Below are 266,001 nucleotides of genomic sequence, written 5' to 3'. Positions count from 1 at the left end.
TCCGAAACTATACCCCTGTGCTTACTTTTCCCGCAAACTGTCCCCTGCAAAAAGGAATTATGACATGGGCAACAGGGAGCTGATGGCCATCAAGTTGGCATTGGAGGAGTGGAGGCACTGGCTCGAGGGTGTGCTCCACCCCTTCCTGGTTCTAACGGGCCACCGCAACCTGGAATACCACCAGCAGGCCCACCGGCTGAACCCCCGTCAAGTCCACTGGGCTCTGTTTTTTACCAGGTTTGATTTCACTATGTCATGTCATCCCGGCTCTAAGAACACAAAGACTGATGCCTTGTCCCGTATTCACAACCCGGAACCCACACCAAAAAACCCCAAACTAATCTGACCTAAGCACCATGTTGTAGCTCCAGTCCGGTGGCAGTTCTTTAGGGAGTTGCAAGAGGCTCAGGCTGCCAAGGCAGCCCCACCAGACAAACCTGATGGTAAAGAGTACATGCCTATCAGCATGAGGATGTCCCTCTAGCAGTGGGCCCATGATTCCCCAACAGCAGGACACCTGGGGGCATGCTGGATTCTCTCTCTCCTTCAGCGGCGCTTCTGGTGGCCTTTCACAGTCAATGACATCCACAAGTATATTGAGGCGTGTCTCACATGCTCCCAGTCCAAGACCCTGACCTTGAAGCCAGTTTACTGGAACCCTTGCCTGTACTCATATGCCCATGGTCCCATGTAGCAGTAGACTTTCTGGTGGACCTTCCCCTGTCTGAAGGTAAGTGAACCATCCTCACCTTGACGGACCACTTTTCAAAGGTCTGTTGATTGATTCCATATCCCAAGCTGCCAACAGCCTGGGGAATGGCCGAAGCCCTCTTCCAACAGGTTTTCCGGTTGTTCGGGTTGCCAGAGGACATCATTTTGAACAGGGGACCCCAGTTCACATCCAGGGCATGGAAGGTCTTTTAGGACAAACTGGGGGTCAGGGTGAGTCTCACTTCGGTCTGCCATCCACAGACCAACGGTCAGGTAGAATGCCTGCAATAACACATCTCCGGGTACCTGCGGCGGGGGCACTGCCACATGCCAATCAATTGACCCCTAGTCCTATCAATGAATGAACAAGTGCATACCTGTGTCCATCGCTCTTTCTGGACACCCGTCATGACAGTAAGGGTAATGCTTCATACATCCTGCTATGGTGCTAGATTTTGGCAACAGATATCATGGCAATGATGAAGTAATTTTATGTATTGTTCTCTATGTATGTATGGATGTATATCATTATTTTAGTTCTCCTCAGTGTAGTAGTGTCCGGATGAGAGTCCGATACGGACATGTGTTGCTGTTACGTACAAACATGAATGAAAAGTAAAATGACCCCACGTGCAGAGTGTATTTATAAGTGCACAGTGTAAACTGTAAGTACTGGGTAGAGGTGAAACGATGAACATGGGACAAAGAGACACACTGTATTTTCACAGAGGTGAAAAGTGAAACGGAGAGCTGTGAGTCGGGGATGTGGTGGCGTAGTGGGTTTGGCCTGTGCCTGCTCTTGGGTGGGTCTGGGGTTTGAGTCCTGCTTAGGGTGCCTTGCAGTGGACTGGTACTCCATCCTGAGTGTGTCCCCTCCCCCTCCGGCCTTGTGACTTCTGTTGTCAGGTTAGGCTCTGGCTTGCTGCAACCCTACTTAGGACAAGTGGCTTCAGTCAGTGTGTGTGAATCTGTGAGTTGGACTTGAACACGGAGGTGTAATGAAATATCAGACTAGATTGTTGGACCTGGACTGGAGCACAAAAGGCAGGAGTAGACTGGACAGACACTCAGGAATGGAACACAAACACCTCTGGGGCAAGACTTGCGGAAACAGGTAACTGAAGTTTGCCCTAAGATCACAATGAAACACTGATTTAGAATCCACAATGTATCCTTGGTTGTTTGTTCCTTTTATACCTCACTAACCACCAGATTATGAGCAGGTGCATGGGTCTGGGCTAGTGGCACTGAGTGGCACCTCCTCTGGCCCATAGAGGTATTGTCCCTGTAGGTCATGACTCTCGGCTTCAAGTAAAAGCAAAGATATACCCCGATCAGCCGCAATATCAAAACAACTTGGCTAATATTGTGTAGGTCCCCCTCTAAAGGTGTCTTGTGATATCTGGCACCAAGATGTTAGCAGCACATCCTTTAAGTCCTGTAAGTTGCAAGATGGGGCCTCCATGGATCAGCCTTGTTTTTCCAGCACATCCCACAGATGCTTGATTGGATTGAGATCTGGGGAATTTGGAGGCCAAGTCAACACCTTGAACTTTTTAACAATTTTTGTATTGTGGTAAGGCCCATTATCCTGCTGAAAGAGGCCACTGCCTTCAGAGAACACCGTTGCCATGAATGGGTGTACGTGGTCTGCAACAATCTTTATGTCGGTGGTATGTGTCAAAGCAACATTCACATGAATGCCAGGACCAAAGGTTTCCCAGCAGAACATTGCCCAGAGCATCACAATGCCTCCGCCGGCTTGCCTTCCTCCCATAGTGCATCCTGCTGTCATCTCTTCCTCAGGTAAATGACGCACATGCACCCGGCCGTTCACATGATCTAAAAGGAAACATGATTCATCAGACCAGGCCACCTTCTTCCACTGCTCTGTGGTCCAGCTCTGACGCTCACGTGCCCATTGTAGGCGCTTTCGGCAATGGACAGGGGTCAGCATGGGCACTCTGACCGGTCTGTGGCTATGCAGCCCCATACACAGCAAGCTGTGATGCACTGTGTTTTGACACCTTTCTATCATGGCCAGCGTTAAGGTTTTCAGCAATTTGTGCTACAGTAGTTCTTCTGTGCGATCGGAACAGACGGGCTAGCCTTCGCTCCCCACACGCATCAGTGAGCCTTGGTTGCCCATGATCCTGTCGCTGGTTCACGGGTTGTCCTTCCTTAGGCCACTTTTGGTAGGTATGAACCACTGCAAACTGGGAACACCCCACAAGACCTGCTGTTTTGGAGATGCACTGACCCAGTCATCTAGCATCACAGTTTGGCCCTTGTCAAAGTCGCTCAGATCCTTTGCTTGCCCATTTTTCTTGCTTCCAACACATCAGATTCAAGAACTGACTGTTCACTTGCCCTAATACCTTACTGCCTAATACCTAATACCTTGACAGGTGCCATTGTAATGACATAATTAATGGTGTTCACTTCACCTGTAAGTGGTTTTAATGCTGTGGCTGATCAGTGTATGAGTAGCTGGTTTGTGACGCTGGGTAACACTGCTGTGGCTGCAAGTCATCGACACATGCATGTTACATGTAAGGATATAACTGCTGTAATCAAAGCAGCGTCACATGGTAGCCAGTTTTGGAACATATTGACTGCACCACGTACACAGTTTACAGTATAACAAGAACATGCTCATATTCTCCACAGCTGTATCTGGACCTGGCAGGCTGACAACTTGCTAAATTACATCAGGTACGCAGATCAACTGCTGCCAGATTCTGTTGTGCATTTTCTCACAGGTGGACAGGTGAGGGAGCCATTTCTCAGGGACCTAGAGACTGTCCATTAAAAAGCCCCTGAAACTTCCCCCTGACTGTACATGCTGCATAATGATAATACATGTTAAGGACTGAACTGGACATTGTAAGCCTTTTTCAGAATAACTGCCAATGAGCATCTTTAACACTGTCAATACACAATCTGTAAACAACAAACTACAAGTGAAATGAAAAAAAGCTGTATGTACAGCATATAGTTTTCATGTTAAAAACATATATTATGACAAATCTGTAATGTTACAGATTTTATCTTTGGCACTTTAAACTGCATGTTTTTGACAGTAGATAGAAGAATAGAGAGCCAACTACACGTTCAAAGACGTCACTGCAGCATGAAAAAGTACTGCAACCTTTGTACTACTTCACTCATGGGTACGGCTTTATTTGACAGACAAGCTTTTGTTTGCCTTCGGTATAATACATTTCAAACTAATTTTCTGAATTAGTTTTCAAGTGCAGTTATAAAACCTTGCCAATAAGCCCTCTGGCAGAAGTTCCAAAAGGTAAGTGCTTCTTTGTGACAGAATCTTTTCTTTCTTTTCGCATTTCATTTTTTATTGACTCAGTAAACTGAAACAATCTCTCCTTTGTTCCATTTTCTCTCAGGTCAGTAATAACTGCATCTTTAAGATTAAGTACTTCAAGAGATCCATGCTACTTTTAAAAAGTGAAAAGTTCATTATATTTAAAAAGGGTCCATTAGTTCATTCTGTGTTTTTCCTAGGTAATTATTTTTGATGTATTGTTTGATTTATTCACTTGTTATCTTAGACTGATCTCTTAAGTTCATGAAAGGTATAAATGTTCAGGCCCGTAAGGTATACATATTCATGATCATGCTCGGGTCAGTCCTTTACAGAGCCATTCCTGCAATATAACGTAAATGTTTATATGTATGTATTTCCAAAAGAAAAATTACTAGGAAGGCGATTAGGAATCGGCAATATTCTGGTACAGTTTTATGCAGCTACTTGTGTGATGAACGTCGGTGCATATGATGAAGGAAACAAAATAACTGTACTTAAGAATCACACATTTGCAGCTATGTCTCTTTCTCCTAAGGTAATGCACAAATTGTATTTTCTATGAGATGTATGTCGCTCTGGAGAAAGGTGTCTGCTAAATGAATAAATGTAAATGTAAATTGTAATAGAAAAACTCGAGTTCTCTGAGAAAGAATGATCCTACTAGTTTCAAGAACATGCCTCTTTGAAATTTTCAAAGATATATCATCTGTCTGATTTTTTGATTTTAGAAAATACCAAATGACTCAAGATAACTGTTGAATAATACAAGGCTTTCGCTATAGAGAGAAAAGGCTTTAAAAAATGTAAAAATGAAATGTAAAAAATAATTTTAGCAGGAAATAAGATGAAGAGGATGTAATTTCAGTAATATGCACACAATTACATTATAGGCAGTCAAAAACCATTAAATGCATTATTTTAGTTGGTTCTGCAATTATTTATTTTGAGCAATGTAAGCATTTTCTTCAGGCAAATACACAATACATTCATACCGAATGCACTAATTACAGTGTGCACAAATGCTGGTCTCATACATATGACATTTTAAGGATCAGAGTGAGGTATATTAGGTCCTTTGCAGGTACAATTTTAAATTTCAATACATCTGAAATATTATAATAAATATTAGCATGTGAATGCATCTTCTTAATTATAATTATCTTAATTATATTGATTAAAAACATTTTAAAACACTGAAAACATTTTTGGACATAAATGAAAAAAAGATAAAGAAGGTGAGATCATGTCATATAAATCATAATATGACAGAACATCAGAAATTTTTTCAGCCTCAAAAATGTTTTTACTAATTGTTCTGAAAAGAATTTTTGGGATTTTGGTTTGCTTTGATAACAAGTGTGATTATGGCAAGAATCTGTGGGGACAGTATTTTTAGTACTGTAGTTCTATGACATTTATGGACAACATGATTTGAAACTGGTTTCATCCAAATTATTTTCTCTACAGGTACAATGAAAGGCCTCTATGGGAAGACGAATCTCTCAGTTGCCATTTTACTCCTACTTCTGCTTTGCCCTCTTGGCAATCAGTGGTGGAAAGGTTTTGGTGTTTCCAATGGATGGAAGTCACTGGGTCAACATGAAAGTCTTAGTTGAAGAGTTACATGCAAGGGGCCACAATATCACAGTCCTTGTTCCTTCTAACAACTGGTACATAAACAAAACTTCCTCATACTATAACTCTGTTGTCATCCCTATGTCAGACAAACTTAATGAAAGGATAGACTCTTTTTTGCCTAGATTTCTGCAGAACTCTAGGGAAGCTGCGTCTTTGTGGACACAAATTAAAATGCAGTGGGAACTCTTAGATATAATATCAGAACTTCATTTTCAGACATGTGACATGATCACTGAAATGTTTGAGAACAATAGGTTAATGCAGTCCCTTCAGGATTCTAAATATGACCTCGTTCTGACTGACCCAGCCTTTGGTGGTGGGATGCTCTTGGCGCACCGACTAGGCCTTCCGCTTGTTTTCAATGTAAGGTGGTCTATACAAGGAGAGGGTCATTTTGCCATTGCTCCTTCTCCACTCTCCTACGTTCCTTTCCCTGGAGCAGAGTTAACCGACAACATGAGTTTTCTTGAAAGAGTCCGAAACATCTTTGCCTATCTCTTTGGGATGTTCCAGTTTGCGGTCATGGTAAATCCTCATTATACACGAATATGTCAAAGATACTTTAGTCCTGATACTGACATACTGACACTGACTCAAGGAGCTGATATTTGGCTAATGAGGAATGATTTTGTGTTTGAATTCCCACGCCCCACTATGCCAAATGTTGTCTACATGGGTGGATTCCAGTGCAAACCACCCAAACCTCTCCCCCCGGACCTTGAGGAATTTGTTGCGAGTTCTGGAGAGCATGGTGTCATTATCATGTCTTTAGGCACATTATTTCATGAACTTTCAGAGAAACTCACTGATGAGATTGCAGCAGCATTTGCCGAATTACCTCAGAAGGTGATCTGGAGGCACATAGGGAGAAAACCTGCCAGTCTCGGTAACAACACCCTTCTTGTCAAATGGATGCCACAGAATGACCTTTTGGGACATCCAAAGACCAGGGTCTTTGTGGCACATGGGGGAACCAACGGAGTTCAGGAGGCCATTTACCATGGTGTTCCAATTGTTGGCCTTCCTCTAGTTTTTGATCAGCCTGACAACCTGTCCAGGATGAAGGCAAAGGGTGTAGCCAAGATCGTGGATTTTACTACCATGGATAGAAACACCTTCCTTCAAGCTATACAAGAAGTGCTTCATGATCCATCCTATAGGATGAAAATGCAACATCTGTCCAGATTACATCGGGACCAGCCGATGAAACCGTTGGACCGAGCCATATTCTGGATAGAGTTTGTCATGAGGCACAAAGGTGCTGCTCACCTGCGGACAGAATCATACAAGATGCCATGGTATGCTTATCATTCAGTGGATGTCATGGTGGTTTTGTTTGCTTTTGTGTCACTTGGCATACTGTGTACTACTGTGATTGTGAGATTTCTGTGTTATAAAATAGGGTGGAGAAAAAAGTGAAAAAATAATATTGTATACCCTCTAGTATACACATGTCTTAGCTGAAGAAAATCTTGTCAAAAAACTAGCATTACTATGCTGTGGAGAATTCCTGCTAGATTTTATAATATACATGTAATTTTACAGTTAACCAAAATTGGAAAAACTATCCTAACCATCATGGCAGGTGTTTTCCTTTTTTTTTCATCACAATCTGCAATACATTAACTATACTGCTGGAAATTACATTAAAGCAACATATGAAGAAATAAAAGTGTTTTACGTTTAACCTCTAACCATAACCATGATGAGTGACTTTAGACTCTATTGCTCAGATAAATGCTAGTCACCTGGGTAAAGTTCTCTTCTGCCATAATGTGTTTATCTTTGCACTATGAACAACATGACTCGTTAAAATGTGCTGAATTTGCATTTGAATGATGTTACTAAACCTCATCAGTAATCGTGGGGACAGAACATGTCTGTAAGAGACAAAGCAGGAGACAAGAGGTGCAATGCCTGTCTGTGAGGAGTTTTATTTAGTGCGGGGAGAAGGAAGGGAGTGGAAAAAGGGGTCCAGGGAACAGGTAGGATGGGGTTTTATGCGGGTCAGGGGGGCAGGGAGCCTCGGGTTGGTCCGGATGCCAGTGTCGTCTCCGGGTTCGGGTGCATCTATGTCTCTCAGGATTCGCTCTCCTCCTCCGTCTCTTCCCTCTACTGCCGGGCACTGGGGAAGAAATAGGGAAGGTAATCAGCCCCAGCTGTGGCTGCTTTGCCTCCATCTCCGCCCCCTTCCCGGGCCCCCTCAGCGTGCTACAATGTCTTTTGGACAGAAGTCTTGTTGGATATCAAAACAGAAAATTCTATATTACTTAAGATCCCTTTATAATCAAAATAGATCTACTGAACAAGAAAAAAAGCTTTCAGAGTCTAAATGTTTTATAAACTTTTAACTGAATTTTAACAGGAAATAATTATCAAAAGTATGTCATTTGACATGAGTAATCTGCATACACATTGTACCAAGAAAAACAAAATCCATTCATGAAGTTCTCTTTACATAGGGTAAACAACAATGTTTTTTAATATAAATCTGAGACTGAAATTGTATGTCAACTCAATATCACTTTTAATTTAAGAATGATTCTATTGCTGTTCTAAAATATTGACAGCACATACAGTAGTATACTGTGTGTGGGAATGTTTTAGAAATGCCTCTCCCATATTTATTCAAAAGAGAACGAATCTCTGTACAATGCATATTACTCACCTCACACATGTGCAACAATCCTAATTAGCTGTACTTTCTGAAAGTCATTCAAACTTTAAAATGTCATTCTTGTGCACTTTCGCAGTATAGATTACTTAGAGTGCAATATCGGAAGTGCAGCCCAAGTAATGTTTAAAGAATCAGCTGAGGTTATTCCTTCAGTGAGATGCAGAAAGTAACGACACAGACTGGAGTTCTGTCTGTTCACGACACATTCACAAAAATAATTTTTTACAGAAGTTATGATAGCCCTATGAGTTGGATCTCACAAATATGGCATGTTGTGCTGGAGAATAATGTACTGTAGGTTCTTCACTGACAAATATAATGTCATGTTTGTAAAACATCTGCACCTTAACATTATGGATATATGAAAGCTTTTTCCACCATCCGTAACTATGACAACAAAGATATGTATTATTTCAATCTTTGGTAGAACTTTTGGGCATTAACAATAAAAGGTTTAAATGAAATGATGTGAGACAATATTGGTACTTTAGGTAGACCTATTGCCTGCTTATTAATACATAGTAATAATAAATTATTATGAATTGTAAAAAGAATCCATCTTCTTTGTTGTTGCTCAGAGAACACAAATGAATTTGAATGAATTTGTGATGACTGAATTTACAGGAGAGCCCTGACATCATTTTCTTTTTAGATAAGCATAAGGGTCTGCAAAAATGGAAAGCTTTTTCACTTTTTCAAATTTAGCACAACCTGTTTTGAAATATGGGATTAAGTGTAGTGGCCTTGGATATAGTTGCTTGTTTTCATTTAAAATAAACAGTACAGTGACTTACAAACACCACTGAAACTGGAAAGTCTGTTCTTAACTCAGCTGGTGGTAAACTCCAAAATCGCTTTCACACACACACACACACACACACACACACACACACACACACTTTCAGAACCGCTTGTCCCATACGGGGTCACGGGGAACCGGAGCCTACCCGGTAACACAGGGCGTAAGGCAGGAGGGGGAGGGGACACACCCAGGACGGGACGCCAGTCCGTCGCAAGGCACCCCAAGCGGGACTCGAACCCCAGACCCACCGAAGAGGAGGACTGCGGTCCAACCCACTGCGCCACCGCACCCCCTGGCTTTCACACCTAACTCACAATTAACAAAAGCTAAAAGCAAGAAACATTCTAACACTTTAATAGACCAATTTTGTTTGGTAAGTATTTCTGTGCAATCAAAAGTACCTTAATAATACAGATAACCCTTAAATTGTTTATGGCTTAGCTTCTGTAAAAATCTTTGATGGAGAATTGAAAATAAAAATGCTTTTTATGTTTCTTTCTTAACATTGTTATTAACTTTCAGGAGCATTAAAATCATAACTAGTTTAACATGGCATTTCTTTCTCTCCAAAACTCCTATTCGCAATTGTTTACCAGTAATCCCATAAATGTGTGCAACCTCTCTTATCCTCCCACTGATCACCAACACTTATGAACACCAAAAATGAGCTTTAAACACTATGGATGCAAACTGAATGAAAAGAAGTCCCACACAGGTACCTATTCTGGGTGCAGTTTCCTTTATATGTTGTACATTATACTTAAAAAAAATCTAATTATTTCCCTTGCCAATGTATGTAATGTATTTCATCATCCAAATATGGCACTCAGCTTTTGTTTAGCTTTTTATAAACGTGATGAATATGTCAAAAAGTACACACACACACACACACACACACACACACACACACACACACACTTTCTGAACCGCTCATCCCATATGGGGTCACGGGGAACCAGAGCCTACCCGGCAACACAGGGAGTAAGGCCAGAGGGGGAGGGGACACACCCAGGACCGGACGCTAGTCCGTCGCAAGGCACCCCAAGCGGGACTCGAACCCCAGACCCACTGGAGAGCAGGACCCGGTCCAACCCACCGCGCCCCCCTGTAAAAAAGTAAAGAAGGTGAAAATCTTTGTCATCTATATTTTATTTTTCCTTCGTACGTTTAGCCCAGTTTTCATACAGTATTACATTAATTCGCAGTTACCCATAGAACAGGAAGAGACTGATGCTCTTACATTTGCATTCTGAATGTCCCTGTTTTAAAAGTAAATCATTGTAAAGATTTACAAAGATCAGTTAAAGTTTACAAAAATCATGTTGTAAAGAGCAGTAATAGCACCAGATAGCACAACTTCAACTGGACTAGGGAGTCTTCTCAGATAACGTGCAATAAGATCCACCGGTGTTTAGCCTAATTTTCATATAATATTACATTAACTCGCAGGTACTCATAGAACAGTTATAGACTGATTCTTTCACTTCTGCATTCTGAATGTACCTGTTTTAAAAGTAAACCTTCCAGGCAAACCCTAGAGCCAGGTACTTACCTGCACTATTTTTGTAAGAATACACTGCTATATAAATTGATCAATAATGAGAAGCTGCATACTGTACAAAGCCCAAGGTTGTAAATAAGCACAAGAAAACTAAGAAGCCACCGCAAGGGTAAAGCTTTGTTATACAAGAAGATTTAACTTTTGAAATATAACTGTCTGGTTCGGCTCAGCTACGAAATCAGACATCAGAAGACTACAGCAGATAGTTTGGACTGCTGGAAAAATCATTGGCACATCCCCCCTAGCTCTCAGAGAACTGCACTCGTCCAGAGTCAGTAAAAGGGCTAGCAAAATCATTCTAGACCCCTCACATCCAGGCCACTTCCTCTTCGAACCTTTGCCATCTGGCCGACGCTACAGAGCACCGAGCACCAGGGCAGCCAGGCACAAGAAAAGTTTCTTTCCTCAGGCCATCTACCTCATGAACAGCTAAATCCTCCCCCCGCCCAGAGAGTAAACCAGTGCAATACACAACGCTATTTATATTTATAACTATTTATCACATCATATCTCTTACTCACATTCCCTTGCATTTGTATCTAGTGACTATTTTTGTATATTGGGTACTTTATATTTTTATATATTTTTTATCCCTTATTCACATACTCTATCTTCTCATCTGTCTTGTCACTGTCATTCTGTGCTGTGGAAGTTCCTGTCACCAAGACAAATTCCTTGTATGTGTGAACATACTTGGGAATAAAGCTCGTTCTAATCTAATCTAATCTAATCTAATCTGAAAGTCTAAAATTTTATAGTTCAGGTGTTCCTTCTGCTGCTGCCTGTTTTGTCCATTCTCCCTACACTCATCATCCCTCACCATTTCCCCATCAGGGTTGTTATACCTTGGTTTAATAGATAGGCTTCAAGTGTCCGGTTTCCACTTGGTTTTGTGGTGTGCTTTCTGGTAGTTTGGCAGAAGAAAAAAAATTGTGGGCATATAAACACTGCTCACTTCAACATCTTTAAGACCTCCCTGGACTGCTGCATACACTCCCTCTCTGCAGAACCTTCATGAAGGGGTCAGCAACAACACAGCAAAGTGTATTCTACCAGGGAAACAAATCTTCTTCTTCTTCTTGTTCTTTCAAAAAATTGTCCGTTGATGTAGGTGTTATGTTCCTCACCTTCCAGTTCCTGTAGATGGACTGTCCTTAAACCTGTGCTCCATGCATCTGTCTGCAAATTGATATTGGCAAACAAAAATTCTTGGATATTGATCTTAGGATACTACAGGCTGTGAACATCACAAATATTTTATGTGGTGGAATTCTGCTTCCACCTCTGGAGTCCATTGACTTTCTAGTCAAATCTGTGAGAAGGACTGCTACAGACACAAAGTTAGGTGTAAACTGTTCAATAATTCCTGTAAGAATACATTTCTTCTCAGTGGGTTCTGGTCAGTTTTTCATTGCTTCCTCTTTCATTTTTTATTGATTCATACTTCCACTGTCAGTTGTGTAAGTATTTGGATTCCGTTACTCTTAGATTACCCTCTTTGGAACCACCAGATGCTCCCTACAAGCCAAATGGAAATATATTGTACTGGAACAGACCGAGGAGTTTGTGAAGCCAATGTTTGTTTTCTTGGTGCTCCAGAAACTGCTAGTATCCTTTCGTAAGAACCGTTGTTGTGCTGATAAACTGAATCTTCCCCACTTGCTTGGTAGAATCTTTTTTCTACACTGATAGTTCTATCATGGTGAAGGAAGCAACTGCAAGAGTAGGGATTCAAAACCCAAACTTTCCAAATGCAATGTAATACCTAAAACCCTAATAACGCTAATCCCTATGCTGCCCATCATCGTCATGTATTCATTTTTAAAGGTTATCGTATCATATTGGCTGAATTTTGTTATTCATCTGGATGTCTTGCCCTCTAGTTAACTCCCCAGTTTATTTCATTAGTTTATTGGACTTGTTAAAAACATGTGATTTTCACCTGGGAATAAAACCAGCACTTTTTGTATACCTGAAAATCATGCGTTTGTGCTGTTCTGTTATAGGACTTCTGCTGTTGTTGAGCAATATGTTCATGCAAAAGAGGTCAGATTTCTTTGAGGGCAGAATATTTTGTCCAAGGATTACTTTGCCAAGTCCAGCAAGCATTTTGGCAGAACTGGGCCTGAATACCTCTTGCTGGCATAGAGTTGTATGTTTCTGTTGTTCTTTAAACCAAGTTTCCTGAGCTTGTTGGGTTTTCTCCTTGGTGCTGTAGTAGTCATTGATGTTGCCAGTAATGTTTATTTTTACAACTACTATGTGGTACAGCCAATAAGATCTATGAGTAGATGCTGTGTGACGCTGGGTGACACTGCTGTGGTTGCAAGCCATTGGCACATGCATGTTACATGTAAGGGTATAACTGCTGTAATCAAAGCAGCGTCACATGGTAGCCAGTTCTGGAACTTACTCACTGCACCACGTACACAGTTTACAGTATAACAAGAACATGCTCATATTCTCCACAGCTGTATCTGGACCTGGCAGGCTGACAACTTGCTAAATTACATCAGGTACACAGATCAACTGCTGCCAGATTCTGTTGTGCATTTTCCCACAGGTGGACAGGTGAGGGAGCCATTTCTCAGGGACCTAGAGACTGTCCACTATAAAGCCCCTGAAACTTCCCCAACTGCACATGCTGCATAATGATAATACATGTTAAGGACTGAACTGGACATTGTAAGCCTTTTTCAGAATAACTGCCAATGAGCATCTTTAACACCGTCAATAGACAATCCATAAACAATAAACTACAAGTGAAATGGAAAAAAGCTGTATGTACAGTGTGGTGTTTTACACCAAGAACGAATCCTTGAGAGTTTTGCAAAAGAAAGGTTCCTGCCGGCCTGTAGGGTGTAAGTTGACAAAGGATAATTGTCATTGGTTATTTCCTAAGAGAAGCGGGAACCGTTATTGGGGGCACTATATATAACGGGGGCTTTTGCGCGAACGCAGATGAGGTTCCGCGGTGTGAAGTGAGTTTGTGACACGAGCTACTGTTCTTAATAAACTCTTTGTTTTGCACACTTCAAGTGTTCCAGTGCTTTGTTCCAGGGAAACCTCCAAAGAACGGTGTACCTTCCTCTTCGGACACCACATACAGTACACAGTTTTCATGTTGAAAACATATTATGACAAATCTGCAGTGTTACAGATTTTACCTTTGGCACACTTTAAACTACATGTTTTGACAGTAGATAAGAGAATAAAGGGCTAACTACACATTCAAAGACGTCATTGCAGCATGAAAAACTACTGCAACCTTTGTACTACTTCACTCATGGGTACGGCTTTATTTGAGAAATAAGCTTTTGTTTGCCTTCAGCATTGTGGTGGTTTCCCACACGGTGCCATGCCCACACCTCCGGGCCAACACGGAACATAACACCGTTATGTTATCCTGGGGCGCGGGACGAGCCTTCGAGAACCTCAAACTCAAGTTCTCTACAGCCCCCATCCTGCATCAACCCGACCCTGAGTTGCCATTCGTGGTGGAGGTTGACGCCTCTGAGTCGGGTAGGCGCTGTCCTTTCTCAGAGGCAAGGTAAGCCCTTGAAATTATACCCTTGTGCATTTTTTTTTTTCCCCAGGAAACTGTCTGAGGCCGAATGAAACTACGACATAGGGAATAGAGAGCTCCTAGCAATTAAGTTAGCCCTAGAAGAGTGGAGACATTGGCTGGAAGGGGCACAACACCCTTTTTTGGTGCTCACTGATCATAAGAATTTACAATATCTGCAGACAGCCCGGCGCCTCAACACGCGTCAGGCCAGGTGGGCGCTGTTCTTTTCTCGGTTCAACTTTACTGTCACTTACAGACCAGGTCCAAAGAACATCAAAGCGGACGCCCTTTCCCGGCTGCATGACGAAACGCAGGAGGTACCGGAACCCGACTACATCCTGCCCAGATCCTGCTTTGTGGCACCCGTTCAGTGGGACTTCACCCAGGACCTGGCCCAAGCCCAACAAGCAGACCCCGAACCACCAGGTAAACCTTCTGGAAAACAATACGTTCCACCAGGTCTGAGGACGACTCTCCTACAATGGGCCCATGACCATCCAGCGGCGGGGCACCCGGGGTTTGGGAAGACTCAGGCTAGGATCCAGCAGCTCTACTGGTGGCCGTCCCTCCGGGAGGACGTACAGGACTACATCCGGGCGTGTCCAGTCTGTGCTCAGTCCAAGGCTTCAAATCAGAGTCCAGCAGGGCTCCTGGAACCCCTGTCGGTACCCAACCGTCCCTGGACGCACCTAGCATTAGATTTCTTAGTGGACCTCCCACTGTCAGATGGTAAGACCACCATTTTGACCGTGATCGATCGCTTTTCCAAGGGCTGTCGCTTGATTCCTTTGCCCAAGCTCCCCTCTGCCTTGGAGACAGCAGAGTTGCTGTTTCAGTATGTATTCCGGCTCTACGGTATACCCGAAGACATAGTGTCTGACGGGTCCTCAGTTCACATCGCGTGTGTGGAGGGCTTTTTGGAAAAAACTCGGGGTCACGGTGAGTATGACATCGGGGTACCACCCTCAAGCCAATGGGCAGGTAGAACGGTTATAGCAAGATATCGGTCAGTACCTCAGAAGCTACTGTCTTGAACACCCAACTCACTGGGTTCGATACCTTCCGTGGGCAGAGTATGCCCACAATACGCTCACCCATACCTCTACAGGTGTCTCTCCATTCCAGTGCATCTTGGGGTACCAGCCACCATTGGTTCCCATGGCAATCGGGATCCAGCGATGTGCCTGCTGTGGACACTTGGTACCGAACCAGCAGCGAGGTATGGGCAGCTGTCAGACGACATCTCCAAGAATCACAAACCCGTATCAAACGCCAAGACGATCGACATCGGCGGCACCTCTCCCTTACACCTGGACAGAGGGTATGGCTACCAACCCGGGGTCTCCAAGGACCATATATGTCAAAGAAACTCAGCCCAAGGTACATAGGACCCTTTAAGATTATCCGCAGAGTTACCCCGGTCTCGTATCGCCTGCACCTGCCCCAACATCTACGCACACACCTGATGTTCCACGTATCCTTCCTCAAACCCTTGGCCACCTCCCTACACCAGCCCGCAAGCACGCCTCCAGACCCAATTCTCCTGCCTGACGGTGGTGCACCAGCGTATGCGGTACGGGTGCTCCTGGATTCCCGCCGTCGTGAAGGGGTACTCCAGTATCTGGTAGATTAGGAAGGATACGGACCTGAGGAACGGTGCTGTGTAGCGGCACGAGACATCCTAGATCCGAGCCTCATCGCCAACTTCCACAGGAGTCATCCGGATCGGTCCGCACCTCGGCCTCGAGGCCGTCGCCCTCGCGCGTTCAGGACCGCTCCTCGGGGGGGTACTGCTACGCCCATATCTCCGGGCCAACACAGAACACCTGGGACGCAACGCAGACTACAGCATAAAAGGCTCCGTCAGACCACCAGCTGATGCGGAACCTTGATCTCCTCGTTAGCAACCTTCTCCAGCCATTTCCTGTTCCCGAACCCGTCCCTTGTTCCCCCGATCTACTGCCTCCTTCGGATCATCGACCTCTTCCCTGTGTACTGACCTCGCCTTTTGGATCCTCCCTGTTACGACGTTCGCACCTCGAAGACCCTTTGCCCCTCCTCTGACCTCCTCTCTTGGATTTCCCCAAAGACACCACCACGATTACCGCTCTGCACTTGGGTCCGCCGCTTCCCTTAGACGCGACCATGACATAGATCTGGACAAAACTCTTTAAAAATACAAATAATGAGATTGATTATTGTACTTTGGACAAATCACATGAAGATCTGATTGTCTCAAAAAGACCATAATGCTTCAGAAAGTTGAACGGAACAGAAATAGAGGAAGAACAACAATAAGAATGATGGACTTAATCACACCCGTTTGAACACTAAGGAAAAAGGTGGAAGACATGTTTTTGGAGACACTCTGTTTATGTGGCTGTAAAGAGTAGACATTAACTCATTGGCACTGCAACAGCTTTGCTGAATATCACTTTAAATTGAAAAAAAAATCATATTAATGCCCTTGCAAATGTATTTGATGTCTTTCGTCATCCAAATATGGCGCTCAACTTTGTTTAGCTTTTTATAAACATGATGAATATGTTAAAAAGCAAAGAAGGTGAAAATCTTTATGTAATCTATACTTTATTTTTCCCTTCCTGCATTTAGCCCAATGTTCATATAATATTACATTAACTTGCAGTTACCCATAGAACAGGAATAGACTGATTCTGAATGTCCCTGTTTTAAAAGTAAACCTTGTAGGCTTACCCTAGAGCCAGGTACTAACTTATAACATGCAATAAGTTCTACTGGTGTTGAGCGAAATTTTCATACAATATTACATTAACTCATAGTTACCCATGGAACAGGAAGGAACTTATACTGTTGCCTTTGCAATCTGAATGTCCCTGTTTTAAAAGTAAATTCAACAGGCTTACCATAGAACCAGGCACTTACCTGTACCACTTTGGTAAGAATACACTGCTGTAGAAGTTGATCAATAATCAGAAGCTCCTTACTTTACAAAGCCCGAAGTTGTAAATAAGCTCAAGAAAACTAAAAACCCACCCCAAAGATAAAGCTTTGTTATACGAGAAGATTTAACTTTTGGAAGTCTAAAATTTTATTGTTCAGGTGCTCCTTCTGCTGCTGCCTGTTTTGTTCATTCTCCCTACACTCATCATCCCTCACTGTTTCCCCATGAGGTTTGTTACACCTTGGTTTATTAGGTAGGCTTCAAGTGTCCAGTTTCCACTTGGTTTTATGGTGTGCCTCCTGGTAGTAGGGCAGAAGAAAAAAATTGTGGGCATATAAACACTGTCCACTTCAACATCGTTAAGACCCCTGGACTGCTGCATACACTCCCTCTCTGCAGAACCTTCACGAAGGAATCAGCAACAACACAGCAAAGGGTATCCTGCCAGGGGAAAAAATCAGTGTTAACATGTTTTTGAAGGAAGAGCTGTGGATAACAAGAAGTTAAATGGTCAGCTAGACAAGAGCTACCACATGACATTTGTTTTAATAGCACAATTGTCATATGATGGAATTCTGCTTCTGCCTCTGGAGTCCACTGACTTTCTAGTCAAATCTGTGAGAGGGGCTGCTGCAGACACAAAGACAGAATACATACTTGTTGCTTATCAGTACATTTTTGGGCAGTTTTTTGCTGCTTTCCCTTTCACTTTTAACTGATTGATGCTTCCCCTGTCATTTTTGTAAGTATTTTGCTTGCTTTTCTACTAGATTGATCCACTCTTTGTAATCAGTAAGTGCTCCCTGCAGGCCACACACACACACATTTTCAGAACCGCTCATCCCTTACGGGGTCACGGGGAACCGGAGCCCACCCGGCAACACAGGGCGTAGGGCCGGAGGGGGAAGGGGACGCACCCAGGACGGGACGCCAGTCCGTCACAAGGCACCCCAAGCGGGACTCGAACCCCAGACCCACCGGAGAGTAGGACTGCGGTCCAACCCACTGCGCCACCGCACCCCCCTGCAGGCCAAATGGAAATAATTTATATTGGAACTGGGCTAGGAGCTTGTCAAGCCACTTTGTTTTTTATGGTGCTCAAGAAACTGCAAACATCCTTTGATATGGACCGTTGTACTGATAAACTAACTTTTCCCCACTTGCTTGAATCTTTTCTACTCCATTTGTTCTACCATGCTGAAGGTTACAACAGCAAGAGTAGTGTTATGACCGACGACTAATAACACCTGCAACAATAGGTGCAACTCTCATCAGCCCAAACCACACACCTGTTCATAATCTGATTAAATTTAATGCTCAACAATCAGCAGCTATAAAAGTAACAAAGAACATAGCCAATGTTGCTGATAGTGAAAAGTCCTGCTGCTTTTGCACTAATTCACTTACGGGTATGGCATTATTTTCTGGACTTGATTTTATCTGCCTTAGGTATAAAACACATTTTTTTTTATTAGTATCTTAGTGAATTTGCAAAGCTTCATCAGTGAGCCCTGTGACAGAAGTTGTAATTGGTAAGTTTTTGTTTGTGGCAGAATGTTTTCTTTTCTTTCTGATGCGGGCATGGTGGCGCAGTGGGTTGGACTGGGTTCTGCTCTCTGGTGGGTCTGGGGTTCAAGTCCTGCTTGGGGTGCCTTGCGACAGACTGGTGTCCTGTCCTGGGTGTGTCCCTTCCCCCTCTGGCCTTATGCCCTGTGTTGCCAGGTTAGGTTCTGGCTCCCTATGACCCCAAGTGGGACAAGTGGTTCAGAAAGTATGTGTGTGTTTTCTTTCTTTACATATTCCATTCTTTATTAACACAATAAACCCAAACAAACTGTCCACCTGCAGCTGATCAGGGTCTGGGCGCATAAAGGATAGCCCGGAGTGCAGGAAGATGCGGAACTACGTTCAGCTTTACTCTTCACTCACATTTCTCAGATTCTTTTGCCTACCTCTTTCCTGACCTCCCTGTCCTTGTTCCTGCTCCTCGACCCTTCTGCTCCTGACTACTCACCCTCTTCATCTCCCTCGACCCATCACCTGATCTTCCACTCACGGTTTTCGGATTCTCCTCGTAGCAACATCTGCTCCTCGGTGATCTTCGCAAGTTTCTCGACAATGACTCTCTGCTCATCTTCTACCTTGCGCCTCTGCGCTGCACTTGGGTATGATGGTTCACTTCCCGGTCGGAAACATGACAATAATAATAATACTTTATAGAAAATTATTATTGTTATTAATTTTGTTATCTTTGAATCCTGAGTTCTCAAAAAGAATCATTATGTTTCACAATGGGTCTTTATTCATAAATTTTGGAAAATATAGAATTTAGTTGATTTGTAATTTTGAAAAATACCAAATTACTCAAGATTACTGTTCTGATAAAAAGATTTTCCTTTCAGAGGGAAAGGCTTCCATAAATCATAAAGAGCTTCAAAAAATATGTATAGATTTGTTGTCAGCCTCTTCAAAAGATGGGGTCCGGTAGGTGTTCTAAAAAAAGAAATTTTGGGTTGATATCAAGTGTGAGTGTGACAACATCTGTGGGGAGTTGACCGTGTGGTAGCTGCAAAATCAAGAAAATCACAGCAGAGGGAGAAAGTAACACTCAGTAAATTTTTTATTTTACAATGCCAGGGACTCTGCCTACACACTCATGGGACCCTACACAGAGATCTGTCATACTACTGTTTCATTCATGCTTATACTGTATATTTTACCAGTCACACACACACTATATGGACAATATTATCATCAGCATTATATGACTCGTTTGACAAACTCTTTCATCCTCTACTCGACTTAAACTAAAATGGAGGCATCTGCTGTACAGAATATTTCTGTTTTGCACGATGTTACAATGTCAGCAATTCCATACATTCCACAGGTTTCTGTTCTCAAACAAGATGGCCTTTAACCTAAGTAAATGAAGCAGATGAAACAGCACAAAAGATCTTCAGCTAAGGTTGAATAGTTTTTTTTTCATTCAGTCATAAATGTATGTAAGTGTGCAAGTTTGCCTTGAATAGAAAAAAGTTACAAAATTGATTTATTTTCACAACAGATGCTATAACATGTACAAAGAAATATGTTTTGAAATTGGCCTCATACAAATTATTTTCTCTGCAGGTACATTGAAAGGCTTTTATGGGAGGACACATCTCTCAGCTGTCATTTTAATCCCACTGCAGCTCTGTCCTCCTGCCATCAGTGGTGGAAAGGTTTTGGTGTTTCCAATGGATGGAAATCACTGGCTCAACATGAAAGTTTTAGTTGAAGAGTTACATGCAAGGGGTCATAATATCAGTCATTGTTCCTTCTAACAGCTGGCACATAAACAAAATCTCCCTGTACTATAACTCAGTTGTCATCAGTATATCAGACAAGCTTAATGAAAGGGTTAACTCTTTTTTTTTTTTTTTTTTTTTTTTTTTTTTTTGCCTAGATTTCTGTACATATGTAGGGAAGGCGCATGTTTGAGTTGGAAGTCATGGGCATTATGTCCGAGGTACATTTCTGCAATTGTTAAAATCTTGACACACCAGAGTAGCATCTGTGTGATGTTTTTTTCTTCATTAATGGCTTTTTCAATGAAAAATACTGCAATGATGAAAATCACATTAACCTGGAAAATAAAGTAAAAAAAAAAAAAAGCCACGTAAAACGCATTGTTTCTCGGCCTGGATACAATATCCAATAATGAATTTTTACATTGCTCATTTCTGCTACCTTTTGCGCCACCATCTTCAAATTACTTATGAAATACGGAGTTAGAAGTGTTATGGCTAGTTAAAATTGAAAAGTGGGTAATTTTTAATACACTTAATATCGAGGTATAACACGCTGAGGCGGCCCTTTCTTCCCCTGAACCCAGCAGTAGGAGAGAGAGATGGAAGAGGAGAGCATACGAGAGCAAGCGCAACCCCGATCCCGAACTCGAACCCGAGCCCGAGCCCGCGGATGATGCCGTCGGGACCGGGTCGAAACTCCTGCCTACCCCTTTCTGGTTCCCCCTTTCCCCTCCCTTGCCTTCTCCCTGACGGGGAAGTAAAATAAACCCGCCGTCACAGACGAGCACTGCACCTGTTGTCCTGTCTCATCTGTTGCACGAGGGATGCTGAAAAAAACATCTTGTTGAAAACACTGCTTGAATGCATAAAGTTTTCTTCTTCAGTTTTGCAATAAGCAAATGGTTTGGCTGGAAATCAAAAGCAGTTCTCTTCTTTCTAACAATAACCTTCAAAACTCTCGCCCTTATGGCTTGCATTACAGAAATAGTTTTTCCTTCTGCACAGTCCTCTCTCCTTCCTGCTTTCTGCACGCTGATGATGTTACCATGATAGGTAATGAAATGTTTGCAAGAAAGCCAAGCTTCGTATTCATCTAATAATCCAACTCATCTTCCTAAGTTACCAGACTTCTCCTTTATTCTTTATTAATATCATTAAGGAATTTGTACACAATGCCTAGTTGAAGGAAAAGATTCAAGTAATGAGCACGATTAACCTAATTTGAGTGCATGTTGCATTAGCCTAGTTTTTCAAAAATACAGGCTAGGACTTCCAGGCTTGGATGCTGATGGGCTAATGGCTTTGTTGCATTTCTGCTTCATAAGAGAAAGCCTTCCTACCTGACAAAAGTGTATTTTTCCACTCTATCATTGCTAACAGGTGTAGTCTACTAAAGATAAAGATTTGGTTCGTCTATACTGTACATGAAACCATCTCATTTTCTGAATCAAGTATCTTTTTTTCTTCAGTTTTACCCCCCCTCCAAAAGACAAGGGTTACAAAATGCTGTATCACCTGGCTCTTCACTGCTGGGGTTTGTGGTCCAGAAAGGAACCAGTTTTTTGTTTCTGTTTAGATTTAAGTTACTCATCCTTCGTTTAGATTTAGATTTAATGTATTATTTAAAATCACAGGCATTGCTATAATGCAGCATGTTGTGCTATGGGTTCAAAAGGGGCAAAGAAGATGTCCGTTACAAGACACCTTTTTCTCAAGGACCTGAACCTCCAGCCAGCCTTCCCAGTCTGCTTTCCACCTCTCAGGCTTTCTTCTTTATCTCCCATGGGCCAACAGACACTCACCCATTTATTTTCCCTGTGAGCCCCCACAGCGGTTGAACAACTAATTCTCTCACACACTCACACACACACACACACAGGCTATAACCGCTTGTCCCAAGTGGGGTTGCGGCAAACCGGAGCCTAACCCGGCAACACAGCGTGTAAGGCTGGAGGGAGAGCGGACACACCCAGGACAGGACACCAATTTGTCACAAGGCACCCCAAGCGGGACTCAAACCCTAAACTTAACAGAGTGGGACCTGGCCAAGCCTGCTGCTCCACCACACCCCCCTAACTAATTCACATATTATAACAATTCTCAATAATTTCCAATAAACTCATTTTCCCGCTCAAACATGACACTCCCCAGTAACACGGGTCACTACAATAATTTTTTTTAAACAAGTTTGGAAAGTAAACTGCACTATGTGTGCTCCCTTCTTTTTTGCAAACAATGTTTTACAAAAGTTTTATTGAGACTAAGTTAATTAATTTATTGAATTAGTCCTTTAGTATGCCTTTTTTCAAAATGTCAACAATTAGACAGTGTGAATAATAGAAGTATTCTTTATTTTTTCTCCAAATTGACTTAAAACATCAAAGTAAATAAAATGCCTTGGAATACATTAAATTTGTGGGTAATCAAGAATCTTAAATTAAGTACTGCAGTAAACAAAACAACAACTATTAACAATTGCAATAATTATTCATTTTAAGGGAGCAAATAACATATACTGTTTAATATGTTTATGCACATATTGTGCTGCAGACATGGGTTTAAGTTGTTCAAAACTGTAATTCAAGGCTGAGTAAAGTGTAAAGAAAAATCAGCATGCATTGTGGTCATTGACAACTGAAAATCTGCTGCAGTGTATCCCTGATTCAACATATTATTTTGATAAGCTGATGATGAACAGAAGAACAAAAAATCTTCACAAAAACTAAGGGAAAAAGACACTGGCAGGAATTATGATCAGTACTGGGTTTTACAAGGAAGACATATCTGAAACCTGCTCGTTTAGTTCCATCAGTGCTGGTGGCAGTAGAGACTTTAAGGAGATCTACAGTATGGCAGTGAATGAAGGCTTCAATGAGATTCTGAGTGAGAACTATCCTCATCAACAGATATTTGTCTTATGGCAAAGAAATAAATACAGCAAAACAACCGTGAAATGGCATACATCTGTATTTTAAATGAGAAGATTAAATGCAGAAAATGGTAGTGTAGCAATTAGGGCTGTTACCTTTAGACCCAAAGGTTGCAGGTTCAAATTTAACCTCCAGCTGTAGTGCCCTTGAGCAAGATACTTACCCTAAATTGCTCCAGATAAATTACCCAGTTATGTAAATAATTGTAAATAGCTTAACATGGTACGTGGGTTTGAAGAAAAGAATTGGCTAAATAAACAAATGTAAATTTAAAAATTGTTGAGACATACCAACACATCATACAAGAAAGGAGAAGAGTTAATAGGTTTGCTTTTTGAGGTAATACCAAAAAATGTAATCACATTGCATGAGAATTTTCCCTCTGGCAGCAGTCAGCTTTCTTTCTGGTTTCCAGAAAAAAAAACATTACAAAACAAAATAATAAGACAATATATGCTTTAAATCAGCATTGAACTGAGTCTGGTTTGTTGAGAATAATGAAGCGACATCCATCCCTTTAATCTGAATTCTGAATAATTATCCTCAGGCCACATGGTACAAATTCATGTCATTTCAATCGTGTGGTCTTCTTGGGCCTCTTCTCGCGGCTTGCAGCTCTCTCTGATCATATACACTATGAGCCCCACACAGATGAAAATGAGCAGTACTAAGCCTATGACCTAACCACAGAAGAGAGGGGGAAAAACATCAGTATTTAATTCAAGTTTGCTATTCGTTGACAAATTGAACAAGCAAGATACTAAAATAGGAGTCAATCAATCAGCAAGGGGCTATGAAGAAAAACAGACATGCAAAGGCAAAGTGTTTTAGTTGACTACAAACTCCAGTATGTCGTTCTCACCTGAGAGACAACAAACAATTCTTGGGAGCGAAGCATCAGTTTTTTTGATCCAGTATCGTCCTCGTGTGTTGGCTCACACCACTTCTGTGGGGCGGCTTTGTCCATGATGACAAACCTGCCCTCCCAGTCTGTCATCGCACATGCAAAGTACTGGCCATCCAGAAACAGCAGGATCAACCACACTATTGCTGGAACAAAGCTGGATATCGATGCAGCCAGAGGGTCGCATCTGCATTCCTGAGTTATGAGCATCAAGGTGAAAGCCATGACAGCCGGAATGACAAAGAATGCTGATGAAAACACTCTGTTCCACTGAGCGCTGCACGGGCACTCAAATTCCAGCTCCACCAACTTCTCCAAGCCCATAAGGATAAAACCAAAAGCCACATTGGAAACCAAAGGGCTGTTGCTAAGTTCCTTTCTCAGTGTGGAAAGCCATTGTTGTCTCATTTCCATACTAAACACCACACAAATGATATGTGTCCAGATGAATTGAAAGTGGCAGTTAGAAAGTATACATTTGAGAACATGAACGGCTCAGTGATGCATGATTAACTTATTTTGGGGGGATGGTCTGCCCTGGAGGCAAACTTCCACACTTGCAGTTTCATTGGTTGAGGGGATTGAAGGTGTATGCATTGTGTCTGAATTTCTGCAGATGACTGGTTCTCAGGGGAGATCAGGCGTGGTTATGACTGGAATGTGTCCTCCCCCAACATTTCAGAGGGATGGGACTAAAGTGGAGGGAAACTCAACTGGCTCAACCATTGGATGTGTGAACGGTTTGAGACCTGTATTTTTCTAAAGCATGAGTTGGAGAATAAAAACTGTTCGCAAATGCACTTTTTTACGTTTACCTTTAAACTGCAGCGGCCAAGTTACACAGAGAGTAGGAAATTTGACAAAGGATTTTTAAGATTAAACTTTGTACCTCATAGGCCATTTGAGTTCACACACACACACACACACACATTTTCAGAACCGCTTGTCCCATATGGGGTCACGGGGAACCGGAGCCTACCCGGCAACACAGGGCGGAAGGCCGGAGGGGGAGGGGACACACCCAGGACGGGACGCCAGTCTGTCGCAAGGCACCCCAAGTGGGACTCGAACCCCAGACCCACCCGAGAGCAGGACTGTGGTCCAACCCACTGCGCCACCGCACCCCCCAGTTGAGTTCATTGCAGACAAAATCTAATGAACAAAAACTATAATCTAATATCTTTTTGGTAGATGATAATAATAATAATAATTGGAGTGATTCCAAGTTGCAGCGATACTTAACCCCCTATCAACTCACTGAGAATTCAGAGTAAGTGAAGAGAATTATACTGGAGCAGTAATTCAACGTTTAATATTATAACACACACACACAGACACACAAAACTTTTCTCTCCAAATCATTTTACCAAAACCAAAAGAGCAGTTTTTATGATGAATCTGACCTCAAGTTGTGTTATAAACGTGTCGAGGACATCGACAACGGGGTATAACGGTGCCGACGGGCAAAGCGCTGCCCCTGGCGGGCTGCAAGTGAGAGTTCGAGCGTTTTGCGTAATTGCGGTCGTCGCCATGGAAACGACTCGCGGAACCCGCCCGTTTCGAAGTTGCGTGACAGCGCGGGCCACGCAAATAAATTCGGATACTCTGTGTGTGAAAATAAATCTGGCGCTCTGTCCACGTGCTTTCTGCACTGAAAGTAATGCGAGGGGAGTTTTCAGTAGTCAGTGATGCTGTATGAGCAAAAAAAATAATAAGGAGTTTTATAATACCTTCGTAAGGACAGGAAGAGCGGCGAAGCAGTTGCATTGGAGACTCGCTCCCAGCCTGTGGAGCATCCCAGTTCTCGCAGATCTCGCGGGATCTGCGCGCCGCAATCCCACGGAGCGGAGGCTCCTCCGGCTTCACTCGCTTTCCCACGTCGGCATCTCGGAGGAGGCAGCGCGCACCCACCGCTCACCCAACACCGAGTCGGTGTCACACGGGCTCCGGGGCGCCCGGTCCCGAGCACTGCAGCCCGCTGCTGGTCCGAGTGTCCGCCTCACGGTCTTCCTCCCGAGTCCTGGCGCTCCTCCGCTCCGCGTCTCCTTCTTCATCTTCATCTACTCTCCTCCTTGGCGATGCCTGCGCTGGTGCAGCGGGCGCTCATGCTGATGCTGGTGGTGCTGATGCTGATACTGACCCTGAAGTCAGTGTCACCTCAGAGCGGTAAGGGACGCAAGTTGCGGTTCGTTTCACTGTTCAGTCTTGAGTAGGATCATCATCCTAAGGATGATGACCGCTGATGACCGCTGATGACTGCTAGGGCCCCGTGCGCCGTGGTGCCGGGTTCGAGATGTCCTTGATGCTGAGGACCATGATGGTCATTCATCTTGACAGACATTTGTTTGTGCCAGAGGTCACAGTCTGAGCGCACATGTTGGTTGTTTTTGTGTGTGTGTGTGTGTGTGTGTGTGTGTGTGTGTGTGTGCGCGCGTGCAAATGTGCACCGACCAAAAAGCAAAAAAAGGAGCTTTCAAATATATACATACCTATATATTTATATATAATATTAAAACGATACAATGCAATTAAACGACTGAACAGATCCATGTTATATTGTCACCGCTTTTCATGCACTGTATGTTACTAACTGTGCTTATTTTGTAGTATTTTTTTCCAAGTTTCTGATAACATGGCCATACCTTCACAAGGTGTATGTTTGGTATTTGTGACCTTTTCTTTTCCGTTGTGTCAGCAGTAGGCAGCTCGGAGGTGGTATTTCGAAAACAGATGTAAAGTCAAACGTGGAATCTATGGATCTGGTACGAGACTCGCTTTGTTTGTGCATTTTTTTTTTTTAAGTTTTTGGCTCCCACAATATACACAGATTTACTCTCGGTGGAGGTGTGCTACACATTTTTACTTGTGTGGAAATTTCTGAAATCGGAAACCTGGAGACAGCGCAGCAGTGCCGTGTCAGTGAGGACTGCGTGTTATTTTGCACCTCCTGCCACTGCATTTGAGTGTTTGACATTTGGCAGCTTTACCCCTTTACTTCACTCAGCAGATCCTTGATTTTGGCACATTTCATTTTAAAGCAAAGGCTAGCACTTTCTGACAAATGTGCTTATATGCTCACTTTTTGTGAAACCTGCTGCACTTCTACCTGACTATTCGAAAGATGTAGCGCTGAACTGGGTGGGTCACTTGTGCCCTTTGGCCAGGTCACCAGTGACCAAGGAGTGACCATGAGGCTCCCACCAAAGACATAATAAAAATTTAATGGCTTGATTTATGGTGCTGATCTTTTCTAGGGTATTACATCACTGGTTTACAACTCCTCCAGGATGCATAATTCATGGTGCTGCAAATTGCAGCCCCCTCCCCCTTTCTCCTTTCTGAATTTTATCCTTTGCTAGGACCACAGACCTCTCCCTTGCCTCCGCCCTGCTATGGCTCTCTGCCTCTCCCTGCATTCCAACTCTTGTGTGAAACACTGTAATGATACAGGTGAAGATTCCAGTTTCTTTTAGAGGTGTAAAAAGTGGTTGAGAATATTGTCTCTGTATTATTATAAGATGTGCTGAAAATGAACACCTGCCAAATATCTAGACAGTAGTAATACTGGTATATTACTCTGATGCTAAAGTATGTGTATGTTAAAGGATGTGGCATAATGGCACAAATGTATTCTGTAACAAAGCAATGGCATACAGTGCAATATATTTGATCACTGTGATTTTTAAAAAAAAATGTTTTTTGCTTTGACTGAATACTCATCATGTGAATGCAGGATGGTGGATTCCTCGCTGAAGGACCACCATGTGGTTCATTCCGTGCAGACATCAGTGACACGTGTGGCACGAGAACACCAATACAGAGAGATTCCGAATGCACTGTGGCTCTTGGTGTGGTTTGATTATAAACAAATGAGTGCAGTGGGTACCATGAGAGGAGAACCATCAGGTGATTGAAGAAGGAAATGTGAACGTAGCCATTTCAGAGACAGAAGGGCTGATTCAGCAATGGATACCTGCCTCACTGTAAATAGGCTCGCTTCGCTCCGCAGCCTGCCTCTATTTATAGCATCGGGGAGGCTGGGCATGGAATTGTGTCTTCAGTGTCCTTTTGTGAAAGAGGATCCATTAACTCCTAATGGAGCACGCTGCTCTAAGAAGCACTGTGAATTTCAGTGAATCAGCCCATTCGGCCGTGGCTGGTGTTCATGTGTGCTGAGGGAGGACTCTTTCGATGTATCAAAGGTTGTAGTGGCCACCCTTGAGCAGTGTACTACCCTGTAAAAGGGCCTTCCTGCTCTCTTATGCCAGTGACTCTCTGACGTGGCTTTCTGCAACGACCGATAGACCGCAGGAGTAAGCTCTGTGCCACAGACTTCCATCACGACCCATATTTCTATTTATATTTATCTGTGCTGGTGAGAGCTACTGCCTTTGGATCCAAAGGTTGCAGGTTCGATCCCCACCTCTTACTACATAGGAATTGTATGTTGCTGTGGAGGAAAGTGTCTTCCAGTCTGCCGTTCAGCAAATGCTTTTTATCCAAGGCAGTTTACAATCATTATTAATGAGTATTTAGCTGATACTTTTATTCAAGGTGTCTTGCACTGCCGGAGACAGTTGAGTAAACATCTTACAGTGATTCACCAATTTACAGAGCAGAGCAATGTAACACACACACACACACACACACACACACACACACACACACACACACACATACACACACTATGGGGAATTTTAGATTAGAAATACTCAGTGTTTGTCGTTACACGTACTTCAGAGTTTAATCTTCAGAAGCTTCACATACTCTGGGGTTTTTGATGGAAATCATAACTGTAGCAGATTAGTTTGTTCATAAAATCATCCCAGCCCGCCGACAGCACATCGGTTACCGGAACGGTACTCGACGAGTTCACAGTAAACGCTTCTGCCGGATACCTGTGGTGAAGCAGCCTGAAAAAGGGCTTTTTTGACAGCCTGCAGAGGTGGATCTGTCTGCTTCTTGCGACTCCGGAGTGTGCGTGTGGCAGCTTTGTATGTGCTGAGCCTGCCGGCTTGATTTTGCTTCTAACGCGGGGTCTAACGCAGTTTTTTACACGGTGGCATTTGGAGTAGAAGAAGGAGACTGGGTAGCGGTGTCAGGAGGAGGAACGTGCCAGTTGAGTCAGCCTCAACTCATAGCAACCACTCATGTGGTTGGCAAGGCAAGGGAGGAACAACCATAGTCTGTCTTTGACTTTCTTCTCTTCTCCATACAGACACACACTAGCAATTCGCCTGTCCTCGCTCCTCAAAGGGTTAACCAGGAAAGATGTTTGGAAGCCGTCGGGGATTAGTGCATCTGAACTGAGGCTGGGCAACCATAGTTTAGTCTCGTGAATAAAGGTGCTGTTTCTTTCTCCCTATGATGCCCTGTGTTCTGTGACACTGCAGAGGAACCTGCTGGTCCTCCAGATGTGGTTTAACTGCTTTGAAGAGTAAATTTGCTGGGTGTTGGACTCGGTGACAGTGAGAAATGCGGTGTGTTTCACTTGGCATCACTCCTCCAAGATAATCGCAGCCAGCGTTAAATCCACATATAAACTGTAGACCCAGACACTGTTCTCGTTGACTAGCTACCAATAAAACGACATTTTAACCAGAGAATAACCGAATGACGTTCCACTCTTCCTCTCCCGCAAAGCCCAGGATTAGAGTCAAGCAGGGCTGTTGCTGTGCAAAATGACCGAAAGGTTGCAGAAGAGGGGCGTCGGTTTTCCCCAAGGTGCTCTTGGTGCGAGAGAACATTGCTTTCAGATGCAAAGCAGCTCGCCACATCTTATGACCTTCACAGAAAGACAGCCTTTCTTCGCCTCCCTGGCGGACACACGCTGCGAGCACACACTCGCACACACGCTCTCTTGAGAGCCAGACTGGATCGATCGCACCTGCCGGTGTTCGGTGGGTGTGTGAAGTGCACTGGTGGGTCCCAGACAGATGACTGAACTGGCGTACAATAGGAAAATATACTCGGTGGGGGTTTTAGCAGAGAAAGGCTTGATTTGCATCCAAGAGCTGCGAGATACGTGTAAAGTAGCATCATGTATAACCAGGCTCAAAGTACGCTACACCCGTACGCCCACCCCCCCGCGCTCCTGAGAAAGAGCAGTGCGTCGGTGCAAGCGGTACACTCTCAATCTCATGGTGATTATGCACTCCTCTACCATCAGGCTCCGCGCCTCGATCTGAGATGGAACGGCATCTGCCGCGCAGTCCCACTGGATGGCTTTACAAAAACAGTGCTGTTTTTTTCAGGCAAACTGGTGATTTGGTGAGATTTAAACGAATCCTATGAATCGTATACAGAGATGGACAGACGCTGGAAACTATTTCTCTGTAGTTGGAGGATAGATGATGTTACAAGTTGCAGACACTAGTTATTGCATGGTTTGGATTTTTAAACCAGGATGACTTCCATGAAGCCCTGGCAGGTGTTGCGTTCTGTCGTTCAGAGCTGTGTCCGAACTCACGCCGTCCTTTAAGACGAAGACAAGGCTCTTCATTCACCATGTTGGTTCATTCTGTCAACAGAGATGTTCCTGTCATTAGAATCCATGTGATAAGGTGCTTATAGTTATGGTTTTTGAGTGAATCTGTGAAAGTTTCATCAAGCCCCACTCTTTTCACGAGGGCACACAGTTAAGCAGCGGTAAATCAGAAAAGCGGGAGCGTTAAGATGAGTATTCCATTTTGATGCTGACGAGTTCGAATGTGGGCGTACATTGCTGATTTCTACCTCCACCCAGTAGGAGAAATGGAGCTCAGCTGGAATTTTATGTTTGTAAAGGGCCTGGATGAAATTCATTATGGTGAAATACTGCTTCTCTGTCGGATTCATGGAGAGAAAGTGATATTAGACAGGATATAAGGCTATGAAATGCGTAATGTGTGGTGAGCTGTTTGCTGGTCAGATCGCTTCCAAGTGGTCCAGGACAGGTGTGTGATGGTTCCTCCAGAGTTTACAGCGTGGTGATGTGCCTGTGACACATGACAATGAATGACGCACACACGTGGTTCACATAGGTGCTTACAGCTTCATGTAAGTCGTGGGAATGTCATGTGAGAAACGCATCTTACAGAACAGCTACAAAGGTGTTGCTGGGTTTCTGTGTTCCAACCAGGTGAGCTTCTTCCTCCCTCTCCTGGGTTACTCACTGGGCTTTGCCATTTGTTGGTTTTCTACCATTAACCCATACAACTCCTTGTTTTCCTGGTGCAAAGTAAACTCACTGTGTACTGAACCCATATCTTGGCAGGTCATTAATTTTTTTTTTTTTTTTCTTGGACAACGTTGTGCGAGACAGTTCAGGACACAGTCACCTGCTATTTATTTTGTTGCATTGAAAAAAGAAGCCAAAAAATATTTCTTGTAATCTTAATACTGCGGATGCACTGGGATGCAGGTGTGATAGGTAACAATTCACTGGGTCTCTTCCAGACTGCAGAGGTACCTGTACGGTTACCGTAGTGTGTGTGCTTCTATGGCAACAGCCCCTCCGTACTCGGCATGTGCCCACACTGCCCCGGGGGACCCGCTGTGCCGCAGCCTCCATAAATCTCCTCTCAGCCACAATAAAGGACCTCGGCAGCAGAGCGCTTTGAATTCACCGCCTGCTCGAACCATGGCGCAGTGCGTTGCATCTGCTTTTTGTCGCTTTGTGGTGTCTAACAGTGCCGGGTTACAAAAATCATGCTGAATATTTCCGTGTCTCACAATCCCGGGGACTTTAAAAGTGTTGTTCTGCACTGCGTTTGCTGGAAACATTGACAGGTTCTGGTGGCCTTGTTCTCCTCATGGCCAGGTGGGACGTGTCTCCTGTCCTGCGTGAGGACCCACATGTTCTAAGCATTGCCAGCAGCTGCACTTCACGGACACCGTGTCCGCTGCTGTAGCAAATACTGCTCCCTTCCCTCCCGATGCCAGTGGCCTCAACTGCGTTGTGCTTTGAGGGGCGATTGGCTGCGTTGGCAGGGCGATGATGTCATATGAGGCGTGGCATTGACGATGGAAAGCTCCGCGGACGGACATGCTACGCCGAATGTGAACCGGCGACGCTCCGGAGGTGTTCCAGATTAAAAAAGCACCTGGCTGCTGCGCTGTTGCTATTTTTAGCAGCCAACTCCTCTCTGACAGTGCATTGGCTCAGATAAGCAGAGGAAAGGAAAGGTTACCTGTGAAAGAGCACAAGTGTAGGCCGTACACGTCTTGTTTGTTTGTTTGTTTGTTTCAAAAGCGATTTTTCTTACAGAATTTTTGTACCTGGAGTGGGTTCAAATTATTTGACTGCTCAACTATAATGTGTGACTTTTTTTTTTTTTTTACACATAATAATAATGATGAGCAATCCAGTCGGAGATCCTCATGTAATTGATATGTGAGCAATGAAGGCAAACAGTTAACCGGTTCAAAATGCAAATGAAACTGGTGTAGCCATCGCTTTGCTGGTGGTATCATCAAGACAGATGTACCTCAAAACAGCTGGAGAGGTTTTCCAGAATGAAGGTTGATGGGCGCTAAGCATTCTGGGTCTTGCTCTTTGAGCCATTACAAACACAGTTGATGGGGGGGAGAACACAGTGAGCGCATAACCTTGTCTCTATGGCGTAGAGCGAGCAGGTGATTTGCTGCTGCTTTTACCTGTGTGCGGTGAAAAAACGTGTAACGCCTTTGAATATGTGGTTAAGGTCCATTGACATGTGACACATCCAAGCACTCTCCAGTCTCTATTTTTTCCATGTTTCTTTTATTCTCTTGGTTTTCCATGCACACGTGATTTGCACCCTACTTTTCTTTCTTACCCTTTATAATTTACCCAACATTTTCCCGCCTCTCCATCTTCTCCGCCCCAACCCTGACCTCCATCCTCCCCCCAACCCCCGACACACTCTTCCTCTCCAGCTGGGTTTGTGAAGTCGCCTCTGTCAGAGACAAAGCTCACGGGGGACACCTTTGAGCTGTACTGCGACGTGGTCGGCAGCCCCACCCCCGAGATCCAGTGGTGGTACGCCGAGGTCAACCGCGCCGACTCCTTCAAGCAGCTGTGGGACAGCGCACGGAAGCGCCGCGTGTCCATCGACACGGCCTACGGCACCAATGGCGTGAGCGTGCTGGCTGTCACGCGCCTCACGCAGGAGGACTCGGGAACCTACGAGTGCCGGGCGAGCAACGACCCTCGGCGCAACGACATGCGCCAGAACCCTGCCCTCACCTGGATCCGAGCGCAGGCCACCGTGACCGTGCTGCCCAGTGAGTCCCGTCCCCTGCGCTCTGTGTCCTCTAGTGCCTTTATGGTGACAGACTAACCAACCCCTGCCCCCACACCCACCCCCCATCAGGCTGTCAGTCAGTCAGTCTTGTTTCCTAGCTCCACCGCAGCTCTCTCTGCCAAACCACACACAGCAAAATCAATAAAACAAACATTACTTAAGTTCGCGCTCTCTTTTCACATGTGTTTCTCTCCATTTTTTAAGGAAAAAGATATGTGGAAGTAATGAAGGGGATTACTCTCCCTTATGCCGCACTCCCTCAACGTTGCCCATCTCTTTCGATTGTGACAATCCTGTGTATTTAGTATGTAGTCCCTTGTTCGTGCTCAGCGGGAGGTGCCTGGACCTCTTCTCAGCCTCTGACCCCCTTGTTGTGGTTGACCACAAACCCAGAAACCCACTTCTCCCGGCATCCGCTGACACCCTCCCTCCCTCCTTCCTGCCCTTCCCTGCCCGCCGCATCCCGTGGCTTCCCCACCCCACGGTCCCGCCCGTGACCCTTGTGATTCATGCTCAACTTCTAACATTCCCTTTGTTTCCTTCTTTCCAGAGGCCTCTTTCAGTGCATTTTCAGTGCTTCATTCTGGTCTTGTCTGTCATTTGTTTCTCGTCTCGGTCATTTTTTATTTAGTCCAAAGTCAGCGTGCTCTGCCCCATGTGCAGTTTCCAGCCTCCGTGGTGTTTTCGGGTTGTGCTTGACTGTGTTTTTTTGTGCCTTATGAACTGGGGAGGGGACTGCCTGGAAATGAGAAGAAGACACAAGGGGGGAACAAAAAAATTCCCTAGCATAAAATGTTGCTGTGCCTACCCAGGACGTCAGAGAAGCAGTACGCTTCTCTTTTTGCTAGTGCATCTCTGAGACGCTGCTGAGATTTTTCTGGAGAATTGAAAAACCCAGAGATGCTCTGGTTTGCGATCTTTGTTTTAATCTGGAACAAGCTATTTTGACACCCCCAGTATTTGCCTTTGAACAACCTTGTGCCTTCTTTGCATTGCATATTAATATGTGGATCAGTAATGACATTATATCTCATGGACCACAAATGGTTAAACAAGCGTGACTAACTGGGTCCTGTGCACGAATGTATGCTCAAGTGACATGTCTTATTTTTGGAATGCCCTTACTTTCCTGTAATACCATCAATCGAGTCACAGTGCAGTTGCACGTTGAAGCCAATAAACTATTTGCTGCACTTGGCTCTTGTGTTCTAGTGGTTCAGGTATATCATGTAAGTCCTTGTCTGCCAAATAAACAAATAAAGACATAAATAACGTTAAGCCTAATTTATTCGTTGCACCATTTTTAAATTTTCACACTGTGAAATTGTGGACATGGAGTCATTCATCACCGCTCTTGGCATAGTGGCTAACACGGGGCAAAAAAACAGCGTGCTCTAAAATGTGAGATGATTTAACAAACAGATCTGGAAAAATAGCCATTTTAAGGTTCATCATCTTTTCATTACACACTAATAAATGAATGGAAAAATAAAAAGTTCAGACTTAATCAAGTGTGTGCGGCGATTCTTTCTCCTCATACTTTAAGCCCAATATTCTGTCATTACTGAATAAATGTTCCTTTATTATATACATGTAATAAAGCTATGACATGTATATAACAGGCTATACATGCTGTGACGGTTGTGTAGGGGACAGTGTATAGTTTGTCAGTGTGGTAAATGCCGCCTTGTGAGTTGGTGGGCTGTCTTGTGTTAGTTGTGTAGCTGTTGATGTGTTGAGTTGTGACTGATCTCAGACCTCATGTGTGAAATCTGTACACTTTGCGAACACCAGTGCTCTGTATGCCACATGCAGGAGGTTGGAAGCATCCCAAGATTCAACTATACTTAAGTGGGTTTCCATAGAAAAAATTATCATTTGGCTTAAAATATGACACATGGCACAATGTGGGTGTTACCAGATGTAATGATTCCGCTGTGATCGGTGATGTCACTGTGGTGTGGACTGCGGTATGGTTTTTCTGTACCCCATGTGTACCTCTCCTTCATGCAGGTGTCCTTCAGATACCCGTCCAAGAAGAGGCCGTGACTCATTGTGTCTCGTCGTCTCATGCTGCCTGTGTACTTTAGCAGAGACCCTGATCTGAACTTACACACTTTACAACCTAGCTCAGCCACCTTGCACAGCTGGGTACCCGCATTAAAACCATTAATGTTGTAAGGTATAGTGACAGTGATGGGAACGTGCCAAAACAGTGTCCAGTTACATAACTACATTGCCAATCTGTCAAAGAGCTGCAGGCCATTTATAAGTGTGTGGTCACCAGTGAGTCACCACCAGCGCCTAGTTGGGTGGATGGATGTGTGTGCGAGTGTTTGTATGTGTGGATATTCCCATTGAACAAAGTCCATCCATCTATCCATTTTCTTGCCCACTTGTCCTTCTAGGGTCACGGTGGCAATAGGGAGAGCAAAGAAGCCCAGACGTCTCTGTCCCTCGCAACTTCCTCCAGCTCAACTCGGGGGATCCCCAGCCACTCCCAGGCCAACTGAAAGATATAATCTCTCCAGCAGGTCCTGGGCCAACCTCGGGGTCTCATCCCTGTTGGCCGTGCCTGGTATACCTCCAAAGGGAGGTGCCCAGGGAGCATCCTTACCAGATGCCAAACCACCTCAGCTGGCTCCGCTTAACGTGGAGGATTAGCGGCTCGATTCTGAGTTCCTCCCGGATGGTCAAACTCCTCACCCTGTCATGGAGAGTGAGTCCCACCACTCTGCAGAGAAAACTCATTTCAGCCGCTTGTATTCGTGATCTTATTCTTTCAGTCATTACCCAGAGTTCATGACCATAGGTGAGGATAGGGACGTAGACTGACCGGTAAATCGAGAGCTTTGCCCCCTTCACCACTACAGACCAGTACAGCGACTGCATTACTGCTGTTGCTGCTCCCAGTCTGCAGCCGATCTCACGCTCCCTTCTGCCCTCACTTGTGAATAAGACCCCAAAATACTTAATTTGCCCCAGGTGGAGGAGTTTTTCTCCCCTTACCTGATGGGGGCTTGCAGTCCTTTTCCGTGAGAGAACCATGGACTCGGACTTGAGGGGCTATTCCACATTTTAACCGCTTCACACTCGAACAGGAGTGGAGACAAGGCGCAACCTTGGCAGAGTCCAACATCCACATTGAGTGGGCTTGACTTAATGCCGAGTATGAGAACACAGCTCTCACTCCGTGTGTTCAGCGACTGAATGGCCCACAGTAGTACCACAGAATTTCTCGGGGAACACAGTCATAAGCCTTCTCCAAGTGCACAAAACACATGTAGACTGGATTAGCGAACTCCCACGCACCCTCAATTATCTGTGAGAGGGTAAAAAGCTGGTCCAGTGTTCCACGGCCTGGAGGGAATCCGCATTGGTCCTCTTCAAACTGAGGTTCAACTATCGGCCGGAGCCTCCTTTCCAGCACCCTGGCATAGACTTCCCCAGGGAGGCTGAGAAGTGCGATACCCCGATAGTTGGCACACGCTCTCCAAGCCCCTTTCTTAAAGATAGAGACCACCACCCCAGTTTGCCAATCCAAAGGCACTGTCCCTGAGGTCCATGCAACATTGCAGAGATGTCAGCCATGACAGCCCCACAGCATCCAGGGCCTTAAGCAGTTCCAGGCGAATCTCATCCACCCCCGGTGCTTTGCCATTGTGGAGCTTTCCAACTACCTTAGTGACTCTTACCAGGGAAACTGACTCCGATACCCCAGAAGCCTCTGGTCCTGACTCTGGTAAGGTAAGCATATCTCTTTGGTTTAGGAGTTCCTCAAAGTGCTCCTTCCACCTCCCAACAATGTACTCATTTGAGGTCAGAATTTCTCCACCTTTGCTGAACACAGCTTGAGCAAATCTCCTCTGACCCCTGCTGAGCCACTGGATGGTTTTCCAGAATCTCTTTGAAGCCGACCGAAATTCATTTTCCAAGGCCTCTCCAAACTCCTCCCAGGCTCTGGATTTTGCTTCTGCATCCGCAGCCACTGCTGCCTTTTTTGCCTGTCGGGACCTATCTGCTGAGTCAGGAGTCCCCAGAGCCAACCAGGCCCTAAAGGCCCCCTTCTTCATCTTGACGGCTTCCCTCACCACTGGTGTCCACCAGCGGATTCTTGGGTTGCCGCTGTGACTGGCAACGACGAGCTTTTGGCCACAGCTGTGCCTGCTGCTTCCACAGTGGAGGTTTTGAACAGAGTCCATTCAGACTCCATGATCCCTACCTCCTCCAGGACATGGGAGAAGTACTCACGGTGGTGGGAGTTAAAATCATTCTGGACAGGGTGCTCTGACAGTCGTTCCCAGCACACCCTCACTATGCGCTTGGGTCTACCGGGTCTGTCAGTTTTCACTGTTGTCTGATCCAGCTCCCCACCAGATGGTGATCAGTTGACAGCTCAGCACCTCTCTTCACGCAAGTGTCCAGAACATGTGGTCTCAAGTCAGATGAAACAACTAAAAAGTCAATCATTGACCTTTGGCCCAAGGAGCTCTGGTACCAAGTACACTTATGAGCATCCTTATGTTCGAACATGGTGTTTGTTATGGACAAACCATGGCTAGCGCAGAAGTCCAATAACATTTCACCATTTGAGTTTAGATTGGGCAAGCCGTTCTTCCCAATCAACCCACTCCAGGTTTCTCAGTCACTGCCAGTATTGAAGTCCCCAAGCAAGACTATGGAGTCTGTAGGTGGGGCCCTGTTCAGAACCCCACCCACTCTCTCCAAGAAGGTCAAATACACTGAACTGCTGTTTGGTGCATAAGGACACACAGAGTTTTCCTCTCTGCGACCTTAAGTCGCATTGAGGCAACCTTCTTGTCCACCGGGACAAACTCCAACTGTATGGCAGCAAGCAGGGGCCTTATGAGTATACCCACACCTGCCTGGTGCCTCTCACCCTGTGCAACTCCTGAGTAGGAGAGAGACTTTGGTTCCAGAGCCAACACTGAGTGGAGGTGAGCCCAACTATATCTAGCTGGTATCTCTCAACCTCCTACACCAGTTCTGGCTCCATCCCCCTCCAGTGAGGTTATATTCCACATGCCAAGAGCCAGTTTCTGCCATGAGGGGCCATGATGCCACATGCCGCCCTGCCGGAAAGGCATTGCACCCGACCCCCATGTTGAACCTTGCGGATGGTGGGCCGACATGCCCCCCCGGCCAGGTTACGTGGGCTGTCCAGCCACCAGGCGCTCGCCTAGGAACGCTATCCTCAGACCTGGCTCCAAGGGTAGGTCCTGGTGACCATATTCCGAGCAGGGTAAATGTTGTCTTGTTCACATTTGCCATAGGGGTTTTTTGGATCGTGTTAGTCTGGATCTTCACTCCAGACCTGGTCGCCATGGGAGACCCTACCAGGAGCATACTGCTCCTGATGGTATAGCTCTGGAGATCCCTAGATCACGCAAGTCCTTCTGTCACGACAAGGCCCCAGTCCAAGAAGGGCCATTGAACAAAGTTTTTTATTTAAAAAACAAAAAAAACAGAAGGCTTTTTATTAACATATGCTTTTATACGTAACATATTAGCATGTTATGTATAAAAGCTTATTATCAATATTGAGATGATAAACAGTTTTGGTTTCATTGAGGTGGAACTAGGAATAATTTTTTTCATAGACCTGTGTCAACATAAGATTCAATAAACTAGTAATAGGAAAGGTAACGTGTGTTTGTGGTTTGAGTGGGAATTCCACTAGTGAAAATAGCCTTTGCTTTGGGCATATAATACTGCAGAACAAAGTGCTACAAATACTAATTATTGTCGAAGAGTGTGAGCACCACACATACACACACACATTTTCAGAACCGCTTGTCCCATACGGGGTCGCAGGGAACCAGAGCCTACCCGGTAACACACAGGGTGTAAGGCCGGAGGGGGACACACCCAGGACAGGACGCCAGTCCATCGCAAGGCACCCCCAGCGGGACTCGAACCCCAGACCCACCGAAGAGCAGGACTGTGGTCCAACCCACTGCACCACCGCACCCCCTTTTGTGTGAGCACCAGCTACGCTAAATCTAATCCCTCCCATCCTTGCACACCAACACACAAGCTGATCTGAGTTTACTGTCAGACTGATGTGTGTGTGTTCGCAGTCTGTCTTTCCCTAATCTGTGCACGCTGCTGCACGTGCATGCAATATTCTCCAAACTCTTGAAGAGTGCAAAACCACAAATGGTTTTACATAAATCTTTCTTGTTTTTGGTTTCTGGGACCTGTGATCTCGCGCAGGTCTGCGCCGCTTGTCGTGCTGTGGTTCTGTAAACCAATACAGTACATTACCATAATAACCACGGGGGCAGGCACCGTCGGCAGTTACTTCCCCATTAGTGTTGTATTATTAATGTCTGTTACCCTGTGATTTCACATAAGTGCTTATAGTCATTATACATGGAATGAGAGGCGTTAAAGAGGCATTTAACAGTAAATGAGAGTTGATGAAAGGCATACTCTAAATATCAGTTGTTTCATCACACCGCTAAATTGACTTTCTGTGCCGGATGCTCCCTTCTTTCACCGTTTTCCCGACGGCCTCGCCAGTCGAGCACATGAGCAGGCGGCGCTCTCCTGCATTGCGCCGTCAGACCGATGGTACTGCATACATGCGCGAGCAAATGCAGAGCACTGTCTTTGGGCAGGAAAACATATTCATGTCACAACAACATGACTCAAAAGGTAGGAGTAAAGGTGGGTGAACGTCCTGCCTGATCCACTTAACCATGTCAGCAGTGCAAATGAAGGCATCATGGCAATCTCTCACTTCTGAAGGAGGTAAATAGAGATATAGGAAAATAACTGATGATGTCTTTTAAAGGTGGAAAGGGTGTGTGTGTATGGGTTTCGTTTTTCAGCTTTTATTCCACAGATCTTTCCATCTGATTCCCTGGAAGCAATAGTTCTTTCACGTCATGTTTCTGTCATCCAACATTTAATGCTTTTAGATGAAGTGCCTTTTATGTGAGGGAAAACTTTTGTTTTGTGTTTATCAGGGAAAATGTGAACCCGTAATGTTTATTTCTATGTCTCTGTTGACTGCAGTGAACCCAGTGTTAAATGAATGTAAATCAGGGTTAACTCTGCAATTAACCGCCGAGAAAAGTGAGCGGGAGTTGAGACAGTAAAGGCATTACTGACAGATATGAATAAATGTGTGTGTGTGTTTCCTGAGTCCAAACACAAATCACATGCAGTAAACTTCTTAGGAGCTCAGATGTCTTCTGTCCCAGTGCAGCGCAATCTGTCCCTCCATTACCGCGTTATACCCTTGCTGGTGGCATTAATTCGGAGCAGACAAACTGAAGAGCTCGGAGGTTTTAGGCCCCAGTGAAGCAATGTTCAGAACTGTCAACCATAAAAGGATAAATGTTTCCGTTTTCCCCTCCCTTTAGAAAGTAAAGATTGAAAGTATTTTATTACAAATGAAATACAGTGGGAAAACTTCAAACACTAAAACTTCTCACTTTTATGTTTCCTGTCACTTTTACATGCACGATAAGTCCAAAAAAGAAACATAAAAAAGTCAGTAACACCACATGCCGTTTTCTGCCCACAGCAGAGCCTTAAACGTATTCGTTCGTTTAAAAAAAAAAAGTGTCAATATAATGATCTCTTGTCACACTTATACCTACAGTATATCCGATTTAACGGAAACATTTCATATTACGTGATCTTAAAGTTACAGTGAGCTACACATTACCCTGACATGGAAGAAAAACTGAAAAACTAGTCAGCATAAAAGTAGCTCAATACCATCTAATTTTTTTTTCCTTTGTGGGTGAATCTCTGGACCCAAAGGTTGCAGGTTCAATTTGCACCTCCGGCTGTAGTACCCTTGAGCAAGGTACTAACCCTGAATTGCTCCAGTAAAAGTTACCCAGCTGTATAAATGGGTAACTTATTGTAGGAAGTGTAACATTGTAAGTGTTTTTGGAGAAAGGCATTAGCTGAATAAATAAATGGAAATGTAAATGAATCTTTGCTGATATTCATTTGGTCAGCAGTGTGCAGTTCTATTTCAAACAACCATATTTTGTTTTTTTTCCACTTTTTATTGAAACAAGCAATCCAGTTGTTAGTAACCAGTACTTGTTATATTCCAGTAGATATGCACAAGTGAGAAAATGACACATGAGCACTTTGCATTGTATAGATTTGCACTGGGCACATTTGTCTTTGACGTTCTTCAGCTTTGCTGATTAATTCGACAAGGAGTATCAATATTAAAATTATTTCTACAGATATTTTTTATTACACAGTGTTTTCTTCTCTGCTTCTAGAATTAATGCAACTTTAGCCATTCATCGCACTAGTATTGTTCATTGTATTCTTAGGTATGAGGGGTGCGGTGGCGCAGTGGGTTAAACCACAGTCCTGCTCTCTGGTGGGTCTGGGGTTTGAATCCCGCTTGGGGTGCCTTGCGACGGACTGGTGTCCCGTCCTGGGTGTGTCCCCTCCCCCTCCGGCCTTCCGCCCTGCGTTACCGGGTAGGCTCTGGTTCCCCGTTACCCCGTATAGGACAAGCGGTTCTGAAAGTGTGTGTGTGTGTGTGTGTATATATATTCTTAGGTTATATAATTCTGGTCCAAATTGTATATGTTGTGTGTTTTCTGGAGTGGCGATGACACTCTCGAAGGGAATGGTGGTGGTGGTCCTTGAAGGAGAAGGTGACAGCATGTCCAACAGCAAGCCGTTCTCTCTTTTCAGAGCCAAAGATCAACTCATCGGATGATGTGGTGCTGCCCACGGACTCCCACGCTCAGCTCCAAATGCTGCAGTGCAACCTGACCAACGCCCACGACACACACCGCGAGAGCTACTGGACCAAGAATGGAGAGGAGATCCCTGGCACTCGTGGAAGCCAGAAGAACACAGAGTACAGGTGGGACACTTGGGTGATCCTGGTCTTTGAGTGTCTCCTTAAAATCCTCATGGTGCTTTAATTTCATTTTCAATTGTACGCGGCTTTTGAAGTAAATTTAGTCTCATTGATAAAAAACATCAGTTACAAAACAAACAAGCAAGTTATACCACACAGCCCACATACTGGGTAATGAGCTCTCATGATTTCAATCTTTTCAGCATCTGCATGGTACACTCATCTACCGAGAATTACAATGTCAAGAGGGTTTAACAGCACTGCTTGACCAGAGGCACTGCATGACACTGTCCTCCAGAGCCACTTGTTTAAATACAAAAGCCCAGTGAAGCACTACTGTAGAGCAATACCTGCTCTGAAAGTACGTTTGTACGTCTTGGGAAAACATTAAGTCATCAGAAAAACACTTAGGGGAAGGAAATGTTTTTCCTGATTGTTTGCAGAATCAACAAGCCCAGGTCTGATGATGCCGGAGAGTACATGTGTGTGTACACTTTCAACATGGCTCCCCCTGTCAATGCCACCATTGAAGTAAGAGGTACGATTCACATCCTTACCATGATACACCAATGCACCACGTTTTTTTCTGTTGACCGTAAGACTGTACCGAACAAGATGAAGCATCCCGATGGGGGTACCAAACTGACTGCAAGACAATGTATACTTTGGCAGTCAGCAGTAGCGCAGACAAACCTGATAAAGAACAATTAAAACATGTTAATTTTGTCTTTTCTCCTCAGCGTTTTATAAAGTCCTTCAGTAGTTGATTGGCCGCACCTGGTACTCATTGTCCCTTCAACACGCATTTCCCAGATAAAATATTTTAAAAATACATATGTATTGTTTGTTTCCTGCTGACCCCACTCTCTGTGTCTGTTTCCACTTTCTGCACCCGAGCTCTATGATAAGCCATACCCCTTCCCTCTTCCTCCCAGCACCCTGGTGCTCATCATCTTCTTCTTCTTCTGCTTATTACTGTCTCACTGTCAGTTGTGCTGCAGAGGCTTTTGGTGTTAGGATAAATTATGCCACATACTGTATGGTATGAAAACAATCCTGTTGGATTAAAGAACTGACCCTTGCTGTGTCCTTATACTGCTCATCCAGACAGGACCCCCAGCATTGTCTGTGCTCCTGGTCACACCCGTTAAATTGCTGTCAACCACACCCTTGTCTCTGCTGAAAATTCTGTGACACAAACACCAATCTGTTTTGACGGAAAATGGAAAATACATTTGACAGTTTGTAGTACCAGATGAAGTGCGATCAGTGGAAGTGGATGAAATATCACATGGGATATTATTCTACTTGAAGCAGATATGCGAAGGAGCATTTGCATTCGACTATACTGTTGTAACAAAGTTCTTCAGTTTGACCAGGCTAAGCAAGCCATGATCCTAAGGGAAAGCTGGTCACTTCCTGACTGGGAACACAAATGATTCGCTGTCCTCCCTCCAGTGCGTCACAGTGTGCACCAGTTATGTTGACAGGGGTGCAAACAGAAAGGGCCTTGGACAAGCTGGTAGATACCTTGGAGAGCTTTCGGGCGCACTTCTCCGACTGCTGTGCCTCACTGTTACGCCGCCGTCAATTGTCCTCTTACAGCTAGTGTGCAAAAGACCAAAGCATGCATCATTGGCTTACAAGTTGCCCACGGTGCCGTCGCGTGAGCCGTGGCCGTGAAAAGCGCTGCGAGTGTGAAACTGGGCACGTGGACTGTGCTAGTGGGCAGCAGGTGAGGGGCGGGAAGCCAGCTCTCACACACTCCCTTTTGGGACACCCCTCCCTTACACTCCTGCATCCGCACACCTGGGATCCAGTGTGCAACCCTCTTTCCCCTGCACTGCTGCACCGTGTCCTGGCACGCCCGCTGTCACACTCCTCGTCCCAGCAGCACCCTCCGCCCCCCTCACTGCCCCTCACCGAGGCACCAGATGGCGGCTTGTTTGATGGTTCGGGATTAAGCCGCCGAATCCGGTCCAAGCCCTCGCTAATGGCAGGACCTGACGGTCTGTGACGGTAATCTGCACCGAGTCGGAGTCGTTTGCAGCCTCAGGTTTGACTCAGTAATGCTTCCTAAGCAAACATCGTGTCACTGTTAACCAACAGTGGCTTCCCCCATCGTTTCTCCAAAAGGGATCTTGTGCATGTGATAGAATGCGCTTTCATCAAAGATGCTTGCCATCTGTTATTTGTGTCATTTCCTTTGGGAGATCCCGTGTTATTTCTTGTCATCTGTTATTTGTTTGTGTCATATCCTTTTAGAGGTCTGGTTTTATTAAATAATTCATTGAGCCTTATTTATGACAAATGCTAAAGACGCATCAGTTAACATTCCCTTTATATTTACTTTCTGGTAAATTTTTCTTGCTTGTTCAACATTACATCGTAATTTCTCTTTCGGCCACATGTTGTAAATATGGGTCATTTTTAACATTAAAAAAATATTCTTTATTTCTAAAAATAACAGTTGTATCAGTATGATTTATTATGTTTTTTGCTAACATTTATAAAAGAGCAATAATAATAAGGAGACGAAGAGGAAGGATAAGGAGAAGCACAAGTTGCAAAGTCCATCTGTTTGGGCAGTTTTTTAATTAGGGCTTTTGAAACGATGAACGAAATCCACCAAGTGTAATTAAAAAGAAAGCCGCTTTATTTTATGCGACAGGCATTCAACGTGACCTGTCCTCGCTCCGAAACACGCACGGATAAACACACGGATAAACACACGCACATTCGGACAAGCGCACGTGTATGCGCTCAAGCACGAGGAGCCCAAAAGGTTACGTGTCGGACCGGGGCGACTACCAGTCAGTGTGCTGAGGCCCGTTTTGGCCGACCCGTGATAGGTCAGGTGTGAAACGTGCCGAAGGAAATGCAGCAGAAAAGAAAACATGTCCGTTGCGCCCCGGCCGTGTGTGCGCCTGCTATAATTAGAGGAGGGTGATGTCACCGAGGCCTCCAGCCCTCCACGCATTCTGCAGAGGAGAGCAGCTCCCGGCCACGTCCTGATCCTACCTAATTACGTGGACGAAATTACCACGTTATTAGGCGGAATCAGGAAGCAGTGCCGCAGTTTTGTGGATTAGTAGGTGACCGCAGAAGTCGCGTTTGCTCCGGATCCAGGCGAGAAGGAATGCTTACGGCTCATTCGGCGTGTCAAGTGGTGGAAATTCAGATGTCTTCTCGACCACTTACTTGCTGAGCGCTTCTATAAATCCCCCACTTTCTCCACATGGTGTCTAATTTCAGACTCTGACACCAAATTAACACATTTCACCAGTAATTACAGTAGATTTATAGCATGAAACAGGCCCGTGCTTTACATTCTTTAATGACTTCAGATTCAAGCTTAATTATCGAAATGTAGAAGTAATTTAGCCACAAGTACCAGATGTGATTTATGTGAAATTAGCTGTTGAAGATTATATAACAATGTATTGCACACTGAGCCCAATAATACCCTGATGTACATATTTCAGGCCCAGCATTTTTTTTCCTACTTTAAATCAGGAAATTGCAGTTTTGCTCCCTGTGGCTATATAATTTCTAAGTAAAAACTTTAAAAATGTACATGTCATTCTGTTCAGTTTTCTTTTTTTTTTTTTTTTTTACATTTTCTTGCATATTTGCACTCATGGACAAGAGTATTTGTATGAAAAGATACTTTATTGTCGTTGTATGCAATACAATGACATTTTGTGCGGCAGCCCCCAGAACAACAGCAGCAGAAAGAACACTATAAATAAATAAATAAAAATTATATGAGCATCCTCATCTTGATGGGTTATGTGAATGTCCTCGGTTGTGTCCTTTCTATTTACATTCCTCTGCCATGTCTCTGGTTTCCAGCTGCTCCTGATATCACTGGTCACAAGCGGAGCGAGAACCAGAACGAGGGCCAGAGCGCTACGCTGTACTGCAAGTCCGTGGGCTACCCACACCCGACGTGGACCTGGCGGAAACTGGAGAGGGGAGTGTATGTGGTGCGTGACTCAGTTGTATACCCACTGTGGAAGTCGTGGGTGAAGAGAGTACTCCATCTGTATCGCTGCTCAGTAGACCCAGAGTAGATCAGTAACGCTGCCGTAGCTCCAGATCCAAAACACCGGTGTGGGCACAGTACCTTAGTGTGCACATTTAAAGCCTTATTCAATAACAAGTGGGGCAAAGGATCATGCGCCGCATGTTCCTGGAGAAATTTATTTTACGAGAAATCACACAGGCAGCTTTCATCGTAATGCATTAGAAGAAAAAAAGTGTTATCGGTAATGTTTGCAACAGCTCCTGTAGGCGCTAAAGGCTCTGTTCAGTGCTCTGTGAAAACACTGAGTGGTAATTCAGTTCACTTCATTTTGTTGTAGTGCCCTTCCCAGCAGGTTACCTCCGGAGCGCTTATAAATATACATCGTACAGCGATGGAGGAAGTGCTTTGTGTCTTCAGTCTCAGGGCTGTCAGCCAGTATTGGGGTTTATTTCTTTAGACACGTTTTCTAGTTACATTTACATTTATTCATTGAGCTGACACTGACTGACAATGTTAAGCTATATTCTACTGTTTACCCGATTATACAGCTGGGTATTTTTACTGGAGCAGTCAGGGTAAGTACCTTGTTCAAGGGTACTACAGCTGGAGGTGGGATTAAAACATGTGACATTTGGGTCTAAAGGCAGCAGTTCTTACCACTGCACCACCAGCTGCCCCCAAAACCTCTGAAACAATGAAGGCCGAAAGTTACAGCTACAGTTTATTGTTATAAATTACTAATAGTTTTCGACCACTTGTCAGAAGATTAGTAATGACACTGAAGTGAACTCCATGTGGAGTGTCATGTTGCGGCCTCTGTCTCCTCTATGCTATTTGTTATAAATAAGACTCGGAGACAGTGCTGATGATGGACCCAAGTGCTAAGTTTCAGTGACGGAAAGCAAGATCATTGTCGTGGGGCAAACCAGGTCAGTATGAGAAAAATCGAAAAATCGGGTTTAAGCCAGAATAGGGAAGCTTGGGATCTGGCAAGGTCGTGGTCTTAGGACAAGCAGGGTCGAAGCTGTGATTGGATGCTCAGGGTCCTATAATCCGTGGTCGTGGGTTGACTGGATCAAAGCCAGGCAGGAATTCTGCAGTAAACAGTAAAACCGTACGTATGTCTTGACATTAGATACAGCGTGTATCTCTGATGAGACTCCGCAGCTTCCCAGCAGTGGCGCTCCCCTATTTATACTTCATCTGGACTCTGTTCGGGTGTGCTTGTCTCACCTCTGGGAGGTGCTTGTGGTAGGTGTGACACTATGCTGTTGTGGCTTCTTTCCTGCAACTCAAAATTTAATTTCCTTGAGAACAAGGCAGGGTGGTGCGATGATGCAGCGAGTTTGGCTGGGTTCTGCTGTCTGGTGGATCTGGGGTTCAAGAGAACACAAGTTGGTTCATCTCCTGCTTCAACTTGATCACCAAATTCCTTGTTTAAAAAAACACAGATTTTCTCCAAAAATTCTGTTTACAATTATTAAATGCCCTTTTTTGTCTCAGTGCTGTTATTATTTGGCCCTGTAGGATATCGACAATTCCTCTGGACGTTTCTTCATCAACAGTAGAGACAACTACTCAGAGCTGAACATTGTGAACCTGGACATCAGCTCAGATCCGGGCCAGTACCAGTGCAATGCCACCAATGTCATCGGCATGGCATCAGAGTCTTCCATCCTACGGGTGCGCAGCCACCTGGCACCTCTCTGGCCCTTCCTGGGTGTTCTGGCTGAGATCATCGTGCTGGTCATCATCATTGTTGTGTATGAAAAGCGGAAGAGGCCCGAAGAGGAGCTTGAGGGTAAGTCCACCTCTCCCACACCCACTCCTCGGATCACCACGTCAACCCAAAGACTCCAGTTTTTCCGGGATAGGCTGTGGATCACCACGACCCTCCTTATTGAAATTGGAAGGATGGGATCATAACGCAGCATGGACACCACAATAAGCTTTTAACAGGGGTGTGTTATAAAATTCACCCTGCAACAGGTTCTGCTGCATATTTACTGTAGTATTTTCTATTGTTTTGACTTAAGTGATACTTTGTAAACAGTGCATCAAGAGTCAAGAAAGGGAATGGAGGGAAAACCTTTGGGATCCCTAATCTTCTGAGTGCCTTTAAACATGTGTGTCTTTTTAGTAATTACCTTCCAATGTAGTCAACCCCTGGGTTGGTCTCTTTTAGTGCAAACTTCTCCTAAAGACCTAAAATTTGGGAATTTTCTTCATCTGATTGTTTTTTAAGGGTTACTAAGACTTTTTCCCCCTTTTCCAAATTGCCTCATAACCCTTAAAATGGGCGGTAAGTGAAAATTTTTGCATGTCTCCAAAGTCTGTTACTCTATCAATTAATATCCCTTTCTTTTTTACAATCCATTCAGACCATGATATCAGCATTCACTTATTTACTGAATTTTCAGTGTTTACGTTCTCAATATGTGTTTGACATAAACGTTTCCCATTCTCATAATGGCTGAATTTGAATGAAAGCCGTTTCCTCAGTACCTTTCATTTTGCCCTTCTTTTGTTTGCTTTCCTCTTTTTGACTCTACTTCAGAGTTGACCTAATTTTTTTTTAATCTTCTCTTTCGTTTGACATGGTCTTGGAATTGTATTATGGGAGCTCTGAGTATGCTTGAATGTTACTGGCTTTGACTTCTTAGGCTGCAGTCTCTTTTGCTTTTACCTAGCAAGGGTTGAAGAAATGTGAAAATAAGTCTCGCCTAGCTTGAAAATCACAAAATCATGAAATCACACTCCTAAATGCAAGAGAGGCGATGTGATTTATGGACACACTTTGACACTGTGGGAATGGGAAGTCTGTACACGTGCAGAAGTGTACCATAGATGAACCATTCCATGCTTTCGGAGTAGAACGCAAGAAACACATCACCCCGATTTCCTGCTTTTCAGTGATTTATATTCATCAGTGATTTCCATTCTAATAGTCTGAAATGTGTCCTGCTTGTCACATGGCTTGCATGCCCTCAGCTGCTTAGACACAAGCCAGTCGCATAAGCAGCACGTGGAGCTCCATCCAGTTTGCCAAGGATTTCTGCTTGGCTGGAAGGGTGTGTTAACAGTCTATTATTTAGGCCTCGGTCTTTGCACTGGAATCTGAACCACGGATTCAAGACAGTGTATGCAGAATTTTTTAGAATTTGCATGGTATGTGTGAGATCCCAGGAACGTCCAGGAATTCCTGGGATTTTTTTTATTGCAGATTTTTTTATAAGCATGCAGAATGGGTACTCACCGACTGCAGGAAACACTCTTGTCTTACAGTACTTGGGCCTTAATCCTTCATAGAACTATTGTATTTCCAGGACTGTATGGCAACCCAGTATGCCCAGATCAATGGATGGTTTAGGATGGTTAGGACTGGGGCAGCTTCATCTGACTTTCTCCACCGGTCACCGCCGTCGCTTAGTTACATGGTCCTCTCTGCTGGGGTGTGGCGTGGTCAACTCAAGGGATTCAGAGGGTTTCTTCACTGACCCCTCTGGAAATGCCTGAGCCATTTTGTCAAAATACCCACGTGACAAGTCTTTACATGAGCTGTAATGACACGCCATGCCAAAAAAATCCAGGTGGTCACCCAACTTTGCTTTCCTTTTTTCCTCATTGTGCCCACTTTGCCTTGCCTGCTGCAGATGATGAACCAGCTGGACCAATGTAAGTAACGTTCAGTAGAATATGTTGTGTCTTATGGGTTTATAGCTGATAGGGAATAGCACACAAATGTTCAGGACCTAACAAAGCTGAACCAGAAAGAAAGTAGCCTTCATCTGCTGAATTTGCACGTTTCTCTTCCACTCATGGTGGTAATTCCTCGTGCTCTTTCACCACCAGGAAAACAAACTCCACCAACAACCACAAGGAGAAGAACCTCCGTCAGAGAAACACCAACTGAAGGCTTCACTGCACACTTCGACGAACGCACGTTCTTCCGGAACGAAGCCGTGTAGCCCCACCTCCACCCAGGCTAAAGCTCGCACCCCTGCCTCCCCCCCACCCTGCCTTGGCAAACCCTGTCTCTCACATGCAGATGACTACATGAAGAACATGCACATGGGAAGGTGAACAAAGGAGAACTCTTCTTGCTTGCAGAAGAAGCATCTTTGGTCTCTTTTGGAGTATGAAAATGATTAGCAAAACATTTGGAGCAGAACTAAATGGCCGTATTAAGCATGCCTTCCGAAGACAAGAGAATGACTACAGTTACTTAACAAGCTGTACACGTGTGTATATATTTATTTTTCCATTGTGTTTGTTTTATAATTTGTTTCTTTTATTTTTCCTCAGGTTGAATTACTGTTTTTTTACACACGGCATGCAAATTTCACTACATTCAGTATGACGATCTGAATAAGTTTTCAGGTACATTGTTTCTTTTATCGCATCTATGGACTACTTACTCTTTTTTTTTGTTCATGTAAATCTTCACAAAAAATACCAAAAGAAAATATAGTTGTCGAGGTTTTTGTACAGGTTATCATTCTACTGCAAATAATTTCATGAAATAAGTTTTATTTGGATGAAATTTTAGGATGCAAGCTAAAGGTTCTGCCAGTCTTTCAGTATTTCATGAATATAATAGTAAAGCATATCCAGCTTCTCAAACTGGGGATTAAATGTTGTAAAAGTTATTTTCTATTGGAACCTACGTGTCTTCATGTCTTATAAATGTTGCACTTAAGTGTTAATAATTATCATAGAAAATGTGTGAAGGCAGTTTTATAGCACACATCCTCTTTCATCCTGTTTAAAAATATTTACTGTACAGCATGGCTATTATTCTATGCAATATATATGCTTTTATTTATATATAAATATATTCCCTACAGAAGGTAAGCAATAGCAATGTGTTTTGCAGTACAGAAGCTTAAATGTGTGGGATCACGGTATCTGAAAGTGGTGTTTAATGCAACAGTTCAAATGCCTTCTCTGCATGCTGTCTCCACAGTCTGTGTGTGTTGCTCAACTTCATTTCCATACGGGAGAGAGCAGCGATCAGCCACGAACATGTCGAAACCAGTCATTTTTACGAATAAAACAAAAAAGGTTTGAGGAAAAATATATTCTCATTTCTTGTCTTTTGGGATCATTTTTTGAGATGAACACTGGCCTTTGTCATCATTTTCTTGAAACAGCGCTCGACAAAAACAGGAAATTTACCAAGTGTCATTAAAGTTCCTATTGGAATCCCCCGGTTCACTGCCAGGCCACTGACACTGAACTAACCGTATCAGCAGAAATCCCCAACTGCCCCGGGCAAAGGCAGGAAAGAACATGTAGAGACAGAAGACAGGGGTCAGAAGAACAGGACACTGCAGATGATAGGAGCTGTACCATAATTTTTCCCTTCATTCCAGCCCTTGGTACCAAGCAGAAACCTTTACTGGGTTAACTGGGAATATTTTTTTTTTTTTTTTATTATTTTTACTGGAGCAATTCAGGGTAAGCAGGGTAAGCTCAAGGGTACTACAGCTAGAGGTGAGACTCAAAACCACAATCACTGGATCCAATGGCAGCAGCTCTATCCCCCTCCAGTGGTCTCCAGCTGAACCTTCAGTGTTAGTGTTCTCATGCAGTAAAAACGGTCCATCTTTGAAGCAGCCATGCTGTCCACATTAATGCTGCTTTTTTTCTACTTTGTTATATAATTATACTTTACAAGGTGGCATGAATGTTATGAGTCATCTCCCTCCTCACTCATATGTGCTACAACCTTTAGAAAACTCCAGCTGGTTATATAGGCATGGTTTATTTTTCACCTTCAGCATGAATACACAATAGATGCTAAGGAAGGTAAGATGGTAAGTTTCCAGCAGGTAGCTCCGTGGTTAGCCCTGTTGCATTTCAGTTAGAGTAGCTGTGGTTCAAATCCTGATCTCCTTTAGTACCTTTGAGCAATGTACTCACCCTGACTTGGTACAGTAAGACTATGGTACTGTGCTCTATGAATGGGTAAGTTATTGTAACATTGCTTATGTAAGGGTATGTAGTCACTGTGGGCAAAGGTGCCAGATAATAATGGCCATATATGTTTCAAAACTTTATATTGATAAGTGTGATTTTCAGGGTGTGTGGTTAAAGGGCAGTCGAGAAGAAAACTGCTGAGTAAGCAAGGGTGCAGTCCAGAAGAAAGGACTATTATTACAGGAAATTTCTGCCAAAGTGTATGAAGCACAAATTGCTGCATGTTCCTACCACAATGTATAAAGTCTTATCCCCTCCCCATTCACTCACACTTTGTCCTCCTCTTCCTCATTAGGACACTGAGATGCAGCTCTCGCTCATTAGGATGGATGGTGGAGGAGCTGGTTTGGAATTAACACTGACTACGTGTGGTACGTGCAGAGGATAATTACCCAGGTGAAGAAACCCAGGTTGCTGATTATAACACCCACAGATCCAAGGTCAGAACACTCAAGGTTACAAGTGAAATATGGAAGGATCAACTGAAAAATCACAGCATAGAAAATAAAGGAAACTATTACCTTCTGTACCTAGTCATGGTGCAGTGAGATGTCTTTCCTTGCGGTTATGTAAGTGCTACCATCTAGTGGAAGACATGGTGTCTCAAATCTTTTGACAGCAGTGGCACATCTGGGAACTGTACAGTATATTCTGAGGTTTTATTAGCATGGATTTGATGGCTTTATTTCATAGGTCTGATGTGTCCCCCTTATTTGTGCGTTACTCCTCTTAGTACTCATAATATACACTGCGTCTGGGTGGTGTGAAAGTACATGGGTTCAATGCCCGCTCAGTCTGTATGGACTTTGCATGTTCTCCCCGTGTCTGCGTGGGTTTCCTCCCACAGTCCAAAGACATGCTGTTCAGGTTCCCCATAGTGTGTAAGTGACAGACAGAGAGAGTGTGTTCCACTGATTTATGGATGAGTGACCCAGTGTAAGTAGTGTATCTAGCAGTGTAAGTCACCGTGGTGAATAAAGTGTGTGGGCTGATAACACTACATGGAGTTTGTTCGAAGTCGTTTTGGAGAAAAACATCTGCTAAATAAATAAATGTAAATGTAATATTTTGGTTCCCCCTGCAGCTAACAAGTTACTACACCACTCCTTTCTAAAGACGTATACCTTGTATCTGCTCAGTGATGAAAACATTACATTGGCATCAACACCTGCCTTAATATATTAAAAAGTATTCACACATGAAAGACGGAATGGGTTGAAACAGAGATTACACTTGAGCTGTAAGTGTTGGACCTCAGATGTCTGGCCCTTATGTATTCAGTTTCCTGACTGAAACCACTCTAGTCAGGATCCTGGGTTCTGCTGTTTAATGTCATTATTATTTTTATTCTCATGTGCTGATCTCACACGCCTTTATATACTTGGCCTGTGACTGTATATTTCTTACCGTTACATAAAAAAATGCATAAAGCATCATTGATACAGGTCCATATAGAGGAGGCCTTTCCTAATGATTCTGGGCTGTCGCTTAGGGTCACCTTGGAGCGCATGCAGAATAACAAGTTTCCTGATCTCAGGTGCAGAGTCTTCACAGGGATGCACGTACACACTCATTCACAGCGACGATCATATTCTGGCTAATTGGATGACTTATGAAGGTTCTTACACGTGTGGTGGTTTGTGGGTTTCAGAAATGAGTCAAATTTAGGAATGGATATGCACTAAAGCTATTTCATTTATGAGGGGATTGACATGTTTCATTAATATTTTGCTCGGAATTTACCTTGTTACTACCCATGGAGGCTGTTGGCATTTCTGGATTGCTTAATGGCCTCATAGGGGTTACCAGGGGTAACATGGGAACCCACTAATCAAAGTCCCTCATGGCCCTCTCAGCTCTGTATGTTGGTGACACAAAGCTGCCAGGAGGTGGCTCCACTGCTTCAGCTTATTCATTCTTCTGGGAGCCTGTCCTCCTGAAACAACTGTGCTGCTTATACCAGGCCTGTAATCTCATATCAGCTGTACATCCCTCAAATGTAAAAATGACCATTATCAATTAGCGTGGTGGTTAAAAAAATAACCTGGAAAGAGGTAGGTACCAACCCCAGTTGAGACTGTGCTGTAGAAGCCCAAGGTATCAACTCGTTTTACTTCAGTAAAGTCTAGTTTATGACTAGAATTTACCGAATGAGTTAAAAACCCAATATTTTTGCATTATACATAGTACAGAAGGTTTTTCGGGTGGCACAGTGAGTAGCACTGCTATCTCACAACGCCTGGGTGGTGCGAGAGGATGTGGTTTTATTCTCTGCTCAGTCTGTGTGGAGTTTACATGTTCTCCCCGTGCCTGTTTGGGTTTCCTCCCACAGTCTGAAGACATGCTGTTCAGGTTCATTCATAGTGTGTGAGTGACAAAGAGTGTGTTCCAATGATGTATGGATGAGTGACCCATTGTAAACAGTTTATCTAGCTGTGTAAGTCACCTTGGTGAATAAGGTGTGTGGCCTGATAACACTGCATAGAGTTAATTGGAAGTCGCTTTTAAGAAAAGCATCTGCTAAATAAATAAATGTACAGAAATTGCTAATCAAAAATAGAATGAAAGTATTTGTGGGTTTTATAAGTGTATTTACAGAGATCAAGCTGTATGCCATCATCTGTTGTCCTTGCCACGCGTACCGCTCATCTCCAACACTCCCCCAACCACCCCACCTTCCTCACCAGAAGGCTTTCAGATTTGAAACTGTTCCTCATTTTAGGCCAGCAGATTTTAGAGGAGAGACTGATTGTCACATGGTCCTATTCCATTATAAATGAACTTGAAACAAGTGTTTTGCATGAAGATCTGTTTACACAATCAGACAGAAACATGTTATATATATGGATATAATACATAATGTTTCTGTGTTTTGTGTACATGTGTATATACATACTCTTACACAGTCATATATTTGCACAATAAATGGGGAGATACTAGAGTACAATGAGAGTGAATGAGAGTCACATCTTCTGACAGCAGAATACACAGTGCTGCTGAAGACCCTTTCAGCAGACAAAAGGTGACCTTATACTGTTTTAAAATCAATTTTCTAGCACCATCCAGTAGCTCCAGCAGCTTCCTCTCTGGCTCCTGAGACCATCAGACAGAATTTCCAGAAGGGAGGCACATGTTCCCCCTGCAAGGTCTTTGCACTGAAAGGTACTCGTGAGTGTTGAGATTACTTGTGGTCATCTATGAGGAACCGCAAACCATTCCCCTCAAAGCATTTTAGCACTCTGACCTAAATATCCGAGCACCCCTGACGGAAGGCATGGGCCTCCGTGGCGGCTGCTGGTGCCCGTGCCATGCGCCCGTCCGCGTGCCAAAGTGCTGTGGCAGCCTGTCCAAGGGAGAGGTGTGGCAGGAGTGAAGTATGGGGTATTGTCCCAGAACATCTGTCCCTGTTGACCATGATGGAAAGAAACCCATAAAGTGACACTTTCTAAGCATATGAATATTACAATGATTTTAGTAAACTGTGTCAAGCGAACACTCTCAGACTTAGGATTTTGCCGATTGTGGACCTCTGAGTGCCTAGATAGTTTATTTTTCTTTGCAGTGGGGTTCAGTGTTTGGCAAACTGCAGAACCACTAATGGACTCCAAACCACCAAATTACAGCAACCATGCAACAGAGGAATTTAGTCCATAATAAAAGGCTAAGTCTATAAATATTGATTGTGTTGCGAAATGAACAGTGGGAACCACCGAAAAATATCAAAGGTAATAGCTGTTACCTGTGTGCATTGCTTGTGACCCTGCCACAGACCAGTGTTTTCAAATCTGGATTTTCTTGTGTAATTAAAGCTACAGCATTAATAAGTAGTAATTTACATGCGTCGCTCACATGTCTGTTGCTGATGTGCAGTGGAAGAATATTCAGTTTTCTTCTATCACTGTTGCTTAAAAGATGCTAAAGGTTGCCATAGTTACACAGGTGAATGTAGTTAGAGTAAAACGGGAAGCTAAATCAAGTGCTGTGATAGGTTGAGCCTGAAAGTGTAGCAGCAGCAACTACACACACACACACACACACACACACACACACACACACACACACACACACACACACACAGTCTGAACCGCTTGTCCCCTACGGATCTCCGGAGCCTAACCCGGCAATACAGGGCGTAAGGCCGGAGGGGGAGGGGACACACCCAGGACGGGACGCCAGTCCGTCGCAAGGCACCCCAAACAGGACTGGAACCCCAGACCCACCAGAAAGCAGGACCCGGCGGGTCCAACCCACCACGCCCCCTCAGCAGCAACTAGTTTCCTTTAATAATAAAGGGTCGCCAAAAAAGTACTCTATCCATAAAATAATTATATAAACAAAATAATTGTTAACCATCAGTACAAAGAATCACTTTACAGCCAGCAGAACCCGAACTCTTTGATGCTAAAAAACTCACAACTGCTACACATAAAATTGAATTATTCAATAATTTGACATTCAGTTGCATGCAGTCTTCCTTTAACTAACGTGTTAAGTACACAATTCAGAAGGCTTTACGTATTTTTCAGAATGTCAATTTAGCTCAAGACCAACAACATCGGGTTCGATGATAATAATAATAATAATAATAATAATATGTGGGGGTGTAGTGTCACGATGTAATTGAATTGAACGTTTGTTATTGACAGAGGACACGAGTCTTGGGAGAGAAAAGGCGCACGCCCGTTAATTGGAGAAGTGACCGCACGGGCGCGCGCGCACGCACGCTCTCCGCAGCTCGCGCAGCCAGCTGTTCGAACCCTTATCCTGACACGCCGAGGCGTGCACTTTGATGTCCTGCGCTACTTCGGTTTTTTTTTTTTTTTTTTTTTTTTTTTTTCTCGGTGGGGGTGGGGGCTCCAAAGATCTTTCTGAGCCTTCCAGTACCTTGCCGCGGCGGGAGCGCGCGACAGACTGGGGAAGGGGTGGCATCGCCGCGCGAGGAGGCATGCTACTACTATATAGATATTATCGTTAATGTCGGTATTATTATGTGGCGTGCGTGCGCGTGTGTGGGAGCGCGAAGATCAGGTAAGGTCGGAGACGATCCGCAGCCTCCCCGTGTCATGTGCATCAGTGCGCGGCTCGCGCGGCTCGTGACCAGCTGCACACTGCGCGCTCGCAGACACTCGTAGGGGGCGGATGGTCCGTTGCACCGTGGCAATAAAAAGCGGAGCAAAAAAGCTGGATTCTTGTTTCGTCTCACCAAGGACACGTCTTCCGGCAGCTGCGAGCCAGTAATGGACAGGCTGCAGTCATCCATGCGCAAGAGGCTGTACAGCCTGCCGCCGCAGCAGCAGCACGGGGGGCACAAAGCCTCCGTCGGCGGGGAGGGCGACGACGGCGGCGGCGGCGACAAGGACACGCAGAGGAAGGGTATGAGGATGAAGCCCCTGCTGCTGCCGTCGCCCTCCTCCACGACCACGAGCAGCTCCGCGGGCGTCGGCGACGCCAAGAGCGCGGACCTGGTGGTCATGGAGACGGAGGTGGGGAGAGCCGTGAAGACGAGCTCCAACGGGGACTGCCGGAGGTTCCGGGGCAGCCTCTCCTCCATCACTAGCCGGCACCTTCACGAGTCGGACGCGGCCGAGCAGAGGCGCCTCATCGCCGAGGGGGACGTCACGCCGGGGGAGGAGAGCCCCACGGAGCCGCTGGGCGCTCGCGCCGGCGCCGGCGGGCAGCGCGCGCCGGGGGACCCCCAGCCGCCGGGCTTCGTCAAGTTGGACGGCGTGGACCAGATCCTGTCCGACGACGAGCGGCTCTACCAGGCGGGCTTCATCCACCGGCAGCTGGGGGCCATGCTGCAGCCGGGGGTCAACAAGTTCTCCTTAAGGATGTTTGGCAGCGAGAAGGCGGTGGAGCGGGAGCAGGAGCGGGTCAAGTCCGCGGGGTTCTGGATCATCCACCCGTACAGCGATTTCAGGTAAGTCTCACCTGAGCGTCAGGGAGCGCCGCGCGGCGCCGCCTTCGGCCCCACGCGCGGCGCGAGGAGCGGCTGGACAGGCGAACCTCGCTCCGTCCATCCGCCCTCCCGCCAAACTCATCATCGTCGACTTTCTACACAGCGAAACACAGCTCGCTGGGGCACAAACACGGGCACTTTCAACACGCTTTACACTCGTGAGTCCCACAAACGATCGGATGTGCGAGTTGATACACACACTGCAGACTGACTGTGGACGCGGTGTCCACTTCTTTCTCCAACAAACATTTCAGCAACGTCTTGCTGAACTTTGTGGAGATATTTAAAAAGTCCACAAGGCCATTCCTGACAATCTGATCAGTGCTGGCCTCTATCTCGTTGTCTGGTCACGTTTTCGGTCAGTCTCTGGTGAATATCTGTCCAGAGCCTCCCTCCCCCTAAACACAAGCGTTCGCGCACACACACACACACACACACACACACACACAGTCATCTTCAGGTGATGTCCCCAGTGAAAGGCTCAGGTGTAATAGAAGATATAAATCAATCCCTTCCTCTTTCTTTTTCTCCTACAGGAGGACACAGGAGGTGTATTCGGTACTGCACTTTGAATTTACCTTGCCTTTAAATCTAGGTTTTTTTTTTTTTTTTTTGCTGGAATACTTTAACTTAAAGCTTGATAGGATGTTAAAGAAGAAAGGAATACAGAATCTGTGCAGTGTTATCCCTATAATACGAAGCTCAAGAGCCGTAATAGGAGAGACAATTGGAAAAGCAAATATGGAAGCAGCCTCGAACATCAGCACTGCTATCTGACAGTAAGGCTGTTCAGCGAACGCGCTAAGCCCACGGCGACGGCTGATCTTCACGGGCAAACCACGTTCTGTGTCATTAACTACAGCCCTGCCCTTGAGAGTGACATTGAATTTATACAAGTGACGTGGGGCAAAGACAATGCTCTGAAACGGCGAACCTGCCTTTCAGGCATTGTGGGGAAAACCTCCGTGTGACGCATGTGAACCCGGTGTCCAGCGATGGTGCGGTTTGCATCTGGTTTCCGGGTTCAGAGCTCTGCTCCTTTCAATAACCAAAGTATGCTTACCGCATTCCCTCGGCCCCGTGCGAATGACTCCGAGTACATATGTAAACTCGGCCCCGCTGTCGGCCCCCTACCCCCTGCAAGGCAGAAAAACACAGGTCAAGGAGTGCTGTTCTGCCTTTATTGAATATTTCTTAACAGTCCTTCCTGTTCTCCTCTTTTGTTTTTGGTACCGGGCAAACGTGCATCTAGGCCAGGCAATATAATCTTGTGATCTTAGGGCTCTGTCCGTCAAATCGCCCCACCTCTCCACCCCCCCCACGAGTTTCTCTGTGGCTCGTCGCAGACTGAACCGTGATCGAAAGTGATGTTTGATGGCTGCGCTCTGGCGGGCTCCTTATCTCGCTCGGCGGTATGAACGCCCCGCTTCCAGAACGCAGAGCTGGAGCTGCGATAACGGCCAAGTGGCCCGAGCCAACAAGGAGAGCAGTGCAGCAGGACTGCGTCGCCGGGGAACCGGCTCATTTTTATCCGTCGCTCTGGCAAACTCGCGGGGGGTATTCCCCAGGGTCTAGGTTTGCAGCCCGTGCCACGCAAACCCATGTTGGGAGAGCTGTAGGTTCTACAAGTGCACATCCCCCCCTTGTTTGTCTGAACGGCTGGATGAGACGTTTTCTCTGAGCTCCTCGGGATGCGCGTAGTTGCTGCGAGAACAGAGGGGTGTTTGCAGCGGCCGCCGCATGAGCGTGCCTTTGGACGTTCCCGCCAACACGTGCCCCGGACCTCCCAATACATCGCCGTCTAATCGGCCGTGCCGTTTTTGGCGCACGCGTTGCTCCCGCTCGGCTCGTTCCGATTCGGTTCCTTTGCAGCGGTGGCGGTATTGGTTGATGTCGTGCAGTTTCGAATGAGAGTGTGAGGCGTTTCGGCTTAGCGAAGGCTTCACTGGACTCGATGTGCCTAGTCATTGTCACAGCGCGTGGCCTGTTAAGGTGACATTCTAAGGTAACAGCAGAACAAAGACTGAGGGGAAGCCAAGCACCCGCTTGTCTGTATGATCGTGAAGATGTTTACGTATACAGAGCTGTACTATATTTGCCTTTATTTGAATTCTTTTAGCTGACGCTTTTCTCGAAAGCAAGTTCCATCGTTAAGCTACTTACGAAGAGTTACGTAATTGCACAGCTGGGCAGTTTTTGGTCGAGCAGTTTTACAGCAGGAGGTGTGATTCAAACCCAGGTCTTTGGAGTCCAAAGGCAGCAGGTGTAACTATGACGATAGTAGCTACTCTGCGCTGCAAATACACATAGCACAGCCTTCCTTATGAAGGTAATTTTTTTTTTTTTCCCCCGAAAAACTCTCTGTAAGGTTAATTCGCATAAGTGTAAGACCAAAATTGACGTTTTTTGCAATGATAAAATATTTTATGTAATCCCAAGCCCCAAAATTGACACCCAGTTATAATAAAACATGAACAAATCCCAATAAAATGCACACAGTCTCTTCTATCTATCACTATCATAAGTTCATCTTCATTAATATATTCTACAATTGTTTATGGCTGTCCACCTGCGCTCCTTTCAGCTCTTTCATATCTATTACAATATTATATAACAGTTGCATATGTATTGATCTCTCACAAGACATAGATGCTTATGGTGCCATGTTTATGTATTAATTCAGCCTTTAATGCGAAAAAGAGCAGAACAGTGAAGACAAAATGAATCTATGAAAATAATGCAGGTACACTTTGACGTGGCTTCATCCCAACTCACCGCATGTGGAGTTTGCATGTTCTCCCTGTTTGTTTTGTTGTCTCCCACAGTCCATAGACATGTTTCAAGAGAACCAGTGACGCTAAATTACCTTTAATCTGTATATACATACAGTTTGTGTGTGTAATATTGCTCTGGTGAATGACTGTATGGAGTTCAGTGCAGTGTATCTACTGCTCTAAATCACCATGGTTCAAGGCATCAGCTAAAAACTGCACCAACATTTGATCTTCACATAGAATTATATCATAGATAGCATAGTAATATTTTCTTTTTTTACATTTTTTTTTTTTTGTGAGCCACTATTTTCAAAGCAAGACTACTTTTTATGGACCCCATGAATCCTATCCGTGGACCCCAGGTTAAGAACCCCCTAGTTAGAAACTGCTGAATCCGACAGTGTGCAGAAGTGTTTCCAGATTATCTGGTTATGATAAAGGGTCTTAGAAATGAGAACATATTTCAAATCCCAGGGCACCATGTGCTTTGCTTAGCCTTGCTGATTTGCAAGTTAAAGGGCTTAAGCAAACACCAGTGAGTAGCAGTGTATCTTCATCCATGACTCTAAATCCAGGTATGTATTTGAACACCCCACTGGTCATACCTGAAAGTCATCTTTGTGGGTGTTAATGCTGTTGCAGTTATAGAAACACTTTTTTTCAATTTTTAAAAAAAAAAAAAAAAAAAAAATTTAAATGGCCTAAAGGCAGGAGATGTGCTTGTAGAGAAAAGCTGCAAGTTTAAGTGTGAGCAGTAAAGTTGGTGTTGTAACCTTGAGCAAGCTGCTTAAACTGAATAGCTCTGGTAAAAATGTCGACTTGTGGAAGTGGCGGGAAAGATTTGGTTTGGTGCAACAATTTGGTCAGTGATGTTATATAGAGAATAATAGTAAGAATAAGCAAATTGGCCTTATGTTTTCAGTCGTCACACAATCTGTGACCAAGGAGCCACGCAGAGACCTCTCACGCATTAATATATGCAGCGTTGGCATTACCTTGAGGCATTTTTCTATTTTGGTGCCAATGTTCTAAAAACCCCCTTCGGCCAAAGTGGAAGGCATCCTTTGGAGAGCCCTCTAAATGACAGAGTTGAAACCAGGTGAAACGCACACTAGTTGAAATTCCAAATACGTTTCCTTCGTAAACACTGTCAGACCACAGGCGGACAATTTAGTTTTAATGAAACATAAAAAGAAACCAAATATTAAAGGTCCTGTGCATTCATTTTGACCTTAAAAATTGCAAAGCAGTCATGGCCATTTTGTGGGATCTGTGAGGCACCTTTAGATTCTGGAACTAATAATTTTAAACAAAAAAAAAAAACTGTCCTCCTTTTTTGAGCTCTCTCATAGAAGCAGCAGCAGCATCATTACAGAGAGTTACGGTTTAGGTCTGAATTGTTCAGTGCATTGGGGGTCTGGTGGTGCAGCAGATTTGGCTGGGCCCTGCTCCCCGGTTGGTCTGGAGTTCGAGTCCCATTTGAAATGACTTGTGACGGACTGGCGTCCCATCCTGGGTGTGTCTCCCTCCCCCTCCAGCTTTACGCCCTGTGTTGCTGGGTTAAGCTCTGGCTTGCCGTGACCCCGCTCAGGACAAGCGGCTGCAGTGTGTGTGTGTGTGTGTGTGTGTGTGTGTGTGTGTGTGTGTGTGGGGTTCAGTGCAGGCAAACCATGAGAACTGAAATTCAGTGGATGGGTATAGAAATAGAGGTGCCAGGTAAACCACAGTGAAGCCAATGGTAAAACCACCAGCAAATAGAATTAACTTGGTTTATGCCAGCTGTTGAATAATGTTTTCTGTTTGTGCAGGATGGGTCTTCTAAAGCAAAATAAACTTTAACAATGCCACTGTAATCCAATCCACAGTCTTGTTTCCTGATTTAAGGCCTTACAGGTCTTTTCTGCACATTTACAAACAAGCACCTTTGGATGGGATTTGGCTTAAGCTCTCAGGGAGCAGAGGTGGCCTTTGACCTTCTGTACGACAAACGCCATCGAAGCGGTTGAGGTAATGCTTGCGGCCGGATGCGGTGAGACCATACGCTGTCCGGTTTGCTGGTGATCTTGCTCCCGTACTGTTTAGTACTTCATCTCACAGTGAAGATAGAGGAAAGAAGTGAAAGTGTCACATTTTACGTTTGCATTAATTCATTGGCTCACTCATCTCCTGAGCTTCTGCAGGATTTATCACAACAAAATTTAACTGGGGAAATTAATGCCTTGAAAAGCTGCTGGTATAGCACTGTAGCTGTTTATAATTTTCCTACATTTCCTGTCTCAAGTTCACATTTATTCATTTAGCTGACACTTTTCTCCAAAGCAACTTGCAATGTTACAGTCACAATTATTACATGCTTACAATCATTTACCCATTTATACAGCTGGGTAATTTCACTGGAGCAATTTAGGGTAAGTACCTGGCTCAAGGGTACTACAGCCAGAGGTGGGGGATCAAATCTGCAACCTTTGGGTACAAAGGCAGTAGCTCTAACCACTACACTACCAGCTGTCCTGGTGGCTTTGTGTAATTTTTTTTTTTTCTTTTTTTTTTTTTTTTTAAAATAGGACAGCTAGTATTCTCTACTGGCTTCGGTCACTCGGCTTCAACTTGGAATTTCATCTTCCAGTATTGAACTTTATTCTTGAGTCTTTTCTTCACTGAGCCAGAAAGAGACTGAGCTCCCCTTATATAAAAAAAAAAAACAAAAAAACGCAGGACCATTTCGAACATATTCCACTAGCACATGGTTCTCAGAATAAAAATAAACAGAGCGTGAAGCCGGATGGTTAGACACATCGTCCAAGAAATGAATATCCAGTGCGAAGGATACGATTGTCCTCCGTGGATGTCTGCAGGTCACAGTCCCAGGGGAAAGCCCTGTTTTAAAGCATAGTACTTTCAGGGCAATGCCTCAGACAGTATATTTATGAGCTTCGATGAGCTGCAAGGGAACATTCCCAGCAGCTACAAAAAGACTTTTGATGACGAATCTTTTAGCTTAATCCTGTGTGAGCTCAGATATATTCATATAAAGACACCTCTGTAAAAATTCATCCTGATTTTAGAGATGAGCATCTTGGTGACATTTCAAAAGTTCACCTTGGTATCTTGTTTATCTTTATGACACAGAGTTTATAATAACCAGCAACTGCTGAAAGTATTAAAAGTGCCGTGTTCTAAGGGCAGTTCCTTACAGTTTGAAGATGTGAAGATCATCATGTATGCATTATCATATTCCTGGAATGATGATTAATCTCATTCATACTGACCCCAAATATGACTTTTCCCCAAAGCTATAATCTTACACAACATGGTACCTAAAAAGGACATCTGTAAACAGGTTGTGCTAAGCCATTCAAAGATTAAAAAAAAAAATGGATTGCGTAAATCTGATTATCAGTTATTGCTGCACCTTCGTATTAAACATGGTTTAAGGTCCTTGATTCAGGTAACAGGAGCAGAAAAGATAGTAGGAAAGTGGATTCTTTCCAAAGTGGAATTGCACACTTGCAAATAAGTGCAAAGTGGGGGGAAAAAAGGTGAAGGAAAATATTTACTCGTAAACTACTAATTTGTACTAACAGAATACTATGTGTAAAGACAATCATTATCCAACACATCTACATTTCGCATTTCATTTGTTACATTTTCCTCAGACATATCAGAACAACTCATTAAAGTAATTCAATGAGAATGATACCATTTTATATTTTTTAGAATTAACTGCATCCTGAGTGATGCACCGGCAAGTTGATTTAGGAAGTTGTAAATTATGAAAATCGCCGATTTTCTAACCTCATGCACCTTCCTTCCTTCCAAGTAATGAGCTATTTTACCATGGCAAGCTTTTTCTATTGACAGTAGTGGCACTGCACTTATTACATTTATTCATTTAGCAGATGCTTTTCTCCAAAGTGACATACATCTCATAGAAAATACAATGTGTGCATTACATCAGCAGAAAGAGAGACTTAGATGCAGGTGCGTGATTCTAAAGTACAGTTAGTTACTGCCACTCTATGAACCAATGTTCATCACAGCAGTAGCTGCATAAAGGTCCAAATAATCGACAATTCCTAACCACATTCCTTTTTTTTTTTTTTAATTTAAACGTTTACATGAGTAGCTGTGTGAAAGTTTATCTGTTATTCAACAGTTACGATCTCAGTTATACAGTATAAACATTTATATATTACATCAACTTAAGAAATCGTAGGAGAAATGAGTCCGGAAGAGGTGAGTTTTAAGACCCTTTTTAAATATGGACAGGGATTCAGCAGTTCTGAGTGAGGGGGGGGTCGTTCCACCGCATCGGAGCCAGAACCAAAAACCTTTGTCTTTTTGCTTTGGGACCTTTTTTGTGTGTGACCACCAAGCAAGCAGAGGTGGAGGAGTGTAGCAGTCAGGTTGGGGTGCAGGGGATGATCAGGTGTAGTGTATATATCTGGGAGCAGTTCCATTTATGCTTTTTTTTAGGCCATTACCAGGGTCTTGAATCTGATCCGGGCAGCTATAGGAAGGCAACGCAGAGAGACGAGGAGGGGAGATAGATGGGAACGCTTTGGCAAGTGAAACACAACTCGTGCAGCAGCGTTCTGTCTTCTACTTCTGTCTTAGACTGCCGCTAGATTGGCTGTCATGAAGTGAAGATGTGCAAAAGGCCAAAGCCTTTTTTTTTTTTTTTTTTTTTTTTTTTTCCTTTTCCACAGCACTCAGATGTACTTCCTTCCAGTTTTCAGTCCCGTTTTTTTTAATTTAGCGGAGGTAAAGCATGGGATTATCCGAATATGCCGGAGGGGCCTCAAAAGTGGGGTAATCAAAATAGGCTGCCGTGCTCATCCGAGAATATTAGGAGCACACATCAGAAGAGATTATTACGCCGCAATTTATTTAATGGAGGGAGGAAGGGGGGGCAGGCAGGGCAGGAGCCATCAGAGAGTGATTGAAACACATCGCTTGGCTTTGGTGCTCTTGTGTGGGAGGGAGAAACCAGGACACACAAACACAGAAAGCACAAGACTGCTTCCAACATGTCTGTGTATTTCAGAATCAATGTTCCCCCTCCCAATGGTTAGGTAAATTGCTAAAAATAGTGAAGTACTTCATGGGGCATCAGTAGTAGGTTTTTTTTTTTTTTTTAATTGGAGTTTTTTCAGCATCATTGGAACTCCCAGTCCCCGTATCGCTGCGTGATGGTTATCTGTGAAGCCAGGCTTTCTGCCTGTAAGATTGTATTGATTGACCTGACATTTATATTTTAGCAACAGGATGCCTTGTCGGGCTGATGGGGGCTCTACACGCGTTCTCAGTATTCACCTCAGCTTGACCTGCTCCTTTCCCGTTTTGCGAGAAAATGCCTTTTTTTTTTTTTTAATTCGTTCCTTTTCCTGCCACCACAACAGTATTATTGTGCTCTTGATAGGCAGCTGGTAAATCTGGTGTGTGCAGTCAGGACATTACCGAAGTGAAATAAAAAAAGTAAACATCCCTCATTCAAAATTCCAGTCTTCATGCTTAATGATAGGCATTTCTGCAGGATATGAGATGATGTACGGAGATTAAGATTCCCTCAAGACATCTGATACCAAAATCCCTTGGCTTAGATCTCCAATATAAATCTTGTGTAAATTTTGTCTTGTACATGTAAAACGACTCCACGGTCTCACGTGTGCAGTTTCCTTGAGTCATTGCCTGCAAGGTTCTATAAGCAAAAATGACAACTTTGTAAAACTGAAAATAACCTTTCATGAAGTGAATAAAAAAGAAGAGCGAAAAAAAAAAACCTTAATTAATCTCATGTCACACTCTGGCACTTTTTTTAATCTCCAGTTTGATTTGTAATCAACGGCAGCGGCAGTAATTACCGGAGCCACAGCTTCCAGTCGCGATCTGTTTCAGCCTCGATCCCTCTGCTTCCCCCCTTTCCACTCTCAGAACCATCTCCCCTGGCCCCACCATCCCTCTACAGCCTGAGTGGGAGGCTTGAATAAAAGAGCCAATCTCATGCATGCAGGGAGTGTGACTGGCAGCCACAGCGGTGAGCCGGCAAAAGCGTATGCCGATAAGACTGTCCTTTGCCCGACCGCCTCTGTCCTCTAGGTCCCTTGGTCTGAACTAGACACACGGTACCAATCTGCAAATTCTGGGCATCTCAGCTGTGATGCATGATGATGTAAATGGATGGAAACGTCCTTGCAACATGTGGGCCCTTCTCCCACATCAGAGGGATCTGTGGCTTTACAAGTTGCGGAAAAGTATGGCTTTCTTCATCATTTGCTCATCCCTACCATCCACTGACAAATGTTTGTTCATGGCAGCATGCTATGACTATTTAAATGCTCAGGAACCAAATGGACAATTCAGAACAGGGAGAAGCATGAAGGAAGATCTGTATAGGTTTAGTGAAACTGAGCAGCACCAATGGCTGAACATTTATAGACTCCTCTACTGTATTCACTTTATTAATGTTTTGTTGCCTAAAATGCTTTCATCCAAAGTGAATTGCACTTTTCCTTTTTAAATATCTCTTGCATTTGTTCATCTTTAGAAGCAAAGAGTCCCTGTTGCAATTTTGTGGCAGTACAGTGACACAGCGAGTAGAGCTGTTGTCTCACAGCGCCTGGGTGGTGCGAGAGGATGTGGTTTTGATCCCTGCTCAGTCTATGTGGAGTTTGCGTTTTCTCCCTGTGTCTGTGTGGGTTTCCTCTGGGTGCTCTGGTTTCCTCCCACAGTTCAAAGACATGCTGCTCAGGTTCCCCCATAGTGTGTGAGTGACAGAGAGAGATGTATGGATGAGTGACCCAGTGTAAGTAGTGTATCCAGCAGTGTAAGTCACCACGGTGAATAAGGTGTGTTGGCTGATAACACTACATAGAGTTCAATGGAAGTTGCTTTGGAGGAAATTGTCTGATGAATGTAATGTAAATGTTCTATGTACTGTAGAGTCATGGAGTATAATTGATGGATTGGTTGTTGGATGGATGGATGGATGACAAATTATACCTTGTAAAGGCATCTGTTACAGTATTTGCACAGTTATGTCATGTAGCATACCTAATTAAAACAGTTAAGCCCCTCAAATTAATTTGCCACTCATATGGGGGACCTTTGACCTTTAAATATTCAAGGGAGTGGAGGAATCATCCAGTACAAGCCATGCAAGCTTGCAGGGGTCCAGCCCAGCATTCAGGAAGCAGAGAGGCATCCACGCATCTGCCGTGATGCACGGGAAGCGTTTCCTCAGATCAGTGCATTTGAAGCACCCCATGCGGGGTGTCTGGGATCTTCAGACTAATTGCTCAATTCAGAGACACATAATGAACAAAAATAGATTGTGGGTAACCTTCCCCCCCCCCCCCCACGTACCCAGTCTTAACCTCGAGGAAATCCCTGTTTCAATTGTCTTTCACGGTCATTGGGTAATTTTCCTCATTTCCGTTTTTGTTTTGATGTGGAATTAAGGTGTTTGTTTTTTTGTTACTCTCCAATGTTTATATTTAATTTATTTTTCAGGTCAGTTATTTGTGCGAAGTTGTCAATGGTCTAGATTTGTAGAAAACACACTATAGGTTTGCTTAGAATAAAGTGCATGGTCCTGATATTTAGTTTTTTATTTAAGATATTATATAAATATTAAATAAATATGCTAAATCGTTCCAGTTAAGCCCCTGACCTGCCCCTACATAGACTCTTTTAAAAAAAGATAAGCACAATACTGCGTCCCACATTTGTGTCCCGTGTTATGCTTAAAAGCAGTTCTTAGTACGGCTTTTTTATAAACTGTTTGCTTTTAAGCAGCATTAATTCTGGCAGTGTTTTTTGTCCCTTACCGCTATCTTTGGGAGGGTGAGGGCAGAGTGCCAGAGTGTCCTAATGGGGATGATTGTCATGCTTTGAAAAACATGCCTCTTTGTGAGCGGTAAGCACCGAAATACATCTTTGTCTGCATGCTGTCATGTGGAGCAACTGTGCCTCCTGCTCATCTTTCTGGCTGCCTGTTTTTTCCCCCCTCTTCACCTTCTGTTAGATGATGCTTTAGTCACTTTATTAATGTTTTGTTGCCTAAACTGCTTTCATCCAAAGTGAATTGCACTTTTCCTTTTTCAATATCTCTTGCATTTGTTCATCTATAGAAGGAAAGAGTCCCTGTTTCAATCTGACCCAGCAACAAGGCAATGTCCTTAAGCACTTCCCCACTCCTTGACCTTTTTGACACTAACACCAGTGGAAAGGCTTTCACTCACACCTCTGTGCTTGGTGGTGCCAGCCTTTAGTAATGGGTAAGAGGGCAGCCCATGGAAGGCAGGGCAAGGGGGTGTGGTCCAAATGTACGGTTACTGGTACATTGGGTCAGTGAACCTAGAAGTTAACCTAACTGAGTTTCTCACTTGCCACTCAGTCCCATGGCTGGAGGATAGTTGATATGGGGCTTCTAGCTACAGATACAGAAGAAAAATCCCAATCAGGGCTATGATGCTCTCAGAATGTGGCATGAGGACAAGTGCGAGTTCACATGTTGAGTGGTGAAGGATGATAAAGAGCTGATTAAAACTGCTGGTGGTCTTGTCCCTGAATTGTGTTGCACTTCTGAACCAAATGGAGATGTACAGAAATCCTAGTGTCAAGATAAGAACTCACTTAACAAAGATAATTCTTGCTAAATAATGAGAGCGTTTGATAGTAAGCAGAAGAATTGCATATTTCTCTGAATTTTTGTGTACTGAATGTGAATACTAAGTATGAATGTATGAAAAAGCTAGAATTTAGACAATAGAAGAGTGCTGTAGTGACATTGTGGTGCAGTAGTTCTTACTGGTGCTGGCCTGTTGAATTTGGCTTTGTTTGTGTGGGGCTAGCATATTTTCTTTGTGTTTTGCGTTCGTTTCCTCCCACAGCCCAAAGTGGAACATCAATGGAACAAGACAATGGTAAACCACTTCTGTACCCTCCCCGATCATGAAAACCATGTGAGCTAAGACTTGACTTTGACTCAATAGCACTTATCATATTGATAGTTTGCTAAGAAATGCATAGGCAGGATATTATGACTTTTCCAAAACACTGTATTAAACATAAAGAATATTCAACAATAAATACTGTATCTCATATCATCTTGCTTCTCACTTCATAAGTTGTACATTGCGGCATTTTTGAGCTCGAGTCAGCTGACACCTGGTCATTGCACACCAATGCACAAGCAATTAGGATGCCAAATATTTTTATTGTTACCGATCGCATGCAATGCGTGAGAGGATATTTACACCCACATGGTGGAAAATTGGATTGGCTGAAAGCAAATGCAGACTGACTGCCAGCTTTGATTTGAGCTACCATTCACATCAAAGCAAAGGAAGTAATTTGGTGGGAAATGGTTTTTTTTTTTTTTTTTTTTTTTTTTTTTTTGTGTGTGTGTGCGCCTTAAGCTGATACTGGTTGAATGGGTTTTAAGCATGTCCCCTCCCTTTATTAGTTAACATTCATTTGCTTTGCAGACAGCCTAATCCAAAGCTACACAAATAATAAAAAAACATTGACAGTTACCCTTTCTGGTAGCTGAATGTGTACTGAGGCCATTCAGGTCAGCTGCTGTTCTCAAGGGCACCTTAGTAGGAGTGTTAAAGGGTGGTTGAGGACACTGATAGAATAGGCCAATCACGTTTTTACAGAACCATATAATTACTTGCCAATGTGCTTCCTGTGATGAAAGAAAGCGGGTCCTTTCCTCAGAGGCACTTGTGACTCTATGGACCCTGTTTTGTCCAAGCAGCCTTTACTTGTCAATGTGGCCTTGGATACCAAAGGTTTACGTTAAATTAAGGAGCTATTTTCAGTAACCATTTCCCTTCCCAGTTTTAATCCATGTTCAATAGCCCTTATTGGTCACATCATGTCTACAGGCCACTGATAGCATTACAGATGTTATCAGCTGTACTGCATCAGCGAGCTCCTCCCAGGACCATCAGATCTGAACGCAAACATTACCTCTTAATGAGAGGTATTTTTGTAGTTTCGATATTTTACAAAACGTCCTTCAGTTAGCTCACTTGGACATATGCCAGCTTTAATTGTATGCCCTGGAGCTACTAGAAAATAAATGCAAATTTGCTTAGGATCCATAACAACTATATTTCGAGTAGCTATTTTATTTGACAACTCAATTGCACACCCGATTGTGACGCACAAAGGAAAACTCTAACAACTAAGCATTTCAATTGTTTAACAACCGGACGCCTTTTCTATTTTTCCTCCGCATGGAGCGGATTATCTTTATCAAAACCTAAAATTCGATTCCGTGTTGTTTGGCAGCGAGTAACCCATTATTTACAACCAAATAAGGGTTTATACAAAATGCTTTACTTCATGAACATCAAAAAATAATGTTGTACAATCCCAACCAAAATAAATTTTCCAGATTTTATAGTGCACCATTGAAAACAGATTTATTCTTGTAACTGAATGGGGCTCTCTTTTACAATGTTTGTTACCGGCAAAGTGGAGATTCACCATTAACTTGACAACAGTTAAAGACACAGGAAATGGGCTCTTTGTATATCCTGTCATGTGACTTGCAGATGGATTAAGGACTTCTTCATTTTTCCCTCCAACCTTTGGATTCATTTGAAAAGACTCCATTCAGTCTCCCTGAGGCCGAAGAAACGTTGTCTCCCCTGCAGCTATAACCTTAATTTCACTGTGGTTATTCTGTCTTGTTAAAATTTCACTCATTCTTGTTTCTGTTTAATTGCCCTCTGCTAGTTAATTCATTTTGTGTCGTAATGTCGACATTACTGAGATTTCTCAATTATCGCAAGTTTTGGAACAAAGTTCGTTTTCATCGTCGGCTTTTGCGAACACAATTAACACGGTTTCTTTCGTGGTGTAATTTGCCAGTTTTCTTTATTGCTCTCTTTTACACCCGGGAAGCATTGTCGTCATGTAATGTTTACTTGTGTTTAACATGTTGAATCATAATTTATAAGTTTTGATGTTTAAAGTTATTCTGCAGTGCTTTGCAAACTCCGTTCCAGAATAATCGATCAGATGTGACCTTTCTCAGAAGCTTAGGTGTATTTTGCTAATTCAGTTCAACGCTTGTAAGGGTATATTATGAGAAAAGTACAGTATTCGTGTCAACCTATTTATTTAATCATATCTATCATATGTATATTGCATGCCATTAAGTTCGTTTTTCACCTTTCTTATTAATAAATATGGGACAGCTAGTAATGGTTACAACTGCTGCCTTTGGACCTGATGGTTGCAAGTTTGATTCCCACCTCCAGCTGTAGTACCTTTGAGCAAGGTACTTAGCCTGAATTACTCTAGTAAAAATGACCCAGGTTTAAATGGGTAAATAACTGTAAGTACCTTAACATTGTAAATCGCTTTGGAAGGTGTTAGCTAATTGAATAGATCCAATGTAAATAGTTTGAGTATTAGGAAGGGTTGTTTAGAGAGGAGTTTAGATGCCTGTCAAAGTATACATTGGACAGGATAGTGGTGCCCAGCAAAGATACATTCAGATATGTCACATTAAAGTGATCTGTGTTCCTGAAGATGCAGTATTGGGGCAATGCAGGGCTCCTGGGGCACTTAGTTTGAATGAATGTCAACACAAATAGAATTAGTCTCCTCCTCTTTTCTAGTCACTTCATTTTGTGTTTTTTGGTGGAGACCTGGGTTCTTTCTCCCAGGCATTTTCATTCAAGTTCTTCTCACTGATGCAAAGCCCAGCTCTGAGGTATACGCAAGGTCTTCACAGGTCCAGCTAATCCCCAATCATGGCCTGAGATATCTCGCCATGTGCTCTGACTTTGATGCTGAGGACTATGAGTGATGTAAGACCTACCAACTTTAAAATCTGCACAACATACCTGGCAGACCATGAAGGGTAACTATACTGTGATTTTCAACGCATAAAAATAGCTCAAGCTCTGTTGAATTAAACAACCTCTATGACCTTTGTGTATGCACACTTTTAATAAGAAATGATTATGAAATGTGACACAGATAGTAAGAATATTAGAAATTTGTCATTTTTGAATTTTTTTTTCTTAATTAGGAAATTTTTTTTTTTTTGGTACGGTGTATTATGTTTTTTTTAATTATTTTTCCCAGTAACTATATCCTTGTAGCGCTTTCGGTGAGACACTGCTAATTTGTGTGTGTACTGAACAGTATCAAGGGAAAATTAATCTCTTGACCACTTCCAAATCACAGCGGGAGCTTAAACGGCATTTACTCATAGCCTGCGAATTCTGATCAGAATGTAGTCCATCTGTCTAAATGCAGACCTTCTGCTTCTTGTTTATCCGTTTCATTAATTTCTGCATGTTCATGCAGCATTTTATTTTTCTTTAAACTGAGATTCTGTATTGTTGTTTGGGTGTTGGGTGGTGTTTGGGTATTAGCAGTGATATTTCATCTTTCTTCCTTTAAGTTTGTGGCCAGCCGGTCCTGTGGTTCGCCAGTGAGATTGACTTTTTTTGATTAAAACCTGACAGCCTTTTAGCTGTAAAAGTAGAGTTAGAACCAGCTTCACTAATCAATAATGTATTTCAGGGCATCTGAGCAATGAGTGTATCTGGATATGTGGGTTTCCTAAGCACCAATAAAATTTGACTCCAGAATGGATACAGTAATTTATTGCGTGACATAGATGGGTTTGATTATTACTTTTATGGCATTCCTTCATCCGTATTTGTGTTTTGCAATTTCAGAGTGTGATTCACACTACTAACTCCTTGTGATGGGCTGACAATGGCGCACGCACAGAAAAGATCACTGTATGCAGCGTGTGGCGTGTTTTCCAAAATTCAACAGCCTTGGAAGTAATTTCATCCCTTTCATAATGTCAGAGAGCAGGAGGAAACACCGGGTGCTTCTGACAGCATACTTAATGTTACCCAAACAAAGACATATAATAAAAAGCCCATATCCTATTGCTACCATTTGAAAAAAAAGAGTAAAAAATCTGTGGTAACAAAATAACATTTTAAAAAACAACCACGACATACTGTTTGGTTTGTGGAAATGGAGTTTCAAAGCCTCTCCTTGTACCAGACTGAAAAGCATTGGTTTGCACAGTATATCTGCTGGAGTGTATTGCAGAGAGAAATCAAATCAAGACTCCAATTATCAAAGCACATCGTTGACAGCATGGGAATTGCTGAAGTGTGAGAGGAAGGCAGTGCTTTGCTTCTCAGTCGCAGCCCGCCGGGACTGCACCTGCCGAAACATGAAAACGAGGATGGCCCGTTGGTTTGTGTGAGTGAAGTGGAGTTTTTAGAACACATGGGACTGGGTTAGTGTGGGAGAGGACACCTAGAGATTTGAGTTTTCTTCTGCTCCAGCTTTCTGGCCTGCATTCCCTTGTTAGGTATTTATAGAATGTGGTTTTTTTTTTTTTACCCCCCCCCCTCATGTCACCCTTCCTATGCATAACAAACACGGTAAATGGATCCTGTTGTGTTAAGACGAGACAATGTCCGCTGGGACGTAACGTCCAGGCTGTTAAGGGAGAATGCAAATGCGCTCATTCATTAATGCACAGGCTCAAACTCTTGCAGACTCATGCACTCAAAATACCGTGGCCACATGGGTGGTGCAGAGGTGCTGGACAAAACCAAGCTTTCTTTAAAGAAAAAGGGAACAGAAATTAGCAACACAGACCTTTTCAAAACAAACACAAAAATCTTATTTGGCAGACAGTTTATTCCCAAGAGCAAGGTACAGCTCAAAGTAAACAAAAGTCCTTTTACTATGGACGAACAGTAAATTATTGTAGTGATGAGTGTTTAATGTGGAGAATAAAAAGAAGAAATTGCAAATCATAAAGATGTATTTATTGTCACACAAGACAGGAATGGATATCGCCAGGGAGGGAAAAATTCTTAGCTCAAGAAAATCATTCTATCAGTGTAAGCTAGAGACAAGCAAAACGGCTATAACCAAATTAAAATTATGGTCATCAGGGGGATATTTTCTCCTGACTGGTCTTTCTAGCCTTCTCTGCCATTGTCTTGGGACCCGCTCCCTCACATAAAAGTCCTAACAGTCCACTTAATAACAGACAGCTGGTCGTCTTTGCTCGGTAGAACTGGCACCAGGGAGCCATCCATCAAATTTAGCCCTACTCTTCTCCATAGTTCTGCCTTATTGCCAGCATAAAATACACAATTATATTTATCCAGTGCTTTTCTCTAAAGCAACTTATAACAATTAGTCAATTTACATAGATGGGCAGTTTATTTACGTGAGCATTTCAAAGTAAGAGTTTTACTCAAGGGTACTGCAGCAGGATGTGGGATTCAAACCTTCAGCTGCTGAGTTCAGAAGGGGCAGCTCTAACACATCGCTGGGCATAAGCTAAGGCTCACAGATATACTCTGCTGTGCAGAGACAAGTTCACGGACACAGGTGTGTTGTCTGAGGGCTGGCCGCTGTCAGTGCCCTCGCATTGTGACAGATGCTGCGCTCCCACTCAGGGATGCTGATAGCTGCTCAGCTGGCCACTGAAGGAGAATTGCTGTTGCATCTACCTCTAAACCTTCTCGTCTCCCCATTAGTAGCAGGTTGATTTCTGAGAACTCGTTGTCTCACCTCAGAGCACCTCTGTTTGTCTGGAACAACCCGGTTTAAATGTGTAGCTTCACATCAAGCCGCTGGAGCTGAAGTAACTTGGTGGAATGCAGTCATGTTAGGACAGCAGTGACTGTCAGGTATAACTGAGAAGACAATCAGCAGTGTTTTCCTAAATGCGTTCACTGAGGTGTGGTTTGGTTCGAAGCAGATTAGTATTTTTCTTGACAACATAGTGCACGAAAGCTATATTGAAGACATAATTACAATTGTACTTGTTTTCTGGTTTTGTGCTCCTTAAAGGTTTTAATCCCTGCTGAACATAGTCAAACACGTCTTACTAAATATAGCGACACTGGAATCTCAAGCATGGATGCCCTTGTGCTTTTCTAATTTCCAATTACACTTAGTAAGCTTTCCTGCTTTCTCTGTGTCTAAATCCAAGGCTACTGAAATACCAGTATGTTCATTATACAGTTACGCTGCAATCCGGGTTTGTTGCACATGACCTTTGGTGTGCTAGAGGCCTTATTGATATTGTGGCGCATGACGCTTTGCGTTTCAATGGGGCGAAGAAGGACGCACAGACAGCGTTTATTCTGAATTTTTTATTGAAACACCAGCCCACAAGCAAATAATATTCTCATTCTGAGGACCCCCTTATCTTAAGGATCTGCACCTCAAGTCAGCCTTCCCATCCTGCTTAGTGCCCCCAGGCTTTTTTTTTTTCTACTGAGAAACACGGACACCCCTTTATTTTGCCCGCAAGTCCCCCCCAGTGGTTGCACACTTTACTCATTTTACCCATAATGCAACTATTTACAATAGGCTCGTTTCCCAGTCAAACTTACGGTAATGCGGGTCATTACAATACGTTATATTTATGCATGACTAGCTGATTTAAAGTAGTTCTCTCCTGGTCTTAGTTCTTGTGTTTTGACCATGTAAGATTCTCTGATGATGAACAATCCATTCATTCATCCATCCAATTTACGAATAGTAATGATGGTTATAATGATGTGTATGTTGCAACAGGTGGCCAAGTGGTTAGACAAGTATATATAATTTTAAAGATCGAGTGGGTTTGAATCAACTATGTGCTACCTGTAGTACACCTAAATATAGTATTTCACTCCAGTAAAGCAAGGACACTTTGAGTTGAATTGTAACTTCCTTCAGATAAATGTCCATAATGAGCAATGCAAACCAGTAATGATAATCTAAATAATAAATCATTGTTGAACCCATTTACCTCACATCTTCAGTATCTTCATATCTTCAATAAGCTATAAATGGGTGGTGAGTAGAACTGTAAGCTATGTAAGTTGTCCTAGATATGGATGTCTGCACTGCAAGGAGATAATCTGGAGCTACGAAGTGAAAAGGATTAAATGAACAGGCGCATATGGTGTTGGATGGTGAGACTTAAGGGATAACATCCCGCTGGTTATTGAAGACATGAAAGTTTTTTTTTTTTTTTTTTTTTTTTTTATTTGTCCGCTAAATGTGTTGAAGGGTTCAGCAGCTCAGTTAAGTACCAATATTTTTACTCAGCCACCCCACAGGTGCTTAGATACTTCAAAGATTGTGGGTCCCTCGTGTAGCAGCTTTTAAGGCTCAGACCTAAGCACTGAGCTTGGTGGCAGCATAGCGATCCTAGAAGCTTCTAGAAGGCCTTGACCTGTTTTGTTGTATATAAAATTGCTGCCTTCAGAAAAGCAGAGAAACAGTTAGCTATTTCTATAGACTATGTCAGCATTGTGTCTGTACATCTTCAGTCTTTAAAAACATTTTTAGTAATACCCTATTTTAGTTGGCTGTAACGAGAAAATACACTTCCTTTCTCTAGTTTAAATGTTATTGTTTACCTACAGTAGTCCTCAAACCTCTCATTGTCTACAACATCTTCATCAGCCATGGTTGATGATCCCTTTTTAGATTCTACTGGGACCTGACCATGCTGCTGCTGATGGTGGGCAATCTGATCATCATCCCCGTGGGCATCACCTTCTTCAAGGATGAACACACGCCACCCTGGATCGTCTTCAATGTTGTGTCAGATACCTTCTTCCTCGTGGACCTGGTACTCAACTTTCGCACGGGCATCGTGAAGGAGGACAACACTGAGATCATCTTAGACCCACAACAGATCAAGGTCAAGTACCTGCGGAGCTGGTTTGTGGTGGACTTCATCTCCTCCATCCCTGTGGACTACATTTTCCTCATTGTAGAGACACGCATCGACTCGGACTTCTACAAGACGGCTCGTGCCCTGAGGATCGTCCGCTTCACTAAGATCCTCAGTCTTCTGCGTCTGCTGCGGCTGTCCAGGCTCATCCGCTACATCCATCAGTGGGAGGAGGTAGGGCTAGAGTGAGGCTTAGCTTCAGCTGAGTCATTTGTTTGGTGCATAAAAGCAATCCTTTCAAGTCCCCATCCACTGTTTCATTTTCAGCACCTACACCTTTTGGGTACACAACTGTGAAAATCATAAGTGTGTTTCTGAGAAGATAAAGCATGAATGCTGAGGAAGTGTGGGGTACATTCATGGTGTTGCAACATGTATTTTTGATTTGTTGTTCTTTAGGTTTTTGTGTCTCAGTCTTGTTAAGGAGGTCAGCTGGTAGCAATAGCGGATGGTGCTGCTGTATTTGGATCCGAAGATTACAGATTTGAGTCTCGCACACTGCTATATTACCTTGGAGTAAGGTACCTACCCCAAGCTGCTCCAGTAAAAATTGGTCAGCTGCATAAATAGGTAAATATTGCTGGTTGCTTAATGTGGGAAGTCACTCTAACGTTAATCGTGTGGAGAAAAGCATGAGCTAAATATGCAAATCTCATTAAAATATTCTTTCCTTGACAGTCATTTTATGCTTATCAAATTAAACCTAAATTTGTCTGAAAAATTTCAGTAAATACAAAACTGTTCCTATTAAAATGGGCAACCATCTTTTGTGCACATTGCCAGATATTCTAAAATTAGCATATCTCCCAGCATGCTTTGCTGTGGAAAATGTCACCCTGCCATAGCATGATGCTCCCATCAGTCAACCTCAGGGAACGGTGGCTGAATGTAACTTTCACCGACGGCAGGCTGAAAGGCAGTGGTACAAAGAGCAGTGCACTCCAGCAGCTGCCAACACAGCCACCTTTAATCGCCCGGATTGGGATCTCCCACCTAAACCCAGCGGACATCCTCTGCCTTTTAGCATTAAGCAATTCTACGAAGTGAATGTGGGGCATGTTGCCTCTTTGCCAGAGTGTGGAGTGAAGCATGGGTTAGAGTGAGCAGCATTGCATGATAATTTTCTCCAAATGCACTTGAAATGCCTACTTGCTGTCAGATGACCTCTTCTTTTAGTGCTTAGTGAAATAGACTGCTCTGTAAAAATTCTGTTATGTACATTTTTTCCCCACCTCCTGCTTCCGGCATGAAGAGTGCTTTGTTAATGACACGAAAATGAGCAAAGTCATCCTTGTTTTACACCATCGCTTCTAGAGGGACTTGCCCGTTGTGTTGGCGCAGCAATACAGTGGACAAACAGAGTATCGGGGTTGCAGGTAACACTTGGAAAAAGTGTGAGTTTCTGTGATTGCCAGGCAAAGCTGAACAACACCAGGGATGTGACTGCCAGACTGGAAGCGCTGTGTCTGTGACACTCATTCTAGTGGGAGTTTCTTGTAGGAGTTGTTGTTTTGTTTGGACAGTAAAATGAGTCCCTCGTCAAAGGTCCTCGAGCGACTTTCTGCAGGCACCGAAATGACCTTGTGGCCTTGCTGCAAGTTCATTATTGACTTCCTGTGGAGAGCACCACAGCGCGATACTCACGTTGGTGTGTCGTGACACTTGAAGACCTTTGCTGACTTGCTGGAGCGTGGAATCATGTCTTTTCCACGAGTCCATAAGTGAAACACTACACAAGGACATATTCATCACCTCTGTGCCAGGTGAATATAACATTTGAAACTTAATTTGAAAGTCAAAGGCCCAAGTATTTTTACTGATGTGGGGTTAAATTCAGTCAGAGAGAGAGAGAACAAGCAACATGGTTGGTGTTCATCTCCAGAGTGACTTGCCTAAGTACAGTGATGCACCACTTAACGACGTTTCGTTTCACAACTGATTGCATATACGTACGACGGTGGTTCCATAATGTTGTTATGGAGCAGAAAAATTCTTCTCGTCTAGTGACGTTATAGCCGTCATGATGTCGAAGCTCAACATGTTACTCACGTGTTCTTGGTGGTGCTGCTGGCGTAAACAAAGCTGCTGCGCTGCCAGTCGTATAAAAGTATAGCACGTACAATTGTGTACAGTCCATAATACTTGATAATGATGATAAACACCTATGTTACTGGATTTACTATAGTGTACTTTTTGTCCTTATTTTACAGTGTACTCTATCTATTTATAAGAAAAAGTGTACTGTAAACCGTTATGCTGTTTTACGCCGGCAACAGCGTCATAAATCTTATATTTACTGTGCCTCTTGGCTAGATCGAGGCTATACCATCTAGGTTTGTATGGCTGTACCATCTAGATTTGTATAAGAACACTCTGTAATCGAGGTTATATCATCTAGGTTTGTATAAGTACACTCTGTGATCGGGCTATACCATCTAGGTTTGTATACATACACTCTGTGATTGAGGCTATACCATTTAGGTTTGTATAAGTACACTCTATGATCGGGCTATACCATCTAGGTTTGTATACATACACTCTGTGATTGAGGCTATACCATTTAGGTTTGTATAAGTACACTCTGTGATTGAGGCTATACCATTTAGGTTTGTATAAGTACACTCTGTGATTGAGGCTATACCATTTAGGTTTGTATAAGTACACTCTGTGATTGAGGCTATACCATTTAGGTTTGTACAAGTACACTCTATGATCAAGGCTATACCATCTAGGTTTGCATAAGTACACTGTGATGTTTGCACTACGACAAAATCACCTAACGACACATTTCTCAGAACGTATCCCTATCGTTAAGCAACCCATGTCTGTACGCTTTGCCTGGTGTCTCTCCTTAGTTCTCCCAGGGTGTGAGGGGTCCATGCCAGCATGTGGAGCTGTATGGCTTTCGAGCCCACACAACAGTGGTTTGCACCGGGCTAGACTGGAGTGGAGTGGGAGAAGAAGCAGGGGAAAAGAAACCTCAGGATGGGACGATAAGACATCTCCACTCAACGGCCTGGCCAGCAGCGCCGGTGCCACAGAAAGCTCCCTTTCATTTCCGCTAAATGAATCATTGGTGATAAATAAATAAATAAATAATGCAAATCAGCTAATCAGGCCCCTCTCGGCTGGCAGACACACGGGCCAAGGACTGCTCTTTCACAGATAAGAATGAGGAAGAAGAAAAGGCTTCATGGGGTATTATTGAATGCACAATAAAGCATGCCACCATCGGTGACAGCTCCTCAAGGGTGGAAATGCGCTTTGTGTGATATTAATATCCACCGCTGGGTATCTTAGAAGACTTTTAAATGAAAATATGTAATCCGATGCACATGCACACTTTAGCCGTCTTCCATCATATAATGGCTTTGGAAAAAAAAAAGCTCTCCAGGTTCACCGAAATGCATTAAAGCACATTGCGCCGCCTGCAGATCACTCTTGGAATGGCTTTACATCTCCCTTGCAAAGTTCTGAGAAGTATGAATGGAAGGAATTTCCCAGTGTAGGTTACTCTTGGCTTCGTGCACACCTGATTTTACCGTGTGTCTCTCTTAAATTGTTCCGAAGCCCTCCCTGTTGCCTGACTGATGTATGGAAGCCATTCAAATTTCTGCAGTTGTGCTAATGTAAGAGCGACATAGCGGTGCAGTAGGTAGTGCTGCTGCCTCATAACATCTGGGCAGTTTGTGCATAGTTTTGAATCCAGCTCAATGTGTGTTGAGTTTCCATGTCTCTTTGTGGGATTCCTCCTTGTGCTCTGGTTTCCTCCCACAGTGCAAAGACATGTATTTCAGGTGAATTTAACGCTAAATTGCCCATGGTGTGTGAGTGCATTAGCATGTGTGGCTACCTTGCAATGGACAGGCATTCTGTCTAGGGTGTATCCCTTCTAGCTTGGTACCCAGTGATTCTGGGATAGGCTCCAGACCACCACAACCCTAACAACGACAAAGAGTTGAAAATAGTGAATGAAGGGTAATATATATAGCCATCATGTTTTTTGATGAAAGTTTTAAGGCGGAACAAAACGGAACAAACAAAGAGCCATTTCTCAGAACATGCCACCATTTTTGTCTACATGCAGTAGTAATTCTGTGCAGGGTGCAAAGACTGGCCTTCCACATCTCCCACTGGTGCAAACAGAACTGTTGCTCCCTGTCCGTCTTGTGGCATTATAGCAATGTGCAGAGCCATGGTAGGCTGAGGTGCCTTCTTTACGTAACTGGAATTGAGGCCATTCACAGCCAGCTGAGTTCCACTTTTGTACAACATGGGAAGAGATTTTCGAGCTTACAAACACAGTCACAGTTGGACATGAAATGTGGGGGGGGGAAGTTTCAAGTGGAGTACTGTGCAGCGTATCATGTTAACTGGATGGAGCAGCGCAGGATGGGGTGTGTAAAGATCTGGAGTGTGACCGTAAAGATATATGTCCCACAAGCTGCCCATGCACACACTATTTATTGAATAGAAATCACTGCGTCCCACACACACACACAAAGCGAGGTGTTAAAATAGTGTTTGATACACAAGTTAGAGTACGTGGTGCTGTGGAGGCATTTTATTTCATATAATTTTTAATGTATTAAATGTTTATACATTATATATTGTACCTTCGCTGGAAAAAAATCAATGTGATGTAACCCTTTACCGCCGGACACACTGAGTATATGGCTGATTGAGAGAGAACCCTTAGGTAATTACCCTGGTCCTAAAACTCAGTCTGTGTCACAGGCAGCATCACGACAACCAATAACATTTGAGGAATCCTCGGTAGTTGGAAACATTTTCTGAAGGGATGCTTACTTGAGTGCTAACCACAGTAAGGGCCCTAGGGCATATGACAGCGCAAATATTACTGGAGATAACTTTAATGATATCATTGTTAAAGGAACTTCCAAGAGTGCATCTCTTAGCTTCCAAGATTACATGAGCACAAGTCAAAGTGGACAAGAAAGACACTAAACATTAGGCATACGGACTCTTCATATACACTGCGTACCATGGTTGCAGAAATGACCAAAGCTTGACTTGTGAATGTTTTGCAAAATAAGTCATGTAAGTTAAACAGGAAAATTTCTTCAATGGGACCACTGCTGTTAAAAGTTGTACTAGTAAACATAGGAAAAAATTTCAGGTATTCCATATATTTATATACCATACTGCATGTTTTCAGCCTTTTTCAAGGCACCATGTCTGCCCATAGGATGACTTGGCAGATGTATTTAAATACACACATATAAATATACACCACATGTTCCACTTCAAAAGATGAGAACTCCAAGTCATCATTTAACTTAAAAATATTTGTTTTACAGGAAATAATGCAAACTTAGTAGGACTGCAAATTTGTGGAACCTCTGAGGAGGAGCACATTGCCCTCATCAATCACACACACACACACACACACACATTTTCAGAACCGCTTGTCCCTTACGGGGTCACGGGGAACCGGAGCCTACCCGGCAACACAGGGCATAAGGCCAGAGGGGGAAGGGGACACACCCAGGACGGGACGCCAGTCCGCCGCAAGGCACCCCAAGCGGGACTTGAACCCCAGACCCACCGGAGAGCAGGACTGCGGCCCAACCCACTGCGCCACCGCACCCCCTCCTCATCAATCAAACATGTCTATTTACCCAGGTACAGATGCCAGTATGCTTATAATGCCTTTCTATAAAGAGTGGGTAGCAATCAGTCAGGCCTAATGTACTGCATTGTACAATTCAAATTGTGTGTGTGAGACGCAGAGAAACAGGGGTTGTCCAACATAGGTATTAATATAAGGTTGTCTGCTTGTTGTTCCTGTTTGATTCTCTAATGCCAGCCTTTTAATGTTGTTTTGAATGCTGTACGCTTTAAAAATAGGACTGCACCCACCTTCTTGAGGTATATATGTGATCACTATCGGCGTTGTCTCCTGCGTCTCGGCATTTAGATTCGATTCGTTGCATATTTTAAATTCTTCCACTGCAGACATGATTTTATATTCATCATCATCTGTACAGATTCACACAATTTTCTGAAACGTTTTTGGAAACCAGGACAGTCTGTTCCCTGCCTAATGCTGCTAATTATGTGAATGAAGCAGAAAGTGTAAATAAAGGAGAAAGTCTGATGAAGAGATCTGTTATCATAAATTAAGCCAGAATATACTAATGTCAGAAGCTTTGTAAAGTGAAGGCTCAGGACTCACTCACATGCAGTCTGTGATTTAAAGAGATGAAATAATATTATAAAATAATTCTAGTTTGCTGATTAGTTCAATGCTGATGTTAGATGGTAGTTGCTGCAGCCCATTATTATGGCAACCATTCTAGGCATTCGAGATGTGTAATCCACAGGGCTTGTACCTGCAGCAGGAGATCTGCTCCTACATTAGTAGAAGTCTTATAACTTCTAGTTCACTTACAGTGCTGTGCAAACAGCTTCATTAACTTAAATTAGAAAGGCAGAAGTGTTTGCGTTCCAGCTAGTGTGGGACATAATGTACGCTATAAATGTTATTAAAGTGTCAGTAGTAAACACTCTATTTTAGTGAAAGAGCACTCTGAAGAATACCGCATGTGCTTCTGTTGACTCATCCTTGGCTCATTACTACAGTGCACTGCAAGAAATAAAATGCTGTGGTATGATGAGAAAAACATGTTGACCATCTGTTTTGAAGTCAGGCTTTCTAAAGCTATGGTCAAAACCCTTTCTTGTGTTCTCAGAAATGCATCCTTTCAGTACTTTGCAGATAAAACGTGTTATGATGCAAATGAGGTGCAGCGCAGAGGTTGCAGCTGCAAGGAGAGCAGGGGGTAAAAGGAGGAACTGGAAGCAGCAGGCATCTGGGCTGTTCTTTGGTTGACATGAGCGTGCTGGAGGGCAACCGCTTTGAGCGCAAGTCCGCCAAGGGCATGGCCTGGAAATTTCAGTAGAACTAACCAGGAATCTGGGCTCTTCCTCTAATCCGTTCTGAAAGCGAACTTTCCATCCGCGAGTGATTCCAGCAGATGATCTAAATCAAAAGTGGCACACGCCCCCATGCCATTTCTTGTCCCTGTCATTGGAACTCCCTAACCCCACGTGTTATGCGCATGCACACTCCTGACGTTCTTGAAACAGTGAGCATAGAGTTGGGCTGGATTTTGTCTGACCAGTGAATGTATTTTGTGCATTATATCACTGGACTGGATGAGCTGCATGCCTATGGGTGATCTGTTCAGTGTCGATCTACCTCCATGTAGAAGACAGCGCCAAATGTGGTGCAAGTAAAACTAACAATCTCCCTTTTCCATTACATGCGTGATTGTGTAAAAATTAGTTCCCAAAACTGTAAGGGTTGGTCAACCAGAGAAATGCCTAGAGATACGTTTTTTCTTAGATCCATCTAAGAAATTCTAGTTTTCGCTTCTCTCCTATTATTTTTCCCCTCCCAAACTCACGTTGTATTTGACAAAATTTGTCTAAATTGTCTGTAAGGCTTCTGCTAAAGTTAAGTTTCCCCAGTCTGTTTCTTATATTAAATTCTTTCAGGCAGTCATGCTGGAAAAGGCCCTCTATAGAAATTGGGTTGAACTGAATTGAATTGAATGAATTAATGTAGGCATAGGGAGCTGTGTGAACCACAGCCCACAATGGGATTAAGTGCCTTTAAATTAAAGAGGCCATTAAAACCCACACTGTCTCCAACATCCAAGAAGATCCCAAGAGTGCACTTAACGGAGGTCAAGCAAACATTCATTCCATGTCCTTTCTGTTGAATAAAAGGGTTGTATCTATTAATTTTGAATATTGTCATTAGTTCATTGGAGTGTCTTATGGCATTTTCCCCTCTAAATGTGAATTGTTATTCCCAGCTGATATCCCTTAGACCAGGGATCCTCAATAATGATCCTTGATGGCCAGATGAAACAGTGCACATGCAGATTTTTCTGTTCTTTTTAAAACATTGCTGACCTTGGTGCTAAGATAGATGGATAGATAGATACTTTATTGATTCCTGGGGGAAATTCAGTAATTGGTACAATTGAGAGTGAGCTCAATTAGAGAAAATAACACATTCTGCTGAATGTTCCAGTGGTTATGTAAAGTACAAATCTGTATTAGTACCCCAGGATCAGGAGTGTAAAATGGTATGGTTAAGACCGCCCATTTCGTTCTACGTTTATAACAGACACGTTTCCAGGGCCTCGATCGGGTTTGGCAGTCCCAGTCCTGCTGGTTACATAAACAATTTAACAGGATCCTGGTTTATAACTAGAACACCAGGTGAGATGATGCACTAGCAATAAAATGATTAGAACTATTGCAGATTGGAAACTAGTATGTCATGTGGTATTGCTCGAGTCGTTAATCCCTGGCCTGCAGTAAGGTCACACATACATTTAGGATAATGCTTATTTAACATATGAATGACAATGATTGTGGCTTAAGGGGGTGCGGTGGCGCAGTGGGTTGGACCACGGTCCTGCTGTCCGGTGGGTCTGGGGTTCGAGTCTCGCTTGGGGTGCCTTGCGACGGACTGGCGTCCCGTCCTGGGTGTGTCCCCTCCCCCTCCGGCCTTACGCCCTGTGTTGCCGGGTAGGCTCCGGTTCCCCGTGACCCCGTATGGGACAAGCGGTTCTGAAAATGTGTGTGTGTGTGTGTGTGTGTGTGTGATTGTGGCTTTTGAGAACAGATGTTCCAGCCTAGAAAAATAAACATAAAAAAAAAAAAAATTGCCTGGTTCACTGGGCAGCCCAGAGTTGACCAACAGCACCAGTATAAACCCCAGGTTTGACGAACCCCTTCATGCCGATTGTTGCCTTTCGCTTGTACCACCCGCAGATCTTCCACATGACCTACGACCTGGCCAGTGCCATGGTGCGCATCGTCAACCTGATCGGCATGATGCTGCTGCTGTGCCACTGGGATGGCTGCCTGCAGTTCCTGGTGCCCATGCTGCAGGACTTCCCCCCCGATTGCTGGGTCTCCAAAAACAAGATGGTGGTGAGTGTTTAGCATCTCTGCTATCTTTAATCTTGTATTTTTTTTTTATTTGCACAATAGGTCTTTGTAGCCATGTTTATCTATTGTAATCAATGTCAAGCTGAAATTGCTTTTCTGCGCAGATTAAAATATATACTGTATAGGAATGAATAAATGAGTGAATATATCTAACTACGAAGGAAAAGTGTTTTTAATACTAATTACCAGCCTTTTAAGTCATCAGCACTCTGGATGAGCAAGTAGCATAGGGGTAGTAGGCATTACTTTGGTCCAGGTTTGAATCCCATTTACCCCTGAATAAGGTGCTTACCCTCAGTAGCTCCAGTAAAAATTACCCAGCTGTATAAATGGGTAAATAACTGTAAGTAACTTAGTATACCAACTTGTCGCTGTAAGTGGATTTGGAGCCACCCAAATTAACAACAATATGAATTATCTGAATGAAATGTAGCAGTCTGGTAAGATTCTAATTCTGCTGGTGTTTACTCTGTTGCTGGAGCTGAAGATGACTCAAGAAAGTGAAGGTTTGTACAGAATTAAGAAGTGACAGATAATGAACATTCAGGGCACTAGCTGTTTAGGCCCATAACAAGGCTGTACTGCCTAAGGGCAATACCGTCAAGTCAAATGAGCGTTGCAAGTCTTCTCTAGAGACGGCGTATTATTGCAGTGCTCCTCAATGCTCATTTGTTGACTCGGGTGGAAAACACCGACCGCTGTTTAAAACACTAAAATAGCCTTACAGGTAAATAAATCATGAACGAAGGAACAGGCATACTGCTTTTGGGTGCTTATACTATAGGATGCCGTGTAAACTATGTATTTTTTTGCTTTTTGCACAACCATAATGAGTATGATTTTTAGGTTTTCTGTAGAAAATTGCATACTGAGGCAGCTATGATGCCGTCAAGCATTGATCTCAGTCGTGCAAGAGGCAAGGAGAAGGGGCTTGTCCAGTATGAACTCTTCGGAAAGCCAACGTGAGATTAATCTGAACATTTTTTACCGATGCATGAACGCATATGAAGGAATATGAAACGAACCAAAACAAGGAGACAAAGCAAATAGCTGCATGTTGCTCCACCCAATGTGGATCTCATTCGGTAGGTGGTAGCTCTCTACCACAGTGGTAAATCCGCACAAACAGAATATTACAGCACCGCATTGACAGTTAGGAAAGCAACCTGCTGGTGCCTTAATAATCCGCAGCACATGGAAAGTCACAGAGAAAACTCACGTCTCGCCTGGACTGGACCTGCGCCCCTGTCTGGGTGAGATCTCACAGCTCTTATATAACTGACCCCTGGAGCAGTGATTTAGGAGTAGCTGGACGCCAACAGCTCACGGTAACCTGGCATGTTACAAATTACCACCGGCTCTTCAGAGACCTCATTTATTACCCGGTCTTATCGGCAGGCCCGCAGCGGCCCTCAGACATCAAAGAGGATCTGTCTGCGATCTTTGAAGGGTCCGTGCCTGAAATGACAAACACAATCACGTCCAATTCAGATCGGAACCTTTAATGATGCCAAGGATGAAAAAAATAAATATTTTAAAAAGTGGGAGCGTCTTGGCATCATGCACACGTGGATGGTGCTGTGTAAAAGACAGGCTGCTCATTTGGGCCTTTGTGTAATGGGTACAAATGGTAATCAGTGTAGCATCTGCCTGGAGCAGAGGCCATTATAGAAACACAGTCTTATGGACAAATTGGCCCCCATCTGATAAACTGCTCGACAAACTACCCATTTCCTCACTCTCGAGGGCTCCTTTCCCACTGTGTAATCATTGTCTAGTCCCCATAGTAATCGCATCAGCAGGCTCAGAAAGCCAAGGTATTTGTTTTTAAATGAGTTATTACTTTGTTATTTCACGGTGCCGTATATTATACTTACGTGTATTAGGCAGCAGTAACTCTGCAATCTTTTAGGTATTGCCCTAGTGGAAATTAAATTTTGAAATAATGTGCAGATGAATTTGCAGAGAGGTTCTACTCTAGCCTGCTGGAGCATAAGAGTCCAGGAAGAAGATGATAAAAATTTAGATCAGTATCTTTACATCATTGGCTCCTTTTTTTTTTTTCCACTTTGTGTCTCAGAAAATGCATTTTCCTGATTGACACTTTTTATATGGTATAAGTAGAAAGCAGCTATCAGCAAACATATGTGTTATCACCAATATGGTTAGGTAAGGATGTGGCTATGAAAGGGTACTCTTGCCTGGTGATATACGCAGATACCGATGTTCTGTCGCTTTAACTGTTACCCGATTGTCCTTGGCATTTCAGCGCCTGACCTTTCATTGTCTTCCACCTCCATAGCACTGTCAGAGAAGTTGGGGCACTGTTATGATGTGTGTGTGTGTGTCTCACCCTGTTCTTCCATCCTGTCCTGCAGAATGACACCTGGGGCCAGCAATACTCGTATGCCCTGTTCAAGGCCATGAGCCACATGCTGTGCATTGGCTACGGCATGTACCCCCCAGTGGGAATGACAGACGTGTGGCTCACTATCCTCAGCATGATCGTGGGTGCCACCTGCTACGCCATGTTCGTGGGCCACGCCACCGCGCTCATCCAGTCGTTGGACTCTTCCCGCCGCCAGTATCAGGAGAAGGTGAGTGGAGATGAGGTGGAGGGGAGTGGGCGAAATTGAGGTAAGCTATGAATGCATAGAATCCATTCTTGATCAGCATCCAACTCATTGCAAGAGGCCTCTGAGGTGAGCGATAAATAACTGTTAAAGTACTTATTGTAATTCCACTGTTATAATCCTTACTGTTGTTAAATGAGCATCAGCAATTCTAGCGTGCCAAAGCATGAAGATGCACAGTGATATTTGTGCCAGAAAGTTGTTGCTTGTATACACTGGCTGGTTTGTTTTCTTAAGGTTTACAGTGAGTAGATTCACTGATATGACAGCACCAGAGAAACTGTTAGGTCTTTTACGCTTGTCTTGGTTATGAAGTTCTGATGTTGCCTGGGCTGATGCTATGAGGTGTCAAGTCACTCTTGTGTTAATGCGGCTTTGAGTCCTTTGGGACCTGGGCTGCAGTCTTCTGAAATAAAACTTTGGAACCTTTATTTCCGGAAATTGGCTTTTAAGCCTCATCCAGAAAGAATTTGCCAAAGTGAATACAACCTGCTACCAGTGAATCGCCAGGGCTTTAGAGATGACTCATGTTGGACATAAGTAAAGAAGGTATTTGGATCAATGCAGAATTTGAGAGTCCCGTGTCATGGGTCTCAAGCTCCAGCAATTTTTGTTCATATTGAAGGTTGAACGAATATGCTGATATGGCACTTGAGAGCGCTCAAGTCAGGTTTTGTGTGCGGCTGATGACCGGCTACAGTAGCTGGTCGCTGAAATTAGTGCTCCGAAAGCTTAAGTGTTCCCAGGCAGCTGCAAGTACTGGGTCCGAAAACTTAAGTGTTCCCAGGCAGCTGCAAGTACTGGGTCCTGCTCAGGTGGGGGTCATGACGGCCATACCACATGGATCTTTGGTGATGCCGCTCCCCTGAAGAGGGTTTCTTGCCAGCTGCTGCTGCCCAGTCCCCGGGAAAGAGAGATGGGTGCATGCAACCCTATTTCCACTGTGGAGGTTGATAGGGTTGTGAGAAGACCATCACCACAGCAGAGACCCACGGGTGAGAAGTTAGCCTCACAACCCACCCAGTGAACTGCTCCTTTCTGGTGACTTCTTATGAAGAAAACGGTGTCCACCGAAATGACCCTAAAATCAACCACTCGTATGACAAATGTCAGAACAGATTTATAATCTTTTACTGTAATTTAAAGAATTTTTGGATGAGCATGTGGCAACCAGCTTGTGTTGTATTCTAGCAGGCCGATTTGGTTGCAACTAGGGATGGGTATCGAGAACCAGTCCTAAATTGGTACCGGTTCCTGGCTGGTCAGTACCGAAATATTGATACGCTCCTGTACAAACGGTGCTGCTATCAGTATTTATGTAATGTTAACTCATTACCTTCTAGACATGACCACATAACGGGCGTTTTCAAATTCCTGACCATCCCCTAATAATGACGAAGCTGCCAGCATCAAGCAATTACATTTGACATTGCGTAACTGCATGTTTACATTCTGTGCTCTCCAATTCTAGCTGACAGAGCAAAACATTCGAAAGTGTGGGCTCACTTTACTAAATTTAATGAAAATGCAGCTGAATGCAGTATATTGTAAAGATCCGCGTTACCTTAAGTTTGAGCGGGAGATATGTTTAATGCAAATAGTTGCATTATAGGTAAATTGTAAATAACGTGTTCAACCACTGGGGGCACTTCTGGGCAAAATAAAAGGGTGACCGTCTTTTGCTAGCGGGAAGGAAAAAAAGCCTGCGGGCACTAAAGCAGGTTGGGAAGGCTGGTTTGAGGTGCAGGTCCTTGAGGAAACAGGTCCTTGGACCAACAGCGTTATTTCCCTGTGTGCCAGTGTTCAAATAAAATGTTCATGATGAACGCTGCGTGTGTGTCCTTCTTTGCCTTATCCAAACCCAGCGTGCCACATGCCGCGTTGGTGTCAGAAGTGGGGCAGGCTGATGAGAGGCTGGTTTTGGGTTCTGTGGAACACCAAAAGTGGAGACGGGGAAATCGGCATGAGGACAAAAGCCAGCGGGATGACAAAACGGCATCTGGCAAAAGAAGAGCCTGTGATGGTAGCGGAGCTGTTGCAGAGTACGGGTGTCCAGGGGGACCACCCACACCATGCTATGGTGAAGACGACGGAGAAGAGCTGCCAGGTGCCACTGTAGAGGGACAAGCAGGTTGAGTGGGGTCTTCCTGCGCCCAGGGAAAATGTGGCAGAAGGAGGCAACGAACCACCGCCGAGTGTGGGTGCTGGGGAAAGTTGCATTGCAGAGAGTGACGCTTTCCCGATGGGGTCAGGCAACGTACTGAATGACGCAGAAGAGCGCACCTCAATGACAGACAAGCACGGCTTTGTACCTGAGGTGAGCGAATCTTCAAACGCAAAATCGCTCACAGGTGAAGGTTTCACCACTTTCACGAAAGCAACCCAGCTTCCTGAAGCCCCAACAAGCTTTCGGAAGAGAGCGCGGTGGAGCAAATGCCGCGAAAGCAGGAAGGCTGCACAAACGGAGGCAGCCGGTTTCATGAGCGTCGCGGTGGACTCGGCATGCGGTGAGGTGGCAGAGGCCTGAGCGTCAACCGGGGCAATCTGCCTACGTCCTCTGCCAAATGTTGGCCGAGCAACAAGAGGTGCGGCAAGATAGCCAGGCAAACAAGAGGGGTGTTCGTAACCCACGGGGGAGTTGGGGCAGTGCGGAACGGCTGCGGAGAGTGGACCCGGCGTTCCTGCAAAAGCCGGTCAGCGGATGGAGGCACAACGCGGTTGCCTAAACCCACATGGGCGCCACCAAGCCTGGTATGTGCCATGTGTGTGTGAAAGAGCTGTTCTGGGACCAAGGCTGGGCAGACAAGAGACAAGGATGGCCACCTTGGCGCCTCGAGCGCGCCACCATGGCAGGCTATTTGAGTTGTCCCCACCCCACAACCAGTGCTGAGCATCTGGGATCTGCGCTCCCGAATGAAGGCATGTGAGAGACAGCGCCGGATAGTGGGACTTTTTCTGGGGCAGGTAGCAGCGGGGATGTTGCATTTCTTTTTGATGTGGGGGCAATGTAACAACCCGCGTTACCTTACGTTTGAGTGGGAAATGTGTTTAATATAACTAGTTGCATTATAGGTAAATTGTAAATAACGTGTTCAACCACTGGGGGCACTTCTGGGGAAAATAAAGGAGTCGCCGTGTTTGCCAGCGGGAAGAAAAAGAGCCTGGGGGCGCTAAACAGGCTGGCTTAAGGCAACGGGGTCCTCGGACCGAGAGCATTACTTCCCTGCGTGCCGGTGTTTTCGTTAAGAACAGTGCCTGTGCGTTCTTTTTCGCCCCATCCAAACCCAGAACGCTGCATGCCACAATATGTGAAAAGGTAGTTGCGTGTAACATCAGTAATCTCATGAAACACTTACAAATACAACATTCTATAAATCTGAAGCAGTGCAGCATGTTTGAATGCTTTAGCAAAGCAGCGGCTGCACCTAAGTCCTTGGTGAAACCTCCCAGCTGGGATTGGAGGATTGGGATGGGATTTTCCAAGCTAAAAAGAAAAGTGTCTCGACCTCGTCAAGTCAAGGTAACACTCGTTATGGTTATAAAAATAAGACTATAGTTATTAACTCAGTCAGGACGCAGCATCAGTTTTAAGCACTATTTCTCTATATAATTTCTATATAATCTCTATATTTTTCTGTTTACAGATCTTTACTCTTTATGAACGTTATTTTATTTCTGTTAGCTTCTGAGAAGCTCAAGGACTATAGTTCTGTGGTAATTGTAATATTGTTTTGGTTTAGCTTCTGGTAGTGAAGCAGTATTAAAGCACATCACCACCAGATATTTGTAGCAGTTGCTCCTCCCTCATATATGGCCGGCATGGTGGCACAGCAAGTAGCACTGCTGTCTCACAGCGCCTGGGTGGTGTGAGAGGATGTGGGTTTGAGCCCTGCTCAGTCTGTGTGGAGTTTGCATGTTCTCCCTGTGTCTGCATGGGTTTTCTCTGGGTGCTCTGGTTTCCTCGTACAGTCCAAAGACATGCTGTTCAGGTTTCCCCATAGTGTGCGAGTGACAGAGAGAGTGTGTTCCACTGATGTATGGATGAGTGGCCCATTGTAAGTAGTGTATCTAAGTCACCGCGGTGAATAAGGTGTGTGGACTAGTAACACTACATAGTATCCATTGTAAGTTGCTTTGGAGAAAAGCATCTGCTAAGTGAATAAATGTAAATATACAGGAAACTCAGGAAACAATTTAACTTATTTCTGCAAAGAAAGTTGTAATCTTTTTATGTAATCATGTCTTTAGTTTTTGCACCAAATTATGGACATTAGTATCAATAAGAGTATCTAAGTTAGGATAAAATCCTAACGATACCCATCCCTAGTTGGAATGTATATCCATTTTCTGTGAAGCTCAGGTGCCCCTTGTTCAAAGCCTCATAAAATACTTGAATTTTGAATATTGATGAGTTTTGGTTTCCTATGTCTCTTCAGTTATATACACATCCCTCGCAACTGACCTCCTTCACGAATGTATATTAGATACCTTAAATTTCTTTAAACAATTAAATATATGGGGGGGCGTGGTGGCACTGCGGGTTCAGCCGGTGCTTGCTGTGTGGCAGGTCTGCGGTTCGAGCCCTGTTTGGGGTGCCTTGCAACTGACTGGCATCCTGTCCTGGGTGTGTGCCCTCTCCCTTCGGCCTTGCGCCCTGTGTGGCCTGGTAAGGCTCCAGTTCACTGCCACACTGCTCGGGACAAGCGGTTGTTGTTAATGGATGGATGAATATATACAGATTGATAACAGGTTTTAAATATTTTCCATTTCCATTGTATTCAAAGTACTGTTGACAGACATGTTTTTTTTTTTTTTTAAATATTTTGGTGGAATATATACAAAAAGGCAGGAAACCTACAATGATCTTTTCCCAATATTCCCAGTATCCCTGCTCATTCTTAACAGCCATGATGAGCTGTCAGTGAAGAGGGACATAACAAGACAGGAGTGGGAGTGTAGATGGAGGACTGCCACGTTTCCCAGTGCCCCGTATGCTCCCATGTGGCAGCCGTTGTTGTTCTCCATTGCAGATGGGTTTTTCCCATTTCCAAAGGCAACTGTCTGTCTCAAATCAATTAAGACAAAGGCATCCAGCTTTTGCAGCCAGCATTACAAGCAGAAGATGATGGAGGTGCACCTCCAGGGTTGCAAGTTAGCCGCAGTTCCACAGAAGGTCAAGTGGAGTCTGAAGGGTTGACCTCCACATTCTACAGGTTGTCCACAACTGGCTGCTGCCTTTTGCTGATGTTACGCCGATATACTTCCTTTGCTCCCTGTTGTGTGTTCCCTTCAGTTGAAATGCGAGAGGAAGTTATCGAAATGCGTCCATGTTCGTATGAGTATTCACAGCTACGTGGCAACATGAGACCCGGAAAGCTCCCCGACTGCATCTCCTCCTCATCTCCTCTCCTCATTTGGCAGCCTGTGGGTTTTGTGGGATGTCTCACGCTAGTCAAAGTGATGATGGTGCTGTGGCAACAGTGAGGGGGGGCTGCTGTCACCACTCAGATGGCTGCACCAGCCATGTTTATTTCAGCTCTGGATGTTTGCACTTGAGCGTGAACGATGCCTGTTAATAATACTCGGAGGGCTGTGATTGGAAGCGGCAATCTGTGGCAAGCTGGCCCCAAATGGCGCTGGCAAACTTGTGGCGCTGGCACATGATACGCTGTCTTCGCTGGATATTTATCTTCTGATGCATCGTTTAATTAATATTCAACAATTAAGGACATGTCCATCGGGAGCAATTAACGAGACCCCTGGAGCCCACTGAACTTGGGTGATGTCCCAAGTCTTTTCTCTTCCTTTCTCCAGTTCTCCAAGCCAAATCTTTTGAACAAAAGGTTTTTTCCTCTCAGAAACAGAATTTCAGGAATACATCAGTCTACGCGAAGGGACATTGTTGCCAACCGTACGAGCTGCCTTCAACTTTGATTCTGGATTTATGTGTTATTTTTAGCACCCTGGGCCTGTTGTTGTCAGACTAGGAGCTGCTTGCTTGTGTTTTCTTCCACTAAACTATACAATGCTCCTGAGTGGAACATCCATTACAAGGGCTGTTAGCCAGGAATTGAACCAGCAGTCAATAGGATTTAAATCAGCTGTTTTTAACAGGCCACAAGCAGACCAGGACAAAGCACAGGATGAGCAGCTTCACTAGAAAAGAATGGAACATTAACTTATAAGGTTCATTGCTATTCCCTACACGACTTCCTGGCTGTCAGTCTTATTTTTGACAGTCTGGAAGGATAATCTTAAAAGGGTGCTTCTGACCCTCCCACTGGGAATAGGATTACCAGTAACAAGATGTAAGAGTACACTTTCTCAGCCTCATTGACAGGCTGAACTATCACTTAAATCTCTATAGAGCAGACACTCCAAAGAGGCGTGCGTCCTTAGATAGACCTCATCACGTTTGTTCTGTCAGTTCACAGGCCCCACAGTGTGCTATCCCTTTATCCTCAGACACAACTGATCATTGTGACTAACCATATAGAAAAGTCTGGTGTCGGCACTATTCTGAGCATTACATGTATAGGGTGTGCACTTTCTCCTGGGCAAGAGCTGTACTTATAAAGTGCTGTCTGCTCAGGTTTCCTCCACTAAAAGTTGTCAGATTTGTTGGAAAAACAGGATCCTTAAGTTTCTGCTCTCGAAGGGAGGATGGGTTATTCCCCTGACTCCCCTAGTAAACACATGTAAACTGGGCGGCTAGACTTGCTAATATTCTTGCCCTTTGCGGTGACTCTGCCAAACAAGTCAGGGCAGATTGACGTAGAAATGGGAAAGAAGTGGCTAAGAGTTGTCAATGCTGATAAAGGAATTCAAAAAGCTAAAGGAAGATTTCTTAGGGGTATGTGGATTGTGCATCAGAGACAGTATCCAGCTGGTAAAGTGCGATCTGGCCCCAAGGGGTGTTGTTTTTAATCCTAGTACTGAGGACTACACTCTCATGCTCAGAGGCACAAACTCCAAGTAAAATGATGAAGGAATGAATATAAGACATGAAACAATCTTCACAACACCGGTGGCCCATTCACTGTGTGGTAACTCAGAAAGGAAATTCTGCACATCGCAAAGCAAAAGTAAATCAATAAACAGCCCACAATAAATGGATGAGATTTTAAGATTACAGGGCTAAGTATACTCGGTCCTTATATAACCGGGTCCCATACAATGAAAAACCACTGCAACGGCTTATGAAAACATTTGCTCTTATTCATACAGTGGTCCTATTATCCCGTTCAACTGCATTTTTCCCCACTGCGTGGTACTATTACTTCCATGAAGAGTATTTTATTCTGTAATAATTTAGATCAGATACTTTTATCAAATGGTTTGGGACACTTGGTGCCTGAAACCCATGAAGCGTTCTCTGTAATCGGTGTCAATCTGGATATCTTGTGGCTGAATGTAGTGTATAAGGGGCTTGGGGTGCCTTGCAAACGGACTGGCGTCCCGTCCTGGTTGCGTCCCCTCCCCCTCCGGCCTTACGCCCTGTGTGCCAGGTTAGGCTCCGGTTCCCCGTGCCCCGTATGGGGTGAGCAGTTCGGACGGACGGAATGTAGTGTATTAAACTCTAAATTACCTTGGAAGCATTGACCACTTGTGTACAAGTAGAGTTTGACTGGTGCTGGTTGGACACTTCTCTTTTAATACAGGTACTGCATATTCCTTCAAGCACTTAACATGGTCACATTTCCATAACAAAACCAATTACTGACAATCTCAACCAGCCACAACCATCTATTAGGGTACATCTAAATTACAACTTGGCAGCACAGTGGTGCAGGGGTTACTTCTGCCATTTCCCAACACCTGGGCAGTTCAGTAGTGGTCTGTTTGCATATTCTCTCCAGGGCTGCGTAGGTTTCTTCCGGGTAGCTAAAAATTACTCTTAGTGTGTGAATGTATGTGTGTGTGGCTACCCTCTGATGTCCTGTCCAGGGTGTACCCTGATCAGAGAGGTGCTGGACTACTATGACCCTGACTTGAACATGCTGAAGAAGAAAGTGAATGAATGAATACATTTTTATTATACATAAAATGTAAATATATGACTTTTAACTCAGTTATTTAATACCTATAAATTGCTTTAATATGACTGCCCTTACCCTAAAAAACCTTTAGTGATCAAATGAAGATTATCTAGGGTCAATAATTTAATGCTACACAGTACCCGTAATAGCATAGCGTCCATGTGCTTTGCAGAGAAAAAGACATACAGTGATTTTGTGAACTTTACTTCTTTTAACCATTCTTCTTGACTTTTTTTGTCTTATTTTGTTTTAAATCAGAAATAATGGTTTATGTGTTACTTTTACAGCAGGAGTTTGACTAAGCATGTGATTTTCTGGAACTAATTAACAATGCTGAGGACTGGGTAAACATAATGGAAGAAAAGCTTTCTTACATTTAATCATTTAGCAGACATTTTTCTCCAAAGGGGCTTCCAATGAATTCTATGTAGTGTTACCAGCCCACACACCTTATTCACCGCGGTGACTTACACTGCTAGATACACTACTTACACTGGGTCACTCATCCATGTACCAGTGAAACACACTTTTTCTCTGTCTCACACACACACTATGGTTGATTTTAGAGTCACCAATCCATCTGAACAGCATGTTTTTTGGGAGGAACCCATGCAGACACGAAGGGAAGATGCAAACTCCACATAGGCTGAGTGAGAATTAAACCCACGTGCTCTCGCATTACCCGCCGCCCTGAGACAGAGACATTACTTGCTGTGCCACCCGAAATAAACGGTTACTTGTGCAGCTACATAGGTAAGTCACAGTAAGCTGACCATGCTAAATGCATAAAAATCTGTCAGCTATCAAAAAGAGCTCACAGTATTAATAGATTTGTAATGAAACATGAGTGAACTATATTTGGAAACTGCCAAATTATTTAATGTGGCAAGAGGAACAGTGTCAAATCATGACCCGAAAGTGAACAAAGGAAAAAGCGCACTAGGGAAGGACAGCGTTGGTTACAAGTCGAAACTCAAATATTGGGTAGCTGACACAAAATATCTTATAAGCTTCACAAATCTGAATTTACGTGTCCTTTCAGAAACACTTTATGTAGAAGAGAAATATACAAATATCCATCACCTTAAGAACAGAATGCAGAACTTTTTACAGAAGCAACACTGAGTCCAACACCACATGGGAATTTAATGGCCAATTTACATGAAGCGGTTCTAAGCTACCAGATGCTTCATATGGTGCAAACTATGTTTTGTCATGTTATTCCTGTATTTCAAGGTGATAATCCCCCATGCACCGTATTAAATGAAATCAAGAGTGGATTAATGAATACCTGGATGAAACCAAATACCTTCTGTATCCTCCTAAAAGGAGATTAACATCACCGAACAGTTGTGGGAAGTTCTGGAGGGCCGTGTGCAGAGATGATTTCTACCTACTTCATCCTTCAGTGAACTGGAGGCGTTTCCATTGAGAAGTCGTAGCCATTCTGAAGGCAAAAATTAGGTTTATTACATATATTCCCTCATGACTGGTTTTTAGATATTCGTTTATCGTTCCAGTTTTGCATATTTTTCTGTGCCCTGTATATTAAGTCAGAATCCTAATTCTTGAAACGAGCGAAAAGTACGGATAACAGGTGTGATAAATGAAAAGGACGGATAAAAAGACAGTGGCACCGACAGGAAGTTAAAAGAAAAATAACGTGTAAACCGAAAACGACACCATGTACCGTGAATGCAGAAAGGACAAAACTGACAGCGAGTGCAGGTAGGAGTTTGACTGTACGCACTTGCACGACTCTAATTTCGCTCTGATTTCCTGGATTCGGGAAAGTTGCGCGCGGTTCCCAGTCTCATTATTTGACACCTGGGCTTTTTTTTTTCCGGCCAGCCGAATCAAAACGGCAGGTGCGGACGTGAGCAGCACACAGCTCCAGCAATGCAGGAAGCCCGTAGAGAAAAAAAAACCTTGGCTGCTTTGAGGAGGCATTTCACTTCATTATCAGATGTCCAAATGTTCTCTCAGATCAATGCAGGGAGAATTTTTAAGCAGACTTTTTGATAAGAGATTCAAAAGCGTAGCCTAAGGCAGGGTTTATGATTCCCTTCAAACCAGCCTGGGGGACGAACTTTTGTTTTTTTCCCCCACTTTTGTTTCACTCTTAATTCAGTTAGCAGATTCAGTGTTTATTTTTTTATTTTTTTATTTTTTTTTTGAAGCTCTTTTCCATACCATCACATTGCTTTGAATTACTGGTATCAGTAGTTACCAAAAGGGCATCGTTGTCTTAGAAAGATTCATCCCTATTGTATTTAACTTGTTTTTGTCGAACCTGCCCTTGCGAGCTTTTCTACGTCCCGACTGTCCAGCCTGCTTCTCAAATGCACTGTTTCTTAGATCTGAACTGAGAACTGTTTCTTTCTCCCGGAGCCACGTCATCCAGCAGCAGACAATATATCCTTGAAGCTGACCGGTGTCACTGCCTCTACGCTGGGTGTGTATCGTCAGCGAGGCGATAAGAGGCCCTGACATGCAGCGATGAGGTGGGGAATGGGTGTGGAGGCCCTCTGCGGAGGTGCGCGCTCACCATGATGCAGGCAGGGTGTTTGGATGGCTCCGATGACCGTCCTGAATACAAAGCGCAGCAGTCTGTCCGAACACAGCAAGGAAGCCAAGAGCGTATGTTAGAGCCGGTCTCTGTGCGTTTATTTCTCTGTGTGCCTGTGTGTGTACTGTGCGCGATCTGCGTGGCTGCCCGTCTTTGTGTGTTTACGCGTCTACGTGCGTGTGCGTGGTTGGGCTTAGTCACACTGCAGTTTTACTGCAGACACGTAGCGTCTCCCCTGCTCTGTCACAAATGAGACACAGAGAGGGAGAGACATGGAGAGGCGGCGAGAGAGAGGGATAGATGACTGTAACCATGCCACGGAAATAGAGTTACAGTCAAACATAATTTCGTTACCTGTGACCATGTGTTCCGGAGCCTTTCCCTTGCTCTGCTCGGGCAGAGGTCCCTCTGAAAGGAAGGTGCGGTGCCGAGGCCGGGAGACGGACACGCCGAGTTGCCCTCCCGCCGCGTCTCCCTTCGTTTCCCTTGGAAGCATGGCGCTGAGCACTTAGTTCTCCCACTGCGCTTTCAGCTGCCAGCTGTACCTGTTAAACAATTAATTAAAGCTCTACTCGACACAAGGCATTGTTTTGCTGTTGTGTAATCCTATTTTAAAAATGTCCGCACACTAGATCTCTACGGTCGAAGACAAGGAACGTCATTCCTTGTCCATAATATGACACTAATATGCTAGTATGCAATCAAGTAATATTTGTTTTGCTTGTAGTAGGAGTGCGAAAGAAACAGAACAATGAACCAAGAGGTTTGATATGTCAAAGAAAGTAATAAAGGATGACAGCATTGGAAACTATCGAAGGAAACTAGGATAATTGGCCCCATTTTGCAGAAGTGACTGAAACAAATGACGTGTTCTTGTGAAAAATGACCTAGAAAGATTGATTGACTGTAGTTTCGACCTGCAATGCCACTACTACCTGAATGTTGCCTTTCTCATTTTTTTCTTCTTTCCGGAGGCAGCCTGTGGTGCAAATTCAAGGTTAAAACAAAGTGACCCAGCCTGAAAAAGATTGGTCACCCACTGGAATTGACTTCTGAGCAACACTTATCCAAAATGTTGTACAGATGTCTTTGTTGGAGGGCTCCTCCAGTGAGTTACCCTTCATATCAAGGACGTTCTTACTCCAGCCTTCACATCAAACCACTTTAGAGGTCCCTTTTTCCAATACTGTAGTCTTGGCATAGTCTCTCTTTCTTAACCTTCTTTTCTCTATTCTTAACCTTTTTCCTGGAGGCTGAAATCAAATACAATAAAAATCTGAAAGATTCTTGGATGTTGAAGACATCTGTCTGTTTTTTTTCCTGCTCCACAGTTTTTGTTGGGTGTTTTTTCTTCTTTTTCTCTTGTAGGACTCCCTCTCATTACATGACTGCTTCGTTCTTCCCATGTTGTGCCGTGCTTGCGGACATTGCTCGAAGATGCGAGGCTGTCACTGATTAATGAGATGCTGTTCGCCGTGGCGAGCAACCGCGTTGTTCTTGCGTGATGTGCGTCGTGTCATATCCATGCTTTCTCCTCATGTATGTGCGGTATGCCGCTTTATGGATGGGGCCTCTCCCCACAGTCCCCCAGTTAAACTGCTATGGTCTTATCCGCCATACCAGAGAGATTCACAAACACAAAGCACTTAGTATGGAAATGTGGTGGTAGCTTCTGCATAATGATATAGACTCCTGCAGTTTCTCAGAGGAGCCCTTTGAAACAAAATCTCAGTTTCTTGGCTTTATTTTCTTCAGTTTATGCCTGTAAAATTGATGGTTAATTCAAATATTCTCTTCTCAAATGCGAAGGTGTCATTTGTTTAACTGAATGCTTCTTGCATGTATGTTCCTGCTTGATGTAGATGTTTTCAGAAAAAATACTGAACAAAATCACCCATCTGTGCCAGGCAATGGACTTGTTATGGTTGCTATTATTTTTGACCAAATGTTTGACGTTCCTGGAAGGTTTTAGCTGTTTTACCCTGTAGCAATGCAGTAAATACCTTTTCATATAAATAAACTCAATAGAATGTGAAATTGTTGGGTTGTGTTTAAACTTTTTCCCAATATTTTTGAAGAATTTTAATGTCTTCAGTGCAGTCCAGTTGTTTATATGATGATCCTGAGTTCCATTAGTTGTTTAGCTCTGTAACATTGGACTGACATCAATGTTTTTGTCTTTGTTTTTCTTTTCTGCAGTACAAACAAGTGGAGCAGTACATGTCCTTCCACAAGCTCCCAGCTGATATGCGACAGAGAATCCACGATTACTATGAGCACCGCTACCAGGGCAAGATGTTTGATGAGGAAAGCATCCTGGGGGAGCTAAATGAGCCATTAAGAGAGGTGTGGGCTTGTCCATTAGGTGACAACAAAAGACTTGAAGATCATGGCTTGAGTTTGATGATTTTATAGCACCTTTGTCTGTATGTTACTTGTACCTGCTGTCAGTAGAAAATTTTACTTTGAATTTACAATGTGTGCACATGGTCTCAGGTCTGGTCTCTGAACACCAGTCAATGGTATCAGGTTTCTTAACACACATTCCTTTCTGTAGGAGATCATCAACTTCAACTGTCGCAAGCTGGTGGCTTCCATGCCCCTGTTTGCCAATGCAGATCCAAACTTTGTGACCTCCATGTTGACCAAACTGCGCTTCGAGGTCTTCCAGCCAGGCGACTATATAATCCGTGAGGGCACCATTGGCAAGAAGATGTACTTCATCCAGCATGGGGTAGTGAGCGTGCTCACCAAGGGCAACAAAGAGACCAAGCTTTCAGATGGCTCATACTTTGGTGGTAAGACCGATGGTTTGTCAAATAAGTCAACACAAGGAACCACTTGTTCTGCTTCAGTAGTCATGATTTTAGCCGATTACAGCAAACCAGGCAAAACCATTTTTTTGTCATGACATCTCAGAAGCACCAATCAGCTCCTATTCTGTGTAAGTTACCAAAGGCTAGGTTTTTCCCAAATGGACAGTATGTCATTTACAATACTCTGTTTAAGTAATTAAACAGCACAGTAAGGCATTTAGCAGAGTCTGACCTGCCTTTCAAAGTTTAATTACACTGCTTCTTCACAGCTTGATCCCAGCACCCTCTCTCTTGAAACGCCCACAGGCGACAATGCTGAAGATGGCAAGCAATCCATCTCAGATGTTGCCAAGATTAATCATTGCTGCTTACAACAGGACAGTAAAGCTTCAGATAGTCCAAACCTGATTTAGACTTCCACTGAGACTTTGTCACCCAGACAAGGACTGAAAAAGCAAGAATGTTGGACATAGAACGGGGACATTTCCGTTACATTTTATAAGTTTGCAAAATAATTTGAGATTTACAGCTTAGGCACACAGGACTTGGTAATTTTTTCACATTATGCGAGAGATACTTCTAGTAAACAGGAGGGAACCTGGCATGAGGAAGTCTTTTTCCAGATTTCTGTAACTGTCGTATGCATAAGTCATACAATTTTTTTTTTCTGACCTCGCAACACTCAGTGTTATATTTCAGAAAGTTTGTTAATCAGTTTCACATTGTATCAAACAAATTAGAAACTTCAAGACAAGCTTGTTCACAGCTTGAGATTTCTTGTGAAGAAAGCATGATCAATCGATTAGCAGCATTTCTTTAGACGCCGAGATTGAAATTCAGGAGTAGAGCTGCTGTTTGTACCAGTTATATTAATTTTGATTCCATTTACGAAGTACGTGGTCCTAAGTCATTATGTTTTGCAGAAAAATCCCCTTTAAAAACTGTTACTGAGAATATTGGCCAGAGTGCACCGAGAAGCAGCTTTGATTGGCATTAACATGCTTTGTTGAGTCTTTGTCTTTCTCTTGCTTGACTTAATGGGGGATGATCTGTTGGTCAGCAAGATGCTCTTAATCTCTGCTCCCCTGAAGGAGGCCATGAGGGTCATCTCTGCCCTCCCCTGACACAGAGCTAGCTGAAGAGCAAGGCCTCGAAAGCTGCTTAATGCTCTCCACCTAGCCAAGGCGATGTGTGCTCCTACAGGCGTGTAATTCGTAATTCCATCCTTAGCATTAACCCATTTCTAGAGAAACTGGCTGCTCATCTTACTGGAGGACAGTTTCTTGCAAGCCTGACCACAAGCAGTCTTTTAATATTGGTGAGATGAAGCTCTAAAAACAAGAGTGTTGTAAAACTTTTTTCCCTGATTTCTAATTTGTTTTTGGCTTATTGTGGGTCATTTCAAGAAGTGATAGGTTTTCTTAATTATTTCCCTTCCACTAATATACACACACACACACCCATTTTCGGAACCGCTTGTCCCATTCAGGGTTGCAGGGAGCCAGAGCCTAACCTGGCAACACAGGGCATAAGGCTGGAGGGGACACACCCAGGACAGGACGCCAGTCTGTCGCAAGGCACCCCAAGCGGGACTCGAACCCCAGACCTACCAGAGAGTAGAACCAGGTCCAAGCCACTGCACCCCCCCTCCACTAATATATCTCACACACACACGCACGCACACACACACACTCTGAACCGCTTGTCCCATACGGGGTCACAGGGAACCGGAGCCTAACCCGGCAACTCAGGACATGAGGGGGAGGGGACACACCCAGGACGGGACGCCAGTCCGTCGCAAGGCACCCCAAGCGGGACTCGAACCCCAGACCCACTGGAGAGTAGAACCCGGTGCAACCCACTGCGCCCCCCCTCCACTAATATATAAAATATTAATTTAAAAAAAGTTCTTTGAAAGGAGAAGGTGTTGTCCTAAAAAAATCTACTCTGATACCTAGAATACTCTACAATACTGACTCAGAATACTGACTGAGACCAAGTGAAGAATCTTCTATATGTAACACACTAAAGCAGCTTTGAAATGGCTGTGGAATATCTAACATATTACAACATTATTATCAACTTTGTTACAATTAATTACAGCTTAATTATGCTGTAACAGGGCAACAAAGTGTAATAGTGTAACACTAAAGAGTTACTTGGAAAAATGGTAGGAATCCTCAAAGTCATATCTGGGACTGTTGGAAAAAGGTCTAGGATATGCTCTCTTCGTTCATAAGCCCCGACAATAGTACACCAACATTATTTCAAGCAATTTCTTATTATTAGTCCAATACTGCAAATTTTCATGTCTGTTTTGTAATTTTATTCAGAAGTTCTTTAAGTCTTTAGAGTCCTCTAAATTTGACCATATTTGCATCCCTTATATGTAGCTTATGTGTCATCAGAGGAGAAAAAAGAGAATTCAGACAGAAGGCACTGACATTTTAATGCATCGTGTGCCAATTTCAAGCATACACACCAAGTCATCCTATAATGAGGAGATTTTTTAAAAATAAAAGGAGTATTGTGCGGGTTCAATGAATTCCCTTTAAATGCCTTCAAACAATTGGGAAGAAAACAAACAAAGCAGAACATGAAAGCACCACAATTCAGTGCATTAACATAAGAGGACCTTTTGAAATGGAGAAATCATGAAAGAGAACATAACGCCGTAGCAATGGATTCCATCGTTGGGTGAAGCAGAATTTAGTTAGAGCCTGGGGTTTGCCTAAGGCATCCCCACGCAGTTGGACACCTACAATTTATAGCATTCACTTAGATTTAATTTCCAGCTTGTTAAAATTCACAAACAACCCATAAATAAGTCATTGCAATTAGCCGTCCAAGAGTTTCCCTTCTACGTCCATCCTATGTCGGCTGTTCACAGCATCCCTCCTCCATCTCATCTTTTGCCTCCACCGTTTATGAAGCGCAAACAGTGTCTGAGAGGACAGAAAACCTCGTCCAAATGGCCCATCGCAATCCTCCCAAAGATAAATGGACCTTCACTGGCATTTCATAGCTACACTTTGCATCCATTATTTATTCTTTAAAAGGGACGTTGGTCCTGCCTGGGGTCCTGCGAGACCATGAAGCTCAGATGTCTGGCCAGCCTACTGACACCCAGGGCCAAGCACACGGCGGGGCTGTATAGCAGGGCTCCTGCTCAATGGAGCGTCACCGCCGCAAGCTGGCAGGACAGCTGAGACACGGAGCGACACAAAGGGGGCGGAAATTGCGCCCGATGGGGGAAAGGGCCCCTGTTTTAACACCACTTACATCACTGAGCATTGGACCCGATTTAGACCGTAGTGGCATGTGCTCAAGAGGCACTTAGATTCAACAGTGCGATGTGGCAAATCACTCCTCATCTGATTATGCTAGTAGGAGCCATGTGAGAGGTCCCTGCTGCAGCTGTTTCCCACCATTCCCACCTTCGTGGAGACATTTATAATCACACATACCCTTGGTACTGCCGTCAATCTTACGGAAACACAGAGAGGGTCAGTCTAGAAGCATCCTCAAACTGATGCCACTACACGTTCATTTCGATACCCATCTGAATTCGACCCCAATGCCTAGAATACCAACTGAGAGCGGGATGCAGATTTCACTGCGCTCATGAGATGAAATGAATTTTCCACACGGAACACAGCTCCAGTAAAGATAAACTGAGCAGCGGTGAGATAAACGGAGTTAATAACGTCAGACTGAAGTATCAATCTTATCGCTTCCTGCAAAACTGTGTCCAACAAAAGTGACGCATATCCCTCCTTCGGGAACACGTGTTACGCCTAGACCGAATGTCATTACTACACGTATTATGAATGTCATGGATAGTGTGTCAGTCATTTAGGGCTGTAAGTGCCGTTCTCGTGTGAGTCTCATCTGATGATTTTAAGCGGAGAGAAAACACCCAAACAGAGAGGTTTTTTGCAAAATGCGAGGCAATCGAATCTGCACGGCCCTCACATCGCATTTATCTGTCGCTTTCAAAAACTACTTCTTTTAAAACCAGTTGCCGATGCCGCCGCATATTGTAACTGCAATAACGCTAGATTAAACCCAGCTGTGTTTGGCATTTCTTTATTCGGTAATTTAACTACAGGTGATGGTCACAAGTGCAGCGTTCTTCTGAACATGGCAAAGCCAACAACTCAAGTTAGGCAGGTAAATGGGATGTCATCAAGTGAAGCAAAACAAATTTGCGTAAATGTAGCCGAAAGGCCCCCGAGTTAGAACTGAGGCTTGATTGTGATAACATTTACATCTGAAATGAATAATGGATTTTAAGGAATTTCTGGGGAATTAAGAGAAACTTCTGAATACTTTTCCAAGTCAGAGCAAGCTGGGGAAAAGACATGTTTGTCCGAAGAAATCCTGACTTCTACATTTTCCACTTTCCACTTTCCAAACTCTTTCCTTGTACTGCTCTTGTCTCATTTAAAACTGAGAGCTTTGGGGCTGTTTTCTGTTTGTCTGAAATAATTACCTCATTATGTTTTTAGCACCGGGTACCACCATTTTTTAGGTAAAGGGCTCTGCTGAAAAGCGTTGGCTGCACAAATCGAATACCTTCACCACTCTGTTGCACTGCTGACCTCTCACGCTGTGCTGAAAACATAACCTCTCATTCTTACTCTTTGGAGAGAACTTGGGAGTGCTGCTTAAGAAGCCACGGAATAGTTTCATCAAGGCCTAAAGAGCACAAGTAAATCCCAGGTTGTTTAATGCATGCTGTGGGAAATAAAAAGAATATAGAACCACAAAATGACATGGTTCTAACCGGTTTGTACAAAAAAAAAAAATATTTAGGACTGCCTTGCCGGTTTTTAGTTACGCATACATTAAATTATGTATAACTATCAGTAAGACGAGCCTTAAAAATTCTTAACTGAATCAGTTTATTAAAAGGCTACTACAGCTTGAAGCCTAACATTTCAGAAGGAACAGTTTACTACATACAGTCATGTAGTTCCCAGCTCCAGTAACTGCTCACACTTCACCCGTGCAGAGATCTGCTTGCTAACCCGAGGCCGGAGGACGGCCAGCGTGCGAGCGGACACGTACTGCCGCCTGTACTCGCTCTCTGTGGACAACTTCAATGAGGTCCTGGAGGAGTACCCCATGATGAGGCGGGCCTTTGAGACCGTGGCCCTGGACCGCCTCGACCGTATAGGTGAGTCGTGCAACCCGCCCGAACTGCGGTCAGTGAGAGTGATTATGCCTGAATGACTATTCTGGATGCAGCCAACCTTATGTACCTATCTACCTTATATTCCAATACAGAATCCGAAAACACAACACTGACAGGGTGTGTAGTCGCTGATAATGAGCAGACTGCTTTTGGCCGAAAAGAGGACGCGTTGTCTCAAAGCGTACGCGTATGAGTGAGCATTCTGGGATATTAGGCCAAATAGATGTGTGTGAATAGAAAACATCATGCAGCTGTGCTTTAATCCTGAGATGAATGGCTCAGCAGCAGGAGCAAAAGAAGCCACTCATGCTGCGAGAAGTTGACCTGGGGATGGCGATCGCTTCCATTCATCCGCAGAGACATGCTGACAGATGTGCAACATTAGCCCAGATCCGCAGCCCCACCCACAATGAGCTTTGCACATCTGCTTCCGCAGGAGCTGCCAGGGAAGGCAGATTTTGGACCCCGGCATGAGCCATTTCATGTCTAATTCTTTGTGAAAGAGGGCAGCCACTCTCACGTAAGGCTGAGGATCAAGTGTGTCTTTGCAGCCGGAAGACTGCATGAGACCGACACAAAAAACATACAGACTTGAGGGCAATAAAGTCAACTCGAGGGCGACTAAAGAACAGAACTCGTCTGTGCTGCGTACCAACACAGACCAAGGCTCATGACCCAAACTGTTTCAGTGACATATTCCACTGTATACAGTAAATGGGTGAAACTACTTACTGAGCAGATAAACACTGTAAAATATTAGAGGATCAGCTATATATTTCAAATATACAACAAACAATAAAATATACTCGGTATAAAGCCGCAGACAAGCACAAAAGATGTATATGAAATATGAAAGCAAAAGTGAGTGCTGAATTATTGTGAAAACATCTAATGTTTGGGGTCTTGGGGATTCTGAAAACAGACAGGGTCAGAGTTGGATTTTTGGCACCCCTAGGCAGGAGTCGTTCCGACACCCTCCGGGACTGCGTTCTCTACATTAATAAAGATACACATAAATATGACAATTACTTTTACTTTAAACACAGATACATACAGATTGTGAAGGGAATATAAAATTAGAATTTATAAACAAAATTATAATTAACTTGTCACATTATTTGTGAAAATATGTATATGAATATTATATATGCGCAGAAATCAAATTTAGACTCTAACAACTAGAAACAAATAGATATATACTATTTACTTGTCACGCCGACGCCCTCGAGCCGAACGACCGCACCTCTTCAGTCTCCCGTCCTTGTCCCCGTGACATTACAGCTTAGACCAGCATTGTTTCATAGAAAATTTTGCTTACAAAGTGCTAAAGACACATTTATGTAACGGAGAAGGTCTTCACGAATTTCCTAATAAAATTTTTTTTTTGTTATTCGACAATGTTTTTCATTTTTATGTCCAATATTGCAATCTATTTTTCAATGTTTGTAGCAAAACATGCTGCCCCAAATTTCAGCGCCAGTAGGTGATTACCAGGGTTCACCCAATTATGAAACTGGCCCGATTTACATCTCATGCTGCTGCTGTCGACGATTTGTCCTTCCGCTCGGCACCTCCTGCTTGGCAATGCCTCAAACCCAACCCCCGGGTACTTTGTGTTAGGCAACGAATTGTTTTCACCCCTGTAAACCCTCCTGCTTTCATGAACTCATTCCGATAGTGCCGTTTCACTAATTAATTCTGGTTTTAATGGACCACGTGCAATCTGATCGCCACTGGTGGAATTAACCCCTGGGTCACGGCGGGGTGGGCCGTGGGCCTATTACGGTGCTCTCTTTAATTGCCACTCCTGGTATCTCGGATGGCGATAATCATCCGTTTGCAATTCCATTGACTGTACATTGTGTGCAGGTCAAGTATAACTGCCATGCATTTCCATCACTAGTCGAGAATTACAACTGTAGCAAAAAACTTGCCATTTTAATCAAGTCTGATCCTTGTAGCTTGTAAACCATTCAGTAATTTATAAAAGGGTAAGCTTGGGTGTGTATGCTGTGTGTGTCAAATATCACACTGCTCCTCGAAGGCAGTTTTTTCAGCTAAATGACTGAAGCCTTAAACTGCCTCCGTGTCTCTTGATGTGTATCTCGTGTGTCTTGCACTACCACCGAGGATTAACACTGTACTTGGCACACTGCCTCCACAAGAAGCAGTTTTTCCAAGCCTTTTTGGTAATTAGTCTGTCTCCCCATCGTTTTTACATAGAGCCTTTTAACATTCCTTCTCTCAGGGAAGAAGAACTCCATCCTGCAACACAAAGTCCAGCATGACCTCAGCTCAGGAGTGCTGAATTGCCAGGAGAATGAGATAATCCAGCAAATCGTGCAGCACGACCGCGACATGGCTCACTGTGCCCACCTGCTCCAGACTGCCCCGCCCCCTGTGCCACCCTCACCCACGCCCGTCATCTGGGCACCGCTCATCCAGGCTCCTCTGCAGGCCGCCGCCGCCACCACTTCCGTTGCCATCGCCCTGACACATCACCCCCACCTTCCCACTGCGTTCCTCCGCACTCAAGCCTCTGCGCTGGGCTCCCTGAAGGACCCCTCTTGCCGCCTGAAAAAATTCCACTTTCCCGCCTCTGTCGGCTCCTCGATTGACTCCCCCTGCGACACTCCTTCCAAGCCGCACCCAGGGGTGGACACACCTCTGCTGGCCGCTTTTCGTGCCCATCACATGACCTCGAACCTAGCACAGGACGGGTCCAGCCATCAGCCTTCCACCAGCAGCGCACTTCCAAGGCCTGGCAGTACAAGCGCCTTTCCCTTTGGCTCCCTCCCTCCATCAGACTCTCGATCCTCCAGCTCTTCTCAGCTTCACCCACAGCCTCGGCAGCAGCAGGTAGCCTCCTGCAGCACACCGCCCTTTGTGGCCACTGGCTCGCAGTCACAGGGAGCAGTGGGAGGGACTCCGGGGGGAGCCGCAGCTGCCACTACTCCCCACATGAGTCCCATGGCCTCCAACTCAGGCAGCCCCAGCCTGTGCCAGATGCAGCCTCCACCCCCGAAGACTGTGCAGGTCTCTTCAACGCAGCAGTTCGCAGGTGGGGGTAGGACTTCCAGCAACCTAAGTCTGCTGCACATGCCTCCCTCTGACTCCCCTTCCTCCTGCAGAAGCCAGCAGGCCCAGCCTCCAGGGGGGTCGCAGTTGTCGCTGGTGCAGCAAAGCTTGGCGGGCCTTCAGTCGGGCTTCATCCCCCGGCCACACCAGGAGCGATCGGCACTGGCTGCCCTGGCCCAGTATGGGTCGGGTAACGCCTCCCCCTGTTACACTCCGCTGGCTCCAAGTCCCATAGTGCAGAGCCCTGTGACGGGGAGGACGTTTCACTACAGTGACCCCTCAAGTGCCGCGGGATCCCACAGTTCCCTCCTATTGCCACAGACCTCGTGCCCACCGCCACTCTCCAGCCTGCCCCGAGCAGGTGCAGAGCTGGAGGCGGAGTCATTACTGAGCCTCTTTTCTCCAGATGTAAAAGTAATCTCGAGCTCGCACCCCTCTCTGCCCCTGGATACGAGCCAGACCCCAAGTCGCTTGCCTCGACGGCCATCCCAGGAGTCAAGCTCCTGCTTCTCGACCTTCTCGTCCCCGACGCTCATCAGCAGGCCCTGTAGCTCTGTCTCGGGGAATGTACCACTCGCCAGGCAGTCGTCAGCTGTGTCTACCCCTCAGACTCGCTCACCCGGGGCATCTCCCGACCTTCCAGCCCGCAAGGGGCCCACGGCTCACACGCTTGAACCGGACCCAGCTCGCTCCAAGCTCCCCTCTAATTTGTGAGGTTTGATCACACCCTCCTGTGCAGCCCAGACTGGAAAAAACAACCTGTGTAAGTCTTTCAGCCCCTAGACTTCACTGTGTTCGAAACTTATTTTAACTTTCCTAAAACTGTGATTTTACATCTTAACCTGGTGACATAGAACTCTAGGTTTATTTCTAGGTATGCTTCACCATTTCCATTTTTTTTTTTTTTTTTATCTTGAAATGTATATGTAACCTGATGTTTAATATTTGTGTCCAGTAATGGGAGGGTGTGAGAATCAAACCATTTTGACAAGGGCCAAGATGTAATTTATTTTTTAATTCGTTATCTATGCCAAATGAACCAACAGTGGTTCCGTCAGGCAGTCAGCAGGTGAGCGTAACAGTACTTCTTTGCAGGGACCTATGCATTTCAGCCTGCACATAACAATCTTTTTGTGCGTTGGAAAGGACGTCTTTTTTTGAATACAGGATTGCAGCATTGTGGGCTTAGGTGTTTTACCGTTTAACATACTGTAGAATCACATGCCTGTTTTAACCATGGTTCTTTGTTTTAACTGTTTGCCATTTACTTTTTTAGTTAATTTAAAAAGACTTGAATACAGATGTTCTGATTAGTGAAACCTTCCAGGGTGGAGAGAGGAGTGTAGGAATTTTGAAGGAAACCAAAATGAATTTGCAGATTAGTTAAGCCAATTTTTCTTGACCTGTCTGTTTTTGTGGTCATGTTGAGGACAACAAAGTGTTGACTACAGAACAGGAAAAGAAAAGACATTTCCAAAACAGGGTGACTGCTGTCCTCAGCAGTGTCCTGACAACTTCCCTTCGTCTTCCAAGGTCATGCAGCATTAGTTTTGAGGCTTTATGTGTACACTTTCCAGCTTCCTAAGAATGGGACAAAGTCAAAGACTTGCCTGACTGACCCATGGAAAGTTTTGCCTTCTGGCAGATGGTGTGGAGGTCTTTAAGTGCTGGTGACACCCTACATCCCTCCTTGCCACTCAAAGAAATGAAAGACAAAAACTGTCTTTCAGTCGAACAGTCAAAGTACAGTAGAGATTCGTGAAGATGACTGACTGCAGTGATTTGAAGATGAGCCTACGGGTGGAAGAAAGCACCAAATCAAAGGCCAGCCCAAGTTTCAGTGGACTCCTGTGGACCGGAGACGCTACCCGAGTTCTCCGTAGACCGCTATGGGAGCCTCGCCAAATCTGCCTCCAGACTTTCCAGGCAGGATGGTACTTTGCCCCAAATTTAATCATCCACTAGGAATCATTGGTCAGGTGTTTCTGAAAGGTGCTCTACCAAAGCTGGCTTAGTGTGTGTGTGTGCGTGTGTGTGTGTGTGTGTGTGTGTGTGCGCGCGCGCTTTCTTTGACAGTTTATTTTTTTGTCAGTTCACCTACTCCATGTCTAGCTCCACTTATCCTTGCAAACCCATGATGTGAACACCAAAGCAATTGTTCTTAATTGAGCTGGTTTTATATTTTTGCTTTAGAAAAAATATGTGTAGGCTGTCTGGCCACTTTCAGACAAATGTGATTTTATTTATAGGTGAATGTTGGCTTTTTCCTCCCACAAAGAGAAGTATAGGCTATCCATAATATGACAGTAACTACAGACAACAGAGGCACTAATCAGGATATTTAAAAAATTCAATCACATTCTCTCAGATATTACAGATCAGTGGGCTTCACAGGCAATAAGTGAATATAGTGGTTTACAGAAAACTTATCCTCAAATATCCCACTCTAAAATCAAAAGTGTGACACTAAAACTCTACAGCTGTTATACTCCTTTTCCTTATATTGGACAACACTTTACCCTGCTACTGTGAGAGCGATACACTGTTTCAAGAGAGAAACGCGCTGAACTCAGACCTGACGCTGCAGCAATGTGTAATACAGTTCAAATAGGAGAAACTGTTAAAAGTAGGTACATGTGGTGTTGTATCAAGGACAGGGATTAGAAAGAGTAAGTTATATTGAGGAAATATGGTGAGGTTTCTCTATGCCACAGAAATACTGTGCATGGATGGACGTGTATAAATGGACTACACCCCTTAGCGAAAATAAGTTGAATTTCCCGAAGTGTGTATTAAAACCAACCTAAAAAGTGATACGTTAAATGTAACAATACCGGAATGCGTGTAATAATGAAGCATTTTTTTAACGTGTGTGAAATTAAAGGAATATGTTGCTGCAAAAGTATTTTACATGCACTTTTGAGGCAATATAAAAAATATTTTAGTGTAAAAATGTAAGTTTTAAAAATATGAACATAATATTTGAGTATGTCAGCAGCCAAATGAGTCGCTCTATAAATGTTTTACAGTTAAAATGCTGGTAGCATCAGCAAAAGGAAATGTGTTTTTCTTAGCGTTCAAGAACCCTAAAAATGCAAATAGGGTGTTCGTGGGCATTTTGAATTTATTTTAGTGAAGCCTACAGACACACACTAGTAATTCAATTACTAGCTTGTGGAAGAGAACACGTACTTTGTGTAGCAAACTATATGGCAGACTATAATGCAAAATGGGTTGCGTTTCATTAAATATTAAAAATCGAGGAGAAATGCCATAGGTTTTGGAGCAGGGCCTCTATAACAGCATGGTGATTGTATGATGATGTGCTTGTTTTCGAAGAGTGTTCCGCGTGCAGCTGACCAACTACTCAAAGTGCCACATTCACCTGTATCATGGTGCGAGTTTTGTAACGGAAGGAATCCTGGCACACCCCTACGTGGTCTCCCCGTTTCTCTGCCTGTGCGCTGCTGCAGGAGAATAATGTTACACCAGCTGACAGATTAAGACACAGATGATTTATGATTTCCGTTTGTTGACTGACACATTGATCAATAATTCAGAGGCAGCAGAGGGCAAGAATCTCTTCCCCCGTCTGTATATCACAGTGAAGCAGAATACCCAACTGTCAAATAGCTCTATTCTCAGCAGAAACATATCACATCTAATTCAAGAAAACAGGCTCTTGGCCTCTGTAGTAGCATCAGCTTCCAGACTGATGCTGACATGTATGTTATACACATACTTAAAATGACAGTCTTTGCCGTATTTGCCCCAACAAAAGAGAGCAATGTCCATAATAAGACACATTTCATTGTATTCACCACTTCTTCAAGGCCTTTTAAAGATTGTTTTTTTTTTTTTTTCCCCCCCTCTCCCTCTGGGTAATTGTAGTAGTATAAAATCTAAATTCTTTCAGATGCCAATAATTTATTAAAATTGAATATGAAAGAACAGCTGTATTTCAACCTCCTCTGAGGGCGATTGATTGATTGATTGATTAACTGATTGATTGACTGATTCGCTGTTTATTGGATTTTGCATTTCCATTTCAAAGCGCAGACAGATGTGCAGGTCTACAGTGGATGTTTAAAGAAGTGCTCGAGATGGACCAAATGCGCAAAATGTTAGCTCTGCCGTTACAGACAAATGAGTCAGATTCCTACATGCCAGCATTAATACACCTGCTGGTCCAATGCACATGGGATGGGCTTCAGGGTTCACAGAGCAGTAAAATGTCAGACGTGCTATACAAAGCATAGCTGACAGGATGTATACTTATTTAATTTCTTTTTTGACAGATAAATTTGATTATCTTTACAGATTTACTTAGTGCTCGCTCCAGCTATGTCCGGTCGCTTCCAGCTTGTTCTGCACTCTACCTCAAATTTGCATTGTTTTTTCACGCTGGCTGATCCAGTGAGCATACCGTCCTGCAGCTTTAGGTCAACCTCACGAGATTTTTCTCACTGGAAGTTTGTATTTGGAAAATCTTCGACCTGGAAAATTCAGCTCTCGATCTTATCCAGACATTTCTCAAACTAATTCCATTTGGGATGCTTACCAATTTAAGAGTCCAATTCTTTTGCACATTATTTAAGATTGGTGTTATTTAAGATTTCTATAGTAGAGGAGCATATGCAATGGATTTAATAGGAGCAACTCTCACAATTCTTATGGAATGTAGATTAACATGAAATCTCTGCCACAGAATTAAATTTCAAAGAAAATCAACTGCAGTCCTTACTTGATCCATCCATGCCCCCAGGTATTGTGTGAACTCCAAACCTTATACTTTCATTGTACAGCAGTACATCCAAAGGTGTGCAACTTGTCACATTAGCATCCTGGGGAAATACAAAATGCACAGTATCCTCCATGTCTGGAGTCTGGATGGTGACTGATTTGCAGGCACGGCTCTGAGAAAGCTGCAAGCGATGCATTAAAATAATTGCATGTAAATCCGTTAATTAAATTAAACCTAGATTTGGATTCAAAGCCTCTTAATTAGAAGGTTCTCCAGCGTGTGCCGAATGTAGCTTTTTCACTCTATTGGCCAGAGTGTGTCAACTGCCGGTAAAGGGTTATATGTACAGCAGTCCATTTGAGAGTGACTCTTTTTACAAAAATGGAATATTATACATTTCATATTCTACAATCTTTGCGCTTATGTTTTTGTCAAAAGGCATTTTATTTATGAAGAATAATATATATGTCTGTGTAGTTCATTTTTTCCAGTATTCATTTTAGAAATCCATCACCATTATGAATACAATAAGCAATGCTCACCACATGTGTGTACTTACAGTAATTGTCATTGTTATGGTTTTTTAAGAACTGTATTGTTAATGTTAATCATAGGACATTTAAGGTGTACTGAACTGGGACATTATGTAAAATAACTATTTATAATGGAAGGTTTTTATTTTCTGTTTTGTAATAGGAGCGTGTCCTACAACCACTGAACAGAACTGTTTATGAAGGCATTTTTTGACTGATTTGCTATTGATTCATCGATATCAATATATATTTTTCTTCTAGGTCAGACCTAGAACTCTGGGAAAAAGCAATAAGGAGATGTAAAGGTATGTTACAAGGGGCTTAGTTTATTTAACACTGTAAAGAAATGTTGCAATGATAATATTTATGCTGAATGTTGTGTGTGAGAGAGAATAAAGAAGAGCAAAAACTAGGTTGGTGATAAGCACATGCACTGGACAATATTATTAAAAAAAGGTATGAAATAAAGTATAATGAACATCGGCTCATGTTAGATGATTACTGTGTGTGCAGTGTCTTAGATGTCACCTTTAGTCAAAGTGATGAACAAAGATTTTGAGGGAGAAAGACGGAAGGAGCCAAGGAGATGTGCCACAGAGGCAAGTGAGGTTATTCTGGATTCTGGACAACACATTGTAAGGGGAACTGTCAGGAGCTGCACCTGCGAGCATTCAGCCATCTGCTTCATTATAATTCCCCCTTGAGGTGACCTTCCTCTTCTCGGTGTGTGGACTCATTGAAGATGAAGTCCTTTGTTACAGCTTTTCTCTTCTAATTATACAGAACTTGCTCATTGTGAGTCGTGTTCTGGAAAAAGAATGCGCATAAATAGGTGCCAATAACAAAAGGGAAAGGAAACAGAAAACATTGTACACAGCCAGTTCTGGAAATCAGGGTAATCCAACAAAAAAGCGGGTCCTGGTGGTTCTGTGGTACCACATGGCCTCTGCAAAAATACTGCCTTCATTTCACAGTGACACATTTAAAATAGCCAACGTGTCGATTGCATTAAAAGGGGATTTTTTTTTTCTTACCCTTGGTTCAACATCAGCCAGAAACCAGACATATCACACTGGTGTTATATGGATTCACAGGTTTTCATAAGCTTGTCGAAGCACGTGAGGGGTCTTTCAATCTCATCTGCCTTGAGTGTTGAAACTTGAGTGCGTGAAGAAAAAAAAAAAAAACTCAAAGCTAAATATAACTTTTTCAATGCATAAACAAGGATGCTCATGGCGCAGAGGTTTCACAGCATTCTTTTCAGAAAGAGAAATCTAACTTTGTAATGACGAGAAGTCGCCAGGGTCTTTCAGTGGGCACACTAGCCCCTGCTCTGATGTTTATGCCATGCCTTGGCAAAGTTCAGCTCGACACACTGACTACAGCACATCCATATTACATCTTCCCTCATAAAAACCCAGGGGATGGTGCCTTTTACAGTCTGCCAGTACGTTAGCAAAAAAAAATCATCAAAATGTCAGACTGCAGCATGCTTCAGCTGTTGATAAAGATGGCTGAAATTCTTCTTCTTTCAGTTTGCTTGTGACATTTTTTTTTTTTGCCCAGACAGCTAAGTTAAAGCTGACGATGGCAAGGCTGCCACAGATTGTCACCCCTGATGTTTTTGGTGAGAAACACATCATTAAAAGATGAAGGACCCTTCCCAATTAGCTAAAGATAAACCCAGCTCCAGATGGGCTTCTCTTCAGCACATTCACAGCTCACATGTGCTTGTTTGCTTGTTGGATATCTAAGGATGGTTCCACTTTTTCTGGTCTCAGTATAACCTGAAGTCATATTTTTACAAATGACTGTGTAGCAGTGATCATGCTGCAGACAGGGGTCGGTGACAAGTGCTGATTTATTTTTGTGTTCTGTGCTTGGGTTTAGGGTCAGGTCTTCACTCCTCACTCTTATTCTCCTGCCGGATGTTGTTCTGGTCCCAGGTTGTAGGTCCCTTTACTTCTAGGAAAAGGGGTTAAACAGACTAAGTGATAAACAACAAGTAGGTGTCCCTCCTCCTCAGATTCCATCTCCCCAGTAGCATAGGTGTGCCAGAATCCTCAAGCGCCGGTGACAAGCCCTTCCTTGATCGAGCATTGGACAGCAGGCTGCAATGGGGATATTAATGAGACATGTTGTGGAAATGACAATAAAGTTGACTTTGAGTGGTTTTGTCAGTTTGCGGCCAAATTTGCCTGTTCCCCAAGAGGAACCCCAGATACCACATCTTGCTCTTAATAATGGCACACTTTGTTGAGTTCATAGTAAGGCCCACTTACCAAAGGGATTGCAGAACTGCCCGAAGGTGGGCCAGGTGCCTTAGCCAATGAGGGCTGTAAATAATGACGTCGTCCAGATAGGCCGCAGCTGACGCAGCATGGGCCTCGAGGACCTTATCCTTGAGTCATTGGAATATGACTGTGGCACCATGTAACCCAAATGGCAGTGTAATAAATTAGTGCAAACCAAAAGTAGTCACGAAAGCTGAGATTTCCTTTGACTCTGGAGACAAGGGAATCTGCCAGTACCCCATGGTCAAATCCAGTGAGTAAAAACGAGCTGTGCCCACTCAGTCCAACAGTTCATTTACGGGGGCGTGGGGTATGCATCAAGTTTTGTGACCAGATTTAGCTTTCGGTAAGTCACACATCTACTTTCAGTCCCACTGGGCTATCCCATGTGCTTTGGTTGGGTTGTATCTGGTTTTGTATGAGGTGTGTATGCCCGGAAGGCGAGAAAACATATCACCAAACTTTTCCTGGACACGTCATGTGTGCTGCTGCTGGTTCTCAGAGAGCTGGGAACCCAGGAACATCGGGGTGGGCATGGAAAACAGTAAACACTGTGTGAGCTGAAGGGCCCACTCCTCCAGAGCCCATCTATGGGCTCAAGCGGTCTACACAAAAATCTCCAGGAAGGTCTCCAGGTTGTCTTCTGAGGCCATCCTCAGGAGATGGACTGGGGGAGATGAAGGCTGGGTGATACACACTGCGATGAGCGCCAGAGCTTCCACCAGGGCCCTCTATTTGGTGTCCGGGGCTGCCAACAGCATATCCATCAACCCCTGACGTTGGTCCAGCTGGTGACCATCCATGACGGCACAGAGACCGAACATCCTGTGTTTCGGCACTACTGTAGCAGTGACCACGATGGAGAGAAGGGTAAGTGAAAATAAGTGCTGGTTTATTTTTATATTCTGTGCTCAGGATGGGGAAGGATCGCTGATAGAGTGTTCACTTGTGCTTCGGTTCGGAGTTGTGCCTTCACTCCTTGTTCTCATTCCTATTTTCTCTCTCGTGCCTCAGAGTGATAAGTGCTGTGTTAATTGATTCATGGTGGCACCACTGACAGGCACCCATGTCAACGCAATTCATATTTTTCATCAGGTTTCCTCAGAGTGTTTTACATGGAATGGTGGACCATGTAGCATAAGTTTGCCCTAAATTGAGGTAGGCATCCATATTCAGATCAAGCAAGGAAACAGAGGCGTTATTGTCTGGCACTGGAATGACCATTAAGTCAGAGTGGCAACGGTGATGGTTCCTGCGCCAGCAGGTTCTCAAGGGACTCTGGTGTAATTTATCACGAGAGCCTGTATCCATGGTGCTGTCTCACGCATCATTACAGAAATGATGGGCTACCTTCACTGCTGTCCACAAAGAGCATGGCACAGTAGGGTAAGTCACCTGCACTATGCCCACAGTCTGTTACCCACAATCCTGTTGGCCAGCTAACAGAAGCATACATGGGCCACTCCAAACACTGCTTCTGTACAGAATATAAAACTTCAGTTTTTCAAAGACCATCCTGTTTAACATGTCTATTTGCATATCATCTAACATTTGGATTAAGCCACGCATAAATTATCCTCCCCTTTTAAATGTGCATTTCTTTCAGACTGAAATAAAGAGCTCATGGGAAAGTTAACGAGAAATGATATATGGAGAAAAATATATTTAGTAAATCTAAGGTCAAGATTTCTTTGCAATGCTCTAGCTTAATGATGGGGGGGGGGGGGAGCTGGTACCCCTAGCTCTAGCTTTACAATTTTAACAGAAAGGTAAAACACAAAGACAAAATGATCCAAATACTGAAGTAAGAGCAGAACACAAGAGGCAAAAACTAAATAAACGGACGGACCAGAAACTTCTATCTGTTCAAGTTGGGCATGAAATAACAAGGAAAAACTTAATTTTTGTCTTTTTATCACCAGTACAATTCTTCAGCTTTTTAATGTAACTGAACATTAAAAAAGTGTAACTCACTTGCAAATTATGAATAAGTAATGTTATTGGGCACAAGTAATGGTCATTTACTAATTTTGATGGAGTACTGATGAAAAATTTAAAGAATGTAACAGAAAAACTCAAAAAAAGTTCTGAAGTGGACTTATAATTTAAAAGCTCATGTGGTAAAGAAAGAAAAAAAAAGATCTGCATATTTAATAACCACATATTTTATTTATTCTGTAGGATAGTTCACAACTATTATTCAGATATGATGATAACAATTTAGAAATACTTAAAACAATGTAAAATGAATGTCAAGTCCATGCTTGGAATGTTACCGAATCTTGTCCCTTTCAGTTTCATTTTACATTTATATTTACATTTATTCATTTAGCAGACACTTTTTTCCAAAGCGACATACATCTCAGCGAAAATATAATTTGTGCATTACATTAAGGGAAAGAGAGACATAGTTGCAGACATGTGATTCTTGAGTAAATCTAGTTTGTTTCTTTCCACTTTTTGCACCAATGTTCATCGCACGAGTAGGTGCACAAAACTCAAGATAATCCTGATCATCTTTCTACATTTTTTTTAAAGGGATTAAATTTTGATTTTCAATTTAACTTTTTTCTGTAAAAAAAAAAATCCTTCAGCCTAGACAGCAGAGTGTGAAGGGGAGTTTTCACGGTGCAAAAACCACCATCCATTTTCTCACATGCTGTGGCTCAAATAAATTCCTGTGATACCACATTATCCGTATACACCTGATCTCACTTTCTGTTGCTAAAAATCAAAATGAAGCTGAAAGGAAAGAGATTTGATGACATTCCAACCAACCATAATAATGTGAGGGCAGAACTGAGCCACAGCACAGCTGAACACTTGTAACATTGCATGTGAAAGTTGCCAGAACATTGGGGCAGCTGGTTGCATAGTAGTTAACGCCACCGCCTGTGGATCCAAAGGTTGCAGGTTTCAATCACACCTATTGCTGCAGTTCTCTTGAGGAAGGAACTTAACCTGAATTTCTCCAGTAAAAACTTCCCACCTGTATAAATGGGTAAATATTTGTAGATAGCTTGTAATTATTAGTTGCATTACAGAAAAGTTTCAGGTATATGTGGTGTCCTTCCAGCGAATGTGGACAGGTTGTCATCGCAAAGACTTATAAATGATCCATAACCACTGCGAGCAACAGAAATTCTTGGCTCCATATGGTAATCTAACAAAAAACAATAAATACATAAATAACCCTTTGAAATAAAAGCTATTAACTCCTGGAAGTACCTTTTATTCAACATTTTTAATTGTTTTTGAATCTGTGACAGTCTGCTAGGAAAACAGTCAACAAGACCTAGAGAGAAAGAATGACCCTGCATCAGACTGCATTGCAAAAGCTGAAGAACTACCACATACCTTGATTACCATGGCAGCACCACCATTCTTAGATGGTCACCACCACACTAGAAACAATTTCACGTTCCATTTCCAACAAAGTAACACATTTTGTTGATTAAATAGCAATAAAATATTATTATTATTATTATTATTATTAGTATTATTGTTAACCTAATCAATTAGGGTACAGAAGTGCATTCCTGGTGTGGGAGAACATGGGTCTGAACCCTCCCTCAGTCTGTGTGGAGTCTGCATATATCCCCACCCAGTGTTTGTATGGGTTTAACCTTGGTTTCTTCTTGGTCTCTGGTTTCCTCCCACAGTCCAAAGACATGCAGTGCAAGTGAACTGGGGACACTAAATCACCCGTAGTGTGTGAATGGACAAGTGAATGGACGAGTGTGCGTGTGCGTGCGTGCGTCTGGCTACCCTGCAATGCATTACCATCCTGACTAGGGTATGCAACCAATCTGGACCAACATTCATCCATCCAATTTCAGTAATCGCCAGTCCTGATAAGGGCTGCAGCGGTACAGAGCCTATCCCGGAATCACTGGGCACAAGGTTCATGGGGGTACTCCCTGGACATGATGCATCTGGAAGGAAACCAGAGCACCCGGAAGCAACCCACACAGACAAGGGGAGAACATCCAAAGTGACTAACTAAATAAGTAAAAAGATGAGGGACACTTCTTGTTCCTTTCTTTCAGGGGATTAAATATCTATGCAGCAAAACCCTGAACGCTATGGAGAAAGGGCTCTGAGTGTGCGGATGAGAAGAAAGTGCAAAGAGAAGAGTCCAGAATGGAAGTGAGAAAGCAGGGCTGCGAAGGCAGCACCATCAGCAGTCCCCTGCCTTCCTGTTTATATCTTGACCCTAAAGGTGACCGCTCAAAAGGCACATTGAGCTGCAAAGAGAATTATATGCGTCGCTGTGTTTTAACATCTCATAGAATTTGGATTTAATTCCATCACAGACAGAGATAGAGAACAAAAATAATAAGATATTTTTGTATCTGCTGGTGACCTCACAGCTATACGTCTCACCTCTCCTTCCTCGCCGTTATAGGTTCCCGCACTGAGTGTACGTAACATTTTGTCCAGAAAGCAGCCCTTGTCAGGTCTCCAGGAACTCGAGCTATGTCCTTATGCAGGGTGATTATCATTTCTTAGATAAATTTCCATTTCTATTAGTGGGCAAAAATTGCTTCTGGTAAGATAATGCGTAGCCAGACGAATCACAAGTGTTTGCGGGTGTTATAAGAGCACTGACTGTAAAGTCTTTATCTGTGTTAATCTGTGTTTGTGGCCTACCCAGGCCTTACGTCTGTTAATTAAGGATTTACAGGTAATGCACTTATTAATATAATCTGGCGTCACTGGAGGCCTGCGTGGCGCTATTGTGTTAATTAAGTTCTGCACTCAGGACTCTAGCGGTGATTAAAATGATGTAACTGGTTGGGTGATTTCACTGTAATTCACTGTAACATGATAAAACAGTGTAAGATGTTTGGGTTGAGCGATGCACAGCGGTGCAGCAACATCCACTGCTCATAGGGGAGGGTGGATCTTTAACACACATACACTTTTCCTCTCGAAAAGAATGGAAAAATTGCCTCGGAGTTTGTTAACCTCCCCCACATTTCGCAGTGGATCGCAAAACCCAGAACAGCAGGTTATGTGGTGGTTAAAATCCTCGCCTGCCATTCAACTTACCTGGGATGGAATCCCTGCTCCTGCTGTAGTAACCGTGAGCAAGGTAAAAAAAATCACCCATCTGCACAAATGGGTAACTCACATGTACCGTAGTGTAAAAACCCAACGTTGTAAGGTGCTTTGGAGCAAAGTCGGGAAAATGAAGAAATTCTGTTTGTGATTGGCACTATTTCAAGTGAAACTTTATACATTGATATGCATTCGCTTAGCTGAAACTTTTCTCCAAAGCAGTTACAATTATTTACCCACTTACACAGCAGGGTAATTTCCACTGAAGCACCTTCAGGAGACCACCTTGCTCAAGAGCGCTACTGCAGTGGGTGGGATGTGAACCTGCAACCTTCAAACTGGACTGCATTAGGCTACCAGCGGCCCCAGGGCAGTTTACCTTACTGAGAGAGGTTATTAGTGATGTTACCAGTGTGCCGCTGCCCTGCTCAGTCTGTCGTGGATCTGCTCCATCCTCAGGCGCACATGGAGCCGTTCTGTCCTGGTTTCTACCGAAGCCCCTCTCTTCCTCATCACAGATTTCCTCTACTGAATGCATTTCTTAGAAAAAAAAAAAAAAGAAACGGCAGGGTCCCCCCCCCACATTCATCAGCATGACTCCCCCCCCTCAGTCCTCCATCTCGCCTGACACCCTTCTCTGGCGGTGACCTTGAAGACGGGACAAAAGGGAAGCAGCCGCTCCTGCGGTGAGAAACCAGGCAGCCGAACAGCCCTGGAGAAACGTCTGCAGTCTGCATCAGATGTGTGCATTAAGACCAGATCAATTTCTATTCCCGTCAAGCACAGCGCTAGGAGATAAAACTGAAAACTTGCAACCAAAGATTTGTATTTGTCATAAAATAGTGATTGTGTGGATCCGGGAGCCTCGTGGCGTTCCTCCATTTCTACGATCGCGTTAGTCCATGAATATTTTGTTTGTGTGGTGCAGAGACACGGTCGGCGACAATGCATAAATATTCTGAAATACTCTCCTGATTAGCATTCCCTTCCTGTACCCATCATTCCAACACATCCTGTCCCAGAACTGTCATCTCGTGGCGCTCGACTCACCTGACACTTGCATAAGCTAAACACTAATGCTCATGCAACCCCTCTACCTTCCAAATGACATCGTTCGTCTCTCCTCCGACTCTTTCTTGTCGAGATATTAACCATGCAAAATCTATTTGACCTTGGTCAACATAAAAAAAAAAAATCTCCCATTAAAAAGTTTTACCCCGACATCCTTGCACTGCTTTCCAAGGTAAAATCCTTAAAATGGATCTGCTCGATAAAATTGAAGAGTTCAGTAGTTAAAGATCTGAACTTGTATCCAGATGGCTGCTGCTGTTGCCATGAGCAAAGAACTCAATTTGAATAAAATAAAAATATCCGTGTATATGGATAGTGAATCGAATTTCGTTATAATGGTAATAAAGGTGAATGGAATTGTATAAGTCATTCTGGGTACAAATATCTGCACTGCTACTATCACTAATGATAGCAATAGCCATTATAATAATAACAGCAGCAGTAGAAGTGACTGTGTGCTGCCACCCATACAGGGATCTGAGAGAATTTCATTCATAACCCACATTCTCACACACACCCTAAGGATGATCCATCTTCTTGGGAACGACCAGCAATTCCTGCCCATTAGTTCTCACTCATGGTCATGTTACACAGGGCACCTTGTCACATATAAATAACAGCGGGCCAAAAAACTTCCAAATGGATCAAGGGGAAGATGGGCATTCCCATGGTAACCAGGTTCTGCCTAGAGGTGGAAGGACTAGGCCCCGTCTGATTCCATTTGCATACAAATTGCCCAGATGGTACCTTGTTGTTATGACAACGGCACATGGCTTCGTGAATGCATGTGGTTATGAGGCACAAAGGGGAGGGGCCTCCCAGCAGACAGTCATTCAGAGAATTCATTGTTCCCAATGAAAAAGATTTATTTCTATTTTTAGCACAGATTGTGGATAGATAAATCGCCAGATTGACTCACATGAAATCAATATTGACACATTTTAGGTCTCCGGCTATTATAAGCAGAGAAGACCTGCTATTCATATTCAGCACATTTGCAGACTCCCCTGTGCACGAGGCAATAGATGAAAAATGGACAGCGCTGAAAAGCTTCGTTATGCTTTGCAGGAGGGAGTCTGAATGCGTTCAGAAAAATGGCTGCTCGCTCCTTCTGCAAACCCAGTAACTCACATTATCATTTTGAATGGTTATTGTTTTTCTAATCACTGCGCTTTTCTTTCGTTTTTGAATTTATATCAAAATATACTGGCTTCTGCTGTGTTTGTGTTTACACCTGGGGGTGTCCACATCCTGGGGGTATTCCACAAAGACATCTCAGGGAGGTGGATGGAGAGCTGTGAGATGACCGCTCGACTGTAATGCGACTGCCATCTAGTGCATCTTATTGGTAGGGCTCGAAAAGAGCCCGGAAAGCTAGAAATGTGCAGCGGCAGGGGCCCAGCAATAAAATAAAAAGTCTTACATAGCAGGGCGCAGTGGGTTGGACTGGGTCCTCCTCTCTGGGAGCGTCTGGGGTTCGAGTCCCGCTTGGGGCACCTTGAGGCGGCTTGGTGTCCCGTCCTGGGTGTGTCCCCTCCCCCTCTGGCCTTACGCCCTGAGTTGCTGGGTAGGCTCTGGTTCCCCGTGACCCCGTATGGGACAAGCGGTTCTGAAAATGTGTGTGTGTGTGTGTGTCTTACATAGCATTATTTATTTATCATAGCAATTTCTGAGACTTTACAGAACCTAACCATCAAATACATTGGTGGACATCCATTTTGTTCAAATTTCACTGTGATTTAAATCCCCAAAATTATGCAGCCCTCGTACTGTCAGTTGTTAAAGCACAGTACAAGGCAAGTCACCTATTTGGGATATTCACCAGGCAGAAAACTGGAACAACTTCATACATTATCCACACACTTCCCACACAGACTTTGAGCTTTTTTAGTCTGGCTGTCACGTATGTTTCGGGTCAGCATCATGTTTCACTCATTAAGATCCCTTGGATGACTCTTGCCCAACAAGCAGATGACCTGAGATGACCAGTATAAACCGCTTTCTCCTGTTCTTGGAATCCTCTACTAGTTGTACTGCAATGTAGAGAGGTGACCAATCAGCTTCACAGGTAGACAAGTTAAGAAAAAAATTGTACCTAATTTTTCTATAAATTGCTGAATACTAGACAAGTGGCAGATTCCTTTGGATGAAAGCAAGAGGGGTTGTGTTTGCCTGACAGCAACACGACCAGGGGGACAAGCTGACCTCCATAATCTGTTCGTCTACCGTCTCATTGAGGTCTACATGGCAACCAAGTGGGGAATATGTGGTGCAGGGAAGATCAGCCACGACTTTGTTGTGGCAATGAGGACGCTGTCTCCGGGGGCCACCAGGTACTCAAAGCTTGGGCTGCTGACAAAATCATTACAATCAGTGTAGCTGAAGGACATGGGGGGAGGGTCACTATTCAAAAGAAATTGCCCTCTACCATCCACCTATACGTGAAGCAAAAGCAGGGCACTTTTCTGTGTGTGTTATGTCATACTGTCGTCTTTTTTTTTTTGTAGCAAAACAACAATAATAACCAGGGTTTATGGGCCAGGTAAGAGACATTTTTCTGAGACAAAAGGGATGAGACAGTTCTCCTCCTAGGTAATGGCGGTGGCAGCACGCAAACTGGAGGACGCACAACAGTTCGCCAAGAGGCATGGCATCCCTAAGTCATATGGGAGCTATGAGGAGCTGGCAGAAGACCAGGAGATTGGTGGGTAAACAAAGAGAAGGGCTCAATGCTGCAGAACACTGCAGAGGTCATGGTATTGATCAATTAACTGATTGATTGATTGACTCCAGATTATTCCCTGTCCGAGTGAAAGCCACCTCTCATTGTGATCCTCCTGCGCTCTTGCAGATGTTGTGTACCTGTGTGTGGGGTTGCTTTTCCTCCATGCCAGGAGGAACGTGCTCTGTGAGAAGCCCTTCGCTATGAACTCCAGGGAGGTGCACCAGCTCATCACTGCAGCCAGGAAAAACAATGTCTTCCTCATGGAGGTAGGGGGCAGATGCATTACCTTCTCAGCCAAGGGTTTACCCAAATAGTGATATTTTCACTGGAACAATCACATTCAAAAGGCTCAGAGGTTTAATAGAAAGGTCCCTGCTGGGACTTTAAACAACAATTTTACATTTGTTCATTTAGCTTATGCTTTTCTCCAAAGCAAGTTACAGTGTCAAGGTTACAATTATTTACCCATTTATACATCTGGGTAATTTTGCTGGAGCAATTTAGGATAAGTACCTTACTCAAGGGTACTACAGCCAGAGGTGAGGCTCACACCTGAGACCTTTGGGTCCAAAGGCAGTAGCTGTAACCATTACGCTACCAGCTGTCTGATTTTTTTTTGGTCAAATTTTAAAATGACAAGTATGCTGCCAGCTGACTGATTAATATTGGCAAATTTTATAGGTACTCGTTAGTATATAGAGTACATGATGCAGCAGGGTGTCTTGTGGTTAGAGTTGGTGCCTTCTACCGAAAGGACCTAGGTTAAAATACTGTAGTACCCTTGAGTAAGGTACTTACCATAGAATGACTCACTGTGAACCACTTTGGAGAAATGTTTCGACTGAATGTACAAAAGTATATTTTCAAACTAATTCTGCTGACTTTACAGAAAATTTAATCCACTCTTCTACTTCTCACCAGAGGGATGACGAACATTTCTTCTCAGGCTCTGGAAACAAGACCTTAGATGAGATTAGATCTCTCCTCTTTTAGGGACTGTGGTCGCGGTGCTTCCCTGTATACCGGGAGATCTCTCGACTGCTTATGCAGGATATCGTGGGGGAGGTGAAGATGGTTGAGGCCTACTTTGGCTCCCCCCAGTAACATATCCCACACTCTGTGGAAAAGGAGCTGGGTGGGGGTGTGCTGTTGGACATCGGGGTCTACTGCTTGCAGTTTGTGCTCATGGTGTTCAAAGGTGAAAGGCCAGAGTCCATCCAAGCTACTGGAGTCTGCCTGGATACAGGTGATTAGTGTCAAGATCCATTTCCTGGGACCAGAAGTTTAAGTGATAGAAATGAGTGTATTGCTCCGTCTCCAAATATGAGGTTTTGTTAGACCTAAACAGGTCAAGCATAAATTAATAAGCACTTATTAGTGACCATTTTCAAAACAAACGAGGCAAACATGATAAATGATGCAAACAGCACAGTAATATTTAATCCCTTTGACATTTTGACTATGCTGTATTTCAGGAGTTGACGAATCAATGGTGGTGGTCTTGAAGTTCCCTAGAAACAGAATGGCCGTTTGTGGATTTTCCATTTCCACAGCCCTCCCCAACGATGCCACTATCTGTGGAACAATGGGGACTATCAGGATAGGTCTACCTTACTTCAGAATGCAACTTCAGCAACTGACAGGGAACAGAAACTTCAGTGTCCTCAGTCTAGCTGATCAATTTCTTTCAAACACTCCTAATTTGAATGTGTGCAGCCTAGGAGCAATGCAGGAATTCTCCGTCCCCCACGTGTTCCTTCTTAAAGGTGTTTCAGTGCGCACGTTATGCTTTATTTTGAATTGTCCCAGGTACTTTCTCCTACGTGGTGTCCTACTCATGTGGTGGTGAATGGGAAGGAGACAGAGTACACCCTCCCTGAACCCGCTATGCCCCTCAACTTCACCAACAGCACGGGGCTGCGCTATGAGGCTGAGGAAGTGCGGCAGTGCCTGCTCAATGGTACTGTCACCAAAAGAAGAAAAATCAGTAAAAAACAAATGCATTTAAAAAAACCAGACATTTGTAATGATGTATATAACAATGTAAATGTAAATGTATATAAACACATCAACATTCCACTTCTAGCTGCAGTACCCTTAGCAAGGTACTTACCCTGAATTGCTCCAGTTAAAACATGTAGACTCATAAGGTTTATACCTAGATGTATAAATAGGGAACAATTGTAAGTATACAAACATATACTCAGTATACAAAACTTTCCAAACAGCTTTCAGGAAAAGCACCAGTTAAACTAATATAATAATCACGTTACTGTCATTAGTACTATACTGGCATTCAGTTTCTTCTTACTGTATTGGAATTCAAGTTAATGGAAGCTATATAATACATATATTAAAGCCATTTATATAATATATGCCATCAGCCTCAGTAATACAACAGGATGTGAAACTTTTCCTTTGTGACATGTGAGCCCAACCATTGCGAAAACAAATATAAATGACACCACATGTTCTTCAATAGGACTCAAGGAGAGCTCTCGGATGACCCTTGCAGACTCTGCCATGCTGACAGAGATCATGGATGAAGCCAGGAGACAGGTGGGGGTGGTGTTCAGCCAAGACGCTGACCCTTCCACACCACGGTATCTGCTTCATGGTGCCATTGACGGTTGGCCATTGACATTGATATAGGCAACAGTATATGAACAATGCATTCAGAGATCAAAATATACAACTCTTCCCCAGTAGATATCAGGAGAGAGGCAAATACTGTAAGGCGATTTAGGTGGTGCTACCCTCTTCTCCACCTGTAGCCATGCCACCTTTCTAACTACTCTTTAGGACTGCACCGTTTAATGACTTTTTCATTTTAAGTTTTCGGTAGGCCGTGATGTACGATAGGACTGAGCTGACTGAGGATGAAAACCTCAGCTTTGAACATCAGGTGTACCCTGATAGTTAGAATGCTGGACTCAGCAGGACTTGGCTGGTACATGCCTCTAAGAGATACTTAACCTAAGTTTTATTAATAACATGTAAAACTGCAAAAAGATTGTTTAAAATGACAAATGGATACAGTTTCTGCCAGACAGCAAAAACACACAGCCTGTATACTGCAAAAAACTCCCTTCCAGTGAGATGCCGTCCACATACAGTATGTACATTTTGAGGTGTTTATAATGATATAAATGTTGGCATAGTCAATGATCAGTCAGCACAAGGTGAACAAGGTATTCCATTATGTAAACAGTGCTGCTAGATGGCCGCATAACAGGAGTCATGACAGAGGAAAGTTGAAAATGCTTTAATTCAGCTGTTTTCTGTACACTGCAAATCTAAGTCACCAGACTTGGATCTGAAGCATAAAAACCGTCAATATTTCTATCGTGTACATGCACGCATTTCTGTTTGCAGCCTGTTTTATATAAGCAGTCTATGTGAGAAATTAATTGTGCAGAGAACCATTGTTTGACTTCAGTTTAATCTATAATTGATGTGTTATTTATGAGATTTTTGAATTAGTTCTGACAAGACCATGAAGGCTGAAATAATCTAATATTAACCTGCACAAAATTTTGGCTTGTTCGGAGCTGAGCCAGAGCTCTGTTTTTCCAGCACGAACGGCTATGTTCATGAGCACTTTGGCAATTTGATGGTAATCCAAGTTGATTTCCATGGCTTTCAAGGTTGATCAGCTTGGTGAGTTTAGCAAAGCCTTAAAACACTTTGGGCTCAGCAGTCATTTTCAACTTGAATAAACATTGCTTTTGTTTAATGTTCCAAATACTGGGCCATGTAAGAGAAAACACTGTTTTTTCATTATCTCTTTGTGAGAACATGAAGTCACATAATCCCAATTTACAGATGATTTGCTGTGGTCTGGAAAAAATATATTCATACACAAATTCAAAGGAGGTAATGTTGTCATTACGGTGGTTATCTAGCGTCTTGCAGTCTTAAAGTTCTGGGTTTGAATTGTATTCCTGATGCAGTACCCTTTAGCAGGGACTTTACCTTGCACTCACCTGGCTAGAACGCCCTGATGTATAAATGTGTAAATAACTGCAACAATAACAAAGTGATGCTACAAATTACTGTGGAAAAAGGCATCAGCTAAACGAAAGATAATAGCTTCGTCCAAACATATATGAACTTACTGACTAAAAAGGGAACAAGAGTTTAATTTCTTTTTATTTAACTGAAATGCAGTAAAAATCTCAAAATCAAATTTAATATTTCCAAAACAAGTTGGGAGGCTGGTGTACTATAAGTCAGACAGGTAAGCAGGAGGCACATGCGCGCGCGCGCACACACACACACATTTTCTGAACCGCTTGTCCCATACAGGGTCGCGGGGAACCGGAGCCTACCCGGCAACACAGGGCGTAAGGGACACAGCCAGGACAGGACGCCAGTCCATCGCAAGGCACCCCAAGTGGGACTCGAACCCCAGACCCACTGGAGAGCAAGACCCGGTCCAATCCATTGCGCCACCGCACCCCCTAGTAGGAGGCAGTTAGGACAAATAATAAATGACAATCAATGCAGCCCCTAGTAGTAATAACAGGTATTACAGAACAAAGCAAGATTTAGGAGGTTCAGTAACAAGAATGTGCTGTTTTGTCCTTTTTGACTAGAACAGCAACATGCGATTTCCTTATACAGACCATAACAAGCACATTGAACGTTAAATGTATTTCCAGTGTTCAGAAGAAACTTCAACCAGCAGGTAACACAGTGATCAGACTTGTCACCTTTGGTTATCAGCATTGGAGGTTCAAATCCCACATACTTCTATAATACCTTTGAGCGAGGCACCTGCCGTAAAACTTCTCCCATAAAAATACCCCCTGCACATGAACAGGTAAATCAGTGTGAGTAGCTTCACATTGTTAGTCACTTTGAATAAAAGCAGCAGCTAAATCAATAAATGGAGAAAACATATTAGCTGCAAAACTTCAAGCACAATATTAAAAAGTAACCCTATATAATAAGTACAGGAATTTATATTTAAAAATGTATTATTACATCAATGAATAATCACACACACTGTCTGAAAGCGCTTGTCCCTTAATGAATAATAAAAATACCAAATTCCCAAAAGAAGATTCTGTTCAAAACTAATGAAGGCAAATAGTTTCAAAGTGAAATGTTTTCATGAAGCTGCCATTTCATTCATCTTTAAAAAGAGAGGACAGGAAAAGCACCTAGAGATGGTTATGAGGGCTAAAAAAAAAACAAATGGCAGCTTCTGGGAACATGCAGGGGTGTCCTGGACTCAGAGAAGCGAGCATTCATGCGGTGGGGGACAGGATGGATTGCTGCTGCCATGACCGTTCTTGTGCTGTGCATCTATATTTCATGCATTTCAGTGCAGGAACTGTGCAGAAACTGATGGACCAAAGTGGCACAATGGGTGTAATGCTTCAGATGAGCTCAGGGCACTGGGACTAGACGCATGATGTTGGTATAACCAGAGCCTGGGCACCAGCCACTCACAACCAGAACTGCATCACGAGCTTTGAAGAGCCCTCTGGCTGTGCCTATGAAAGCAAAGCGTGGATTAGCATTCATACCAGCAACAGCCAGTTGGGAGGCAAGGTATTTCCTGTCTCAGATTATATAGAGTTAACCTGTCTACAAGCAATAAGTAAGACATGTTACACTTCGACAAGGTTCATTTTGGGATTACAGGGTTAGGTATAAGAAGATTTAAGAGGGCATTTAATAGTAAGAAAGGGGCATGTCACGAAAGGGTTGTTTAAATTCTGGTCCATATTCTCTTGTGGAGATGGTCAGAGAAAATAAAATGGAAAAGACATATGACGTCTCATGAGCACAGCCATGTGGTTACATGAGGCTGTCTAACCGGGTTCCACAGCAAAGCTAACACAGAAGTGAACATCCTCAGCTCAGACTGCATTGGCAGGCTTGTTGGAAAACGTAGGGAAGACACCGTGGTGTAGATGGAGCTGCTGGGCTGTCTGGGCATGCTGAGTGACAACAGTGATTGTAGCATGGGGTGCGTATTTGGAGAACAGCTATGCAGACCTTCTATATATATATATAGTGTTTACAAATAAAAAAAACTTTTGTAGGCAGGTATTGTATAATCCTCCAGAGAGTAGACCAAAGGGGCTCCACTGCCCGAATTTCATTGCTGTTACCTGCCAGACTTGGTGAGTATGATGATGGCTTTGGTGCAGCATTTGAAGGACTCAACGGCACCAACCGCAACAACTTCAGAGGGGTCTTGGGTCAGGCAGGTGTTGCGGCGGAGCTCTTCAAAGAGCTGTCTATGGAACACGGCTGCCTCCGCTTCCTGAGAGATCTCATGGATGTGTGTTTGGGGAGAAAGCATCACCTGAATGTTAGCAGTGTCACTGCTCCACTACAAACACTACCACTACAAACACTACCTTGCTGAACTCTTTACATCAGCTGATACTCAGTCTTTGAACCAGTATACATGAGACTGTTTATTTTTCAGTTGAGATTTTTTGAAGGGTGAATGCACTGCTAAACATTTTACCCTTTTTCTGGTATAGATTGATAAAAAAATACACCATTAAGCATAGGGGGAATGAGATACCACCTTCAGTTTGGTGAAAGTGATTAACAATTAAGAACATTGCAAATTAGTGTAAGAGCATGGGGCTTCTTTTTGACATCCAAGCAGAGTCCAGTGCTGCACCATAAACTGCACGATAGAATAACACACCCCGGTGGCCAAAATCACATCCCATAAATAGCATTAAGTCTCCGTCACCCCATCCCTGCAACCCTACTGATTCCAGCCCATCAACCACATCTACCTGACATTTTCTCTCACACTTTGAAGTTTTTCTGTCCCAAAGGCCTACAGATCTTTTTTTGTTTGTATTCCTGCAACAAGCTAAACTACTGCTGATGCAGACTCTTGACATGGATCTCCACTGGGCCGCATGGAGATGCAGATCCTCACCTCAATGAGGACAACACAGCCACCTCAGCCGTCTGATGGACAGAGGGCAAGATGCCGCAAGCGGGTGGCAGGCAAAGATGGTATGAAAGAAAGAAAAGGCAACGAAAGGAAGATAGCAGACAAAGCAGGTATATTTTTAGTGAGTGTGCAGTTAGGGATTAGTACAAAGATGAAGTGGGTTGCAACATATCTTATATTGTATCATCATTTGGTTTTCATGATGAAATGATGTCAGACGTAATGCCTTTAAAGAGAAGCCTTGCTTAACAGAACAATATTTTGACACACCCTTGCCAGTTTAAACCAAAGTCAACAGAAACACCCCATTTCCAGTTGGCTACAAATACTATTACACGTACAACCAACTCCATTTATTCCTGGACCATCAGTGTTTCTGGACAATTGGTTGCGCGCTTATAAAATATACAACAATTATAGAAAATAAGCAAATGTTACAAAGAGGCCAAGAAACATTTACTTATGTAGCCAACACTTTTCTCCAAAAGCAGCTTACAATGTTATGGTACTTACAATAAGGTACCCATTCATACAGCCGGGTATTTTTTTAACTGGAGAAATACAGAGTAAGTGCCTTGCTTAAAGGTTTCTGCAGTCGGAGGCTGGATTCAAAAGTAGACAATGTGAGCTCTGAAAAAATACAACTACACAGAGCATTAAAACAAAGTTTCTGGATGGTGAAAATGTACTACGAGCTGGGCAGCAGGAGTAAAGCGCCTAAGAATAATGGCAAATTGGTCATCAGCTCCATTCACCGTCAAAATGCAGTTTCAGTAAAGTGAACAAGGGCAGCAGGTTGCAGTGTCATCGCTTCCTGCCTTCCTTCATCCTTTGAAAAGTACAATGGAGAACAATGGATGTCTATCAGGCAGTAATTGGATTTGCAAAGCGAAAGTAATCCGTGAACCCACTGAATAAACTAATTGAGGGTAGTCAACATATGGTGCTGGAAGGCAGGTTTTCAAAAAAAAACATTTTCATTTAACACCTGATTCACACCTGAAAAATAGGGTTAGGTGACTTATAACCCAAATAACTCCTTCAATAAAGTGATTAACAGAGGAGTTAAAGCAGAAACAAATAGATACTAGCTTAGCTAATCATGCACTAAATTATTTATTCACTCAAACACAGTCAATAACTGCTTGTTCTAATGCAGGTTGCAGTGGCCCAGGGCCTATCCCAGAAACATTGGACACTAAGTTATGCAGAGTATACCTCTGATGGGATGACAGTCCACCCAAATCTCTCACACACAGTGAAAACAATTTAGAGTCACAAATCCACCTGAACCACATGTCATTGAACTGTGAGAAGAAGCCAGAGTACCTGGAGGAAACCCATGCAAACGTACAAAAGCCGTACTTTGTCCAAACCCACAGCCCAGGTGCTGTCAGGCACTAGCACTACCTCCTAAGTTATCATGCCTCTAAACAAATATTAATTTCATATCATTAATTTCGTCCATTGCTGAACGCACCTCCTGAATAACCTTCTGCTTCTTTCTCTAGACTTCCCAGACCAGTCTTTCCAGATGTCATTTGCCCACCACCATGTTGTGCTGAAGCCAAGACTCTGCCTACCCCTTGCAGCTAACATGTTTAACTTTCTTCCTGTCCTTACCTCGATGCCTGCTCCAGCAACCTAGGATAACTTGATTCCCTGTATATTAGCACTTCCCTTCCCAGTTTAACCCTGAACTCTTCCTCTGTGCTCCTACAGAGTAACTTTAGTTTGTTATTCTGACCATACAAGGCAATACTGCTTGAACTTTGAGGTACACCAAGCCATCTGCAGAGGTAACAGTTTCTCTTTTCCTTGAATGCTATCACTGTCAATATTGCGACTTTGTAGGGGGCTGGAGAACTAGTGGCAGGATCTTTTCCTGGTATCCCCATGCTTTAAATTTACCTAGAAGTCCTGACTTATCCAGTAGCCACACATCCAAGTCTTTGTAAGATACCCGAAACACCCCTGTGTCCCTCAAACTGCTATAAAACCATTTACCTCACCTGCTTCTCCAAAATGGATAAAATCAGTGGGCTTGCCGTGCTAAAGCAAAATGTTTCAGTAGGCTTTTTCTTCATCAGCACTAAAGATCTGGACTGTGTTGGCCTGATACTCGTCCTATCCCGTGCAATAAGCCTCTTCAGTGCCTTCAAAGTTGACCTGCCTCCTGGGATGTATGATGCAGTCATCATCAGGTAATCTGTGAAGCCCGTTATGGATGGCTTTCTGACACCAGACTTGGTGAGTTGACCTTGATATTCAACCTCTGCCAGCTTCTCAAGCATATTCATGACCAGCACAAAGAGGATCATGGAGACAATACAGCTGTAATTTCCCTTTCTCTAGCCTGTGTTACTCAGATGTTAGTTCTCCCAATGTGACCCTCATGCCGAAATTACTGTAGTAATTTGAAGTTCCTAAAGTGCTCAGAATGTGGTACCACACTAATGCCATCTTCACCAGCTTGTGTGGAATTGAGGCACAGGGATTTGTGAGATCTAGCCACAAAACTGCTAAGACTCCATCCATCCATCCATAACCACTTGTTCCGAGCGGGGCCGCAGCAAGCTGGAACCCACCTGGCAACACAGGGCATAAGGCCGAAGGGGACACACCCAGGACGGGAGGTCAGTCTGTTGCAAGGTGCCCCAAGCAGGGCTCAAACCCAAGACCAGCCACACAGCAGGCACTGGCCAAACCCACCATGCCAGCATGGCCCCCTCCTGCTAAGGCTCTCTTGCTGTTATAAGCCTGTCTAATCAATTATCTCACTGCACCTGCATGCTCACCTGTAAGCACCCTGGCACCTCAGGGTTCTTCCTTTCTGCACTGTTGTGTCCCTACATTGAGCAGAACTAACTTTGAACTGGTTGATCCTTTCTGAATTTTCATCTTTAGGAATTAACACCCCTTCAGCATACCTCCGTTGCCTTGCAATTGTGCCTCTTCTCCAGAGGACCTTCAGGATCCACCAGAGCCCATATAACAGCTTTAGGCAATGCTTGTAAACCTTGTAGGGTTCTCCATTTTAACCAAGAGCTAAGCTTGATCTTTCCTTCTTCAAAGACTCCTTACCAGAGTTACTTACAGTTGTTTACCCATTTGTACAACAGGGTAATTTACACTGGACCAACCTTGCTCAAGGGTACTACAGTTGGAATTCATACATGCAGGCCCTTCAGTTGCAAGGCAGTGCAACTGGTCACTGTATTACCTGCTGCCCCAATACGTACAAACATGCATAGTTTGCATTACTTGTGTGGCACATATGACTGGCTTCCCAGCTTTCTTACAGTAGCCAATCACCATCTTTTGGGAAACAAACACTTTCTGTGCAGGAATCTCAATACCTAGCTTGCCACAAGCCACCATTGTCTGACCAAACCCACAAAAGGTGTAATGGCATAAATAACTTTCTCCTGATTAATATAAATAGATACCCAAAATAGCCACCGAGCTCCACATTCTCCAGCTTGCAACTTCTTGGCCACAGTCTAGTTCCTAAAGTACTATGTTGCAAGATCCCGACTGACACTAGCTATTGATTGGGGTACTGAGTAAACTGTCCACAGTGGGGTAAGGGACAGACCTGCAAATGCCCTTATGGTTCTCCAGTTTGGAGATAATGTAAACGCCTTTGCCTTTGTTTCTGAGGACCTAAATAATGGCATACACGTCGGTGGTCTTGTGGATGAAGGAAGCAAAGACCATATCGATGCCTTGCTGCAGTCCAAACGCAGGTTCTGAGCATCCCTGTTGGACACAGCAGGTAGGTCTAGATCAGCCACTGGCAGGCTGACATTCTACTGACTGTCCAGCAGTTTGCCATTCTCAGTCTCACAGTCCAGGAAGCTGCAACCTGCGGATCCACATAGCAAAGAGAAAGGAGCTCATTGGATTAATCATTAGGTACAACTACATCCTTGCATGGCCAGTTTTAACATTTTTCATAACTTTTATAATGATTAAATTAGTAAAGTTAATAAAGTTACTAAATGTTATTGCAAGTGAAGAATTAACTTGCATTACATCTCCGAGGGTAGTACACTTATGAACTTTAGAGTATGCAACATCTGGCAGTACACAACTAAGTAATAGACTAAAGACAAAGACTTTCAGTGAAACCATTATGTGCTGTTCTTGAGGACTGGATTTCCCTTGTAAGTATTAGATGTGAATGAAAAATAATTCAGGGGTAAAGGGCCAAACATTTTCTGTTCATCAGCGAAGGTGCCGATTAATGGAAGCAACTTGAGCATGAGAATACAATTTCACCCTCGCTGATCTCCTTTACTTTCAGGCAAATGAGTCCATTGTCAATGCACACTTTTACACCCTGCTCCACCACCTTGGTTATGTTTTGTAGTCAACCTAAAGATTCCTTTCATCACAGTTCTCTTTGTAGGATTTGTCCAAGGTGAACCTGGTGATGTTCCCTTTCTTCAGCTCGATCTCAGCAGTGCTGCTCTGGAAGAATAAGCGTGCCTCAGACACTGAAATAAGAAATGAGAACAAGAGATACACAAAAAGTCAGCACTGTGGGGATATGGACAACGGAGGGAGGCAGCAGCGGAGATTTGAAGTAGTTGGACCAAAAAGGTTTATTTTTCTTTACAAAATAAAGATGTAAGCCCAGCCATATACAAACACAAACATTAAGTTATGAAAGAACATAAGGCCTATGAGCCACAGGCTTAACCCCTTTCACCAACAGCAATACACTGCTCTCCTGTTTGCTGTGCAAGTGCCTGTCTGCATGAGTCTGCATCTGTTTGCATGCATCTACCCCAGCTTTATAGCAGTAACTCTGCCCTCCTGACTACACCATAACAGCCTCAACAACTATTCCAAAGTACATTTCCCCAAAAATAACACCCTACATAAATACAAAAACATACAAGCCCTACAAAACATTTGTTTGCTATAAATATCCATATCTTACAATACATAAAAACATTTATCCCATTACACAGTAAAACACCCCTGTCAAGTTGGTTGTGCCCAAGGACTTCCACCTAGAAATACCCCAAATGGTTCATTCTATCTGGTTTGCAATACAGGCTACCCACCCACCCACCCACCCACACACACACACACACACACACACATTTTCAGAACCGCTCGTCCCATACGGGGTCGCGGGGAACCGGAGCCTACCCGGTAACACAGGGGGTAAGGCCGGAGGGGGAGGGGACACACCCAAGACAGGACGCCAGTCCGTCGCAAGGCACCCCAAGCGGGACTCGAACCCCAGACCCACCGGAGAGCAGGACCCGGTCCAACCCACTGCGCCCCGCACCCTCCTGCGTACATACATCAAGTGCAAAAATGCATCGACATTTCCAGAGAATAAGAGAAAATAATGAGGGGTGGAATAAATAATGAGAGAGGGAATAAATTAAGAGGGAGAAAGTATTGCACAGACTAACAAACAATCAGCTGTTCATGGACATTAATCATAATTCATGTCCTTAACCAGTAAGCTACGTATCATGAACAGGTGCAACGTTAAACCTGAAGTCAATGGACATACACTTAATCGGACTCTTCCTACAATCCACAGGGTTTCTGTGTTTCTGTTTCGATAAATCCCCTTGTAGATAGCTTGCAAATGATCGTCACACCAGGCATTAGGTACCTACTGCAGGTACACAGACCCTCAGGGGTGTTTACAAGAATACTGAAGGCAAATGATCAAAAGAGCAGTACGTGATTATGGTGTCAGTTAGCCACTGGTAAAACGGCTCGGTGCATGAAGCACCTTTTGGAGCCAGCAGCATATAGCAGTGCCAGAGTCTTTTTGGGTTTATCTGTCTTGGCGTTAGAAAGAATTTTTTCACAAGACTAAGAGAACTGTTCAACTGTCAGCTGAGGCTAAACTGGTGGATACCAATTACCCACAAATATAGTCTGCATGTTTTCACAAAGATTGATGAAGTAATGCAAATTACTAATAATACTGATGTCATGTGGAATGCAAAGCGTCATTTGTGAACCATGTTTACGGCATTTTCTGCCTCATCAACAAATAATGTCCTCATAGAACCAAGGTTTGAAACCAAACGCCTGCTGTATTAGCCTCAAGCAGCACATTTACTCTAAACTGGTACAGAACTGTAAAAATTTTAGACCTGAACACACCAAAGCCAGCGAATGACTACTGACCCTGTCTTTATTATATTGTACTTGTTTCAAATCATTAAGAGCACATTGAATTTCAGTGGAGGGTGGCACATGGCGTGGTGGTGCAGCGGCTTTGGGGTTCAGGCCCTGCTTGAGGTGCCTTGCGGCGGACTGGTGTCCTGTCCCGAGTGCGTCCCCTCTTCCTTTTGGCCTTGCGTCAGCAGCCCCAAAAATTGGTAAGTAATTGATAAATCACTGAGAACTTAAATGTTGTGTCAACATGGACAAGTGTCAGCTAAATGAATAAATGCATATTCAGTGCATTGTTAAACTAGTGATGACAACAGTGTAAACAAACAGATACTAATAAAAGTGAGAAACTAATGAAACCAGCTAATCAAAATTTGGCTAAATCAGCACAACCTCCAAAGTGTAATTTTTCCCAGCAGTTTGCATAAAGTTAATGTTGCTCTTTGTGCCCCTGGTCTCAGAAATTTGACAAGCATCCGGACACGCCCCCCTTGAAAACGATTGGCTGTTCTCCGCGTCTCGCTAAACGCGCGAGAACTAAGTAACACCCTCCTGTGGCCGCTTTAATCCAAGCCCCACATTGCCGGAACTACTTTAGGGTGGACAATGTTCCGCAAAAATGAAATAGATCCGCTATGAATCGATTACATAAATGTAATGCAATAATTATTTTTTTTAATATTTATAAAGAGTTATGCTACGCGTTCATGTCTCAACCCGCAATATTGTTTTGTTGAGGTGATATTTTGACCAATTAAAATTATCGTGATTTACCGTCGGAAGGTTACTATACAAAGAAATGGTGTTCTGCAATCTTCAAAAACCAATCAAAACACTCTCCTGAGTACGTAAGGGTCCAGTCGCTACGAGGTGGATTTTTAGTGGCAGCGGGATTGGAAGAGGAGTGTGAGGATATCGGTAATATTTGGTTTTTACTGATTTATGTTATGGTGAGGGAAGGCCAAGTTTAAGTAAGGGTGTTCAGTTTTTTTATTAATTTATTTAAACGGTTACCGGGCAATTGGTTAAAAACTTTTTTTTAAAACTGCGAACCTCTCCTTTTTTAAATTCGAATTGTGAAAAACATCCCGGACCTACCCAGTTCAAACAGGAGCTGGACAGTAGTAAAGCTGTTTCTGAGTACAAGATGTAACATTCTAAATGAATAATTAATCTTTCAACCAGGCAAAAAGGGAAGTTTATATACACTATTTGACTGCGAACACAATGTTTGTGCGTATCAACGACCTCTCTGAAAAATCTGGTCAAGACACAAACAAAGTCGACAAAGGCGATAACACCGTATACCCCCCCACACACACACACACAAACAAACATTTGGATTTAACTTAGGATTTTTTTCCAACTTACATACACGTGGACAACTTTAGGGAGCAGTATAGGGCAAGTACCTTGAGTGCAGCATGGTGGCACAGGAGGTAGCACTATGCTCGAGCTCTACGTGTGGGTGTCCTTCAGGTCTGACTGGCTGTGAGAAGGTCACGTGCCCCCTTTGCAAATTAAAGACGCGTGTGGAATAAAGTAGTGGTAAACTACTTCCGTATCCTCCTTTGCCATGTCAAATTTGATTCAACAACATTTGCCTAAACTTGCTGAAGGATGGCACAACGAATGGTGGGGCTTGAATATAAGTCCTCTGAGTTGAAAGGCAGTTTCGTACTCTCTGCTTCCGGCATAGACTCCAGACCACCTTGACCCTGCAGTTAACAGGCAGTTAACCATGTTGAATGAATGAAATATGAATGTTTCGACCTATAAGTGTCTGAAACTCAGTTTCGGTGCTTTACCACTTAAATTATTCAGTTTTCAGTACATTTCATTGAACATGTTCTTACTTTTTGCCTTATCATTGTCACTTTAATTAGAGCCCATAAAACAACTTAACAGACATTTTCCTGCTTCACTGAAATACTGTCAAAAGTGCTAATTTATTTAAAATTGGCAAAAGTCTCATCATTATTAGGTGAAGCATGACAAATTCAAATACTTTGTCTAATAAATCTTCAAAATTATGTATATACTTTATAGCAGGTCTGGGGGTCAAGCCCTGCTTGAGGTGCCTTGCCATGCACTGGCGTCCCGTCCTGGGTGTGTCCCCTCAACCCTTCAGCCTTGCACCATGTGTTGCCGAGTAAGGCTCTGGCTCTCCGCAACCCTGCTCAGGAAAGCGCTTGTTGACAGTGGAGTGGTATATACTTTATGTTTGTGTGTATGTGCTAAATGGTACTGGAATTCAGTTCTTAGATGGTACTAGAAATCCTAGACAGCACAATATTCCCCTGCCTTACAGAAGTAATGCTTTCCGCAGAAATCCTTCCTAATACAAACTCTCGTAACTTAAAGATGTAATTACCATTAATATTTTATGCATTTTTAAAAGTTTTTATATGTTTCAGAGCACCCAAAAATTACATGCACTTATGCTAAAATAACACTGAATCCCATTGAAAGGCACATTAACTTCAGAATTTAACATTAGTTATCATGACATAACATAATATTCTTTTTTGCAGTTTCCCTCCATTACTTCATGATTTTATTGGTACTGTATGTCTGTCTACCGGTGACCATTCAGCTCTTTCTCAGTTATTACGCACCATACAATTAAATGCTCACAAACACAATATGCATACATATGATATTCAGTGTTTAAAGGAAGGGGGGGTGCGGTGGGTTGGACCACAGTCCTGCTCTCCGGTGGGTCTGGGGTTCAAATCCCGCTTGGGGTGCCTTGCGACGGACTGGCGTCCCGTCCTGGGTGTGTCCCCTCCCCCTCTGGCCCTACGCCCTGCGTTACCGGGTAGGCTCCGGTTCCCCGCGACCCCGTATGGGACAAGCGGTTCTGAAAGTGTGTGTGTTTAAAGGAATTGAAAACAATTCACACTCATTGAACAAACCGGGTTGGAATATGTGATTCAATGTGGGTTTGATCTACGCTCAGTCTGTATAAAGTTTGCATTTTCTTCTGTGTTTGTGCGGCTTTGCTCTCACAGATGTGTTTCAGGTGAACTGGTGGCTCTAAATTTCCAGTAGTGTGTACACGTGCAAGTGTGTTGCGTTGCTCTGCTTTTAGACAGGTGAATGGTTGTAGTGAGCTTAGTGCTGCGTATCTAACGCTAGAAGTTACCTTGGATAAAGGTGACAGCTAAATTCTAGTCAGTAATCACTGTGATTCATTTTGGAGAACAGTTTCTGCAAAATAAGTAAATGTGAATATCTCATGCTCAAATGCTCAGCTGTCAGGAGGCACATGAAATCCAAACTCGGTTTGCGTAAACATGAAGAAATGCCATGTAAGTTAAAGTAGGGGATTTAAATTTAGCTTCTCATGAAGTTAAATTCTCGTAACTCCAATGTGCATGTGGGGGGAATGCTGTACAAACATACTTCCACGATCAACAAACATTTTAAGCGCAAGTTAAGACAGCTGTTTCCAAAGTTCAACAGAAAGGGCATGCTTTTAGACTCTAGTTTATGAGCAGGCTGGGTCTGGCAGCATGTGAATGCCTCATGTAGCTGAAGAAGAATTAATGTCACTCAGTGGTAAGAGATGGTAACTGCTGTGGCCTGTTGAATAAAACGATTGTCAGTGTTCCCAGGTGCTGGCACAGAAGTTTGCTGCTCCTAGGGCCATGGCCTGGAGCCAAGGTAGATGAGAGAACAATACAAGGAGTGTGCAGTTATGCGATTAACTTTAGACAAGGGTTGTAGAAGCGGGTGTCACTGGTTATAGGTTCAAGAGGCGTAAAATAAGGCCACACTAGAGAAAAACTATAAAAGAAGACCAAGGCTATTCAGGAAATTTGGAACCATGTCGTCATGATGTGCTGCACAGACAGTAAAGCTTTGGGCCTGATATCAATAAGGTTACGGCTCATGTTTTCAAAACATACGGTTACTGCCGTGCTTCCCAACTCAACTGCTAGACTTATTAGCTGGCCAAACATATATTGAATGTGCGACATCTGCTGTGGTTCTTTTATTGCCAGGATTTAAACCATAAAATGCTCTCTCAAATTCTGAATATGACTTATTTGGGTGCTAGGAGCCTGAAGGCAAAAATCTGAAGGAAAAACTCTGAAAGGACTCAAGTTCTTTGGCCTACATAAGAATTGAGAGTGTACAAAAATAGGAAACCAAAAAAGTATTACTTATATTTTAGGCTCATGCACAACAAGTATTAACAAATAAATTACTGTCACGAATTACTCAGATTTAAAATTCAAATGCATTGATGTATTTTAAAAACGTCACATTAAGTTTCCTGCCTGTTTAAGTAATGGTACAAAAGAAGTTGAAAAATTTCCTTTGCTGTCAGGAGTTTAATTAAAAACTCTTGTGAAAAAGAGAGAACTTTGTATTTTGAGCAGTTTGGTGCTAGAGAACGTGCTTTTTCTAAAAATGTATTCTTAGCCGTTTCTGATGTCTCTCCTTAGTTTTATGGCAGTCTTGAAGTGTCTGTGACAGGCCCAGTGAGCTTTGGTTGCTCTCAAAGCGGGCTGAAGCTCTGCCGTTTCCTCTCATGTTCATGCTACATTAAAGCTCTACTGGTGTTCAACACGCACCAGAATTTTGGTAGTTGCTGCTCAGATCCCAAGAGCAATTTGTTAGGGTTTACAATAAACAAACCATGGATGTGATAGATATTTTCCTTGAACTAGAACCTGACTGCAGTTTTTCATTATAAATGTTAATTCTTTGTACTAAAATGACTGTCTACCTGTCAATCACAAACACACACACATTTTCAGAACCGCTTGTCCCCCACGGGGTCACGGGGAACCGGAGCCTACCCGGCAACACAGGGTGTAAGGCCGGAGGGGGAAGGGGACACACCCAGGACGGGACGCCAGTCCGTCGCAAGGCACCCCAAGCGGGACTTGAACCCCAGACCCACCAGAGAGCAGGACTGCGGTCCAACCCACTGCGCCACCGCACCCCCCAATCACAAACAATAAGTACTTTTTTTTGGAGGTGCCATCAAGTGTTACTGCTTTACACGGTCTGCTCTGCCTGAACCCTCATCACCTGACAACAAGGTCTATATAAGTTTGAACGAATAACAAGTGGGTGGTTGGTGGTGTCGTGGTTGGTGCAGCTGGCTTTGGCTCCAAAGACTGCCGGTTCGGTTGCCGCCTCCGGCTGTAGTGCCCTTGAGAAAGGTGCTTGTCCTGCAATTGCTCCGCAACTTTCTTCCAGCTGTGTGCCTGGGTGACGAGTTGTGGCCCTGCGATGGTCTGACATCCCATGCAGGGTGTGCCCCCTCAGCCTTACGCCCAGTGTTTCCAGGATGTGCTCGGGCTCACCGCGACCCCGCTCAGGACAAGCGGTTATTGAAATTGGTTGGTTGGTTGAATGACAAGTAAAAACATAAGAGTGATGTTATGAAGATGGCTGAGATTGTTATCATGCATGAAATAATTTTTGTCCTTACATAAAAATGTTAAGAAACAAGGTAAAATGTATTACGCCCCCTTCAGCAACACTAAGAATACTCTCTGAGCTCCAAGATGCAAAATACTTCGTTAAATGGAAATACCTCCTGCGTGGAACTGGTTGGCTAAACTTAAACAATTATGTTTAAAGTGAAGATCTTTAGAGTTTTCACCTTTGTTTATTTGCTGTCCTTTAAAAATGTGTAAAGATTTTGTTTATTTCGACACTGAATTATCATGGTGTGTTCTGCACTCATTTTAGTTGTTTCTATTGTATTGTTTAAACCTTGGTGTTTCAAGTAGTAAAGACACATGTATGAAATGGACCCACACACATGCACACAGTTGTTTTGTGTGTCCAGATGATAAATGTGATGTTAATGGGGATGGTTAAGCAGGGCCCCAATGTTAGGTGGCGTGAATAACAAACAATATGCATCCAACAATAATTCCAACAGATCACAGCTAGGCAGGATACGGTAAAGTACAGCACAATTACCGTGAGACCTCAAAGCACACATTTTTTTCCAATATGTCCTTAGGAGATGTGTGTTGCTGGTTGTTGTTACAAATAAAATTCTCTGTGCTCTCGTCATTCTTGCTTGGAGCCATAGGCCAGCAGAGAAAGTGGTGTTCGGTACTCTGTGGCCTAATTCATATTTTAGGTATGATTTTTTTTTAATTACTTTGTTAGACAAAGGGTTTATTTTATGCAAAGGTTTAAAATTTTTCTGGTTTTCAGTCCTATTTTATTGGCCTTTGGTAGGGTTGTAAGCAGTGGGGGGGGGGCTTCTGCACAGCTTTCAGTTAATGCACCACAGCACTAATCACCCTGGATAGACTGAAGCCCTGTGGAGTGCTGTCGCTATGTCAGCGCCATCACATCTCTCCCTCTTTCTTTGTGTTTTTGCTTACCATCTTCACCCAGACACGCTGCGCGCACGCTCCCTGTCTCACGTCTTTGTTGCGAGACTACCTCTCTGCTCATGCCCTAACCCTATGTAGGTTTTGGCTGTGTAGCTGCCTCCAATTGTGATATTCCTCCCCCCCCATTCCTTTCCCCATCCCCCCGCCCGCCTCTCCCCTCTTCGGCGCTAGCCCAGTCAGCTGCGAGTCACGTGACCAGCTCGACTGAGCATGCCCAAACCCTTCTGTGTTGTCAGGCAAAAATAAGAGAGCAGAAGGAGGTGAGATCTGCAATAGATAAACACGGCGACACCCAGACGGAGAACAGGACAGCTGTGAGCGAAAGCCACGCGCAACCTGCCAGCGGCCATAGGTGCTCTTCCTCCGCTTGTCCCGCTCTTCTTTTAATTTTTCCTGTTTTTTGTTTTGGTTTTTTTTTTCCTTTTTTCTCCCTCTGTCAGGGGAGCCTGCCACTGCGGAAATCCAGGTGCATTCGAAATAGGTGAGCAGAAAGGGGAAACGAAGGAACCCGCCGTCACATCAGCTTCTCTGTGCCCTCGAGGAGGTAAGTGCAGGATGTGCAGAGAGGGGTGGGGCGATGTGTGTCTTTGACTGTATTTTCAGTTAGAGGAGGGGTCAATTTGCCTGCATCTCCATAGGCATGTCAAGAAGAAGCTGGGGGCCAGCGGGGGTGTTGCTGAGGACATGGCAGGGCCGTTCGTAAAATGTGTGGTGGGGGGATGATCTTGATGGGGCCAGTTTAGGAGCAGCTCGCACATGGGTTGAATGACAGAAATAAGTAATTGGAGCTTATTTCATAATTTGGAAAGCTGAAAGAATACATAGGTGTGGTGGTGCGTAAAGACACTATCCTTGAATTAAAAGATGAGGACAAATGGAGCCTGAGAAGGATCTGCTCTGGGATTCTGGCTGAAACAAAATGGCTCGGCACCGGAGACTGGAGCCGTCTCAGTGATCCAAGAGAGCGAGAGTGAGGGAGGGAGAGAAAGAGAGTGAAGGAAAAGATGGCAACAAGCTTTTTACTGACTCCTTTCAAACTCGGTGACATACGGGGAGGTTATGGTATATTTATAGGTTTGACTAGGATGTAGCTCTTATCAATATGTATTGTTTTTAATCGAAAAAGCAAAGCACAAGATACCATGTTTCCTTATATAATAATTTAAAGACTGGCACACTATGTTTTTTTTTAGTTTAACACAAGTGGTGTATTTCCCGAGGCGGGTTTCTCATATGCTTGCTTGTGTAGTGAGGTTCTTGTGAACATTCAAGAAAAAAACAACGTACATGTTTGACACCGTGTGCGCAAGCAAGGCTGTTTCAGCTTTACTAATCATCATTACCGTCGTTGTAATTTTCACCATTATTCTTATAACTAATGCAGCTATACCCGTCATCGTCATCCTCGCCATGCGAAATCACTTGAAACAATTTTCAATTTGTCTGCACTGCAAGATGCTGTAAACCTATGCAAGTGGGGCTCAAAATGATGAGTATGCTTAGAAAAAGATACCTGAAGTCTAGATTCAGGTTTGTCCATTGTTTAGCTCGACGTAGGGTGAAGAACTGGAATTCGTGGCTTGTTTCGTGAATGTTCTCTTTCATGACTGTTTATGATTCAGATGGCAGACTCGGTGAGTCTATGAGTTGGGCTTAGCTTTCTATCTGTTGACATACCAGAGCACATCTCATGTGTAAGGGACTGGTAGAAGAGAAGTCGGACGTGGCACTGGGTAACGTGCGCTTGAGTTGCACAGCAGCCGAAGAGAAAAGGGCTGGGCTCGCATTTAACAGCGCCAGAGCAAAGAGTGGACGTTTTGCTCACAAGGACCCTAGAGCTTTACTTAATGGCCTCTGGATTGTGTAACCAGGCGGCATTATTTTTGTATTTTTGTCTTGCGCCCATATTCAGAAAAGGGGGCTGCGCCTGTAGAAAGTGGTAGAAGTTCATGTTAAGCAAACCAGTAACAAAAAATAAACATTGACATTGGTTCATTGAGCTGAAGCTCTCATCTGTAGCCAGTTATTAAGCTACTCTGTCAAAATATTGTACTGTTTTTAGTGCTTTTCAAATATACTGTCAATCACATCAATAACATGGACTGTATAAAAGGAAAAAAAACACCCAAACAAGAAGTTCTTAACATATTGAAATCATTGGCTATTCGAAAAAATGGGGTGGGTTATGTAACATATCCAGGTTTATGAAGTGTTTTGTACACAAATTGGCAAGCTGCTCATTTCATAGAGGTATGCTAGCAAATGCAGTTGAGTGCATCTCTACCGTCGCCAGACACTGAAAAACGGGGAAAATACAGATGCCGAAATTTCCTATTATATATTACACATTCACACATTCTCTCACACACATACATCTCCAGGTGTAATATGTCCCTTTTCCTTTTTTTCGTTGCAAACAGCCTTGATGAAGTGCGTGTATTTTTGGAGGGAACATGTGTGACACTGAAGAAAGACCCACGCAGAAAAGCCCACACAGAAGCATGCTTCCTCAGACAAAGACTCACGTAGTGATTAATGTATTGGCAGCAGAGGACAGAAACTGGTTGTTGCTAGGATACACAAGGTGGAATGTCGATTATTAAAAAAGAACGGAAAAGACTGCATATAAGATAATATATGAAGCCATATTGAAAAGACAAGTCTTTTCTCTTATTCTCTTTCTGTTCTCCATCCAACATTCTTTTGACTGTTAACCTGTAGGAAATATAATTTGGAATAATTACTGCTCCTTTCAAGGAATTCTCAGCACAATAATGAATTATTGTTTTTTTATTATGATAGTTTAAGCTTTTCTTTTTTGTGACTTTTTTTTAATTATTTTTTTTTTTTTTTACTTTTACTGTTTCTCTTTTGTGACAAACATTTCAGCAGCGGTTGCCAGGGAGACAGGCACTCGAGCGAGGTAGAGGGTGAAGGACAGTGACCTCCACCTGTGACTCAGTTCCTCCAACGCCTCGCTCCCTCTCTAGCGCTAGCAGCAGCTGGAATGGACGGGAAAACTTGCGCCGTGTCCGAGAAGTGCCTCTGAATCCCAGATCCAATGGTGGGTCCTGTACTGTGTACCTTGTGATATGACCGGAAAATGGTTTCAGGTACATCACTTTAACAAAATCAGCCTCAGGTTCCAGTAGGTGAAGCATACAGTTTTATTATTTTATTGACGATACTTGATGTCAGTGAGCGTGAGTACTCCTCTTACCACTTTACTTTATGGATTGCCTGTAAATTTTTTTTTGTTTTAATACCATCTGTTTGTTTGTTACACTGTACACTTTGTCTCTCAGTGATGGCTAAATGTATTCTCATCCCCTTGTGATAGTTTATAAGAATAGTCCACATTGAATTGAGAAACCAGTTTTTTGTCTAGCACTGTCCTGAAAGTGAAATTTACATTTATACATTTAACTGATGCTTTTCTCCAAAGTGACTTACAATGTTAAGGTAACAATTATTACAAGCTTATAATTATTTACCCATTTATACAGCTGAATAATTTTTCCCGGGGCAGTTTATGATAAGTACCTTGCTCACAGGTACTACAGCCAGCAGTGGGGATCAAACCTGCAGTATTTGGGTCCAAAGGCAGCAGCTCTAACCACTACAGTACCACCTGTTCCAGCTGAAATGACCCCAAGTCTGGAAAAAACATGAATATATGTTTGGAAAATAATACTTTTGATGAACCAAAAGGGAAGACACCCTGATTAGTCTGATAGATGAGAATTAGAAACGGAAAAAAGAACTTTTGTGGCGTTTCGGGAGGTGCTTTGTGGAGAAACGTACGGGAAAGGAGATAGGAATCATGGTATTGTAGGGACATTGCATTCTGACTATCCTCTTGGCCCTTGCATTAAGCAGGACATCAAGGGCCAGTGCTGGACTGATGAGGAATCTGATGGGGAGAATGACTCTGAGGAGTTCCTTTATGGAATCCAGGTTGGTATCTTTTCTCATTGAGGCATTAGCTATTGCACTGTAGGTGAGAATGAAGAACAGCAGCAGGTAAAAACTTAAAATTAATGTGCCACATTCATTGATTTAGCAGACACCTTTTGCCAGAGCAACATACATCTCAGAGTAAGCAAAAGTGCATTTCACCAGCAGACGGAGACACACGGGTGCAGATTCTTGAAGTACGGTCAAGTTGGTCACGAAAGAACAGAGCATCTTCCTGATCCGCCCCCAAAAAATCTCATTCAGTGAGGCATTGCATGCTATTCAGAGGAGATGTCACTGGTAAAAATGAAAATATCTTACAGTTTTGCATTTTGAATGCAGACGTGTGTCTTAACCCGTTGGTACACCAGGTTCACTGCAACAGGCACAGCAAAGCTCCTGAACTTGTTCTTTGGATGGCTACTGCTGACATTTGAGATTTGCTGTAATGACAGGGTTCTTTCTTCATGCTGTCCACTCTGTATGCAGCTACAGTGAATATTCACTGGCGCAAACACACCATCCTTGCTCCGGCTGGACAGAGTTAATAGTGGTGCTGAAGCAAACACCAATGACTCATTGGTCCTTTCAGCATTGCCTTTATTATTTTTGTTTGCTGCAGCAGCGATTTAGTTCAGGGAATTGGAGTCTAAAATAAGGTACATAAATAAATCAGAATGTAGTGAAAAAAGCACACAACTTATTTGTTGTGGCTGGCAGGCATGCCTGACCACACCATGCCAAGTGCTGTAAGTTAAACTGTGCTAAGCTGTGCCGTACTGTGCTGAACTGTGTCTGCAGGGGAGTTGTGCGGCCGATCTCTACCGGCACCCCCAGCTGGATGCTGACATTGAAGCGGTGAAGGACATCTACACTGACAGCGCCATCTCTGTCAGGTATGGCCCTTCAAATCAAATCTGTCCAAACTCCAGATGTCCACAGCGTGTGTTGTTGTTTTCATACAGAGAAGTGCATGGAGATCTGAACCATTAAAATATCATCAGCCAACACTTTGAAGCAAAGCTGTGTGCACACAGAGGTCATTACACGATTTCCTCATCGGTTTTTTTTCTCCTCTGTGTCTCTGACAGGGAATATGGCACAATTGATGACGTGGACATTGACCTGCAAATTAACATCAGTTTCTTGGATGTGAGCTTCTTTCTCTTGTTTTTTTTTTTACTTCTCTCAGTGTCTCCTCTAATCTGTTTTTCAGCAGTGCTGAAAATCATTTACTCATACTCCACACTGTTGGTACAATGTGAGAATGACAGCTTTGCCGGGGGTGTATCCGTAGGAAGAGGTGGCGACAGCATGGAAGGTGATCCGAACAGAACCCATCATTCTCCGTCTGCGCTTTTCACTCTCTCAGTACCTTGATGGGCCTGGTGAGCACTGGCAGAACAGCTTGGAATGACTCTTTGTGTGTGCGTGTGTGTGTGTGTGTGTGTGTGTGTGTGTGTGTGTGAGCGTTCCTTTCTGCTTGTACGTGTCTCACAGAATATGCCTGTTGTCTGCAAATATCACGGTATGCTTATGTTCATCTCATTCTGTACCCATGTCTTGGTCTTACCTGCATCCTCAGAGCCGTCAGTGGACGTCTTCCAGCCATCCAACAAGGAGAACTTCAGTCTGGGCTTGCAGCTGAAGAAGTGAGCACTCCCTTTTGTTCAGCCTTCGTCCTGTCCACTAAGTTGCTCAGCAGTACAGTGCTTTTCGTGGTGCACATCTTATCAGGCCACATTCTGGAACGGATGGTCAACACCACACATCTACAGCAATAGCAATCAAGTATTCCTTTAAAATAAAACACACAGCAAGCGGAATAAATATGCAGGTATGTGGATGGCTAACAACAGCTGCAGTGTAACCCAAGTACCTTTGGTTTCTCTCTTGATATCTACAGGATCCTCAGCATGTTCACATCGCAACAGTGGAAGCACCTAAGCAATGAGTTCCTGAAGGCACAGCAGGAGAAGAGACATAGCTGGTTCAAGGCTGGAGGCACCATCAAGAAGTTCCGTGCCGGTCTCAGCATCTTCTCCCCCATACCTAAGTATTTTTTCTCTCCCTCGTTCCATGATTTCCACGTTGTAAATTCTGATTTCATTCTACACTTCAGTTTGCTTGTTTTAGCACATTTTATGCAACAAAAAATCTTGCAGTGTGATCAGTATCTGCAACTATCTCTACTGAATTGAATGTAAATGTTATTTGTTTTTCTGGGCTGATAACTTCAGGTTTAATCAGAATGTTCCAGGTGTGGGCCCACTGTTCACCATATGTCAGTTTTAGTAAGAGTGACTATTAAACAGATAAAGCTTTGTATTAAGGACCATATTCTTTATCATCAGCACTCGTAGTAGTGTTATGAGATATATACAGTCACATATGACAATGTAAAAAACACATTGGATGAGCTTGTAGACGCAATTCTGTGTGTAAATTTTCTGTAACTTATGTGCAAAGTGCGTGTATCCTGTGTGTGAACTGTGTGCAAATCGGCGTGTGTCTCCTTGGGCCCTGGCCTTTCTCTAGGTCTCCAAGTTTCCCGCTGATCCAGGATACAGTTCTGAAAGGGAAACTGGCAGTACCGGAGCTGCGTGTGACGCGCCTCATGAACCGCTCCGTCTCTTGTACCATGAAGAACCCCAAGGGGGAGCTCTTCAGCTACCCACCCAACAGTCAGGTCCGAGTCCTATCCGTGTCTTCAGCACTGCCTTTGCTGTGCCCCCACTGCACCCCCCAAACTAATAACCTCTCATTTTCACATTGCCATGCTTTTACAAGAAAAACGCATATATAATGCGTGTTCTTTATGAGCTCACTTCCAACAAGCAACTTCATAGCTCACCAGTAGGTGTAATTTTAAAGTATATCAGTAAATGACTTTAATTTGCACTAAGTGATCAACTGTAGATAATTTGTTGAGGCACTCTACACACAACATGTGCTCACCTGATTCCCTAATTCCTCCAATCAAACTAATACCCTGTTTAACCAACCCTTCCTTACCCCCTTGCCCAAAGTGGCTGGCTCCCTTTCCCATAATGCTTTGTTTCCACTTGACCCATCAGAGTGTGGCTGTCTCCGCGGCCAGGCCCCCAGCGCAGATTACCACGAAGCAGCTGATTGAATTATTTTTCTCATCCCAGGCGGGTGGCCACTGCAAGAATATCCCTACCTTGGAGTATGGCTTCTTAGTCCAGGTAGGACCTAATTCAGCCAAGACCTGGAATAGGGATTGAAGTGTCTTCGTAAGGCATCAGTGGGTTAATGGCTGCATTCTCACTGATACACCATTTAACATCACTGCTGTTTTTGCAGTTTCTTGTATTGGTCAGAAGGTGGTTCATAGATATTTCCTGTAATTGTATGAACGACATGTTGAAGCAGGTGCTGAATGTATGTGTTTTGATCAGAATAAGGTGTTTATAGAATGGATCAAACTTTCCTAATAAAGGTTTGTGATTAGCACTATGCTACTTTCACAGACTTTTGTCTGCTAAGAGATGTATCCCAGGTTCTGAGTGCTTCAGCCTGCCTTTGAAGATGTACGTGACAAAATCACTGGCTCTCCTGTGGATCTCGCTGCCTTCCTGTTCACACTCAGTGGCAGCAGTGGTAGAGACTGCCAGGGAAACGGTGTCCTCTTTCCTGTCAGATAATGAAGTACTCTGAGCAGCGGATACCGACGCTGAACGAATACTGTGTCGTCTGTGATGAGCAGCACGTCTTTCAAAATGGCTCAATGCTCAAGGTACCTTTATTATTTTGACATGATGAGCTAAAATTGTTTTTGTACCTAAAGCCATTATGTTAAGATAAACTAAGTTCAAAACAGCTGTGCGTCTGTTATGTTCGTTTCTCCGAATAGAGTCACATGCATGTGTGCATGAGGTTGTGCACAGAGAATGTGGGATAGTTGTGTATGCCTGTCTATCATTGCAGATGAATACATGCTTGTATGGTAATTCTTGCTTGTGTGTCATTGCATATGTATGTGTGTGTCTGCATGTGTGCTTATGCAATAATGTTCTCTTTCTTGGTAGATAATGATGTACTCTTTGCACTCTATCTGTGCGTGATTGAATATGTTAGCCTGTTTTTGTATTACACCGTGTGCGCTTGGGTCTGTTTGCTCGTGTGTGTGTGTGTGTGTGTGTGTGTGTGACTGTGAGAGAGAGTGAGATTGCAGATGCAAGTATATTTGTGTCTAACGCAGTACACGTGTCCTTCTGCCCATGCAGCCAGCAGTATGCACCAGGGAGCTGTGTGTCTTCTCTTTCTACACCCTGGGGGTGATGTCCGGAGCTGCGGAGGAGGTGGCCACAGGTGCAGAGGTGACCAGATTATTCTGTCCTGTTCCCCATGCTGCTGTTGAACTCACTGGATGATCACAGGCATTTTATTTTTATGCAAATTACACACCGAAAGAAATGTGATCTGACCTTTACACTGTGTTTCTACCACAAAAACTCTTTGGGGGTATCCGAATGTGCTAATCTAGAGTTCTGTGACTGAAATAAAAATTCAACATCATGAATATTTTTGGAGGTCAGAATTATTCCATAAGCAGGCATGTGCTGTACTTTGTTATGTTCGATTAAATATTTTAATATCCCGACACATTATTTTTTATTAATAATGTACCACTATTATTTTTTTATAAATTGTTTTTAATTAACAACAAAATCAGACATAATAGGGCTACTGCATAGACAGAATCAGGGAACACGCATACAGATTTAAATAAATACAGGGTAGGGATGAAAGGTGTAAATATTTAGCAAGGGTGCTCATGTATCACTGTCTAGGAGCTTTCAGAATTCATTACAGTTATGACATGTCAGATACATGTTTGACTTGGTGTTTGGTTTGAAATGGAAAAGGGAGGAGGGACTAACACATAAGATTTGGGTTAAATGGAGTCTGGCAAAAATTTTCAGAAGCTCTCTTGTTCCCAGCTGGTGACTTGTGTCAACAGTGGCATTTGATGATCTCCAGGTGGTGGACCTGCTAGTGGCCATGTGCAGAGCAGCCCTGGAGTCCCCCCGCAAGAGTATCATCTTTGAGCCCTACCCCTCTGTGGTTGACCCCAATGACCCCAAAACACTGGCCTTCAACCCCAAGGTGGTCACTCTGCACCATGTTATTTTTTTGAATCCAGGAACATCTCTGCATGTTATGAAATCAGTATCTAGTAAGGCTGCACTGACCTTTTTGATTGTGAGAAACTGTGCCTTGTGGCCCCCTCTGGTCCTCGTGACCATCAACTCACTTGCGTTTCTTTCTGACCATAGAAGAAGAATTACGAAAGACTACAGAAAGCACTGGACAGTGTCATGTCTATCAGAGAGATGACACAGGTGCGAAGCACTGCGTGCCAGCTGTCTCTGTGCACGTTGAAAGACCATAGCAGAGGTCTTCGGCCCTGGTCAGAGAGAGCTACAGTGTGTGCAGCATTCCCGTCTCACCTTAACATCTCACAGCCTTCACATTGAGAGCACACTAAATTCGCTCAAGCAGAAAAATAAAATATTTATTGAAGTGGGCAGGTAGAATGAAAACTGTAAGCACTGTTAGAAGCGATAACCTGCACACCAAATTCTGTTCTGATTCATATCTACACATACACAACACACAATCCACAACACAATATAATCCATATAATGTACAAGCACTTCCTTAAGATGCTCGTTGATACACAGAAGCAGAGTGGTGACAGCAAAGTGACGCATTGCTCTTCTTTTCAGGGATCGTATCTAGAAATTAAAAAACAGATGGACAAGCTTGATCCACTGGCACATCCTCTCCTTCAGTGGTGAGTTTATCCATGCCCTGCAGGTGGGGTTCTGGTTGAGGTGTAACACTGAACTATAGTAAGTGGACTGCTTGTGTTTGTCTGGTTAGACATATAAACCAGAGCCCACCAACGCCTCTCTTACGCTTATGCAAAGCCAAATATATATGCTCTGAATGAGACATATGGAGTACATTTCCTGTTTTTCAGGATCATCTCAAGCAACAGATCTCACATTGTCAAGCTGCCACTGAGTAGGGTAAGTGAACCAAAATTTACCTGATTCCATTTCAGTACCTTTCTGCAAGTCTGGTGCTTGATCCATTTTTCCACCAGAGGCTAAAATATGATCTGTTTATATGGTCTGTTTAGCCCTGCTGTGGTAGACCTTGTTACAAGGCATCACAGAAACACAGCAGCAGCAATTTCACATGGAGTGTAAGAGTCGCACATGATGCATAGCGTAATGTGATGGCCGTGTTTTGCTCTGCATCTCCTCAGCAACTCAAGTTCATGCATACGTCCCACCAGTTCCTCCTGCTCAGCAGCCCCCCTGCCAAGGAGGCCCGCTTCCGCACTGCCAAAAAGCTCTATGGCAGCACCTTCGCCTTCCAGTGAGTCAGGCTCCCCAGATCGCCTCAAACCTTCGTCTTGTTTTTCCCCACAGGCTCCGGGTTATAGAGTGTCTTCAGCGACAGCAAGAAGAAGCATGCTCAAGCTGTGCCATGTGATCCATATAGATTTACTCTGCTGTGTGTCTGGAACCCACTTACTCTAGAGTATGGGCTAGTGATGCTGCACTGCAGTTGTGCTGAAATGTACTTGTTTTTAGTGACCAGAAGTTCACCCATTTCCTCTGAATAATATAAGCTGGTTTATTCCACACAGACCCGATTTCCAAATAAATGTTGCTGAGATTATTGTTTTTGCTAAGGAAAGTAATTCCAGAAATAGAATAGCTTAATAACACGTAAATGAAAGTTAACTGTGATGTGCTGCTTTTCTTTGAGGTTTTTTGGTGATGATGCTACTGAAAGTGTTTGCTGGTGTTTGGTGGTTCTCAGTGTTGGTTGCAAAGGCCACATATGTAGCCTTGTCATTATCTTTTGAAAGTAAAAATTTCCATCACGCTGTTTCCACAGACTGCCAGCTAATACACAACAGGTTTTAACACTTCCCTTGATGTCCCTATCTAGCTACCCTGCTCTGGTCTTATTGTCTTCAAGCGAATCCAGTGGCATACTGGAAATGACGAGAGATGTGGCTGGTGGACTCTGTGTGTCTGGGTGTTTGCACACTTCGTAGCTGCTGTAGAACCTGAGGCAACTCCAGTCGGGCAAGGCTTCAGCATGTTGGGGAACTGGTCTGTATTCATGGCTCTCGTTGTCTTTTCTCTCTCTCCGTACCTGCTCTAGTGGTTCCCATATAGAGAACTGGCACTCCATTCTGAGAAATGGACTAGTCAATGCTTCTTATACCAAACTACAGGTATGTAGCTCTCGCAGTTAGCCAAGCCAAGACGCATCCTCTCTTGGACAGCGCCTGTCTTCTCGACCTCGGCCTGCTGTCCAGCTGATCCATTTTGACAGTAACGGATGCCATGTTCCTCATTATTTTCAACCGGTCGTTCCCTCCCTCTTTTCTTTGACTTTGTTTTGTTCTACGTTTTTGCTGGCAAGGCCCACCAGTAATACTCACGGCTTATGCTAAGCGCCGCCACCTTCGGTGCTGGCAGCAGTGTACACCGCGACCCCCTGGTCCGCTGAGGACAGAGGACGAGGCGTCCACTGTGTGCCGTGTTACCGGTCGGCCTTGTCGACGCAAGGGTGGACCACTAAGAGCACCAGAATGCGTTACGCGAGAGAGCTTGATTTACAGTGTCTGTTGTTGCCTCCACTGCTCTCTTCGCAGCTGGAGCCTCACAGAGAGTGGGGCCCTGGCTGTAGTCGGCCACTGTCTTTGTCCCTTTCGGTTATTGGGTTGCTAAAGGTTTGTTGTAAAGAGATTGTGACCCTACAGTGCTAAAGGGAAGGTCAGTAACTGTCATCCAGCATGCACATCGTTTCCCCTTTGTTTATTTCAGTATTTTACACATATACACTGTATTTTCACTACTCAGCTTGTGTAGAACTTGCATGAGTATGGATTCAGAAAAACATTAATTGCACTGGCATAACAGATCCGCTTCTAGACAAACAACAGTATGTAGCCTCATATTCCGTACTTTCGATTACCTGTTTACCATGAGGTATCAGTGAGTAAATGGTTGGGCTAATATTCAATTCACTCTGCTGCTGTCATTTCCCATTTTTGACTTCAACAGAAACATGCAGTCATTGCCCGGTTAACATCAACGTTGGGGAGCGAATCCCTGACACTAACTAACTGCCCTTGTCTGCTAACTGTGCAACTGGGTTCAGTGGCCCTCGTGTGAAGTCCTGTGACTGGTAATGTTTTGACTAAGTAGTATATTGTTATCATAGCATAAATTTGTGGAAATAACACATTAAACATAAAAATTAGCAGCAGAGTTGCAAAACGAACTAAAAAAGTCAAATATTTCTGGTATGTGGGAGCATGGCCACTCCCACCTCCTCAGTTCTTCACTGGTGCAACCATAGTTTTTAATGAACTGACAGAGGACGGGAGACATTGCACCGTGGTACTTAGATAACTTGAGTGGTTGGTACAGTAAACTCCTGTTTGTTTTTTGGTATTTCTTATGTTCTTGTTGCACTATTTGTTTTGTGTTACCTTTAGTCCACCTTGTACCTCCTCACCTGGTCACTCCCCAAATCCGGGAACCTCTGGCATGCCACAGTAATTTTGACTTATGTGTAATTTCTTACTTTTACCCATGATTTCATGTGGTACAGAACATTTACAACACATTTAGCATAAAATATTAATTATAGAACTTAAATATGTATATTTATTGTATAGTGAATTCCACTGTATTTTTATATCCACCTCCCTAAAATGTAGAAGGCTGGAAAGCCTCTTTTAACTCGTATTCATTATAATATATGTTTTGAATATGTATTTGCAAATAATCAATGAATATCAATATTTACTCATCCTGTGTCTGCAAGCAAGGCACAGCCGTGAGCCGTGCCACCTGCAGAGGCAGATTTTATTGGCAGGTTGCGTATGTTTCATGAAAGATGAGTTTTATGACATAATTGTAAGTGGAGACCGTAACGTAAACATCGGTGAACATGGCCTAAAAACAGTACAGTCATAAAAGTGCACTGTTCTTTGCCAGCTATGGTGTTAACCGGGCAGTGACTGTCTGATAGAAGTACTCAGTCTCTGAGTTCAATAAAGTAGTCTTTTAACTTTGTCTATTATTTCCTGTCTCAGAGATATGTGATGCATTCCTATAAGCACTCCCCAGGGTGTGGGAGTGCGCACAGCAGTGGGCGCAAAGACAGCTGTCCCCAAGAGCAGACCACAATTAACAATTTTGTCAGAAGAGGTCTCTTATGTAAATGAACACAAATGAAAACAGGGTTCAAAACCAGCTGTACACAGAAGCTCCCGTCTCTGAAGAAGTGCCTGGAAGCGTCCAAGTGCCAGAGCTGGGCCTTATGCTCATCCTTTTCATTAGGAAGAGGGGATCCAGCTGTGACAAATTAGGGCAAGGCTCTCAGGCAGCAGGTCGTGGGTGTTCATTAAACAATTTGGTGGATTTAATGAAACACACTTCTCAAACCTTTAGTTCTCCTGAAAGCACCAGTGTTACCTGTCATTTTCACATTTTTCTCCAGGATCCCACCATCTAACCGCAGATCATTTTGTTTGTATTCCTTTAACTCATGTCATTTCCTGGATCCCACTTGTCCTTTCGCAGTCTGCTTTGTATCATAGTCCACTATTGCTCTTGAACATCTAAAGATGTTTAATTCCCCTTCTCTGCAAACTCAGGTTTTGTAGACTCAACCATAACTGAGCTCCTCTTTTACCAGCACATTACGTCTTCATTTCAGCTCTTTTTTTGTTACCATGAAGTTCCTCTACTACTTTCTATCGAGTTGTTCTCTCCCTTTTTCATACTTTCTACTCTTTTTTTTTTTTGCTTCATGGTCACGGCATGTAGATGAGAGATACCTCCCAGTAGCAAAAAGTCATTAATTTCTCTCTGTCTCTGTGTGTTCCTGGCATCGACCTTCCTTTCACGTACTCCGCTTTTTTCTGAGTCATCCGCTTATAATTACCTGACCTAAACACGTCTTTCTGATGCTTTTGTAGAATACATTGATCAGCTCCTGAAGAGATACGTGAGGGTGTTGATGGTGCAAATGGCCTGTGACTCAAGTAGGACCATCCTCAGATAGAAATGTGTCACAGGACAGCTATGGTTTTGTTGGGTGATACTTTCTAAGGAACAATTCTCAGAGATATCATGGCCACCCCCCTCCCCCCCACCTCTAAGCCGTGTTACCCTTGGTGACTCTCAACCTGCTCTTTTCAACGCAAGCTGCACGGGGCTGCGTACGGAAAAGGCATCTATCTCAGCCCCATCTCCAGCATTTCCTTTGGATACTCAGGTAGGAACCCACACTTTGCTCATTCCACTTCCCCTAGAGGCCCAGATTGCCATAGGCCAAACGCACACTGCCATGCCTCCCTCCACAGCACCTTCTAAGGGAAGCCCTCAGATGATTGCCCACCTCCAGTGCGTGGTGGAAGAACGCAGTCCGAGTGTGTTTGTTGCCGTGTGCTGTGGTGTGCGCTGTGGTCTACCTTCACCATACGTGTAGTCGGTGCTTGTCTCCACTGTTCGGCGGCACTGTTTTCTGAGATCTGTCTTGTTAGACTGTTGTACTCGTCCACTGGCGCACCATGCCCTTCTGCCAGGCAGCCTGGCTTGTCATGCGTTCATTGTGCATCATGCCTCTCGTCACAAATGTAAAACAGCCACTGAAAGGGCCACCTGAGATGATTCTGATCGCAGCGCTGTTGCTGGGTGGAAGACCGTGTGCTGCTAGCAGCTATCACTAACTCCATGTATGCGTGTGTGTGTGCGTGTGTGTGTGTGCGCGCGCGCGCGCTTGTGTTTGTACTGGACGCCATGTTGATGTGTGACACATGTCCAGGGATGGGGAAAGGACAGCACCGCATGCCCTCTAAGGATGAGCTGGTGCAGCGATACAATCGCATGAACACCATCCCGCAGGTAGGCCACGTGTAAAACTAAAAACCTTTTTTCTTTTTCACCAGTAAATAATTTACACTGTTTTTCTTAATTTATCGCACTTGTAACCAGTGGGTTGCAGGTTTAAATCCCGGGGAAGGGGAGTGTTATGCTGTTGTCCGCTCAATAAAGGTACATTTATTAATAAAATAAATGTGATGAAATATAACAGAATTTACTGCCGTTAATTTAAGCCGTTGTCCATAAAAGCTGACAAAATCTCTTCCATGAATTGGCTAAAAGACACTTTCATTACTAAGCACGCAGATCAAGTGTGGTAGTACATGTATAAGTAATATAAACTTTTAATACTTTACAAGTATTGTATACAAGACATGCTGTCAGCATACTTTATTCATCGTGCCCACCTTGCCACTTCCACAGACTCGCCCGATACAGTCCAGGTTCCTTCAAAGTCGAAACTTAAACTGCATTGCTTTATGTGAAGGTAAAATATAAAAAGTGTACTTGTCTTTCACCTTTTGTGATCAATGTATGTACACTGCAGGGCACAAAATTCACTGGCTCCTCATGTTAAAAACAGTCAAGTTACGGAATTAACATTTTCCAATTTTTTTCATTTCCATTTTTCCAGAGATAACACATGTTTGTTTTCATTCATTCTAAATTAGCTGTTACTCTGAGTTAGTAAAAATAAAAAAGAAAAAAGTATTTTTTTTGTAGGCATATCCAGAATGTCTATAGAACCTACCCTGTATAAAAACTGACGCACATCTGTATTATTGTTTGTAGATTGTGTTTAGTGAGAAAAGTGACTTTGGAGTTGAGAACAAAGCAAGTTATGAACAGACTTTAAGTCCCAGTTGTGTTTTTACGATGAGGAACCAGAGCACAGGCAGTGTGTGTAACAGTGTAAAACATGCAGAACAGAATCTTCTGATGAGCTGATACAGTGGATGCTCATAATGTATTAAGTAGTACATCTTCCTGTTTCCCAGTGATTACGTCAAAGGACCTTCAGAAGCATGGTAACATCTGGGTGTGTCCCGTGTCGGACCACGTCTGCACAAGATTCTTCTTTGTGTGAGTTGAGCACTCTTGTTGCTGAACCAGACACGGAGCTGGCATTCTAAAGGCTACTTCCTTCCCTTTAGCCCATCTTTAATCTCTTCACTCTTCCCTCTAAATCCGGTGTGACCGTGCTTTGCAGACGAGCGCTACGATTCTGCTCTGTTGACTTTAGGTATGAGGACGGCCAGGTGGGAGATGCCAACATCAACACCCAGGAACCCAAGATCCAGAAGGAGATCATGCGCGTTATCGGAACTCAGATTTACTCCAGCTGAGCCAAGGCAGGAAGTGCCACCCCTACTCCCCCCCCCCCCCCTTCCGACCACCCAGTGGAGCTCCCGAAGTCACCAAGCTCTGCTGCATAAGCGGTCGGCTTTCGGGATTTATTCACGATGGTTTAGAGGGCGAACCAGCAGAGATTTCAGCCCATGATCCTAAAGTCTCGTGTTCTCCATGAAGCTCCGTTTTGCCCCTCTGTCCACTCCTCTTTAAGGCTTCTGGGAAAGGGCACAGGGATAAAGAAGAGGCCTCTCTGCTGCTAGAATGCCTTTCTGTGAGGCTCTGGAAAGTGGAACCTGCTGTGGATCCTTTGGCTAGAGCCCCGTGGAAACCAGACGCTAGCTCACGCTGCCCGAAGAAAGTAGCCAGCGGAGAGCAGATATGACCTGCGTCGGCAGCAGACTGTCACCATGGCCCATGTCGAGAATCCCCAGTTCGCAGGACACCTCCCTCGCTTCAGACACGCTCCTGTCAAGCATGTAATCGGCCGACTCTTACCTAAAAGACACCCTCACCCTCTCTGCTCTGCCGTATTGTGTCAAAGTCAGACCAGAACATTTTTTTGTCATTATTTCCATTTTCCCTTCCCTGTAGCCTGAAAATTACTTTTTAAAATTATTACTCATGGAGAAAATCAAAAGAATTTCAAATCCATCCCTTAGTGAACTCTGAATAATAGATGAACATGCCTTTGCCAGCTGGATCTTCTATTAGGTTGGCAAAAACATCTTATTTAAATTGTCCTCTGTTTGTTTGATGTTCTAAGTAATTTAATTCAAATTAATGTCCAAAATCCAATCATGTGTGTCCTTAACTGGTATCAGCTCTCCCACCGTTCCTTTTCTCCATTCAAGCCTGTTTGACTTGCAGGCGTAAAATAAATTTAGTACTGTGTACATAAACTCAAGGGGTTATCTTAAAGACGCAGTGCTTGACAAAGCTAGCTCGGTACAGGAGAACTCAATCTCAACCTCACCAAATGGCTCGTGCTGGACAGACAGCGGTTAAGTTGACAAGAGAAGGCAACTTTGTCATCTTTGCTCTCCGTGACATTTTTCTTGCACTTTTCTGGAAAAAAAGACCTGAAGCTTGCAACCCTATCAGCCAGTCGGCTTCCCTTGCTGTCCAACATGCAGACTTTGTGTGCTAGTGATTCCTTCTTGAGAATCTCGCGTATCGCGTTTCCGAGAGGATCGCCAAACTCCTCACTCCGTTGTTTCAAGAGCTTCAAACTGGATTCGTACTGTCAAGGGTTTGTGTGTTTGTTTGTATTCCTTTGTTCATGCACTGTCGATGTGACTTTGCACTTCTCCGGCGATCGCCAACCCCACTGGGGAGGTGGTGTCTCTCGCACCCTTGGCACAAGACTTTCCATTGTCAGATGGACAAGGAAACGAAATGGTGGCATGAATTAGGATGTAATCTTTGGGTATAGAAGTATCTCCGTGCGTTTATGTCCATTACACTACTTTATGTTCTTAAGTGGCTTATCCTATTTTGAAAGACGCGCAAGAGTTTGCGTTTGGGAAGCAGGAGGTGGAGCCCTCCTGCAGACGATGTGGATGATCCCACCCCCTTTCTCCATAAGAAACACCCGAACTGTCAGCGACTCTTGTTGTCCGCATCGTTCGACTCTACCTTTATTTATGCATCTGCAGACACCAGTTTCTCGTCCTTTTCTGTTTGCGTTTTCCTTTTGTTTTCTTTTTTGTAGTGCTGTACGTGAATGAAGGAGAAAAAAGGAAAAATGAATAGATGAGGGAGAAAAATAAAAACACATTTTGCACAATTTTACAACTGTTGTCTGTCTAATTTCTTACCGCTGTGTGCACTAAAGAGCCCCTTTTGGAGATGCGGTGGTTAGCGCTGTGGCCTTGTAATCGAAAAAGCCCAGATTCCACTCCTCACCCCTGCAGTACTGCTGCAGAAAAAAGGGTAAATCTTTGAAAATACGTAGTTTGCACACCTCGGCCTATTCTGCATTTGCCCTGGAGCCATGCTGCACGTGAAAACGATTTAAACTCTCCACGTTTGCCGGTCGGACTGTCACACTGCAGGTTATTAATTTCATTGATTTTGCTGATATTGATATTGCTTAGTTGTAACTCATATAAGTGCAACTTGTTTATAAAGCATCTCTCCTAATGTTATTAAATTTGCCATCGGGGAAATACTTTTATTGTGTTGCACACATCCCGTCATTATTTATAGAGGTGAACTCAGTGTGGGGGGCGCAGTGGCACAGTGGGTTGGACCGGGTCCTGCTCTCCAGTGGGTCTAGGGTTCGAGTCCCGCTTGGGGTGCCTTGTGACGGAGTGGCGTCCCGTCCTAGGTGTGTCCCCTCCCCCTCCGGCCTTACACCCTGTGTTGCTGGGTAGGCTCCAGTTCCCCGCGACCCCGTATGGGACAAGCGGTTCAGAAAATGTGTGTGTGTGTGAACCCAATGTAAGGGGTGTCCCACCACAGGCATTGAAATATAATTGTACTATATTTTCTTCTACCGTTCTGCTGATTTGTGTATTTAAATCTTCAGAAACGTGTGCTATGGAACACACTCTTTCCTGTCCTGGCATTTGCTCCCAGCATGCCTTTCTGCTCCCAGTCTTGTCTCTTGTCCCGTCTCTTGTCTGTGCCCCAGTTAAAAACTGCCCCATGTGCCCTGAAGGCTTGTTGGATCGAAGCCTGGAGTCTCTCTGCACGTTGGATCTGGACCTGGCCGTCCAGCAGCCGCGTCTCAGCCAGACAGCCTAGCCGGGCACTTGCTGCGAAAGCTCCACCGAGTGGCGCTCTCGCACCATTCGTAGTCGCATGGGCAGGCAGCATCGGCACATCGCCTTGATTCGAATCCCTCGCGGCGGAGAAACTCGGGTCCCCAGATGAGTGCTTGATGGCCATTTTGGGTGCCCTCGCCTGCTCTCGCCTCCATTCGCTGCCGTTCGGTAAGCACCCTCTTCCTTTTCCATTTCGCCTCAAAATGAGCAATTAAAGGGACTTGTCTGATCATCAACACTTTATTCATTTCCAGCCTGTGAGCTTTCGCTTCCAGCCGGTAGCGTGTAGCGCTGGGGAAGGGGAACTGACAGTAAAGGTCGCCAGGTTATCTGGGCTTTCGAGACTTTCGTGAAGGCTGTGTTGTCATGCATGCTGATACAAGGTTTGCTGTCTCTCTGAAAGCTTCTGAGCCCCAGTAAAATGAAAATAAATCCCGACAGTTTCTCTAATACCAACCTTTAAATGAAGAAGACCTTCTTCCAGCCACCAAAGTCCCTGAGAATTTCATGGTGTTCGTTAAAAATTTAAAGACGCATTTCAGTCCTCTGCAAATGAGTGCGTATCGGTGGAGCTGGATGCCAACTCGGCCGTTGCGCTCGACCGCTTCACTGGGACCTTTATTCGCGTAGTAAGTCACCCAAAATTGTTTCTCGGGTGGAAATCTCAAGCGGGTTCAGATGCGTTCCATAAAATCCGCGGGGCTTCGGCTCTGAAGGGCAAAGTCGTGCGTCGCTCTTGTAAGCTGTCAGCAGAGCTCCACAGGGGCGCAGTGCATCGATGCTCTTGCTCTCTTGACAGCCAGCCGGGTAGGACAGAGCACGTCTGTTACCGGCAACACTTACATGTTTTCTGCGTGGTTTCTGGACTCGTGCCATGTCGGGTTACCGCAGCTTCGGCTCGGAAACCCAGGGGGGAAAAAAAAAAAAAAAAGCATGGCGCTGTGCCGTGACTCAGCAGCCATACAGGAGGTGTGTCGCCAGCGTGGACCTGGTGGCCCCTGTCATGGTGAAAGCGCGCTAAGTAACACCACATTGTAATGGCACAACAGGCTGAGCCATTTACCCCCCAAGTCTTAATTATCAAACACATTTTATTGTTGCCATTGCTGTTATGGCTTGTTGTTCTTCCCGCCGTCACATTTTCCCTGATGTACGGGTCCATCTGCGTGCTCGGCAATTACAGTCGCACTAAGTGGTGTTCGCAAAAATGGCCAGAATGATACGTCTTCTTTAAAAATGACACTTCTCTCTCTCTCTCTCTCTCTCTCTCTCTCTCTCTCTCTCTCTCTCTCTCCTTCTGTCCATCTTTCCCTCTCAGTTCAGTTCAGGAAGCTTCATTGGCACAAATTGCGCTTCTCTATGTATTTCCAGCACAACGTTCCTTCTCAGGCACTCCTACTCTCTCCCGCTCTCGTTTTCCGACTTTGAGAAATCGCCTGTATCTTGCTGGCAGCGGTGAGGAGCACAGAGGAGTTTTATAAATGTCGAGTTTATCTGTTTATTTTTTGATAAGTTCTCGGGGTGTCGGAGGCACTGATGTTCCCACCTGACAGCAGTGACTGGCGTCACGTGGACTGCGCCGTTTGTTCTCCGCCGCTGTGTTTGCCAGCGCTTGTTGAGGCAGATAACTGCGTGGCCCCGTAGGTCCTGCCCGCGTTACGAGGCCTGCGGGGACCCCGATCGCACCGCACAAACGCCGCACCCTTTCCGCCGGCAGCCTCCACGACAGCTTTCGTTGCTCTTGCTCGTTCACGGAAGGTGACGACAGTGGTGTGTTCGACTTAAGTAGTGACTAGCACACTGCTCTTCCCGATATGCCTCTGCTTAGTCATGTGACCACCTGCACTGACCCGCTGCGCATGTGAGCGCTGGGGTCTCGATCCTACGCCGCGGTAAACGGCATATGTACATCGGCCGCGGATCAGCGGGCCGGCACGGCGCTCCGCTGCTCAGCTCCCCCGCTGATCTCCCCTGCCAGGCTCCACCTGCCTTTTTCCCCTTCCGGTCTCCCCCACTGGTCTCCTCGCACCCCAGCTGGGCTTCGGCGTCCCGCTCCATTTTGCGCTCCCCTCCAAAGCGCCGTCACTGGGAGCAGGCCCGCGTCAGGCAGCTGAGAGACAGGCTGTCGGAGGTAATCACCGTTACGGTTCCGCCTCTTCTCCTCACTCTCCTCCTCTGTTTCGACAGCCCTCCCCCACCGGTACCCCCCTCCCAAAACCCCCAGCCCTCCCGGGTGCCAGGCCCGGCACAAGCTGACCTGAGATGAAGTGACATTCAGGAGCCGGTCCCCTGCCTGCCAGGCTGACATTTCTGCCACGCTTTGATGGCACCTTTGAACAGAGATCTGTGGCGGGGCTGAGCCTCGCGGCAGCCCCCGTTCCGAGTGAGACGTCCCTGCCACGTCTCCACCCCCCGCTGCGGCGCCTTCAAAGACCGCCACGTTGCTACAGTGATGGCAGAACAGCACCCCCCTCCCCCCCCCCCCCCGCCCCTACCCCCTTCCCCAGCCCACATACAGCATTCATATCTACTGTGCCTTTGTAGTCCTGGAATATCCGGAATGCAGAATTGGGCCAAAAAACCCTGATTACATTATTTATTTATTTAAATGATTAATTTATTTATCAGCGGATCCTTTTATCCAAAACATATCAAAGTCCATGTTGTACGCTTTTGCGTTGCGCCAGTTTATACAGCTCGAAGGAACTTGGGTTCAACACAGGAAGACCCCCTTCTTGGACGCTGCATTCGCAGGTTTAGCGGCTGCACCTCCAGCGTAACCACCGAACAGCCGTCTGAGCCGCCCGGGCGAAGGCCGCGGACCCGATGACCGGCACAGCTCCCCAACTGCTCCTCGCCTTTGTCCAGCGAGGGCTTAGCCTTGGCGGACTTTGTGTCCCTCAGACGGGCACAGGAACAATAACCAAGCATCAATCAAGCCAACCTAATTGAACTTAATCGGATCCCCCCCTTCCCCCTGCCGTTTTCTAATGAGTAATTTAAATAGAAATAACCGGAATAAATCAAACTCATTTATCCAGATGGCAGCACACCGGCAAGAAAGGCAAGTGCGGTACAGAGGGGAGGGGTTGAATCAGGACTAGGGAAGGTCAGTTGCTCACGGACACACCTTCACACACACACACACACACACACACAGGTCCAGGTACTCAAATGCCCACCGCTGGTAGGACACATAAGCACACACTCCCCTGCGCGCGCACCATACAGACAGACGCATTCAACACCATGCTGCTGTCGCATTATGTCGGGTCATTTTTATCGTGGCCCTCCCCTGCGATGCTGTATTGATCGGGCACAGGAAGCAGGTCACCTGCTAAGCGAAAGGCGGTTAAGGCCCCGGGGCAGGCCTGTAAAGCTCCGCATCGACTCTCATCGACCCCTCTGGCACTGCTGGTCCTCTGGGGTCACTGAACTGCCCGCATCTTTGTTTACGTCGTTCGCCGTGAAGGCGGTAAGGTGGGGCGCAATGGGGGTGGGAGGAGCTCTGCTTCTCGCGCGGTGATGACAGAGATCGGGGGAGAGTGTGTTTGACGTGTCCGTGCGCCACCTCCAGACACCGTCAACCTGGCTCGGCTCCCAACCTCCTGAGGAGACGCACCTGGCTCTGCCGTCCATTCGTTGTCACTCAGAATCCATCGTCAGCGCTGGGTTGCTCCCGCACCTCCTTGTCTGGCAGCCCTCGCGGTAAAGCAGGGGTAGGACCAGGGTACGGGGCTGCCAGCTGACCCTTGCCCAAAACACACAGCATGACAGGGGTTAATTGGATTGCGATTAAAGTCCCAACAATTAGCCAATGGCAAACTTTCAATGTTTCCATTGTGGGTGGAACAAAGGGCCACAGAGCCCAAGGCGAAGGACACGGGCAGATGGGCTCGTGCCTCGGCTCCTTTGTGGAGGGGAGATATAGAGGCATGGCGCACCGCTGCTCCGGCCTTTTTATGCGCCCTTTGTTGCTCGTAATTTTGACGCATGATCTCCGAAGACAAACGGCCCCCGCTGTCTCTAATTTTCCGGTGGGGATTGAGATACATGTGGGGGCTGAAAATTGAAGACTGTTGTGAAATTACTTTCAAGGCTACACTGTGGTACTTAGAACCCCCCCCCCCCCCCCATCACAGGCAGTCTCCTCACATCCTTCAGAGCTGAATCCAGTCACACAACAAACACACACACACACGGGCCGTTTAGCTTGAAAGTGCCGTTTATGATAAGTTTGCTCATTCCGCATGGCATTATTTTAAGACAGAGATAAAGTGAATGCGGAAGAACCCTAAGATGTTCGTCAGGGCCTACTTTTTTTTTTTTTTTTTTTTTTGTCGCTTTGCGCTTTCAAACTTTTCACTCAGAAAGAGATGAAAGAGCAGAGATTACAGAGAATATTTCCAAGTGAAAATTATCTCACTGATACTTCTTGATCTTTGTCAGATTTCTGCGCGGTAATCCTTAAATTATATTGTACAAATACTGAGCAAGCAATTTTTTTTTTTTTTTTTTTTTTTTTTTTTTTTCCGCTGTGGCAGTAGGCTGCCCAAAAACATTTTGGTCATATTTAAATATTTAAAATGTGTATTTTAATTAGTGTGCAAAGTGTAACAAGGCACATTTTTACCATATACAGTAGGACTGGAACTGGACGCTGCTTGACAACAATTGAATCGACCAAACAGGCTCATGCAGCAAATCCAAAGAGTTCCCTTTACACTGGAGCACACGTGGCTCAGTTTCCATGCCACACATCCCTGATAAGCAGCTGTTTCCTCATTCATGGGGAAAATTAGATTCCCAAATTCCTGGCCACGCCAAGAGCGATCAAAGTGAATTCGCCTTGGCCTTGCAGTGGTCGTCAGCAGGAACGACGGCAAGAGAAATGTTCGCCATCGATGTGGGGGCCGCACGCAGCCCGCTTGGAATGGCTTGCAGGCGTGATGGTGCAGCTGCTGAATCCCCCCAGCGATCTGAAGGGTTCTGCGTGTGTTTGTGTGTGTGTGTGTGTGTCTGGGTGGGGGTGGCGAAATCTATCTGCCAGGCTTGGATAAAGATGCCAGAAATATAGGATTCTGAAAGAAAGATTCTGCTTCGGGAAAGACAGTCTCAGAGGATGGATTGGGGGGTTGCGGAGGGAGGGTATGTGGGGCTGTCAAACTGATAAAATCCTTCAATCCTGCCTCCCCCCACACCCTCTCAGCCCGATTCTCTACGGCAGTGATCACCGCCCCCCCCCGCCCGCGCCTTCCACCTCAGATGGTTTCAGTGTTACTCCAGCGCTCCCCTGATTAGTCCCTTTTCCACACTGCTGTTATTGGAAGGATGTCCATCATACGTCCCACATCAGCACTGCTGTGGGAGTTCATTTCTGGAGCTTCTTTCTTTGGAGCACCATCTTAGAAGGGACACTTCACAAAACAACCACCAGATGGAGACGACAGCTGGGTCTTCTGGTGGTTTTGGTTTTCGCCGGGGAGGGCGGTCATGGAGAAGAGGGCGATGGGAAGGAAAACAACCGTTCTGGGCTGCTGTAAGGGGTATGGCTATGTAATGCTAATGTCCCTCCCTGGAGCGGTGTAAAACATGCCCCTCGCTGACACACACCGACATGCGGTGGACTTTGTCCCAGTGTGTGTCTCTGCGGAGAAATAGCTGCTGTGTGAGGGCCTTGATGCGCCAGAAGAGTTGAACGAGGGAGACGGGCACAGGATGGTCTGGGGGGTGGTGCACAGGGTGTGGTGCTGGTCAGATGTACTGTCTGGGGTGGGCGTGTAGGAGGCACCCTATAGGTCTCCAGTTAGCGAGGATTGTGATACCTGCTTAGAAACAAATTATGAGGTGCAGTCCATTTACAGTGCCAGAGGGAGACTTTGTACGTTCACGCGAAGAATCGATAGATGGATTTCTCGGATAAAGGAGAAAAAAGCATAAAGACATACTGCAAAGGCTTAAGGCCCCTATAAACACCACCTTGAACATCAAACAGGTGTAATTCACACTGGATGGGCTGAATAGAAAGCAGGTATATTCATTTATGACCTTTATAACCTGCCAGAGATAGTCCATCTAAGGCGCTTGTGTCCATGGTGATGAATCGGGCTTTTCTCTTCACTGATCAATTAAGAACTTGTAAAATATCCGTAAGCCCATTGCTTTGGAGAAAAGCGTCTGCTGAATGAATAAATCTAAATGCAGCTGTAAACCCAGTCAAACCCAGGTTATTGTATATTGTATATACTGTTTAATTTTTAGAGATTATTTTGACATGGCTGTGGCTGTGATGGCGGAAACTCTGAGAAGAACAGGAACATACTGTCCAGCAATGTGCCGGCTGCTCTCAGTGAACTGAAATGACATGGAACAAAAGTGTCCGTATGCTGCATGAGTGGCCAAATGCTTCTGTCTTGCTTGGCCCACTCCCTCCTCCTCCTCCACCCTCATTCTCCTTCACTCTCTCCTTTCCATGCAGAGCCCCAGAGAGGGAGCCATTCTCAGCGTTATTACATTAATAAGCAGCACTGACAGCCAATTTGACCTCCCCTCCGCTTCCCCGCTTGCGCGAGCTGTCATTCCAGGAAGATTCGGATGCCGTACAGCGTGTGTGGCGGCTCTCTCGCTGCATCTCCCTGCTCTCTACGTGGGGCTCATCAAGCCCCCGTACCCTCTGCCGACTGGCCCGGTAGGGAAAGTGCAACTAGGGAATCAAGAATCTCGCCTGGCGGTGGAGAACTGGGGCCTTCGTAAGACTCCAGTAGGGGTCTGCTGTGGAGTCAGAGGCCCAGCAGGTTTGTGGAAAAGAGGACACATCTCTGGCTCTTTTTTTTTTTTTTTTTTTTAAATATATGACCTCAGTTTTGAATTTTTCTGCTCTTCTATTACTGAGTGTGTTCTTATTGTGAGTCATTCTGATTGTGGTTTTAAAATAGTTTTGCACACATACATATACTGTACATATACATATGCTAATGCATATCCATATGTACACACCAGTGATTCTGAGATAGGCTTCGGTTCCCTGCTCAGGACAAAAGGTTATTGAAATTGGATGGATGGATGGATGGATGGATGGATGGATATACATATGGAGATTTTATGTTATGTAACAGGCAGACTAATGCTCAGAAGAGCATACTGGCTCACCTGCTATGTGCCTTTAAATTCTGTCCTGACAAAGTAAGCGCCTGAAGGAGAGTCATTCCAAGGTCCAAGCTGCGTCACTAATAGCCAGAGTGCACCTCTAATGCCAGCTTTTTTCTTTTGTTGTTTTCTTTTCTTTCATGTTTTTAAGTGCTTTATTTACTTCGAGTGGAACACTGCCATATGTGTACTCCAGGGTGCAGGGAAGAACAGTGGCCCCTGAAGAAAGACAAATAATCTTTTTTTTTTTTTTTTGCAGAATTTACAGGTTTGAGTGTGGATCTAGCTGTGTCCCCACCATCCTCCATCAGCCTCTACAATTTGTATAGAAATATTTTACCCAGGAAAAATTACATCTATTGTGATGTGTATTGTAACGACCCATGCTACTGAAGGGTGCCCCCTTCAAGTGGGAACAGATGTTTATTGTAAATAGTTGTGAATAACAGAAACTGTGGGAAAAGTAAAATAGTTGTGCAACCATAGAGGGGACTGTCAAGGACTATAAAGGAGCGAGTGCCTGTTGGGGAATGTGTAAGGGTAGCTTGAGGTGCAGGTCCTGGAAGAAAAAGGTGTGCGCAGACTGCTTCCTTGTGTACTCGCTAATACTTCTTGCTTTGCGCCGGTGTTCCAGTAAATGTTTGTCATGAATAGCTTCCGTGAATCTTTCTTTGCCCCATCGGGGGCCAAAGCTATGCTTATTACATTGATTTTAGAAGTGGGATGCGGCTGGATCCTAGACCTGTGGAACCCCAAAGATGGAAGAGCAAGAGGACTGCAAAGAATCTTTCACTAAGACTCTGGACAATGTACTAGATGGCATTGTAAAGCATACCCTGTCTACCCACACGCAGGGTTTCCTAGCCAAGTCCAGCAAACCCTTGAATGCATGGTCGCCCACATTTAAAGATATCACCACTATGGCAAAGAAAGGCCCTAGCTTGCCTGAAGCCTCTTCAAGCTGCCCTAAAAAAGGGTTACGTGGCGGAGCAAGTGACAACAGCACCAAGTAAGCAGGAGTACTACACAACTGGAAGCACCCAGTCCGGCAGACATTGCAGTGTGTCCAGTGTGCAGCAAGGCAGGGGAGGGCTGGAGTGGCAACTGTATCGGTGCACCCAGGTCCCCCATCAAAACGTGACCAAGTGGCGGGTAGTGTACCGGGGTTCCAACATGCAGAGGAATGGTGTTCGCCACTGCCAATGAAGTAGGGACAGCGTGGAGCATCCCCAGCAAATGGTCCCTGAGTTCCTGCGAGAGCCGATTAGCTACGGGGAGTGTGAGGCGGTCGGTGAGAGCCACATCAGCCCCACCAGAATTTGTCACGTACGTGTCAAAGAACTGTGCTAGGATCAAGGCTGGGCAGATTTAATGGCAAGGATGGCCAGCTCGGCCCCCGGGGTGAATCACCATGGTGGCCTACCTTGGCTCTCCCTGCCCTGCTGAACATGCAGGACCTGCACTTCTAACTGGAGTCACTTCTGAGGACAGCGCCAGACAGTGGAACATTCATGGGGCAGGTAGGCAGCGAGGACACTGCCATTCTTTTTGACGGGGACAATGTAACGAACCACACTACCAAAGGGCATCTCCTTCGAGCAGGAACAGATGTTTATTGTAAATAGTTTTGAATAATGGGAATTGTGGGAAATGTAAAATAGTTGTCCAACCGCAGAGGGGACTCTCAAGGACTACAAAGGGGTGAGTGCCTGTGTCAGTCCTTGAGGAAGAGAGGTGTCCTCGGACCTAGAACGTTATTTCCTTGTGTATTTGCTGCTACTTCTCACCATGTGCTCATATTTCAGTAAACGTTCATCATGATCGGCTTCCGTCCATCTTTCTTTGTCCCATCGGAGCCCAAAGCTGTGCCGGCTACACTATTAACGCCAGAAAATTCCAGAGCCGTTCTTGACTTCTGAAATATTGGGGCTCTGTTGCACAGGCGTTGCTGATTATGTCTGCTCACTTCTCTTCAGCATTACCGAAATACAATTTGCAAAGCCACAGAATTTCTGACAGATAAACAAATCTCACCCCACCTTTAGGGGGTGTTTTTTTTATTTTTGGATCTACTAAAGCTATAGTGTCGGGCTTTGGCTGCCTGAAATCATAGCAGGTGCTCCAGGTATTGTGTGTGATTTGAAAATGATCTGCAATGACAATAATATTAAATTAGTTTTCATAACACTTTAATCGTCAGGAGAGTATGCCGCTGCTTCTCACCGGCTGTTCCCTGCCGCTGTGCTATTTCAGACCCGTATTTGTATTCTCAGAAAGAGTGAATTATCCGCTCTTGATTATTTTCCTTCCCATGGTAATATTCAGGTTGTAACAAGATGCGGCATTTTTTATACATTGTTTATTGAGTCACATATTCCTCATTTGTTTCTTTTAGCGTGACTGTTAGCAATAAATAAATGAATGGGGGAAAAGCTGAAAATTATATATGGAAACTAGGTAGTTATGTTATATACTACTAGCCCCATATATTAGTATTCGATTTACGGTCGGTAATAATTGCAGACATTTTTCTCTCCTTTTTTTTTTTTTTACTGTGAAAATCTCTGCTTGCTCACTGGTGTTTGATTAAGTTGGCAGTGAACAATTAATATTCCTCTCAAAGCAGAGTACTGCGGTTATTAGGCAAAACTGTGACATAGCTGCTCCAGAAGTGTCCCATCGTTTTATCGAATTGTCAAGCACCCTTAATGTTTGCCTCGTAATTAATAACGTCATCCCCAAACAATAAAAATTCTGTCAGGGTTTAATGGACCCCCGTGAGGTTGGCACACAGTCATTTGTCTGTTCTGGAGCACAGAGCTGATTGACGCCGCTCTCTGGTCCACTTCTCCCTTTGTCCTGTTTGTTGTGTATCTCAGTATAATGCACAAGGGTGAGGGAGGCAGTTAGTTATCTCGACATAAAAAAGAGTGGGGAGGGGGACCAAGGTTAATTAGACAGAGGAGCCAAACAGAAAGTGTTTGTTAATGGATGGAAGGTGAGCAGAAACAGATGGCCCTGAATGGATTAACTTGGAGAGCTTCGACGAATCCATCGGACCCAACAATAGACTGGATTCCTTCACCGCAGAGATGTTTGGGAAGAGCAGGTACGGTCAGCAAGGTTGGTCAGGTTTGGTAACAGACACAGTCTGTGTGGAAATACAAACTATTTTCAACATTTTAAAAGCCTCAGGCTTTAAAGGTTTTATGTTAAATGTTGCTGTGCGCGCTCATTTCAGACACTCACTACCTTGTGGTCTTGAGGATCAAAATACTCGCCAAATGGCCTTCTTTTGAAACCGTCTCCAAATGGAAAGCAGTGAAAGGGTCCCTAAAACAAACGAGGACGGCTGAAATGGTATTGGATGAAAATAGTGTCTGGAGACTTACGAGCCCAGAGCCTCAGTCTTTCCACAATGCAGGAATGCAAGTCAGGACAGCAGGTAATGCAGAGGTATAGGATGCTGCCTTCTGACTTCCAACTTGATAGCTGAGGTCAAAAAGGGCCATGGCTGTAGAACCCATGGGAAAGGAGCTCAGCCTTAATTACTTGAGGAAAATACCTATCTATGTAAATTGACAATCATTGTGAGCCTCTAGGGAGATTGTCAGCTGGGCTAAGACATAATAAAGCCTTCCATCCACAGCTTTTCTGTTTATTCGAAATAAAGGTGTTTGAAAACCTGAAATTCAACTCTTGAAGGCAATACATATGATGATGATCATCATCATCATCATGATAATTATGGCTGCTATTATTATTATAGAACCTTTTTTGACAACGGCAGCTGCCGAAGCTGCTTTTTAACATGGCAAAAACTGTATTCAGCAAACTTTTTTGGTTTCAGATAAAAAGCCTGTAACGGTATTAATTCAGTAAAGTCTCAGGCTGTTGAGTCCAGCCCTCGTCCACCAAACCCATAAAGTGCTCCTGAGCAGCCCAGGCATTTTCAGTCCCTCGCCGATGCACCTGAGTGATGCCGTGGCCTCATTGAGAGTGAGCTATAGCTGGAGCACAGACAGTCCTTCCTCGCTCCACCGCGATCCCGCCATCCGTCAGGCCTGACACCAGATGACACCCTTGGGGGGTGGCTTGACAAAAATAAAGCCAAAGCCATTTCGCTGTAAGAATAGCTGTCCCGCCACCGATAGACAATCAATGCCAGGGTTCATCAGCTCCAGGTGCGAAGGGACCCTTATCATCGGTTGCTGCATCTTTTGGTCCTCGGTGTCCCTCCGTGTTGCTGAAGGATCTTTATATCTCCATTATCGTACATTTTTTTACAAAGATGATAGACGCCCAAACCCGTCACTGCTGCACCTGCAAGGAATCTAGAGCAGAACCAGAATCTGAAAATACCCTTGCGCATTTTCAACGGAGTAAAGGCAAACATTGGTAAATGGATAAATGGGGCGGGGCAAAAGAGAGAACACAGATAGCCATGATCAGACACAGCCGGACTTCTCTGACCTCAGTGAGAATGCAAGACAAATGCTGGTCTAAAACCAAAAAAACAAATGAGGGAGAACTGTTGAGCAAGATCTTTTTGTAAGCTAATTGTGTGGGATCTCCATGAGACCAGGCTATGCGTGACTCATTTTCATCAGCTTGAAACAACACATTTGTCAATACACACTGGGTTCCCAGTGTAATAACTAGCAGAAACAAAACTGCATTTTTTCCACATTATCCAAAATCACATTTCAATTCCTTACCGCCTGTGCTGGGATTTTAGGAAATGGTAAACATTTTAAAACAGAGCCCAAACAAATTAATAAAGAGAAGGGAGCATCTTGCTTCCCCGAATTTAAATAGAGAGGATCAAAGTGTAACAAAAGTACCTTTGCAGAGGGTCTGATTTACACTGACTCAGTGTGACTCACTGCCTGTACCTGCGACCCAGCGTGAAGCTCCAGAGCTAGCCCCTCTGTGCCCTCGGGGTAAAGCCTGGGCATGTGCGCCTGCTGTTTGGATCTGGCCCGATCCAACCCCACGTAGGGAGAGGTCACGTTGGAAAGTGCTGGCCCAGTGGGGCATCAGCTCTTCTCGGGACGCGCGATTACCAGGCAGGAGGGCAGAATCCACTAATCACACTGTCAAATGACGTACACTGCAGCACAAGGCATGCACATAAAAACAAAAGAACAGATAAGTTATTCATGGAACATCAAATATGCATATGCAAGAAGGGAGGAAAAGATCAACTATAGATGCAAGTAATTCTGAAACAAAAATAAATTAGCATTCCTTTAATTCTGTGCACACATACAAATAAACTTACACTTTGGGATATTTATTAATTTTAGTTCAGCTTTTTCAATTTCACATTTATAAACTCCCGTATCTATTAATGCAAATTGTCCCATATTCCCAAATTGCCTTGTTGTGCATTTGTGTTGACGCCTGGATTACTTCACCTGGAAAAAGTAAATGAATTTCGCCATCTGCATAAACAAATGATTTGCAATGTAATAATAAAAAGGAGGAGAATGCACACCTCCACTACCTTTAATGAGTTTGAATTCAAAATAGATTCTTGGCTTCACAATTATCCTCACAACAGCTGAAAATAATACATATTCAAATTATGCTGGGGAAAGAAAAAAATCTAACAAAAAGCCAGGCTGTACCATGTGTCCATTTGAGACCAGAATAAAAAGCTTTGCACATCATCAGCTGTTTGCAGATAGATGGAACACAGAGGTCTTAATGATCTGCTTTCATCCGTCTCTTGTGTTCATTTATCCATTCATACGTTCATTCTGATGTTCACTGTGAGGCTATACCATGGCTGATCTCCGGTGAGTACAGGTAAGAGACCTTATCCCAGAGACCACATAAAACACAAATAAGTAATAAATTATGGTCCTTCAGGATCAAAACATGACCTCCGATGTTAAAATGAGCAGCAGCAGCCTGCCTAAAACTCGACATGGCCACATGGTCCAAAACAATGATCTACCTCGTTACTTTCAATAAATTCTGCTGTGTTACAGAAGAACCAAATATCAAAAGGTGGTGATTTTTTTTTTTCTAACAAAGCAGTTCTGAGTCTTCTGTGTAAAGACAGAGGTGGAGGACAAGTGAAAACAATCCCATGCGTGAAGAAGCTGGTTGACAAGGACAAAGGTAAAGTAAGGACTCCGTGTTTCACAATTCCAAGAAAGACACTGACACTTTAACCACTTCACTAGAGTAGCACCAAACACTGTTGTTCTGACTATTATTATTATTGCTGGAAAATGTTTGTCATTTAATCCCATTTTGTAAAGTGGATAAACAGAGAAGAGTCTTTTCTGTAAAAATCTGTGATCCCACCCCCCAATGCATGTTGTTCCCTTATTTTACCCAACACTCTGTGTTTCCAAAGGACACCATTTGCAGCTGGGCTACCACATTTTGACCTGCCACTTTTCTTGAACAGTGTACCTAAGGCAATTTTGGATCCATCTCTCCACTGCGTGTTGATTGATGGGTCTCGCCAGCGCGCGCGGAGGAGAAAGGGATTAAGGAACCCAGCGCACCACATCATATGTATTGAATTTTGCCACTGGGAAGTTTTGAAAATCCAGAGGTTATCCTCTTTCAGCTGTCACCGTGCCCTGGAAACAAATCACAGCATGCACAAAACATAGGCAATCGCAGCAGTAAATGCACTCAAATTGTTTGGTATCATCGATACAGTCCTAATGTGGTGTATAAACCACTACAACCCCGAAAGCAGCCATCCTCCTAAGAGCATAATAATTTCAATAGCGCTTTTATTACTTAAAACACCTTTGTGTTCTCCAGTTACAATGATGCTACTAAACTTACTTCATATATTATTGTATAGATTTTATAGAGCTTGAATCTGAAACGACGATGGCGATGATGATGATGATGATGATGATGATAAACATTCATTGTCAGGAGTTTTCTTAGCCCTGGGTGCACAGTCAGCACCACGGACAGCAACAAGTACGCACACCGCCGCTTCCCCACGAGACTGTCCTCAAAAGGTCGCTTTATACGTTTTTTATTACGGCACAGTGAAAGAAATACAGCGCTTAGAATATAATTTCCAGCTATTATATAACGAATATCTTTTTTTTTTTTTCAAATAAGTATACGTCTTAACATTTGCTCCTTGTAAGCATTTCTTCACATCAAAGTGGAAGAGCGGAAGACGTAATAGGATTAAAGAATTTTAAAAATGCATGATTTTTTGTGCTTGTACCGTGGCTAAATACAATTGCGTTTGGGATTAGGAGCCTCAAAGCGTTGCATTTCAGCGATGCACTCGTGGTTCGCAGTGTCGGTTTGGGGACAAGACCGGCTCCTAGTGGCTCTGTGAAGCACAAATACGCGAACGCACCATAAAGGTGCGCCGCAGGAAACGCGCGCGCGCACACCCACCCACACACACACACACACACACACACACACATACACACGTGTGGAGTGTATTAAGACGCTCCTTTTTTCCACAAATGTTTGGATGCGCGGCCCACCCTTTGCGTCCGCAGCCATAGTGTCCCGTGATTGGCTACTCGGGAAGATTATGCAAATGAGAAATAGGTCTGGTTAGGAGAACGTGGGGCTGACGTCACGAGGCAGAGTGGCCGCCGACAGGGGTGGGGAAGCGGGGGGGGGGGGGCAGTGGATCGAGACGTGGAACACGAGCAGCAGACATGAAAAGATACAAACAGAGCGTCGGTGCAGAGTCCGGCCATTGAGGGAGGAGAGGGGTAGCAGGAAAGGAGGAAAAGGAGCGCGCAACGGAGAGCGAGACAGGAGTGGGGCATAAGAGAAAGGGAAGGTGGAGTGGGCTTGAAAAGTGAGAGAGAGGAGGACAGGGACAGGAGGGGGAGAGAGGAGAGAGAGAGGGAGAGGAGAGAGAGAGAGAGGAGAGAGAGGGGGAGAGCAGCTGGTCCATTGAAGAAAGATGGCTACAGTCACGGCGAACGGAGTGCAGCAGGAGAATGGATTCAGCACCACGAACAGCGGCGGCAGGATGAACGGGCTCACCATCGGCCAGAACACGATCCCCATGAAGGACCACGACGCCATCAAGTTGTTCATAGGACAGATACCGCGGAACCTGGAGGAGAAGGACCTGAAACCGCTCTTTGAGGAATTCGGCAAGATATACGAACTCACCGTGCTGAAAGACAGGTTCACAGGAATGCATAAAGGTGCGTGTGCGCGCCGCGCGCGCGCGGGTGCGGGTGCGGGTGCCTGTCGGGGGTAGGGGGGGGAGAGGGAGGGAGGGATCGCTCCTGTTTTTGTCCTAAACGTCTGACAGCCGCATTCCGAGCAACTTGGGCTTGGAATACGCGAAAGTGACTTATTGTTCGCTGTTTACCGTGGGGGGTTGGGGACACGGGGAGCGGTGCTCGCGCCAAGCGCTGCCATTTATTACAGCTGAAATTAAATTCGGTGTGTGCGTGTTTGTGTGTGCGTGTTCGTGCGTGTGGGGGAAGGGGGGCGGTGTTCCACGTGAACACTAACACCCTAAAAACTTAGCACCCCATCTCGATACGTCCAGTGTAACGGTCCCAACTGATCCGTATTTACTAACCTTTACTAGTCGCTGGCTGCAAGTTGACAGTGTCCCAGTAAGCGGTAACCAAACTTGGTGGCTCTCAGCAGCCCTCGCCTGTAATTTTAGATATGGATATGTGATTAGATATGTTATCAGAAGTAAAAAGACTAGTGGGCTCGATCTTAACAATCGGATTTTCTTTGCCGTGAAATAGCGTTGACGTGCAGTGGGAGGATGGCAGTGGATGGTGTGGATTGGACACGCAGTATACACAGTACCCCCTGCCAGAGGACCACCATCCAACGAGACCCTTCCTTGGACTTGAAAAACTGAACCGCATGCACAAAAAAGAGGGAACCTCGCGGTCTCCGCGGTACAGTCATGAAAAAGCGCAGAATTTCACTGCCCAACAGGAGGTACCAGATCGCATCCTTCCCTTCAGTCGCTAAAGTTTTGCAAAGATCCATTTTCGAAGCTGATATCGGTGCGTATGAGAAAGTAAGCGCTTCTAATGACTCTGCTGCTTTCTTCTTCAGCCCTCCTACGTGTGTTCAACGCGTGAAACTAAATACACGTTTTTACATTAAAAATCACGTAAACACGGGCAAACAGTTTAATTAGTAAACGTGCCAGATGAACAGCTCAATGTGTCAGTATTTCAATCATTCCAGTACACGTTCAGATATGTGGCAGCAATGAATTCTTTTTTCACCTGAATATTCTTAAAAAAAAAAAAAAAAGACTTAAATACCATGGTAAAATAATTTGTAAAGTGGCCCAATTAAGCGTGTATGAAACACATTTCTAGAGTCCAAACCAGAAGGGATCTTCATTCAGTCTTTGGGTAGACTCGGTGTGTTTGATTTCATAAAGCAGTACGTTTCTGCGACGATGTGGGACTGGTTTACTACCCTGGACACTGTTTTAAGTCCCCCCCCCATCCCATATATTAATTTACGCCGTAAACCTCCGCCGTGACAGTCGGAGATAACAGAGGAGTCCGACATGGGGAACTTCTGGGGTTCCCTATCTCTCGTACTTTGTCCTGATCGTCGCTTCGTGGGTGGCCTTTACGTGAGTAGTGGTCCGTCATTCGTGTCACTAAGCGATGTGAAGGACCTCAGAGGCCCCCCGCAGCGAGCCGTCCACCTGTTACTCGTACTCACCTGTTACTGGGCGCACTGTCTGCTGCTGATCCACCACTGCGTATTCACACACAAATACCTGGGGGAGGCTTTTTCGCAAAGACTCATCTCAACACACACACACACAAACACACACACACACACACACACAAATATATATTATCTGATAAATACGACCATGGTTTATGACCGAATAAAACTAACGCGTCCGAGGGCTACAAAATTAACATGGTACGTCACCTTGGACGAAGGCGTCAGGTAAAACATCAGCAATAAAAGTAACGCGGTAAGAAACCTTCTTTTACCTTCGCTTTTGCCCATGAAGTAGGTTAGTGGATCTGGTAGCGGAAAAAGAAATCGAAGGTGTCTACTTAGGCGTACTTGTACTTCCAAGTTAAGGTAAGGGAAAGTACTACTACTACTACTACTAATAATAATAATAATAATAATAATAATAATAATAATAATAATAATGCGTGAGGCGATAAGATAAAAGCGTTAGCTGAAGAATTCATCACGACCCTTCTGCGATCAGACCCCGGCTGCGGACTCGCGCCCAGGGGGCCGCTCATTATTGCGCGATACACTGTACGAGTGTAATATATGTACATAAGTTTTCACTTTGCATTCAGTGAGGGTGACTAGCTGCCGGTGCTCGTGACGCTGGGGGCGGAGGCGTCTCACGGGACGTGCACGGCGCGCGGGTACGTGCGAGCTCCTCGGAGCCGTGCGCGTCCTCGGGACAGCCGCGTCGCTCGCGCTTGTCTGAGGTAAGATGCGAGCTGTTGCATTAACTCGAAAAACATTTATAACTCTCATTTTGTTTTAGAGTCAGGACGTAGTTTTAACAACATGTCAAATAAGCGTACATGCGCCCACATAATTTCAATCGTTATGAGCGAAACCATATTTTTTTTAAGTCGCGCTTCCGTCTGGCTGAGGTAACGCCGGGGATAGGTCGAGTCGTGGTATAAAAAAAGATTGTTTATTTCTGTTCGAGATTAAACTTCTGTGAAGAACATTTTTATATATGTTGACATATCACTCAACACAAGCCTTAATTTACCTGACACAGCTCTTCATGGGCCATGCGTATGTAATGTTTTATTGGACAAAAAATAAGTTTTACTGCGTCAAAGATTAGACATTGCCTCAGGAAGTTAAGTCCGGAGTGTGTGGTTCCCCTGCTTGTGTCCCTTACTTTTACCACAAAATCTATGTATGTTAAGAATCAGTCTTTATCATATGACAGTAGGTGTGTAATGACCAGTTTCTTATGTTACTTTAGTAGAGGAACTGGTGTGTGTAGTAGAAACACACAAGTCGAGCAGGTGTGAAATAAGTAAAGCCCAAGTGGCAGTGCTTAAACCAAGTAGGGAAGTAGAACCAGGGGTGTAACAATAATCATTTATTCATGATTTTATGAAGTTTAAGATTTAGATTTTAGCTATTTATTCTTCTTTTATATGGAAGAATGTTGGCCATGTATGGAGTTCACACACTTCCAGCAGCACTCTACATCCTGCTGGGTTTTCTCTACATTTACTGGCTGGAATATGGACCCGTTGTCAGAATACAGGCCTAAACAATATTAACCGACTTTAAAAAATAATGCAGAGTAATGTTTAAACTTGAAAATTAAACTTTAAAACAAAGTGTCAATTTATTTTTGAGAACTAGGATTTGATTACTGTATTTTTTAAAGGGTAATGAATTCTTATAAAGGTATTTGACTGTAACTCTGAGTGTGTGCAGGACTGCTGATTGAGTGTAGCATGGAATAAATTAAACTTAATAAAATGTCAAAGGGTTTGTTTCAATAGCTTTTTGTTATTATGATGTCACCTTAGTTACAATGCGATTGATGCATGGCAGAACAGGCTACAGAAAAGCTGCAAAACATTACATGTAAATGAGAGATTTTTGTAGGACAGAGAAAAAGTAGTAAGGCAACAATTGCATTTTATTATGTAATTATCGTGTTAGGTCCTTTTTTACTACTAAATAACATCAGATTCTATCTATTATCGTTATTTTTTTAGAAATATTTTGAGAGATTATTCTTGACAAATTAATATTGTTTGTCTTTAATGAACTGTGGAAGAAAATCTTATTTTTAACCTGGTTTATGACTTTGTGAGCGGTATATTTGTATAGTCCTGGAATAGCTGGCAAAGTGAGTGTTGTGTGTTATCTCATTGCCAACTGGCTGACCAACAAACAATGAAGTCTCTTCTGCAAGCTGTAGAAATGGGATACTTTTTGCAATGATTAAATCTGTGAGAATTACTTATTAAGATGAAACCACTAATGATGTTAGTGGTCGAATGATGCACATTAAGAACAACTAACAGGTTTGAGAAGGCCTTTTTTGTATGCTATTCAAAGATTAGGTCCTATAAATCATACGTGACACTTCTGATTATGCTATTGATTCTTCCAAAAAAAAAAAGGTGTCTTTTAAACTTCACTCTGGAATTTTTAGCACTACTGCAGAGCATTTTGATAAGGATCTACCGAAATTATAGTAAATAAAATTGTGTTCAGAATAAATCACGATTATGGATCTGTTGTTTGATATTTGGAAGATTAGAATCGTTCAGCTTTGCTTCGCGGGGGTTGACTTACATTTGACCAGTTACACATGCACTGTTACTTAAATCATTTTATTAATTTTACCACATAATTTCAGATTTCTGACACTAACTGCTATGCTGATGTTACATTAAATGCAGACTTTATGTTGAGGGCTGAACACAGAAAGAAAAGCTTAAGTTATTGGTTCTTACCAGCTGGCCAGGAATTATACCGTTTCCTGTTCCAGTGTTTTCGGCTTCTACTTTTTCCAGTCATCATGTCATTAAAAAGCAGTTCTAGGAAACAAAAAAACAGCATCTGGTCAGATTTTAGTGCACGTATTCGAAAACAGTCTGGTACCCGTGCCGATTGCCTGGATAGAACTTAATTAATTTTTGTCACAAATCTTTACACCGCAGACCTCTAGAGGCTGAGGCTCTTTCACTGATAATCCTGTCATCACCGGTACTGCCCCGCCCCCCCAAGAAAGTAGCTTCTGGATCCTCTGGAGGGTTCTGGCGAGTCCTGAAAGGTTAGGTGCTTAGAGGTATTCATTGGCAGTCATGACAAAATTGTGTGTGAGTTTAATGTTCTCTGGTAGAGAGTGTACTCTGATCATACAGCATCATGTAGCAAACACATGCACTGTACCATGCTGTACCCCATCTCTAAGTGACCCATCTTGCACCATCTGTGACATCACCAAACTGAAAGTAATACCCAGTAGATTTTCAGTGTCCATATCCCTAGTGAGTATGTGTGTGTGTGTGTGTGTGTGTGTGTGTGTGTGTGTGTGTGTGTGTGTGTGTGTAGGGTGGGGGGGGGGGTCGTCTTTTGGCATCATTGGACATCTTCGCTGTGGTGACAAGTAGCAATTAAAAAAATTTGACAAACAGAGGGTAAAATGTTTTGAAAGGAGCCATCCATCCATTATCACCTACACCCAGAAGAGCCACTTGGGGCTGAATACAGGAGGTGCCTTTCATTTGTACACGATGAAATTATGATTCCCTATTTGTGCTTTTTCTCTTGGCAGAGATTGTTCTTCAGGTACCAATTATGGAAATGAGTAAAAGGGAATACGACTGCATGCCTGCCCATTTTGGTGTTGTTTACCATGTTTATTGACTGTTCGCTCATGTACATGTTGTGATTTTCGGAGCTAATGTAGTGGGGTGAGCCTTTCCCTGGGGAAAAAAAGGGTTTTTCGTAAATAAGACCCAGGCTAATTTTTGCACACGCGGCCATCTGCCGCACACCAGTGCTGCGCTCCGACCACCGCCGTGAAGTAAATCCTCTCTCCGTCTGTGCCTCGTCTGCCTGCCCCCCTCTCCAGGATGTGCCTTTCTCACGTACTGTGCCAGAGAGTCGGCGCTGAAGGCCCAGAGTGCCCTGCACGAACAGAAGACCCTACCGGGGGTAAGTGCCCTAATTTCACTCCCTGCTCTCCCTTCCTGGTGGTGGCCAGCTACAGTGCCCCTGGTGATGTGCACTAATCCTGAGAGAGAGAGCGAAAGAGAAAGCAAGGGAGAGTATGACGGTGGGGAGGAGGAAGCAAAAGGGCACTGTTGTGGGCTAATCAGCTATTTGCAACACAGTGGATAACCGGGGTAATTTACTGTACTCCACACACAAGGCACAATGCCCTGTGCCTCCCTAAGAACTCACCTCTGTGTCCCCTCTTACTGTTTGGTAACCTTCTCTCCTGTCCCCAGTTTTCTCTTGCCACATCACTTGTTGGAATCTCTGTCCTGGCAAGTCAGTCTCCATCTGAAAACGTAACGAAACATGAAATATGGAGAAAAACTCGCCAGTGCTGTGATCATGGGCAGCAGATCAGTCTCACCTCCTGTCCGGTTTGTGGATAGTCTGATGCTATCCACAGCAAAAAACTCTTTCCTTCAAAACTGTAGCAGGGTGAAGTGAGATTTTCGTTCTTACGTCACACAGCACACCCGATTTTGCGTGTGTGACTAAACTGATGATCAGGAGGTACTAAAAGCAATCACCTAGTAAAAAGAAAGTGTAGAGCTCCTCGAGAACAAGGCCCAGGCTGAATGTTGGTTCGTTTGGTTGTGATAATTGCTAATCCAAGGCAAGGCCGACTGTGTTCACTGGCTACCTTTGAGCATCCACTGCCACATTTATGAAGCGAATCAAAGTACTCGTGTTTCCATCTTTGGCGTGAGTGTGTCTGAGGGGCTCAAGCTAATTGGCTGAAAATGTCTGCGAGGAAAATGTCAACGTTTCTGTCACCCAGACCAGCGATGGGAAAAGTCGCTGTTTTCTGCTTGCGGGGAGGCATGAATTAACTTGCTATTCCAGCACCCTATGTTTGTTTTTGGGAATTTCCAGAGCTTTCTCTTGAAACAATACTTTTTTTTTTTTTTTTTAAACTTTTCTGTAAGTAAATCACGGTATATACCATGGCAGTTTTATTAATATGTAACACACACACACACACACACACACACACACATTTTCAGAACCGCTTGTCCCATACGGGGTCACGGGGAACCGGAGCCTACCCGGCAACACAGGGCGTAAGGCCGGAGGGGGAGGGGACACACCCAGGACGGGACGCCAGTCCATCGCAAGGTACCCCAAGCGGGACTTGAACCCCAGACCCACCGGACAGCAGGACTGCGGCCCAACCCACTGCGCCACCGCACCCCCTAATATGTAACATTCTCGTAAATTTCCTTTCCTCAGAGGTTTTTTTTTCATTATGTGAGCACCGAGATGTTCTGTAAGATAGGCACACGTGTCACCCGGAGTACGAACCTTTGAGGTTAGGCCAGCGTTATCGGCAATTCCTCCATGACTGCAATTCCTTCTTGTTATGATTTTGTGAGCTTTGTTGTCGCCCAACATGGCAACTCCTAGCCTTGCACCACATTTTTGAATAAAGCCTTTTTTGTGTTGCATCTCTTTGCTGTTTTGAGGCCACCATTCATTAACCACTCAGCCCAATTAGTTCACCGGGTACAGATGTAATAGGCCCACTAATTGGTCTTGTGCAAGCCCAAAAGCCAATTAGGATCCTGAAAGAAGCCAGATTCTCTGCCTATCTCTGCTTCCCGTTCCCCTTCCTCCCCACCCTCCCCCTCTACACTTGACTTTCACTCACTGCTTCTCCGTTGTGGCCCTGGAACAGTTGCGCTGTGGGTGCGCATGGGTCTGAGGAAAGCAATTGAGGAAAAAATTAAAAGTTTACTCTGTGTCGCCGTGGCTGAAGACAAGTTAGCGAGGCCAGCGCTTGCTCCGTGGTTCAGCCCGAAAGCTTGCAGGTGACAGATGGACGGCAGGCAAGAAGAACAGGTTCTCGTTAACAGGTTACGTGGATGATGCTGCGCTCAGCGGGCTGTGAGTCGTGACTGTCTGCGCTCGGGCCGGCTCCATCTTGCCTGCGTGCCTGTGCTGGGACCAGGCCTCCGTGCCGCCGATTGCAGCGAACCCGCATGTCCTGCACTAGACAGCGACAGAGTCCCTCTGCATGTGCACGCGTGGACGTGTGTGAGGGATGATCATTAATATCTGTTTTGCCCTTTTTCATATGTCGTTCTCTGGGACTACTGCTGTAAGCACGTTTGCTCTCATAATTAGTACTGACAGCAATCGGAAATTTGCCGCTTTTGTCTTTTTGTCAGTATAATTAGTTGTAGGTTGTTTGCGGACACTTCTGCACTGGCATCTTGAAAACATAGGAAGGAAAGACCGGGAGAAAGGGGTGTTTGGCAACTCTTGCGGTGAAGCTGGTGCTGCATGACGCCTGTCTGTCCTGCTCTGTCACCCTTTGTCCCACCTACCCCCTGAGAGGAAGCTGCTGTAAGACACTTGGACAAAAAAAGATCTCAGTGCCTGTCCCTGGGGTGGAGCATATATTTCTGTTTCAGTTACTCAGATAAAGAATGAAGATAAGTGAGCAGCAGAAAATGGTTTAGAAACAGTTCACTAAGCAGAAACAAAGTAGTTGTTGTATTGATGGGGTGAAAGTTGGCCATCATTTCAGCACTTTGTCATGGAGTCTAGCCTGTTTTACCAAAAATCATGTTCAGTAGCACTGGGCTTCTTCCCATGCAATGATCCCCTCTCCAGTGCGACCCCACCCTCCCTCTCTTTTTAGCGTCTGTCATGTGAAGCCCAAAACCTGTGTCGGTGCAGATTCCCTCTCTAATTTATTCGCTTCTTTGCCTGTAATGAGGCAGAACTGGTAAATGTGACGACAGGATTGTTAACATCGCAGGTTCAGTGGAATGGATAAAGATGGAACGGCGGAAAATGAGCTCGAATGCCGGAGTGTCAGAGACAGGCGGACTGGCAGCCCCCGCCCATCCACCCACCCTTTTCCTTCAGCCGCCATGGCTCGTTGAGTCACGTTGTTACATGTGCCACTCTGGTCAGCAAGCCGGCAAATACCAATCTAATTCTCAGCACACTTTAGTAATCACTAAGTACGTTCACATCATACATTCAGGGGAAACAAATGAAAACATGGCATTTGCAAGTCCGGCAAAGTACTTAATGACGTGTGGGGGGGGCAGAGGCTTGTCAAACCGCACAGTTAATCACAGACAGGTGTGAACTCGATCCCATATACCCATCTCCCTCTTTGCGCTCATGTACACATTTGCGCACACACATTCATTCACACACTCACTCACAAGCTGGCTCTCTGATATGACAGTATATACTGTACTTTGAACTTCGTAAAGGTTTCACTGAGAAATGATCAAGGATTGTCACTGAATCATTGAGCGCAACTTTTTTGTGTTGTTTTTTGAGTACCGGGACACAGAAACATTACGAACAATTAGAATGCATCTCAGCAGCTGTTGCAATAAAAGGTGACCATGCGGTTCTGTAGCTTGCAGCCAAAGCCACATCCTGAATGGACTGAGGGCTGCTTCTGGAGGTGGGTTTCTTTTGTAGGCTGTCCATAGTCACTGCATCTGCACTCTTGATCTCCTAACCAAGTAAATGTCAGAATGTGTTAAATGATCAATGTATACCCACCTCAGTTTATTATACTCAATTTTAATGTTGTTTCATTTCTTATATATAAGAAAATATAAATGTCATAACACATGACATTTTATTTCTTTTGATTCTTATTTCATTAAAATATATAAACCAGTAACAAAGCTGCTGTAAACTGAGAAAATACAGCAGACAATATTATATTTTATATAATACATATTTACATTGTATATTTCACTATTCCCTGTATACTGTATGCTCAGTGAAATAGTTGTTCCATGCATGAAATTTTAACAACTTGTTTAGTTTAACCTCAAAATTTATTTTTGATACCAAAACACTGTCTGTTATACAAGGTTTGTTACAACAGAAAACAAGTGTAAAGAAGTAACTGTAGCTTGTGTAAAAGTAGTTTGAACTTTATTTGCAATATGTTGTATGCATTGGGTATAGTTCTGTAGCTGTTAAGTAAACTAATTCTAACCCCGGTCTTTCCCAAGACTCTTCTCATTTACATCACATTTACTCATTTAACTGATTCTGTTCTCTAAAGCAACTTTCAGTGTTAAGTTACTTTCAGTGATTCACCCATTTATACAACTGAGGAACTTTACTGGAGCAATTTAGGGTAAGTACCTTGCTCAAGGGTGCTACAGCTGGAGGTGGAATTCAAACCTGCAACCTTTGGGCCCAAAGATAGTAGGTCTAACTATTACGCTACTGGCTGCCCCTATTTCTAAGTTCCTCATGATATCTTTCTTTTCGGGCTTGGTTTTATATTGTCAAAAAAGTCATGTCTATACATAAATGAATAAGTTTTTTAAAAATTGAACAATATATTTTCCAACACTGAATTTAATGAAAAGATAAAGTGATTAAAGTTATTAAAAAACCAAAATGGAAAATTTATGAGATGAGAACTAAGATGTTGCGTACTGCCAACAACTGTCTTAAAAGCTATGTGGCATGCATGATAACTGTAGCATTGTTTGTTCTACAAATAAGCAAGTTAAATGGGTAAAAGGGCCTTTAAATAACACATACTTTTAAATAAAATTGGCAGTTCTCCAATTATCTTGCAAGCCATTAATTTAAATTAGTCTCCTAGTGACTGCATGCATTTTTGTTTATCTTTTCTTTCAGAGGATAATTTAGTAATCTGACTTTAAATTAATGAAATCAGTAGTCGCATTCATGGAGAATCGCATTTAATGAGTTTATTGGTCTATAGCTTTTTGAAAACAAATCACTGATGAACTGCTGCTTGTCATTAGATCATAGCTGACTTGAGCAAAGGCCTGCGCTTTCCTCTGCACCTTTTTTTTTTTTTTTTTTTTTTTTTTTAAAGGAGTTTTTGTCATAATACGTGACCACTTGACTTTAACCTTTTCTTCGAAAAAGGCTTTGAGGGAAAACATGCATTTCCTCAAGCGATTTAATGTTGTGAATCATTGATAGAGAAAATTGTTAATTTACCTTCTACGTATGGTTTGGAAAGCTTCATTTGCCCCTCTGAAATGAGCCACATTTAAAGCAAAAAATATCATAAACTTATAATGGAACAGCTTGTGCCACAATCCAGCTTTCGTTCCTTCAGCATTTCATTGCCATTCATCTCATTGAGCCAGCTGGAAGTTATAGAGGGGTGTAACCTACAGGCCCTAAAATACCCTCACTTTCCCACATTATGATGGTATGTGTGCGAGTACCATGTGTCGGTTGACATTCATATTTTTTTTCCTACCTTAGGCCTTCCCCATCCTTAGAGACCCCCTAATGCAGGCTTTTGCTTTAGCTGAGCTCATAATTAATTTGGTTTAACTGAGCTTTAACGAAATATAGAGCTTTGCGTAGAAATATAACAAAAGATTTCAAGCTCCAGGTACATTTGTGTGTTAAATTTGATTAGGATTATTTTGTCCCTTGAGAAAATTCAGTATAAATGAGTGTTAAACTTAATTACTTTCAATCTGTCATTCACTTGCATATTGTTTTTGAGTCTGCAAACTACTGAGAAATAACTAATTCGTCAAATAATTAATTAGTTCACTATAATTAAGGTTAACAAAATCATTATTTTCAAGAAGAAAAAACAGAATCTCTGCCTTGATCTTTTTTATCAGTACAAACATGCCTGCAATAATTTTTCCAAAAGAATACAAAAATGTTTCTATGTCAGCTTATTGTCAGAATTTAGTAAACCGCTTAGTTAAGACTAAATAATAAAGAGCTTAGCAAGAATACACAAAAAGATTTAGCAGAAAATGAAAAACCAGCGCGCGCCTGCGTGCCCGGTGTCCGTCAGGAAACCTGTCATAGGAACTCCCTGTTGAAACTTGCACACATTATTACTTATTTATGAAAAACAGCAGTTTTTTCCATCAATAAATCAATAACTCTTCTAAGATGGTCAATGGGACTTCATTCACAATTCTCTGGAAATATGGAAATGGGGATTTATGGTCCTCAGAAGCTGGAGCCGTGCATTTTTAGGGAAGAAGGAATTCAATTATTGGCCACTTGGCAACTGGAACACAAGATAAGGGGGTATCTAAGTCCAGTTGCTGTATTTTGTCATCATCGGCGAGCAGGAGGTCATCGTCTCCGATAAAGCGGTACAGGGTCCAAAGTGGGATCGGCTGGCAGTGGCGGGACCCAGGCCCACATCAGGTCCCATCACCGAGCCTCCGCTCCTTCTGGTGACGCCTTAGGCTCCTGCTGCGTTCTTCAGGGCTCTGGAGAGCCGGCTTTTCCGGGAGCTTACAGCCGCCGTGCACCCTTTTGCACAGATTGAGTGTAGACTGCTTCTGTTCACAGTCCCTTCAGAAGATGCCCTGTTTGCTAGCGCTTGGCCCTCGTGCAAACCGTGTTTCTCCACTAATCCGTGGTGGCTGCATTCGGCACGGCACACTGGCACACCCGCTCCCTTCATGGAACGCCTGGCGTCAAGTCCATTACCTGTGGTTCCTTCGCAGGTGCAGCTTAACCTGGAAAACAAGTTAATTACTCAGAGCATTGTTTTGTTGTTCTTTGTTATGTAAACCTAAATGTGTTTTTCGCACCTGAAGACAGTACATCTAATTTGTTTGCATTAGTTTATAATTATTTACCTTTAAGTCTCACAGCTGCCTTCCTTATATATCTCCCTTTCTAGCAGCTTCCATCAGTTTTCTCTCATATTATTAGAAAGTCTTTTTAATAAAGACCTTAATTTTTTCATCTTTCATATCATGCCTTCCTTTATCTATCTCCCTGCAATCCACTCTCTCTTCTGTTCTCTCCCGTCTTTTATTCTTCCCTTCTCACTCCTCGAGAGAGGAGCAGGCGTCTTCCGTTATAACGGTGCACGCTGTCCTCAGTAAATAAAAGCCTTTTTGTTTGGATAATGAGCACCTCTGAAATCACAGGCTTCCATCAGCGCTGTGTGCAGCTCCCGGCTTGCTGGGTAGGGGATGCGGGACAGGGTGGGGTGGTCATGGGTAGCCGTAAGAAATCCAGTGCCTTTTCTCTGTCCAGCCCTGCATGCTTCCGGTGATCTCATTCAAAAGTTCCTCTCCGTTGGAGAAGAAATCGAGCTCCAGGTCCCACTGAAATGCACCTCAGCAGCTGGTTGTTAAACTCCATTATCCACAATTACTCGGGTTCCAGGGAGAGGGGATGTGCTTGCTGCTCAGTTCAACGCCCCTGGGGTTAAACACACCGACATGGACCAAAGGAGCACTGCTCAGAAGCACTCCGGGGTCCCGTCCTCCCGGAGATGCTCTGGAACAAAACCCCAGCAGCGTTTGCCAGTAGGGCGCAGGGTACACTGGGCCAGGAGGGGGAGGGTGGGCAGAGTGCATTAGACATCTCGGGAGTGAGATCCACAGCTTGCTCATCATGGATCGCAGGAGGAGTTTATTTTTGGATAGCGTTACGGGTGGTTTGAGGGAGGGGTGCTGTTGGATTGGAGAGGTAGCGACACCCGCCTTCCTTGAGATTAACCCTCTGGCAGGAGAACGTGGCCTTTGATCCGTGACGCTTGGAAGAGCAGGAAGGAAATTGAAAAGTCGGAGGCATTGTGCTCCTGTTGAAACTGCACCACTCCGACAGCGGGTGAGCGAGCATGTTCTCCCTGACATGGCCTCGTGGGTTCGGATCGCTGTACAAACCGCCGTTCATTATCGATGCAGAAGGGATGATGTCATGTTGTTCTGGGCCTCTGATTTCAGGAGCTTAGGTTTTTTTTTTAAAAAAGCATAATCTTTGCTGTCCATCTGAGAAGCTGGACCTCTATGGCTTGTCTATAAAATTCTTCTTGCCACTGAGTGTATTGATGTCTAGCAGCATTTCAGGGCCCTCAGGGACCCTGCTGTGCCTTGAGCAAGGACAGAGAAGAGGGTAGCGAGTGTCTGCTGGCCACGCCCTCCCATAGCTTTTTGACAGCAGGACGGGCTGAGGCAGCGGGCGATGGTTGTGGGTGCCGGCAGGTAGCAGTGGCTGATGGGCACTGACTGACAGCGATGAGCGATAAGGCAGCGAGGGAGCAGAAACGTAGACAGAGCTGCTCAGAGTGATAAGACACAGATTAGCGGAGCACAAAGAGAGAGAGAGTGTGACAGAGAATGAGAGAGGGATGTAGAGAGAGACAAAGTAGGGAGGATGTAAGGAGAGATAAGTGTCGCTTCGCTGTGCTCCTCTATGCCAGCGATCGCGTTCAGCTCAAGTATATCAATTATTGTTGATTCAGAGGAAGGGTGACATCACGTGCTTTGTCTGTAGCTGTGTGTCAAAGTGTGGTGTAATTCATGGGTTCGTATGTATCAGAATGTCTCAGAACAGGGCCTGGTGCGCAAAAGTGTGTGTTGACTTAATTGTATGCAAAATGCATGCACTGGAATATGCGTGTGCAAATGTATTACAGTGTGTTAGTTTGCAGGAGTGTCCGTGCGTGCACACGTATGTAAACATACCTCATTGTTTGAGCCAGTAATTTTGTGTGTGTGTTTGTGCCTGCATCCCGATGCGTGTAGCGCGGGAAAGCAAACAGGTCCCTAGTCCACAGGGTTTCCACGGCAACCGCGTGGTGCATTCATGCATAGCAAGCCCAGTAGACACTCAGTCTTTCTCTGCCATGGTGTGTGTGTGTGTGTGTGTGTGCGCGCGCACGTGTGCGTGCGTGCGTGCGGGGTCTGGGGGGTGCATATTTACACAGCCTTGACGGAGGCTCTGATGATAACGGCGCATGGAGAAGATTAGGTCGTCAGGGGTTGCAGCCGCTGCGCCAGTCCTTCGCAACTGGAACCCACAGCCTCAGGGCCCCAGAGAAGGATGGGAATGGGGATGGGGTGGGGTAGGGGGAGCCAGAGGACGCTGTCAACACGGAGCTGACGGAAAGCCCCCCGCCGCTTCCGAGCAGCTGGGAGCAGGCGCAGAACCCGAGCATGTGCTCGCATCGCTCACCCAGCGTCCGCCCGCTCTCGGCCGCCTCATTTTCCCTAATTATAAGCAGTGGCAGCTGAGGCACTTTTCCCGAAATCTCCCCCACAAGTCACAAGCTGTTCCGACAGGTGGCTGTCCCCGTGGACCATGTTCCCTCTCGCCGTGCTCCCCTGTAACGGTGCTGGGGGGATGTCGCAGAGCTGACAAACTGGGGGCAAGTGTCGCTCGCATGGGAGGAAGCGGCACGGGACCTGTTTACGCGACGGCAGACAAGCTGTGATAAGAAAAAATAATAATAAACAAATAAGTAAATAATAAGCAATGGTGGAAGCACGTAGCCCGTTCAGAGGCCTCCGCCACTGCTCCGCTTCGCCTACAATGTCAACTCCTTCAGAGGTGCTGCCATCCAGTGGGAACGTCTTATTGCATTTTTGAAACAACATAGAGGAACCCGAGATGAGGAAATAAACATTTAATAAATAAATACATTCTCCTCATGGCAGCTGTTTAGAGGGGGCCTGCAAGGAATTGAGCAGCATCAATTCAGGTCAGTCAGATCAAAGCGGACGAGATGAAAACATGCTTATTCTGCTGGCGTTGTGGCTAATGTGTTTCCTCGACACAAGACGCGAGAATAAATCAGGCGCGCCGAAACCTCAGTGTGCAAATGACTTCCGCTCAGCACCAACTTTGAGTCTCGGCAGCAGACGCTGCAGAGCTTGTGTGGCCCTCGTTTTAGATGATCGCACTGTTTTAATACAAATGACAATGTGTTGCGTTGAAGCTTTTCCATCTCCAAACTCTTTGTTTTGTATTTTCCTCACCCTGGCGTATATATTCAGTTTTGGGCTGGGAGGGAGAAACAGCCAGATGGAGGTGAGGGGGCCAAGGGTCACACCTGGCTCTAACCAGGGCGACAAACCTGCTCCTACTAGACACACAGAGCTGCCGAGGATCTGGACAGGATCATTTTTTTCATTTGATCATCAGCAAAACCTTTTCTTTCCTGCCCTGTCCCATGAAATTGTCTCTTGTGGTGCTTTTTGGAGCTCTATATCTGTGGCATAACATCAGTTATGTGACCTGGGCAGCTGCAATGGGATGACAAAACTGATGATACGTACTCATACAGGCACACGTGAAAGTGTGTGAACCCTATAGTTATGGCCATTATTCTTGTGTGAAATATCAAACATTTAAAATCTAAATCTTACATCTTAAACTTATAAAATTAGTAAATGATTAGGATTTATACACCTGCTTCTTTTCACCTGTTTGGTTTAACCAATGCAACTTGGGCTTCCCCTATTTTTGTATCTGCATTATTTCTGTATTTCTCTTACACACATGACTTCCTCTGAACCAACTTATGGAACTGGGTCATTACACACCTATTGTGTCAGATGAAAAAGACTGATTCTCATTAAATAACCGTTTTGTGGTAAAACTAAGGGATACAAGGGTTTCAGATACTTTGAAGCAGCACTGTATGTAGCCAATGCATTTCTTGTGTGATTATATATTTTTTGCCAAATTTCAGTATGCAGAATAGTAACACATTAAAATGATAAAGTAAAGGAAAGTTAACATGTGGTCGAGACAACTTCCAAGACTCACTGAAGCACCTGTAAAAGATGTGTTGCTGCCACGCAATTCAGATTTTGCTAAAATAATTATTTAATTTGTCCTTGTTTGTTCATTTGTTTTATTTGCACTGTAGCAGTTGTGTTTATTACTGCAGGTGCAGACTTTTGGGGTGTCACTTTGTTATGTAAAAAAGTTCACTTTGGACACGCAATTAAAAGTCACCACATGAGACAGAGAAATGATTGTGAAGATAAAAATGAGGAAGACAAAGGTTCACTTTTCTGACTCCAGAGTGGTGGATTGAACTCCCTCTGTCCCTCAGTTTGTCTCTTTCAAATCCCCTCTCTGCTCCGTAAACTGTCATCACGTTATCTGTTAAATTAAAAATGAAATGTATACGCATCAATTCTGTGTGCAGCTACTTGTGTAATGTACGATGGTAAAATCGGTGGTACTGGCCTTATCGACCAAAGTCTAAGAATCGCGCCTCTGCATCTCTAAGTGGAATGCATTTTTATTCACTCTGACTTGTACGTTGCTTTGGCGAAAGGCATCTGCTGAAAATAAATGTAAAATAGTTTTCTTCATACTGGGTACATCCAGAAGTAGACTCGGTCCCATCAGCTGATCGGAAGTATCTGAGTGTCTGTGAGATGTTACCCCAAAGGGTGGGATCAGGCTCTGAGCGACCTTGCTTAGGCGAACGCTCCAGGGTCGACTCTCATACATGGGCTTTACGGCAGCTGGCGAGCAGGTGCCAAGTATTTTATTATTTGCAGCTTGAACTATTTGGTGGGCAGGGTGCATTAAAGAACACTCTCGTTTAATGAAATGTAGTATTCATCCGAAAAAAGTAATCATTTTGGTGCCCCCTTCTCCTCCTAGTGCTCTGGTGCGAGCCCGCCCATCACACTCGCCTAGTTATGCAGCAATTATTCTTTATTCCCCCATTCAGCTTTTCCAAAGCACATTTCACAGCCCACCTCAGCCCATGGAGTACCGATTCCAACCAGCGCACGGCTCTCGACGCCAACGGTTCATAAATATCCTTCACTGTATTAAGGATTACATTAAATGCAGCGAGCACTGTTCGGGTTGTGGGAAGAAGCAACGCATCTGCTGCACGAGGTGGCGGACGAGAGAGATAACAGGTGACGGGCACTGGAGGAGGCCTTGTCGCTCCCTTGTCCAAGAGAAGTGTTTAATCGGGTTTCTGAAGCAGGTAGGTGAGGTCACCCCTTACACACTCATTACATGTGAATGAGACACACTGTGAGGATGGATGAGAACAATCTCTCTGAGTCATCTTCCTCGCATCCATCTCACAACGTGCACCCGGGTAGCGAGGGACATGTCACACGTGTGCACCGCGCGCACGCACTGTGCTGTGGGGGAGGGGCAGAAGATGAGTTTCTCTGTTTCACACGGAGATGCACATATACGTGCACATGCAACATATGCCGGCGCGGCAAGAAGCACAACGTGACACGTAATCACACTCACACACACGCACACACACTCAAATACATGTCAGCGCAAGGACAGCGGGAGTCTTTCAAGATGGGATGGCAGGAGAGTGTCCCGCTGCTTGTGTTTTTTTCACTCTCTCACATGTGCACACACACACACGCATGCGTGGGGCCAGGTTTGCAGGCTCTGGCCGTGATGGATGACGTGGCAGCTAGATGACGGACTCCCGTGGCTTCACGCACACACTGACTGACGCCATGACCTAGTAGAGAGGATCTGGGTGAGCAGCTGGGACCCCTTAGCCCTGAGCTTGCTCATGTCATCGTTGACCCCACCGCCCACGGCAAGGTGAACGGGAGGGTTCAGGAGTTGAGATGTTGCTGCCCGTTCGGTAACCTCACAGGCCATGTTCCTTTTATCACGTAATAATTTCGTATTGAATTTTCCTTCTTTTTAACGGAACATCCCTGGCAAAAATGTAAAGTCTGGTTTTCGGCTCAAAGTTGATCCTCTTCCCTGACTCTACACTGCTTTAATTTCGAAACATTCGCAGATATAATCATTTGACTGGAAATAAAGCAAGGGCTGAAAAAATGAGCATTGTTTGCACATTTACCAAAGTATCTTCCTAGCTTTCTCTACACTATAATGGCTGTTCCCTCGGTGAGATTCATAGCGCAAACCTTATGGTCCAGTTTTCACACCCTCAGACCGCCTGCTAGAATTATATTGTGACCGCACACGGTTGTGAATTTGGTGGCACTGTGTTTGCAAATGAATAGTCATGGCACTCATAGAGTCCCCTCCCGAGTGGGATAACTGGCTCCCGTTGTGCACGTTCGTCGAGCGTGGTCAATGTGGCATCGCTGGAGTGCGCCCGGCCGGGCGACATGCCTCGGACGTAGGAGCCAGAACGTAACAACACAGGGCCGACATTCGCTGTTGTATGTTGTTGTTTGCCGTTGTTGGCCATTTGTGTCTGCTCTGTTGCACATAGCCGCCAACACGTGAAACTATCGATTTGCTGCTTGGCACAGCCATGCACGGATCATAGATTCGCACTTTATTTCCTTACAGAAATGCATTTGAAAAATTTTTTTTTTTAAATTTTCTTTCTCAATAAGTCTGCATCAATGAGCTTTGCCGCAGATGGAGAAACACATCTCGCCTTCCTAGAGAATGGGGAGTGGCTGTTGTCAGGCAACTGAAGTATTAGAACGGCCCTGAAGGCGATGCCCGACCAGCTGCCGATTCATGCCTAAAATGTAACATCTGCAGATGGCGACCACTCTGTAGTCCATTATCCCATCCATCACCTGTGGAGTGCGAGTGCGCTCACCAGACGCACGCTATCAGGCTTAGTGCCAAGAGAGGCCAGCTTGCTTTCCTCTGGGTGCAAGTAACGCTGGATCACCTCATGTCTCTGATGGGACTTACCCAAAAATCAGGAATCTCAGCTCAGAGCCAGCAGCGGGCATAGAGTCCACTAGCCACAAGGACAGTTACTTAAAGGAAACACATGCCACTCCATATTGGTACCTCGACATGAGCTGTATAAGCACGAGTGGCATGGTAGCATAGCGAGTAGTGCTGCTGTCTCACAGTGCCTGGGTATTTAAGATGTGTGCGGCTATTGCGCGCCTTTGGCTTGGGCGCTAAGGAAGACACTTAGTCATAAACTCCTAAGGGTATCTTGGTGCAAAGCGAGTTGCAGGATGTTGAAATTATACAGTTATAAAATAGAAATACAAGTTTGATTTACTACTAAAAAAAGGTTGGAGTTCATACAGATATACAGTATTTTCACAATGATGGGTGCATGAGAACATGGGAGAGTGCCAACCATTCTGCTGAGTAGTAGTAACAAGTTACATTTACAGCGCTCTTACTTCTAATTAAATCCATTTCTTGAGAAATTGTACATACTTTCATTTACTCTGGAGTACATAAACACTACATTTTTCAAAATTTTCTTGACACTTCTGGCTTTGTCGCATAATGTTTTAACTTTCCTCAAAACTAATCGAGCCACTATTACTGCAGGCCATTAGTTAGACCTCCTTACAGTCAGCTGATTCCTTCCAATTTCATTGGCCATTGTTGGTTGTCAGTCAATTCTCCCCTGCTGAGAGGCCAATCGGAGCTGACCAATCAGTTTAATGTTGAGTTTTGTACTGCCTTCACTAACAACCAGGTTCATTCAGAGACAAGTGAATTCCCGGGGAAATGTGTTTGAATATGTGAAATGATATCACTAAGTTTTCCAATACTGCGAAAGCTGGATTTTCTAAAAGTTAAGGTGTAAAAAGTATGTACTCCCTGTATGATTGGTCTAAGGTATTTTAGTTTGCTTATAACTGCTACTAGAGAATTGCGAGTGAGCATTTGTTGTACAACTACTCGAAGTTTGAAAGTTTGGCGGCATGGTAACACAAGAAGTAGTGCTGCTGTCTCACAGTGCCTGCGTGGGGTGAGAGGACATGGGTTCAATCCCTGCTCAGTCTATGTGGAATTTGGATGTTCTCTCTGTGTCTGCGTGGGTTTCCTCCTGGTGCTCTGGTTTCCTCCCACAGTCCAAAGACCTGTCATTCAGGTTCACCCCTAGTGTGTGAGTGATAGAGAGTGTGTTTCACTGATATATGGATGAGTGACCCATTGTAAGTAGTGTATCAAGCAGTGTAAGTCACCTTGGTGAATAAGGTGTGTGGGCTGATAACACCACATAGTATCCATTGGAAGCTGCTTTGGAGAAAAGTGTCTGCTAAATAAATAAATGTAAATAAACTGAATTGCAAAGTTGTTCCGTTCTGGGTTTTTCTTGCTGCTAAATATGCTTGTCGGTGGTACCTGAAAGACAGCTACGAGGTCTGTGCCTTCGGCCTCGGATGTGCCTCCTCTGCATTGACATTATTTATTTTTTCTTATTCATGCTTTACATTCCAAGCAGGGCTTTTTCTGTAAAAGGAAGTGAGAGAAAAGCCCCACGCTATGCCCAGATCAGCAGTCCGGGCCTACCGGAGCCACCTCCTGCCTTTCTCTATGAATTACGCAGGATATGCAAAGTAGGTATGTCCACATTTACATTTATTTATATGGAGAAACTTATAGGAATACGAGTGCAAAAAATTTGGAGGCTGCTGGGAACACCTGCTAGTAAACAGTGGTACCCGTGTTTATGTATTAATACAAAGGCAAGTGTGGCATGGAAGGAAAAAGCAAGACCCATCATCTCCCTCGTCACGGACACACCGGTATGACTCAATCCACTAGCGATGGGTCTCTCTGAGTGCCCGTAATTGCTGCGGCGTTATGTCCTCCATTGTGTGACAGCGCAGAGAGCCATTTAAAAACACGGCTGGCCCACAGGGGTTTGCTGATTGCCAGGCCAACGGGGGGCCAGGGTGTGAAGTGGACAAAGAGCCTGACCTGTGGCCAAAGGTTTGGCAGTTGGAGCTGCGTGAGGGGAACCGCAGCTGTACCCTTGAGCAAGGAACTTAACCTCAGTTATTTCGCGGAATGTTGGCCTGAGTGTGTGTGGGTAAAGTGTATGTATAATCGATAGAAATATCCTGCACCCCACGTTTAGACTTAATATAATGTAAAAATGGGACCAGGGGAATAACCCCGAAAAATAGGCTACGGTGCTCTGGCACAGAGATGACATGGAGCCGTGGGAGGAGTGGACAGCTGCAGTGTGATGGATGTCAGGAGAATGGTACCCCCCCCAGCACCTCTGTCCTCCCCACAGCCTCCAACCTCTTCTCCTCCATCAGCTCCTGACAGTAATTTGACAGCCTTGGTGCTGACAGATTTGAAGGCGGTGGAGTAAGTGATGGCCAGGCCATTGGTGTCTGCCGGCATGCTTTGAGGCTGGTGGTGTGATCAGGAATTTGTGATTGGGTTGGGGACGAGGGGCAGCAGCTATTTGTGGGACTCTGCAGGACTCTCTCAGGAGGCCGTACCTTCCTCGGTGATGCCCAGTGGATGGCTCCACCAGCAGGAGGCACTGCGCCATCAGATTTGTCTGTTGTTTTCTCATTACAGACGAGAGTTAGGCTTCTCCACTCGCACTCTGGCACATTTCTCTTGTGGAGAGGTGTAGACACGACACCAGCAAGAAGGAAGCAGGGCTATGAACGTAGATGCAAGTTTTCATTACAGCTGAAGTAACAGGTAGGGTTTTTTATGGGATACCTGCTCTTGACAGGGTGTAAATTTCTTCACCGTGCTCAGCAGGAGCACATGTGGCTAAAGAAAGCAGAGAAAGTGTTGGAGTAGCTGCCTGTTTCAAGGGATCTACTGGTTCCCCACAACAGACAACTATGCTAAGCTGGCATTGCCGCACAGAACGCCATGGGGGCTCCCTTCCTCCTCCACGTTTCCAGATGAACTGCATCAGCCATCAAGCCATTCTTAACAGGCTTCCCAGTGTGACCTGAGTCCATCCAAACCTTCTCCGTCCCTCCTTCTGACAATGAGCGGCTTTTGAAAATGGAAACATTTTTTTTCCAGTGTGTATAAACCCAGAACTTTTGCAATGTGACTTGCTCTGTGTAGCACATCATCACCAGGAGCCACCGCTCCCTGGTACACATTGTTTACACGGATGGAAACGGAGCTGGGTGTGTCGGACAGAGGCTCACCCCCCGCACCAATCCCCTGGACAGCAGGAGCTGCACACAGAGAGAGCTCAAAGGCCTCCTCACAAGGAGAAGGTCTGACAAGCCCCACATGCACACACACACTCAGAAGGGCACAAACAGCCTCTGTACAGCATAAGGCACTTAGACAGAGCCCAGACATGAGTCTTTCAGCACCACAGAGAGATAATGCGGTTGTGCTGGTGGTGGGCGGAGGGTAAGCAGAGAGGAGGAGATGGAAGAAGCTGAGGAGGAAGGGGACAGGCATGGGGACAGGCATGTGGTGGCGGCCAGTTCTTCCACTTGTCACGTCTCTTGTCTCTGATGTGCAGCTAATCTGTGTCTCTGGACCCTGGGATCCAAAAGCCCCACCACCAGCCTCCTGTCACCCCTCCCTCTGTCCTCACAGGGCCACGCCCCCCTCATTGGGCATGCCACTCACACAACCCACTCTCTGTCAGTGTCGGAGTAACTCCATCTCACACTCCAGGGAGGTCTAATGTCTTCATTAGCTCTGTCCTGACCAAGCTCTTGTCATAATGTCATAATGTTTCATTTCTCAGCATTGCCGTGTGCCTTTGCCGTCTGGCCCTGTCAGAAGTTGAATTAAACACGTAATAAAGTAGAAATTTGTCAACTACATGGCAGTCCCATAGTTTTTCTTCCCGCTGAAATTAGGTCAGATGTACCTTTGTGCCCCATTTGTGACTGTTCCACTTCTGCGAGGAGTTGGTGTGTTTGTCTCCTTCTTCAAACAGTGAGCCAGCGAGACCCGTGTGAAGGGCCGTGCACACATCATACACAACATATTCCATTACTCCCGGACAAGCAGATTTGATGGTTAACTGATCAGTCCGAGGGGATTCTGTATCGTCATTCTTTTCCCCTGGGTTCAGGATCCAGCTGCCAGAAGAAGGGGATTAGACAGCAGAAGTGCTCGGGGGGGTAGACAGTCGTCCTGCGAGTTGTCAGTAAAACTGAAGTAAAGAGTCGCTATAATATTTAAAAGATGTAAAGGTCAAAGAGGCCAGTCTCCTTCCTCTACATGAGTCTCAGCAGTCCGTTTTAATGTGGACAATTTGTCCTCATGCTCTGTCTGCTCTCGGTGACCCCCAGTGCCTCTGTGGTATGTTACATTGTACGTTCTTTCAAAATTTCGTTTTTCCCCCACTTCAGGGTTCAGACGATTTGTATTGAAACAAGGAGGGTCTTTAGGAGTGGGGGGGTCTTTGAAATAAAAAAGTATGTGAACACCCACATTCGGGGATCTCTGTGGGTTCGTGTACAGTCCTCTGTGTGTGTCTGTGTGCGCGTTGCTCCAAGCTCCAAAATCAAGGTAGGAGGTTGTCTTCCCCCCACCCTACTTTGTGGTCGGGCGCAGCTCCTATCTGCCGTGAGTTTTCATTTCCATATAATTGAATTCTGGCCCGTCCCCATCTGTGGACTATATTTGGTGGAGCCGGGAGCAGCTCCCGTACCGCTTCAACCCCTGTGCAGATTCGGGAAGCCCAGCTAGCGAGCCGGAGAGGAGCGCGCGGCCGTCTCGGCGGATATCGCTTCTAATTACTGTGTTTATTGGAAATTAAAGATATGCCTACTAATGAAACGTGGCGATATTACCTCCAATGCAGTGCCATTAATTTTGGGCCATCTTGCGTTGTGTCTTGCAGGAGGGAGAGAGTGAGGTAGGGTGGGGACAGTGGGGGGGAGAAGATATGCGCATTAGCATAAATATGAATTTTAGTCAGCTGGAAAGCACTCGAATGAAGAAAATAATGAAAACGTTGTCTTTTCATTTCCTTCCGTAATTTCAGGATCGTGATGAATAAATAAGTCATGGTGGAGGGACAGGGAGTGGGGGGTCCATGGTCGAGGGGGGGCCCCCGCAGTGGGAGTACGACAGGGAGGAACCTGTGGAGCAAACACGTCCTGGTTGGAGACCAGACCTTCAGCCACAGGGAACTCCTACCATCACTGCGCTCACGCCTGGGTCCTGGGTCGGCCTCATGTGTCGAGATGCTCGATGCTGAAGCAGCTGGACCTGTCATCAAAATCATCAGTTCACGGTTCAGGCTGGGACCTCCTTTAATACCCTTGGGAAAGAGGCTCAGCTTTCATTTTCTCTCTCAAGGGTAAAGTAGTGCTTCGGTAAAAAATGCACACGTTTTTAACTGAGTAAAAGAAGTAAGACTTCAGATAAGTGCAGACAACATGTTTTTGTGTAAAAGCATCAGTCAGGAAAGTAACAATTTTCACCCTAGTGGAGAACAGTGTGACCTTATTACCTCATCCTTGTTTATTTCCACACGTTTGGACCTTTTAGGGGAAACACTTTGTGCCATAGCAGACAGTATCGCAGAGATATAAACTGGAGTGTTACCATCTTTGTCAGCTTACCTTCAGGAACGTCATCTGGGCAAATGTCTGCATTTAGCGTTCACTTGGTTATCAGATCATTTTCTCGTTATGCCAAGAGGTAGGGGTGCCTTTGTTGCGAGGGTGGGATGAAACGCGTAAGCAGCCTATTGTGTCCATTTGCCTTTGACTTTTATACCCACGGTAACATAAACAACGTCGAAATTAGAGCGCTTTTAGCCATCATCCGCAGTCATTTGTCATAATAATCTTTCCCATTTGAGTAAGGAGTCGGGAGCGGCTCCATGATGTCCAGGCAAGCTAGGAGAGCACTTGAAGGAGCTCAGGGAGGAGATCAGTAACACATCCCATTGCATATTCTCTTGAGTTTAGCAACCAAGCTAGAAGCTTTGAGCGCGCAGGCATGGGGCACAAGCACGGAGGTGGACCTCAGCTGAGAAGAAGGTGTGCGCTGCTCTGTACCAATGGGTGTTATTGTTTGCCACACAGGACATGTAGATGAAATCTGGTCTCGGAGGCACTGGTGACTTACACTGTAGTGCTGGTTCCAAGAGAGGCCCACACTCCCAAGCAGAAACTGAGTGTTGAGCTACCGCCCACACGTTTGTCACCACTTCCGATATTAAACTCATTTCAAGACTGATTGCATTGTCTTGGCAGAGTTGGGGGGGGTAAAACTATAATAACAAGATATCCAATTTAATAAGTAATAATTGGATTTACTAACATCTGAGGAGAAATGTTATCCTCAATTATTTATTTAATGAAATCTTAAAAAGTTGCCTGTATGTAAATGATTAACAAACTGAAGTTTGTAATAAATCTCGTGACAGATTTGCTGGAAAGTGGCAAAACCAATAAATTATTAAACCCATAGTTGCTCCCACCAGGGGGTTGATTTGATGTGTTATGCTTGATAAAATCATTAACAGATTGATTGTTACAGCGCAGGGAATTTTCACAAAAGAGCATTAGAATGCTGTGGGCCAGAACAGGGCCTGTTGAAGCCCCTCCGAAAGGACCACTGTCAGTCAATCAGTGGACGAAAGCTGTCCATAAATCAGTGAGGGCAGGGTGTGTGTCAGGACAGATCTGTTGTGTCAGGGCTCTGTGAGCTCCCAGTCCCCCATCCGTCTCTCCTGACTGGCCAGGCCTTGGCAGCTCATTTGTGGCCCCGAGTGACAAGAAGCCCTTAGAGTGGCCTGATACAAGGTACACTACTGTAGGTATACTCCTGTCCACTTGTGTCACTTCTTCTACACTGCTCTCCAACACACGTCACATAGACAAGTTTATAGCATTTTCTCAAGTGTGCTATAGTAGGTTTTTATCAAAGCGATCTAACACTCTTTATTTCATTCATTCATTCATTCATTCGGTCATTCATTCATTGTGTGTAATCCCGTGTTCAGAGCCTATCCAATGAAGTATAGAGTGTGAGGCAGGCTGTATGCTGGATGGAATGCCAGTCCAACTAGGGGAATCACACATACTCATTCTGTTGCATACACATACTGCAGGCAATTTAAAATCACCCGTTCACCTGCAAAATACATCCTTGTGCTGTGTGACGAAACCAGAGCACCCGGAGGAAACGCGCACGCACATGGGAGAACATGCAAACTGAGTCAGCTCTGACCCTACATTCACACTAGTCGCTGTGCCACCGTGCCGCCCTAAACTATCCTTACCTTTTGAGGTTATCTCTAGCATCTTGCTTCATGCAGCCCTAACCTGCATTTCACAGTCACAGAATGGGGTTCAACACACAGCCCAGACTGTTCACTGCAGGCAGAACATGCTGCTGTCTGCTCAGGGGACTCAGATGAAAGCTACTTCTGGAGCCCCAGACTCCCAAGTTCCTTTTGTGGCGGTCTTACCCTGCTGTGCCTCGGCCCACCTCCTTAACTTCTTTCTTGCAGAAAGCTCACAAACAACTTGGCGGAGTCCCTTGACATTTCAAAACGCTGTTGCTTGCCCACCCTAATGCCTGCTGTTTGGACTGATTTTGGAGAGATTAGGGCAGAACGACTGGTTTTGTCGAGCTGTATTTGTGGACTATACCAAGGGTGTGAAATGGGGCATGGCTCCTTTGCTGGGGATCTACCGCAGGCCTGTGTACATCACTCCGGTAATACATAGCTGAACCTCTCGTCAGCCTTCTCGTCCCATTTCTAGCTACCACACCGCTCCAAATGGCAACTTGGATACTCTTTTTGATCATGCTATCCTAAGAAATGGAGAGACAAAGTGACAGGGCCAGGGTTGTAATAGTTTTACATTTAGATGAATATTATGTTTTTTTTTTTTTACATAAAGTTCATACTTTGTATTAAGATGCTCTGTGGAAACGTGGTGCTCAGAGAGCACTGCTGGATTTGGCAGCACAGTACAACTACTGGTGGCACTTTGCAACAGGTCGACGTCGCGCGTACCGGGATTGTTTTTAATTAGGCTCTCGTTTGCCAACCTTTATAAGATAGGCTTACTCAACCGAGGAATAGCGACAATAACAACAAAGAAAGACAATTAATTAGACGCTGACAGGAAGTGGTGGGTATTTCAAGTTCAGGTTCATTCCCAGAGACCCGCCATCGCTCAGGTGGCTCCACCTCGTAGAGCCAGCCATGCAACATGGTTGACGTTATTGAGTAAATGAAGAATTTTGGGGGTGGCGTAATTACCCATATCTGTAATGCGGCATGCATCAAACAAGCTGAGCTGTAGAAGTGTAAGGCAACGTTTCCACACCCTGATTAACCCCGCATGGAGGCTAGGCGGGGGGCAGCGCTTAAGCAAGTGCTCTCTAGTCAGTAAATACAGGCCTGGAAGAAATGAATCAGTGGCACCTTAATGCTTTAGCAATCAGCTGCCATTTAGGTTAATAGGCTTTCTGTGGGGCAGAGGCAGCTAATGGGCAATTTAGAGGTTCAGGCTTGCACACTAATCCTGCACGGTGCCTCGACCTGTTCTGTCGAAGGCTGGTGACCTGGCAGATGCTCTTCCCTGATTGTACAGTATGTGCTCTTCATCCGGGTCACATATGATGGCAGCGCTTCATTTCCGTATTCGTGTTACGTTGATCAAAAACCAACGCAGCATTTTATTGTTAAGTCATTTATCCTGGAAAGTGCAACAGTTGTTTTAAGTTCTCGATAATGGTTGTAACTAGATTTCTGGAGCTATTGGGTGTGGCTGGTCAGGTCTAATTTTCTTGCCTCGAGGACCTTGTCATCGTTTTGCTCATTACCGTAGTCTTACTGTCGTGACCTTAAGAAGAGCTTTGTGTCATATCCATCCAGTTCTGCAAAAGTTATGGAGGGAGCTGAACCGTAGCCATCAAAACAGCCTCGGGTAGGAGAAGGAATAAAGCAACCTAAGGAACGAGGTCCATTACAGTAACGCTGCTGTTTTGTGTGTAACTTGTTGCTTTTTTCACGCTGAAACTGTCTGCTCAGTAAAGGTGCGATTGCCTCCATCCTCGAGCCCACCTTCTCTCCTTGTGCTCATCTCCCTCAGTCTCTTTTTGTCCACAAAACATGCTCTTAGCCTGTGACATTTCCGTTTCCCTGGAGATGGAGCATGCCAGGCAGTTGCTATGGAAACTCCTTGCTCTACAATTCACACGGAACCATGGTTTCCCCTCCCCTTTCCCTCCAGATCCAATGGATGCTCACCTGCTGGCTTCCTACTAAATGGTCCCTTTTTGGGTCTCATCTTTGTTTTGAGCCTAACTTCTGACTCCTTCCCTTCTCTCTCGCCACAGAGCACTAAGAAGGAATAAGTGACTGCTGTTATTTCCTGTCATCGTATTTATAATCCAGTTATCTCAACCTGGTCCTTTTTCATCCCCTACCGAAAGATGTGAAAACGTGCCATTTCTCTTAATTGCCGAACACCTATTAGTTTTCCGTTTCAGTTTTGTGTACAGGCATTTGTTGTGACTAAGGACATCACAACAGGTTGAGCACATCAGTGGAGAAATGCAAGTGCGAGCACGGCGTCTGTTGAGCATTAAGACACAGGCATGGCTGTATTTTCACGATGTACGATCATCGCTGCAGCTTGACGTTACGACTGCCATATGATCTTGAACATGTGCTTCCTATAATTGAATGGCGGATAACAAGCGTCAAATAGTTATGGGCGCTGCACAGCAGTGTCATGTTGGCTTGAGCTTGTCATTACAGACTGCACATTACATTGCAATCAGATGAACTGCGTGACGCGCAGCGGCCACTGCTTCACCCCGTGCGCCAGCGTGCTCAGATCCCCGGGACGACACGGAGGATCAAGAGCCTCCTGCTTCCCATCCCAGACCCCGCTTCTGCCCCTCCCAGCTCCTTTGCCCCCTCGTTGAACCTGTTCTGGGCGACTTTGTCAGGCTGTTTGGGGATTAAGGCACTCCACTCCAAGTGCGTGCGAATCACCCAGGGCTGCGAGCTGCAGAGATGGGGGTCTGACACGCCTCTTTCCAGTGGAGACTTTCCGTTCACCATCCTCTCTTTGAACTCTCTCCAGGGCAGCGGTGCCACCTTTTCCTCCCTGCTCCTGCACAATTTCCATGTCACGTCTGAGGACGGGGAATAATCTGCGTTGAGCAGGTGCAAAACTAATTTCGCTTTAAACTCAGGCCCAAATCGTTTTTTCTTGGGGCGAATGTTGAAGACTCTGACCCGTTTTGAAGCGAAAGCTGGCTATGTTGTAGGTAAAACCCTGAAGTCGGAGATAGGCAGAACTAAAATACTGAAATGGATCTTGCATTACTGCGCTGGTAAATCGGAATTGAATCTCGACAATATACAGGTTCAACCTGAAAGTGAAAAGAACACGGCTTCTCATCCAGGAGTTCCTGTGACTGAGCCGTGCCTTTTCGGAAGCTCATTTGCCAAAGAAAGTTTGTATTTCTGACATAATTCGGCAGTCCAGTTTAAGGTAACCAGACAGAAACCACGATACTTCAAGCTGGAGAACTCATCAGTTTGTTTGTTTCTTTCTTTCTTTTAATTCATGAGCCGAGCACCTGCGTCATGCTTTGTTTTCATAACGTAGTCATGTATCGATTTATACAGCTGGGGCATTTTTACTGGTGTAATGCAGGGTACATTCCTTGATCAAGGCTATTACAGCAAGAGCAGGGATTTGAACCCAGGCCCTTCCAGACTGCAAGATGACATGCAATGTTCTGCATACGTATATAATAACTGTTTTCAGAGCAATACTGCATGAGTCAGAATAAGCAAACTGAGGTGCTGAGTTCTGTTACGTTCTTTTTCCTGTATCCAGTCTGACAGGTACAAAGGTCCAGGTGCTGGAGCTGAGTTTGCGCCCTGCACTCGCACCTCACCTTGTTTCACATCCCAAGCCCACACAGAACACAGGCCATTGTGCACAGATGGCAGATACTTCTACAGTCTCACCTGTTCCTCTTTCCTCCACTTTTTTTCTCTTCCTCTTCTCTTTCTACTTCACAGTCTCTCTATGCCACTTCCCCAAGCCCTCACATTTCCTCGGGCATCCTGCACCCACAAGTCAGCAGCACGACAGGCTAAACAAACGACTGTACTGCTGGATGATTTTCCACATGTTCCGTTGCCCATAGTGTGCGGGGATGCACACCTGCGTGTTGTCATGTTACCATCTCCCTCCAGCTTAGCTCTCAGAAACCCTGCACCCCACCCTCCCCACCATCCAGTACTACCAAACTTGAGAGCTGAAAGCGCCACCCTCAGAGCAGTGAGGTGCACACCTTTCACACCCGTGTCTTGCTGGTGCACTTAGTTCCAAAGGTGATCCTTTGTTTGCTCCGTAATTTCTATACATATTGGGATCAGTTTCGGATCGCGGCCTTGCTCTGCACGCATTGCCACACAGCACAGCCTTAGTTACAGCTGTACCATAGTCACAGCTGCCATCTGCCATTCAGTGCACCTTTGCAATTTCCGTCCTTCGCAGACACTGGTAGTTACCTTACATGGAGGAGTCAGATGAATGAGGGAGCAGTGATAAAAAACAGTCTTTCTCTGGCTACCTTGTACATTCAGCATCTAATTAGAATCAGGTGATAAATGGCATAAGCAGCGACGTTAAGAAGAGCAATGATGGCTCTGTGGTTTGATTTCACGTTCGGTTGTGTTACATTCATCTGAGTCGCACCCCGGTGGCTGGCTGTGGTGGCAGGTTCATCTGTCGCTCATTGTTTTCCTCCATCAGAAACACACACCGTAGCATCCGAGAGCGCCGAGTCTGACAGGCCCATCACGCAAACCAAGAGCCATCGGAATCTTTTCGCCAAGCATCATGTCTCACCCCGCACCCGCCACGATCTATTTGTCATGTCGCTCTATCCCTCCCCCTATATAAACACACAAATCTCATTTTCATTTGAGAAAAAAGACACAAAGGGGCTACATAAAGCAACTGCCACACATAACAAAAACGTTCCATAAATCTGCAGCTGACCTCTTTCCAAAGATTTGCCAAAATTTCCAGCTGATTTATGCGTTTGTGTGGCTCCGCAGTGACCATAAGAGCAATCATCAGGTGTTGTAGGGCACCTGGCAGGCCTTGGAACTGTGTCGGGGGAGGGGGCGGGTCTGGGAAAAATCATTGCGCCCCAATTATTTGCCGACGTGCAGCCGGGGTCACGGGAGGAAGCTGGGAGTCTGAGCAGTGTCATCTGCCTAATGGCTTGTGTCCCCAACGTGGACACGGGGGGGGAAACGCAGCGCTGGCGTCACACACTCTGCCCTTGCACCTCTCGGCCTGATTCCGCGGGGGTGTCTAGCTCGGGGCAGCTAAGCGCTTCAGTGCAAGAAACAGTTAGACTGGTGGAGTAATCCCAGCACGTCCAGTCCTTTTATTCCCAGAGAACCTGTTAAACCTTATATAGGAATATACTCTTTGCACGCAAGTGTAACGCTATAAGCTCCCGTGCGTAGCTGCCCTCTGAATAAATGTATCTGCTATGCCAATTAATAATGCAATATGATCGTGCCTTTCACCACGCTGAGCTGTCTCCCACAACAGCTCTGCTTGCTGCTGACCTCCCGGGTGGCTGGGGGGTGGCGGGAGGACGTCCGCTGCTGTTTCTCAGAGTAGCAAGCCCTGCAGCTATGGGTTCCAGCGCTGGGTGGGTCACCGGGGGGGTGGGCGGGGTGGGGAGGGTGCAAAGGTGAGAAGCTGGGCGGTCTGCCTCGCTGCTGTTAGAGGTAGTCAATGCACGGGGTGGGGAGACACAGTAACACAGGTGTGCAGTGTGTGTGTTTCACTCGCGCTGCACTCTTTCCCATTTTTAGTAATTTACAGAAAAGTGTGTGTTTGTGGTAAGTCTTTCGGTATCGCTGTTGTAGCATGTGTGAGCTTGATGTTGCTTTGTTGTTTACCCAGCAAATTTGCCCAAAGGGCTTTACAGTTTTACCTGCTTTAACAGGCGCACTTTTAACTAGTGCAATTAAAGTTGAATGTCCTGCTCAGTGGAGCCCCTCCAGGGACATGATCTGGCAAAGCTTCAGGTTACAAATCTGTGTACCTGCAGTAAAAAAAATATGCATCCCACACAGAAACAGCTGCCTACGCATTTCCAGCGCTTCAACGTTATTCTTGTACCGTGGCACAGTGCCTGTGAATAGCTGTAGGTGGCAGTTCGGCTCGACCTTTGCGGATCTCCACGTTGCCGTGTGATGCGTGGCTCCCGAGGTCGAATCTCACGCTACATTTTTGCATCTCCTCTCCAGCGATGCTTGTTGAATGCTCAGCGCCGCCCTAACGTTTTCCGGGTGCCGAGCGCCCCCACACACACGCATGCTCACTCTCGAATGCACAAGCACTCGCGCTCCCTGCCAGGTCTGATGCAAGTCAGTGCAATGGCATCCACGGTCCTGCAGCTCCAGCTCACGTTTTTTTCTTCTTCTCTTTTTTCCTCCCTTGCAGCTGCAGTGAAACATTACGTAAGAGTCAGAACGCTCCTGATGCAATTCGCTTGCTTTCATTGTTTGGTCCTTCCTCTTGCTTTCATGTAGAAAACGTTCAATATGCAAAAATCCTTTTAGACATCGTTGGGATCTCGTTCACCCAAAACATGGCTCTCTGGTGATTAACTCTGAATCTTTCAATGCCTTTCATTGGAAAAAGAAAAAGTATGGAAGAAACGTGAAGATGCGGTATGTGTTTTATGGCCGGGGAGAGTGGAAGAGAGTTGGGCCCTACGTGTGTGAAACGCACGACATTAGTGTCACTGAGTTTGAAAATCACCGTTTCTGTTAAGCGTATTGCTTATCTGCTTCGGCACATTTCTTGCACGGTCCCGTGTTTCACGTGACTTTGTAAAACCTCTGAACACTACATTTGGGAGTACAGACGAGCTGGAGCCAGGTGGGAGTCGGAGCAGAGGCACAGAAATTTGTTCCACAACGTGACTCATTCGTAATCCGAGAGGAACCGAAATCGTGAGCTTACGCGTGCGTAGCGCCGTGAGAGGAGGTTGTGAGAGCGAGAGAGAGAGAGGGAGAGATAGATGGATAGAGACCGTGCTGAAGTTCCAGCAAGTGGACTCAGCCACACGGCCCCTCTTCTGGGCCCTGGAACCGTCCCTTTCCAAATGGTCCGAGAATCAGGACATCTAAAACATTAGCGTGGAAAGTAGTGACCTTTGTCATGTAGTTGTGGTGCCCACATCCCACAATGCAGCAAAGCAACAGTCAGCATGGTCACACAGTGATAGGCCTTGTTTAGAGTGAGGCCTTGTTTTTCAAACATAGTGTTTTTTTAGCGTCTCCTTTAATAAAACTGTCGTAATAGGGCTCTTAGGCCAGCACTGCGGTACTGGATGATTCTGGCTTACTGCTTCTGACAATTGTAGGTCTGTTTGAACACATATTCGCAAATACACACACACGCAGGCACGAGGACACGTACACGGTCAACACAATGGTGAGTCAAAAAGTATCTGCAAAAATGCTAGTTCAACGTCTCTGTATATTCTAATATAATCTAGTATGTATAATTCATATATTCTTCTTTATTTGTTCCTTTTGGTTTAGCCTCGTACACACACACACACACACACACACACACATTCATTGTGCAGTCCCCTTCGCTTCCCTTCACAGGTTCCAGCAAGGTTGTTGTGTTGAGGAGCACATTTGTCTAGGAGCAGACCTGCAGGGTGGGTGTTCTCTCTCTCTTTCTCTTTCTCCCTCCCCGCCCTCCACCCCAGCTCTCTTCGTCCCCCTCCCTCGCCTTGTTGCATTTGTCTGATCCCATCTCCTTCACATCCTCTCCTGCTTCTCCTTCACTGTGCCTGGGGAGTAATTAAATCACGCCATGCCTCCCTAGAAAACACACACAAACACACACAGTCGTGCACCCGCTCGCCGTACCTTCTACACCAGCCCTCCACCAACAGTTAAACAAAAAAAAAAACAAAGTGTCAGTAAAACTGTTTGCTGTAAACCTTCAAACCTTGTGGAAACATCACAGCCAAATGGTGTTTGACCACAGGCCAAATTTTTGGCCTGAAATGCTTCTTTAACTGAGAAGAGAAGCTGGAGAGCAGGCAACCTTGTGAGGGCTTGTTACACCAATGCACTTGAGCGCTGATTAAATGAGGAACCCTGAGGCAATAAGCAAATTAATATGAACTAGAGAGACATTAGCCACCGTGTTTTGAGTAACTGCGACATGTGGGCTGCAAAAATGGCTGTAGTGTCTTGGATTTCAGCTAGTTGAGGTGTTAACTTCACAGCACATTCATTAGCACGTTACGCAGAAGCGACTCCGGGTTGACAGTTGGCATTTCGAGACTGGGGGCAGTTCGTGGCCTTCCCCGCAGGAAGCTGTGGAAGTGAAGGCTGGTGCCGACTGCTTGCAGACTTGGCGGATTGAGGACGGTGTGCCTTTTGAAGGCCGGGGTCATGATCTCCACCTGTGCCTATTCTGAACTCTCTGCCTGCAGTTAGGAGCCTTTTGCATTTTCTTAGAGTCATTTCTAATATATGATGATGGTAAATTTATGATTTAGCTCTTGTCTTGTGTTCTCAGACTCTGTCCTTGAGAGCACAGGCTGTGCAGTGAACTGGAGCTGAACTTTGTCACCACGGTTGGGGTCATGGCAAACTGCGGTGCTGCTGGGGGTAGACGAGGGCCAATGGTTTACAACCACAGAGCTGACAGCGCTCTGCAGTGTCTACTCGAGATACACCACCACACAGCTCCTCTTTAAACACTGCTCTTTCCTCACTACCCAGTGCCACCTCTCCTTACGTTACTCATGGCTGACACTACTTTAGACTTATGGATCCTGGTAATGTGCAGAATCCATCCAAAATGGCCCATTGAAATCTGCATTCCCTCTCCCCCTTGGGGAATTAAACAGCCTTAAAAATGGACGTGCGCAAGAATTTGGCATCGATCGGGAGATGTGAGCGTGCCCCAAGTACACCATTTCCGGTGGAAAATGTGTATGTGAGGGTCAAGGTGTGTTTTTTTGGTGCTTATATCTATAAATCTGTAGCCACACTGGGTCCAGACCCACAGAGAATCACTGTCCTGTATTTTTAGAGATACACTGATTTTCTAGACATTCCTCCACTCCACGGAGATGTTCCTTCCATGACTTTCAGGCTAATATTCCCACTAATGCAATTAGAGCTGAAAGGTGCGACAGCAGAGTCCTTCCTGGGATTTGTACCAGCAACCTGAAGAACCAGAGTCAGTTCATGAACGGAGCTCTGAACACCTACCGTGCAGCAGCATATTTTGAGAACTATCTATTCTCTGTTTATCGGGCCGCGACGAATGATATTTGAGTTATCTGTGTTTGGACAATCTTGGATTTAAATAAGACCGTTTTTTTATCCTTGCAAAGGTTCAGCACCAAATCTGAGTAATGGGGGCAGTATATTGACAAAGACGTTAGCCATTTTTTATTACCTAAATCTAACATTATTGTACAGGAAGATAATATGGTACTTGATCTTTTGTTAATTAAATTGTGGAGATCTGGTTATGAATCTCGCTGTTATTCATAAGCACTTTTGCCCAAAGGGACAGGCAGTATAAACATCCATCAGGCTAAGCAGAGTAACGCAATTTATTTGGCAATTGAATAATCTGTTATTGCACCCTCGCTAAACTGTTGAAGATTTGTTGAGAGTGGATTTCTGTTGAGTTTATTTTATTAGATAACATTATTTTGGGCCTGCATATTTTAAGCTAAGATGTAGACTAGCTCCTACAAGGGTACTGCGTAATAAAAACAATAATGTGGAATAATGAGAAGTATTTTGTCTGTCGTTAGAACCACACCGGAGATCAATGGTGAGGGAGCAAAAACTGTTAGATTAGCTCTAGGAACAAGATTAAAATGTACAATATTTTCTACTTTTCCGCGAGGAACGACCTTAGGGAGCTGGCTCAGTTGAAGTGCTCCTTGTCTGGTCGACGAGGACCTGACCACATGCAGCCGTCGCAGTCTTAAAAAATATATATTGGTCACAAAAACACCATATGCCATGCGAGCAAACATATCTCTGAAAGCCTTGAACCATTCTGCACAACCCCTGCAGAATTCCTCAGACAAATCGTACTGTAAGCACAGAATTTGGCATCCTGCGCAGTTGTATGGCTTTTATGTATTTCAGCAGCGCATATGCTTGTATACATTTAATGATCTTTTATTTGATCCTTTATATTTTATTGAAGATTTTCATTTTTCCCCTCCTTTAGCAGTATCATCTGAAATGAGGTTTGAGGAATGTGGCAAAATATAAGCAGAAACTTGCTTATTTCCCAGTTGTGTCTTTCTATTTATATAACTGCAATCTGCCTCTGTTCGAAGAACCGTCCTCAGCATTTAAAATATGCATTTTGTACCACAAACATCAGCTCTACTCATTGAAAGCAAGAAAAAAAATATATATATATACACATACATACAGACAGACAGATACACTCACAAATACAAATTCGCACACCCACACAAAGACAAAGAAAGAGCACAAGGTCCCAGAATTCCTCACCCTTCACAGTCAAACACATGATTTATTGTGTGCTCCTCGCTTGTGTGGTTCCTCTTTGTTACCAGAAAACTCTGACCCCGTCCTGCCGCCAGGCCGTATGTGCCAGGGAGATGCTTAATCTCAGTGGACAGCGGCTGTAGGAACTCATTTCCACAGCACAAGAAGAGGCGGAGGTGGCATCGGTCCGAGAGCCGGCCAGCTCTACCTCAGCCAACGGGTCTCTGCTATAGCTGCTGCTATTATAAAAAAGGCCTCCTGGGCTTTAAAGGGTCTTTAGCATTACCGTATGGCATTTTCGTTGAGGAGAAGCAGGGAGAGTGCAGGGGACTCCCCTGTGATGTATGACACTGACTCTGTGAAAGAAGGGATGAGGAGTATGTTTTATAGCAACGGACAGAAAAAATCACGCCCATGAACTCCCCTGTGGTTCTGAGAGCCTGAAGACGGTGCTCAATAGTCGGTGTTGGATGTGTGGTGACCCTAACGTGCAAACTCTGCAGCTCCTGCTTAATCCCGATTTTAATGCTGGCCTCGCCTGAGGCCATGTTCTTCAGTCTGAAAGGATTACGACTGCAGCCGAGTCCCACAAGGCAGCGACAAGCGCCAGTGCATCTCAGCACCCTCCAAGATTAACATATGTAAAGACACCCAGGGCCTCTGCTTTCCTCCTCACTCTCACCTCTCTGGCAACAGCGAAGCCGCCAGCCTGTGACTGGAGGGCCGTGCCGACTGGGGATAACTTTGTGACCCCTCTGCCCCAAACCGAAGTGGAAGTGCAGCGAGACGGCATCTGCCTACATTCTTCACTATAGCACACTGACATTTATTTATCGTTCTCCCCCTGCTTCCTTTCTCTGAAGTACAGCAGATTATTCCTGATGAGAAAAAATGGAATGCTAATGAGGAAGAATCCAGGGAGTTTGCATCTACAGAGTTCACAGTGGGGTCAAAAATTTGGAAAATTTGGCTGCTTTCCAAATCTATTGATTATTTTATGGTTATTGAGGTCACGGAGAGTCCATTGTTCTATCAGCAAGGGATGCAAATCTGTAAATATTTAGAGAAAAAGGTTATGAATAATTTCATATGAATGTAGATGAATCTAAGGGAAGGATATTCAACAAGAAGGCAGAAGCCAGTGTTGTTCTCTAAGACAGAGCTCAGAGATGGAAAGAGAGCAGCAGTTCTGTTTCTGTGATTGGAAGGGATTGTAAGAAAGTTCTAGGGATAACATGTGAGCTAGAAATCAAAAGCTTACTTACAGAAAGTGAACCAACATGGTTGCTGTCATAGTTTAAATACTATTCCTCAAACTGGATATGAAGTAAAAAAAAGCTGTTGTACCTGCTACATTAGACCTCAGGTGAAGAGGTTCGCTGTGGATTCACTTATTCTCTCAATGTTAATTCAGCGTATGTGAAAAAGGCTGCCTCTGGTCACAGAGCACTCAACTGGGCCCTGCTTGTTTTATGAAACCCATCCACGCACCGAACAGTGAGACTCACCTCCTCGCACGCAGCTGCTGAGCTATACCGGGCCGCTTGAAGAGGCAGTGGGGGAACGACTCCGTTCTTCAGCCCACGGCGGCTGCGTACCCCTATAACCCTTTGATGGAGCCGCGCTTCTTTAGCGTTACGGGAGCTCTTCGTATCCGTAGGCAACCTTTCACTGCTCCACAAGTAGGATACACACAGTTTCATTTTCATCTGTTTGATAAATACACCGCATCTCGCCTTTGCTTCATTCATGCTATTTTTATAAATACGTGTTGGTTTTGGAGACACGCTGATTGCTAAAGATGAGTTGCGCGAAGTTCAGTAAGTTTTCTCCTGCACTGGGAATAAGCAGAGACAGGCTTTGCCACAAAAAATGTTTCTTTGCTCACTGCGTTGCTCTAGTATTTTAATATAGATAAACAGTATACATAGATTTGTTGTACAATGCATGCGGTAAGAAAAAGAAATTTCATCTTAGAAGCTTCCTGTAATCCGTACACCTGTACAAACCCATCGCGCCAACTGCTGCGCTGTCTCTCTGTTTTCCGTGCGCCGAGTGAACACAGTAATGCCACCATGCATTATTAATTCGGGCTGTGTATTCATGGAATGGGTTCTGAATGGAGGTGCAGGTTTGATTAACTTTTACAAGTTTACACTGAATTCACAGCTGCGAGTCGGCAACTGGGATCAAGCAACAGCAGCCCCCCACCCCACCGCCATAGTCTCCTCAGTGTCTTGAGTGGGGTACACTCGTCGCTGGACTGAGACACGAAGGCTTTCTCGTATGTCCGCTCCAGAGCTTTTGTTCCCGCTCTTCTCCTTTTTTAAGCAGTTTGTGTTATCTAAGTTGTTATGATTTCAGACTTTTATTGTTATTATTATTTCAGGCCGTCCCTGGGTTACGAACGTCTGACTTGCGTACAACCTGTAGTTACAAACCACCCCCGTTTAAAACGAAAAAATTATTACTAGGAAGGTGACCAGGAATCGTGGATATTCTGATGAAGTTTTATGCAGCTACCCGTGTGATGAACATTGATTCATATGGTGAAAAGAAACTAACTGGACTTAATCATACATCTGCATCTGTGTCCCTCTTTCTCCTAATGTAATGCACAAATTGTATTTTCTATGAGATGTACATCGCTTTGGAGAAAAGTGTCTGCTAAATGAATGGATATAAATGTAAAGGCTGCTGTATTAAAAATTAGAGTCACAAACAATGGTTCGTAATAACAAACAGCCGCTACTTTGTGACGTGCATCAAAACATTTCGTGTCTACAGCGGTTTGTTGGCTCTTCGGCGCGTGAGCCCGAGGTAGGATAAAGACTTTGTAGTTGGACTGTCACGCCCACGATCTCGTCCCGAACGTCTGCACATGCCCGAAATCAGAGCAACGGGGTATAAAGAAGCCGCACCTGCATACTCTGGTTGCGGAAACTCATTTGACAAACCCATCTCTCCAGTACTTTCAAGTGAACCATCAACTACATACCCGTCCTTCCAAGTCCCTCGTTCTCTTCAATCCCTCATTCCCACTCCTGACATCCACAGCTCCCAGCACTTACACCGCTTCCTCGACTACAACCTCGGATTCTCCCCAAGACCTGCATTTGTGCATCGACTGAGCCACGCCTGTCCCTGACCACGAATCTCACCTGCTCCCTTGTGCACACTGACAATAAAGATCCCGTGATCTTTAGCTTTTGATTTCTAGCTCACATCCACACACACACCTCAGTCTCCTGCCCTCTCAGTATGACACGGACCACGTTGCTTTAAAGCCAAATACAGTAACACACTTGAAAACAATCACGATTGAAACTACAGTGGAGATAATAAAGTGATTGGAAAAAGGTGAAACACCAACGAACATTGGAAAGGCCGAAAATTAAAGTTTATTTAATGTTTTTATACCTACATACACATTCTCTCTCTCTGTAGTAATATTCATTATCTTTCCGTTTCTCTCTTATAAATACTGTAGGTTCATTTATTATTATTATTATTATTATTATTATTATTATTATTATTACTGTGTTGTTATATTAAAGATGTTTTAGTCTATCCGGAAGTGTTTCTTCAATGTTTTTTAATGCATAGAAAGGTACACGATATACTATATACTGGGGCTAATATTTGACAAACTGACGTTAGATACTCACCACACCTAACTGTTCGGACATACAAATCCAACTTAAAGACAAGATGACAACACGGAACTCGTTCGTAATCCAGGGACTGCCTGTATTAGTACTACTGCTACTATTGTTGTTACTACTATTATTATTTTTATTAGCCCAGGTATGCTGGTGGATAATTTTTAGCAGGAAGAAACCTCATACCTTGATAAAATTTATAGTTTTACCATTTTGCTCTAAATATGGTTTGTCATCAGGCACAGCAGAAAAGAGCCACTGAATCCTGCCAGGTGACTTTAAATAGAATCCACCGAGCCAACGACAGACACAGCTTGCAAAGGAAGAGATGCCTGCTGTTGGCGCTCAGATATGCTCTTTCTTTTCCTGCAGACCTCCACAACCGCAGAAAAATTGACAAACATATAACTGGGGAAGTTGGGGGAAGTTGATTAATGAAATTAAAATCTATTCTGCCAAGCTGAGGCTCGGCGTGTTCCAGTTTGTTTCACACTCCAGGATTTTATACTCTAATGGCTATCCAGTTAGACACAGATAAATAAAGGATCACAGTCATTCGCTGTTTATTACCCATTGATTCTTATTTACACTGTGTCCCAGGGGGTGCAAACACTCCTTGCTCGACTTTAGACACTATGTCTCATGCCGTTGCAGTTTGTCGGAGTGAAAATGAAAATATTTACTCTCTAGCTGCCAAGCCCTTGCATTCACCAGTGGATGGTCCCGTGTGCAGCCGCACCTCCGCCCCACTGTCCAATATGAAAAAAAACCACACACACGCTGCTTGTCTTTGTAATAGCAGGACAAATAAATAGATGCTAACAATGTAGTCGCAGGCACTCTGCAGGGGAAACATGAAATATGGCTGTGTTCTCAGTAGCTCTGTCACCTCCTCTGTGGATTGTCTCTCCTGTCTCCAGGAGAACATGCGTCCTACACCGCCTTCCTACCCACGTTTACCACAGTTCTCTGACGGGGATCCTCCGTGTTGCCGTCCCCTTTGGAGCAACAGACAACGTCGACTAACAAACGGCCCCGGGCGGGAAACTGGAGACGGAGCAAGACATAAATTGCCCCCGCATCTCCACCCCAACAAAGTAGACTTACTTCACCAATGTTTATAGAGAGGTAGAACGAGCATCTGCTGACTTTGTCTCTTTCCTCACTTTTCCATGCTTGCTTTTAATGGAAACGGCATGTAGCTGAGTTGAGTTGTTTTCAGTTGAAATTCCCTGGAATGGTGTCCACTTTATCAGCCATGTGACCAGTAAACGACATCAGATTGAAGGTGCACCCTGCCCAACCTAGTGCCCCAAGAACCATGACCATGGAACGGGGCGTGCTATAGTCATTATCAGTGTGTGGCTGAGACCCTCTCCTTCACTGCCCCTCACAGGCTGAGCAGTGCACTGCAAAACAGCATGGAGACACACTATTATTCCTGAATTCCATTTCAAGTTGAACAAATCTCATGCAATAATATTGTCACAGATGTATAATTCATCATGTCTGTGATGACAAAGAACAAAACGTGGTATTTCAAAGGGTTGTTGAAGGCTGGTGCTGGGGGTGTGTGTGGGGTGGAGGGTAGAGCTGGCTTCTGGTGTGAGCAGGAAGGGGGCTCCAGCACAGGCCGGCTCAGCTGGGGGGCAATGCGGTGGCGCTGGCAAGCCACTCTAAATAAACATGTATTTTATCCCTAAACGAGAAGCCAGCTGGTCCCCAGGTGTCTCAGACAAAGGGTTTGCATGCGTTTGCTCCAGTCGCTATTAAATGGGCTTCTGTAAAAGATTGCCAGCAAAGCAATTTCCCTGCTTCCTCACCACAGGGTGTTGGGCAGACCTGGGGTGTAATTGTAGCCCTTCACGCCACATGCAGCTCAGGCATGCCACCGAGAGACGCCGTGCGTTTCGCTCGCCAGAAGGGAGAATAGCCAACCAGATGAAATGTCAGACCTGCTCAGGACAATGTGTTCAAGTCAAAGTTGAACAACAGAGTCCATTTTAACTGGATTCACTTTAAATACAAAGCAGCATTAAGAGCAACGTGCTACTCCTTCTGACATTCCGTCGTAATGTGTGTAAATTAGCCGATGAATGTCTCAGATACTGTATGTGAGGGAAACGCTCTTGTACATGTGCTGTGGATGTTGTTATGCCCATTCTCCTTCAGCAGCCCGGTTGTTTCCTTGAGTCCCAACCAGAATGATGTCATAACACCAGTAAACTTACATCACCCAGTCCTTCTGCGGAGAGAGGTTCATCGTCTAAACAAATATGGTGAATAAAGACCAATGTCTGGAATAAACACGTGCGCGTGCACGGCGCAAAATGAAAGGGTCGTCACCGTTACGGAGCAATCGCCGTTTCCAGAGATGCAGGTTTTTGTTCGTGATCATCGCACATGACACTAGTGTGCGTGATAGCATCCTGTAGAAAGGAGTACAAAATCCTGCTTGGTAGACTAAGCCTGGAAGACAGTTTGCTTTTTTCATGTGTCCCCTCTTAAGTGACAAGATGCTTCGACCCGAATCGCCCCTTCTGTCAACACATTAATGAATCTCGACCTGCCAAACAAACTCCGAGGAACATGTGTCCACAGACCACTCAAACGCATCCGAAACAAGTAACGACAAGCCGCAGCCGAATCAATAACACGGGCAAGCATCACCAGGCTATCAAACAGGCTCCTAGATCTATCCGGAATGCCGTATGAGGTGTCTGACAAGAATTAAAATGCACCTCTCCATAGGTCTTAAGATGTCTCAAGATAGCTCTTTCATCTCCTGCTTTCGAAAGTGCCTTCAGGTGCTTCCCATTTTGTAAGTGCAACCAAAAAGACGTGTTTCTGTTTGATATATCGCGCCTGCCGCTGTTTTCAAGACATTATCAGCCCCCTTTTAATGCGTCTGCTCCGTGCTCTCTTACAGCACGTTATACAAATCCCCGTTTAATAACAATTAAAACTCAGTTTAATTAAATGAATTTTCACAGACACGAATAGGATGGATAACGACTAATAGATAAATTTCATGGTTAGTTAAACGCAGGTACTGTATTTGCCCCATTATTAATTAAGGTAGAGAAAATGTTCTTTCAAGGGGACCTTTCTGTTTCATTGTTTTGCAAAATGCACAGTTTTAATTTTGGGAACTTTGTTTCGTAACATATTTCCCAAAAGAAATTGCCTTTGACACCTGACTTTTGATACAGACAAAAACAAGTCAAAGAATGATAGATGTGCTGGGAAGATTGCTTGAGGATTTAGCAGGCATTTTTTTATAGCTGTCACATTTGAGTTGAAAAAACAATCATAAAACTGCAGAATTGAAAAATCCTCCGAGGATCTGAAGTAAAGGTCCACAGCCGTCAGGAAACAATAAACCCAGCTTGAACATTAATACAATCTCAGAAATGAATTGTGTTGCTCCCCGTAGGCACGTTCACCGCCGGACTGCTGTCCAAAGGGTGCTGTCAGCCCAAATTGGTCAAAAGTAGGAGCATTGTTTTAAATGTGGTTCCCAAATTTCTCAAGGCTTCCATTTATCTGCATGAAAGTTTGTAAGAATGTGTCATTGACCAAAGCCCCGTTCTCCACATGATTAATTAGAGTGTTGACCCCCCTCAGAGGAATGGAAATGAATCTTTAATCGGAATGCCTCACAGGACATAAATGTTACAAAAACACTCATTAGGCGATATTACTCCACTTGACCTGTAACAGGGGAAAAACTGATGATCATTAATCATACGTGTGTTGTAAGGCTTCCGATTTGCATGCATAATGCAGGGCACATTAAGATGTCTCTCCTGTGGCATCGCATTCAGGCTACCGTGGGCATTCGGAGCAGACCACTGGTGAGGAGCGAAGAGCTGCACAGCGTCAGAGAGACAGGCCCCTGGCCAATGGGATGCTCTTCAGCCAGCATCCAAACTACAACTGCCAATCAAACAGCCAGAGGCTCTTCCTTGGACCCACCTGCATCAATTAGCATACATTTGCATAGAGATTCACCAGTTTTGTTGCCACGCTTGGCCCTGCCGTCTGAGTGACATTTTGTCTTTCTGTCTCCCCTCGCTCCTGTCACCGATAAAGGATGAGAGGTGGCGGAGCGGTCTCTCGCAGTGCCTGTGTCTTCCTGCGCTTCTGTATGCAGGATAAATGTTTGTGAAAAAGTTCTTAAATCTACACTCAAATCCAGAGAGATGAACTGCCGACAGGAGATCTGCAAAACTGCTGAACTAGTAATGATGAGCAGACTACTGACAGAAGAGGGTAATGGAGGATTCTTAGCCCCCTGAGATTTGTTTGTTTGCTCAGCTATTGAATATAAAAATTATGATCAGCTCAAAATGGTGGCTTTATTCCAGCAAACCTTGATGTCTAGCACTGGGCAGGGCATAAAATTAATAAATTGATTCTCTTTCCAATGGAAATCTGTCAAAGTTTTGCATGAGCCATTATTGGTTGAGGGCTCAAAGATCTTGGCCATTAATAACAGCAAAAAGAGGAAAAATAATGATAAAATATAAATACATGCCATTTTGACAAATGATTGACCCTGGCATCCGTTATTCCCACCAAAAACAAACAAAATTATTTTAGAAAGAAGAAATCTTCAGGGTTCATTTAAAGTCATAATACAACCGATAAATCTCACATGAGGTGTACTAATATCCCTACGATAGAACGGGAGATAGCCAAAAGCAGAACATAATCGTAATTTAAAAAATGAAGCACAATTAAATTACACGCTTTGTGTCTTTTGAAATAAACTGAGTAAAGTCAGCTCATTTGAAGACTGTGAAAGGAACCACCAGATGAGAGGGCTGAAATGAAGGAGAACCAATTCAGTATGAATGTGGGTGAAGTTCTCAAGGACCTCAGCTTTTTGGGTGGGCAGTAGCGCTGAAAGGTGGACACATCAGCTTAATAGGCTTCTCTCGGACGAAATCATCACATGACCTTAAAATAGCTGAAGGCAGTTAAGAAATGACCTGTGCCTTGACCGCTGGGCAAACACATTTTCGGAATGGAAGTGTAGGATTCTTTCTGCAGAACCTCTGGTTTTTACAGCACAGAAGAAATGTGTTATTAGGCCTGAACTCTTCCCCTCACGTATAACATGGAAGAGACTGCTAGCATGCATTACAATACTGGATTATTATAATTAGCATTTTAAAAATGCCTTTCCGCACAAAAGAAATAATGCTTGAACGTATTAGAAACAAGTGAAAGCAGATTTTAAAGGCAAAGCACAGCTTATGAGACTAAATAATAGTTTTGAGAAAAAAACAGCGTGGCACAGCGAAATGTATGGGATTAAATATACAGGGCTAGATTTATGATGAGCTGTCCTGTGCTGTATCCCGGGGTAAATTGATGTATACAAAGAAAGCACGATGTTCCAGGAACCTCCATTGAAGTCGAACGGCCACTGTTATAAAGGCAGAGGTCCTTTCATTAACCCAGTCACTGATGGAGTGCTATGGCAACATTCTGAAATTGTCGGGATCGATCTCAGGAAAATCATCTTTTCAGACAGACATCAAAGCAACGCTTTGAACTTTAAAACACAAATATAACTTTTCATAGTTCAATGCTCTCAGATCATATCTCAGGGATTCCTCTTGCAAGTAATTTCGCTGCGTTAAAACAGATGTTGGTAACCACTAGCAACTGTCCTGGGTACATTGCTCTTTATGTACAGCACCTGGAGTAATCACGCATTGACAAAGCATGTGTTTTTGTTTTTTTTGCAGAGCGTCTTTAAGTATAAAGTAAGGGGGCCTCCAGCTGGTGGTTATTTTGCTTTGAATGGTTCATTTTTTCCGTGACCCAGATCGCTTACCATAGCCATTCTTCACAAAGTTTGCCATTCACCCAGGATAAAAAAGGCAGCCCAGTAAGTCTCAACAGGGTGAATAATGTGAAATGAAATGAAAAAGCCCCATGACTATTTTCAAAAGAAGCAGGATAACAAGGGGAGAAGTGTCTCATCATAGTGTGTTTATTGCATTGTGTGTGTTTGTGTGTGTAAGCTCATGCCTTGAAACAACTTCTAGGCTTCAGCAATTTTTGCAGCCCTGCCCAGCCTACCACTTCAAGGCCTTTCAGCCGATCCAGTCCCGAAATGACATCCATTGACGGATGTAGCTAATAAGTGTCTTTGCCATGCATGATCTCATGACCGATAGAAATACCAAGAAACTGTCATGCAAAGCCACTAAACATCATCTAGCATCCTAACTAGGTACACGAAAACATGGCAACACACTGATTTTCCACCATATACCCGTCATGCTGCAGAATAACTACAGACCAGCGTGTTGGTGGAGATGAGTCAAAAATTCATTTACTAATTGGAATTTTTTCCCCTTTGGGTGGGGAGCGAGTACTATGAATTTTTCAGGGCAAAGAGCCCATTGTGGAGTACTATACAGCCTGCAAGGAAATTAGACAGAGAAAAATGAGCAGACCCTTCACCCTTTCCTTGGTTTTGGGAGGAATTAATTGGCTGGCCCCTTGTCTTAAGACCCTGCTCGAGGCTGTGCCTGCATTCTTAATGTGGTTTTCCCAGGCCCTTAGCATTCGTTTTCTTGTTGTTTTTGCCCGTTATCCAAGTCTCGTGTGGTAAATTATTGAAGGAACACTTTGGTCCCAAAAGCAGGCCATGTTTACTGATGGGCTTGATGCCGATTGCGGTGTCCCACAGTGACCACGCAGGTAGCATCACCACGGGGAGCCGGTGGCGTCTGATTGACCTCGGCACTGTAGCTTTTGCATTTCAATTGTTTGCTCGTGTGCGTGCGGGCTGTGAACTTCCCCTCCGGCAAGCATTATTCTTGCGAACAGAGTCGGAGGTTGTTAGAAAAAGCTACATGTACACAGAAGGGGCTCATTGTTTCTGCCTGGTAGAAACTTCTTGGGAGGGCGACACTGTCGAAACAAAAATGGACGGCAGGCCTACAGGGGGTGTGGAGTTTGATGTTCTCCCGCTGGCGTAAGTCAGAGCTCCGCTTCCCCAGATGGGTTTGGGGTGGCTCGACGCTGCCCCCTGAGGGGCTATGGGGCGCTGCAGCACGCAGCACCTTATCGCCACCTTGCAGTCGTCAGGTGTCCCCCGCTAGCGCTAATTAACTGTCACTCCAGGTTTGCCTCACCAAACAACCTTTTCAATTACACCTGCTATCCAGTCCCTGTGCCTGCAGGGCACAGAGCGCTGTCTCACACACCTCTCCCATGCTGTCTAGCCCAAGTGTGAGGTGCTAGCCGGACAAGATGAAGACGGACTCGGGGAAAATATTACGCTGTGCTTTGTTTTCGTTTTTTACATATTTTGTTATCAACGGTCCCTTGAAGCAGGGAGAAGGCAGACACCCAGACTATCCAGGGAGGGGACTGCTCAGAACCTCCCGAACCTTTGCTCTGCTGTGGAGCCTTTGTTTCTCATGTGCTGCAGTAACAGTGCCTCACTGACGCTCCCAGTTCCTCCAGCAGCTGGGGTTAAATGAGCAGGTGGGTTTGTCTGGAGATTGAGGAGGTTGGATGCAGTGTGAAAGTCTCTGCTCTGAGGCATTCTCTCGTTTTACATTTGCTCGCCTTTTATTACTAAAGCGTTCAGACTTAGGTCGCTATGAAATGTAAGCATGGTGAATTAACTTCTACAGCAAGATCATCGATTGTGATGAAGTCTTGTTACACTGCACTTCGTTTTGGTTCCAAAAGTCTGTCCTTTCGTGTTCTGAATAATCGTGGCACTTTTTGTCAACGTTTGCATTCGTCACTCAAATTTTCCAGAATGACCAAGCCGGAATCATTGAGAACGGTGACAACAGTGCATTCTTGGCGTTGATGGTTTCGGGCCAGTTCTGGAGTGATTTGTGGTGTTGGCAAGAGTGATCTGCAGAGTATTTTTTGTTGCGATGTCTACCTCAGTCAGGATGAAGGACCACTAACAAAGTGGTTAACAGATGAAAGTAGCCCAAATGGAAAGCAGAGATGCAGAATGAGACCTGTTACACTGCACCTTTCCATGGCTCCTGCCTCTGTGCAGGCCTTCTCACACGGGGCAAGAAGGCGCTTCACGGCAAATGAGATTTGGTTTGCCCCCCCAACCATAAACCTTGTAAGACCCTCCTCACAGCTTGCGCTCTCTTCAGGGGGTGGCAGTCAGGGGGCTTTTGAAAGGAAAAGTGTGATGCAGCACTCTGATTAGAACTGGCAGTCTGTTATAAGCCTTGAATGTGTCATCTCTATTAGTGTGCTGCCATACCAAAACTGTGTGTGCGTGTGTGTGTGCTTGCGTGCATACGCACTTGTATGTGCCTGCAAGCACTTGTTTATTTTAATGAGCTGTAGCATTCTGCTATTTAAAAGTGGTATTTGCTCACGAAGACTAAGAGAGTGCCTTTGATGTCTACATTTAGGCCAGGCCCTTACCTGTTTGTTTATTTATGTCTCTCAAGGTGTCTGCAAAGAGCAGGTATCATAATTAGAATCTCTGCTGCCTCTGTGGAGCAAACCTAACTGTGCATCCCTTCCACATACGCGCAGCCCCTTTTGGTGCACGCCATTGTCGGGAGGGTGCGGCAGTAGGTGCACACCACATCTCAGCGGGACCGGACCGCACCCGTGGTTGGACGAGACCTCCTTCCATGAACCGGGTGTTATCCTCACCTGCAACTTCACAATCAGTTCAAGGCAGAAAACGTACGAGTTTAACCAGACACAGGGGTCATAAACTTAGCAGAGGCGTTTCGCCGGAAAGGAAATTGGACGGTTCCGCTATTCTTTTGTTCTCTTTTTAATTTGAAATTCGTCATCTACCACTCAGAATTATGGCTCTTGTTTAGTGCTTGCATCTCTGAGGACTGTGTCACTCATTTTATCATTAACAAAGTAGATTGGTGCCAGCTGCCAAACCCCTAGTTAAAAGCTAGCTGAAAGATGCAGTGTCTCGCCCCCAGACAGACCACTGACTCAGAAAGGCTTCTATATTCTCCATGGGCAGCAGGGGGTGCAGCTGTTAAGCCACTAGATATAAGGCCACAAAACTTAATTTCCAAGTATTAGGAGAAGCCCTGCTGTTGTACAGCTGAGCAAGATGACTTAACTACACTGCATCAGTAAAGTATCCAGCTATAAAATTGGAAGTTAAAATTATATAAAAACATAAAAGAATTAGTTTCTTTTCAAAATGCCTGCTAAGCGACTAAATGGGGTCTTTTGAAAGTCTTTCTGAAAGTGTGGAAAGTTGAAAACATCTGCAGAAATGTTCCCACGCGGAGGGCAAATGACTGTGCCACACGGACATCACCCCTCCCCTGCCAGCCTGCTCCGAGTGGCGCTCCATAGCCCTGAGGCGGAGCTCCACAGTAGCTTCATAAAGCCCGCTGTCATGCTGGTTCATCCCAGCCCCCCACACCCCACCCCAGGGTAAAAAGTGAAAGTAGCCATAAAGTTAATGTGGCGCGGCATCCACTCTGCGATGATCCGTGTGTCGGTGCATCTACTGCTGGGGGGAGAAAGGGCTTTATGAAGCTGAGTGTAGCAGAATGGCTGGCTGGACTTCTCGCTCACCCCATGCCATCCAGTTCTCACCAGGATCCCACACCCTCCAGCCTTTAGATGGAGAGCAATGGCAGAGAGAAGATGGATTAAAAGTACCTGCTGCACATGATCAGCTCCACTTAGGTTGCCACCAAGCAGGTGCGCTGGAGGTAGAATGGTGTGGAGGTAGAACGGGAGGGTGTTGTGAAACAGAAAACCAGTTTTCAGAGAGACTGAAGGTCACTGATAAGCAGGGAATCAGTCAGGAGGTTCAGAGAAAGAACACAGATCCTGAAAATCCAGGTAAAATCCAGCGTAATGCGCCCCATTTCTAACATTTTATCTTGTTTTTTTAAAAAGAAAACGCCGATTCAATAAAGTTGATGGCTGCCTGTATGGAGATAAGCTGTCAATGCCTGCTCAACCTTCCCTGCATGACTATATGAGCCCCCCTCTAAGTCTGTCATTACCAAGCCTCTCAGACAGCACAGTCCCAGCAAGACCATCCATTTGTTTGGGTCGTGACTCTCTTCTCATGAAACATCCGCTCTCAATCTCCATAAATATCCATAGTCCTTCTGCCTCCCGCAGACGACAAGACACTTATGTATTCTTAGCTTTATGACAAAATGCATACTTTTGTTTTCACGTGGCCATTTGAGACGGCAGATGCCTTGTGGCTCGAGAGTCTAAGCAGTCTGGGAGTGTGTGGCAAGGGTAAATCAAACCCCTCTGGGACCTGGCTTTAATACAGCTGCTGAGGGACTGAAATCACTGTCATCTTTAGCCTGGATCCCACCAGCTGGTGCTCGAAACAGACCCAAGAGTGGGTGCAAGGTTCAGGAGCAGGGGTGCAGCGCGAAGGTCGAGCCACTGCCCATGGTGGGCACGGAGTGGGTCTCTGCTGTGTCTGTCTCCAGTGCTGGCATGTGAGAGTTTGGGCTCAGGAATTTGTCAAATGGAAACTCAGCCCTGTGGGAAGTCCAGATGAATAAGCTGGCAGGAGACCCCTAGCCGCAGAGTACTGAAGGGAACCGTGTTTTACTGCTCCTGTTCTGTGTGGTGATTGCTCAGATCCTGATAAAAGATGGGCCAAAACAGCACCTCTAAAAAGCTTTGAGGTCAAAGAGAACATTTTTCTTTCCAAAACGCCGGTTTGCACCTACGTTCTCGCCATTAGCTAGAGTGTCCATCCTTTTTACGCTCAGCATAACAGCAGTATGTTTTGTGTCATGTGTATCAAAAGCACCTCTTCTGTGCAGCACTGGACCAGAAAAAGCTGAACGCCAAAAGGTGACCGAAAAGACAAGGCTCTCCTTTGTACCTTGTTGAAATGTTTAGAGTTCTAATTGCAGTCTTCGGTAAAAGGTTCGGTGGTATAAATACTTTAAAGTGTAAGCTATAAAGTCTCGATTTGAATAAAAGTGTATTATAAGCAGCCCCAGAGCATAATTTATTGGCTCTCTGTGGGAGCACACCTTCAATCCCTGACGTGTGCGTATGTGTCTGTTTGGGTGTGTGTTTCTGCCCGTGCGTGTGTTAGCCTCCGCCACCTGTGGTTGGAGGTGTCATCGCGCCTGCCCTGCCTCGCCGCACCTTCTAGCCTCTCCAGGCCTCAGATAAATTAGAGATAATTAACTTTGCCTTGATCTGCCGGCTAATCTTACACTCAATAATAAGGGATTCAGCTGTCACTTAGGCCATCTGCTGCTAGCAGAGTCCCGAGCCGATGCTTGTGCGCTTCTGTGCATCTGCATGCGCTTGCGTGAGGGTATGCTGACATTTAGCATGGTATTAAGGCAGAGAATTACCTGATCGTGTTAATATTCCACAGTGAAGTTAATGCCAACTTTTAGCTATAATTTTTTTTATGTTTTTACCTTCTTTACAGAACATATTTCCAACATTTTTTCTCCTAACTTGCAATTGATCAGAAACTGCTGCACTGAGACATGGTCCAAGTATCAACCTTAGTGAGTATTTTCAGGCAATTTGGCAGCAAGGAACGTAGACTGAAGTCCAGGACTTTCTACCCAAAATCTCCAATCAGGGGCTAAGGCGTCTGACAAGTAGGTGTCAAAACCCAGTGTGAAACTTACCTGAGTAGCCTCCCTGTACAAGCCAGAGAATGAGGACTGATAATGGCCCATGAAACTTCAAGCCAACTGTTTGGGAGATGACCTCTGAATACAGTTGCTTGGAGGCAACCATGGATAAGAGTCCCCTCACTGTTAGGTCATCTGTACTGTCCGGCTGGTCTGCAGCTTTGGTCCCGTGACCAGTTAGTGAGAGGCAGAACCAGGAAATAGAGTGGACCATGGCCAGACTGGGATATCAGGACATGCTTCTGAACAGATCATGCCTCATCTCTTGCTCCTCATAGATTGCCAGCACACATAGTGTCCCCTGATTCAACCCTTGCATTCCCAAGGTTCCCATCACTTCAGTTCCCGCTTGGCTTAATTTGATATAATCATCAGCAAAGCATTTGATCCTTCTGCAGCGATTCATTTTTAATTTGAAAGACTAGCAGTGAAAACAAAAGGTTAATTCAGTATTATTGACTTTGCAGAAGAGTATATTTACAAAGCCCGTCAAACGTCAAGGCAATGTGTAGTCAGAGCTCGCAGACGCTAGCATTTCTGTTCCACCGAGAACCCCTTTCCTCCTCCGTACAGACTGGCAATCATAGGCCCTTGTTACTAAACAGCTGTCATTTGTCGCAGAACTCTGTGTGTGAATCTGGGCTTGGAAATCAGTTCTGTGTCCATCTGCTCATGCTCCTGTCTCCTTCACATCCTCTGCACTACTTGGCATCCAAAATCTGTTGTTACCAAACAAAGGGAGGCCTCAGTTTTGTCTCTGACCCTCATTCTTTCAAACGAAGCACCATATCAGAGTCCATATCTTAGCCGTCTCTCACAGAACGGCATTGTGTTTTCCTGGTTTGAAGACCCAGTTTTGTGTTCATCCACTGGATCTTTTGGCTTCTTCTTGCACTGTTTTCAAAAAGGGAACAACGACAAACTTAAATAGTGTATCCAACAGTTTAGTTCAGTCTAGTTGCTGTAATTATGCAGTTTGTATTAATACACACAACTGTGACATGACTGTAGAAACAGAACTTTTCGTATGCCATTCGGTTCATCCGAGTGATGGCGCTAAGCTGGGCTTTGTGTCTCCCCTTCCCTCAGATGAACCGGCCAATCCAGGTGAAACCAGCAGACAGTGAAGGACGAGGAGGTAAGTGAGCTTCTTCTCCCAGTAGATCAAAACCCAAGTGACTTTCCTTTGTGTTTCTGCTTTCTATAAATGGGGGGCACTCTGAATTCTGGGAATTCACAAAGAATCTATCCCTTTCTTGCATAACTGATTCATATGCAAACTCTCTGAGGAATGCTGATTAACACAGCCTTAAATGACAAGCGAGCCATTTGGTCCAGCATGATTTCTGAATATACAGTCATTTGTAAGCTCCCAGAGAGAGGTCCCGGGTACTGCAGCCTAATGTAAAAAGCCCAGCTATAAAAAAACTTCATTATATGTGAAAATTAAGTGAAGCACAACAGAACAGGCAGAAGACATAGTTGAACAGAGTTGCTTCTTCTAGTCTGGCAGACTTGTTCTGTTTGTATTTCCTCTCCCTCAACTGAAACCTGGGGATGATTTACACTGCCAGGTTAGGGATCAGGCCGCCCATTTCCTCCCTACACAAATCTCATTTAGATCCTATTTTTGTCACGGCGCCACTTTAATTAATGGCCATCTAAAAACAGGCAAAGTCTGACCGACAAGGCTTGGGCAGAAGCCAGTCTGCATTTTACGGAGATGGATTGGACATAGGGCCTAAGAGAGAAGGACGGATGGGGCCGCTATCAATTACTATTCTCTCTCACTGCTGAAGAGCGGGGGGAAAGGAAAAATACATGCCAGTGAGTGAAATACAGGTTAGCCTGTGCTCAGTGCCCACCTTCTTTGACTCTGCAAAACCTGCTTACGAAAACTTTCGGTCTGAAGACGGAAGGAAAAAATGGGTAATGCAGATAAAAGCAGCTCTGGCAGAACGGACAGTATGAAGATATTGTGAGCTACAGTCCATAGACCTTCGTAGCAAACTGACTGTGAAACTAAGTTCACAGATAAAGCAGTCAATCGGTACTTTGGATGAGTCAAACCAGGACTGTCAGAGCTCCGTTAATGAGTAGCTCTGCCAGTAGTGCTAAAAAAGTTGGGGCGATCACAGCACAGGGCCGGCAATGGCCAACAGGTACAGATGTCAGGCACTTAATGCGCAGGGGACTACCGGGAGTTTTGGACATGCTTGATAGCCTCATCGTGACACCCAGTGCAGCATCCCTGCAAATGAGTGCCATCGGTCAAACACGTGACATCAGCGATTACCCATCGCTGGGAGTCACGGAGGCATCTGGTTTCTGGGCCTTTCGCAGACATTAGTGCCTATTAGTGGATTCCACTATTCATTCAACCCCTAACCCTCCCTGTCCAAGATTTCCAGGAGAGGGATATCCTCTCCTGAGGAATAGCCAAACGCTGTTCCCTCAGCATGGCCTGCTGCCCAAGAAGCAACGCCCAGACCACGTGCGTTTTCCTCCTCCCCCCTCTGTCAATCACACTCAGTCAAGACTGACTGATGGGATTATGTAAATTATCAGTGGGACTTACATCACTGTTGCATCAGTTGTGTTGGCTTTCCATTTGGCCTTTCAAGGTTATCCTCTTACCAGCATGAGAATGCATTAAGTGTTAAAGGGCACACACACACAAACTGAAAGAAGGGACAGCAACGAAGGAAACATTCACCAAATGAGATGCAGTATAATGGTGATGGGCTAGATTACGTTTTTTCGTTCTTGTTTCCTTCCTCCTTAATGAGGAAGAAAATGAGAACCAAGTCGATTCCAGTGACTAACTTGACTCCCTGCTATTCCATGTTGCAAACAGTAATATTGTGTGTATCAGAGTTGCAGACTACACCCAACAGAGGGCAGAGTCCACATCCTCCTAAGTAGAATGTCTTTGGTTATATTTGTGTCTGCCCTGCCTGTCAAGAGGGAAATAAGGAGAAGAAGAAAGCTATATAAGAGAGTTAGAGGGAGTTTTGGACAGCTGATCCAATCTCGGTAACAAGGCAACAAAGAGCCTTCCCATCCTCCCTTCCTCAGCCCACCGGGAGTCTCTTACCCCTGACCTTGTCGGCCGGTGTTCCACTGAAGAAAATATCAAGCCAGATAATCTGTGATTGGAGATGGCCGTTATCTAAACACAATCTGTTTGTTTGCTTGGTCCTGCTCCTCCCGCCGGAGCCCCGGTGAAACACGGAACACATCCAATTACCGGGGAGATGAGGAGGGACGGCGGGCAGGTCGCAAACCTCATTCGCTTTCATTAGCTGTGATAACAAAGCGTCCCTCCTTTTCCATCAGGGCACCAAGTCTGCTCTGGCTTTTTCTTTCTAACCTCTAAGGGAAGAACTTTTTTTCCTTCGTCTTGTTCCACCGTATTTGCCCTTGCTGCCATCACAAGGTGCAGTAGGCTGAGCCCCTGTTGAACTCAGAGGCTGAATGCTAACTCTGTTTGGTGCCCTGTGCACACTCTCTACCCAGCTGCAGCATTCTGATTGGCTGGAGGAGCCATAGGAGGGCTGTCCGTCAACATCCAGGATCCACTGAGAGCTACATTGTGTTTGCTAGCAAATTTTAGTAACACCTTGTGATTCATGACTAAATTTCACCGAATGCTGGAACCTATAAAAGTGTGATGTATAAAATAGTACCTTAGGGTTCATACAGAACATTAAAGTTCTTTGTTAGAGCAGTGCCTCGTAACACTGTGCTATAATAATGGAAGAACCAGAATTTCTCAGCTGTTAGCGCTGCATCAAAGTCAATATTTGATACAGTTCTGTGTGAGCAAATTATTACAAATAAAATACAATGCATTTATTTATTTATTTAGCAGATGCTTTTCTCCAAAGCCATGAACACGTGTGGTTCTTAAGTAGTTAGTTTCTTTCCACCATATGAACCAATGTACATCACACAAGTAGCTCCGTAAAACTCAGAATATCAACAATTACTGATCACCTTCCTACTACTTTTTTTTTTTTTTTTTTTTTTTTTTGAGATACAGAAACATTTACGAACATTACAGGAGTAGCTGCGTAAAGGTTTATCCAGGTGTGATCTTAAAGTTATGGTGCATCAACATTTACACATTTCATGAACTTAGATCATGAGCAAAGTGAGTTTTGAGACCCAGCAAATTTACCTACATCCTCTCGCACCACCCAGGCGCGGTGAGACAGCAGCGCTACTTGCTGTGCCACACATATTTTTTGATTCTCATGGATCCAGGAGTTTTTTTTAAAAAAAAAAAAACATCAACTCTTTGTCACAACCTGACCAATTTCTTCAAGGTAGTTTACACTGGCTGGCATCTACCCGTTTACAGAACTAGTGGGGGGGAAATTGAATCCGAAGGGGCCTCAGGTTTCTACAGATTTACTTTTCATTTAGGTCACACAACAGGAGCTCACTTTTTTATCTAGATAATCATCTCATTTAAAGAATGAAAACATGAGGTAGAACAAAAAACAGTAGGTCTCATGGCCCATCAGGACCGGAGTTCCCCAACAGCTTCTTCACGTCACATCAAGTAAACTTTTCGTAAGAATGCAAATAAGACAGCAGTACAAGGACATGAAAGAGATTTTGTCATGAGACAAATTGTTTGGAGAGCTGACACACTTGCACCGAGTCATAAAAATGCAAACTGGATTTTCAGTAACATAATTTCCTCCTTCAAAACAAAAAAAAAAAAAACCCAGAAGAAAGCAATATTGCAAAAAACTTTCTGCAGAATGTCAAGGTGGTTGACATTTTGCAGACAGATGCATTAACCTTTACAACCAGTGTGGTTTGTGGCAAAACTACTTCGCTTCTAATAACTAACTAATTTAAATCATCAGATGTCAGTCGTGGCTTCTATTATTTCTGTGGAAATAAACTCCAGCTTGGATATGAATGAAAACGGACCCTTGCTCAGTCTTTTTATATACCCTCCCCGCTGCTGAGGCTCAAATACAGCGAATGCTGTCAGGATGCAAAAGCAGAAAGAGAGAGGGCTGCTGGGGGTCCGGGTGGGGGAATTTGTGCATAAAACAGACACTTTTTTTTTGTCGTTCTCCAACATTTTCTTTATGAAAATCCAGAAGTGTGGGGGCGGGGGTGTCTCATAGCTTGACAAGCATGAGAAAGGAGAACATCAAATCATTTGAGTGGCGTGTTAAAATGACACCGATGGTTTCAGAGGATAAACTGTTTAACTTTTACCAAAAATTTAGTCAGACAGACAAATGTACATGACTGAGGGAAGTCAGTCTATCAGAGTTCTGCTGTCACAAGGAACGCTATAACTATGCTCTCTCTCTGTCTCTCTCACTCTCTCTCTCTCTCTCTCTCACACACACACACACACACCTAATAATTTGAGCTTGGCCTTAAGGGTAGGTGAACAATAATGAACTAAATAAGGAATTGACTAATTTGTGTCCCAGACATGAGCAGTGTGCTAAAGAACCACCCAGAGTGTAGAAAACCTCCATCGGATGTGGAAGTGGAGACCTGCAGCGGGTGCGGCACACATACATACGCACTGCAGGCATCATATAGGCCACTGATTGCAATGCTGATCGTGTGGGTAGACAGGAAGTTGTCAAAGCCATTTCTGTGAACTTTTCAGAAGTGGAACAGGACAGGATACCGCGCGTGAAGGAGGCCCCGGTTTTATTTTTAGTACGCAATAAGCGACAGGCAGCACAGCTGCAGCTAATGGGGTCTGGCAGGTACAGGAGACGTCACATCTGTCGAGACCCAGGTGATTCTCCCGCGTTCCCCCCCTCCTCCCCCTTGCCCAGCGCTCACAGACAAATGACTCACAGGAAAGATCAACAGTGTCATTTCTAATAAACTCCCTTCCTTCGTCACGCCACTTCGGATCAATGCCGGAGATGGGCTGCAGCGCTTCGTAAATTTATTCCACAACTCTGTCGAGTAAGAAATAAACGGCACAAGAAGAAAGAAAGGAGATGAATGTTGTGTCTAATTTCCCAAACAGACGGGGAGATTGATGGCAGTGTTTCACAGGCTTTGACTATGGAGCTGCTTGGTGTTTGATGGCAGAAGGCAGTGTCATCCGGACTACACAGGGTACAAAACATCCTCCTTCTCCGAGAGCCATGCGTATCTTTCTCTTTATGTATGTGGGTTACGCTGAGTTACGATTACAACAGATTAAAATTTGAAAGCCTTTTCTCAAGGTACATGGTATTGTTTGTTATTGTTATTTCATTGCAAAGCTGTTTCTAACCAAAGACATCACATTTTACTGATTTAATAGGCTGCATATCTTACAGAAGTGAGTAGGGCTCCTCTTCGGACCCCAGGGGTTGCAAGTCTGTGTCTTTAACCTCTATACTTTATACTGAGCTGAATAAATGGGTAAAGTTTAAAACTGTAAATGTGTGAGTGGTTTCGCTGGGTCAGTAGGTAGAACAATGATGACTATGTTTTTCCCATGTTTCCCTCCTTTCATTTTGTTTCCAGAAGACAGGAAGCTGTTCGTGGGCATGCTGGGAAAGCAGCAGGGGGAGGATGATGTGCGGCGGCTGTTTGAGCCCTTCGGTCAGATCGAGGAGTGCACCATCCTGAGAGGGCCTGACGGGGCCAGTAAGGGTCAGCCAAACGCTTCCCTCCGCCTTCCCCCCACCTTCCCCCGTTCCACATAAGAAAGCGCTGTTTCACCTCATCACTTTCCAACCCCAGAAGGACTTTCTCCCCAGACAGAATGCACCAACCAGCAAACACAGACTTGTCATTTATTGTAGTGCTAGGGATGTGCCCCTTACTAAGGCTGATGGGCTTAATGCTTCTCTTTCCCTTTTCATTTCCCTGCCAGAATACATCCAGGCTGGTTTTCCTCAGAGAATGTCTGATTCAAGCAAGTAGAATAGAAAGGCAGTAGTGACTTTGCATGCTCCCTTGTTCCTCTCCAAAATAGCATATAACCATGCAGTATCCAACAACTCTTTCACAGTCCAAATGTAAACCACAGCAGGTGACTCCTTTTAACATCAGAATTCATTTCAACAGGCACGCAACCGACAGTAAAGGCCAGTTGTTGTCATATGCCATGTATTATTGTCATGGTAGAACCAAGCAAACACAGACCTGTGGACCCTTGTCCATTCCTTCTCCCTCGTGACATGAGCACTTGAGTGTAAAGGAGAAAGAAGTGAGTTGAGCAGACATTAATGCACACTTTGGATGACAATGAGGACAAAAGAATAAAGCAGAGAGCGCTGCTCGAGAAGACGGGCCCACGTTCCCTGAGCCACATCCTTCCACATACTTATGTCTATCAGAGGTTGATAGATGAAGGCCTTAGTACCCCTGCCCTTTCATCCTGCCCTCCCTGACCCATCTGCCCACACTATATGTTTTCTCTTCCTGCTTGCTGCCCCGCACACCTTATTTATTCCGCAGGGAGCTTTACAGTTAGCTATGCCCGATTTTCTCAGTTGTTGATGTTGACCGAAACGGTGATTGAACTGCCAGGTCTATACATTGTAATTTTGAGAAAGGCATTGGAACAGCATGTGGTGCTCACAGCAGTCTGTGCACAAAATGACTTCCGTAACCCTGCTGAGGAAAGGTTAAGTGTTATATATAGGGGGACGACATGAATGTCTCACCCATAATTCTGCCCTCTAACCCTCTTGTTTTTCCGACATCGCCTGTAGTCTCGCAATTAAAACATACAAGGCTGGATACAAATATGAAAAAATATTCATGTCAGACACCCCAGCAATTAACAGCTGTATTTACGCCATAAATCATACTTTGTCTCCCAGCTGCTGTAAATTGTTTTAGCTGTACAGCATTACATGCCACTCTACCCCCATTATCCAATAAAAAAAGCCAATGAGTTTAATTTGCAAGTCCAGCTGCAAAACTCACTGCGAAGGGAGAAACTGTCAGAAATGATAGAGGTCTGGCTTTTTATATGTGTAACTGATGCATCAGTATCAGCCGGTTTGGGAGGGAGTATTCGCAAGCACAAGCACAGAGATGCACACGCGTGTACACTCTTTCTGTGAGCGCTCAGACCTTCCCAAAAGAAAGCAATACCATGTCTACAGCCGTGACATTCAAAAGCTTGAGCTCGCTTCCTTTTAGTGGGTCCAGGGAAGCATCTTTGCACAGCAGTGCTTTCAGTGAGTGGTTTGGCAGCTGCAGAGGGACCAGAGAGCTGTTGGAGGAGAAGTGCTGTTTGTATCCTCAAGCCAAGTACTTAACCTGAATTGTTTCAGTAAATATACAGCTGTATAAATGGGAAAATGTGTAAAGCTGCATACAGCGTAGGTCAGTTCCGATAAAATGCATTTGCTGTGCAGCTAAATACAATAAATAATGCGATGCAAAGTGAGAGCCACATCAGCACTAGTCAGCATTAACAAACAGCATTCATGTGCTAAGCAATAAGTAATTAAATGTAATGTGTGCCCAAGATGTAAGAATTTAGTTTGTGGCGGTTGTGGAATTGAACCCTTCCTTTTTTCACTGAGTCACAGCAGCTCTCAGTTTCTCTGGAAGTGCTTTTAATCCGTATGAGCTTGGTCATGTTGTGCAAAAAGCAGTAGAATCTGCACCTTCACAACAGGCTGACCACAGCGTACGTCCAGCAGCTCAGGTCAAACTGTTCTGTTCTCTCAAAAGGGAGCCTGCATTAAAATTGCAGGCAGCAGTCAACCACAGCCTTGCGAATGGAAAACTTCTCTTTTTTTTTGCTTTAAAATGGTGAGCAACAAAATGAAAGCAAATAAAGGAGTGCAAAGGAAAACAGAACCAAAACTGTGTGACCCTCATCTCCATTTAAACATCCATTACTTTCCCATTCAGGACTCCACCAGAAATAAAACATACATTAAAAAAATACTCTTTGATTGTGATGTCTGTCCAGTTAGAACTCTTCAGGTTCTTATCCCAGTCTGCCTTCCTCACAAAAAAAAAGAAATTATAGGGATTTATATATGAAGCCTGCAGGAAAAAACAAGAAAATGGACTATTTTATCCTATGTATTCGTCTCCTTTCAAAATAAAAAAAAGAATTTTACCTGCATGAAGATGTTACTGGCGAGCTTTGGCATTACCTTTATTATTAGTAGTATTAGCAAAAATGTGTGATCATGTTTGTGCCTGCTGTCAGAATTTGAAAATATACACGAGTTGTTAAGAACTACACAAATTATACTGAATAAAGTTGAAGCGGAAACTCGTATCATTTCACATTTTTCAGTCTGTCATATTGACACATTTTGGAGAATCGGCAATGAGGACAAATAGATGTGATGAGGACAAATAGATGCACATCATATAAATTATATTCATAAATTATTGGAAGTATTAAACGTCATGAGTTCCAAAGATGTTTCCTTATTTCTTCCTTTGTGGAAATAAACCAGTGGATGGATTTAGGATTATTTCAGATGCTTTTGAATGAATTTCTCTGTCTGAAATGATATCCCTGCAGATATATGGATTATATTCACAAACAGATTTCATTTTAACCTCTTTTGTGAGAAATCACACAGAGATGGGAACGTGTAAATATTAAACAGATTAATAATCACAAACAAGCTTCTGCTTTAATTACTTTGGAAGGATTCATAAATGAGCGAAGGGGAGTATGTGTTGTGATGTGCAGTTAATGCATTCAGAAATATCAGGGGGATTTATTCATAGGTTATGCATGACAACATTGTAAATAGTTTCTAGATGGGAAAACATCTAACAGGGATTACAAGGAAAACTACAGCAATGAATATGCTGACCTTATTTGAGGCCTTGTAACCGATCACAGAGCTCTTTTTTTTCTCTTTCCTTGCATGTTTGCGTACAGGCTGTGCCTTCGTTAAGTTCTCCAGCCATGCAGAAGCGCAGGCGGCCATCAACACCCTGCACGGTGGACAGACCATGCCGGTGAGTGCCAGCATCCTCCCCTCTGCCAGACATGAGAAAAAAACAGGAGATTGTCCTTTGATGCTGCTTTGGCTGAGGCTTGACATTCTGTAAAAAAAAGGTGGGCAGCTTTGTTTTTTGAGGGAAGCTCCGAAATTAATGGCTCAATTAATTTCTGTTTTATTTTTTGGCACGGTAGTTTTGAAAGGGCACAAAGAACTGGGATGAACCAAATCCAATTTGAGGTCCAGTCTAGCTAGGCAGGCACATTCGGTGTTTGGAACCAAACCTACTCTGAGTGCAACCTCAGCCATGCAGACACTTTCTGATAAATTCTACACTTTGTACCTACCGCTGTCTATACTGTTGCACCTGCTGTCACCGTGATGGTATCCAGCTTGCCATTAGAGTAATAAAAGACAAGCTGGCTGCAGGTATTTATCTAACAAGCTTTTTGATACCAGCGGTGGTCAGGTTGATCTGGGTAGTATCATAGCCACATGTCTCCAACAGCAGATGAGCAGGGCCTAGGACTGACAGGGAGGGCTGTTGTATGCCAGCTGTAGTCCGTGGGGAAAAGAGGCACTAAAATTTTTTTCTGCAAAATCGCAGTGGGCCAGAATACATCTGTACATGGGGAGAATACTGATTCAGAAAATAAACACGGCCATCAGAAAGAGCCATATCACACTATTGTAACTGAAGATAAATAAAGGCAAAAGGAATATTTTTTTCTGATCAGGTTAAATTGACGCTATTGCTTTTACGTGTACATATTTTCATTGTTGTCATTAGGCTGTAATTATTTTGATGCCAAGCAGATGATTTTACAGAAATATTTTTTATTAGGTACTCAGTTACACAGCTGCGTATTTTACTGAAAGTATTTTATTCAAAGATGCATGAGCTGCGGCCCCCCTTTGGCCTTCCAACAGTAACCTTTAAGTAAAAAAGGCCAGATCCTTTAACATTGATCTGAAAAATGGGTAAAACAAACACTCCTCCTCACAGACAAGCATTGGCATATCATTATACAGTAATCATTAAACATTTTATACCATTGTCCGTATAAGATAAATAAGAATCCCATTTCATTCACTCCCCTGTCTATATTTCATAATGAGGCTACATAAAAAATGTTAGTGCTAAATTAACTCTGTGAGGGCTAAATAGACTGTGAGGAGTGCTTCTTGAAAATGCTGGTTTAATGCTGATTTAGCACTAGATTTTACTGTGCATGTTCACCAGTGCAACCAAGAATCATCAAAGGCGCAAAAAAAACTCTGTCGGCTCAATGTTTTTGGCATGTGGGTAGCACATCACTGAATATCCACACAACCATCATGGCTGCACAAAAGGCTCAACAATATTGGGTCACAGCTGCCATTTCATGAGGCCTGCCTGTTCTCGTGGGAGTTGGGGATAAAGAGATCATTTGAACAACGTTCATAATCTGACAGTGAGAGCAGCTGACCGTGTCTCTGCAGCTATGTTTATGTCTTCACAGTTTGTACTGATTGGTTGATTTAATTCCTGTGTGTGTGTGTGTGTGTGTGTGTGTGTGTGTGTGTGTGTGTGTGTGTGTGTGTTTCATATATTACGGCTCAGGGGATTAAGAGCACACCCAGAGACGGAAGACAACTGTGATAATGAGCCAATTTTCTCCCTTAGGGGTTGCAGTGGTAAGCAAAGGTGAACCTAATACCCCTCATGGGAGACAGGACATACCCAATTACTGTACAAGGCACACATGTGATATTTTATTGAAGTTAATGAAGTATCTCAACACTCAACGGAAGCATTATTAAATACCAGTAATATGCGTTGACCCAACAGCACATTGCTTACATTTCACACAGCCATGGAATGAATATGAGAAAAATAAGGTACGTCAACACTCTACATGAGGTATGTTAACATTCTACATGTGTTCACCATGTATTAGGTTAAAGGCAGTTTTTTCCTAGATTCACCATTCTTTTGAGGAAACTTTCTATGTTTCCTTTCAGAATGTCCTTGTGTGTTTGATTTTTCATCATTTGATTGCTTTGCTTTTTGCAAATGAGGCACAATGGGAATCTAGCTGAAGAGGCGATGTAACTGTAGAATGGCTCATTGACATTCTCTATGTTTGTCAAGGCTTTCTTTTTTGACAGACTTTTTTTGTGGTTCAAAGTGCGTATTATAATGTGTCCTATTTATTAATTTAAAGCTTTCCTAACGTCTGGGTGTTGAACAAATTGGAAGACCACCGTTGCCTTGATAATGAGCTGCATGAATATGAATTAGATGCAAGTGCCATTGTGGATACAGTATACTGGTAACACTTGAAGGGCATACGTACAAGACAGGGGTTGGAGACTAAAGAGCAATTAGGTGAATAACCAAATGTTTACCCATGGTCAGGAGTCTTTGGTTTTCTGATGTTTCATGTTTTTGTGTTTGTTTTTTGTCTTTCCAAGTTGTGTTCTCTGGCTCTCTGTAGCTTTTAACAGCCCAGTAGTCCTAATGTATTCCTCAGAATTATAAATAAGTAAAATTAAACAGAAGCAGGATGCGATCTAAATGCCAGGTATTCAGGGATTCTGGTGCTAGGGGGAACTGTTTGCTCAGCATCAGCCTCATTAAAGCAAGCATCCCACTCCACCTGCTGACCCTAGGTGGTTGAGGGGCAGTGGGGGAGGAAGAGTGGTGTTGGGTGGAGAGAACTGGAGAAAGGTCATGAGTTTGGAAAGAATAAAACAACAAAGGACAGAACACTACTCTGGCTCAGCTTGGCTGTGGTATATCGATTGGGCTAATTAAAACGAGACCTTCGCAACGGCATCAGACACCACCCCTCCTGACCCCAGGTCATGACAAGGCTGTGCAGATGCAATCCGATGCTAAACTTGTTCTCCGAGACAGAGCCCAACCAGCAACGTTGTAGGTAGGGTCTACAGAACAGCCCATATGAGGCATTGAACCACTGGCAGTTTATTCGAAACGAGTGCTTCGCATTTAAATTCATAAAACACCAAGCAATTTGTGTTCTGTGACTTCAGGGTCTGCAAATAAAGGCAAATTCGAGGCTTGAGTGCAATTGGATTGTACTGGTGGAGATATACGGCTTTGCGCAAAATCGCCTTGAAAATTAAAAGGCATTCATATAGCTTAGTCGGAAAACAACCATATCGATTACAGATAAACACAATGCAAATAACGAAAAGGTTTAATTAGCTAATGTTAAAGGTTCAAAATGACCTATTATTGAGCTGTTTTCAAATATAAAATTGATTTTGTGTGATCAATTGCCATTATATTCACCAACAGACGGAGGAAGTTGAACAATACATTTTAAAGTATCATTAGGATCTCCGTACTATGCAATTTCACTGACAGTTTCACATTACCCTCTTTTTCCTTCTGTGCCAAATCAGTTGTCTTTCAGACAGCCCAGAGGGGTGAAACTGTAATGAAAAATAAAAACGAAAACACTTCATATTAAGTGTTCACGAGCTGTCTGTTGGGCAAGACAGAAATGCAAAGTTCCAGCAAAGGCAATTTGTGGCGAGCCGAGAAAAGTGTATGTTGGTTAGTCAGAAATAATAAATGAAGTGCATTAATTTAGCCAGGTAAGCAAGGAGAAATGGGCAATATATCACACTGTAAATGTTAGCAAACGCAGTAAGGAGAAAATAAATAATACAGCATATTGTGAGCGCTGCAACTTGTGACAGGTTTGTAAACGCAGCATCAACAGCCTGTCATTGCTTTGGTCCAAAATGTCACTTTATTGTGAACTCACACTTTAGCACGGGGTGCTGATCGGTACTGACAGAGAAAAGGAGTTGAGCATTTGTTTGTATCTAGCGGGAGAATTGTTATGAAAAATGGCAAATAACGGTAGAAGAAAAAAATTCCCATGATGCATGTCACCACAGACGTGCTTTCGCGGAATGTTGGGTTAAGGTCTTTCATCATTTTGTATTTATGTGACACTGGTCTGGCATGGAGGATTATATTATTCCAGAGTGATGTGTAGACACACCCCTTGTGCTGTTTACTTTTTCAAACGACCACAGATAAAAGCATCGTTTTCAGCTGTACTGGGATATTCACCATGGTGTTATGAAGTAATTTGTTACTGAAGTATATGCCTGTCAGCATTGCAGCAATTTAATTTTATGGGTTGTGAGGTAAAGGTGTTGCTTTCAATTTTTATACTTTACTGTACTCATTATTTTTTTCTTCTCATCTGGCATTGACAACTACTGGGCATCTCTAAAGTGCTTCATATTTTATTCAACGCTCGTGGACAGCTTGGCGCTGACAAATCGTAAATTGCGGGGTTAATAGTAAATGTAGCAGGCACATCTCAGCATGAGGAGAACAGTGAATAAAGACATATTTTGAAGGGAAAAGAAAGCCAAAGGTCCCCACTACAGATTTACAGAGGAGCCGATTTTGATTTTTTGGCAATTTTTTGTCGATATAGTTTTTCAGCAGTTTTCTAAAGACTTCATCCAGGTGTTCCTCTGCATTACTTTGCAGACTGCAATCTCCAAGCAATAATAGGCTCGGCGTAACTATGATACACTTTTTTTTTTAAGTTTCCAAATTTTAAAACATTTAGTGTTTTCAGCAGTGTAATAATTATGAGCAAAATTGGAAAAAGCAGCGTTATCAGTACTGTCTGGTTGTCTTATCTTCAGGAGAAACTGTTCCATTAATGTTTTACAGCTCACATGTCAGACTTCATTGTTAATGGCCCATGTTCATGCAGTTTTTTTTTTATTTATTAAATAATAATCCATTCCTTTGGTTAAACTGGTACAATGATAAATATGTGGGACAGCTGGTAGTGTAGTGGTTAGAGCTACTGCCTTTCACACCCAGTGGTCACAGATTTGAATCTGACCTCTGACGGTAGTACCCTTGAGCAAGGTACGTACCCTAAAAATTGATCCAGTAAAGAGGAAAATAATTACCCAGCTGTAAGAAATGGGTAAATAATTATAGGTAGACTAACATTGTAAGTCACTTTGGAGAAAAGTGTCAGCTAAATGAATAAATATATGGTACTTCCTGAATGGGGGGTGTGGTGGTGCAGTGGGCTTGACCAGGTCCTGCTCTACAGTGGATCTGGGGTTTGAGTCCTGCTTGTGGTGCCTTGTGGCAGACTGGTGTCCTGTCCTGGGTGTGTCCCCTCCCTCTTCAGCCTTCCGCCCTGTGTTGCCGGGTTAGGCTCCAGCACCCTGCGACCCCGTGTGGGACAAGCGGTTTCATGTGATGTGTGTGTGTGTACTTCCTGAATGCAAAGTAATGTCTTCCAGAGGACTGTATGTCACTTGTCAGAAGGACAGACCTAAACAAATTACTAAGTAGTAAGGACATTGGAACAAAAGCCTTCATTCATATGGCCGGTCAGGAATTGAGTTTGAGGAGCAAGTGTTGAGTTCAGAAGGTTCTCTCTGAGGGAAAATTGGCCATGGGGGCACCTGTGCCTCTGCAGACTTTAATAATCAGCCCACAATCATATTTGGAAGGGCTAATTCACAGTGAGTCGCTGTTATTGTGTGGACACCCATAGTTTCCCTTTACTGTGTAAATTAGGTTCTGTTCCAGCTTTATTTGGTCAATGATTCAATTGTATGGGGTCTTGCGAGTGCAACATCGATACAGTACAATATGAGAACAACGCTGACACACTGCGACACATTTGTTGAAGCAGCTTGGCGAGGTGCAAAACAAAGCACATGTTTTGGTGAAAACAATTACAGCCATTTGTATTCCACAGAGTATCTGCAGAGGTCTAAACTCTCTCATAAGGTTCCAGAGCTGAGTCCCTCAACGTGCAGACACAGAGGTCACACCAATGTGTATGTGTGCGATTCCAGGGAGCCTCTTCAAGCTTGGTGGTGAAGTTCGCCGACACAGACAAGGAGCGCACCCTGCGTCGTATGCACCAGATGGCAGGACAGCTCGGCATCTTCAGCCCCATGACGGTCCAGTTTGGGGCCTATGGGGCCTACACCCACGCTGTGAGTCTTGAGCAACATAAATTAATACTTGAATCTGAGTATGTTATATGTCTCCTTTACTGACCTCCTTGTTCAAGGTGCTTAAATTCCCTGTTACTCTATACACTACTTAGACATGGGGTAAAAGTGATGACCTTATGATGCCTTTTAAGCATTTCATGGCACGTAAGAACACACAGACTCCTTATAACAGCTCATTGACTACAGCTGCATAAGTGACATTTAAAAGGAAAATGGGGGCATTCGAAGTTTATTTCAAGGAAGTGTTCCTTTATGTATCAGCACTCCCAGCTATCCTTCACCAATGAGAAAAAAAGCAATGAATAGAGTTCGTCAGAAGAGAAAGGGTTCAGAAGTTTGGAATTAGCTGAAGAAATATATGACACGCATGACTCTGCTGGAAGCAAGGAAATTCAAGGGATGCCCAACCTATTTGTCAGTGGCACCTTTGCTGAGCTCCCGGAGATTTCCCCACTACGTTATTTCTGAAGTAGTTATGGCACATGTGTGGCCAACAGAACAGGAGGGCTCAGTCGCTGGAGATACCATTGGTGCTTCTGGACCAGTATGGACTTGTGGATGTATGTCTTGATGCATATATCACACAGCATGTCAAACTATTAAGAGCCTTCTTGCTGTTCACTTGTGGAGATAAGTGAAGACTATGCTTGGGACTGTAGTGTATGTGAAACCTCTTGGCTTTTCATATCTTTACAGCAGATGATGCAGCAGCAGGCGGCATTCATGGCCGCAGCCCAGGGCTCCTACCTGAACCCCATGGCAGCCATAGCCGCCGCGCAGATGCAGCAAATGGCGACCTTCAATGTCAACGGCCTCGTGGCTGCACCCATGACACCGTCCTCAGGTAGAATAAAAAAGAATAACATAAAATAGCGGAATGAGAAGCCATGAGCTCTGACAGTCTATTTGCAAGGCAGCTGCAGCAACCTGAGGGCATGTTCACTGATGCAGGCAGTGGTGTCACATCTCTCGTGTTGCACCCAAGCCCAGGTGACAGGTGAAATTTTCAGTACCAAATATTGCTCATGAACACAGAGAGTCAAAAGCCACTCGCGGGCCTGAGCAGCGGAGACACTTTTGTTCCGCCTTTTACCCATTGGGTGTGTGTGAAGTCAGACAGGAAATTAACACCTACGGGTTTGCACTCACCTCTGTCCACCAGCAGGCTCCAAAGGCTCGGGAGGTGTCATGTGTCCACCTTTCACTGGGAATAAAGAAAAACCTTTTCTCTTGGCGTTTTTCTTCCCAAGAAACAAGATAGGAAAAGAGGTGACACTGACATTGCCAGAGCAGGACGTGGAGGCCCACTTTGTCTCGCATGGTGACAGGAAGTGATACGCGATCTTCCCCTCACCGCAGCAGGCAGTCCGAATGCGAGGACAACAAGCCGCTGCTTTGGTGCTCTCTATTTGCTCTCGACTGGGCCCAGAGCCAATCCGATAAGTTTGGAGGAGAAAGTCCTCATCTTTTCAGAAAGACTGAAGATTTGCGGAAGGCGAGCCAAGACCTCTGCCTGACCCCCCCCTCCCTACCTGCTGCCCCGACAAGCTGCTGTCAGCCTGTCGATGCACTAAACGCTTCAGGACACATTCATTAAATAACGTGTCCCCACAGCAGCCCCGTGCCCAACATTTTATATTCATAAAAGTGATGGCATATTAAAGTAATGAATACACAATTCAAAACTCAAATACCCTTCACAGGAGAGAAAAAAAAAAATCACATTGCTTATCAAAGGAAGGAGCTGACAAGGTTTAACCGGACATAACCCAACTCTTGAACCGTAGTCATGCATGCATTTAACATCCTTCCCCTAAATTGTTCAGTGCTCTGTCTTTCCAGGCACCAGCACCCCTCCAGGCATCAGTGCCACAGCCGTGCCTAGCATAGCCACTCCCATCGGGGTCAACGGCTTCAGCGCCCTGCCACCACAGACCAATGGCCAGCCCACGTCAGAGCCCATCTATGCCAATGGAATACACCCATACCCAGGTGAGACGTGCATGTGATCAAGAGCAGATGACCACAGAAGGATGATGATGATGACGATGATGTTACCTTAAAAGTCTCTCATGGTTTCACTGCCCCAAGAATGTACAACTGAAGGTTTCATGTCAAAGGTCAGCAGTGGAAAAGTTATGAGAAGGACCTAAACTTTGCTCTTTTGTTTTATTGCTCTGGCCAGCAAAAATGTGCAAAATACACCCCAATCCCCCTCAAAACAGGTAGCTGAAGTAGGTGAAGACTGTTGCTACAGTTGGCCTTTCTCAGTCAAAAAAACTGGTTCTGGTACATTTTCTGTAATACCAATGTCTTACACTGGCAATTTATGCTGCTTGTATACTTATCCTTTTTTGACCCTTTTTGCTCCCCTCTCTCTCTCCCCAGCACAAAGTCCTACAGTGGCAGACCCACTCCAGCAGGCCTACGCGGGTGTCCAGCACTACGCAGGTCACCTCTCATTCTGCAACACAACCTTTAATCTTTCACACAAGCACATGCTGGGTATGGTGAGGGAGATGTTTCCCCAGATTTTGGGAAGGTATAATAAACAAGCATTTCATTGTTGTATGTATGACACATCCTTCGACTCCTTCCCACCCCATTGTTAAGGATGCACCTATATACACCAGTCAGAAATCACATGTAAGAGAACTTTGGCTGCAGAAGTAGGTGTCAAGAAATGGGCACTAAACTGACATTCTTATATGATATGGGATGAAAACTGTTGCTGAAATTTTTACAGATAACCTTAGCTTGATGTCACATATGATCATTATTAGTTTGCCATAAGAGAAGACATTGTATTTCCAGTATGCCATCACATTTTAAAAACAAAATATTGAGTTTGATTCCTTCGCTTGTTTGCATGAGGGAAAGCAGAATAACATGTTTGTTCTGTCAAAATGCAGACATGTATGAAATCAGGGAGTGAAAATTTCAGATTCGTTATTCACTTACTTTGCCTTTCACTTTCCTTGTGATAGCAGCCTACCCTGCAGCCTATGCGCCAATCAGCCAAGCATTTCCGCAGCAACCAGCTATCATACCGCAGCAACAGAGAGAAGGTAAGAACCCCTCCCACTGATAATAAAAGACAGTAATTGCGATATTCACATACAGCATTACGAAACGTACCCTCAGTTCATAATAAAGTGTAACAGAAAGCTGTGCTATAACTTCAAACAGAGTAGGAAATGTATTTTTGCAAATGTAAACCTGCTTTGCTCCATTTAGTTTTATATTTGCTTTTATACATTTATCAGAAAATTTTAGAAGTGTTGTAGGTGCAGTAATTCAAATTGCAAAATTCAGTCCTCTATCTTTAGTGTGGCTCTTGGTAATTTTATTACGTGGCCATGTTGAGCAGTCTTACAGACAGTAAAACCGGCTCTGTAGACGTGCCCACATGGACACTGCGCATGTGTTTGGTTGTTCCTCCAGTAAAAATCCGCTTGTTGTGTTCCAGGGCCAGAAGGCTGCAACCTGTTTATTTACCACCTGCCCCAGGAGTTTGGAGATGCCGAGCTCACGCAGATGTTCCTGCCGTTCGGCAGCGTCATTTCTGCCAAAGTCTTCGTTGACCGTGCAACCAATCAGAGCAAATGTTTTGGTTAGTCCTAAAAAAGAACAACCCGCAAGAGTTAAAAGCGGAAGGAAGACTCTGCTTTTGATTTATTTGTGCACTGGCATATTTTCTTCAGTCTTCTGCTTCGATTCCCTTGTGGATCACAGTCGATTTGTAATTAGCATTTTAAACTTGGCATCTGAGAACTTTTCTCTATGTGACAAAAAATGAAATCCGTTGCTGACTCAATGGAGGACTTCTTTATATTTGACCTTCTCCATCAGGATGATGAACTATAACTCTCAAAAACATCTTTATGTATTATTGGTTTTTGACAACAGCTGTGTCCAGTGATGTCAAGCAGATCTAGGGAACCACCTCCTGGTTAAAGACCTCATTGACGCAAATTGTACATTTTCTTAGGAGCAAATTAAATGGATAAATGAAATGGCTTCTGGCCTTTCCTGTTATCCGAGTAACACTTGGGAGTCAATAATGATTAGCCGTGATTAGCTGATCTAGCAGTTACCAGCCCCGCAGGAGCTGTGGAGGTGAGAGTGACATTCCTTATCTGATGGTTATGTTCAGAATCATGAGAAACTCCTCTAGGTTGAATCTCAGAATTAACTGCTCTTGATATAACCTCTGCTTTGAAAGTAGTTCTTTTTACAACAGCTGAATGTTGCCCACTGACACTTTAAAGAAGGTGAAAATGTAAGCTACGGCAATCTTTTGGGTTTTTTAAAAATTTACATGGGCAAGGAATTGGTATATAAAATGTTGCTCTGCTCCCAAAGCAGCTGTTTTTTTATTCTCACTGCTGCAATGGATGCATCTCGGTGCAAACTCTGTTTCTCTGCATCCACCTTGGTCTTTGTTATCGCACCTTGTCATTCGAAAGAGAAAGCCAATTGCTGGAAATGAAAAAGGTCCTTGGCCTTGTAATGTAAAAAAATTGTTTTGTGACTAATATTCCAATATTTTGTTTCTAGTATTCCAAACAGAAACTGATTACTTAGTGGAAGATTGAACACTGGCTTTGAATTCCTGGGTAAATGAGGTCATTTTGGTACTGGTCAGAAAAAATTAAAAATATGCCACGGGGATGTGAAGTATCTGTAAATAGTCAACATCTATGCCAACTGAAAAAAAAAAATTTCAACTTTAAGGGAACAAGCATTACTCAAGATACACCAGCAAGCTATAGAGAGACATGGAAAAACCTGTGTTAAATGTTAATTTTCTCTGCAAGGGAAGAAAGAAAGGAGACACTACTGAAATACATCTAAGCCCCCGTTACTGGAAAGGGTTGGCTTTAATCTGTGAGCTTGTTTCCACATTATCACATGTGGAAGAAATATTTTTGGTTGTTTAAATTCTGAAAACTGTACAAAGAACAGAACAAAGGATAATAGCTCAAACTTCATAGTTACTCTTCCTCAGATGGCTTTCAATAATATCTCTCCTCTATCTCCACTGAAGAGACAAATGAGCTTTTAATATAACAGTCCCGTCTTTTGTCCCCGTGGCTGCCTATTGTTAAATATAATTAATGTTGATACTGAATGATTTCATTCATTTGATATTATTGTATTATAGACGAAAACAAAAAAAAGATTTGAGATAGTTTACATTATTGAATTAGTTGTTAAATGCACATGCACTCGCTTTCTATGTTTATGTAAAATATGACATTCTGAACGCACCTTGGCCTGAAAGCACACCCAGTAATGTATGATCTAAGAATGTCAAAGAAATCATACAAATTTATGTGCTTTTCGTTAAAAGAAATCTAAATCTAAAACTGCACTAGAAATTGTGGAAAATGTGTCATTTAATAAACACTTGTATTTAGTCTTTAGTCATAGAGCCTAATTTTAATCTCCACAAAAGTAATTAAGTGTAACACGTTGTATGTGTGCTTACACCGTAGAGCACATCCTCAGACACGTAATGTTGTGAGAACGTTCAGTGGAAACTTTTTAAATCCAAAAGGCATTTAAAAAAAAAAAAAAGAAAAAACATTTGAATGGCATTGACTGATTTACACTGCAAAAGGATCTTGTTTTGTGTTTGAGAGACATGATAGAGGTAGCTTCCTTCTCCTCGATTCCCCCCCTCCATGTTTTCCCTCAACGATACGCTTTTGGAGGCCAATGTAAATGAAAGGGCTAGATTTATTAAAGGCCGATCTGAGGGGAATTGGTGCTGTTTGACAGGCTCCCAGCTGCCGGTTTTGTTTAAAGGGTTTGTAAAAGCACAGGCCTTATCTCTCAGGAGCTGACAAAAGCCTGCCCTCTACCCCAAATTAAATTGGACCCATAGAGGCATGATCAAATCAGCCGGCAAGCGGAAAATTTGAGCCGTCAATCACGGGGGTGTCAGATAAGAGCAGCCAGGAGTGCTGGGGAGGAGAGCTCTGGCCTCATTCTGGCCCGATGTTCAGGTAGTAAGTTAAACTGTGTAGACCACAGAGACCACGATTACTGATTCACTGTAATGGTACCAAGCCCCAAAGGGAACTTCCATGTGCATGCGCATACACACACAAGTGCCATAGCCTCGTTACTTTTTTGTTGGCTTTTTCTGCTTCTGTCAGTTTAAACTTGATTCTTTGTCTTGACACCGATTGTCTTCATATGGCACAATGAAATAGTGATCCACGTAAAAAATTAATGTAATGTATTCACTTTGGTTATAGTTAGGCTGCCTTTTTTATCATCATTGTCATGCCTGACTCCCACCTCTCTGTCACTGTCTCACCAGGTTTCGTCAGCTTTGACAACCCATCCAGCGCTCAGGCTGCCATCCAGGCCATGAACGGCTTCCAGATCGGAATGAAGAGGCTGAAGGTGCAGCTCAAGAGGCCGAAGGATGCCAACCGACCTTACTGACCGCTCCATCCTTCGTGCCAGGTAATGTAGGGCTGGGTGGTACTGGGCATAAACCCAATGTCCCCAAGTGAGTGTGAATGGGTTCCAGTGAGGCCATCCTTATGTAGGGGCATGGCACGACACTAGGCTATTGAGAATTTTTGTCTAAGTAATTTAAAATTCAGCAGAAGAAACCTGTAGAATGTCTAATTTACACCAATTTCCTTGTGCAAATCTTACTGTCTCAGTGGCCATGATGGTGTGTCTCGGTGTCCTGTTACGTGTTCCTTAATTAAGAAACTGAGCAATAGATGTGAACAGAGAAAATTAATAGAGAAATATTTGTAATGATCCTGCCTACGGTTATTACACCAACATTATGTTGATTAGTTAGGACTGTTTTTTTTAATTCTTGGGTTTATCTGACAGTGGCATAATAACCAGTAAATACATGTAGGCCATTATATGACATGTGTAATAAGTTATTTTATGATATAAAGGGGAAAGATTTTTTAAGTATAAGATGAGGGAAGACAAAAGATCAATGTCACTGTGATTGTTTTGAGGAAATATAGTAGTCTTAATTGACACCCCACATCAAAACCGTCAGATTTACAATTAAAAATGAGAACCTCTAAATACATTGTTTGATTTACTCCCTTAGCAAGGGAAAACCAGAGGATAGCAATGTCAACACTCACCGTAGCCAATACAGCAAAACGCACACAGACACTGAAGGAAAGCAGTCCTCTTTGGTCTCCTGCCCCTCTGATGACATTCAGAGCCTTTTCAACTTTTTCAGAGTACTGCTGGAAATGAATAATACATTGATTTAAATTACCATGGAAAAATTCTTTTTGTCAAAGTGTCCAATAACACCATTTGGAGACACCCAAAAAACTAGAATTCGGTACAGAGAAAACTCTTCTTACGCAATTAAAAATTGTTGTTTAAATCAAGGTTTGTTGCATTGTTATCAAAAATCATTTTTGTTAATTTTTGATTTTGTGTTGCCTTTGGACCTTGGAAATATAATTATTCAAAACTGTGTTAAATCATAGTCTTTGAAAAAATCACGTTTCTGTACCCTGCTGTTCATGCCATTCTCTCTTCGGTATGTTACTGTGTGCTGCTTTATGAATGGGTGTATTTACATGTATTTTCGTTCTCTAAAACTGAAAAAATTAAGTTTTCCAGATGATTAGATGATACCCAAAATTAAATTTAATTCTGAGATACACTAAGGAAGGATTACGGCTGAATATTTCAGACTGCACAATTTGCAAAAAGTATAAATGGCTTGTTATTTCCGCATGGATGTCTGACAGGTCCACATGCTTTTTTACTGCATCCGCTGAGCCTGAGGTCAGACCTTGAGAACTAATGAGCCTTGCTGCTGGTTCTCAGTAACAAAGATGCGGGGAGAGGTGCCCTAAGTCAAGCTGGACTATTTACAGGTCTCACGAGACTTTCTTTAGTCTTTGCTCACTGTGGACAAATTGAGTTCTGCAGCCATTTGTACACCATGTACACGTACAGTAAATAATGGAAAAAACATTCCCGTTTTGGAGTAAGAACCCCCTGGAAATGGAGCTGAGAAGTTAAAGGAAAAAGGGTACAGATTTCCCATTTTTTGGACAAGAGCCTACTTCCACATTGGAGCCAGATGTTAAATATGTCGTAATCATTATTGGAAAGAGTTTTTACTACCAAACACTTAAAGCACTGCTGTAAAAGGAGACCTGTAAATATTCACTGCTGCTTAACTGTTGCTCAGTTGTTTATTTGCTGACTTATTTAGTTTGGCGGTGACAGTCTAAAAATTTCTTTTGAAAGCCGAGAAAAAAAAAAGACAGATGAAGGTCAGTTGGGATCGGTGGTGGGGGAGGGGTCAACTCTATTTCTGACATGAGGAGAAGGTATTCCACCATCTTTTCTTTTCTTGCACCCATCCAACCTGCAAACCAGGCAGGTGCAATCATAGCTCAAGATGGCCTTCCTGTTGTCTAGCCACCAGTCATGGGGGACAAACTCCCAGACCTGTAAGTTGAACCCATGGTGTCATTTTGTTTTGGATGACGTCATGTGGCAGGACTGTGACTGCGTTGCATGACGTGGCGTCATTTCTATATATATTTATATATATTTCTTGGCTATTTATATGATTTTGGCCATTTTTACGTGCAGTTCATTGACGGTTGATAGTTATTTTGATAGATGATAGCTGTTGTAAATGAATCTGAAGTGATTGGTGATTGGTGGGCCATGGTCAGACGTGAACTTTGACCCCTTTTTTGCTGTTGTAACGTGACCTTGTGTGTTTTTATTTCTGTGCAATTCAATGTGTATGGATATTTTGTACTATATATTGCTCTCTTTCTGTAAAATCAGTTCTTTTCTATTCATTATGATTTCTACTAATGTTAATGTTCATGTGAGGAGCTGATGCCCGCTTTCTCTGTCTCGAGAATATTATACTTTGCAAAAAAGGACCTTTTTGAACTGCTACGTTCATCTGTTTTTGTGAAAGTTGAACCTGAACAATTTGGTATCGTAGGTACTGAGAAGTCCACGGCATGCCCAAATAATGCACATATTTGCATCTCTGCATTCAGTTACTGCAGCCGGTTTGTGATTATTTCATCTGCATGGACAGGGATCACTTTTCAGTCCGACATTACTGAAACTTTGTGCTCATAGGTTGACTAACGAAATGAGCCACAGTAAAGGACGAGGTTTACTTTTGTTTTGGACAGCTCTGGTCACCTTCACCAAGTGACAAGGAGAGTAGGCTGGGGCTTTGGCCTATGAATCCTCTTTTTCGTGGATGGAAACACAAGTGGCAGTGTGAGGATGTATTGAAAAACAGTGCCATCATTTGCTGCCCATTCAGCTGTGAAAAAAGCATTATCTGTCAATGTGCTTGACCTTTCATCGGGTTTCTGTTCTGAATTGTGACCATCTCAGAGCGGACATTTGGCCTGCATTCCAGCTGAGCATGCAGACATCCATCCAAAAACTGCCCCTTGCCCCGAATTACAGTTCTGTGTTTTTTTTTCCTTTAAAAAAGGTCCTTTTCGTGCAAGTTACGCTTTTTCTTCTCTTGTGGGCCAACCTTGATAAGACTGCACAATTCTTATTGAACGCTCATTGAAATTTTCCCACATTTTTCCCTCCAAAAAAGCCCCTCCAGTTCCAATTGTTGTCGCTGTGTTGCGTACCGTATGTGCGGACAGGGGGTGACTGGACACCGTAAATGGGAGTGGTCTATCGGGGTTCGCCTGCTTCTCGTGACTCTCCTCTTGGTTTCTCTCATAGATTCGCTCCTGGCGTTTAACGTTAACTTGCTGGAATCTTTGCACTGAGCATGCTCCTTCGACACCAATCAGCATGCGCCACAGGAACCTCAGTCAATACCCATATGAAATGAACATATATGTGCTTGAAGATACATTTCCTATTGTCAGCACTGTATTCCATGTGGAAGAGGGAGTTTTCCTTTGATTTATGGTATATTTCATTCTCCCGAGAAGTTTTGTCTGAAATCATTTAAATTGTACCGTTTTCTGTGGATCTATTTTAAAGCGACTGTTTTTTTTTTTTTTTTTTTTAAATCTTCCATCTTTATATTAGATGCTTACCTTTCTTTGAAATTTAAATGAGTTTGAATTAAGACTGTTTTGTAAAAATGACAGTGTTCTTCGTCAATTCTTCACACAAAAAGGCTTCCCTGCTATTCTCCTGCTTGCCTTTTGAAAGCTCGAGTAAATGAACATCATATTTCCCCAGACGAAATGGATGCGCGATAAAGAATAGTAACTAACATATTTCTCAGAGAGACGGCAGAACAAATAGACGGATCAGCGTGTGCTCTCGTCAGAAAGTCAGGCCCCTTTGTGTTGGGGAATTAGTCATTTTGTATGTACTGTTCTGAGGCTCAATGTACTTTCTCGTTACACTGAAAAGTCTAAATAAGCGGATGTCACTTCTTACATCTCAGTAAGTACACACGGCTGCAGATAAATCCCATTTAGTGTCTGCAGAAGATCATTTTTCAGAAGATTCAAGAGGATGTTCAGCAATTTATTTAGGTTTAATTTGGGCTCACCATTCGTTTACTTCTTAAACTATATAAAGAAGAATGCATTGTGATTTGATCATTTATTTTTTTGTATTGTTTTTGTGAAGTTAATACTTAGAATGTTTCTTTTTCAGCAGTTTACATTCTCCACAGTAAATAATCGAGTAACTGTCCCCATAAAGTAAAAGTACCATCAAGGTTATATTTTCATTATTATACTTAATTACTTTGACCCACCTTCTGTACCATTCTTTGTATTTCGTCCTGGTTACCATTTTACCACAGTAAATGTATCCTGAAACTCACAAGGAAATCTGTGTAAGGAAATTTGTATAAGTCAGCATACAAAGTCAAGAAAATAGAATACAGTCGCTTTAAATTACCCTCAATAAAGTCCATAGAGGTAACATTTATGGGAACCTTTGAAACCATACATGTCTGTTCCATATGGCAGTCCTTACCCTTGATGCATTCGTTTGCTGGATTTGATTTATGTGCTTAACTAGTTAACACTTTTTTCCATGTTCTGTTTCTTTTTCTTGTAGTTCTGTTTGTGTGTTTACCAGAATCACATTCTTTCCCAGTGGCCACTGTGATCTTATTGTCGCTGCTTTCTGTCTTTCAGGATGAAGGGCCTTGAAACCTTATTTCCACAAGTGCAGTATAAGTACAAAGACTTCTCGTTCTGCCACATATCATGAAAGAAGGACGGTCCCTTGATTATGTGGGAAAGGAATTGAGCGACTGGAAAAGGAACCAGGAAGGTTTTTCTATCCAGTTCTCCTTTATTTCCCCGACCCATCTTTCTTGCCTGGTTTTTTTTTTTTTTTTTTTTTTTGATTCGCCATCAGTGGAAACCAGTTTTATTGCGACCAAGTTTTTTGCTGCTGTTTATCGGACATGAGAGTGAGAACCTTTACAGACTCATAATGCTTAAAGCATGCATACCAGGATAAGCATTGAAAATACTGAAGCACACAGAAATGCATAAAAGACAGCACACACACGTACATATCTGCACACACAAAACAGAAACACACACACACCAGCTTGCTGGCTTTTTAGTTTTTGTGCCTACACAGGAGTTTGTATCCCTGATAGGGCTGCCAGGATGAACACTGGATAAAGCAGACAGGGAGGAGGAGAAAACAAGATTATTTACATGCATCATTCCTTAGAAAATAGGGACCAAAAGACCAAATGCTTTTTAAAAGACATACAGTATATATATATATATATATATCTCACATTGTAGCTGCAAGTATTACACTTCGGTAGTAGGGGAAAGACATTAAATCATTATCCAGTGGCTGATGTATGGATAAAAACAAATTATGAAAAAAAATATTTTTTTTAAATCTAAAAAAGGACAAAGAGTTAAAAAAAGTATTTGTTCCAGTAGCCATTTGCTGTACCAGGTAGCTTAGAGATATAGACTAGAAAAGCAGAGTTGCAGAATTCCGGTGTTTGTGTTTTATATTGTTTTCTTTTTTAAGTAAAAATATTTCTTGAATTTGATGAGTGAAGAAAAAACAATTATGCTCCTCTTCGAACAGTCCTGGTGGGAAGTAGTGCTCAGCACAGGACTTTTCCGGCTTGCCACTGGATAGCTTCCTCATCGTGCTGTACATTTCACTGCAGCTTTCTGATAACTAGAAGATGAACTGCGCTGGACAAAAAAAAAGGCACTGGGTATGTGTGTGGTCAGGTTGGCCTTTGCGCTCAAATGACAATCTACTGAAATGACCAAGCAAAACTGAAAAATGTCTGCTTTTATTCAGCTCTTTTTGTTTTTTTTCTTTTAATTTTTTACTGCATCAGGGAACATGCTGTCATTAATCATTACAAATCAAAAACTTAACCGATGTTTCAGTGTACATCACAGCCAATGGACATTATGTGGAGACCTGGGTGAGAGTATAGAGTTGATAGCTATTCAAACTGCCACATCGGGAAATCTCTAGAACCCTGGAATGGCTGCTGTGACATTTGTGGAATTTCTGACCTTTGGAAGAAAATGCAGCTAGTGAATAGGCAACGGTCTTTCGGGTGAAACAAACTGCTGCTGTGAGTTAAGAGAGATTAATCAATGTGAATTTCCCAAGAGGTAATTCAAGATTGAAGTGTTAAGGCAAATGTTTGCTAAATCACAGAATGAAAGCATAAATTGCCCCCCCCCCCCCCCCCTCCTGTCAATGAAAGCCTGGTTAGAAGCGTAGCATTGCTGTCTGGTGGCAGACTGACAAGTGGGAGATTTTAGAAGTGATTTAGTATTGTCACTGGAGTAAGTAAATGGCAGTGTGAACAAATTCCCTGACCTGCTTTCTTCTATCTTAGATATTATATAATGAACCCCTGAGATCTCAACATGATGTAGATTTAATTCTAGATTCTGTAAATATAGGCCACTGCAAAGCTAAATGATAGGGAAAAGCGCTACTTCGTTCCTACTGCATACTGAATGCAATCACTCAAATTCATGAATGTTTGTGGAACAAAAGTATTGTGGGCTAGGGCTCTCTCAGGTACTAAATTTGTATTATGGCTGGAAGAAGCTTAACAGTAATTTTGTTTGCTAAAGCTCTCTCACTTTGGTAAACTTCCACCAGCTCTTCTCAAATTGTAGTGTTGTTCAGTTGACCTATGATCCTTCCAAAAGTTATCGAGCTTCAGGACAAGGCTTCACATTCATCTCTCCAAAGTGAGCCCTGACCAGTCCACCCATTCCAGCATCCCTGTTCATAGGATCAACCCAAAGCAAAATCCATCCCGGCTCATGATGTGTGTTTAAAAGAGGTTCTGCAGCCTCCACAAAAACATCCTTTGCCTGTCCTTGCTTGCTTGCTTGCAGTCAAGTAAACCTTCAAAGTTAAACAAAAGCATTTTTGTCCCAGAGACACTGTTAAGTATGAAGATCCTGGCAGTAGACTCCACAACAGCATCCCTAACCCTCATGAGAAGAGTTCTCTGCAATTTTGCTACTTAAAGGATTTGAGGTTCCACCATCACTAAAGGTTTTGAATTATTGACAATTTTTTTCATCTGTAAATTTGTATATATTTCTAATCGGGACATTTGGAGTCAAAATCTTTGTTATTCATATCCATTCAAATATTCTTGCTGTACACACTTGGTTGACCCAGAACAACACACCCAACATGTGGGTTAAGGCTTACATTCTCACCTTGTTTCCAGAAATATGCGTATATTCCAGCTGTAAATTGTACAGGAATCCACAGCATCCAGTAGTCTCTCCTGCAGAGAACCTCCGGGTATCTGTCGCTTTACACTGTGCCACTCAGATGGGTCGTTTGCCACAAAAAAATACTGTTTTTTGGTCATTTTATTATGTAGAAATTCTTAGGAAAAAGAAAGACTGTAAAGCACAGCACCAATTGGAGTATTGTACGACATCGAAAAATCCATTAAAGGAGGCGATTATGCAAAGCACACTAGCTACTTTGACTCAGAGTGACGTGCACTTAAACGAACGCAAACATACTGTTTCTAAGTTGCTTGCCTTGCCTTTGGAAACTTTGCAGCTGTAACAGTTACTCTCCATCAGTCTTGTAATCTAGTTTTATTAGGGATAAATTCAATAGTACAGCCATAGTTAGAAGTGGTGTTTCATAGGGGTTTTCGATCAGAGGTTTGTAATCCAGCATCCACTGGAAGACAGACAGAGAAAGCTTGCGATTATGTCTTGTTATGCCATCAAGTCTAAATGGTCTCATAAAGAAGGTATTTTACCGTTTCACTGTTGCAGACCTAAACAGAGCAAAGTAAAATGTAAGGATCTGGTCCCTCACTGCTCTGTTACACAAATATCCTTGGCCACAGAGCCCAGAAGCATGCTGGGAAGGCTAAACCATTTACAGCATTAAATTAGAGTCCAATAGAGCCAGTCTTATTACACTCACACCAATGGGATGACATTCTTACAGGAAGATGAAAATCAGATTGTTAACCAACTTGAAACGCGGGTAGACGAATCATCTCATTTGTTTCTGTTAGTTTATCTGGGTCTCCGTAATCCCTAAAATATGTATTTCTTTACCTTTTTTTTTTTGGAGTGTCTTTTTTTTGCCAGTCTCTCAGCTTGAACGGAAAAGTCTGTTGCTCAGTAGAATGAACCATTAGGTACATACTGGATTTCTTTAACGCCGGTGGACATCAAATTGACCAAATGAAAATAGATTTAGTATTACACATTGTGACATGCACCTGTCTGGATGTTGGTTGCTGGATCCAGTTCAAGTAAGGAATCTATTGTAGTATCTTTAGAAAAATTTTCCAGTAAAATACTCAGCTTTTTAAGAGTACAATTGTATAATTAAGGTTTTACATAATCTAGCTCAGTAATAAAATGATACTAATGACACTAACAATAATAAGTTGGTTTACAACATGTTGTATAGCATTTGGACCAATACAGAACAGTCATACCAGTGACTGGAGACAGTAAAGAATTGTACACAAGTATTTTACTAAGGGCAGGGGGTGCGGTGGCGCAGTGGGTTGGACCGCAGTCCTGCTCTCTAGTGGGTCTGGGGTTCGAGTCCCGCTTGGGGTGCCTTGCGACGGACTGGCGTCCCGTCCTGGGTGTGTCCCCTCCCCCTCCGGCCTTACGCCCTGTGTTGCCGGGTAGGCTCCGGTTCCCCGTGACCCTGTATGGGACAAGCGGTTCTGAAAATGTGTGTGTATTTTACTAAGGCTAATGTCTGAAAAGAGCATGGCTAGTCTTTCTGTATTTACTGACCTTGAGTTCATTTGCTACCATGGAAGGATTCCAGATATGTGTTTTAGAAGCCATTTGGAAGAAGGTGTAACTAATCCATTAGACAGTATAGCTGCACTCCAGGTCATGTTTCGTAGTTTCTCAAGTGGTCACTTAGACATAATAGACACTTACTTGAAAGGAGTTGTGTAACTACATTTACAACGTCTGCAGTGAGCCATTTATGTGGAGGTCATCTTTACCTTGGGCAGTATAGTCTTCGTCACTTTCTGCATGGATTATTTCGAGCAGGATCCTGACCAAGCATGCTATTTTGTTAGTTTCTCATATCCTAAGGCATACGCTGATGCTGTCCCTCTTAGGCAAGGACCGAACTTCGTTTTTATGTTGCAGCAAATCTTCAGATTTGGGTATTTATTTCCTGAATGTTAAAGAAAGGGGTGTAAAATTGCCACATCTGTCAATTTCCCTTTTTGTAGAGGAAAAGCATTTAAATCTGCAGGGCTTCGTAGTAGAGTAGTTAGTATTCATTCATTGAAATTTAAACCCTATAATTTTCTTGGAATTAAAAATATAAACTGCAGACTGATAGAAAAAGAATTGCTTACTGTTTTCCATAAAATGCAGGCATAAAGAAGTTGCACCTACGCATTTTGTATCTTGGCCTGGATGGATGTGAAACATGTAGCTCATTGCTGCTGATCGGCTGTGCTCACGCTGTCACCTATGCTTCAGTTAAACAGCTGTAAACAACAACGGGAGAAGACTCCACCAAACACTGTGCCCAGGAGAGTGATCCTCAGCCACAGGCATGGTAGAGAGATGACCTGCCGTAATGTCATTCAGTGTGTGTTTATCATTGAGCCAGTAAAAAAGATATCACCCAAATGGTCTGTCTTTGATAAATAGATTTTCACAAAAAAATGATGGTTGTGGGAAGTTAAGGAACACAGGTATTCTGAGCATCTGAATGAAATTTTTAAAAATAATTTAAGACTACGTGTTTGGTGGAGACTTCATAAGGTGCACGGGGCTGTGCCCACGGGAAGGATGCTGAACTACAGAGACTCAGATGTTTGAATAACAGGCACATGGAGGATTATGCTTATGTTCAGATACTTGGGTATCGTGACTGATGGAGGATTATTGCTCAGAGACGAGGGTAACGTGACTGATGCAGGATTAATGCTTTGACCTGTGGCTGGAAAGCAGCCGCAGGAATTAGTCCAAGTCTTGGAGATGTGTTGGATCATTGTTCCAGGAGTTCTGGGACT

At 44.1% G+C, this 266,001-nt stretch overlaps 4 protein-coding genes and 4 pseudogenes across 23 annotated transcripts; 6 read left to right on the top strand and 2 right to left on the bottom strand.

Annotated features, from left to right (window-relative positions):
- Positions 1–3,947: 3,947 nt before the first annotated feature.
- On the top strand, positions 3,948–7,096 carry LOC108926263 (UDP-glucuronosyltransferase 2A2 pseudogene; annotated as a pseudogene).
- Positions 7,097–25,911: 18,815 nt separating this feature from the next.
- Positions 25,912–50,503, top strand: nptnb (neuroplastin b). 2 transcript variants are annotated; one of them, XM_018738735.2, is made up of 8 exons: positions 25,912–26,498; positions 33,231–33,578; positions 42,308–42,482; positions 42,923–43,017; positions 46,335–46,468; positions 48,037–48,310; positions 50,163–50,184; positions 50,362–50,503. In XM_018738735.2, the coding sequence occupies exons 1-8, from the start codon at positions 26,411–26,413 to the stop codon at positions 50,420–50,422; spliced, it is 1,197 nt and encodes a 398-aa protein (XP_018594251.1). In that variant the 5' UTR covers positions 25,912–26,410; the 3' UTR covers positions 50,423–50,503. The 2 variants fall into 2 exon arrangements, with proteins under 2 accessions (XP_018594251.1, XP_018594252.1); XM_018738736.2 differs by having other exon boundaries at positions 25,915–26,498; positions 50,175–50,184.
- Positions 50,504–57,728: 7,225 nt separating this feature from the next.
- Positions 57,729–112,062, top strand: LOC108926252 (potassium/sodium hyperpolarization-activated cyclic nucleotide-gated channel 3-like). Its single transcript, XM_029253696.1, has 8 exons — positions 57,729–58,411; positions 77,743–78,166; positions 86,810–86,971; positions 89,368–89,586; positions 102,430–102,576; positions 102,788–103,028; positions 108,064–108,228; positions 110,495–112,062. Exons 1-8 carry the CDS (start codon positions 57,729–57,731, stop codon positions 112,036–112,038), a joined length of 3,585 nt encoding a protein of 1,194 aa, XP_029109529.1. The 3' UTR covers positions 112,039–112,062.
- A 15,162-nt stretch (positions 112,063–127,224) lies between these two features.
- Positions 127,225–130,407, top strand: LOC108926251 (trans-1,2-dihydrobenzene-1,2-diol dehydrogenase-like; annotated as a pseudogene).
- A 2,527-nt stretch (positions 130,408–132,934) lies between these two features.
- LOC114909088 (pyruvate kinase PKM-like) lies at positions 132,935–134,077 on the bottom strand (annotated as a pseudogene).
- A 1,771-nt stretch (positions 134,078–135,848) lies between these two features.
- LOC108926250 (pyruvate kinase PKM-like) lies at positions 135,849–148,640 on the bottom strand (annotated as a pseudogene).
- LOC108926321 (protein mono-ADP-ribosyltransferase PARP6) lies at positions 141,720–165,265 on the top strand. Of its 12 annotated transcripts, XM_029253445.1 has the most exons (26): positions 141,731–141,778; positions 147,480–147,557; positions 147,684–147,787; positions 150,133–150,307; positions 151,123–151,200; positions 152,002–152,096; positions 152,292–152,352; positions 152,498–152,588; positions 152,786–152,852; positions 153,107–153,256; positions 153,739–153,889; positions 154,278–154,409; positions 154,865–154,960; positions 155,451–155,543; positions 156,208–156,333; positions 156,504–156,569; positions 156,957–157,024; positions 157,214–157,262; positions 157,505–157,617; positions 158,419–158,491; positions 161,484–161,553; positions 162,103–162,182; positions 162,273–162,332; positions 162,585–162,648; positions 163,160–163,244; positions 163,405–165,264. In XM_029253445.1, exons 4-26 carry the CDS (start codon positions 150,305–150,307, stop codon positions 163,505–163,507), a joined length of 1,974 nt encoding a protein of 657 aa, XP_029109278.1. In that variant the 5' UTR covers positions 141,731–141,778; positions 147,480–147,557; positions 147,684–147,787; positions 150,133–150,304; the 3' UTR covers positions 163,508–165,264. The 12 variants fall into 12 exon arrangements, with proteins under 12 accessions (XP_029109279.1, XP_029109278.1, XP_029109282.1 ...); XM_029253446.1 differs by lacking the exon at positions 147,480–147,557 and having other exon boundaries at positions 141,720–141,778; XM_029253449.1 differs by having other exon boundaries at positions 147,480–147,787; positions 154,356–154,409; positions 163,405–165,265.
- Positions 165,266–180,872: 15,607 nt separating this feature from the next.
- On the top strand, positions 180,873–260,955 carry LOC108926335 (CUGBP Elav-like family member 4). 8 transcript variants are annotated; one of them, XM_018738988.2, is made up of 13 exons: positions 180,873–181,608; positions 187,017–187,099; positions 234,580–234,628; positions 240,013–240,138; positions 243,365–243,444; positions 249,303–249,446; positions 250,167–250,311; positions 251,310–251,459; positions 251,856–251,918; positions 252,455–252,535; positions 252,937–253,080; positions 255,802–255,950; positions 260,615–260,955. In XM_018738988.2, exons 1-12 carry the CDS (start codon positions 181,359–181,361, stop codon positions 255,927–255,929), a joined length of 1,443 nt encoding a protein of 480 aa, XP_018594504.1. In that variant the 5' UTR covers positions 180,873–181,358; the 3' UTR covers positions 255,930–255,950; positions 260,615–260,955. The 8 variants fall into 8 exon arrangements, with proteins under 8 accessions (XP_018594504.1, XP_018594503.1, XP_018594502.1 ...); XM_018738987.2 differs by having other exon boundaries at positions 240,010–240,138; positions 252,458–252,535; XM_018738986.2 differs by having other exon boundaries at positions 180,874–181,608; positions 250,164–250,311.
- The last annotated feature ends 5,046 nt before the right edge of the window (positions 260,956–266,001 follow it).

The sequence above is a fragment of the Scleropages formosus genome, chromosome 7 (genome assembly GCF_900964775.1).
Source record: "Scleropages formosus chromosome 7, fSclFor1.1, whole genome shotgun sequence".
Classification (NCBI taxonomy): Eukaryota; Metazoa; Chordata; class Actinopteri; order Osteoglossiformes; family Osteoglossidae; genus Scleropages; species Scleropages formosus.
The sequence above is the reverse complement of the archived record's forward strand: the minus strand, read 5'-3'. Positions and strand labels throughout refer to the sequence as shown.

What these genes read in the sequence shown, in the direction of transcription:
- nptnb (XM_018738735.2), top strand. Translation starts at nt 26,411, where the DNA reads ATGCCTGCGCTGGTGCAGCGGGCGCTCATGCTGATGCTGGTGGTGCTG. An exon ending in GTCAGTGTCACCTCAGAGCG is followed by an intron (nt 26,499 to 33,230) that starts GTAAGGGACGCA and finishes CTTCCTCTCCAG; the next exon opens with CTGGGTTTGTGAAGTCGCCT. An exon ending in TGCCACCATTGAAGTAAGAG is followed by an intron (nt 43,018 to 46,334) that starts GTACGATTCACA and finishes TCTGGTTTCCAG; the next exon opens with CTGCTCCTGATATCACTGGT.
- LOC108926252 (XM_029253696.1), top strand. Translation starts at nt 57,729, where the DNA reads ATGGACAGGCTGCAGTCATCCATGCGCAAGAGGCTGTACAGCCTGCCG. An exon ending in CACCCGTACAGCGATTTCAG is followed by an intron (nt 58,412 to 77,742) that starts GTAAGTCTCACC and finishes ATCCCTTTTTAG; the next exon opens with ATTCTACTGGGACCTGACCA. An exon ending in ACATCCATCAGTGGGAGGAG is followed by an intron (nt 78,167 to 86,809) that starts GTAGGGCTAGAG and finishes TACCACCCGCAG; the next exon opens with ATCTTCCACATGACCTACGA.
- LOC108926321 (XM_029253446.1), top strand. An exon ending in AAAATGGCTCAATGCTCAAG is followed by an intron (nt 154,961 to 155,450) that starts GTACCTTTATTA and finishes CTGCCCATGCAG; the next exon opens with CCAGCAGTATGCACCAGGGA. An exon ending in CACTGGCCTTCAACCCCAAG is followed by an intron (nt 156,334 to 156,503) that starts GTGGTCACTCTG and finishes TTCTGACCATAG; the next exon opens with AAGAAGAATTACGAAAGACT.
- LOC108926335 (XM_018738980.2), top strand. Translation starts at nt 181,359, where the DNA reads ATGGCTACAGTCACGGCGAACGGAGTGCAGCAGGAGAATGGATTCAGC. An exon ending in ACGGTGGACAGACCATGCCG is followed by an intron (nt 243,445 to 249,302) that starts GTGAGTGCCAGC and finishes GTGCGATTCCAG; the next exon opens with GGAGCCTCTTCAAGCTTGGT. An exon ending in TGGAATACACCCATACCCAG is followed by an intron (nt 251,460 to 251,855) that starts GTGAGACGTGCA and finishes CTCTCTCCCCAG; the next exon opens with CACAAAGTCCTACAGTGGCA.